Raw genomic sequence first — 258,178 nt, 5'->3', positions numbered from 1 at the left:
GGACGAGGGGGGAGACGGACGTGGTGCTTCATAATGGCACGGCTGAGGCGTGTCGAGTCACAGGGTCCCCCGCGGCCCAGCTGCCGCGCAGCCCCCCGGCCTGGTCCCCTGCTGCTCGTGTTGTCTTCAAAGAGTTTTTGGTTTTTAAATGCAACCAAAGACCAGAAAATGCATCCATCTACTGGTTTTTATACAAAATTGTTTAAAAAGTGCTATTGCAAACTGCACAAGAAAAGCAAACTTGGGGGTCGAGATGCTGGCACTGGAGGCTGCGCTCACGCTGCCCCGGGCGGGCGGCACCCGGGGCCACCAGCGCCGTGTCCGCACCAGGGCCGTGTCCCCACCAGCGCCGTGTCCGCACCAGCGCCCTGTCCCCACCAGCGCCGTGTCCCCACCAGCGCCCTGTCCCCACCAGCGCCCTGTCCCCACCAGCGCCCTGTCCCCACCAGCGCGGTCTCTCCACCGCTGCAGCCGCGGGGCACGGGGAGGCAGCGCAGTGGGAGCTGCAGCGAAGGCGGGACGGTCACCCCGGGGGCTTCTCACTGGTGCACTTTGAACCATCCGTAAGGGCATCTCTTGCTGTACTTTTCCTCCGGGCCAGCGAGACAGAGCACAAGGCCACCGCACTCCCTTCACCCTTCCCCGGCGCCGCCGAGCGCTGTGTGTCCCGGGGCAGGGCAGGGAACGGCCGCTGCGGACACGGAGCACGGCCGGTCCCGCACAGCAGAGCCGCTGCCGCCAGCTCACGGGCTTCCCACGGAATCATACACAACCACAGAATGGTTGGGGTTGGGAGGGACCTCTGGAGATCATCCGGTCCGACCCACCTTCTAAAGCAGGTTCACCCAGAGCAGATCGACCGGCTCCCAAGCGCTGCCAGTGCTGCGGTTTGCCTGTGAGACTGAAGTTTGTATACCCACACATGTAATCCCACGCAGAGGTGTCTTAAAGCTTCAGGTTTTATTTTTAATGGCTATTTTAAAATAAAATATGCCATAAAAATGCAATGCATTATATATTTAGAAAGCAGTACAGTTGTTTACTTTGCTACGTATTTAACCAGAGTAGCTATACCGCAAGCTACAGGTTGTTCCTTTAATGAATTTTATTAAATTCTTGCACCCCAGATGTGTTAAAACTGTGCAATATATTTCACTCTGGTTTTCCTGTTAAGTTGTTCAAATACATTTTCTGAGAGTTTATAAATACAGCATAGACTCTGCAATTTATCTTTTTATCGTGAGAATTTGGAGGATTTATTTGTAAAGCACAGTCCTATAAGAACAAAAAGGCAATTCAGTTTACAGAGGCCAAAAGAGCAAATACAGATCAACTGATCTCACTCCCGCTTGTCATAAAACAAATATTTCAATAGCATAAACTCATGTCATGTCTAAGTAGTTATAATGTACCAAGCATGGTCTAAAGATCCCAGTGGATTTATAACAAAACTAATGAAGGTTTAGGGACTGTTACTTACTGTGAGGCAACTCTGTCCTAAAGAAAGAAGGTTGACCACATGGTAAACAATCACACATTATATACTTTTTTTTTTTTTTTTGAGATCCCATTTCCCTTTTTCTGCATAGCCATGGCTCATAGCTAGAAAATTTAAAAAAAAAAAAAAAAGTCTGTCCATAAGGAAAGCTAGAGAGCTAGAGAAATTTGTTACAAAAAGGAACAAGCATTTTCATGAATATAGCTGTATTATTTTCACAGAAAAGAGATCCCACAGTCCTTGCAACATCAGTGCATAACATGTAATGGTTGGGGCTGGAAAAGAAATGAGATATTGCACTGAGAATTAGGATATTGCACTGAGTTTTAGCTAGAATTTACATTTAAGCAAGCAGAAAGCCATTGACATGGGTCCTTCCCTAATTATCTTTTACAAAGTGAGAAAATTTTGCTTTATCACCAGTAAACAAAAGATCTGTTTCAAGACTCAGTTTTGGCTGCATTTGCTCACTTGAACCATTTTGCATTGGATTTACAGTTCAAGCAAAGGATGTTTTGTAATTCATACTGCAAGCTACAGACATACGAAAGGTTAACTTTTTGTTGTTGCCTTCACTGCAGCAGTTTCCTCTCTCCTGTGACTGCACATTGGGAACTACCACAACTCGTCTGAATTACAGACAGTTTTGGCCTTCTTATGTTTTGCTCCGTAACTTGAGTAAGCTACCTTAAAGTTATGAATTCAACTTCATCAGGGTGGTGGTCAAATAGGTGGACAAGCTTCTGGGTTTTATTTAGCCTGGGAAATATAGCTCACCTATCTGGATTCCATGAATAAGAGATGTCATCATATGACATCTACCAGTTCACAAAAGCCAGTTGAACATGAAGAAAAGATCAAAGCTTTTCCAGAAGTGGCTATTCACAAATTTCTTATTTTCAAATTGTGTATAAGCTACTATCTAGATATTGATATTACAATATCCCATCTAACAATAACATGGCAGAGCATGAAAAGAAAACCATATTTTTTCATCATGTTCCCATAAATATTTTGACCTACCTGAGATGTGGATACCTGATCCAAAACCGGCTACAGAGATTTTGAAAATACAAGCTATATATAATACCACACACTCCCTGCATTAGCCCTCTTTATTGCAGCCCAGAGACACTTATAAACTATACTGGGCACACAGGGCTCGCCTCCTTCCTGAAAAAGCTAAATTTATATATCTAATTATATGGCAGCACTCTCAGAAATGCACCCATTCATGTCGTGAAACTGAGCTGTTCTTCCAAATAGCTTCTGAAATGATCTTTTCTCCCTTCCTTCACTGAAGTATCTAACATTGACATATTGGTAATGCCATTGATTCCTGGATGAACACTCCCTGTGACACATGGGATAGTTTGTGTCAGCCTGAGTAAACACCACAGGAAAGATGTCAGTAAATAACGTTAATGCAATAACATGACCTAAGCCAGGCTCTAGTATGAGCTCAGCTCTAACTCTGGTCATACACGAGCCAGCAGTGTGCCCTTGCAAAGGCGGCTAATGGTGTCCTGGGCTGCGTGTGACAAAGCGTTGCCGGGAGGCCGAGGGAGGTGATCCTGCCCCTCTACTCAGCACCGGTGAGGCTGTACCTGTGGTGCTGTGTCCAGTTCTGGGCTCCCCAGTGCAAGAGAGATACAGACATACTGTAGAGAGTCCAACAAAGGGTCATGAAGATGGTGAAGGGACTGGAGCATCTCTTCTATGAGGGAAGGCTGAGGGAGCTGGAATCGTTCAGCCTGGAGAAGGCTCAGGGGGATCTTATTAATGTACATAAATACCTGAAGGGCAAGCGCAAAAAGGATGGAGCCAGGCTTACCTCAGTGGTGCCCAGGGACAGGACCAGAGGCCATGGGCACATGCTGGAGATTCCCTCTGAACATCAGGCAACACTTTTTCACAGTGGGAGTGACCAAGCACTGGCACAGGTTGCCCAGGGAGGTTGTGGAGTCTCTGTCCTTGGAGATATTCGAAAGCCATCTGGACACAGTCCTGGACAACAGGCTCTAGGTGGCCCTGCTTGAGCAGGAGAGTTGGACCAGATGACCTCTGGAGGTGCCTTCCAACCTCAACCCTTCTGTGGTTCTGTGATTTCTGTTCAGAAATAATGAACCCTAGCTCTCAAGGTGCAGTGGGAACCATATGGCTGGACCTATTCCTACCCAAGGTGGGAAAGGAAATTTTTCCCTTTTACAGCAATTCCTATTTGTCCAGTCCACACTGAGGCTACACATTGCACATTTTAAAATTGTACAAACAATGTAAATTACATTTTAAATTGTACAAACAAATTTCCAAATAGTTGATCATTCAAGTAATGCAGACTAATATACTTACACCATGATTAGCTATTAATGAGCCTCTCTGTACCAATCATTAGTAGATAGCTATGTTCAAAGAGTGCCTTGAAGAGTATATGGCTTACTTTGAGGTTAGGTTTACAGTTAAAATTTTCAATTTTCTATGACGAGTAGTTTCACAGACACTTTTGAATGGTCTGCTGAATATGCTTAAACAAAAATTTACACTAATTAGTTTTTCTCTATTCTCTCTCACAACTTCTAGTACTGTTTTCTTGCGGTATGATTTCTACATACACTAATGTAAACTATGAAAACAGTGCTCAGACAGCCAATGACAAATCTATAATGGATTAACAGTTAAATATTTTCTATATAACAAATGAATTCAGTGAACCAAGAGGTGCAAATATTTGTAATAAAGACATATCTATAGCAAGCTGTTATCTAGCTTTTCTGGTTGGTAGTACTGGTCTGTGCTTTTGAGAATGGCTTTGAAGTACTTTTACCATTTCTAGCAGAGTCCTTGTTTACCAGTGCACAAGTTACTTTACATATGGAAGATCACACAAAACTAAATCCAAAAAAGAAGTGAATGTCAGAGTACAAAGCTCTGAAGATTATTTTGCAATGCTCCTGGTAAGCTGAGCCAGCTACTGATTATGTGGTATTCAATATTTCACACAAAAACTATAGAAGCTATTTACTACTGGATCTTTCAAAGAGAAAAGCAAAGTTTTATGGCCAGGACAACAATAACTTTCTATCCTCACTGGAAATCCAGCAGTGTTGGACTACAACTGTTGTTTTAGCTGTAGCCATGCTGAGTGTGGATACCAAAACATAATGCTATCTTTGGCATAAATACGTTTTACCCTGAAGATCTCGGATCATTTCATTATTGATATACACATGCTGTGCTATTAATATGGAAGGCAACTAGTGCCTGTATGTGCTCATAAGGTAAATAAATGTTTGCCTAAGCAAGACCTAAGTACTTGTTTACATAGGGAAGTCAATGTGGAACAGTTATGTGTGAAATATATCACCATACCTGCCTGCACACTAAATCCCTTGGCAGACAACAGGATGTGGACCAGCTCAAGCCTGCAATAAATATTAGAGCCAAAAGTAGGTTCCACTGGCCTACTTCTATATTAAACTAAATAACATTTATCTTGTGGGAGCTAGCAGAACAGGACTAGGCTGAGATTAAAAAAAAAATTTTTTTAAATCTGTAAGCATTGCCCAAATGTTGCAGAGGAGCGGATAGTAGGGTGTCTTGAGCTCAAAACAAGAGTTTTAGAAGGCTGGGCTCCAGCAGCTGAGAAAAGACTGGGTGACAGCGATAGGTCTGAATCAGGATGAAAGGGTGACCGAGGAGTCAGTGGGCTTTGGGACAAGAGAAGGAAGGATGAAGGAAGAGCTGAGTGGGGTCTGCGGAGCTTTTGGGAGCTATGGGAGATACCAGCATCTGTGAGCTTGTGCCTCTCCATCCAGCATGATCTGGTCAGAAGATAAGCAGATCCCCGCTGTCATTCATCCCAGATACCTTCTCCCTCTTAGCAATAAGCGCAACCTCTGCTCCTGCTGAGGGAGACAACACATGAAGATGAAGAGGAGGCTCAGGGCTGAGAGCGACAGGAGGGTGGCTCTGGGGGAGAGGCGACAGTAGTGACCGCTGCTACCAGCAGATCGCAGACTCCCCTTCAAAGTGGCCACTGTTCCTCTCACCCCGGCCCCTCCCTTCACAGGAACTGCACAAGTCTGGCCCTGTGTGTAGCTACAAAAACTGAATTCCACTTCTGGGAGCAGTGAGCTCTGCTTAACCTCACTGGCAGGTGAGCTGTGAAGAAAAATCTGTCCCTTACTGGGGTGAACGGCAGCTCCTGTAGATTGCTGCCCTAGGCAGCTGCCTACAACAAAAGCTAGTTTTCTCTGTTGACACCATTTGTGCAAAGCCTCCCTAGAATAGCTGAGGCATGGTGTTGGTATTTCCCTGAAGACTGAAACAACTAGCTGAATGATACTCAGTCTATCTTGGAAGAAGAAATGGTTTGGACTGAGCCCAAGGACTCTAAGGAGTCTAGGGCAGAAGTGTTTGTTTTTAGGGGTTTTTGTTTGGTTGGTTTGTTGTTGCTGTGTTGTTTGTTGTTTCGTTGGTTTTGTTGGTTTGGGTTTTTGGGGGGAGGGGGAAGGTGTTTTGTTTTGGGTGGGGTTTTTTTGTTTGTTTTTATTAAGAGCTCCATATACTGCTGTTCAGCATTTCCCAGAGGGGAAAATGCAAGTACAGAAATACTGTACAAAAACCTGTCACTTTTTTGAAGCAAGCCGTACTTCTGCTGGAAAAACATTTGGTGGAAGCATACAAGGAAAGAGGCTTCCAGACATTAATCTGCCAGTGTAATGTAGAAATGCCAGTCCTGGTACCTGGATATTTCCCAGTGATAATACGTCTTGGCAAGCCAGGCACAGACACTTCAGTTCGCAGCAACTGAGTTAGGACATAATATATTCGTGTGTGCAGCTGCTGGAAGTCTCCCTGTAAAACATGGCGAAATGCTAAAATCCACGCATGAGGATATGATCAAATAATTATTTTATAAACTAAGAAATTTTATAAGAGCAGAGCACAGGCCAGAGAGGTCATAGAGCCTTGTGAGCAGCTTACTAACAACCAATGCACGAGAACCCACTAGCGTTATGCTGAATTTATTTCATTTAACTAAAAGACAAAACATAATCTGAAATTAGAACACTGACAAACAAATCGAGGTCTCAGAATCTGACCACAGATGCTCTAGACCAGAACTGTAGTTATAACTCTTTTTAGCCTCTGCTAGTTCTTGCTCCAGTTCTCATACAAACATACAAAACTTCAGTCTTGCTTAATACTGAGAAGTTAAGCATGTCCTGGTCTTACAAATCAGTTTTTGCACACCCAAAAACGTAGCACCACATATAATACATCAAGTGCACACACCCAAAGACCTATTTTCCTTACCCTTTACTGCATTACTTTCAGATTTTCAGCATCACTAATCCTAAGTATCCAATTAAAAACCAGATACCTCACCTCCTCTCACCCCCAAATGGAATTATTTAGCACATTTTGTGACTACCTCTAAGGTAGTTATGTTTTCCAGCTTTTTCCTGCATTTCTGAAAGCTGAATTTAGAACAATCAACAAATATCTGAGAATTCCAGATGAGCCCCTGACTCTGAGAGCTGAGGATTTAGTAGGAAAAACAACATAAAATTCTGAATAAAATAAGAAAATATGACAATATTCATACTTACAATTGTTATAAGGTTAACACAAACTATAATTAAGAGGAAGTTGTTATTTGGCTCAAAAAAAATCCTTATTTTCCCTTTTCTGTTATTTATGGTTCCATTTAGCTGAAGGGATGACTCTATCATTTGGATACGAGCTAGGAGAACTTAAACCTTTCTAAGGAAAAGGCTTGATTTAAACACTGCCAGGCACTACTTACATTATTGTCTGAACTGCCACAAACCTCTTATGATACAACAGAAAATATGTCAGGCTCAAACAAACCAAAGTATCTTTGTGCTACAGCAAAGCTGGCAAAAGCATACCGGCAAACCAGAAGTCTTTTAAAGCATCATTTTGGTGTAACACCTTGCTAAAACCACTGTCTTCCCTAAAGCTCTTAATGACTAAATTTAAAAGCCTCCACTCTCTATTCAGTCACCTTGGTGAAATACACTCCAAGCCATTTAGCTGCGAGTTCCTCACCACGGGGTCCCAGCGTTGCTCTCAGTTGTCTCCCCGTGCCACCGCAGCCGTGCAGCTCTTCTGAAGTGGATGGAGATACCAACACCCAGCCAGGCACAGCTCTGCCCGGGGAGCTTGTGGAGCCTGTGCTTCCCTGGGCCTCCTGATGACAGTTCCTTTGGTCTGTTGCATCAGCAAAAATAAAATGCAAGAGTCTGGCTTAATGGCCTTCAGCTGTCATTAAGTAGTTATGTATAGATTTTAGTCTTTTGAAAAAAAAGAAAAAAAGAAGAAAAAAAGAGAAACCACTTCATAAATCAATACAAAACTGGCAAACATTGCTCTCAGAAGCCTTAATCTTAGCAAGATTTTAAAAACTGAATTTCATACAAGTTCTCCAGTCAACTGTGTCATTCTGTGGCTCCCCTTCCTCCCACCTGCCTGTCAGCTCTGCTCTCAGATCTCCTCTCACCCAGGACACATCACTTATTCTCATGGTTTCAGCTACTGCCCACATTACCAAAATCTCATTTATCTTTCTGCTTCAATTTTTTCTCACTTCAATCTTTTCGTTTCAAGGGCATCAGTTTTACAATTAGGTATTACAACCTTTTCCTCAAAAACCTTGTCATTTCCTTTACCTTTTAAAACCTGCTTACTCTTGCCTCTCACCCATACTTCTAAAGAGCACTTTCCTTTTTTTGTCTTTCTCTTTCTTCCCATCTCTTTTATCTCACACATTTATCCCAGTTTCTCTTTCTAAACTTTTTTTTATCCTAAACATGCCTACTGTCACAGTCTTATTCAGCAGCTTTACCCAATTTCAATGCCAAGTCCCTCCCCATCCACTTCCACCTTCCTACTTCAACTTCTTCTTTAATCTAAATTGAGGAATGGTTGGTTTGGTGTCAAATACACCTGCTGACTCAGACAACGCTACATTGATTTGATTCATTGTTTCTTCATAAGAACTGTAGACTTACCATTTTCAAAAGTTAAAGCTCAGGGGGGTTGGTTTGTTTGTGTTTGTTTTGTTTTGGTTTTTTGTGTGTGTGTGTTTTTTCCTCTTGTTGTTATTGTTGTTGTTTTCAAATGCAATTATGCAGCAGCTTAAAAATAATTCACAGTTGTTGGTAATTTACAAAGACAGAGAATTATATTGCAATCGTGGAACCTATGTAAAGTATAACTTTCCAGGCTCTATTTAAGCTTGCCTTTTAAAACATTTCAGGTATTCATTTCACCATATTATGCCACCAGTCCTTACTAGAAATAATTTTTGGAATATTTTAATTTTATCTACCTAGTTAAAAACAAAATACTGAGGCAATTATTGATATAATTTTTCTCAACTGACCGGTCTGCTGCATCTGATCACCACACACATCCCATCATGGCTCAGTAATCTCTTAGACAGCTACAGCTGTGCCAGCAAATGCAACTAGTTTCTTAGCTCCCAAGGGCCCAGCTTTGAATTAGCTGGTGTGAAACTGTGTCCCTCCCACCACAATTAACGTGATGCACATTGCAAAGTTATCTTTTTCCTCCTGTCTCTAAACTCAAGCTCATTATTAATGTTTTCAAGCTCAGAGAGTTTGCTACCAAGCTGTTTCATGTGACATATTAAATATTAAATTCTACAATATTAATATGTGGAAACTGCTTGGTTTCCCCCGTGTATTTATGCCTATAAATGGTTCTGATGGTTTACTTGCTATTATTCTAAGTCTTATGATTTCCAGAACTCACTGTCTCAGAGAGCATCTTGGTGTACTTGTGTCTTTCCCTTGTCCTGCTACCTCCCATTATCTTTGAAATAACCAAAAGCCAAACCCATCACCCTTAAGATTTTGCCATTTCCTGCAGCCTTTACCCATGGACGTAAAAACAGTCACGGCCCTGCTGCTTTCAGGTTGGACCCCGAGTGCACCCGTTCTCTGTGCACAGCACAGGGGGGCAGCAATGGAAATGAGAGGGCACGTCAAGCCGAGGGTCAAAGCTGCATCTGCAGGGAAAGGAGGAAGGCAATGTCAGAAACCTGTTGGAGGAAGGTGACCAAAGGACTGGTGAACCACATGCCTGCTTTTGTCAGCTAAGGGAAGAAGAGATTAGGAGTTCAGGAGAGAATTAACTTAGTCCCTGCTTTAGTGAAAAGGAGATAACAGCTCTTTCACTATGCATTTAAAATACAAATGATAGAATTGAAAATGAAGGGGAGTTCACTTGAAGACCAAAAAATTAAAAGGAAATTCATTATTATATTTAAATACTCTTCCTTTTTTTTGTGGTCTGCTGCTTTGCTTTTCTGAGGGCACTGAGACCAAACATTTAATGTAATTTAGATTCAGCCACGAAGTTAATTACCATACTGGCAAATATTTATACACTTGTGCCAGGACTTTTCCAGGTCAGGTTTTGCATATCTTCCCCTATATTTCTCTGTATACTTATTAGAAATGCACAGAACTCTGTCTGCACTCTTCTATCTTTTTCATTTTATCCCTGTATTTGTCCAGAGAATGTAGACGTGGCTGAATAGTCTGTTCATTTGAACTGCAATACTTTTCACTGTAAGTTTGCATTATACTTGATATGCAGTAAATCATATTGACTGAAGAGCAAATACAAAACCCGTCACTGGCTGCTAATTAAACTTGACAACTCTGCTGTTGATTACAAATATACCAGAGTTGAACATTTGCTGAAATTTTTGCTAGATGACAGTGAAAAGATAGGAGGGAGGTTATCGTCTCAGTTGCTATCTGAGAACCAGCTCTTCCCATTCTTTTAGAGGACTGTCCGTCTGAAACAGATGCTGCCACAGATTTCCAAGGGAGGGGAGCATGAATGAGAGAAGGAGCATCTGCAGGTGGTTTTGTCTGAATAACTCATCATCTGAAAAAGAGAGAGCTTAAGAAGCGTGCAAGATAAACACACTGAAATGTGAAATACTGAAATGATGGGCAGGACTGTATTATTTGTCTCATGAGTGAGTAAGACCAGTCACTGTAATTCATCATAAGTATAACAGGCTGGGAGAGGCTCGTTTCATGATTACTTAGTAAAACATTGAGGCTTCTCAAGAGGCACAAGCCTCAGGAGATAGGGGCTGAGGTGTTGTGAAATTGCTTTTTTGTCTGGCATTCTGAGCCCTTTGAAGGCTGATGTGAGCAGGCCTGGCCCTGAGAAAGGCAAAGTGGATAGTTGCCTATCGCAGCAGACTCCGGGGAGCAACAAACCGCTGCTGTTGCTGAAGCAGGGATCAGCTGCTTCTAGGAAAGGCAGCAAATTTCTGGCTTTCCCAGGCCCTTCCCCTTAGCTCTGCTCACAGCCTCTGCCTGATCTTTTGGTGTTTCCCACCATGGTGACACGCCATCTGCCTGCTCTGGTCATGGATTACACATTTTAACCTTACACCAAACCTTTACTGCTTCCTGAGGAACATTCACAGCCCCTCACTGAGCACTCCTACAACACATGCTGCTCTAGGAACAGTCCTTCAGCTGAAAGTATGCCTTCTGTAAAGGGGGAAGAAAAAGAAAAAAAAAAAAAAGAAGTGTTATTATCAGCCCCTGCATCCAACACAGAGAAAAACTACTGGAGGCAAGACAGTTTGTGGCCAAACAGGGAAAACAGGGAAGAACAGGGTAGACAATAATAAGAAATCTAAAAAGCTTCCCCCCTCCTCCCCCCCCCCCCCCCTCAAGGTGGGAGAATCTTATGGACTGGTGAGTGTAGGATTATGGAATAATGCCCACAGGTAGGAGCCAGGCTATTCCCATAGTGCAAGGCTCAAGGATGCAAGGACTACTCAGCCTCTCTTATATCCCCCTACACTGCAAAAGAACAATATGAGATACAGGATCTGGGAAAATATATTGAGCTCACTCATTGACAGGGGTGGTATGGCCATCAAACAGCACACAGAATCAGTGTGCCACAAAAACTGAGATGCAGGCCATTTCTGCTTGCAACCAAAACCTTTATGCTAACTAAAATACATCCTTTGTGATGTGCTTTCCAGAGCACAATGAATGTAACTTTTCTGGGGAAACCCAGAAAACAATATGTGAACTCATTACTTGTATCTTATGATGCTGTGAGTTTATCTAGCTTGAGAAAATGAAGCAAAATATGAGTGTGTTTGGTCCAAGGAAAGTAGACAGGCCCAAAAGTGGATCAGAGAATTGCAGAAAGAAAGAAGTGCTGTGGGAGCCCTGTATTTGGCCTGGTTGTGGGGACATTTCAGCTTGAGAGTGACTCAGACTATTCCCAAAACCTATGTTGTCAAAATGTACTCTAAATTTGTCTGCCTCTGTTTAAGACTGGCTTAGCGCATGCCAGCCTGGCTTTGCGATGTGCTGGCTTTGGGTTTAAGGACTTCAGTACCTCTGACTGTCAGGCACAGTGTTCTTAGGAATGTTTCGACACACAATTCTCATTAAAACAAGGACTTGGGGTTGTCATAGCCTACAAAAACACTACTGAAATGTTGACTGGAGGAAGCTGGAACTCTTCCAGTGTTAGGCTTGACTATGTATGCAAGCAAGCACATGCATATGGACCCACAAACTATTGAAAATGGAAATCCAATGGTACCAACATGGAAGCTGTACCATTTGAGCATGTTTTTCTAGTATTTCCCCTCCATGAAAAGCATTTGTTTATGTGTTTGCAATGCCACTGTGGAATACTGGCCTTTTCAATGTTAATGTGTATATTGTTAATACGTGTGGTATACCGAGACACATAAATACGTATATGTATACATACAAATGTGCCCACCACTGGCAGGCCTGTATACATATATTATATATATATGAAAAGTATTAGCAGAGTAAAAGGCTTTTGTTCCTTGTTCATCTTAGGGTCTGTGGAGTTAGTATCATTCTTTAAAAATGACTATACTGTGTAAAGGCACACAGATGTTACATATTCAGCCAAAACATCTTGACAAACCAAAAGCACAGTAGTAAAATCTTACAGCTCATGTTCTTACTTTCCAGTCACTAAGGTGTGCTTCAGAACAGAATCATGACATTAAAGGCAAAGCGTGGCAGTGACTGGAGTCCAGGCTAATAAACCCTGCTGGGATAATTAGCATGACCTCCCTGCTATTGCTGTTAAGAGACATTAAACCAAGGGAGAGCACAAGGAGGAAAAGAGAAGTGGAAAGGACCAGACGAACATGAAGTATAGAGACTGGGAAAGCAGAGAAGGTGGCTGCAGGGAGTTCTGGCTACAAAAATGTTGGGAAAAACGGATTCGTATTCTGTAACATGATCTAATGGTCCCAGCTGGCCTTAACCCTGATGGAAAGGCTTTGTTTAAGAACTTTTAAAAACTTTGTTTTTCATAAATTATGAGTGTAACCTAGGAAGAGAGAGAATTTGTCTGATCTGAATTATGTGGTCTTTGTTCGCATTGTGTTCCTTACTGAACCTAGGGAACAATATGAGAGCCCTCCCGTGGCCAGCTGAACACCTGTAAATTCCCTCGGCTGCAGTCAAAGACAAGACAGCCCACTAGTTAATGTGTCTGCTTTCTTCTTCAATGGGAGTAAGTTGTTATTATCACATTATTTATTGTGTCTGTGGTGACAGAGGTGTGCACAGCACTCTCGACAGTAAATCAAAGGCAACTGGCCTCGAACACCTATCATCTAAGCTAGTGCACAGACACAGCAAAGTGAAACACAGAGGTAACACTTGTACAGAGCATAACACCGTATTATCTGTTGCTGTAAGTTGGCACAACTCCATCCACACAGACAAATGGAGATAAGTGGATTGAAGAGGTAGCCATATGTAGCCCTTTAACAAAAGGCAGCAGACCCGAAAAGGAAAGGATGGCTCTGCGCTCCAGTCTGTGTCTTCATACACAATGCACAGACTTTCATATCAACATGGAGTAGAGGTGAAATTCTGTGCTCCAGCTGGGTATTTCTGACAGATCCCTTTGCAGAGGTGTGGATGCTGCACAAACTACCCAGCAGAATTCTTGTTAATAGTCTCCCACTTTTACACAACTTTGACTCTGTCAGACTATTCCTCATTCACAACGATTTTGTTTACAGCAGTATCAGACCAGAAGGATTGAATATTATAAGAAAAGCTGAGGCATCGCACTTTCAATATCAGTAACCTTTCCAGTAAAAACTTTGCATATGCTACTAATGCAGATAAAAATTCTTCGCAGCCTCTTAAAAGGGAATAGCTGGTCTAAGCAAATAGAAGCCTTGAAAGGTTAGAAAAAGAACAACTGATATTATACAGAATATGAACCAAAATAATCCTTTCTAAGCTAAGAAATTTGACAGCAATTTAGCCCTTTCATGACTATGAAAATGCCTTAGCATTAAATATTTTTTCATTTACATGGTCAAATTCAAGAAGACATATTGAGAAGAAAGGGCCAGCTTAGCCCCTCCTAACAAATGTGCTCTGAGCTTAGCACAAAGAACCAAGTGTGTATCCTATGTAACGTAATGCATTACATTACTGAGCTCTTTAAATGGGCGTAGGCAGCTGAATACCTTGGAAAAGTTGTCAAAGAGCCTTTATACATTATTTCTGATTATTTTCATTAGTGTAAAAGTGTGAGAAATTAGGTTTTAATCCTTTCAGTGCAACATTAACCAGTGTTGCCTACCGTACTGTCACCAGCTTTCCCCCCTGTACTCGGCACTGGTGAGCCCCCACCTCGAATCCTGTGTTCAGTTTTGGGCCCCTCGCTACAAGAACAACATTGAGGTGCGTGTCCAAAGAGCAACGAGGCTGGTGAAGTGTCCAAAGAGCACAAGTCTTAAAGAGGAGCAGCTGAGGGAACTGGGGCTGTTCAGCCTGGAGAAAAGGAGGCTGAGGGGAGACCTTATCGCTGCCTACAACTACCTGAAAGGAGTTTGTAGCATGGAGGGTGTTGGTCGCTTCTCCCAAGTAGCAAGTGATAGGACAAGAGGAAATGGTCTCAAGTTGCGCCAGGGGAGGTTCAGGTTGTATATTAGGAAACATTTCTTCGTGGGAAGGGTTGTAAAGCACTGGAACAGGCTGCTCAGGTTGGGCGACCATCCCTGGAGGTATTTAAAAGAGATGTAGATGTGGTGTTTAGGGACAAGATTTAGTGGTGGAATTGGCAGTGCTGGGTTAACGGTTGGACTTGATGATCTTAAAGGTCTTTTCCAACCTAAAGGATTCTATGACTTGTAAGTCAAAGCAAAATTCTGTTTGAATAATTTATATCTGCAGTTTTTTTCCCAGCAATAGCTCAACATTATCCAAAAACCTTGAATGTTCCCTGAAATATTTCAATTTCATGATTCTTCTAGAGTCTTGCATTGAGCTGTCTTTGCTATCTTTTTCAGGCATATGCAACATGTGACAAACTGGCTCAGTGCAAGAAGTTTAATGTGTGAATTCAAATCTCTGCAAGTCCAAATCGGCCCGAGTGGGGCCTCTGTCGGTAGTACAGCCAGTTGATCAGTAGATGGTGGTGGTGCACTGTCACCCGACGTGATTGGCTAAGGACAGTACTAAGCAGTTAAACCGTTTTTATTTTAGAAGAGAGCACTAACAGTCTTGGAGATGACTAATTTTTTAATATATCAGAACATTAAGAAAGGAAAAATGCTACATATCTGCCTCTTTCGAATAATGGAAAATTTGTATTTACTTCCCCCTGCCCAAGTTTCTGGAAACTTATAAACTTCATTTTATGGCATCTTGTATTTTTATTCCATGGGAAGAGAGTCCTTTAGCTTTTGCTGCTTCCATATACAAATCAAGAGGAAAGAAGCAAGGAGAAATATTTATGAAGAGTGGGAAGATACCTAATACAATTGTCAAAGTGTAGAAATCCTGCCAACATGGTTATCTGCCACTTCCCCTCCCACATCAACTGTGTCACAGTGGCATCTGTCTGGAGATGGAATGAAGGAGCTGGTTTCAGCCTCCCCCTGCTCCCAGGCAGGTAGAGTGGAGAGGAGGAGCACTGGGGACATCCTTCGCCTGCTTTATAGCAGCTGGTTCATGTGTGGGATTCTGGCATGCCTTTATCTCAGAGGTTTAATTGGTTTTCACTGCTGTGGGTATTTTAGAGCTTCGTCCCAGGGATATATATGGCATTATGCACCTGGAGCCAGTGCATTGGTCATGATGATGGACTGTATTGATCTTGGGGCCTCTACTGAGAGTGGAAGAAGCGGGTCTTGGACCAGGATCATGAATGAGTGGATTAGAGCTGCCTTTCTGAGCAGTACAGGCACTGAAGCTTCGTCGCAGGACCTCTGACAGGAGTGACATGCTGAAAGCAATATTGAAAATATTCTAGACCAGGGGTTGCATAGCAGGGGCAGATCAGATTTCCAGTCAAACATGTTTGCCACCCACTGGCCAAGCTGCAGTTTTGCCTTTTGCTGCAATGGGAATCTGCAGCTTGTAGTTACAAATATTTACATATGAGGGATGATTAGGATGTAGGAAGCATAGTTTAACAGTAGAGTATATTGGAATATTTCTATGCTTCTGATTATCTAAAATTTTGAATGTAATGACTCCAGAACTGGGCAGCGACAGGACCATACTTACAACTTTAAATTTGGGCTTCACATATGCCATCAAAAGCAATCCTTCTTCCATTCCTAGGTTACGCTAAGCAGAAGGAGAGAGAGGCTGACTAAATGACAGATTATGTGCATGAACAATCAAAGCTAAAACAACAATTTCATTTGGGCTGTGCATAAAACCTCTTATTGAGGTAAACACAGGTGTGAGTCAAAGGTGAGCTAGTTGTTGAGAACAGGGTGAGGAAACTGATCCAGAAATGTACCTTTGCCTCAAGCAGCTGTGTCAGAAGAAGAATCTGGTTTAAGAAAAGCGAACGGAAGGAGGAAGTCCAGCAACTTGGCTGAAAGCATCTTCCCACAGAAGTTTTGGGTTTGGTCCTATTTTCATGCAGAAACAAAACTGCACTGTGAAGGTGGATGAGTCTTTGCCTTATCTCAAAAGTACTACTAGAAGTGAAACAGAAAAAATGTGCCCCAAGGCTAGCAGGCCAGAAGGAAGAAATGACCTTTTCAAATTTTCCCACCATAAGTCAGATTATTGTTCTTTCCCCTTTCCTCCCTCCCTACTTCACTGTAATTTTTCTGTCACCTAGAAAGTATAAGAAATGCTTGTTTAAAGATGTAATATAAAGAGTAATTCCCATGCTACTCCTTTTGGATTTGAAAGCTGGTAAGAATTTATTGCTCAGTAAGTTAAACTTGATAATATGACATTTCTAAGGGGAATGGCTATGTAAATGCATCCTTATACTGTCTCTGGGGTGCCACTGCAAACAAAAACCACAATCCCCACAGGGTAATGATATCACCTTTATATGACCGAATACAGAAAATGGAAAACCATAAAAATAATCTTTCATGAACAGTTTCTCCTTTATTAGGTTCTGGAAAAATGTGCATTGCTTCAAAAGGAAACAAAGCAGTGAAAGAGTGAGAAATTGAAAGAATTGTTCGTGGTATCTTTAAATATTAAAAAGGGAATACAATAAAATACAAAGGAATTCAGAATCTCATCTCTGATTGCCCAGCCTTAACTAATTTTCACTATGAAGACGTCAATGCAGAAACATTATCCATGTCAGAAAAAAATCAAGTATTAAGATAAAATCAATATGTTAAAGAAAAATCATACCATAGCTAACTTGTGCTGTAAGGCTTAGTCATTAGTAATTTAATACAGCAGTTTCATCATGCAGTATAATTAAAATGATAACCAAAGTCATGACAGTTCTTCTTTGATTAATGTATTTTACTCTTATAGTCTGGTGGTTTCCAATCTTAGAGTCATGAACTCTTGGTAAATTCGGCTAGAACCTCTGTATGGAGTCACAAGGTTTTTAATGTAAATGGAATTTCTAACCCTTCAAAGACTGAAGAAAATTTACCTGCCTGATTTTAAATATCTCTGGCAACTGGGTAGACCAAATAGTCCTCTAAAGAAAATGAGAGTCATTAGTATTGCAGAAGGATAATAACTATATATATGTGATATTTATAAATATATATATACGTATTTGGTGTAGCGTGAATGTTAGTTATCACATCTATCCATTTAACATGAAACCTCTTGTTCTTGTGCAGATGCATGACAGAGGATTCAGGAACAAGGCACTACCTGAAGAAAAATATAATTTTCAATACTGCAATAAAAAACCCGAGCTCTCTCTGTTCTTTACTATGTTGTAAGGCACAGTACTGCACTCCCTGTTGTGGCAGATGATGCCTACCTGTAAAGAAAGGTAGACAATAAAAGCCAAAATTTGGTCTTTAACTTTGACTTGAGTTTAGTAATTTATGTTGTGCAGACTATTCCCTAACTGACAATGTTTCAAAGAAAGCAACACTAAGCACTAAAGGTAAGTTTCACACTTTACAAGACACACCGTGGGACCTTTCCTGTTGCTTGAAGAGCTAATGAGTTTTTGAAGACAATACTTCAAAGTGGCCACTCAGCTGATTACCTCTTTCCGCTGCTGTCGACAGACTCATAAACAGTTCTGGGAAGGCCTCTGCGAGGTTGCTGTCACCGTTCTGCTGCCACAGGCTCTGCTCAGTCTCTGCAGCCCCTTCGCAGCCACCCCTGGTGATCAGGACCACAAGTCCCAACTCACTCCCCACACAATGATTTCGGTGCTTCACTGCCCTGCCTGCTCAGAAACATCTTCTAACATCTAACCTGAAACTCCCTTAGTGACATATAAGCCTCTTATTTTTTGTCCTATCCAACATGAACATGGCGAACAGATTACTTCTTTCCTCTTTGCAGCAGCAATTTTTTACATATTTGAAGCTTATTGCTGTCTCCCTCCTCAGTCTTCTCTTTTTTTCAGCTGTCAGTCTTTCCAGACAGCTAATCATTCTTACTGCCCTCCTTTGGACCCCTTCCAGATCATCCACATTTTTCTTAAAGTAACTGGCGTTGCCAGACATTGCTTATAATGTGGGATTTCCCATATTTAAACCTCAAATCTCATGTGCCTTATTAAAAACACGTGATATATCGCCTGCTCTAGTATTTCCGCTTTACTTTAATAGGGGACAAGGGTTTTGAGGTTGAAACGTAGAAAACGCTGCAGCTGCTTTCCTGCCCTGTTCTTCAGAGCCACCTTTGGCAGCAGAGAGCCACGATTTGGATGTGGCGGTGACAGAAGCGAAAGCCAGAGCATCCCTGGAGGACCTGGGGAGGTCTGAAGGGCAATGGATACCCTAGAGCACCAGGAAGGGGTGTCGGTGTTTTAAAACTCAGAACCCAGCAACTCTCATATGCTGCCCCACATCACACATAATCCTCCTGCCAAGACTCACCAACATAAGAAAAGAAATACTTGTATGTTTTGTAGGCAATACTGTTGTTTATACAGCTCAGGAGATGACATTTTAGGTCTGTAGCTTACGTCCGACTTGTCATTCTCTATGATTTCTCCTCTGCAAAATGCTATCTGGCTGGTCATGCTCCATCCTGCATTTGTTCAGTCCATTATACCTGATCACCTAAGTACCTTGTCTTACTGAACTTGATCTTCTTCTTATCAGAACACTTTTTAAATTTGTCAAGATAATTCTGACTTCTAGTCCTGTCCTCCATTACTCTTGTTGTTTCTCCCAGGCTAGTGTTATCTGTGAATCTAATAAGCCTATTCTCTTTTTGCGCATACAAGTTATTAAAAAAATTACTGATGTAACTTTAATTTCCACAGAGAACCATCTGCTCTGTTACTTGGAGCAAGCCAGTGGCAGAACAGACTCTCCTCCACAAGCACTATTTCCATGGTTACGATGCAATGCAGAAGTATGAGTTTGCTTCTTCCACTTCCAGATGAATGGAGTTACCCCATTGCTTGTAGACGCCACTATCAGCTCATGTTTCTGAAAGAAAAGTCTAGAAAGGCAGCCTGAATGTCCTCAGCCCTTTCCACCGCAGCAGCAGCACTGTTTCCTAGATGTCAGTGCGATCTAGCTGGAGCAGAAGATCAGATCATCCCAAAGGAAGAACCATCAGCTCTCAGAGCTGAGAATGCCCTGGCACTAAGACTGTCCTCTGCAAAATATCTATTGCAACAAATAGGAACGGTTTGTCTGCGGGTCCCTAGGTACCTTGATAATACAAGGGAGAAATTATAATTGCCTTTTGCAGCCTATAAGATCTGTGACATTCAACTGCAGCAGTGTCCATCGCTTCTGAAAATTTAAACCTTTTTTAACGCTTACTGGCAGACCGCAACCACATGAAACGTATTTCCTTCCACATCATCAAAAGGCCTTGGATCTTTCACTTTATGAACAGCTTTAGATTGATTCTTTCTATAATTTTATATGAATGTGAATGAATCTTTCCAATCTGGAGCCTATCAAAAGAGTGGGACTTGGCATTTGGGAAAGATTTAAGCCTAACTCACTTGATTTTTGTCCCCAGTACTCAGACTGATGACATTTCAGTGTAAAAGGAGGCTTTGCAGCTATTGCAGCTGTCCTTACTATTCTTGTCAAGGAGACCTTGCAGGCAGTGGCAAATTCTGCCATTCCACAAGGTGAAAGAGCTACTGGTCATCCTTATTCAATCTGGGCATCTTGGCAGGACCAGGAATATACTTCTAGGTAATTCAGTCCTAATGCAAAACTCCCGATGGCGAAACTGGGTGGAAGGGAGGGAAGAAAACCAGCTCACAGTAAGTTTTAAAGTTAATTTCACTCACTTAATGCTACTTCCAACTTAATTTCTAAGGCTTAAACCAGTTGCCATTATTTGTCAAACCATGAAAAGAAAAAAAATTCCTGTTGAAAATGGAGAGGGTGATTTATACCATCCACCAGCCAAGAGTGAGAATGGAGGTGGCTGGAAAGATATGAAATGTATAGCCTGTGCTGATAGAACACGGGCTCGCAGGATTTATACGCACTCAGGGACCACTTACAGGACTGTTTTGTGCTTGTGTGGCCAGACATGTGAACGTCATGGAGTAGGTTTTTTTTGTAAAGATACAAGAAAGGACTAATTCCCACATTTTTCTCACAGTGTTGGAGAGAAGATAGCTTGAAGAGCAGGAAGGCTGAGGATTGGGACCTCTAGTTTCTCTAAGGTGATATTAAATGTTTCTTTAACTCCGGACACTTTGTATTACTAAGCTCCTTAAAGATTTATGATCTTTACGACAATCATTTTCCCCTGTGAAATTTCACTTCTGCTTAAGTATTTACAGGAAGAAAAAGTTTTCCTTTCTTTCCCGTCAAGTCAGTAAAGCCGATCCTGTGAGGATTTCTGAATGAAAGGGGGAGATTACTGTTTCAGGAACATACCTTAACTCACTTCAGAAGCATTTACTGGACTTCCTGCTGTGCCCCCTGCCCAGCTGGCTGGGCAGCCGCTGCCCTGCCCACCTCTGTGCATGGCTCTTCGGCTTTATTTTGTGGGAAGGGATTGGGAAAAAAAAAAATCCACAAACAAGCTTTGAGATTCTTTACATCATAAAATCCCACTTGGGATGTGATTGTTTATAACTAAAGGAGGGAGATTCACTTAATGGGATTAAGGCAATTTCCAGCTGCTTAGAGCCTCTTTTTCTCTGCCTCTCATTGACAGGGAAAAAAGTTTAATCATCATATTTGTATTGCAGGATAATGCATCCAGTGGCTACTGATTCAGTGCCCAAGGCTAGTCTTACAGCCACCAGGGCCTGAACTGTACAAGGCAGTCAGCTGCTTTCAGGCATTTTTACTAAGACCTATTAATATTTCTCACCAAGACAGAGAATATTTATTTTGGTCCTTAGATGCACCTCGGCATTTGCCTGAAATTAACATCTCCTTTTTTAGGAAATACTGTTCTGTGGGGGGTGGTTGGAAAAAAATGTACATCATCTTCTTTTGTTGAACATTAGCTTTTCACAGAAAATCACTTCAACTTCATTTCCTTTCCTACTTCTTTTAATTTTGGAGTATGTTTCATTGTGATAGTGATGGATCTGAATAATGGGATCACAAAACTATTTTGTTAGCACGAAGTAAGCTGTAGAAAGGGGAAAACACGGACATTCAGTTTAAAAATAATAAAAATACCCACAGCACTGCACAAACTACTTATGCTATGTTTTTGAGATTAGTACAGTATGTTTCAGAGAGTCAGGTACCTTCACCCTTTCGCCTCACCCTCCAAGGGTGCCTTCATAGCTTTGTTTCCCTGAAATATTTAGAGGGGGTATTAAAAAAGGACTATTCAGCTATTTTGAGATTGAGAACTACATGATCAGTATGCCATTATTGGGCTTTTTCAACATATGTAACCTCTAGATGTACTTTTGGCATGTATGTTTTGTTAATACAATTGTATCTTGCAGTAAGCTCCTTGTTAGAAAAATAGCCCTACCCTAATGGTTTCTAAAACAGAACAGGTCATAAAGAAATGATGTACTATTTTAAAAAGCAGATTGGTACTTATCTGCCAATATATGTGTAGTTTTTTAAGGTTATTCGCCATTTAACACTATCATTGAAGTTTTGTGAGGGACAGGAGCTTGTGAAAGGTTGCATCAAAAGAAAAAGATGCAAGTGTTCATTAGCATGCCTTATTCAGCTCAAGACAAAGAAAATATGTATGACGCTCTGTGTTCTTAAAACTTCTTTACTTTATATTCTACTGTCCAAAACCTGTCTTACCTTTTCATTTCTCTACCAGAGTCCATTTCTCCAGCCTATCTAAATGACAGTGTCCTCATGGAGGAGCAGAACCAGTACCGTGGATCACCCACCAGGATGCCAAACCCATCTGGTGCATGGGGTGGAGCAGCTCACCCTGCGTTGGAACCGCCTCCACCATGGAGTCCCCTGTGCCCTCTCGCCTCTCCTTCATTTACGTACCTCATTATTTCTGTGTATGTGTGTTTAATCTTGGATGTTTAATTCAATTTCTGAAAAGATTAAAGAAATACAGTGGTTTTATTGAGTACGTCAGATTTTTTTTTTTCTAGATAGACTTGCAGAAAACTGGATAAATTGCACTTTTACTTTACACATTTTTAATGGCAACGTTTATATTTTCAAAGAAAACATAAAACTTTCACAGAAACTGTTTTCAACAAAGTATTTTCTTCTAAATAAGTTTTCAATTTTTCCTAAAGAGTCCAAAATGTTTGCCTTGTAAAATCAAGAAAGCTTAAATTAATATTCTTTGATTTTGCTGCAAGACTTGCACACAGCCTCAGGGATTTTTATTAAGAGCTCTGGCACCTTAATTGCATAATTTTCACATAAATGAAGCTCTTGTTAAACATTAAGTAAGGTAAAATCATGCTCTGCAGAGTTTGCTAGGTAGCTTGACTTAAAATTGCTCTCTCCTCTTGATTACCTGATTTTCTTATGAATTCATCATATCACTACCTCTCCAGTTGCCATAGAGCTTAAACAGCTTATTGAAATGAGCCAAAATCACCAAATAAAACAAAAACTGCAGCAGAATAGAAGAGTAATGTGAGGAGAAAAGGTACTGACAGGATAGGTAGGAGCAAAAATTTCATAGTGTATTCTTCAGTGTGTCCCATTTGCATATCATTCTTTGAGTTAATCAATACCATATGAATACCAAGAAAAATTAGCCAACTTCCATGCTTCCTAAAAAATATATATATATATTCATTAATTTCATTAACATGTTACATTACACTGCTGTCTCTTCGCTGTTTGTTTCACCATTTTCTCTAGCTTTTACCTATAAGCCTGCTAGAAGGGCCACAGGACTCCAAAATCCAGCTTGAATGCTGCATGAATCACTGTTGGAGAGTTACAGTAGAGACTTCATCTTCATGCTGCCCTGGTTCTTCGGTGCCTACATAACTTAAGCACATTTTTAATCCAAGTGTCTCCCAAATATTTTGACACAAGACTTGGAAAAACCCTATTTTGGATCTTGGTGAAGCCCTCCACAGATTATATGCTTCCCAAAGGAGTTTTGTTGTTTACTTCATCCTAATGATTTTTGGCCATCAGGAAAATGTATACCTGAACAACTTAGGTTATGTCCATATTCGTCTTGGGACGAATGGTGAAAGAGTCTGGGGCTCAAGTTATCTTCTCTCCCCTCTTTCCATTTTTGGCTGATGATGTGGGATGGAATAGAAAAATTAAGTCCGTAAATGATTTGCTTCGGGACTGGTGCTACAGGCAGGGCTTTGGGTTCTTTGATAACGGCTGGTTTTATAAGACACCAGTCCGGTCAGTGATATGTGGGAAAGGTTTATCCCACAGGGGTAAAAGGATGCTGGGACAGGAATTAGCAGGGCTCATTTGGAGGGCTTTAAACTAGATTTGAAGGGGGATGGGGTTGTAGCTGGGCTTGCATCAGTGGGGCAGCATGCTGGAATCCATAAAGACCAGGAGGCCCCCCAGGCCCCTAGGGTGAAATTGGTGTACTCGGCTCGCTCCCTGAAGTGCCTGTACACCAATGCGCGCAGCATGGGGAATAAGCAGGAGGAGTTAGAAACCTGCGTTCGGTCAAGAGATTATGATCTGGTGGCGTTAACAGAGACATGGTGGGACAGCTCACATGACTGGAATGTGGTCATGGATGGCTATGTCCTTTTCAGGAAAGACAGGCCGGCCAAGCGTGGTGGTGGAGTTGCTCTTTATGTGAGAGAGCAACTACAATGTATAGAGTACTGTCCAGGTGCGGTTGAGGAGCAAGTTGAGAGTCTGTGGGTGAGAATTAAGGGGCAGGCTGGCAGGGGTGACACTGTTGTGGGAGTCTATTACAGGCCACCAGATCAGAGCGAGGATGTTGATGAGGCCTTCTACGGGCAGCTGAGCGTGGCCTCACAGTCACAGGCTCTGGTTGTTATGGGGGATTTTAACTACCCTGAAGTTTGCTGGAAGGACTACTCAGCCAGCCAGCCTCAGTCTAGGAGGTTCCTCCAGTGCATTGATGATAACTTTCTGATACAAATGGTGGAGGAGCCGACTAGGAGAGGTGCGCTGCTGGATCTCGTCCTCGCTAACAAGGAGGGTCTGGTTGAAGCAGTAAAGGTGGGGGGCTGCCTTGGTTGCAGTGACCATGAGATGGTGGAGTTCAGAATCTCATGTGGTGGGAGCAGAATACCGAGCAGAATTGCAACCCTGGACTTCAGCAGGGCTGACTTTGGCCTTTTCAAACAATTGCTGGAGGAAATCCCATGGGCAAGGGTACTTGAAGGTAAAGGGGCCCAAGATAGTTGGTTAACATTCAGGGACTGCTTCTACCAAGCTCAAGATCAGTGCATCCCAACGTGCAGGAAGTCAAGGAAGAGAGCCAGGAGACCTGCGTGGTTAAACAGGGAACTGCTGGGCAAACTCAAGTGGAAGAGGAGGGTTTACAGATCATGGAAGGAGGGGCTGGCCACTTGGGAAGAATATAAGGCTGTTGTCAGAGGATGTAGGGAGGCAACTAGGAAAGCTAAGGCCTCCTTAGAGTTAAACCTGGCGAGAGGGGTCAAGGACAACAGGAAGAGCTTCTTCAAATACATGGCAGATAAAACTAACACCAGAGGCAATGTAGGCCCACTGATGAATGAAGTGGGTGCCCTGGTGACAGAAGATACAGAGAAGGCAGAGTTACTGAATGCCTTCTTTGTCTACTCTGCTGGAGGCTGTCCTGAGGAGCTCCGTACCCCTGAGGCCCCAGAGGAAGGCAGGGCAATGGAGGAGTCTGCCTCAGTTGATGAGGACTGGGTTAGGGACCAGTTAAGCAATCTGGACATCCATAAATCCATGGGTCCAGATGGGATGCACCCGCGGGTGCTGAGGGAGCTGGCTGAAGTCATTGCTGGACCGCTCTCCATCACCTTTGCCAAGTCTTGGGAAACGGGAGAGGTGCCTGAGGACTGGAGGAAAGCAAATGTCACTCTGGTCTTCAAAAAGGGCAAGAAGGAGGACCCGGGCAACTATAGACCGGTCAGCCTCACCTCCATCCCTGGGAAAGTGATGGAACACCTTATCCTTGGTGCCATCTTAAGACATATCAAGGATAAGAGGGTCATCAGGGACAGTCGACATGGCTTCACCAAGGGGAAGTCGTGTTTGACCAACCTCATAGCCTTTTATGAAGAGGTAACAAGGTGGATTGACGATGGCGGAGCAGTGGATGTGGTCTACCTTGACCTCAGCAAAGCATTTGACACCGTCTCCCACAGCATCCTCACGGCAAAACTGAGGAAGTGTGGACTGGATGATCGGGTAGTGAGGTGGACCATGAACTGGCTGAAGGAGAGAAGCCAGAGAATCATGGTCAATGGGGTGGAGTCTGGTTGGAGGCCTGTATCTAGTGGAGTGCCTCAAGGGTCAGTTCTGGGACCAATACTATCCAATATATTCATCAATGACTTGGATGAGGGAATAGAGTGCACTATCAGCAAGTTTGCTGATGACACCAAGCTGGGAGGAGTGGCTGACACGCCAGAGGGCTGTGCTGCCATCCAGCGAGATCTGGACAGGCTAGAGAGTTGGGCGGGGAAAAATTTAATAAAATATAACAAGGGAAAATGTAGAGTCTTGCATCTGGGCAGGAACAACCCCAGGTTCCAGTATAGGTTGGGGAATGACCTATTAGAGAGCAGTGTAGGGGAAAGGGACCTGGGGGTCCTGATGGACAGCAGGATGACCATGAGCCAGCACTGTGCCCTTGTGGCCAAGAAGGCCAGTGGCATCCTGGGGTGGATTAGAAGGGGGGTGGTTAGTAGGTCGAGAGAGGTTCTCCTTCCCCTCTACTCTGCCCTGGTGAGACCTCATCTGGAATATTGTGTCCAGTTCTGGGCTCCTCAGTTCAAGAAGGACAGGGAACTGCTGGAGAGAGTCCAGCACAGGGCAACAAAGATGACTAAGGGAGCAGAGCATCTCCCTTATGAGGAAAGGCTGAGGGAGCTGGGTCTCTTTAGCTTGGAGAAGAGGAGACTGAGGGGTGACCTCATCAATGTTTATAAATATATAAAGGGTGGGTGTCACGAGGATGGAGCCAGGCTCTTCTCGGTGACAACCAACAGTAAGACAAGGGGTAATGGGTTCAAGCTGGAACACAAAAGGTTCCACTTAAATTCGAGAAGAAACTTCTTCTCAGTGAGGGTGACAGAACACTGGAACAGGCTGCCCAGCGAGGTTGTGGATTCTCCTTCTCTGGAGACATTCAAAACCCGCCTGGACGCCTTCCTGTGTAACCTCATCTGGGTGTTCCTGCCCTGGCAGGGGGATTGGACTAGATGATCTTTCGAGGTCCCTTCCAATCCCTAACATTCTGTGATTCTGTGATTCTGTGATATGGACAGGTTGGAAATTTCATTAGATGTTACCACATCCAAAATGTTCAGTTTTCATACTCCAGCAGGCTCACACCCAGTCTCTCCAGAACACAAGGAAAGAAAAGATGCAACAGTAGCCTTTCATGTAGAAATATTTTGGCAAATAGACAAGCCTGCTGCAACATTCCTGGAGAGGCTAAACAAATTTGAACTTGTCTCACACAGAGCTCCTTTAAGATGTTATTTTCTCCCCTAAATACCATGTTGAAATTCTACTTTTAGCAAGTTTAAAAATGTAGGTTACATTTTTGAAACTAAAAGAGAAATCTCCGTGAATAAGTCGTGAGAAGCACAGCTACAAAGGAATGGGAAAAGACATTGCACCACTCAAAAGTTTTCAAAAAATAGTGTGTTTGAGCTTAATAAACTCAACATCACCTGCAAGCCAGATTAGTAAGAGCGTATGCTCTCCTGCCAAACTTGAGAGAAAGCTCATATTTTCAAGAGCTCATAAGTCAGTTGTAAAATGTTAACAACTGTTTTCCAGACTTCTCTTTGGTATACAGGATTCAGCTCAGAAATCCTCCCATTTCATCAAGTATGGTTCAGGTTAAGAGAAAAAACCCTTTAAATATACTTGCAGTGTTTTTTTTATAATGCTATGGTTCTACCAGGGTAGGGACCATTATAAGCCATAGAATACAAATAGTTATTTTTATTTGTACAAATGGAATAAGCAATGTTAATTATATGAGCACATAGTTTTGTCTAGCACTTTTCACCAGTAGATTTCAAGAAGTCAGATGTCATACCCCATGTTAATTAGACGAACACCTCATTCTGTGTAGTACTTTTTACCAGCAGTTGTCAAGAAGAATTCAGGTTTGAGACCCCTGATCTACAATCGAAGAAATGTAGAAACAAGTTAAGTGACATATAAGCTCACCTACTAGACTAGCAACCAAGTTTGGAATAAGACCAAGGGATCTTTAGTCTTAACTGGACCTGCTCACCAGAAAGCCAGTTACATGTGCTGTAAAAAGTATGATACATGGTCTGCACACACGAACAGTGTATTAAAACATGAGGTCTGTATCACAGCCTGCTCACTTGCACAGGTCCAGTTGTGGGCATATCCATGGCTGGCTCTGGCAGAGTGGGATCGACAGCTCCATGGCTCCAGGGAGGGTTTAATCTGCTCATCAGAAGGACCGAGCATCTGTCATCTATGTGCTTTTGAGCATGCCATGCTTTTATTTTTCAGTAACAGAAACAGGAGACAAGTATTATACAGCTATGGTATCCTAAGAGAGAGGTTTAGATACAGCTTTTGCAATTGTCTTAAATGCCTAGATATCTGGATATTAAACCTACCCCATTGGTACAGAAAACAACAACAACAAAAAAAGCAGGGAACAAAATCAACCAGTATTATCCTTCGCCTGAACACCTTTAATGGTAATAGTTTTGTAAAACTTCCCCATACAGTATCTATTGAGTATAAGCATTGTGCACTTCACACAGCAACATGTCATGTGTGAAACTGTCTCCTGTTGCAATTTGTGCTTCTCAGCCTACAAAGCTTACAAAATAAGAATTAAGTTCCTAAAAAAATAAATAATACATAGTATTGGTCTGATTCCCTGCTGCAATATAAAAATGAAACTTCAGTCTTCAGTAACCTCTGTGAGCTTATTAATATCCCAGCAGAGGCATGCCTGTGATAGTACTGTAGAAACATCTATCTGTACAGAGCATACAATTATTACCCATTATGAAGACAGCACTGGAACAGAGATATAATTAATTACAGTAAATTTAACACTATGAATTGAAGGACTTGACTCCCATTAGCAAACAGGGGAGGGAAGCTCAGCAGGCAGATAACATCTTTTATAGACAGGGATCATATAAATGCCTATTTCACACTTATTTAATCTTGGAAAAGCACTACTAGGAAAAAAAAAACCAACCAAAACCACTGTTCCTGAAAAGCGGATGGGCTATTTGAAGACACTCAGACAGAGTCCATGTTCAAGAGAGCCCAGATCGGTCAGGACAGCCCATGATCCAAGTTGGCAGACCTGCTGGGACCAGTTGCAGACCTGCGTGTCCCCATGGACAGACACACAGCAGCGCTGCTGAGGGCACCCACCTCACCCCTTTGGCTGAGCATCCAAGTGAGGATGCACCAGCATCTGCACTCCACACCATGATCAGCATGTGGTCCACATAAGGGGCTGCCTGGGGTGAAGGGAGCCAGGTGGGGCAAGGAAAGGGCTGCAGAGCCATGTGGGCACCCTGCCCAGGGCTTGAAACCTTCAGTAAGGCTCTGTAGTGAAAAACAGTACAGTATGAGATAACAGCAGCCACCAGAGTGGAGATGTTCTTGTGAAGATACTTGAAAAGGAGACCACTGTATTTGGGGCCAACAGTGTTACAGCATCTTCCTCTTAATTTCCCAAGTCTGCAGCAGGTAAGCAAAAAAATTACTGGGAAAACAGTGATGGCTTTGAGATGGAAGTATAATAAAAATCAGAAAAAAGCTCACCCTACCATAACTAAAACCCCAACCACCCAAAACACTTCGTTTTTGAAAAGATCTAAGAACTGATGTATGGACTGACCGTCAACTGCTGCAGCTTGGTTGGAGGCTGTATGCTGAAGTTTAAACACTGGGAATACAGCTAGAAAATATTCCAAATGCAGTCTTTACCCAGGACTCTCTGAACCACAAGCCGTATCGGAGAAAGCAGAGCAGGAAATACTCCCGTGGATGGAAAGGTCTGTTACATTCCTTGAAATGTTGGCATCTAGTGCTGGAGCCTTTTTCCTCTAATAGGGTACAGGTGATGAGGACAGCACAGCCGTGAGGCAGGTCCCCTGCACTTTCTCTGCAACACTGTTATCAGGAAGATCTGGGAAATGTGTAACTGCTGAGCCCTTGGTCCAAGACTGGGATATTGGTATTGAGGATACTGGTAATGTCTGGAGTAGGCAGCAGTACTCTAGTTTCATATAGTCATTTCTTTCATAGTCTGCAGTTGGAAAAGCTTTAGTTTAAATCTTATTAACAATGTAAAATAGAAAAAAGCTGTTGACTTTATGGATTTTTTAGTATGCAAGGTATTTTCACAAATTATTTGAACCTCTCCTTTATCTTCACAGATAGCTATATTTGTATTTTGTTTGTTAAAGAGTATAATTTAGGTGCAAAATGTTCAGTTAATCTCTGACACTATTAACTTTTTCTTACTTAAATCTGTAATGTAAATTGATGATAATCACCATCACTTGTGGAATTCTGCAATATACTCTTTAGTTACTGGAAATACACTAACAATTCTCCAAATTATTGCAAGTCTTATAAGCATCCAAGCTGGCTGCTAACCCTATTTGAAACTGAAATTTGGGCACCAGGAATTTTGTAAAAGGGTCTAAGCGTTTGTTAAAAAGGATGGAAGGAAACAACACATGGATAAAAGATGTAAATTCAGAAATTGAAAACCTAGATCAAGCACTTGATATTAGTTCCCTAGGACTTTACCACCACTGTTTCATTTGCTAGTTTTCCCAGGATATCAGTGAAAAGTTGGGAAGAGTGTGCATTAACAAAGCTCATGTCTTGAAATACCACTGTCTGAGCCTCAGCTTTTACTCTGGGCAGTGCTGGGCTGAGTGTTATTAAATGGTGGTGGCTTTAGAGATGACATCAGCCTCCTGATCTTGCAGCTACTACCCTCAAGCACAACCAGAAGGACCACCAGCAATACCAGTTCCTGGCCTTGGAAGTGCATTGTCCAGACCAAAACTTCTAAAAACCAAAACTAGCGATTAGAGAGAAACAGCTCTCCCATGGTGGCATCTGCAGAACTGGATTTCACACTTTTCTGTATCTTCAAAGAGTTAAACAATGATCAGTGTCTGGCTTTACAACTATTTTCATGGATGTTTTATAATGCAGACACAGTTCCTCCAAGACCCTGTCATATGGTGGTCACGGAAATCAGATGTATCTAAAAGCCTCTTTCTTTGTAAAGCACTGAAAATCATGTCCTGTGCTCTACAGCTCCTTTCAAATATTTCCCGGTCAAGTAAAACACATGTAGCAAACTGGGTATGCACAATCACCTTTAGTTTCTTCAGGCAAGGCCACCTCAGAGGAGCAAGAATAGTAGTCTAGGAAATGTTTAAGAGACTTTTTTTCCAGCCAACATACACAAATCTACAGTTACTTTGTTCCCAGGGGCCAGTTTTCCTGTACCACATCATGAATACGGTTGCTTAATTTGGCCTGAATTTTGGCATATGTTTAACACTGCTTCCCTCATGTCACTATTCTTCTGAGGCTAATATAAAACATCACTTCTAGCTTATTTCATCACCTGATTACATTCACTTATTTTTCATAGCACAGTTTTCTACAACAATTCAGGAGCCACCAACCTGCTAAACTAGACTGACAATCCAGCACAATCCTCCTCATCCTAAGAGTCTTGATTTCTTTCTGTAGGGTTTTCACCATCAGCTGTAACATTTGCAAATCTTATCTAACACTGTTTTACATAGGGAGTATTCAAAAAACAGATTAACGTACATGGTTTTTTTTTCGCTTGGCTTTGCTGCAGTTTCTTTCCAGTAGCAGAGATAGCATTGATACTTCTTACAACTCTAAGTTCATATGTCATTTGGAAACCATGCATTTGCAGATGGATCAAAAGTATCTCTATTTTAATTAGAGTGTTTGCAATGGCTCTTGTGACCCAAGCAAGTCAGTTTCATCTCATGATATGTTCATATAAAGAAGTGACATTTTTATACCTATAGATCAGCCTTTACTTATTTGAATTAATTTCTGATAGCACCTCTGGCATACGTACTGCTGATGCCCAGTTTTTACCCTGCTGCTGTGGGAGATCTGTATTAATGCTGTTACTGGAGGCTACATCAGACAATTTGGCTTTGCCCTTACCATTGCTGATGAATCCCAACAATTTTGCCAGGCATCAGTCCCAGATTTTCCGCAATTCCTGTCATTCTGCTGTTTCATATCATCCTGCTTGTTTTAAGAGACCTACCTTGAGTTTAAACCTCAAATCCACTGGCAAAATTCTTACTAGATTCAGGAGCTCTGTGTTAGGACCTAAACAGCTCAGTTAATCAGGCAGCTAATACCAAGCAAGTCTAAAGCTAAGGATGAATAGATTGAATAGATGGGACACTAAGGGGACAGCTGCGGAGGAAAGACTACAGCAGAGGCCACAGTGGGCTGGAGAAGGAGCTCCTGGTTGTGGGCTGTCTGCAGCTCCTGGAGCCCCGGCCTTTCGTGTTTGTTGAGGAACTGCAGCTGCTCATACTGTCAATGGGCCAGAAAAAGGCACAGCTGCAAGGGAGGGAGGGACAAGGACTGTGTAGGACCTCCTGACTTGACCCCACACTTCTCTAGTGCAAATTTTTCCTCCCTCTCCCTTGCCATACTTCACCCATAAAAAACTTGATTACTGTGATTTCATGCAGGTGAAGTGAATTTCACTTTTAAGGCTTGAGAGTTGTTTCATTTTCAAACCCTAAGGGTTTACAGTGAGCGAGTGAGAAATGAGCTCTGAGAGATCATGGGTGTGATTTTACACGTGTGGTTTTTTGGGCACTCAGGCTCAGGAGCTGAGTTTTTAACACTGAAAGAACCCCAAACTGGGGATTGCAAACTATCAGGTGAATGCCATAAAATGAAACGCAATCTTTGCAGAAGGTGGTTTGTCTGTGTTAAATTTCACATCTGCCAGTTGTAATAGCACCCCTGTAAATCTAAAAAATTCAATGTTCATATTATCTTGTGTTTAAATACAAAACACTCATTAAAAACCTATTTTAAAGCCTGTCATTTATTGATTCATGTCTTACAGAATAAGCTATGAAATCTCATCATATAGAGTAACTATAAAAGAGAAACTAATTTCCTATGTAGTTAAAATTTTTCCTGAGACCATATTGCTTATCTAATATAGTTCGGTCATCTAATTATTACATTTCCAAAGGAATGTGTTGTTTCAATAACTGAGCTATTTCTTGGATATTTCTCTCACAAGGCAATTCAGAGCTTTCTGTTCTATATTTTTCCCTACAACATACAACTGCATAGGTTCGGCATATAATTGGACATATTCATGTTTTAGAAGATTAAAAAATATGGATTTCAGTTTTTTCTCCAAGAAATTAGTGATTCTTTTTATGAAAGTATATCAAACATATTTTGTAGACAAATTTACAGCTGATTTAGAAAAGTCTGTAAAAACACCTGTAGCCCTTTATGACAGCATTATGCTTTGGGGACCCTGTGGGACGCTGGGGAATAAGAAGACTCGTTTGGGCTCAAGACTGTGGGTGACTGGGACCATAGGGCTGCTTGGTCAGACCTTGCTCCCACTGCCAAGTCTGTGACTGGCTTTTTGATGTAGGAAGCCTATCAGCAGGATGAGAAGAGCTCAGTTTTGGTAGCTACTGTGTGATCCGAAGCTAGATCAAGAGAGACGGATGAGTGGAGGTTATCGATCCCTGACTGTGGAATTGGCTGGTGTGCTCTAACACGGGCTTCAGTTTTCCTTCTTGCAAAAAACATGGCGTGTGGCAGGAAAAAGAGGACAGGTAGGACATAATACATCCACAGCTCACTCTGGTAAGAGACTTACCAGTCTGGATGCAGGAACTTTTTCAAGTCTGACTCTTCAGCTGTTGCCTAAGAACTATGAGGTCCTCCTGTTCCTTCCAAATTCTTCATTTTGCCCTGCATCAACAAGTTTCAATCAGACCTTGAAAATACAGGCTGGAGTCTCTCACCCCAAGCCCTCCTGGCTGTGGCTCACAAGGGACGGCCACTGCTCTCTGGCTCACTGATTCCTTATCTAGAGGGAAGCTGTCCTGAAAGCTCTCTGCTTAATAAAAACATGCCATCCAACACACATCGTAAAAATGAAATAGAGAGATGTCAGAGAGCAAATACAAACACTCCCACAGACCTCTTGCCACTGTAAAATAATTGATGGGGTTGGAGCTACGCTGGCATACTGTCCCTGATAATTTCCCACTGGCTTACCAGCACCTATAGTTTCCTTGGCTGTTTGCAGAACAATCTCAACTCTAATTCCAGGTCAATAAGTGAATTTATTTGGGCTCGCCTCTTAAGAAAGTCTCAGATGTGGCCAGCTCTCCCTCACTGAGTGGAAAACTGTGTTCAGTTGTATCACAATAGCCATAATTAAGCTCATTTTAAGCATTGTGGCTTTTTATAGAATAGTCCAAAAAGAAACAGGCTAACTGCCACCACCTCATTTTTTCCCTCCTCAAATGTCTCACAGCAATTACTATGAAAGATCTAGGCAACAAAAATCCTTCTTAGATAAATAAGCCAAAAGCAAGCAAATAAAAATAGACTACACACAAAATTTAACATAAAGCCCAATACTCTTCTACCCTAAAACCTGTAATTTTGTGAGATCATGTGTGAAACTACCAAAATTCCCATCTCTTCTCCAACAGGTGGCAATTTTCAGTGGGGGCCACATTTTTCTCGCCTTACGAGATCCTACTAACATTTTTATGGATCTCACATTCACAAGAACTTTTGTGTTAAGAATGCTAATAATAGGTCCCTAAGAAAGTCAAGTCTATAGGAGAAAACTTGAATGGAAAGAGCAAAGAAGAAGGTCTTTCATTACTGTAAAAACCTCCTCTGGGGAACAGCTCTGAGTCCAAATGAGAAAGCCTCAAGCGATAAGTATAAGAGTGAGTTTGCCTGTACTGAGTCCTATGAAGGATACAGCTAAACGTGGTGCCAAACAAATGTCTATTATTTTCTACCAGGCATGGAAAAATTGATGACAAAGAATAAAAGGGAGAAGAATGATACAGAAAGAAGTTGCTGGTGGCAGACTGGCCCACCAGCAGAAGAACACTGGTATTGTAGTCAGGAATTCAAAGTTGCACAGCAAGATAACCACAAAGTATATCAAATTTTTATGCTAATTTTCTCTTCTGCTGTTTTTTGAGACCATCATTGCAATAGCCTTTTTACTCCCAAAGGGATGCAAAAGCATAAAAGGACTTCAGAATAAAAGGTCAACAGAAAGCACTTTTACACTTAAGTGATAAGTGCTCTATGCTGAGACACAACTGAAAGGTAGTCCTCCTATACAGCATAACATTGGGCTTTTATGAACGTAAATCTGATGGATATATAATGCAATGTTCATTACAAAATCTACATCATGTGACTGGGCTGTGTTTATCTGAATGCTCTTTCCTAGCTGTGCATTTCTCTTTATTTCACTATTAAAACAAAGTGTGTGGCCGCTCTGAGAAATGCTCTACTGCTGAAATGAATTGCAGTGTGTGTATTACCTACTGCTGTAGCATTGCACGTTTTTCCAGCACTAGCAAGAGGATGCTAAAATATGAGTCTGAAAGGAATTTTGTTCCATTATAGACTCATAAACTTAGAAGCTCAATTAGTTCTCCACTCATTGAACTCTTGCAAAAATAGGGCTGGATCCAGTGTGCTTTGGAGAGAGGGGGAAATGCATTGGAAACACGTAATTGCAGAGAGTGTTGGCTGCATGAGAACACGCTGAGGTGGGAGGTGAGAACCACACCAGGTAAAGGGTCTAGGGAGAGGGAAGTATTTAAAGAAGTCACAAAAGTCATGATCAGCAATCTCACTACAAATAATGAAGGAGGTATCTTCTCAGTAAAAACTCTTGTAGTTAAAATCACCTAAGTTTGAAAGGAAAAAAAAATTACTTACTACATTCTCAATGAAAGCCAGGACATTTGAGTGTAGTTACCTGAAAAAAAGCAGGCTGAAATTTTGAAAGCCTCTGGTGCTAAATATAAAAGTCAGCTTGCAGTAAGCCAAAACCAGACTTTCTTGCTGATAATACAGTTAAACAAAGTAATACTTATTTGATTAAGTGTGGCCTGGATTTTTTTCTGTTTGCATCTCTTGAGTCACATAAAAATACACTGTAAGTTAAAAATCAGAATAATTACAGTAATGGCTTTATTTATAAAAGCTGCCACTTCTTTTGCCAGGCCATTTAGAGTGTTTTGCAGCAAAATAAACATATGTTGAAAGCATAAACACACTAATATGAAAACAGTCTCTTAACATTTAAACAAGGGCCATTTGAGAAAAACCCCCAAAATAAAATAAAACATCAGAAAAAGGGAGAAGACAGAGGATAGAGGCAAAAAAAATGATAAATCATGGCTCAAATGTGATGTAAGTAAAATATCTCTGATGCAGAATGTGAGGACAGCCAGAAATGCCTTCTAAGGTGCTGGTTTATGAAAATGTGTAGGAGAGGGGGAAAGCAGTTACTGGGACCAGTGCAGATGCCATCGAGTGCCAAAACTCATGAGAAAGAAACACCATAAACACCTCCTTGGGGTGTTCCACCTCTGTCGTTCTGAAAAGAAATGAGAAAAGATGAAGGGTCTCTCCCTTGCAAAGTAAGCCCTGGCACCTGCTCTGCCTCCAGCCCACTAGCCTGCTCTCCAGGGGTGTGTTGCTGCCCCAGCATGTGGAGAACCAAACTTTACAGGACAAACCAGTCCCATCTATGCCCCATCTCCAAAGGAAAGAGATACCTCAAGAAAGGTATCACCACCTGAAGGGGACTGTTGGGCCCCTTAGTGCCATCTACTCTCGGTTCCTTTTCTTGCTTAACCTGTGAGATGCAAAGCTGGAAGAGGAATCCAGAAAATATCTGATACGAATCCAAGACTACAAGGGATTTGGACCAGGTGCCAAAAGGCCATAGTACCATCAACAGGTAGGAAGTCTCCACGGCTCCTAAGGCTGCTGAGGCTCCTAAGACAAGGCTGGGCTACCAACCAGTTTAGCATTGTAAACTGCACGTGGAAAACCTCCTATGATAGGGAGCTCCCAGCATCACAGGTCTACCACCAGTCATGGTGGTGCCCTGGAGCTACCTCTGAACTACTCAAGAAACTACCTGAAATTTCCAGCTTCAGATGTCAGATTTAAAATGAGAACAGAAAACAAAAAGATCCCCAAATAAGTATTTTCTCCTCTTACATAATTCTTTGGTTCTTTCCTCCATAACTTCAAGGCTTCAAAATTAACTACAGAAAGATCCTGTCCAGGAATAAGCCCCAAGCTCTTTCATGACACTAAACACCCTCAGCATCACTCATTCACCTTTCTTTGAAAGAGAAATAACACTTGTTTGTCTCTGCACTCGTTCTGTGAGGCCTGAGTCTCCCATCTTGCAAAGTATTCAAGCACTTGCTTTGCTTTAAGCATTTAAACTCAGGGCCCAGAGCAATAACAGAAAAATGAGTGTGCAGAGCAAAATGCTACCCTTTGTGCAATAGATAAAACGCATGTATATTTTTTGGTAAAAACTCTGGTAAAGAGTAAATTTTTTAAAGGAAAGGAAGGAAAGACTAATATTTTGAAATTAAATCCAAATCTGAGCTTGATTCTGTGTTCAGATACACACGTAAAACTCTAATGAAGTGAATAAATTTCATTAATGTAACACTGAAATTAAAAGACTGTGAGGAAATCATTTAACTGTCTCAGAAGAGATATTGAGCAAGTGCTTCCTGGCTTTGCTTGTCAATGTGAGCATTGACTAAACACAGATGTAAAGTTATCCTCATCACTGGTAATATTATACCAAAGCACAACAGGGTGTTGGAAGACATGTCTGAGCTACAGGTAGAAAAGCCTGATCGATGATATTTTTATGGAAGCCCTTCAAGCTCTCATTAGAAGAAACACCAGGTACTAAGCGTACTGAGGCCTCTACTGAGTGCAGAACTTCTGGCTTTGGAAATTGAACTCTTTATAAATAGTTAACAGCACTCTTTTCATTGGCAAGTACCTGAAAGAAACCTTGGGTAGCCTGAGAATACTCAGAATAGTGTGCAGTATCAGAGACATCATTGTGCTTTTTAAAAGCCTTGCTAGTCTGAACACACGAGCTAGGTTTTCTTCCATTTATGCAATGCCCAAAGGATATGGTATTTAAATTTAACACAGTAAACTATCAATAAGAATTCTGGGAACACTGGGTGCTGCATATGCTTGACTGCCCCCATTATAATTCTGCTTCAAAATAATTTCTATATCTTAATCCCTCTCCCTATCTTAGGATGATTTATTTGCTCTCTCCACCCCGCCTAGATAACTATGGTTAACAAATGTATTGAGAAGCAGTGTATTATCGCAGTCTGAGGAGGCTTTAGCCATGCTTGAGTCCTGGGGGAGGAGCAGGGGGACACAGCTACGGGGCTGTCCAGCCTCCTCCCAGCTCCCTGCTAGCTTCACCCCTCCCTGGCTTCTGCTGCACCAGAGAAAGTACTCTCAGCTGTGGAGCTCCTGGACACCGGGGCAGTACCCGACCTTGAGCTGGTTAGTTTTACATACAATCTCTGCTAAAGAACAGTTAGGTGACTCCAAGAGATCATGCTTTTCATGGTTTGATACAAATAGTGACATGGACTATAGAAGAGTCACCACACACAGGAATGCTAAATTCATGGGGCCAAATTTATTCTCAGTGTAGCTGTACTGGCACTAATGAAGTTACATCTGGGATGAATTTGGCCCTTAGCCTGTGAAAATGGAAACCTTATGAAAATCTATTACTGAGTTAATGACAATGCTGAGCAGTAAGTAATTTTCCAGTAGGTTCCAATACACAGTGGTAATAAATTTCAATGAGGAAATAGTTTTCCTTCTTTATTGGCAGCCAGCCCTGTTTAATCAGACTGCTAGAAGGTGGGAAGTGTCCAGAAATCCTAGTTGCTCCTTGCTTCTTGAACACACTATCTTTTAGAGCTAGAAAACCTGACTGTGTGTGCACCTGCAATGCACCAAAAGAGCAGCCTCCCCTGACAGGTCTGCTTTGCACAGCAGCACCCAGCCTCTCCCTCTGTTGTTTCCAAGAGGAACCCCAGGGGTTGGTGGAGGAAACAAAACTGATGTCCTGACAGAAGAGTGGAAAGGGATAGCTCCCTAATGCAGTAATTATTACTTGAATGAGATATGGCTGGAAATGACTTTCAGAAAAGTCTGTAAGAAGAGTCCCACTGAAACATCACCTCTGCTTGAGATGGCAAAGCCTGGCAGAAAACCTCACCTCAGCAGGCAGGACAGGTGGAGGAACACCTGTTCCTAGTACAGATCCATTTTACCCTGCACTCTTGAGAGCAACAACAAATGCAGAACTGGCTTTGCAGAAGGCCTGCATGGGGCACAGACGTGTTCACTATGTATTCACCTTCCTGACTCAAATTCTCAGTTCTGGTTTCAAGAGGATGCGTTGCCATGTCAGTGGACATTGCCACTGACATTAATCTGCTCTGACTGCAAGATACTAGGTTTCATTGTGTTGCTGTAAAAAATACTAAGGAAGAAATAAAATACTTATTTTTAAAATGATTTAATGTAATGTTCCCAAATGTTCACAAAAATGTAATTTTAAAAAGGAAAAAATAAGCCATAGAAAAAAGGTATTCTAATAGCCTTTGGTTTCCAACCTCTTTCCTATCACCGAGAACAGTGGTCTCTGTCTAGCTTTTAACCTTTCTTGCACCTCCATGAAAACTTCAGCTAGAGGATGGAAAAGCTGTAGTCTGTGCTGTCGCTTCACACTAGCCATACTCACATTATGATGCATGTGAATGTATCTCATTCATAGCAGTCATCATATCTATAAAGAACACCAATGGCAGCAATATCTAAAAGACCTCAAACAATATAATGTTTTATTATAAACCATTATAGCTTTCTTTAATCAGAGTGAACCTTTCCAGGTGTTCTTTAGCCAAATCACTTAAGCAGTGTCCAGATTTCTCTACAAACAATGTTCCATTTGCTAGTTTATAGTTTCCTGTCCTTTGCCCTCTTTAAAACGTGGGATTCAAATCTGCTACTTCTTAATCTTCAGGAATCTCTTTCTGACCCTTGTGAACTTCTAGAAAATGTCAGTGAAAGGATTGCAGATGTGCCTCTCCTAAAAACTTATGGATATACATTATCTGGACTTCAGGATCTGTCTGCTTTTAGTGCATCTAGAATTTTTATAGCTGGTACTGCTGTTATCTCTGACATGTGGGCAGACTCTCACCCTCCCTTTCCTTTCTGCAGACAGCTACAAATGAGCTGTTTGACAAATGTGCTCTCTCCCATCACCCAATATCTATTCCTCATTATGATTTCTCATTGACCCTATGGTTATCCTTTGTTGTATACATATATAAGATCATTTAACATTTATCACGCTAACCACATATAAATTCCAGAACTGGACAGTTGTAAGAGATTATTTTACAGGGAACCAAAGTCACTTATCTGAATGCTTTGCAGATGTGATCTTGGAGCTGCCTCTGGGTGCAGTGGGAGGAATGTTTACTGTGACCAAGAGCCTTCCACTGCACGCTGGAGAGTGACCACTCTTTGCAGGACCGGAGTCAGCCACGGCCTCAGTGCTAAGTGGTATGATAAAAAAGTTCTGCAAAGTGGGCAAAAGGATCTTTCGATGAAGTAAACAGGAACACCTATTTTCAATTCCTTTAGGAAAAACAAATGAACTAATGCTTATTCTTGGATGACTATACTCAGAAGGATATGGTGGGTTTGAGAAGCTTCCATTGATCACCCCTCTGTCACTTCACCTTGTGGTTCTCCATATGATTTGTGAAGCACTTTGGAAGAGCTGACAGCACCCAAATGGCTCAATAGATGATTCCAACGATGTCAGTGGCAACAGGGTTATTGTTTGTTTGCTTTTGAAAAGGCCTGACATATTTTACTTTCCTCAACAGCTTCTTGGAATTCTACAGCCTGTGCTTTTACACAAAATAAAGGGTACTTTGTATTTACTAGCACCTTTTCTCATTTATTCTCAGTGTATTGTGTACTCCATAACTATAACCTACAATGTACAATGACGATGGAAAATGCACAAAGTGATCAATAAGCCTACTGCCACTTATGGCATCCCTTATGTTGCTTAACAATGTGCTGAAAGATCCCTAAAATTTTGTCTGTTTTTTTTTAAAGGTATCTTAATATATAGTAGATATATTTAGTATACACTATAGGAACTAATTTAAAAATCATGATCAACCAGCAAAATAATTTCCGCTCATTGTGACATCATTCTTTGCAATAACCAGGACCCAAACATCCCCTGTACTGGAACTACAATTCATTATTTTCACAAAGGAATAAGCACCAAAAGCCAACACCTTTGATTTAAACAAACGCAATATGCATTTATTACTATACCTTCAGCAATGGATGTTAATTTGTGCGGTAGCAAACTAGAGTTTGCCAGTATGGAATGGACCAATCAATGCAACTTGTGTACAGCTAAACAGCCGCCACAAAGTAAACCCCAGGGGAAACGCTGTTCTGAAATGACTGACATTCACGGGGAGAATATAGCCTGTAAATGTTCAGTAGGTGTAAGGGGGGATGTCATCACGTATCTTCATTTTTACATTTTTTTTCTCCACGGTTCTCCTTTGAGGTGCCCATATATTGGGTTTGCGTAATAATTACAGAAGTGTTAGTGTCTGCTAAGTGTCCTGGTTTACAGATTAAGGGAAAGTTTATTATAGAGAGATTAGAATGTAGTAAAGTCAAGAGCTTTAGAAAGAAATTGTTCTCAAAAATTTCTCATTATTTTATTTTCTGCAGCTCATCCAATTTCATATTCATGAAGTAAGCCGTGACTTTTTCCATAGCAAAACAGAGACGACACTGGTCACAGCCTATCAGATAAATGTATTTTCTCACCAGAGAAGCACGCCAGTAACTTCATTTATGGATGGCTGTTCTTCCCTGACAAAGGTCACATTAAGCTTGCAACCTCTCAGAAACCCTCAGTTTATCTATAATGACAAAGATGAACTATGTTTTACGGTGCCACTGACCGACGGCGGTGGGCGCGGGGCACCGAGGCCTCCCCGGCCGGGCAGCAGCAGCCGGTGCGGCGGTCCTGAGGGGCATCCACGCCAGAAACCGGCGAAGGTTTATCCAGAACCGCTACACAACACCGCCACGGCAACACTCGCGCCTCAACGCCGCGCCCGCCGGCCGCGGCCCGGGAGCACGCGGGGGCAGCGGCGGTTGGGCCGTTCCCGCCCTTCGCCGGAGCAGCAGCGGCGGTTGGGCCGTTCCCGCCCTTCGCCGGAGCAGCAGCGGCGGTTGGGCCGTTCCCGCCCTTCGCCGGAGCAGCAGCGGCGGTTGGGCCGTTCCCGCCCTTCGCCGGAGCAGCAGCGGCGGTTGGGCCGTTCCCGCCCCTCGCCGGAGCAGCAGCGGCGGCCCTGGGGCCGCCAGGGGGCGCTGCGCCACAGGCTGCGCCGCCGCAGAGCGGCCCGGGGAGGGGAGGGGAGGGGATGGGAGGGGAGGGGAGGGCGGCACGCCCGGGCCCCGCCCGTCCCGCCCCCGGCCGGGCTGCTCGGAGGGGCTGGGTGTGGGCAGCGCCGTAGGGCTCTCCGGCTCAGCTGTACCCCGGCGGGCACGGCCGTGTCCCCACGTGTCCGCGAGCCCTCAGGCGCTGCGTGCTCAGGGCCCCTGGAAGGCTCGGGGCAGCCCCGCCGCCGCTGGCGGTCACCGGGGCGGTTCAGCGCTTCTCCGTGAAGAGCCGCAGCCGCGGGCAGCCCGGGCAGGGCCCCACGGTGGCAGCCGCGCGGGGCCGGGGCCGTGTGGCTGAGCGGCGGCTCCGCCGCGCCCGGTGCGCACAGCCCGAGCCCCGGCGCAGTGCGGGCACGGGCGCGGTCCCGGCCCCAGCGCAGCATCCGTGCCGTTAGTTCTGCTTTACAGAAAAAAGCTACGCTTTGGGCTCACCTGATGCCTTTTTTTTTTTTTTGTCCCCTGTGCGTTTTTATACCTCGCTCCAAGCTTTCTGCATTTTTATTTCTACTCTCAAAACAAACAGAACAAGTGCTTTCTTCCGGTTTGTGCGTAAGCATAAGTACCCTCTAGATATCATTCTGAAAATGTTTATTTACTTTTTTTTTTGTTTTACTTCATCGTATTTCATCTGCAACTTATTCATAATGAAAACAAATACTTGAACATTATGACAGCTCTTGTCAGCTCTGCTGCTTGACCGTGATGACACAGCGCTACCCAAAACCTCGAGGCAGAGAAGTGTCTCAGCAGAGCTGGTTACAGCCGCTGGCTGAGGCCCTGCTCCTCTTCCAGCTCCAGCTCCACAGCTGGTAAAAACAACCACCATATAAAATCGAGTTTGGGATCGTTTGTGCTAGCGTGTCTCATTCATCCTGGTCACACTATATTTGGTCCAGAATTAGGGAATTCTGTCTTTCTGGATGCCGTATTCACCTCTGAGCGTGAGCTCAGAGACTCACCAGTTGTGGGCAGCTGGCTGCAGCTGTCAGCCTGACTTTTGGCCAAAGCTGTTGTGTAGCTTTCTATTTTAAATGCAACATTTAAATTATATATGTAAACATTTAGTGATTTTTTTTTTTTGCTCAGTCTTCTTGAAATATCATAAGCAGGTAGAAATGAGACTGTTTTGCTTGGTATTTCTAATCTTTAGGAAGTTCTGCTGAGTCGTGTTGCTGTGCCAAGGAAGCACTGACTGGCACACCCTACCTGAGGCCATGCTCACCTTAGTGGAAGACAGCATCACCTAAAGGGGAGATCTGTAAACTTTCTGTAACTGAGATTACCTTTGAGGGAAATAAAATGTCTTTATTCATATTATCTGTCACTCTTGAATTACACTGTCAAGAGAGGACATACTAAATCAGAGAAATAATTTAGAAATATCAAGTTCAGTGGTTCAATTCTGATTTTTTTCGTTCTTCCACAACAGTCATAGTATAAAATAGGGAATCGTGAGAGCTGTCCCTTGAAAGAAATCTGAAATGTCCTGTAGACACAAAAAGTTTTCTTGTCTGCTTGTGTTTTACATCAGAACACCAAGCTATATTTGCTCTCTTTTCATGGGAGGACTGCACAGGTGACTGGAGAGTGAGTGGGACTAAGCCTTGATAGGCAAGTCAAGAGAAGGCGCGTCAAAAGAATAACCTTGAAGAGCTTTTTATTAAAAAATGTTAAGACCTTTTTTTTTTTCCTAACCGAATACTGGCATACAATTAACCCCGCGATGCATGATGCTCATGTAGTTGATGGCCTCTCAAAGAAGTTGTAGCCATTTCTCACATTTGACTGGAGTCGTGGGACCTTACAGCGAACAGCACGTTGGCCAACAGGACCGAGCGCAGGGTGAGGGTGCACGTTTGGTTCGGCACAATGCCACAGCAATGCCACGGTGCAGCCTCTGCGTGGGAGCTGGCTGCTCGCCTGCCAGCTCTGAGTGCGGGCAGAACGAACACGTCTGTCTGCACCCACCTGCCCTGAGTCTCCCCACTTCCCCAGAAGGTAAGAAAATGCATTATCGCACAGAACATGTGGATTGCCCTATGATTTCTGGTTCACATTTGTGCAAATGGAACCGATTTCCATGTGTTCCTGATTAATCTTTAAAACAACAAATCTTCAGGGTTTGCTAGCTGAAGCTGAGCTTCTAAAGTCAACTGCCTTGCTGCTGATATGCTAGAGTTCTTGTGTAATTTCCCTTCTCCTGTAGAGTCTGGGGAACTGATTTGAAGAGGCTGTTTAGGAACTGAGCAATAGTGCAGTGGTGCTGTGAATCCTTTTGTTTCTTTCATGCCGGGTGCTTGGGCAATGCAGCATATGGGTTATGCTGTCTTGTGCAATGCACAACCACTTATTAATTTACACAGAAACAATCTGAACTGGAATTCCAGTTCCCCACACTCCCATCTGAGACACACAAACAAAGCTCAACGGAAGAGGGTTTTACCCTCCTGACTGTACCAATAACCATCCCATACCCTCTGGAGTGTTCTTTCATAGTGCATTTATGGGACAAAGTTTTCCCACTAAAAATGGCTGCAGGAACATTCTCTGTTCATCAAAACATGAAACCAAGTGGCTGCTGCTTCTTGAAAAACATGAGGGTGTTGTTGTGAACACTGCTCTAGTATTTACAGGGCAATGGAAAAAATAGCAGCCTTTTAGAGAGATCTAACTCAAATCCCCGTGTGCAGCAGCGTTGCCTACAGCGTAAAGCCAATGTAGTTTTTCATCCAAAGCCTTGCAGTCCGATGCTATCCTGTGGTTCTGCAGTTGTGTTTGGAAGATGCACAACAAATAACAAGAGGAAGGATATGTGAGGTATCACAGAGAGCTATAGGGAAAGGGCTTGCAACTCCAAGGAGAGGGAAGCTTTGTGCATGTAGCCTCTGAAAACCAAAAAATAATGTCTGCAGATAATATTTGCTTTTTCTACACTCCCTTGGGCAAACAAAAATAAAGGGCAGAGGGAAATGATGTGTTGTATGGTGTTTGGTTTTTTTTTTTTTTAAGCTATAGCCTTTGGTTACTAAGGATCAGATACTGTTTTAATCAGTTGATCTACTGAGGAGGGGAGCAGAAAATTTTAGCCTCAAACTCCTAGAGAAGGTTGTAGAGCAGACAGGAAATCTGCATGGTAAATGGGAATCTGCTGTAAGCTGGTTGAAATGCTGAAAAGTTCTAGTCTGGGGGAAAGAAAAAAAAAAAGCCATCTGAATTTCTGAATTTGCTTTCATCGCCAGTTGGAATGAAAAGTCAAAATTCATACTCCCCTGTATACCAAGTATTCCCTGAAGTTGAATTTTGGGAATTCCAATGTGGACTTGTCAGAACATTTCATCTGAGTGAAGCCAGAGCATTTTGTCTTGATAAAGCCAAAGGACTTTGTTTCAGCTTTTGATTTGGAAACTCGTTGACGCAGAAAATTGTAGAAGCCTGTTCTCCAGAGGATGTGTTGCTCCCTGAAGAATCTCATGGATTGTTTTGCCAAGCAAACTGGAGCAGAAGATGTTAATTGGAATTTAACTCTGCAACGATGGCCAGCTTCATAGTCATTCAAAAGCCACTAAAGCATTCTAGTAAGGGGCCGCTTAAAAATCCTCAGTACCTGCAAGGATACTGGGATGTATCTTTGCTCTGAAGTTCAGTGAAAAAGATAATCTTAGATATTTGTAACTGAGGTAGAGGTGGACAACCCCTCATCAGGCACTATGAGCAGCCTGCCCAATCTTTGTTAGCATAAGACAGTGGTATATCAAAAATGTTTTGACCACACCAAAATAAATGGCCTTAGTATAGTCAAATTTTCTTGTGTCCTTGTGAAACCGAAAACATAGTTGAAGGCACTGCAAAATACTGAAGGCTCCTCAGCTTTTGCACATAGTGATGATTCAGATTAATGTTTTTACAAGGCTGTTTGAACAGCCAGCTTATCAAGGTGAGAAAATGACTTGTCTTTACTGTGGTTTCTCCTACTTCAGGAACTGGAGTACTTACAAGTTTACCTTGGCAATTAGTTACAACCCGATAATTACACATTAGAGTACTAATGAAGCTGGTAATGGCATTTTTTTCTTTTTTCTTTTTTTGTGCTACAGTATCATGAAATCTATTGAAAAACTGAAAATTTTGAAAATATTGAAAAACTGAAATTTTCAGTAACATTTAAAATGAGCATAATTAGAAGACAAGGTCAAAGAAAATAGGTGTTAGTAACTGGGCACTTAATTGTGACTGGTTGTTAGTTTATAGTTGTAACTAGCAGTTGTTATCCTGAGGTCAGAATCCTTTAGAAAATGTCAGGACAGCCTTGTCAAACAAGCAACAACCCAGGCTTTGGGGGGAAAATAAAAGTGTTACAAGAAATAATGATGGAAGCTTTACAAGTAGATTAAATATTTACCAGCCAGAACAATGAAAGAAGAAGCAAGAGAAAACATTATTGTTAGCCTCAAGGAATTATCAAGGAAGCAAACTAACAAACTTGCAAGCAAGGAAGAGCAGGATTTGGACTAAGAACAGGTGAAAACAGACACATTATCTTGGCCCAAGAAGTCCATTGCTACTGACTTTCATGAAAATAAAATCAGATGCAGATCCTAATATTTACTAATTAAGGAAGATTTTTTAAAAGTTATCTGACTAAATACAAAGCGAAATTTCACAGGTGAGTGAGTAAGGGAGAGGGGGACTATTGACCACAGCTGGCAAAAAGCAAAGTGCACAGAACAAGAAAAATTAAGAGATGGGGACAACAGTGATTAACTGCAATTGAGTTCTTAATGGAAACAGATTAATTTCAGGTTCTACAAGAGAAAGACATGAAATATGTACTCTATTATCTGATCTGATACTGAGGAGGAGGGCAGTTATTTTAAAGCAGATTCATATGGTTGATAAGGAGGAAGGAAATGAGGACAAGTTTAAATTAAGACATGGGAAACCATGAAGGAACAAAACAACAAACACTGTCAAGGAGATGGACTAGATGACCTTGCAGGTCTTCTCCGTCTCATGCTTCTTTGACTTCTTATGAAGACAGTGTGGTCTCAGTAGTGGATATGTAGGATACCATGTCAATGGCCAGCTTCAGCAGACTTGTCCAGCTACACAGAGTCTACTTTTCTGCAAACTCTTCGTAGTTTTAGAATAATGAAGTTACTAAAATGCAGCTCTGAGTTTCATCAAGTAAAATCTTTAAAATACTGGCAACTAGTAGAGGTGCAGCTTTTTTCTTCTTGCAGTCCAAGTGTGGTGGTATCTGCATTGTGAATTATTTTGGTGTTTTTCCAACTGCTTTGTACTCTGTTGACAATAACCAGGATATTTGGCTGTGCTGATCTGTAGTCACTTCACATAGAAGCCACCCTGTTCCTATGCTGGCATGAATCCAGTTTGCATTTGTGGGTCATGCTCCAGTAGTTTGCTGTAGCCTTGTACCAGACCATACCATTGCATGCCACTTCGTAGAATCATAGACTCACAGATGGTTTGGGTTGTAAGGGACCTTAAAGATACCTAGTTCCAACCCTTCTGCCACGGGCAGGGACGCCTTCCACTAGACCAGGTTGCTCAAAGCCCCGTCCAACCTGGTCTCGAACACTTCCAGGGATGGGGCTTCCACAGCTTCTCTGGGCAGCCTGTTCCAGGGCCTCACCATCCTCATGGTGAAGAATTTCTTCCTAATATCTAACCTAAATCTACTCTCTTTCAGTTTAAAGCCATTACCCCTTGTCAATTGTCACTACAGTTTCTGATAAAGTGTCGCTCCCCAACTTTCCTGTAGGCCCTTTTTAGGTACTAGAAGGCTGCTATAAAGTCTCCCTGGAGCCTCCTCTTCTCCAGGCTAAACAGGCCAAACTCTCTCAGTCTGTCTTCACAGGTGAGGTGTTCCAGCCCTCTGACCACCTTCATGGCCCTCCCCTGGACCCCATGTGTCTCTTATGTTGGGGGCCCCAGAGCTGCTTGCAGGACTCCAGTTGGGGCCTCACGAGAGTGGAGCAGAGGGGCAGAATCACTGCCATGTCTCTCCATTTTAGAGCAAGAACGTTGTGTGGGACGGTGTCAAATGCTTTGCACAAGTCCAGGTAGATTTGAACTGGGCTGTTCAGGATGTCTCAGCTATATGGGGAAAAAGAATGAGAAAATACCAGTCCTTGCACTTGGAACCGTGGAAGTGTTGGAAGGAATTGCTAAGAGAATGGCCTCTAGTCACAGGAATGCCATGCAGGGTTGAATTAAATCAAAAGGTACTAAGATGGTAAACCCATATGTCCAGTGGTGCCCCCACTGTATTTAAATGAGTTGGACATGGTTTTTGCACTGGATACCAAGATCTTGGATTTGATTCTTGCAGAAGACATAACTGAGTACTCTCTGGTACAGGACAGATGTGTATGAGAGCCCAGCTGAGAACTACTGAAACTGGGTATAGCCAGCCTGCTTGAGTGCCCCTCATCCCCAGCCCTCACTGGCAGTCTCCTCTCTCCGAGGACATCCGAGCTGAAGCAGCACTTCATTGGAGATAATTCTCTAGTCATCAGTCACAGAATTGAAGGTTATAGTACATGTCTCGTGCTCATCTAAGTCCTTGTTTTTGGGCAGATGCAAGGTAGTTGCTTTCTGAGTACTCATTCCCAGCTGAACAAGAATGACCACAACTGTGGAGATGATGGTAAGGTACTTTCTAACAATTCATACACCATCGATGTCCTTCCTAAGCACTTATTTTTTTTCCTGCTTGCCTGTAATGTTCTATTTTTATTTGCAGTCATGCTCTGACTGTTAAAAAAGACAAGCAGCTGCAGGGTGGTGTAACAGGCATGACTTCTGGAAAACATCTTTGCCAGAGCTGCACTTCGTCCTCTATTTTCCTTCTCTCCTGGGGAACCCTCTCACTCATACGTAGCCCCCAGCCCCTGCACAAAAGGCATTTGAGAATCCCCCCTCAGGGGTGGTAGTTGGCCACAAGGACCCTTAGGCAACTCTTTCTGGCCATGGTATCTTTTGGGAGTCAAAGATACTTCTTCCTCCATCCCTGTCCTACATTGTGATCAGGCCATTTCAGCCTCCAAGAGTTACTGTGGTAGCAGATGATTTGTATGAGTGGAACCAGATGTCAAAAGCTTTTCCACTGGAACATCCCATGTCATTTCTTTCAAGTCTGCTCTGCTGAAAGAACATCTCTATGTTCTAGGAAAATCACGGTACCTTTTTTTTTGTCTTTTATTTTCAAGCAGAGGCCAAGGTGCTTTCGTACAGTGGGAAATAATCACAGTCGTATTAAAATTCATGTCCAGCTCTGCACACGTGTGGATTCATCAACAGTAAAGAAAATGTTTGTTCTCTGTCATCTGCATTAGCACCAGCCAAAGCGATGAGTGATTCCGTCTCATGGGACATGTTCTCCCTCCATTTAGAGAGGAGATCAGCCGTTACAAATAGAGTAGGTCAAAGGCTTTCAGTAGCCAACGTAGCCCAATGGAAAGTGCAACTCCCAGACTGGAATTCACTGAGGTGAAAAAGTATCCAAAGCAAACCCTGCACTTCTTAGCCTGTGTTCTCAGAAAGCCGTGCTCTTAGTGGTGTCAGGTCTATGCTACACCTACGTCTCGTACAGTGAAAGCACAACTATGACATGAGTTGACATCAGCACTGCTGTGTGTTATTAACAGTACAGCAACTGTAGTTACTGAAACCATCCACAGCAATTCTCTGTAGTTCTGCTAGTGTCAACATTGTCATTGGATGATCAAGTACCATAGATGTCTCCTAATGAAGGAAATCCAGGGAGTGTCTGACCACTGAAGGCCAACAGATCTGTAGTGGCATTTTGCCTCAGGAGCCTGTCCCTATTTTGGTTTGACCAACAGACCTTGATGTTTTGGAAGCTGTATTTTTCTGAACCCTTTGGAGAGGGAGGTTGTGTACTAACAAACTCCAGACACTGACTCCAGACAATGTTTACTAGTCCTGAGAAAACTGAGCTTTCATTAATATTAGTGACTGCTTTGTGGTGCACTGACTTGCTGTTCAGTGTTTGTAAACTTCTCAGTCTGTTCTTCCTGGGTCTGTGGAAGCTGCTACAGGTCCCCCAGGGCAGCGATGCAGTTGACACTCAGCTCCTCCTGTCTGTCCTTTGCTTGGGCAAATCTCAGTAGCAAACAAACTGGAAATGCCAGGATCAGTTATCAGAAAAACTGCGAAAAGGGTGGAGGCTCAGGGTCGTCAGACTCTCTGTAGCAGCTTTAGCTTTATGAACTGCATGTTCTCTGCTTCCTACCTCTGTGTGAGCCCGTGGGAGACTGTGTACAGACACAACTGGAGAAGCCCTCGATACATACTGTCTTTTAATTGAGCATGTCCTAGAGAGGGAAAGAATAAACATTAGCAAACAATTCTGACTTTCCCCTAACCTTTGCAATGAAATCATCCTATAATTTATGGTTTGATTTCTTAAAATGGCTTTTTATTGGATGAACAAGCTCATGTGTGCATGAAAGAGTTCATCAGTCAAGAACTTATATACACAACTCCTAAAGACTAGGCTCCTTCCTCCCCCCCACCAAAAAAAGAGGAGAGAGTCATGAAGAATGCCTTGAGCTGGAATCCAGACAAAGGCAGAAAAAAACTGCCCTTTTTGCATTTTATGGCACTCTACTATCTTTTTAAAGTTATGTTTTCTATGTCAGCACTCAGCAGATTCAAGGTGAGATAAAGTGTCCACTCCTTTTTTTTTTTTCCCCCCTTTTTGCCCCATAGCATCTGGGATCTTAAAACCAAAAAAAATATCCGTATGATTTATCAGCTCTAATTGTTTCACAGTGGAGTTTCAGAGGAGAGATCATTAGCACAACCAGACATAATGCAGATGTTCCAGTGATGACATGTCAGCAGAAGGAGTGTGTTTCTCTTTTGCCTCCTCCCTCCTTCTGATTCCTTATCTAATCTCATTCCCCTCAACACATTTGTCATTTCTGTCGGTGTGATGTTTGTTAGTGGGGGTGTCGGGGAAGGAGCAGCTCTGGCAGCGTGGCAGGGCCGCGCTGCTGGTGGTGGCAGCGCCCCTGAGCTGGGCTGGTTCCAGCTGCCAGGGCAGGCAGGTCTCAGGCTGGAGTGGCTCCTGCACCCCTGTGCACTTTGAAGCCGACTCGTTTACTGCGAGGTGTCCTCTGCCGCGCATGGCCATGGCTATCAGGACACAGCAGCGTGTATCAGGATATGAGTAGGGCTAGCAGGGATTAGTAGGGTTGCTGTGGATACGCAGGCAGCCAAATGGCTGTGTTTGTGTGCCACACCTGAGAAAACCATCCCGCCATCATTACCTGAGTAGAACATCTCAACTGCTGTCCTGGCTTCATGTCCCAGTGACGAAGCCCTTTCCATGAGGCTGTTCATTTGCAGGTTGCCTGGGTGAAAAAGGCTCACAACATTTCAGTTTCTGCAGCACACTTATTTAAGCACAGTATTATTTATGAAGATTTTCATTTAAAAATAGATTACCTCTGGCCTGAAGGAAAGCAATAAATGCTCTAAATTATGTTCTCAGGCCAGAATTAATCTGGATGACTGGACAAGGGACAAAACAAGAGCTTAAATTTATAAAGAAGCAGTTTTCCCTCCAGCTGCCTGGCAATCTGTGCTGAGGAGTGGAGAACCTAGGGCACTTCTGAGCCTGAAACAGTAAAGAGTAAAAATTGTGATTGTGTCTAGAATTTTTCAACATTTTCTTTAAGGAAAAACCCTACAGAACAGAAAAGACAAGAAGGATCCCAGATAGCCATCTTGATAAGAAACATTTCCCAAAGAAAAACGAACAGAAGCCTTGCCAAATCAGAATACTTGGTGCATGGTTGTATTTAAATTTGTTTGAGAAAAGCTGTAGCACTGATGGAAGGCAGACTTCTTTAAAACATTTGATATTGTAGGATACTTTGTTTGCAAAGCAGCTTTAATCAGAATCAGTATGGCCCACATTGAGTGGATTACCAACTAAATAGTCAATATGTATCAAAATATGATTTGGAAGCAGGAGAACATTGGCAATGGAGTGTAATCACTGAGCAGGTATATTTCTAGGAGGAATCCAGTTTTGCTCCTGTGTTATTTAGTGGGTTTTATAAATAATCCCTTAGGAAACATGAGCATTACCATAATATTAAGATATATACTATAAAGCATTGGTATTGATGTAGTGTATTAATAACAAACTCCCCATCCAAAGGAGAGGCATAAAAAGATGTAGCAATTATGTGCTGAAGATAAACAAATTTGGACAGCAAATGAGACACGGATTTTCAACAGTGAGGAGAGCTAAATAGCTGGCAAATCACCTAATCAGAATATCTGTCAGATGAATTTCACATAGTGTGTAATTAATTCCCAGGTAACTAGATGTTCAGGAGATGCAGATAAGCACTCAAGCATGAAGAATGGCAAAATCTGAGGCACAATATAGTCTTTAGTTTTGTGATGATGGACTGTCAGGCCATTGCGTAGCTGTCATGTGGGACCAGTGGATTTGTTTCAAGACTGAGCAAGGAGATCTGTATGTCTCTGTCCAAGCTTTTCCACAGTGTTTTTCATCATTTTTAAAACACAATTGCTCCTCCACATCCATTCCGGTGACACGTATAACTACCAGGAATAGTTACGGGACATGTTGCAGGAACAAGTCGAGCACACATGGGAATGTTTGAAAAGCTGGTTGCTAGATGCACTGCAGATGTTGCTCATTTGGAATACTGGTAGCTGTTCTGCTCACAATTATTTCCAAAAATACACTAAATACTGATATGAATAGCAAATTCCTTTCTTTATCAATACTTACACTTTGGAATAGTTTTGTTCTATGTTAGACAACTGAGAAAGGAAAGAAAAGGTGACTGCAAATAGAAGCGAGAATCCCTCAGGTGAAAAAGAAGATCCATGACAGGGAAGGGTAGTTTCTGTTCTCCACTGAATGCCATTTTAAAAAACAAGTAGAGTTCGATGTTTCTTCACAGAACCTTGTCCTGAGTCTGGCATGCTTGTGGGAAAAGCAAAACAAGAACAGTGTGCAAGATATTGTACATTACAAATACTTCAGGCATTATGAATGGAAAAAAATATATGACTATAGATGTTATTGCCTCACAGATTGTTTTTTCTCTTCTCTGACTTTCATTATGCCAAAATTAGTTTGTTTATAAACTAACAAACTTATAAACTGTTGTTTTTAAGCACTTAAGTATCTGGGCAAGTTTCTGCTTTTTAAAGAGGGATTTAAAAGTAAAACCAGATGCAGATAAACACTTGAACCTCAAGATCAGAAAGTTTTTGTTTAAAAAATATTTAATGACAAACAACATCACCCTGAGAAATGAGCGGTTTGAACTGCACGCCAATCACCTTCATCAAACAAAAAAAAACCCCAAGCCTTGAGAACTGCAGTCAGGCAGATATCCTAGATGTGCAAGGATCCTCTGTACCTGTATTTCCCCAGCCTTCACATCACTAATTTACACCAAAGAAAAGTATTTTCTTTTTCTGTCCCTTCATCCGGTGTAATCCTCAAAATTCAGAGTTGAGCCTGAATGTGGAAGACATCACCCTCCAAAGTAACATCTGTAACAGATGAATGGATCTGTGAGGCTGTGGCAAACTCGGGACTGCTGAGCTCCAAGTCACCATCTACGCAAAGGGTCTTTTTCTCTGCCAAGCACGCCTGATGCCAGCTGACTTTGGTGGGGTCTGCAAGCACTCCGCTTGTCAGAAATACATACCAAAAAGTAACAGGATTAGCCAACTATAAAATTTGCTGCTACTATTATGACTGTGGCTTCTTATAATTAGCTTCAAGACAGGTAAAGTTTCTGATGCTGAGATGCTCCTGGTGATGCTCATGAGGCTGAGTGGGTTGCACCGACGTAAATCACCACCCGTCCTCTCAGCAGGGATGCTGTTGCAGTCCCTCGCTGGAATTTGGACTGGGGTCTGTGAACAGCAGCAGCATGTATCTGTCCTTCCCAAGAAGAGGAGAAAAATGGCTGAGAGGAAGAAACTTCCGCATTACAGACATTCCAGTTGTTCCTTTGAGCCACAGCCATAACTCTCTCCAGATGTAACCCTTCACTTCTCCCTCTTTACAAGTTGATTTTCCTTGTAAGGAAGAAAAACATGGGAAAGATTTTTGATGGGTATAAACCAAACTGAGGAGTACTGAATGTAAAGAATGAAGAAGGCTTTATATAACATCCGACTGCAGCCAGTGAGCACAGTCACACACACAAAGCCGTAGAAGTGCTAAACCCTATCAGCTGCCTCTGTCTGGGTGAAATTAATCTTCTTGGCTAACATTGCATGGGAGAGGACTGTGTGTGTGCTGGTGCTTACACAGGAAGGGAAATCCTTGCCTCAGTTTATGGCTTAAGAAGCTCTGTGGCCTCTGTAGCTCCTGCTGCAAACTCTTGGCCAGATGGAAGTCTGAAGGTGCTGCACATATCCTGCCTGGGAGGTTTTGGTCACAGCAAACATGTACATACAAGGCTGGGGCATGTGTCTCTGTAGATGCTGTCTGGAACAGGAAGAAGGTACACAGTGAAAGCACTCCATTTTTGCATTTTTTGTGTTCTCCTGGTGGGAGTACGGTGATCATTTTGGATTTCACTTTAAGTTTTGGCCATAGGCACATGCTCTTCCAGTCTATGTGTGAAGAACACTTCTCGCTTTTCATGGCTAGACAGTCACTGCAGCTAAACTTCTGCCTAGGCCTGACAAAACAGTAAAACACCTTGAGTTCGACAGCCTGGGAGCCCTATCTGACACTATGACTAAGGGCAATGGCGAGGGGACCACGGTCAGGTCTGCTATTTTGGCCTTGTGGTAACAGCATTGTGGTAAATATGAAGTGCTGATTGAGGTACGCTGTCTTTTAACCAAAATCACCAGCCTCTGCTCTCCACCCCAAGGAGTTGCGTGCACACCTTCTCAGGCACGCTTGCAGCTGTGCCCTTCCCCAGAGAATCAACCGAGCTGAAAAAGGAGCTGCAAGAAGGAAGTGTAAGCCTTTATACAGGGGTAAAGCACAGCTTGTCAAGAGACATTCAGACAGACAGATATTTAGCTTTTCCCGAGGTTGCAGGTAAGTCAATGAGCCTATCACATTGGTAAATTAAAAAAAAAACCAACCCACAACAAAAACCAAAACAAAAAACCAAACAAAAACCCAAACCAAATGAAACACAACCAATCAAACAAACAAAAACCCCAACAAACAACATTGACATGAAATAGCTGAACCAAGTAATTGCTGCTGCCACCAATATCTGGCACCTCCTAGATGTTGCCCCAAATGTGGCATCATACCATTAACTTTTCTTCACCCAGAAGCCCTCCTGAGGCTGTCAGTTTGCAGAGAGGGCCTGATGCCCAGAGATCACCTCTGCCCTTGGGCTGCTGCTCCTTCACCCTTTGGTGAAATGAACCCCAAAAATAAGCTTTAGAAGATGTGGACACACTAATTCTCTTGTCCAGGAATAGTTACTACTAAGACAATAGCATAGGAACACAAAACATGAAAACTTTTACTCATCAGCAACACCAAACTTCATTTTTGAGAAGGCCCAGGAATAGAAGTAAGGACATGGGAGCAAGTGAAGACCTACTGCTGAGGAGTGATGGACACTTGAATTGCCACTGCAAAACATCTCAGTCTGAAGCCTGCTGTTTTGGTAGGTGTGAGGTACAGTAAATCTCTTCCAAGAACAGTCTGAACTACTGATTCAATAATTCACATTTGAAAGACAAATCTGCATACACAGATGCAATAGGCAGGGATTATTCCATATTTTATGTCAACACATAGATATCCTACAGAGCATTGTTTTTCTTTTTTTTCCCCCTTCTCTTTTTCTTTGGTCTGGTTTATGTTTAGATTCTTATTAAAAACATGTGAAAGTATCACAAACATGAATTTGGCAGCCAAAAGTTAGGTCCCTAAAGCCATATGTAGGTATCTAGAGTGGCTGATTTTCAGAGATGGGTGGCTCAGAGTGTGGCAAAGCAAAGCATTGATTTAGGTGCCTAAATACAAATACAGGTGCTTGTTTTGAGCAATCAAATTGGAAAAAATTTGTCCAGTATGTTCAGGAAAGAAACATGAAAATGGTGAACTTCTGAGCATCTGACAAGGTAAATGCTTAGTGGAAATGATTAGTGGAACACAGCGAGGCTGTAAACTTTCCAAGACATTCACTGGGAATCTCATACAAAATATTTGTAATTCCAGGCTTCTTCAAGTTCAGTTGTTATTGGCAAGGGACGACACGTAGACTGACTGTTAGCAAACCTAAGGCTAATTTAAGAGAAATCTAGGAGCCTTAATTCAACAGAGCAATTTGTACCACATATTCATTGGGGCTGCCAGCCCACAGAGGTATCCAGCCTTGACAGTGCTTTTTCTACTGCAGCTTCCACTAGATGCTCACACTTTTCTGCACATACTCAGATGTGCATCAGCATGAGCATTTCATTGCCAGGGTTTTTGCAACTGGTGCAGAATACCCTAAAGTCTGTGGGAGGGCCAAAGGCACTGAGCCTGCTCAGACTGTGCTGGACAATGACAGGCTCAAGAAAGGACCAAAGGAGAAAAGGACACTGCATGTGTAACAGCCTCTTGGCTACAGCACTCCACAAAGAAGAAAAAGTGGATACTAGGCTTTATTGAACCCATCAAGATTTGAATAACCATTTATTTCTCAGGAGAAGAGCATAACTAGATGATGAACATGTCTGAGAAGAGACATACGCTTCATCCTCCCTATGGCATCAGTACTATTGGTGCAGAAAATTATGCTGGACACCCAGGACCCTCAGGAGAGTGAGTGTCCTTCTGGCACCCAGTGAGAGGGGACCATCCTGGGGTGGGGAAAAGATGTGGCCTTGGGAGGGTACATCCCAGTGTCACCCAGTGCCTCAGCCCTCCGCGATGCAGGGAAAAAAGGCCAAGTTGGCACCTGCTGTTTCCTCCTTGGCAGCAGAATCGGGTGTTGCCGGATGGGCTCATAAGAGTTGCTGGAGAGTAAACCGTAAACCCACAGCTGTTGATTCCACTGGCTATACAAGACTTGGAGTAACTAGGAGAGATACTCTGGATTGCCTTGATGGGCCAGATAACTGCTATTTAGCTATTAAGATGCCCGATTTAGGCATATTCCAGAATAGGAAGTCTGCTTATGGCCCTGTCGTGCTATGACCGTTGCTTATTATGCTGTTCATAATCGTGTCATTGTTTCCGTACGCTTCCTGTTTTATTATATCTATGTGCTGCTCCATATTTTATATTTGAAATGCAGGCTTTCCATGCCACAGATTTGCTCTGTGCTTAGCACACAGTGCAGGCGTGCCAACACCCAATTTCTGCACTTCCCCCACAGCCCCTGGTGGAAGCACTTAACAGTTCAATGAAACAGTTGAGACAGTAGATATTTCAGAAAAATGTTTCATTTCTACTCTGAGAACCAGCATTTGAGTTATTTGCCTACTGGTGCCTGCTATTTATGGGAGCAAAAATTCAGGACTTGGAGGCCAAATTAAGGTCCTGATTCTCTTATCAGTCTTTTTAAGGTGTAGATGTCATTGTCAGTATGCTGAGAAGACAGTTTTCATGAAGGCTTTAGACATCATCTTTACATTTGTGACACAACCCAGCCAAAACAAAGAAATACAACATAACACAAAAGCCCCACTTCCACCCTCTTCTACTGATGGTGGTTTCATAGCAGCTTTGGATGCCAATATGAAGTGATCCTGCTAAGTTTAACAAAAGCCTTCCCTGGGCCAAGATTTTCACATGGTATCATATTTCTGACTGCTCAGCTTCAGGCAGGTCTGATTTTTCAGAGGGCAGCCAGGGATTCAGTGCCCCAATCACTTTACCTTCAACTACTACTTACTTGAGTTAACACCCCAGCCTGGATGTTGCTCAGGGACACATGTTTTACTTCCTCAAAATCCTCTTTGATTATCTGATTCGTGGCTGTTAATAATGCACCGCCATTCTGGGCGGTGCATCCCGTTCATTACAGAGGCAAAAAAGGCAACACTCTGGTGTGCAGTAAAGGAAAGGCAAGGCTCCATATTTCTAACTTGTTGCTGAAAAGCTCCAGAGTAATTTGTTGAGAAGTTCTAGAAATTACATGTAATTCATAGATAATTTTTTGTTCAAAAGAAAAGCAAGCCTGATCCCTTTGGTATCCATGGATCCAAAGTTGAAAAGAGAAGTATTTAATTTTACTAGTTCTTCCCACCAGAATCGTTCTACACAACAGCTTGGAAAACTATTTGTATGACATTTCAGTAGCTTTATATGTGACTGGATTAACTTTTTCAGCAGGCCTGAGAGGAATAAATAGCTTCAATCACAGTACTCACAACTACTTTCTTCATCAGTTTGGTTTTACTGTATTTCAGCAGTTATAACTTGTGCCCCTAATAAAGCAGGCATAAGCAGCTAAAAAATAACCCTATATGGTTTCATGGGTCTGTGGGGAAAGAAAGGGAGCAGTCACATTCTTCTCCAATACAGGCACTTGAACTTGCAGTAACTGCTCCCTCGAGGCTGACGTTACTCGGCATTGATACAGCGTTGTAAGTTTGCTTCAGCTTTAGAGAAACAGGAGAGACCTGGTTTCCATCGCAAGAGTTTATTGTCTGCAAGATATATCCAGCACTGTTCTTTGGTGGCCCTGCTGCAGATGAGGACTTGAGGGATGAAGTGCTTTGCCCAAAATTACGTGAAGTTTGTGGCCAAGCCAACACACAGTGTTTGCCCAAGTTTGGCCCAGCACCCAAGCACAAGGCCATCCCTTCCCTCCTGTGTCCCTGATGAATGCTGGCAGCAGCAGTTGCCCCAGAGGAAGCTGTAGGGCCCCGGGTGGTGGTGGGGAAGATGTTAATAAAACTCCAGGGTACATATTACATGGGCAGCTTTGGAGATGGGGCCTGCGTTAGCAGCCAAGAGGAGCAAGCAGAGCTCAGCTAAGGAAAGGTTGCTGGAAGACATTGTTTTGAAGGGTGGTCTGCAAGGAACAGGCCAGGACATTGTCCTGAGACATGGGGTTTGAAGAGCAGAAAGAAAAGTGGGGCAAGAGATGTTACATGAAGCAACAAGAGAAGACCGGAGAGATGGTTTATCATCAAGGAGGTGTATGTGTGTGTGAAACGGCAGGCTACGAGTAACTTTGGGGATGCCGTTCCCAATATGCACTTGGGTATCTGTGATGACAGGGCCATCACAAGCTGTCCCTCATGTGACCACCGAGCAGCCCTGTGAGAATCACACGGTGGCTGTACCTTCTCTGACAGGACTGGGCTCTGCCCGAGCCTCCCGGGGGAGGAGGCGGGGTGCAGCCATGGGGTGAGACCAGCCTTTGGGAGACCTGTGGTGCCAAGCTGGGGCCCCATCACATCACAGGGATGGGAAACAACCGGTGAGGTCAGGACTGGGGAGAGACCTGGGGAGCTGCTGCTGCTGCGATGTGGGTAGGACGGAGGGATTCATGGCTGGAAGCGCAGGGAGAAACTGCCGGGCAGCCGGAGGGTGGGTGACCCCCAGACTGTGGGAAGGAACAATGGCACATGGAGCGAGACAGAGGAAGAGAGTGCAGGGAGGAAATGGGGAGGCCAAGCACACAGTCCAAGGAAGCCCCATCCACACCAGGGCTGAGGCAATGCCACGCACTGGAGCTGATCCACATCTCTCTGGCCACTGCTCCTCTTTGCTAGCACTCGTACCCTTTGCTGCCACCTCCTCTTCTACGGACCTCCTTAGGAGGTCCTTTTGGAGGGCTAACTGAGGGGATGGTAGTTAAAAGCTTGCTGGCTCTTTTTCAGCGTGCTGGATAAAGAAAACTCACATTTTTTTTCTGCATTTCATTTCCACTCTCCAAAAAAACCCACTTCTGAGATAATAAAAACAGCTAAACATAATGTACATAAGATCAGTATATGCTTGGCATGGCATACCAACTGCAGCGATGACACTGAAGAGTCCACAACATGTTTTGCAGATTTGCTCAATGAATCAATGTATCAGAAACCTAATGGCTTCACACAGATGTTGTTTGCTTAAAATGGCTGGAGGGTCAAGTTCAGGCTTACTTTGTTCTACTAAATTACAGAACAAAGACTTGGCTGGTTGCTTAGTGAAATAATGTGTAATAGATACCATAGGACTGACTTTTTGTGTATATATGGACATTAGAAAAGTGGGGTGGAGACTAAATACCCCTTCCCCCAAAATCAAGCAGAATGTATTCTCATCAATCATGTGGGAATTACCGAAAAGTTGCAGATATGTTCATGAGACAGGAGATATCCTGAGTTTTTTAAACAAGAAGCAGATGGAAAGGAGATGGCATTGAATTTCTGTGATCCAAACCAGTTGAGTGTGGAGGAGCCAACGGAGCAGATAACATTAAGCAAGCAGCATCCAACGGAGCAGAGCAAGATGCTCCAGAAATCTTCAGGGCAAAGGGGATACATCCAAAGGACTGAGAACGATCAGTGTCAGGATTTTCTACTCTTGTGAGAGCAGCTGCTTCTTGCAGAGTGTGGAGCTTTCCCAGGCAGCCACAGCTGCTGTTGGAGTAGCCCAACCAAGGGAAGAACATGGTCCTTCCCCTTCGCTCTGTGTTCCTGCTGCATCTATCTGTTAGCAAGTATCTTGTTTCCACAAAAGGTTTAGTTTTCACCGGTTTGAAAAAAATGTCTTCCTATTACCTTTGGATAGCACGGTGTGTACTACTCCAGTGAAAGATGCCATACAGCCTCAGCAAATACTGAAACAGTCACTTTGAAACAGCAGACATTGGAACAAATTCAAGTCTTACGTCTTTGCCACCTCCTTCTTTCTCTCAAAGTCAATGAAGTGAATACAGCCCTTCATTTAAGAATGAGAGGGATTCACAGATAACTCAATAGTTCTGTCACAGCTGCAGAGATATTTTTTCCTTTCGTTATCTAATTACTAGAGAAATAGCCTTCCTCAAACTTTGTATGACCAATTAATCAGCTGGTCGCTGAGAAAAAAAAAATCACTGTGGTAAAGTCTGGTTACCTTCTGGGGTCACAACTTCTCCTCATCTGCTGTAGCTGAGCTTTATTTCCAATCCATCCGTCTTACTAATCAACCTTTTTGTCATTCCTGACCTACTCCATGGTAACATTTATGTGTTTAAAGGTTTGATTTCTCCTCTAGAACCTCCTAGCCCTACCCTCTAAGTCATTTATTGTTAATGTAGCATCCTGCAGCCTCCTTAATTGCTTAAGTCTCCTGTGCCCAGCCATCTTGTGTTTATACTTGTACCCCTTATGCTTGAAGGGCAGTGCTTCTGTGGTGTCAAGTTCTCCTCTAGAAAAACACATCTTTCCTAATTTTAGGCACTGAGAAAATTCAGTCTTTGTCCTTCTCCACAGGAAAGGTTCTTTCTGGTGTACTGAGTCAAACTATGAATGTCTCATCCCAATGCATAGTTCAATGGTACATTTAACCCATGCTCTGCCTGTTCTCATATACAGGGCATATAGCAGAGCATGACAAACTGTTGGATCTTTAAAAATAAAATCTTCTGATTTTCACATTAGTTGGCATGGGAGTGTTTGTTATAACAAAGCAAATAACACCGTTGGAAGACTCAGTGGACACCTGAGATATCTCCTGATGCCTATTCTGTCCCTAAAAATGAAAAGTCTAGATCTAAGCCTGGGTCTCCTGTGAGACTTCACTGCTAGTTTAAACATATTTTCTTTCTCAGCTTCTACTATGCTGACCTGACTTTTCCTAAATGCTACTAAAATATTAAAAACCAACAAAAAACCCCAATCAGTAAGGCTATTTGAAGAGTCAAGAGCTATCATATATACTTCAAAATGTAAAATTTATACAAAGGATATGAGATTCATGGAAACTCTTTGCAACTTCAGAGATTATTTTCTGATGCTGTGGTCTAATGTGACAAATGGAAAATATTAACCTTCATGATCAGGAGAGCATCAGAAGACAGATGCTGTTCGTGCTTTTGCCATGCACTTGATTTGGTTGCCTTTTATTTCTCTTATGCAGGCCAAAGTGTGCCCTCCCCCGCCAAGTTTTGCTGTCAGGATTGCTTGGTATTTGGTCTTTACAGTGACGATAAAAGAGGGCAGGCACAGGAGAAACGGGAAATCTAAGGTTGATGTTTTGTTAATATGACTCTGAGTTTGGGCAAAATGCTGGAAAGTAAGCTGGGCTCTGCAATGCACTGACCATTTCATATGGCATCCTGAATCCTGCTCTGCTGCTGTTATTCTGAGCTTGCTTCTGGAAAAGCAATCCTGCCTGACGTAGTCCAGTTTTGGAAAGAGTTGCTGAAATCCACTTTGCAAACTGTTACTGAAACAAAGAACAATACACACCAAATGAAATGTGGTGCATCGGTTAAGTAGATGCAACGTGATTAAAGCAAATGAAACCATCTGAAAAGTGAGTTGAACAATTACTTCCATTCTTCTTTTCTAAAAATCACTGTGTACAGTAGGGTAGCATCTTGAATAGTTAAGTTCCCCCCAAATACGACATGCAGGCAAAATGAGAACAGTCCTTCAATATTAAAAGCATTCCTGCTGTGTCACATCATGGCGCCTGCATAAGCTAAATTCAAGACTTTTTATTGTCAAGAGGCACTACCATTACGCTACATTTTAATATGGATCTTTGCCAACAATCATAAATAAAACACTCACTCATAATTCCTAAAGGCAGTGTGTCAGATGGCATTTAATGAAAAAAGTTTGCTACAATGTTGTGGAATCCCTTAGCCAATAGCCAGTTGGGACTTTCTCTCCCCTGCATATCTCTAGGTGTTTTATTGGTTCTCAAAAGGCTTTTTAGTTAATGTGTGCCATGCCTATTAAGAGATCCTTCTTGCTAATGGATGAAAAAATCACAGTGAAAGGTAGAGAAAATCAGTGCCATTTTTAAGAGATGTCTATTGTGGGAAACCTGGGAAAGCTGTCAGGGCAAAAAAGTTGGAGAAGACAGAAAAAATGGTAAACGAGTTACAGAATGGTGACAAGAGAAAATTCTTGTTAACAAGCTTGTCGTTAAATGAAAATTGTGTTTGCTAAATACCTTTAAAGATTAAATCTGTAAGTGGCAACATATCCAAATGTACTGATTCCTGTTATGTACATTCTGAAATTTTCATAAAACAGAAAACATCACTTGACACTTGATACTCTTAAAATTCTGCTCTATGATGAAATAACTGGACAGCCTTTCTCGAACTCGGCAAGAAGCATGTGAACTGAAAGACGAATGTCTCTCTGTTTACTAGACTGGTGTCGTGGTCATAGCAATAAACAGTTTAAGAGGTTTTAATTTATAAAGTGACCTCCTGTTATTTCTGTTCTCCCAACTACTGCTGTATTCTCAGCAATTAGCAGCTCACGACATACATTTGGAAGTGTAAGGCTGAATTACTTTTACAGAAAGCTGCATTTAGTAACTCATTACAAGGCTGACGTCACTGAAACAAAAGTTCAGTCATGTAGGGATGTGGCAGAGTTTATCGTGCAGCACATTACTAATATACTGGGGGGAAAGATTATGTCAACTGCCTGCTAGTGTCCACATCCAGGATGCAATCTCCCCAGGGGATAAACACTCTTGGCAAGCACTGAAACCCAGAAATCTCCTTTGCAAAGCTGTTTGCAATTTGCAGCCAAAGCTATCCACAAATGCTGGGACCCAAGACTACAGTCCTTGACAGCACACGGCTCCAGACATTTCCACGGGGGAAGTTTAATCTACAAGGATGTAGAAATATAAAACAAAGTTTTGCTCAAAGTAACTGTTTGTCAGATCATGTGTCTCTAATTTGGTTTCCAGTGACATTACACAGCTGCAGCCAATGGATCCCAGCCAGGCCCAGCAGTCACTGAGGTTCTTTTTGGTTTAAATTTAGTATCTGAACATGTTTTGCCCATCATTGAAATGGAGAGTAATTGCTCAAAAGTGAACCATAGATGCTACAACTGCAAAGAACTTATTAGGTCACCTAGTCCCATCCTCAGAGCAATGCAGGATTGAAAACACATTGCAACAAACACTGAACAGAGCTGTGTTGTTTGTGTTTTTTTTTTTTTTCTTTCTTTCTTTTTCCTATTCTTTTTTCTTTATTGTAATCATTAATCAGTATATTCAAAAGTTCAAAAAACAACCACAAATGCCAGTGTAAACATGCTTCAGGTATATAAGTAATATAAAGTATTGCACATATAAAAGTCCTATGTTCAGTATCTTCTTATGGTGCTATTTCATCAGAGTAGGAGCTGTGCAGATGATGTGACTGCAATGAGCTAGCTGATCTTATTTCAGAAGCTGCTACACACAACAATTGAATATTTACAAAAGCTAGAAGCTCACTGTCTTTTTCATGGGAGGATGATTTTGCCTGGAATGTATGGGAGATAGAGGTGTGCAAATGTGGGACAGGCTTGCTTTGTGGTGCTATTTATCAGCAGCGGACACTGCTAAAGCTAAAGAGTCCATAATGGTCTTCTTGCAAATTTGCCTTAGATATTAACATGGAACACATCTTCTCAAGTTCCCTAGATCCCACTTGAATTTCACAGCTCAGCCTGCATGCAAGAAATGGTAAAACTGTAAAATGTCCTGCCGGACTGACAGAAGGGACAATGTCTCATGGTTAGTCCTGTCCCCAAGTCTTAGGAAGCAGAAGGGCAGTTATCTAAAGCAGCCAAGCAGTGGCAGAATGGATGAGCCCATTTGCCAATTAAGAAGCTGAGATGGATTGGAAAGAAAAGCAACTCAGGAAAAAGAAAGTGTGGTGTGTGTGTTTCAGAAAATGAACAATCCCTCCTGAAGTTTACACAATATATATAGCTTCACACTCACAGGCAGCACTCTAAGACTCAAGCTTTCTGGCACAAACTTGCGCAGATCAGAACTTAGAGCCTCTGCTAAGGACTATTTGCTGATGGAAGAGAAAGAATGAAGCCTCTCTTCCTTCAGAATCCTCGATCCAGAAAAAAAAATCCTAAATGTATATTTTTGCTCTTTACCTCAAAATAACTTTCCTTCTTTTTGTTCATTCTTGGCCAGCTGGCATCATATTTTTCTGCATAAATACAAATACAGCCTACCTTCCATGCAAGACTTTGCTTAAGAAATAATTATATTCAGCCCTAAACTTTGTTGAAATGAACACTTTAAATATGCTGGCAGCTTGTAGACTGTAAAATTAAAAAAAAAAAAGGCAAAGTTTTCTTTAGATGAACAAAGCGTTAGGGTCTACAACACACACTAAACAGAAGATACAGTGGCAGTAGCCATTACATTTTAAGAGGCCATTTCAACGAAGTAACAAAGAAAATTTATCCTAGCCCCAAAACTCCAAGCCTTCTTAAGATCACCGGTGTGGCTGTGATAATTTAAATCAGTGTTTCACAAGTGGCTGTATCCCATGTCATCTGCACAGATGTCAGCCATCAGCAATGAGAGGGCAACTCTTCCCCTGTGCTACACTGTGCATGGATTTAGTTATCTGGGTGTGATACTGCCAGCTCTGAGTTGAAAGAGATACAACATGTACTTGTTTATCATGTGTCTTATCTTGTAAAATGTTGCATAAATCTTCTGCTTTGCAAAACATTTTATAGCCAAGAAAGATGTGTTCTGTGTGTACAATGGGCTTACTTTTCTATTTACATGCAAGGTAAGTACATGATTTCTATTTTTTTACTTTCTTCTCTCAAAACATAAGTTGATGATTATATCAGATACTTATCCTGAAAATGTGGAAAAATAAATTATTGTGCCCTATCTATAAAGTTCTTCATAGACTACCTTTGTTTTTCAGAAGTACTTTCACAGTACTGATATATTGCTTGTCTCCCTGAGCCATAATTTCATAAAAGTTCTTATTCTTAGGGAGGTGTCAAAGGTATTCTGCATGATACAGTAGCGTTCAGAAGTTTTGTCCTGGTCCATCTTCTAGACAATACAGCAATGGAGGTGTTCTCTCCTTGGGAGATTTGGGCTTGTTCTGGAAGCATCTCAGTACACCACACGTGTTCAAAAGCATCTGCTGAAATGTAGACTGCAATTTGGGATAAACATTCTGTTCAGCGGTGAGTATGTTTGTAAGGCAGTGATAAAGCTGCTTTCTTTGGCAAGGATGGCCATCATGTGGCATGTTCTCAGAATGTTGCATAGATCAGATTACGACACCATGTCACTTGCAGGTACAAAGGAAGACTGGTGAAAGGAAGCCTTCATTTACTCCTCATCATGTTTCTAGTCTCAGGCAGGATTCTGACTTGAACTGTCACTCTCTTCCTCTATGCATCAGTAGTCTTGTTATTTGTCAGCTGTTCCCTGTCAGCCATGTCATCTTGAGGAGGTCTAGCTCTGTCAAAGAAGCCACACTGCAGAAAACAATCAACAGATACAAAAGCGTCATGGTAAGACAACCACAGGAAGACTCAGCTGCAGTTTCATTCTTCACTCAGTCAACCTGAAAGGTCAGGCACAGCCTGTGGCAGGCTGATAGACTGTGAAGCTTTTTTGTTTCTATTCAAATAATTCCCTATGAAAAATGAAAGTTTTAGATGCATTGAGCTTTAAAAATTCAAATGAAAGCTGTCTTTGCAGGAGATGTAAAGTTGGTTTGAATGCTGATAACTGCCTGACTCTAATGAGAAAACTGCTAATTACATATCAGCAAGACACTCATTCAGAAAAGATATTTAGATTGACAGATAGTAACAATAAAAGAGGTGAAATACGTGTTGGGAAATGTGCACAGGCCAGTGTTGTGACCTAGACTAAAGATCACTAAAGATGAAATTCCTCTCACCTAACTTAACTCCCTAAAAGTTACCCTTTTGGTCAAAAGGTCAAAAGTTATGTAGGCTTCACAAGAGGTCAAAGGAGAGTACCACCCAAGGTCATTTCTCTCATCCTCCCATGTTTTAGACATAGCTTTTTGCTGTTGTTAACTGACTAGGCGAATCTGGAAAGGTAGCATAAGCTGGACAGCTAATCCAAAACCTGTAGGCAGCTAAAGGCAGATAAGCCATATCCCAACTTGAGAAGTTTTTTGGTTTTGTTTTTTTTTTAACAACAACTGAGACTATGGCTGAAAACTAAGTTGGCTCCCTGTAATATAGCAGTTTCCAGTTAACTTGTCTTAAAACTTGCGAGGGTGAGTGTAACAACCAACACAGAGCTAGAAAACTTTAAAAACAGAAGATATGACATCCTAATACAAAAGGAAATCTTCTCAAATCTAATTCTCAAAGCTGGGAGTGTTGTTACATGCTGACAAAAACTGGAAATTCCTGAAGTATTCAGAGAAAACAAAGTTAGAGTCACTTCTTTTTGAACCTAAACATCCTGAAAAAGAGGATCATAGGTCTTGGGAAATGGAGCCAAACTCTGCATGCCCATTTATAACCAGACTTTAATAATAAAGGAGGACTTTGAAAACAAGCTCCCTGCATAAAGGTCAGTGACACTAGCATGTCAGAAATGCCAAAACAAACAGGACACGTGTATTGTTGCTTTTGCTCCAAACTGTTAAAGATCACAAAATTCCAGCCTCTCTTTTTCTTATCTATTAGTATCTTCCAGTCTCTTTCAGGGTTTTTTTACAACAAAAATAACAGTAATAATGCAACATACCTTCCATAAAGCTAGGGTCAACATAGCTAGTACCAGTAGTCCAAGAAGTATTGCTAGAATTATAACCCATAAAGGGATTACAAAGGAGACATTTGGAGTGGACCAAATGACAGATGTTCTGATCTGAAATGAAAAGAACATATTAAATGAACGAAAATCAATCAAGTAAAGCACATCTGATGGTAGAATACAGAGGTCATAAGCATTCACTTCGATAGCATTTTGCAGATTAGAAACACACATTGCTTGGAATTCTCCCATGTTGGCTTTATTTACTACAAGTTCCTTTCCACTTGCTCATGATAATTACTAGAAATGGGATTCACACATATCCAAAAGTCTTGTTGTATCAGACAAACAAATAACTTTCACTTAATAGAGTAGCAAAAAATACCCTCTGTGCAGATGCTTCAAGATTCAAGGAGGAAAATTCTACTCACATGTATGCAGGTACAGCCTAGGCCAGTACAACTGACTTACATTGAAGTACTCTGCACCAGCGGTTGACTTCAACCTAAACTCTTAATTCAAACCACAACAGATACCAGCTACATTATTCTCAATTTAATTTCTGCTGACAAACCAGTGTATATTTTTTTCTATGACTTGCATTTCAGCTAAGCAGTCCGAAATGAACCTCAAGCAGAGTGCATTGTCCCTGTCACAAAGCCCAATGCACAATACGATGTTATGGTCCTTAAAAGAAGCCAAGCATACGGACTATTACCTAAATGAGAAATAAGCATGAAACGCTCTCTCTTATTGTCCGAGGCTCTAGAAAGCAGCAGGTGTGTATAACATGAGTTATGAAAGGTTTTAATTGACTCGGCAAGAGAGTTCTCTTTACATCTTCATCTCAACAAAGAGTAATAGTAACCTTTCTGTACTTCTCCTTCTAGGGCCACTCACATTCGTCACCTCGTCCTCACTCTCCCTTCCATACCTTGTACCAAATTTATTCTACGCTCTCAGACTCTGCTTGGAAGGCTCCTCAGTTTGAGCTTTCCTTAGCTCCTCAGTCACAATTATGTCCCTTCGGTTCAGTTTATTTTGACAAACTTCCTCTCTATTGTTAGCCTAGGAAGTTATTTCTCTTTGGGGTTTTCTGTTGGACCTCTCCCATTTACTGCTAGTCTCCCTTAAACAAGTATGTGACAGATGGAAATTACTTTTTTCATTAGAAGAATGAATGATCTTCCTTGTCAGTGCTCGAGGTACAGCCAGGGAATCTACTCTTCTTAATAAGTTTCTTGGCTATTTCCCAGTCCCTTTTTTTTTTTTTTTTTTTTTTTTTTTTTTTTTTTTTTTTGCTATTCAGGTGCTATTTGCACCTGAAATTTAGCCCAACACTATGCTTATTCATTCATGGAACATCATCGTAAGTTTGAAGACTGGACATGACTCTGTAGTCCAGTTCAAAGTCAATTCCATTTCTCTCACCTTTCTCCTTGATTCTCTCTCACTCTTTCTCATGATCAGCATAATTTCCTAGACATTTCATTCTGCAAGCACCAGCAGATCTGTCTCCTAGCTACTGTCATGCTTAACTGGAAGACCCTTTGGAATAGTCCTTTCCACTTACACCATCGGTGCAGCCAACTGTCTCCTACTCTGACATAGCACTTAGAAAGATGCCCGTCTGCTGAGGTTGCCTGATGAATATTTTTTTTATAGTATCCCTCACTGTTATGGGACACAGATCATAGTTGAAACTGGAGAAAAACACTTTACGTATGTGGGCTACCACTTGCCTTCTACCAAAGCTTACACTGAGGGTTACACAGAAAATTCCAAGACACTGCCCAATCCTTCTGGGGTTAGCACTTTGACATTGACCTGCACCCCGAAGATGAAATGCTTGCAGTGCTGGCCATACCATTGTTGATCTAACGAACACATTCAGCTAATATGTTTCCGTGATGCAGCTGTAAATAGTTATTACTCCAAAAGACTTCAAAAGATAGCATATATGAGGAAGTCATATGTTAGCCAATTAAAGCAAGAAAAAATATTTTGAGTCAAAAAGAATTAGTAAAAAGACCCACAAAATCGCACCCCTGGGTCCCAACAGATATCTTGCTGGTGTGATCAAGTAATCAACTATGCCACTGCAGGGAAACCATTCCCTTCCTCAGGCTCCTCTTTGGATTGCTTCTTAACCAGCGCAGAACTTCATAGACTCTCTGTATCATTAGCTTCAGCAAGAGCAGCACTCATTTAGTAAGGACAAAATGTTTTTGAATGGCTTTCCTTGTGTCTCAGAGTGGTACTGTATCTGCCATTAAAATGCAAGGGCAGAGAAAATGAGAAAAAGATCATCTGACCTGTCTGCGAAGATTCTTCCCAGAGAAAAGCTGGTTAAGGAAAAAGATGAATGCAAGTAAAAGGCTTATGTGGCCACAGAAATCAGAAGGGATGCAGAGATGCATGAAACCTGTAGCAAGCAATGAGCTCAGCTGTCCAAGGAAGAAAGCATCTCCCTTCTACTGCCTGAAAATCCTCATGAATGCTGCTCTGAGGCAAGACTTGAAGACCTGATCACATACAGCACAAGAGTTAGAAAGTGCTGATGAAAATTCAATGGGCCCTGAGACAGCAAAAACTGAGATAGATTAAAAATCCCAACTCATACGCACCATGCACTTCCTTTGCTGGCAAAGGCTGTGGTGCCACAAGCAAGATGGCTTGCTAAAATCTTAAAACCATCTTGCCTCACCCACATCCTTTTCCCATGAATCTGTCTTTGTTTTAGGTTTTTGAAAGCAAGGCAAGGGTTGTGCTAAGTGCTTGAGATTTATTTCCTGAGCAGAGGGTTTTTTGTAGTTGTCAGTCTCACTCCTGTCTGTGTGCATTACCAGTAGTATACAACGCCCCTGGGCTGCCGCGTTTTATACTGTGTACAAAGACTTGCATGGCTACTAATGCAATTCCTGGTGAACAGTTTGACACTGCAAGTCCTGAACACCCACAGAGATGAGGCAGAAGCTGGAGGGAAAGAAAGAAACAAAGCATCCCTTCAGTTTTGCCTGCCTCATTTCACCATTTCTACAGAAAATTGTTCCTCCTCCACCCCATGCTGTCCACAACAGTTTTACATATGATTTTGATTTAACACAAGTTTGCATTATTCAGCTTGGATTTCTGTTGTTCTCCATGTGGTAGGTTTAGTACTTCAGGATCAGAGCCAGGGAATGTTTTTTGGGGGATTTATCTGTTTTCATCTAAGGCGGTCAATATGAAGAAGTGGAATTTTTACATGAGTGTTGTGTGTTGGCACTGTGTGTAGGATACACGTTGGCTTTCCTCTCCATTCAGGGCTGGAAGACTTTCTTGTAGTGAACATTGAAAACTGTGGTTGCTTCTCTATCAGGGGTGAAAAGCACCTCATGGACTTGAGAGGAGCCATCTGACTTTTGGCATTTCACACTGCTGAACCTCTCACACTTTTTGTCTGTAAAGTGGTGACAACGAATGTCATCTGGCTCAAGAACCAAGATGAGAGTGAGGCCAACTTCAGAGTTTGTTAGCATTTGTCTGCTATTGGAAATAAAATCCAAGCTCATCTTAGCATGGACGCTGCCTAATAGTCTCACCTTCAGAAGCACTCTTGTGGCTCCTTGAAAGTCACTTATTGTTCACGAAAGTATTTCTACAGAGGGGAATTTATTTAACTTTTTTTTAATGTGCCACAGTAAAGCACATTGTAAGTAAAGAAAATAAATATTTTTTTTTGCCACTTCTTTTTGTACAGTTTGGATTTTTCTCCTGATTTTGGTGCTACTCAATGTAGCTTCACTATCGTCTTTGATTCCACTGGAAGGCAGCACAATGCAGAGAGTAGCATGTGTGGTAAGCTGCTCGTTCATCAGCAGGCCCTTGTGGGTAAATGGGAATGAGGTTTTACCGGTGCAGACATCCAGAATCGATGGTCAGAATGCAGTGTATGCTGGTGATATTCTCACAAAGCTATTTCCCCCCCTTACCAAATAAATTAGTTACTTAATAGATTTACTGCCCATTATGACCTTCCTCTAATCTTTACTCATTTTGCCTACAGAGACTGAGAAACGGGAACTCTTTAGTACTCCTACAAGTTCCCTTCCAACCTTGGCAGCATGATGTTCTTATACCTTCTGAAAAAATGCTCAAAATAGAATGTAAAAGCACCCTTGAGCTTGGAGTCATAATTAATATTGACATTTATGAATGTTTGTGCAAATATATTTAATAAGGAATATAAGCACATTTAAAATGAAAGTACTCATCACCATGTAATAGCTAAAAAAGAGTTAAAGGCTTTAGTCTGACATCAGTTTTACTCACTGTAGGACAATGGTCAAACAGTTTATCCTAAAGGCATCCCCTCTGAAGATCCCATCAAGAATTTAAGAAAAGCAACCATATTTTATTAAAGTCCAATACTCAAGAATCATAAATTCAAATCGATTCATTATAAAATTGAAATTAAATATATGTATCAGTCTGCAAAATTGGAACCCAGTGCTGTATGAGTTAAATGAAGGTCATGTGCTCTGTTCTGTTAGAATATATTCTCTACACTGTATAAACTGTAAGGTGTTAGCTGATCATTAAATATATATACTTTTGACAATTAATTTTAAAATATTAAAATCTTCATTCCACTTCCACCCTTGCATTGTCTGAAAGAAAACCATAAACTTCCAAATAAATATTTGGAAACTTTTAAAGCACAACCAGTGATATTTTCAGAAGGAGCGAAAATATTAAGCATTGCCCAACTTCAAGCAAATATTTCTTCTTGCAAGTGGGACATCAAAAGAGCTTGTGCATATAACACATCAAGCTGTGGAGCTGGCAAGCATCCATTGCCATGTCCAGATATGAAACGACATAAAAGCGCTATCATTTTTCAACATTTTACAGTTGCCATTACAGGCATTTTGTTGTAAATCATCTGCAGCAAATAACAAGCATTATACTGGCTGGAGTAAGAGAATAAAATGCTTATCTGATCATTTGATAGATCATCTGACACTTGTTGAGAACAGCAGGCTATCACCTGGGGTAAAGCACTTCAGTCCAGATGAAGGCACCACTATCAACAGAGTTCTGTACAACATGTGTTTCTGGTATGGAACACATGCTGCAAGAAAAGATTAATAAAAAGAGCCTGAGTATAACTGTCAGCTTGGAGCCTTTGAACCTTTCTGGATGAATACTGCCTTGAGCACCAAACCTCTCTGGTGAAATCATGGTTGTCCTGATGTTAGAGGCTGGAGTCACTGGGCATATAAGACCAAGAATTCACCTTGTGTCTCCCCAGAGAAAGTATTAGTATCAATCAACAATTTGATCTGTGCTTGTTCAAAACAAAACTTTATAGCCTGTATCCTCTAAAATATATTCATTGCAAGCTGTAAAGTGCCTTTTTATGTTGGTTTTCCATGCAAGAAAATATTCTGTTCCCTACCACATCTCAACAGACTGATATGATGTATTTGCATCAGGATTTAACTGGGGAAAGTTTGTACTGAGCTTACCTTTTAAAAGGACTATATATGATAAAACTTTATGAAGGTGAAAACAACAAGCCTTCAAATTTCAGATAACTCTTATACTAGAATCAAATTTTGCACTCATATTTTGCTTATTTCTATCTGCAATAATGAAATAGAGTGAATTTTAACCATGGTATTAGACACCATGAGAAGCAAATACCTTTAAATTATTCCCCAGACTCAACGCTTTGGCACCAGCAAACAATTAAATCAAATTTATGCCTTCTAGATTATTTTTTCTTATGATAATTCAGGGCCATACAAATCTTGCTCTGCAAATAAGGCAACTACTTTAGTATCTATCTATCAACCACATCTGTAGGGATCACCAGGTAATTTCGTATTTGCACCTGCTGTGCTGTTACATGGAAACCCTAGGGAGGCATGCAGACCTTTCTGAAAATTAGGATATCAGAGAAGCTTAATACAGATAAGAGAGAAGTTGCCATAGATCATCCATAAATTTGTGTGAGAGAAATGCTGACTGGGAGAAGAGTGAAATCTCTAAACCTGACAGAAACAACATTTTGGATTTTGCACAAAAAATTATTCCAGATTTTTTTTATTCTAAGCAAGGTAATAATACACTTGCTTTCACAGTTTTCTTGTTTTCTTCTGGGTGTAAAATCCATCCTGATTGCAACAGAGCAGTCTGCAGATGAATGCAGGAAGAAATTATTTTAAAATGGAATTAGTATCATATATCAGCAACTTCCACAGAAAGCAATAAAGGTATTTCCTTTAGGTATCATATCAGGAATTTACACTAGAAACACAGGAAAGAGTGATCTCAATATTTTCATCTATAAAAACTTTCACAGCTGTGATCAGAATGACCAAATAATGTGCTTCACACAAAAGTATCATTTTCAGTTACTTACTGCTATGCTTCCCTTGGGGAGCTTTGCTGGTTGCACTTTATATGGCATGCTCTTAACTTCGAAGGACACATTGGAAGAAAGAGTATAGAGATCGTTCTTTCTCTGAAATTACATTAATAAAAATAAATTATTAAAACTCATGCTTACACTTAAAAACATTATGAGAAATAAACAGAGAAAAAATACAGAGCACTGATTTCCTAAGGCAAAGATGGTTTCTTTCGGTAAATGATACAGCAATCCTGAGAACTGTATGTGTCCACGAGACAAACACATAATACAGCTGAAACACAAAGACTGCATGTTCAAATGGGGAAGAAGGGTTAGATGTGGAGAAAGACACATACAGTTGTTTCTCATATTTCTCTCTGAAATAGGAGATTGGTGATTTTGAAGCAGGGGGGAGGTTTATGGGGTGTCTGTGTTTTAAAATCTTGCCTCTGCTTGTCAGTTCCTACAACAAACACAGATATCTTGAGAAGATTTCCAGGTCTACATTGAGATCAGGCTGGTGGAGCTCCCTGATGGCCTCAAAGGAAGGCTGTGCCTTCCCATCAAAGACCAACAATAGGCACAAACATCTCTGAACTACAGTTAGAGAGTGATCCATTTCCTATTGCAGCAGAGCTCAAAAAACCCAGAACAACTCACCTTGCTTTTTTACTACATTGTACAACTGCAACAGGAATGTATAGCAGTCATTTAACTGCTGCCTAGTAAAATATCTATATAGCTCTCATTAGGCACTTCAACAAACCCAAAGACATGCAGAAAAAACAAAATGTATCCGCCAGTTCTGTCTTACATTTATACTTGCTTGTATCTCTAAAACATTATTAGATTAGATTAGATTAGATTAGATTAGATTAGATTAGATTAGATTAAGCATTACCTTCTCTGGTTTAGAATGACTAAAAACCGTTATACCATGTAGCTTATGCTACGACTTTTATTTAGTGTTTTCACCTCATTGAGAAGCCAGGTAGGCACTGACACACTACATCTCACCGGTTGTGTGTCTCATCGTGCTGTTCTGACCTTAACAATATTCTCCTCCTCTGTGCAAACTGCCTTGAAATGATAGTTAAGTGCTGGTGTGAAAAATGTCTGCCTAAATCTGTTATAAACTGGTGTAAGTGCTGACATGTGAAAGTGCATGTCCCTCAAAAAAATCTCAGTGGTTGCAACACTTACTACAATAGTTGCAAATATTTTCCACACATATTTTGAATCCTGTTGAGCTCTTGGCATCATTGGTACCTAACTGGAATTAGTTTTGAAGGCTAAGTACATCAAGTATCAAGTAAATCCTTCAGTTCCTTTTGAATTTGACATCTATTTCACTGAATGTTATCTTGCTACAGACAGAAGAAGCTGCACTCTATGTCCTCTTGTTATCCCCAGGAAAGATGGCTGAGTGGTTACAATGATCTTCTGGAAGTCAATAAACCAGTTTTTAGTTCCATCTCTGCAACAGACTTCTTGGGTGATGCTTATCTTGTATATCTCATCCCATGTAAAGGATATTTGGGGGAAGGATAAGGCTCTACTTTTGAAAAAGTGCTTTGATATGCTCTAAAAAGCATTAGATAAGGGCTAGGAATTATGACTATGACTACATCCCCTTACATTAGGCTCCTTAAGGTAAACAATTTTAATCTTCTGTATGAGAATGTTTTAGAAGCCCTTGATCATTTTTGCTACCTGTCTCAATTCTTTCTGAAATACGATGGCCAGAATTCAACATAGTATTTGACTACTGATTTATGGAAAGACAGCCTTGCAACTAAAGCAATCCCTCATTTCAACGCCAGGTTCTCACAGTCCAGTGTATTTGGAATGTCACCGTCACTTCCTAAACACCCTTCTGCAAGACTCTTTCTCCTTCCTTCTACTTCTTGCACATTTAGAAGTTCTGCTCCAACATTTTTTGCTCCCTGCTAGGTGGTGTTTTTCTCTAGAATGTCCTGTTGCATCAAAGCCAAAAACCTTCTCTAAGAAATGCTCCCCTTTCAGCTGTTTTGTGGAGCAAAGACTGAGGTGAGAAGATGTCACGATAATTTGGATTACTGTTTCTTTCCTTCACTGGTGGAGAAAGGTTTGTTTGTGAACATGACCTGAAATAAGCATAACCTAAACCTTGAAGCCAGCTTGGATGTAGTTGGATGACCATGGCCCAACTCAAAGTTTTCACAGAACTGCTGAGGTTGGAAGGCACCTCTGGAGATCATCTACCCCAACCACATTCTCAGAGCAGGGTAAACTAAAGCAGTGTGCTCAGGGCCATGTCCACGTGAGTTTTGCATATGTCCAAGAACAGAGACTCCACAAACTCTAGGAGTAATCTATTCCAGTGTATGACTACTCTCATGGGAAAACGTTTTTTCTTATGTTTAAATGGAATTTCCTGTATTTCAATTTGTCATTCTTCCTTCTTGCCCTGTTACTGGATTTCATTGAGAAGAGTCTGGTTCTGTCTTCTTTACTCCCTCCTATCAGTTGTCATACACACTGATAAGATCCTGCCTGAGCCTTCGCTTCTCCAGATTGAACAGTCCCAGCTCTCTCAGCCTCTCCTTGTACATCAGATGCTCCAGGCCCTCAGTCATTATTGTGGCCCTTGGCTGGACTTGCTCCAGTATGTCCATGTCTCACTTGTCTCAGGGAGCCCAGGACTGGACACAGCACTCCAGATTTGTCTCACTAGTGCTGAGTAGAGAGGAAGAGTCACCTCTCTTGACCTTCTGGCAATGCTTTTCCTAATGCAGTCCAAGAGGCTGTCAGCTTTCTTTGCTGCAAGGGCACAGACAGCGGGCTCATGTTCAACTTGGTGTCCACCAGGACCCCCACGTTCAACTTGGTGTCCACCAGGACCCCCACATCCTTTGCTATTAATAGATCACTGCCTACCAGCTGGTGGTCTCCAGCCTGTACTGAGGCATTGTGGAAGGAGGACGTTGCATTTCCTTTTGTCACACTTCATGAAATTCCTGTCAACCCACTTCTCCAGCCTGTCAAGGCCCCTCTGAAGGACAGTACAGCCATCTGGTGTATCAACCACTCTTTCCACTTTTCTATCACCTGCAAACTTGCTGAGAGTGTACTCTGTCCCATTATCCAAGTTATTAATGATGTTAAACAGTACTGGCCCCAGTATTGACCCCTGGGGTATACCGTTAGTGATGAACCTTCGGCTGGACTTCATGCTACTGATCACAACACTTTAAGTCTGGCAGTTCAGTTAGTTTTGAATGCACCTCTCTGTCTACCTATCTTCATTCATTCTGACAGCGTCAAAAACCTTGCTAAAGTCAAGATAAAAAACAATAACTGATTTCCCCTCATCCACCAAGATGAACCTCATTTATCTCATTGCAGAAGGTCGTCAGGTTGGTCAAGCACAATTTTCCCTTTGTAAATCTATACTGACAACTCCCAATCACCTTCTTGTCCTTCAGATGTTTCCAGATTTTTTTTCTCCATCACCTTCTCAGGGATTGAGATGAGGCCAACTGGCCTGTAGTTCTCTGGATCCCCTTTCTTTAAGATAGGTGTGACATTTGCTTTCTTCCATTCTTCAGGAACTTCCCCCAGTCACCATAACCTTTCAAAGATAATCGAGAGTGGTCTCACACTGACATTGGCCATCTCCCTCAGCACTTGTAGGTGTATCCCATCAGGTCCCTTGGACTTCTGTATGTGCAATTTGTTTAAATGTTCCTCTAACCTGATATTCCTCCACTGAAGGTAAATGTTCATTGCTGCAGGTTTTCTCTCTGGTCGCAGAGGCCTCATGTTGCTCTATGCAGATTTTACAAGTAAAGACCAAAGTGAAGGAGGCATCGAGTAACTCATTCTTTTCCATGTCCCATTTGGCAGAAGACCCGTATTTTCCACAACCCTCCTTTTGCTGCTGATATAGAAGCCTTGTTGATGTCCTTTAAGTCACTTGCTAGGCTCAGCTCCTAGGGGACTTTTACTTTCCTAACTCTGTGCCTGCATGCTTGGACACTGCCTCTATATTCCAAACACAGCCCTTGCACTGGGTCAACTGACTCTTCTTCCACCTCTTTTATGTTTCCTTTCTATATTTGAGTTTTACCAGGAGCTCCTTGTCCATCCATGCAGGCTTACTACCACCTTTCCTTGACCTCCTGCATGTTGGCATGGACAGTTCTTGAGCTTAAAGGAGGTGATTCTAGACAATCACTAGTTCTCCTGGACTCCTCTTTTCTTCAGGATCACCTCCCATGGAGTTCTTCCAAGCAGAACCCTAAAAAGGCTGAAGGCTATTCTCCTCAGGTACAGGCTTGTAGTTCTGATATTTGCCTTGTCCATTCTATCTTCTTTTTAAAAAAACTAGCCAAATATGTGAGTGTTTACTGGTGACATGAAGTCAGCACATTTATTGCCTTCTGGAACTCATTTGGCTATGCCATAATTTTGTTCTTTTAAAATATTGAGAGCAACCAAATGTTTATTATCAGAACATTTAACCTCTTCTTGAGGCTTACACATGGCATGAGCAATATGAAGAAAACTGTCTCAAATTACTACATAGGGACAGTCAAATCAGCTCCTTAATATAGATGGCATCTAATGAAAGGGAACTACCCTTGCTATCAACAGTGTTTGAAATGAAAAATTAGGCCAATTTAATATTAGACTTGGCAAATACGTATTTTTTTATGCTTTCATGGTACGAAACACCTAGGAAATGATCTTCAGAAAAATATTTTTTCCTTATCACACTAATTATTTTCCATTTTCAGACTCCAGTCGTTCTTCATCTTCTGTTCTATAGCACTAGACTTGTCACACAAAGTCCCAGCATGTTTCTGTAGTTGTGCAACAATTTGCATTCAGAAAAAAAAGCCTGAAAAAAAGCCTTGTTTTCAATTCTAAGTAACTCATATTGAGCAGGGTTCTTGACACAATTTGTATGATTTATAAAAATAATCTGTAATGGAGAGAGGAGGATATGTTATATTATTAAAGAAGTAGACATTAGACACTGACTGGCTATGGTACAGTAAAGGCATTAACTCTCTTGAAACATCATATAAAGGAAACACAGCACTTACAGAAAAATAAATCCTTTCACCTACTGTATGTGGTTTATTTCATTTTCAGCTTATGTCAGCAATAAGAACATCAGAGGAGGTACTTCCCATGGATTAATGCTTGGCTGGGGTTAATAACCTTCAGTTGTGACCACAGCTATCAACTTTCCTCAACCCTTCATTAGGCTCCTGGAAATGGTACACATCTCCATCGCTTTACAGCTTTAGAGCAATGGTGAATATAAAAGATTAGAGAGTATTTTCCTGCATTCACAGAATTATGGGTTTGTGACAAAGGACTTTATAACAATGACTGTGGCCAGCATCAGTTGTGAACAGGATTTTCACTTGTACCAACACCGTGGAGATACGGGCAGCTGTCTCTTTCCTACAGCTTTGTTTATCATTCTCAAGGCATTTGTGAGAAACAGCATTTCTTTACTATATCATTTTTTAAAGAGCATATATTTAAATATTCAGTGTTTACTGGAAGCAGCAGGATCCGTGGTTTGCAATTCAAGCTGAGGACTTCATCATGGCTCAGAGGACAGGGAAGAAGGAATTCGGTGTTAGCGAATGTCAGCAGCTAATGACCAACCAGCAGGGAGCGCAGCCCCAGCTACATTGGCCTTGTGAGGTTCCCTTTGTGGCAGAACAAGCAGAGCTGCTCTTAAGCGCGCCACTGAGACTTTTGCCAGTATCCTGGCAAGTTGGCAAAACACGGCCAACCCCTTCGTTGCTTGTGCGGTAGATCCCTACTGGTCTATTTATTAAGGCTTCTCTCTTTCTCCACGCTTTTGTTTTATAAATAGATTTTTGAACTGAAGCCTTTGTTTTCTTTAACAGTTGCGAGACACAGAAGCATCCAGAAACGAAGGAAAGTCTTCCCAATAAATATTCAGTGCAGTGTTGCCCTAAGTACAATTGACACAAACAGAAATAATGTGGGAAGTGCTGGAAAATCTTGGACAATTTGAAAGAGATTTCTCCAGGCTCTGGTGGAATGCTGGTGGTTCCTGCAGGAAGCTCAGACAAAGACCTGAAGTTTTCCCAAAAGGCATATGGAAGCATTAGAGAGCAGACTAAAATGCAGACTATTTTAAATTGTAACAGAGGCAGATATTTTCTTGTAATTTCAGAACACTTTAATATACAGATTTTAATGGTTATGAATTTAAGATGTTTATTTCTTCATATACCTAATATTACCTATACTTTAGCACATCTAGCAAGAGTCTCATGTTCTGGTCATTAACATTTTGGCATGATTTTAAATAACAATGAATGAAAGCAAAACTAGCCCACACCCGAGAAATGTCCAGCCAGTTCAGCTCCATGCCAAGGTCTCTTTCTTTCTAGCCTTCATTCCACACAAACAATCAAATCCAGCATAATACAGAATTTTTGGCCACACATAGTGTTCTTTTTTACTTATTTTGTTTTTTCAAATAACAGTTGTTTGACATAATGGCAAATTTCTTTGGCAACTTCTTCCTTTTGTTATTATGTGTGGCTTGAAAGGCAGTGCCTCAAATTTATGGCTTTTAATTCCCAGTTTGAATTAAAATAATCTATTTAAACTTCCATATATAGCTTATATATGACGATTAGTGAGAGACCAAGATCTCTCTCTCCTTAATTTTTCTGGTGCTTTCCTACTTCTATCCATGGATAGGGAATTTAGGCTGGCTGCAGATTCATGCTTTGAAAACACTGAGCAAGCTTCCCTTGATTGAGATGTTTTCCACCGGGCACAGAAAGAGGTTCTGTGCTGAGGCTAGAAAATATTGTTCCTGGAGATCATATCCCACTTACAGATGGAATAATTGCTCCCATAGTAAAGAGGAGGGAAAGAAAAGTGATTGAATAAAGGAGCCTGTACAAGAGCTAGATCTCTCACCTGCCTTGCACCACCTCCACTGGTTCACCTCTGTTCTGACTTCCAAGCCCCTGCAAGCACACAGGAGCTGCACAGTCGTGTGGTCCCACTGCCCTGGTCATCTCCATGCTGCCTCCAATGGCCTTGGTGCAGCTGAACCGAGCCCTTGTCCCAAAAGCATTACCTGGCCTAGAGGATTTCTACCACACTGAAGAGCCTCTGAGTTCACCAGTACTAAAATACAGAGATTCTCAACAAAATCTCTCATCAAGGAAGAACAATGAAAACATGCACTCCAACAGTGGTGATAGCTCCAGGTGTCAGGCAGTGAAGGCAAAGGGGGAAGAGAGGACTGAGAGGACTTCTAGCTGATGGCCCAAGATAACAAAGTATTACATCAAGCTCTTTCTCATTTTCTATACCCTTCTGGACCTCTCAATTTCTTTTTATGTCTTTGCAAAGGTGCAGCTTCAGCAGAAGGGAACATCACCATTCTATAAAGCCGGGATGTGTGGTCTCTCAAGCTAAGGAAGAAATTGAATTCATGTCTTCTAGTCGTGAGTTCTCAAACCACTAGCCTACCAGCTCTAGCTTCTGCCACTGAGTATTGAATAAACGAAGTCCTCCTTAAGACTTGCAACTAATGCTGTAGGTACCTCCTGAGTAATTTTTGGATTCTGCTTTCTGAGAATGTGGAAATATTCCTGCCTAATCCTGATTGAGGTGCCTATCCCCCTGATACGGGGTAGCCCTCATGCCTCACCCTGATAGTTAGTGCAAGGTACCTCATTGTCTCTGTATGCTGTATAGGGAGGCTAATAGTTTAGTTTCAGGTTTTGGATTCCAGTCTGGGACCAGGCACTCAAGATGTGGGTGTTGCAGCACTCATCACCTTTATTACATTAAGCATATATTTCCATATTTAGGCATCTAAAAAGAAACAGGAGCAGCACATGTTCAGAAGCATTGAAATAACAAGTAATTAACAGAGAAGCCAAAACACGGCTTTGTATTCTATGGGAGCACCCCATTACAGTGTGGCTGCCATGTTTCTGTTGCTTTTCAGCTTTCTCAGATTAAAACTAGCTTTTTCTCCCTTCTAGCTACGGGAGTTCATGCAGTCAGTGATGCCAAAATCAAATATCTGGATCTGTCTAAAAGTCAAGAGAGAAACATTACAATTATATTCAATAACATTAAAAGAAATAAAATAAACTTCAAACCTCTTGAGAACCTCACATACCCTATGTGGTTTTGGTGGTTTTTTTTGGTTTTTGTTTTGTTTTGTTTTGTTTTGTTTCGTTTGTTTGGTTTTGGTTTTGGTTTGGTTTGGTTTGGTTTGATTTTTTACATTACTGCCTCTCCAAGCTCTCCCAGAAAGAGACTTTTTATCCTTCTGAGGAACTTTCAATACAGGCTGAAATAATAGTCAAGAATGAGCTGAGTTCCACTTCCCACAGTGCTCTAAGTGTCCAAAGAGCTTGGAGCCTGCAAGGATGTCGCAAATCAGACAGATGGTTCAGATTCATCATTTAGAAACACATTTCAAACCAGATGTTTTACTAGCCAACTCCCGAGTCTTATATTAGAAAGTAGCCATCAGAGTTCAAAGAACACTGGGCAAGATCCCCTTGGATCTTCCTCTGATGACTCAGAAATTCCAGGGTTAGACAAATGGGGACATAATAGAGCCCTAACAGAACACAACGTAACATAACCATGTAAGGTTGTTTCTCTTTTGCAAGAATAAGGCTATTATTTGCTTGATCAGCAAGTCTGAAACCAAAAGTCAGCTTTACTAAAGGGTTGATATTTACAGCCAGGCTTTGAAGTTAATCCAAAAAAGCCTGTGATTCTTCTTGGCCTTTGCACGATGTATGTCTCTATCTTTGTTGGCTGGTTGGGAAATTTGGGCTGCTTTATTTACTCAAACATGTCTAATCATTGCACGTCATTTAACTGTTATTCGTTATGGGAGTTTGGGTTTTAAGGTGACAGATTACAACTGTCAAGAGGCAAAGGGGTCAGCTCTTGTCAGTTAAACTAAGTGGAAGAGGAAGGAGTCACTCAATACACGACTAATCTTTTATGGCAACAAAATATACAGGCTGACCCATATAACTTCGATGAGAAACATTATTTATTTCATCCTAGCATTAATCAATCACTTTGAGTCAAATTCTTATCAGATTTGCATTGGCATATCTATGAGAAGTAAATACATAATATCAGTGTGTTCTCAGCTTTCATGAGCACAAACAATTTCTTCTGCAGGTCATCACATCTTCATTTAGATTATAACACAGTTGAGGAGTGTTGTACATCACCATTATCCTTCTTTGGCATATTAAAATTTTGTACATTAATTGCATGTGCAAAAGAGTTTGAGATGTTGCTGTAGAGACAGCAACTTTTCTTCTAAGTGTCTTTACAAAACCATGACAGTGGGGTTCAGTCTGGCCCTTCAGCACTCCTTCCTGGTTCAGAATAACCATATCCTGATTATTTTCACTGTATTTTAATCCTCAGTTTGTCTGCAGATTTCAGCCTAGCTAAGAGCAATTTTTTTAAAGCTTTACTTTACTTTACTCTGAAACCACCTTAGGAACTACAAGTTTACAGGCTTACTAAGAGCAGATTACGACTTTTTTAGGAAGCTAATTATGCACTACAGTCTATTATGGTGATGGCTGTTTTGAGGTGAGTGGGAGGGGGGCAATCAGATCCCATCACACTATTCGCTCTCTCTTCTCAAGATATAAGTTTGCACATGAAGCAGGAGTCGTTATTCTGGCAACTTCTTAGACATAAATGGGAGGATGCAACACTTCTCTGGGGACTAGAATTTTTTACTTTGAAAAAGTTCTGTTGCTTTAAGTGGAGCTTTCTGAGCCTTTACAAAGCTTGTAAGTTGCTATCTGAAGGAAACAGAAATGCTTCCTAAGGATACAGATAAAAGGTAAAATTATCACAGCCCCATAAAAAGCCGTGTTTGATAGCAAGGGTGTGTAAGGACAGTGGAGTAAGCAAAAGATGCACTTGTAGGAGCATTTGGCATGAGGTCTCTGCACCCAGGGAGCCTACATGATGGCTCATCCTTGTGCCTGCCCACAGGCTGGTGTAAGGTTCCACCTCTGCCTTGAGCTCACCAAGTGAAGAGAGGTACAGGAACAGCAAATCTGTGTCCCAAGGCACAGCTGTGACCCTGACCCTTCTCCACCATCCAGACCACAAGGAGGGCAGAGAAGGGTGTTTCAAATCAGCTGGATAAAGCATCCTCTGAAGACACCTCTCTGTCTTGCCACTGGCTACAGTTAGGCAACCAGCTTTGGCATCTAACTTCCAGATCACTAAAATTAGGTAAGATGAGTCCCACTGCTCCTGCATAAAACATGCCACTGAATTTCATGCAAACATCCTTCTTATGAACCTAAGCCAGGCTAAGTAAGCTTATATTCTAGAAAAATATTCTGTCTTCATTAAGAGATGCTAAGAAAACAAGATTTCATGTCTTCGGTAGTTAGTTTGTTCCAACTCTTACACATCCTCTGTCACAACCAAAAACTCAACACTCTCTGTTTCTCATTAAATTTGTTTAGTTTTAATCTCTTATAGTTATTTCTTGTTACATACTAAACTGGACTTAGAAAAACTTTTATGAGGCTAATTCCCACTGAAATAGCTGCAAATAGCCTAGAAATTTGGCATCTAAGGATCTGTGCAAGGGGTTTCATGCATGTGTTTATTTTTTTCACAAGACCTTTGTTTTGGCCCTTACAGAGTTAATTAGATCTCATCAGCAGAATGGCAAACAGAAATACTTGACTGGGTCCAGAATATGTCATGTCCAGTTCCCAGTAAGGTAGCTAGCTAAGGGAGCTAAGCTTTATCTTCTGCATCATGAAGAAGACGGGGAAGGTTCACTGTGACATTGCTTGGACACTGCAGTGATCAAAATTATCACAGATTGTTCCAGGCAAGGATAATATCTCTGTTTCTTTCTATGTTTTAGGAACAGTAAACTAGTGCAGTTAAGTTCTTAAATGAGCTTAACAGGGACTAACCAGGCGTGAAGGTCAAACAGTCTCTTACTGGAATTAGAAAAAAATTGAATAAAATTCCCATAATATTTTCCAATACATATATTTTACTAGGAGTGCAGAGATGCTTACATATTGATATTTTCTGTGTAAAATGTTGTAAAACCTTTGCAAAAGCTTATACCAGAAGATGTCCATCCTAGTAACCCAGATTTGGAAGGACAGAGAGACATCCAAACTGTCAAACTTTTGGGCTTAGATTTGAACCACAGCCTTTCCTTATTTCCCACTAGCAGGCGACTCACTAAGGAAACCTAAATGAAGTACATCCAGTCTAGCCCTTCAAAAACATTTGCCAAATATGCCTCCTCTTAAAAGCATTGTATTTGTGTTAAGGGAACTGAAGAGAGGATATGAAAGTTTCTTTGGATTGGTTGTTAATAGGAAGAAAATGTACTGACAAATCAGGAATTAATTCACTTAGTATCTGAAAGCATCTCCTTTATTACTGAGCTAGAGAGAAATCCCTTTCTCTCAGGCAAGGCCAGATAGTTCTATCCACTCTTCAGTCATAATGGTGCCAATAGCTGTTGCAGAAGAAATAGAGAATGTGACCTTATGTCCTGACAGATAGGTGGAAAAGACCTTTAAAAGTCATCCTTTTGGTAACCATTGCCAAGGTCCAGAACACTAAGAGAGACCTGTGGTTCCCAACGCACGCACCCATTGTGGATTTGGAGCCATGATGGTTAGCTACTGAGCTGGCACTCGGCTTTCTGGAAATCCTGCCCCATCTGCTCTATTGTTTCTCCAGGAAAGCAAGTTAAGTGGGGAAGATTTGGTTTTGAATCTACTTTCACATTTGAGGGGAGGGAGAAATTAACTTAAAAGGTGTGAGGAGCTTAATTTAAAGCTCCTGTTGTAAGCTGAAAATCCTCAATTCTCCTCGTGCTAGGGTAAGATGTACTGTGGGGATAAATCATTCTTCTCCCACAGCTATGGGGAACACAGGAAGGTTCTTGAGTTCTAGGTAGAAAGACTGGGGAATCCTAAATTCCTTGAAGAAGGAAGGTGATAATCAATCAGTTTGATCAAAATAGGATCTGCAGTTATTTCCTAGTAACAGCAAACTGAATTATAAATGTCTCAAGGTACTGCCCAGTGTTAAAGGTACGACAACCACATAGTATACCACAGACACATGGCCAGCTGTGAGGCAATAGCTGACGGTGCAATTCCTCTGCCTTATGCAGTGTAAATACAATTCTGAGAGCAGATAAAATTGGAAATCCAAGAATTTGCAAAGAGAAGTTAATTTTCTCCATCATCTGCAATGTCCCTTCTTTTTAGTGCTAAGTCACAGATTGTCAATACATGAGTGTTGTATGTCGTATGAGCTTGACACATATGACTCTTCCCTAGATTAACAGAGAATGAATAACAATGAATTTTTAAGCTGGACACAATGTACGTCATCTACCGTTTGGCTCCAGCAAAAATCCTTCATCAGGAAAGATGCAATGAAAGCAGAGCATATCATGGAGATCCAAGGGATTATTGATTTGGGCCAGTCCAGGAAAGCAGAAACAAAACCAGGAAAGGTGTTTAAAAATAATCTTGGAGTTTTCTGGTAGGATTCAGGACAGGAATTTGAGAGGGAGTGATAGTTGGAAAAAGAAAAGTAAGCAGCATGCATGTGACCTGAACAGGAAAGTGACAACAAAAAGGATTTGCATTTGGCCCATTTAATTTCATCATTTGTATTCTTAAATATCTGGTTAAGTAAAAAATGCAGGTGTCTTTGTGTATAGAAAGAGATTTTTGTGAGCATTACCTCCAAGAATGTTTGCGCCCATAGCCGGGATCTGATTTTTAGCGCTGCGCTCTTCCCTCTTTCCAGTTGTCCCACAGTGCAGGAAATTAGGACACACTTCACATTTGTACAGTTCTGTGTAAAATAAAGGTAAGTCATACCTATGCTTTAAAAATGTATATAATCACTTTCAAATGCTATAAATTAGCAAAACAAGTCAACTTTCCCTTAAAAAGTTACGTAGTTTGAAATCAGTAATTTAATCTAATAGACATGAGATACCCCATGAGTCATTGTGAGAACTATAAACCAAAGGGGAGATTGTTTTTGCACCACCAATGAATACAAACAACTACCTGTAGTAATGAAAATAAAAGTAATAATTGTCAACAATACCTGGTCTGAAGAACTCTTAAAATGTCCAGGTATCAATCCTCTGAAGCATGTGTTTTGTCTTCATCGGTCATTTTGTGATTTCAACACTTTTTTTTTTCTGTTCTCTATGCCTGAAGTCTTATTTATATTCCTAAATGTTTCCCCTCTTCTAACTCTCCTGGTTTTCTTACTGATATTTACATTATAGCAGCCAGAACTTTTACTGAGATTCATTACTTGCTCTACTTGAAACTTGTTGTCCATGAAATGTTCCTGATGAGCAGTGATTCTGGCTCATACACAGGACTGAAGACAAAAGCCAAGCAATGCAAGTCAAAACTATATACTCTGTTAAAATCTGCCAGAAAAATGTCACAAAAAAAGGTTAAAAGCTGACTGAAGGCACTTAAGGGAATGAGCAGAGTCTCGTGGGGTAACCACAGAAATGATGTGGTGGTTTGGGGCACAGAAAGGAAGAAAGACCTCACAGAAAAATGATCAAAAGTGTGTGTAAAAAATTTTATAGGTTTATATATACAAATGGGTTTATACCTGAAAAGTTTTAGCTTGATTCAGGAGGATGGCTGAGATTTTAATTGATACATAGTTTTGTAATAAGGCAGAGAATCCTTCTCTTACAGATGCTTTATTGACACTCATGACAGAAGGTCTTGTGACCTCGAAAGCAAAGTTGAGTTTTCACAAGTACATTCCCTCAGGAGAGTGAGAATGGCTGCGTTACCAAAGCCCAGAATCCAGAAAAAGAGATGATGATGTATGTAACAGGTCTGAAAACACTCTTAAGGAATGCTCTGTCTTTGTGGACAGCTTTCCCCACAAATCTCTATCATATTACAAGTTAAGTAGAAGCTGTATGCTTAATCACTGTGTTCTAAATCTGCCTGAAAATGAAACTGTAAACCCTGGAACTTGCAACTATAAACCTTTTTCAAAAACAAATATTTCAAAGTATCTGTTTATTTGTCTTTTCAAGTTTAAACATCCTTCAACAAGATTTATTTAACTTGCAGGAAAGAGGAGAGCTGCTTTCATTAATCATAGTGACCAAAAGCACATATTAACAAAATAAATCATTAGTATGCAAAAAAGTCTACTTTTGGCTGACATTTTAGGACCTGAACACATATTTCTATTTTTCTTAGTAATGCATTTAGCCTGTAGTGATTTTCAGAACTCTGTAACATTAGAACTAATGGAAGAGAAACCAAATATCTAATAAACAGTATAAATAGAGTAAGAGGTTCGCAGAACATTTTCCCTCTCTGTGAAAATGTGTTGATGAAAATGAAGTTAACTCAAAATTTCTGACAAAAAATACCAATTTTAACAAAGAATAACCTTTGGCTAATCAGTTATTTTCTAGAGCAACATCCACCTTCTATGTATACTTAAATGTGTCAAAACAAATTTAGTTTTTCTGGATCTATAGAATGCAATGCTGAAGGCACATAAAATTGGGACAGCTTTCTAATGGAACAAATGACATATTGCTTTTCTATGCCCATCCTGAAAAAGTCCTGCTATATATCCAGTGGTAAGCACTGTACCGAAACTTATCCTAATTTGTGCTTATCAAAAGCATATTGTACTAGAAGACTGCTCATCAAAGTGCCAATTTTATATTACTAACTACTTAGCTCATTACTGTCTACATCAAGCAGCTTTGTATTTTAAGATGCAGACACAGGATATACTTAAGAACTTTGTTAAGCACTTTTGTTTGCTGCAGCAATTTCTATGTTGGCAGCATATGAGCCTAATGACTGAGAAAGATAACTGATAATTAAGGTATTACTGAAGAATGGATTAAGTGTTCTGTGGTATTGACTGGTATGTCTTGGAAAGCCCAGACATTTTTCCTTCAGCCCTGGTGGAATCAGATGCTTCCCAGGGTACTATGCTGATGAAAGAATTACACAGGAAACAACAGTGATTATTATTTAAAATGGGTTCATCTGTCATTTTTTTCTTGTTACAAAAATTGCCAAATTAACTTCCAGAAGCAGCATAATCATTCTACTACTCAGGAATGCTCAGGTCTGCCAGGTTCTCTTTTTCCTACCAAATTCTAGTGATGTTAAGGAACTGAACCATGAGTTTGCAGTGAGCAGCTCAGCGAGATACTGGTCAGCATGGAAGAAACTCTGCCTGTGGTCAATAAAAATAAATGGAAAGCACTGACTGCACGAATCCCAGAGCTGACCTCAAGGTCACTGAGTTTGAACACAGCTTCTGAGCAAGGGGAGCTGATACCTACAATACTGAAGTCTGCTAAAGACGGGACACTGAATGCAGGAATGGGAAAAAACAACCTTCTGAAAATAAAGCCAAGTCCAGCTACTCAGGTACCAGACTGAGTAGCGGAACTGTTTTCCTGGGAGAGAGTTCTTTGCTCTTGCTGCAGCATTGTCTGGAATGTTAAAAAAATGCAGTGACCTGTCCCGTTTGCCTTGCTTGTGGTACTGTAAAGGGAAAGTCTTACCTTTCCATGTGTATAAGTACTTACCGGGAGGAACAAATACACTCCAAGCTATTTGTATGTCAGAAGTGTTACTTTACATGAAAATGTTAATTTTAAGTGTGAGCTACTCTTTATGAAAGAGCTAGAAAGCTGGTAGTCAAGTTAACAAGAAGAGACCTACATTTCAAAAGTCAGAATCTGAAATTTAATTTGTGGAAGAGGGGCTCATTCTCTAAATTTGTGCTGAAAGTCCGGTGGTAAGTGTGCTGTTGGATGACAGAGGTTTGTCTGCAAACAGCCAGGAATTTGGCATGCATGATCTTTAATGTAAAAATCTGTCAAAAAAGATCAGTAACCCGTGGCATGGTGATATGTAATAAACAGTATTTTAAACTGAAAGGCTGAAAATCACTTAGAACAGTATTTAAAAGTCTGTAAATAAATTGCAGTCAATCAACAGCCACCTTGATATATTGCATGCATAGTTTATAGTTTTTAGATAGCTCACCAATATTTTTGCAGTGCTTCTCCTGTGAGGTTCTGCCACTGTGACATCCCTTCTCTTGATATAATGAGAAATTGTGGAATTATATAAAAAAGCAGCAAGTTCAGGAGTGTCTTGTGGAATAGCAAACTGCAAAGAGAAAAAATGTTAATGGTAATGACATAGTCATTCTAACAGATTTGTTCCCTTCCCAAGTGGTCTCAAATGTTGGATTAACACTGTTTTTTCAATTTAACAGCACAGCCATGAGAATATACAGTCTTCAACTAGAGGCATGACTAGCACAGCAAGATATTGCCCAGTGATAGGAATTACAGTAAATAACATTTTTTCCACTTTTTACTGGAGTCAATTTCATTGCTGTACTTGTTTTTGTTAGATACCTGGGGACAGATTCTGATCTCTATAACAGGATAAAGTTGCTGCACTGAAATCTGGTCAGTAGTTCAGATCAGAATCTTCCTATTGAAATTTAATGATTTAACCAGCTTTAGAAAGTAAAAGAGAAAAAAAAATCTGAATTCTAGCAACACAATTTTCGATCATTATTTGTTGTAGATTTATTTTGGTAACAACTTCGTATAATGCAACAGTTTGTTAATGTTTAATCTCATATTAAAATGCATTCTCTTCAGCTTTATCTTCACAGATTTTTATTCTCTGATGAAAAGTTATTTTTATTGTTGGCAGTTTGTCTTTAATTTCTACACAGAGTGCTTGTGGCTTCTTTCAAGAAGCCTCAGAGAATGTCTGGAAACCCAATTGCTATGGAGGGAAAGATAAATTCTAATTTATGACAATCCAATCATGTAAAATCACAATAAAATTATGTGGAAGCTTGCATTAAGGTCTGAACTCAGCTAAACATAGATAAGACTATTCTTTAGATTATAAAGAGCTACATCAGATCTATCTTATCAATTCCTTTAATCTCTGAACAGAAAATATCTTAAATTCCTGAAGAAAATGTTTGCAATTGTAAGAAATGTTGTAGCATGAAAGGGAAGAGAATAGCTATAAACACACAAACCCTTCCACACACTAATGCTGTGCAGTAGTGCATTTGCAAAATTTGTACCATTCATCTGATTAAAATTATGAGGCTAAAGAAGAAACTGTTTTGACATTGTCTGAGATCTGCATTAAAAAACATCCTGCGAAGTGAAAGATACTATAGTTTATTAACAGATGAAAATCCCTTAAGCAAAAATCAGAATATTTTATTTTTATTTTGCTTAATTAGGTTAACATTGTATTTTTGCAATAAAGGAACAGCTACATAGCTAGTAAATCTCTCCCTCAATGTGCTAACATGTGGGAATTCTCTTTCCAGGATTCCTTCACCAGCACATATAAGCTTCTTTGATGATGACAAATTAAAAGAACCACAATATAATGATCTGCCTTTGAAGAAATCCTCAATATATGATCACAACTGATACATATGTAGGTCCACTTGAATACTAGATGATTTTTATATTTACTTTTTTTTCACAGATCCTAGAGTGTTAGCATCTTCAGTAGTGAATTATTACAGCAAAGGTTTGAAAACAGCCCCCTGTGATTAAGAGAAAACACATATATCTCTGCAACAATTTAAAAGCAGAATTTCACCAGTGGCCTAGGTGTTCAGGTTAAAGATATTATTTTAACCTTCCCGAACCATTAGCATTGAATTGTACAACTCTGTCTCTGTAGCTATTTTATATGCCACATATTTTGCACACTATGCCTTATTTTAAATGGATTCTCAAACACTCCCTTTAACTACAATGGAATGTCTTGGTTTCCCCACCAGGAACACCTGCACTGCTTTCTTCTCCCAAGCCTTGTCACCTTGAGCAGATTTCCAGGTCTCTCCAGTTCTTCATTTCTCGTTTCAAAGCTCGGTTTATCTTTCCTCTTTTTCTAGCCAGGCAAAGCCCTCTGCCACAATGCGTAACTCCACCAGAAATGTTCTGGAAGAGGACTGTGTATAAAAGCTGTTATACAAGAGGTGTCAGCGACCTTTCAAGAGCAATGCTTTGGATGGTATTATATAGTCTCCAGACCAGGACTTGCACACAGTAATAACAGCTCTGCAGCAGGAGGAGACACTGCCTCTGGAGGAGGTTAGCTCCTGCCGGTCACGTTAGTATCATAGTTAGGGTGTACCTTACCCATGTGGTGGATTTTAGCTGCTATTTCACTGTTTCCCCGACAGATGCCTCTCTCATGGTACTCCAGTGCTCAGCTCTTGAGAATGTGCCATGTGTGTCACCCTGTATTGTCTACCATAGTTGGAAACAGCTGCCTATACCTCTGGTATTTATAGGCACTGGCTCCATAAAACTACTTTCTGCCATTAGCCTGGGAAGAAAATGAAACTCATCAGGAACACTGGCTCAGGATGAATGTCCATCTAGCTGAGCCCTCTTCTCATCAACACTGCCTGTAAGCAGATGTGGAAGGAAGAGTAAGAACAAGGCATGCATACATAATGTTCTCTCTTAATAACTTTCAGCTTCCAAATGTTTTCAGCTCAGGGACTTCCTGATCTGCATGAAGTTTTTATTCATTTTTTAATCTTCACTGGACTTCTCTTTTGTGAATTTGTCCAGTTTCCTCTTAAAACCGTGTAAACTTCTAACCCCGAGTACTTCCTTTGGCAACAAGTTCCAGACATCTAATACCTGTCGCATGAACCACCACTTCCTTTTGCTTGTTTTGAATCTGGCTCTACAGGCTTCATTTGATGCTCCAATTCCTGTGCAGTGAACACATTGCATTCCTGTGCAGAAACAGGCAGAGAGCCGTCAATCCCCACCCACACTGTTCCCACCACTTCTGATGTCGGAGATCATATTTGTCTACAGTCACCTACTTTCTAGACTGAAGCATCCCAGTGTCCTAAGGTCTTCCAGAAGGGAATTTGTTCCACATCTTTGATTAGTACTTTTGCTGCACTTTACACCTTTTGCAAGATTCCTAATATTATTACCCCTTCACACCTGTCACTGACTTCAGAGAAAGATAAGCTACGGAAAACAAGAAGTCCCTAAATAAGTCTTCCCATGTGTGCACAGGTTTGATTTCTTTGTGGAAGCACAAAGGAAACCTTTCTACAAGACAAGAAATTCAGCAATGGAGAGGAATATACTGCTTTAACTGAAAAAGAACAATTAATTCATTTCAAAGGGGAGATGCCCAAGCACCCTAAAAGAGCTGGGTCTGAAGTCCAAGAGGAGCCAGGCCTATAATGTCCTTAGCCTCATCTGGAATTTTGAGCCAGGCATCTTGCTGTTTATACAAAACCTGAAGGAAGCTGTCTCTGCATCCTCTTCCCGTCTGAAGCAATAGATAAGCATTACATATTTGAAACCTGATTTGTGTATTCATGCTGTTCAGTGCTTTGAAAAGCAGAAATAAGGAAAGGATGTTTAAATTCTTGCAACAATGAATGTGCATCTAAAGCCATATTCTGCTAAGACAGATGGACCATTATTTAATTATTACAGGAAGACTTCACACAAGCCTCACAATAATTTAGTCTTGTGGTCTTATGTAACAGATGTGATCGTTATCAAGTAGGAGAAGGAAGAATGAACTCAAAAATCTTAAAAATAACCAACCAAACATTGCCTGAAAATGTTGTTAAGAACTGTGGCGCTATTCTACCTAGGAGCTTTGCCCGTCTGATAGCTACACTCCCATCTTAGCTTCTTAATGGAAACTTAGAACACAGTGGCTAGGGAAGGGGGATGCTGAACTCCTTTTCATATACTTGCAACCTGATCCGATCAGTGTTTTTGAGATGCTAGGCTTGCAAATACAAATGCAGCAGCTCAGCTTCTTGTTCCTCACCACTTTTGAAAAATAGGTGCAAATGCGGTGGAAAAGATTAATGGAAAAAAATCCTCTGTTTCCAAACTTGCTGTGTTTTGGGTACAAAATGGAAACATTTTCTGTCTTCAGTTCCTTATCACTCATTTCCTTTTTCTTCCTCTAGAGAAACTAAATAAAAGGGTGGAATCCTAACCCCGTTCTGCATTCCTGGGCGAAACACAAAAATCAGGCCATAATGCATTTGATATCCATCAGCTTTTCTATACTCTTGTAAGTATATACTCTAGTTCTCTCTCTTTAAGCTAAAGACTTGTCTTGTAGCTTTGTGGTCATGAGCAATCATCTTTACTAGAAAGATGTCTCCACTTTCGTCCACTGTACCGAATTCAAACCCCTCCTGGTATGCAAAAGACATACAGCACTTTTAGCATTTGGAACACAGTTCTCCCCACAAGATGTTTAACAGGCTACTGGTTAAACTCAAGAAGTGTTGTTTATTCCAGAAATGTCTGGAATCAGTTATGCTTGATAAATTGGATACCTTGGTTTTGATGGGATAATATGTAGAGCTGTGTTTTGCTGAATCTTCTGACTTTGAGCCAACCCAAGCTCTTTTGGGGGGATCTGCCATCATGAACATAGATCTTAAAACACGCTTTTAGGCGCTGGCATATCAACACTTTACTGAGGAGGCTGCTACTAGGCTTCCCCTTGTTAGTGTTTCCTCCAAACTTTGGGATCTCCAGCTCTGCTATAAATGAAGAACTGCTCTCCACAATCACCTGAAAGGAGGTTGTAGCATGGAGGGTGTTGGTCTTTTCTCCCAAGTAGCAAGTGATAGGACGAGAGGAAATGGCCTCAAGTTGTGCCAGGGAAGGTTCAGACTGGATATTAGGAAACATATCTTTGCAGAAAGGGTCGTCAGGCATTGGAACAGGCTGCCCAGGGAAGCGGTGGAGTCACCATCCTGGAGGTGTTTAAAAGGCATTTAGACGAGGTTCTTAGGGACATGATTTAGTGCCAGAATTAGGTTGTGGTTGGACTTGATGATCTTAAGGGTCTGTTCCAACTGAAATGATTCTATGATTCTATATCCATGGAAAGGGAAGCAATTTGGATAGCAAACTATACCTAGGAGTAACACTTGTGAAAAAATCGGTAGAGGAATTTTTTCCTTTCTGCTGGAAGGATAAAAATAAATACAGAATCATTTCCAAGTAGAAAAACCAAAAACCTGTCAGGTTACTGACAAATTTGTAACTTTTATGAGTTAATATTGATTAAGCCATAAAATAATTGTAGACTATATGAATTCCTTTATCAAGTGCCCATACATTAAAACTTCCATTTCTGGGGTACCTTCCATGCAGAATTCCAGTTGACAGTTTAACTTCATAGGATATTCAAAGCATGTTCTTTATCTTATCATATACTTAGTGCATGGAAATGGCCTCTGGCAACAAAACATGCTAAGAAGCAGCTGTGCAGAAAGAGACCCAGCTTACACTGCACGTGAGTCAGCAGTGTGCCCCACCACATCCTGGGCTGTATGACCAGGAGCAAAGGCCGTACATTGAAGACGTGATTACTCCCCTCTGCTCAGCACTCATTAGACCACGTGTAGATACAACATCTGGTTTTGGAGCCTCAGCAGAAGACAGAGATCAATACACTGGGATGAGTTCAGCAGGGGGCTCCCAGGGATGCTCAGGGCTGGAGCGCTCATCTTGCAGGGAGGGGCTGAGGGACCTGAGCTTGTTCAGCCCAGAGATGAGAAAGCTTTGGGGGGACCAAAGCTGTTGAAGGGCAAGGTTATCACAAAAATGGAGCCAGGCTTTGCACAGAGGTGTGTGGTGGGATGATCACAGGCAATGGGCATAAGTTGAAACAGAAGAGGTTCAGACTAGGTGTGGGTAAAAAATCTTTTCCCTGTAAGGGCAATCAAGGAACAGCAGAATTTACCCAGAGAGGTTTTGCAGTGTCTGTCCTTGGGTGCTTTAAGGATCAGACTGAACAAAGCCCTGAACAAGCTAACCTGACCCCACAGCTGACCCTGCTTGAGCAGGATGCTGGACCAGAGTACTCCTGAGGTCTCTTCCAACCTGAATAAGCCCATGATCCTGAAAAACCAAATCACCATACAAATTAGCTGTAAATTATTTGTATTGGAATAAAAACTAAAATTGTGTTACAGTCTTTAGAAATACTTAGTGCTATGATACCTGGTGGCTCTCTATTAAATAAGCAACTCTGAGAAGTTCATGTCCTTCAGTTTAATGATATTGCATTATTGTGTGATAAAGGATTTCGCCCACTGCTAACAGGCTCAGGTGTAAGACCTTTTGACAAACAAACCAGTGCTAAGTTGTATCAGACTCAACTGAGGAGTTATGTGCATCCCTCGACATAACAAAGGTTTACATCACCTTTGGGAGTTCCTCATCTAAGCACTGCTGTATACTTGACTTCCTCAATTAAAGTACTTCTTAGTCCACAAGAATTTTCAGGGTCCCATCAGAACTGAAAAACTTTGTGTAATCTATTCAAAGCCATGTTAAAAATGACCCTCAAGGAAAACTCTGCATATTTCCATTTAAAAAAATATCTTGTATCTAATGCTGTGATACTGAATCAAAACATGACTTTCTTGTCATAAGAAGAGTGCAGAAACCAAACACATACCACGCAACACAACTGTCACACTAGAAACAATATAGACTATCTATATCTTGCTTTTTACCCACGAAAATAATCTCAGGGTCATTGTGAAAAACTCTCCAAAATGTCGTTTGTCCGTCTCAACCACAACATCCCATTGTGAAGGGCAGGCCGAAAAAATGAAGCAAAATGCAGACAGGGATGGAAATAAAAGGGTCTGACTTACCTTTATTTGCATTGTATTAATAGGAGAGCTTGTTTGACAGTGCAATGGTCCGTGTGTCTGAATATGAAGAACGTAAAGAAGAAATTCTTCTCGACTGGACACAGGCCAACCGACATGGAGAACTGTATTGTTGATGGCACTTGGTCCTATATTGTGCAGCTGCCAAACAAATATCATCAGTACTTTCCAAGGCAGTAAATAACAACAAAAACCACAGCAACTACCACCTAGACATTTTCAAATTCTTAGTGTCCACAGTACTTTGGAAAAGATGTAGAGATTATTAATATCATTTTATTGATGGAGGATCTATGACAGGTAGGGGAAAAGGGCCTCTCCGTGTTAGCTACAAAGCCAGTGGCAAATCTGGGAGAACAACCTTTTCTTATCTGAGTCTGTATTCAAGAAACCCAACACTTTTCTCATTTTTTCATACATATGAAAGACCTGAAATTACCCAGAAAAGTATAAAAGACCCAAACCAAAACACACTAGCAGAATACACTATACAAATATATACAATGAACCTTAACAGAACATACCTGAATATAGTAGCTGAAACCTCAGGACACAAAGAATCACATTTCAGGGTGCAGGAATAGAAGGTATAGCAGAGCTTAAAACAGTTTTTGTGGTTAAGAACTCTATTTTCAACACTATTGAGTTCAAATTTCCCCGAAAGAAAAAAATGGACAAATTTTTCTAAAGGAACATGACAAGACATTATTCTTTTCTGGGGAAATGAGTACATAGAAATAATAGAAACCAAAAAATCTGGGATTTTAAATAGTTTTCTTATATCGGTTTACAATTTGAAAATATCTGATGACCATAGGAAGTTTTGATACATGTTAACACTGGACATAAGAGCTAAAGAAGAAGAACGTCATGGAGCTTTACTCAAAGTTTCTAGAAATGTGAGAACATATTTTTTTTAAATGCCTAGAATTATTGTGACTGATAAGCTTTATTTAGAACCAAATAAAACCCACTTTTAATCTTACATCTTCTTCAGTGAAGGGCTTTGGGTGGGTGTTTAGGCTCTTTTATTCTTTGCTGATATCAATAAACCATGAAAGAGGCTTCTTTAATCACTGTAACTATTTAATCACTTTAACTATTTTAATATATTTGAAGTCACATATATATTTCTGCAAACAGACCAAATGTTTGAGACAGGAAGATTTGTTAGAGATTTTTCAGTTCAGAGAGATGTGTTAAGATGAGGAATTTGCAAGTAATATTTTGTATTTCACAGTCTGCTTCATTATGCTTTAGTATTAGTCATGCAAATTGTAATCTTACATTCCTGATTAAGATCAGCTGCTTATATTTTCTTGAGTGCTAGTTTGTGAATCATAACCATATGTGAAGCACCCTGTTTTACCCCCTAGAATTAAGGTCATCATCACATTCCAAAGATGGTCTGTATTCCATATAGTTCACTCAAGGCACTTTTTTCTAATTTGAACTCTTCTTTTTTAATCAGTGAATCATCAACAGAAAAAACCCCCCACAACAATACTTCAAACACTGAGAATTATTTTCAACAGAACATTTTCTAAGCAATGAGGTAACAAGTTGCATGTATATCTACAGGTTGTTTTTTGGTTTTTTGTTTTCTTTGGTTTTTTTTCACTTAGCTAAATGTTAAAAGAAACATTTTTCTCTGTGCACAACAGTCACAGCTTTTAATGAGAAATCAATCGAATCACTGAAAATATTTGGCACTGACTGCAATAAGCTTTTAAGCACTGCTTTTTAACTCTTGTCAAACACTCAAAATGTTTATAGATCCCCTAAATGTCAAAGACAGACTCACAGCATAAACTAATATCTCCTCCATTAACAAGAACTGGGGTTATGAATTCCCAGATTAAATTTGGGTCATGTACTAAAGTCAGAATATTTACATTTGTGGCTTTATCTAGTTGCAGATAAAGACAATAACCCAAATTAATCAGGATTTCAATGGAAGCAGCATGAGGTCTTGTGGCAACGTCTATAATTTTTACCTCATAAATGTGTTCTACTAAAGGACCAAGTTCTTCTTCTTTTGTAGGTTCATCTTTGGGTTCCCAGTTGTGAAGTGGCAAAATAATTGTTGGGGGGTGAGACACTCTGTAATACATAAAACAGGTTAAACCAGTAACTGTTAACATAGATCTGCTGCATTCCTTTCACAAAATATTAAGACCGCTATATAAACCTGAGCCCTTAAGGACATTTTATTTGCGCGCATTCATTAGAATTAGGTCAGGTGAACAATACAATGCTTTCATAAAGTACTACTCAGTCTTTACAGACTACTGAGGGTGTGCATTTAGTTTTACACTTCCTGTGGCGGATGGTCCTTTCCAGAGAAAGGAGTGACTCTTTCTCTATTTACAGAAAGGAATGCGCCTCTCAGGCACTTATGTCGTTCTCACTGATGAGATATCTGAACATGTTATCCACAAAAACAGAGTAATGTTACATAAATAAATGTATTTTCTCATTTCCATTTAAAGCCTGTAGATATTTAGTGCTATGCATCTTCCTTCCCTGCAATACATTTTTAGATATTTATTTAACTGCCCTGACTGTAAATCCCCTATAACCTCTCTTATTATTCCTTTAAAAAAAGTAGTCTATCTCATTTTACAGGTGGGAAACTGAGGTACAGATAGGGCAAATGACTTCCATAATGTCGCAATGGAAACTGTTGTATCAAGAAGCTGAATTCAGGACTAGAGTTTGAAATAGTGCCCCAGGCTCCCCATCTGCTTTGCAAGCGAAGTAGCAGCTAAGGCATTCCCTGAAACACTGTTACAACTTGCAACATGTAAATGAAACAAAAATGAAAAATATTGTGACTTAATATTAACATCTTCCTCTCCATGTACTATTTTTCCTTTCCTTCTATGCCTGACCCCAAGAAAGGACCAAGTACTCTCCTGTTAACTTTTCTCTTTGAATCATGAGCATTTTGTTTTCCATAAAAACTGGAAGTTCCTTGGAAGAGTCCCATTCAGATGCCAACTTTAACCTTATTCAGTTGCTGAGAAGTTGGGAAATCAGATCCCAAGAATTTCTTTTAGCATGGTTGGTGACTTCTGGCACATGCTAGCACTGGCAGTAGCTCTTGGTGCTGTAATGGTAAGTATTGCCCTTTCTTCCCAAGGGTCAACTCTCACTCAGTTTTGCTGGTTTACAGAATCTTTAGCTTAAAGAAAAGCCTTAAAATTTCAATGCTTGTTTTGCCAAAGCTGGAAGTTTGCTGACAGAAAACTGTTAAAATAGAATTGCTAATTACTTTTTTCCAGAATATAACATTTGACTGATACGATGGACTTCTATCCACCGATGTTAATTCACTTTCTGTTGAATATAACAGAGAAAGCACCACTGCAGATTACCCCTTCAAGAAAAGATTAGAAGAGCGGATGTTTTTGTTGCAAATGCTGACATTTTGAATTACTTTAAGAAGAAACAAACTGTTCCTGCTTCCAGCTCTTGTGTCATGTACAACGCATGAAAGGTCTGATAGAAACTTTGCTACAGAATACAGCTCCTCACAGCAGCAAGGGATCCTAGAGGAGAATAACTTAATACCATCTAGCTAAAGTACAACTCTTCCTGAAATTCAGAACTTTAAATACTTGCCCTGACTTCAAAAGGCTGGCAGTTTGTACTGACGAGTATGCCAGAGGACAAATTTACAAGTCAAACCAAATAATAAAGGAAATGAAATATATTTATTAAAAAGTAATTTCAGATGAGGTATTTAGCCTAATTGGTTATCTTTCACAAATGGCCTTGCATCCAGTAAGAATTTTAATTATTAATAGTTGTTGGAGAATAGGAACTTTCCTGTGTGGTCACGAAGCCAAGACACAGAGACCAGTAAGCCACTGCAAAAATTTGCAAACCAGAAAGGATACATAGGCAGAAAGAAGCAGGCATGAGGTTTCAAAAAACAGTGTTTTCTATTACATTCCCTGTGCAGTGTTTTTGTTATCCATAGAAATGCAAAATGCAAAGTGTAAATGTAGGCACTCAATTAAAACTATTATAAAGTATATAAGAAAATTTATTTTGACAGATTTTACAGTTATTTTGAGGACTTCTATTGACATGAAAATAGCAAAATCAGGTGAAATTAAACAGAAATCCTCTATTTGACTATTTTATTTTGCATTTATCTTAGAATATATCTAACATTTGAATGATTTATTAGGCAATGACTTTTCCTAGACTTCTAGGAAACAACGATCAGTCAAACAAGAGCACTGAAAAATAAGGTATATTCTACACAAAATGCTTATGTGGGATATACAGTAAGAATTTGACCAGCTGCAAATCCTTCCAGTCCAAATTACTTCCTTTCTGAATCCCACATTCCTCCAGTGCTCTTTCAGCAGTGGGAAAAAACAACTATAAAACTCTTAAATTTTTATTAAAAAAAAATGTAAGCAGAATAATCAAATCTCAGTTATTAGAGCAAGTGCTCATTGAATGAACGATCTAAGGAGTTATGTTAAATTTCTTTTGAATAGGATGATGAAGATTTCTTCCTTTCTCACAGAAGCAGTTTTGCATGGGTCCACTGTGCACGTGTGTATGCATGTATGCATACACACAACTTGATAATTACTTACTTTCCTCAGTAAAATCTACAATTATTCCAGTTCCACCTCATGCAACTCTGTGCAGACCAGCAGGGAAACCAATGCAAGATATTTTCCAGTCAAAATGTGGACACGGTCTCTTTTTTGTTTTTATTTTTATCTAGGAAACTGTGAGCTAATAGTTCCCTTGGAGCTGTATGCTCCAGCATCTCTGAGTAATTAGCAAAATCTGTCAACAAAGCTTTTGGGAATTTTCCTTTGTATATGCATGCTATAGCTAATAAGAAAACTAAGACTTAAGAGACAAGGAACTGGAAGTCATTCAATTAAATAATTCCTCTATATTTAATGATCTGTTTCTTAGCATTGCAGGCAGTAGTTCAAGCCATTTTTCCACTTGTGGGCATGCTCTTTTTAAGAACTGAGGATGTTTTGTCGTTTTTTTGTGTGTCTATCTATTTACCTATTAGAGAATTTTTCATTAAAAAGAACACACTATGGCACAGAAAGAACATAATGGAGGCAAAGAGTTTCCCCAAAGTTTTCAAAGAATACAAAAAGTCTGTAAGATTTTTCTATGAAAGTGATGAGCAACCTCGCTGATAAAAAACCAGAATCCACAACACTGGAAGCAGCCCTCACTGAGAAGTCTCCTGTATGTGTCCATAACCATTTCATGGACGTGCTGAAACTCGAGCCAGTCCTTGACCTGGGTGTCCACCTATGGCAACATTCCTGGGAATTCTCAGGTGTTCTTGGTAGGTAAGGCATTTGGAGTCATAATATGCCAAAAGATTCACTACATATGGTTATTGTAGGTGGAAAGATTCAATACAAAAAAGGAGTTATCATTATGAATTGAAATGGTTGAATACTTACCCTCTGATCTGTACTTGAGCCATAGCGCTGATGTTGATATGGAGGTTAACTAAGTTGCTAGTGGGATTAATCTTGTTAGAACTGGAAAAGATAGGAACAAGGGTTACAAAAGGTTATTTAGCAGAACTCTAGGCTGTTATAGATACAGCACTGAATACCACAAGGCCTACAATTAGGAAGCAACACCATCGGACATATTACACCATGGGCTTGCTATTGCCACTCTTTACTCTTGTAGCACACTGTTATTTAAGTTTTATATTATTTGAGCCCGTCACATGTTTAATAAATAAGCAAAACAAGCAACACAAGAATCCTATGCATGAATATGATGATACAAATTTATTTAGCTCAGAATATAATGTAAATTCCCTTGTTCAACTTTGCTATCTGTAAGAGTAGGAGTATCTTAATAGATTACAAGGGGTGTTTCATGCATTAGAGGAAGGCAGTGTTAATGAATAGGATAGGCTTCGTTACAATAAAATTTGCTGTTTTGACTCTTCAAACTTGTGACTTCTGCATGACAGACTCTCTGAAGAAAAATAACCAAAATAAACTGGTTTTACCCCTCTTATCTTCTCCCCTCCCCTATCCAGACTGTTTACACTCTTAATTCCACTTAGCACTAAAAACAGATCCCTATGTTTAAAGCCTAGTGCTCTCACTCATTTTATTGTCTTTTGTTACTAGAAATTCTTAGTAGCAAAGGTAGTTTCTCTTACTGCAAAAGGTCATTCCTATGACTCTAGCCCATTCATGTAAAGAAAAGTTTGCAGGTCCAAATTCACAAAGATAGTGAAAATAAATAATAACAGACTTAGAATTTATTCAATTATGGGATTAATGATACTAAATTTGGAGCTTTATCAAGCAAGCGTGGAAGTACTTCCTTGCTTCATGGAGACTAAGTTTCTATTGCTGTCACAGTTTACTGTTATCACATCTGGGCAGCATCAGTCCAATGGAAACATTCAGAGGAGGCCAGCATTCCCAGCAGCTGACTCCTGAGGAGTAAAGGGTAATACTGCTTTGATCCAGGCTTGCTGGTTACAAATTGCTAAAATTAGGAGCAGCTCTAATTTGTTTGTAAACTAATGCAGATTGCCTTCAAAAATCATTTGAACTTTTGACATAATCTTCTATAGTCATTGCTTTGAGCAGAAAAGTACAAAAATTGCTTAAAGTATAAAAATGACTACACTACCGCTTTGTTAGAATAAGCTCCTCTCCAACTTGTACAATGGTACTGCTTTCTACAGAGTTAAAATACAGATTTTGATCATAGATATTTGGTATTCAAATCTTGTTTGTGCTTTCTGGTATTTTGTAAAGAAAATAGTTTAAATAAAAGTGCCAGGACAGATCCCTCTCTAAGGGGTATATAATCACCTAGTGAAATTCACATCAGACAAGCAATCAGATTTCAGGACACTACTCAGCCTCTTGCTTATTTCCTATAAGTGATGAACTTCAGTCTTGCAGACTGAAATATTGATTTCCAGTTGATGTTTTCGAGTAAATTAAAGGTCTCTTTTTTGAATAACTCAGCTGAGAACACAAATTCAGACATGTTCTGTGCTTCCCTTTCCTTCCATTTAGGGAATTTCCTCTTTCTTCCTATGGATTTCTGTTTCCTTTGTCTTTTGAGACTGTTTTACGTGTTCACTAAGGTCATAGAAATGCACAAACTGTAGCGCTGCTTGAGAAAGAATGTAGAAAGAGTGAGTTTTAACCGTAACATCCCTATGCAAGAAGGTTTTTGTTTCTTTGTTTGCTTGGTTTTGGTGGTGTTTGTTTATTTATTTTTTAATGTTTGGTTTTCTGTTTGTTTGGTTGGTTTTTTTAAGTAGTTGCATGCTTTTCAGCATTTTGATATCAGTTTGTGGAAATTGTCCTTTTTTTGTGGCCCAACAGATTTCCTCATTTTAGTGAGCCACAGTCACGGAGGAAGCATGAGATGTTGCTCTCCCCTGAAATTCAGACTTATTCCTTCAGTAAATCCTTGTCAGTTTTTCTACGAACATGACCTGTCCATAACTCTTATTATCTAGCTACCCGGCTGCCCAAAAAAGCTCTGAACCTCCCCAATTTCACAGCATGAAAAGGGTAGTGGTGAGAGTCTCTGATGCCCGTTTCAAACTGTATTGCTTGCATTAATGACCTGACAGTGAACATTGGTACAGACAGGGGACCTACAAGCTAGACATGGTATCTTGTATCTCTCTCTGGAGGAGTCCATGCTCAGGTTTGTGTGGCCTCCAGCTTGCCAGCCAGGCCGCTTGGAGAGAGCTGAGGCCTGACCAGGCACCTCTGTGTCTTCTTTGGCTTTGCTCTGCCCTTCTCAACTTTCCGCATGTCCTTTCCTTCAAGAGTTACAGTATGGAAGCATGACTGAAACATTTTAAATGTCTCAGGTATATAGTGAACATGATCAAGGCTCTCATTAAAGGCCAGACACTAGCAATTAAGGCTCTGTGTGTGGGGCAGTGAGGGCCCCGTCAGGAGCTCCAGTGTGTATTTGATGAGGACAGATGGAGCAGAAGCCCCGCCACCTACCGAAAAAGTCCCAGGTTTGTTCTTGCTGTTGTCCTAGCCTGTGCTTTTTTGTCCCTGTGGAGAAGGTACTGCTCAGCATAAACCTGAAGATTCTTCAGCAGTCATATGTCAGCTCCACAAATGTGGAGGAAACTAATGGAAAAATGACAAAGGTTCCCCTGCATCAAACTGAAACAGTTTTCTCTCTTCATGCCAGTAAATCACTTGAGCAGATTTTAACTGATCTCCTCTTGAAGTGGTATGTCTTTCCTTTCCTTTTTTTCTTTTTTAATTTTCAGAGCATATGCTTTTAAATAGAGAACTGTGTTACAAAGTGATCACTGCCCATTAATTCTGAACTGGAAAACAAAGTGCAAATTTGGCAAACCTGTAGAAGATCCTTGGACCACTGAGCAATATCAGTTAACATGAATTTTAACAAAATAAAGCCCTCAGAATAAATCTAAAACTGATTTGACTAAAAGATAACAAGGCTCCAACTCCACAAATCCTCCTGAAGAAAGCTGCCATAGGAAAACCTATAAAATAACTACTGATACTGATTAGTTAGATTGACCTTCTTACATATTAAACTTCAGATCTCAATAGGAATTCAGAATTTAAATAACCATACTCTTGATACAACATCTGACCTTTTTATTTGCAGCTCAAAATTGATGCTGAAATCTGCATTTTCAAAATGCTGAACAGAAAAGCGAATGCCTGTAGAAAACTGAGAAAGAAACAAAACAACAGGTTACTAAAAATGGTTGATCTCCCCATATCAAGAAAGCAGAACTGTTCAAGATCGCATTTCACTGACTTGTATAGGATACTGGTGCTTTTTAAAATTAGTATGAAATAATATCATCTAGGTGTTTTCAGGAAAAAATACCATCCTGCCTGTGTATGTCACCAGATGGAAAACTTGGCCGTACAGAGGAAAGATCAAGAGGAACAGAGAAGCACATTCCCAGAACACAGCGGTGGGCCCGTCTTCATCCAGACGGCCTTTGCTTTCCTTTGCCAAGCCAGAAGAACATAATGGCTGTCTGGCACCTCTCCTCCCTGCCTCCATCCTTGCCTGCCTTCTTCCAGCTCTCCAGGACTTCCCGCTCCTCCCTTTGTCTCTGTAGTTTCGACATGAGCTGTGTGCTTTAGGTGCTTCTTCTAGAGGCTAAATTAGCAGCAGCTTGATGTTTTAGTTTGATTTGGTTTGAATTTTTTCATTGCAGCGTCTGGGAGCCACAGTTCAGTTAAGAGGAATACAACTTCAAAGTCACATTTGCGGCTCAGTTTGCCACAACTTGCAGTGTGTGACCACAAAAGATAGAGGGTAGAACACACAATTGCTAAAACTGAAAGAGATAAGGGCTTCCACTGGTGCTCCCTTGTGTTTATGCAGACCTTGCTTCCTTTCTCTGGTAATTTCCATTTCCTTTGCAAGAAGGGCATGGAGTAAAGCAGAACAAGTTTATTCAGACGAGAGAATGGAATTGCAGGGCTAACTAAAGGAATATACAATAGCATATGGTGGTGTCTCTGTGACGTTCTTGTTGGACATAGTTACAGCCCCTGTATGCAAGTGGCAGGGGAGCAGTGGGAGATGCCATCTCTCCTCCATGTTAGATTAATAAAAACGTACTGCAATCTTTAAATTAATGTGTTTAATTGCCTCGTTTCAATGGCACATATTTTGAATCTGGTAATGTTTGAAATATGAATTTTGCATTGAGACTGAGAGCAAAGTCTACAGCCTGTAATCTTGTGCAATTTCTCACTCCCCCACCTCTCCTCCTGCCTGATGGCAGAATTTCCTGCCAGATAACTTGTACACTGTGCTTTCATTTTTTAAAAAAGAATGGTTACATAGAACCATATTCTCCATGTGGAGAAACAATCTTCCTGATAAATTCATCAAAAGGCATTAGGAAATGAGGACACCGTTCCTTCATCTCTGCCAATATCTGACTAGATTAGAGGGAAAAAAAAGAAAAGAAAAACAGTTGTCTGCTTGGCCTGCTTTCCTTAACATATTTGGGGTAGCATTGTCACCAACAGGACAGGACACAACAATGTAGAGTTTATGTTTGGAACCTAGATTCAATATCACTGAAGAGGAGGCATTTTCCTCTGTGGGTGTCATTTCAGATATTTAAGCAATTCCTTTATCCCAAGCATTTTTTTGTCTTTAATTTTCATTCAATTCTCCTTCTTTCCTCACGTGCACTGGTGCATCACTGAATCTTAATCCATCTCCAGAATGAGACTCAGCTAACATGTTTCAATTACTTCTTTCAGTTGTCCTATGCTGAAAGCAATGTTGTCATCATAAAAGAAATGACAAGTTAAGATCTCTGAATTCAGATCATTTTAATGACATAGTTATAGCTAATCTCTTTTTTTAGAAATAAAATCTGTAAGATGAAAAGATAATGCTCATTAAATTAAACAGAAGCTGAATAGCTAACCCGGAATAGAGATATTAAGCTACTTTTAAGGCCACTTTTTGAAGATGATTTTAACAACTGCATTGATATTTCATTCACCTTTAAAAATATGACATGATTTTTTTAATCTCTGAGACAAAAATTCCAAATATACAATTCAGCATTTCTCTTACTGTTTTTATTAATCAGTCTCTATAAACTTGTTTCCACTTATAGCAGAAAAAAAGATTTGATGAATCAAGGATAAAATTTTCCTCAGAGCAGACATGAACTCCAGTTTTGATGATCTATTGTACCTCTGAGGCTTAGTTCCTTATTTAATACTGAAACACACTCCTACTGTATGAGTCTAATAAGCTGCAGATGTTGCCTTTGTATGGTCGTGTGACTTTGTTAATGTCAAGTAACCCTTGACACTGCTACTAATAATGGGGCAAAGATGCTCACATGCTCTTGCTGAAAACCCACTGAGGCCAAAGGAGTTAAATTTGTTCGATCTTATAACTTAGCAATCACTCAGCCTCCTTATTTTAGTAGAACATTCATTTTATCAGAATAGTTCAGTTTTACTTAAAATTTACCAAGTGAAGTTAGTTTCATTAAAATTGCATTATTTTCCACGTTAGTAACATCATGTATCTTTGAAATACATGACATTTCTGCTATTACTGATAAGCTTTAATCTGTTATTATGTTTGACAGGATCTACGAGTATGCTGGGAGACAGAGGGTTAGTTTAGGGTTTTTTTGAAGTGTCTTACAGTGCACCTGAAAGATAAAGCTTCTGTGCTCTTGGAGAATCAACTTAGCACATATCAAGAAATAGGTAAGGCCCTTCAAGCCTCCCAGTCTTCTAATTTCTGTTCATTTCTATTAACTTCCAAATTGTTCTACCAGAATTTAAAATAAAATCTACATCTCACTCGCTAAGGCCATTGAACAGGCATTAGGAAGTTTGTCAATATGATCCATTTCAGTGTCATAAATAAGTACTTTGAGCAATCTTTGCCAGTGAGATGGTATCACAGACACTTAGTTTGCATTCTGGGTCATAATGACAATGATGCATTTTGAAGATGTGAAGTGTTAGACAGCTCTGTAGAACACTGCAGTAATATCCCATGGGTTATATCACGAAATCCTGACATAACTCTCATACTCAGAAGTTGATCTTACAGAGTTCAAGAATTCTAGGATTTCAGGGTGCTGAAAAGTCATAACAGTGACTCAATAGTTAAGAGTTTTAGGAATGTTTGATTTTGACCTAACCTTCTCTTCCCTCTCCCTCACAACTTCCACAAAGAGTCCCTTTCGGACTGAATATTTTGAGAATAACTGATCTCCTGCCAGAGCAGAATTGTTTTGCAAAACTGGAAATGGATCAGAGCAGCCTTTCGTGATTTACACAATTTGTACAAAGGGCTGGTATTTTGCTGTTGGAAGTACATTTGCCATCATAAATACATTTAGACTGAAAAAGCTCAAGTCCTTTCACCTTTACTAAGCTTCCAGGAGAACTGGTTTCAAAGATGAAGTTAGTCTTGAAGCTTCCACTCACTATAATCAACCACTTTTGCCATCTGGCTTTGTAACGCTCTATCTTCATATGCCTTAATTTTCAAGGGTTGGATTCTTTTGATATAAGCCAGAATGTCATTATACATGTTATGAACCCTGCTGTTTTATTCTGCTTCTTCTAAGTCTCTCTTTATGAAGTATTTTGCTCAGGAATATCTGGTAACAGTGCATTTATGGCAGCCCTAGAGCTGATTCTGAGGAAAAACAGGATTAGTTACGCTGTGATAACCCATAAGGAGGGAGGTGAGACTGGTACTACTTTAGTGGCCACCAAATAGCATTCCTGAAGTCTTCACAGTGCTGGCATTTCAAGTCAAGGATGATGTAGCAACAGGGCTTTGGATTTACAGGGAGGAGCGTGAGGGGCTGTAGTCTATCTAATACCTTCACACTAAGACCTTTCCATTGCTTATGTTTATGACAGTATGCAAATTACAAAGATTTGCTCCTAGCTTGATATACAATGTTAGTGTCTCTCATGTTTAGTCTTCCTTTTCTTTCCCAAATCCATGGGGGTTTATGCTCTCCTTCCCCCCCACTGCACCCCAGTCATCCACATTCTTGTCCACTTTTGTCTGTATCTTGAGAATTTGCATCTGCCATGAGACTAACCAGAAAACCACTAAGCAGATACCTAAATTTGCTGGGTTTTTTTGGTACAAGAAATTATTTGCCTTAACTTAGGATTTATCTAGTGCTTTGGCCCATCACTGCCTTCCATCATCCCATTATGAAAACTCCATTCCTCAGAAAGATTTTCAAGTACTCTTACTTTTTAGGATCTTCATTTAGGAGAACAAAACAAAAACTATAAAACCTTTTAGCCCTCTTCTCTATACTCATCGACTCCAATACCTATCCAGTCTGCATTCTTTGTGCAATGTGCTTCCCAGAATATATTTCTAATATCCCCTTCAGACCTCTAGTTCACAGTAGCTCTACAAAGAAGGATCCTCACCAGGCAGGTTCCTGCTCCCAGTGGATCCATTTCCTGGAGTTCATTTTTCAATGGTTTCCAGCTCTTTGTAATCTCAGAGTCTATCTGGGACTGCTTGTGACCATGAAGGCAGTTGACTATGAGACACCTGGTCCTGCACTCACTTTCTGAAGCTCTCTGACTGATGTGACACTAACCTAATGAGCCAAACAAGCTTGTTCTACTCCCAGTCTCCTATCACATGACCCTTTAGGTTTTTTTATCGAGTGTCTGACTTCAGGGACAGAGGGTCTGATGCTTCAACACCATAAGAAGCCAGGAAAATATCCCTCCATAGAGAGTCTGAAGAGAGAAATATTGATTTTCCATAGGACAAACCTTAAGTTAGTAGGGGTTTTGTAAATATGAAGGAGATTTCATTTGTTTCTTTGCAAAGCCCCAGGCCCAGTATGAAATGCAAACAGTGGCAGTTTTCAATTAAAAGCTGTTGCTTATTCCTCATATATGTTCATGCTGTTGACTGCTTCACTATTATTAGGACAGCTTTTTATCTAGGTGTAAAAGCTTGGATTATGTGTTTTTAGTTAAATATTCATAGCAATTATGAATTTATAAGCAGTGCTAGAATTCCTTTGCGAGGGTATCCATGGCCGAATATTTCTGGGTTCAACAGTTCTGGGATTAGTCTGAACTGTTTTGTCATGAAATAAGGACAAGTGATGACAATTGTGGAATGGGTAGCACTGTTTTAATCTTCAAACCTACGTTTAATCATTATCTGCTGTCCTTTGTCAGTCATTATTCAGTTCCTCTTTTGTCTAAAACCAATGCTACCAATGTTCCATTTAATGTGCAGTATGATTTATGAATAGCTGTCTTAGGAAAATGTTTAGAATGACGTTAATTACTTGAAGGGAAACTTGACTGCAACCATATTTTCATGGATATAAATCATGATATAAACTTATAAGACAACCCTTATGCACGTGAGATGAGAATCAGGCTAAAAACACTGTCATTTACTGTATATATCTTAAGTAGAAAGAACACTAAAAGGGAGAGATAAACAGATCACATTATGGATTTGGACTCTTTTCTCATTATACTAGTGTAACTTCTATGACTTAAATTGAGTCACTCTCATTTTCTCTAGAGTAAGTGAAATAAAACACAGGCTCTAGCATAATTAATCTTTTAGAATAACAAATCATTAGTTTTTCAGAAGCACAGTTCTGCCTTTTATTACACCAACAATTTCCTGTCCAAGTAAATAATTTGGTTTAGGTGCTGCTTATTGGGACACATTCTGCTAATTGAATAGTTTTCCATTTTCTCCCCTTCAAAATTCAATTAGATAAAAATCAGTAAACGCATCTTTTTTTCCCCTTACGTTTGCGCCAGCCACCATGGGGTTCCCAAGATCACAAACCACCATTCTAGTTTCATTTTCCATCTTGTAATCACAGCTCAGTACACGCAGTGCCTGTAACAAAAGGACACCAATACGGGGGTCAGAGATCACGGTGAAATATATTCAGTTGGGAAAGTGACGCCTTTTTGACTGTGACATTTCTTTTGATTTCAGACACCTGCTCAGTGCACTATCAAAACATGTAATTGGTTATTGTCAGACAATGGGGGAAAACCGATGCCAGGGAAAAACAAACAGGAAAGTTTCCCACTACCTTAAGAGCCATGATGAGATCACTCTTTAGTGTTAACATACTGCTTTGTTGTGAATCATTCCTATAGCCATAATGACTTGACTGAGAAAAACAAGAGTAGGCAAAACTGGGTGAGGGGAAGAGGCCTCACACTAATTGCAATAGTTGTATTATCCACCATTAAAAGTCTCTGTACTGAAAACTCTGGCATTGGCAGAAATTTATTATGGACTAAGTCTAAAACTTTATTTTCCAACCTATAGTAAAGTACTTAGAACATGAAATCCTTGTGTAAAAACATAAATATTTACCTTTGTTTATAATTTATCAATAAAAGAGATAGATTTTCACATTATCAGAAGTTAAGGTGTTTGTTGTTTATGGCAATAAGTAAAATTTAACTATTCTCCCAGCAATTATTCATTCAAAGTCCAGTACCTAATATTTCTCAGGCAGTTTTGTTTGGTAGCTTTGGGGATACATTCATATAATTTCCCTCTAAAGCTCTTAATGTAAAAAGTATCCTATGTTTAGGGATTTTTTGTTTTAACCCTTTAGTCTTTATCACTAGTTGTTATCACCTGTAAATAAAACAGACTGTATAAAAGGAGGAACAGCTATGTAATAGTGGAAGTTAGGAGACACACAGTAAGATAAAGCAACAAAATGCTTGGTTTTTTCTCTGTTTTACTCTCTGGCATATTAAATAAATTAAAATACTTCCATATATAAGCAGAAGTAAGTCAGCTTTGTAAAAGCAGGATGCAGCCAGTTGTTGCTATAGGCTCTCCCAGTACCTTTCCTCTCCCTTGTGATTCTCACAGATGAAGCAATACATGCAAAGTCATGCTCTCTGTGTAAAAAGACCTGGGCAACCTCCAGACCACTGACTACCCATTCATTCCTATCTGTGAAAGCCAGCATGGACATGCTGACCTTATCATTTCCTGAGATTAAAAGAAAAGATAGGGCATGTCCAAAAAGGAGCCCATGTGAAGCATGCCCTCAGTACACACCTCACTGTCTACTGACACTTTTACAATTTGCTAGGAGGAAGCAAAGTTTGTTACACAGCATGTCCGGCGCACTAATAGCCTTTCAAAGCCATTCTAGGGTTGAGAGTGGGTGACTTTTACATTCTTTCCAGCCGGTTAATTAGAGGTGGGAAACAACACATGGGAGAAGAGAGGGTGTTAACACAGGTGAAACCAGGCTTGTCTGGAAAACTGTTCATTTTAGCATGATGTGTGGGTTTATAGTTTTGATTTTGGTTGGGGGGTGGTGGTGGAATTGAGGTCTAAATGTTAGAAAATAAATATTCATCTGTATTTGATACTTTGCAGGTTATCAATGCTGTTTCACACACACCATACAGAGTAAATCAGCCCTTCTCACACAATTTTTTGTCCCTCAAAGGGTTAGCAAATAGAGGAGTTTTGCAAGTAGGTTTTCTGCAACTTGGAGGATATGCTCTTAGACTGAAAATTATTCACGGCACAAAACTTGTATGGACAGCATCACAAAAATCTAATTTGTGCCACCTAAAGATGTGACAAAGGGTCAGCTGTGGTAGAATTCCTTCAATACTGAGATTTATTGCCTTTGTTTTCTCACTGATCACCTTTTTTAGGTGCTTAAGTGCAAACCAGGAAAATTAAAACCAGGCAGGAATCAAGCAAGAGCAGAGACTTATATACCTAGAGTCAGTATCACTGAGTTCATATGTAGCTCAGCCAGATGGAAGGTTTAGCCACAAAACCCTTCTACCTGCCACTGGTAGCAATTTATATTTTTATAGCAACACATGGTCTTTTTGGCAGTCTGGAGCAGAAGTAAAACCCCAACAATTAACACATGTGCTCCCAGGGTGCATTTTAACTAGAAAATGATTGGATGCTTTAAGTAATCCAGGCGGCCTACAAACTTGAAACCTTTTCTGGTGGTCTTAGTGATGAATTAGTAATTGATGCCAGAATAGTTAAGCACAACAGGCTGCAGAGTAAAACGACTCCTCTCTTTTCTTGATCAACACCTTCTGATCGTATTTTCTGAGGAAAAGTGGATGGATTAGCTACCAGGTGCCAGACTCCAGCTTCTCATCTAGCTGATGTATGAAGAACTAGTGTTTGTCCTTACAAGGTTCAAGTCATGTCTCATCTAGCAAGCCACCCTGTACCTATGCTAAGAATTTTTAGGTAAGACAAGAAGGTTTCAGGTCTTTTTCCTATCTTAAGAGAGTGTCGTGCTTTAGCTCAGAAAGGCGTGGGGACAATGGCTCAGAGCTTATCCACTGCAATATAAATCTGGCTGTCATATGCAACAACTCTGCAGTTCCCAGCTTGAGGAGAAACAGTTGTGCCAAAATATATATGTTTCTGGTGTGGAACAAATACCTGTTAGGACTTTGCATTTGCCTGATTTACTTCTACTAATTATTCCATGTGAATTTTGGTTCCTGCCATTGGTAATAAGGCAGGATTGAGCTGTTCAATACGGGGAACTCTTTCACTGGACAAAGGATTAGTCCACAGTATTCAGGCAACAGCTTGGGGTTCGAACACACAATCATGCTATTATAGTGTAAGAACATACCACACAGCAACATACTGTCTCTGGACCTACTGCTGCCCATGGAAATGTGAGGTAACATAACCAGGTTATACTTTTTTCATTGTGGCTAATTCCAGTAACTCCACACCTACTGCACATGGACAGTTATTACAAGCCAACAGGTTTCCAGTAACCTGTAAAGCTGTGGCAATTTACTCATTTACCTGGTCTCTGGAGCTTTTAAATGTTTCCACAATACAAAAAAGGAATAACACATTTGATTTCATTGTAAGTCATTATATTTTGTCAATCAGCTTTTGGCTGAAGGAAGTATCAGTAGGTGCAAGAATCAATGAAATTTCAAAATCATATCCTTGAGCTCAGACTGTAAGAACACACACATTCACTTGGCTCTCCACTTGCATATGATCATGTACCTCTCTGCAAGATGCTCTCTCTTGATTTGGCTGCACAGTTTATGTACAATATGCTACAGAATGAAGCCTGAGATAATGACAACTGAGGCAGGTCAGACATTGTATTCCACAAAGCTAAAAGGAAGAGGTAGAGGGCAAGTAAATTTTCAGTTAGTTGTTGACTTTAACACTTTCTGAGTGTAATTCAAATGACATAGAATAACTCATGAAATTGTTCCAAAAAATCAGGAAGCATTTAAGAGATAAATCTGATTCTCTATTAGACAGACTGAATCCAGAGTAGCCCCATAATAACGTAGCCTACTATCCTGTACGAGAGTAGCTACTTTGAAATGATGGCAGCATAACAGAATGATTTGATTCTAAAGATTTTTTTTCAGTTCCATCAGGAACGTATTGAGTTATTTCTTTGGCTCATTATATTTAATTTATTCTGCTCTCAGTCTACCTATTTTTCTGGCTCTGAAGTGAATATTATCTCTGCCTCAATACAAGGAATTCTGCAGTTCAGAGAAAAACAACTACGCAGAGGTCTGCAAACACTGATGCATTGAACAGTCAAAGAAATCCTCAGATGCAGAGCTGTAAGAGCATAATTGCAACAGGCTCTAACACAAATCCACCTGTCTGCTGAAAATACTCTGTATTAAAGCCTCAAAGTACCCACAGACCAAGAGATCTTTTTTTTATACCTCAGTGTTTACTGCATACCAGTGTGATAATTTCTTTTGTGCTCCTGTCAAGTGGTTCAAATTGCCATATTTTTTAAAGTCCTATAGGTTGAATTAATTTGAGTCTCTCTTTAATTTCTACTCATTTATACTATGACCTCTACGAATTTTGTCATCCTGGTAACACACGAACCTCTGCTACCGAAGATTCTGATGACTCTGAGGAAAAAACCTGAAAAAAACAGCTAATTCTTGTTTTGAGTGGCCTAATTACTTGATTTGTACATGTAGACAGAATGAATTAAATAAGAAAATGTAACAGGAACGATATAAAAGAATGTCTGAGTTTAAAAATGTGGGTTTACATTCTAAATTTTCTTTTTAAAATACGAAGATTGGGTATTCCTCTTTGTCATGTTCACAGCAGTTTTAGGTGACATATGACAGTATAGAAAAGCAACTGAATACATACAAGAGCCAACCTCCATCAGCAGTTAAATACCAGCAAGTTTTAGCTTTGTCTTTTTTAAGAAAACTCCAATATCCATTTCTTTTCCAAATGCACTTAGAAATAATATCATGAAGACCATAGTTTTAAAAACATACATCTAAAGTTTAAAAACAATAGAAAGAATAAACTTTCTTTCAGTACTACATGTAATCCTTGTGGAAAATGTACTGGCAAAGCATAAGGGAAGATACTAAGACTGACATAGATAGTGGGACTAATGTCTTGATCCTTCTCAGAAGGAACATAATGACATCTCTTTGAATGGAATAAGTATGAAAAATAAGAGAATATGAAATAAATTATGTGTTGTAGTGAACTAAATAAATTAAGGCAAAATGAAGGCGATTTTTCTATAAATCCAGAAGGATTCAGAATTTGACTTGTCAAAAATGTATTTCATCTTCTGCAAAACTGAAGAAAATGAAAAAGTTGCATTAGGTTTCCTGGGACTTTAAAAATTTATTTTCAAAATAAAAAGAACATTAACACTCTTCGCCAACCCTTTCTACCTTCTCCTTATTCTTCCAAAGCACCAGAATCTCCCACCTCTTTTTTTCCTTCCTTCCTTTCCCCATGAGTCTACCCTGCTGGCACTATGAAATACAATTTTTTCCTAAAAGAACAAAAAACTCCGAGTAGCTTCCGTCCATCCAAATGACAGATATGTGCTAATGCATGCTGTAGGGTTTGGAATAAGTGCTTCCCCTGACATCCTTGGTAATGGGCAAAAGAACAGCCAAAGATTCCTAAAGAGCAACACAGGAAAAATATAACCAGATGTAGTATATTACAGAGAAGTTAAGTTCTGTAGGTCACAGTCCAAAAAAACAGAGGCTATGCTACAAGAAAAAGAGAAATAGACAACAGAAAGTGGCTGGTGTCTTTACTTATCTGTTTTGTGTACAAAGATATGCTCCTGAGAAGTGAGGTTGCAGAGAATTTCCATATTCTCATCTTCAGTGACATCATTAATTCTTGTCATTTTTTTTCAAACTGGGTGAAAAGCCCCTTAATAAAGACACTGACAGAAGGAGAATAAGGAAATACCTTGTAAGTTACTTTCAGCTTCCTTAAAAACATTTGCCTTCAGAAAGGAAATTAACTTGCTTTCTCCCACTCTCACCCTTGAGGCCCTTCTGAACATTCCAGGCACTGACAGGAAAACACAAGCTCATGTTGCAGCAGCTTGGGAGATTTATGTGCAGATGAGGTGATTCAGGCTTGCTGTCCAACAGAGAATACATGAACACTCTGCTTGTTTGCAGGATAGTGTTTCGTCTTTGCTCTTAAAAAACAAACAGACTCAAAAAGGAAACACGCTTTGTTCAGTATGGCTCAGCAGGACTTCAGTCAATATTAGTCCTTATGTGAACACCAACACATTTTACATCATTACTGCTTTTTTAGCCTATCCATAAGATAAAATAATTGACTACAAAGGAAATCAACTTTGTCACATTTAAACTGCAATTTATGTTCAACTATTCAGGATGTCTTAATAATGGTAAAACACTGGGGTGCTGGGAGTACGAGACAGAGGTGTCCAGGTGTCTGGGGTCCCACAGGGCTCATTAACTCTGATGAGAGCTGAGACCACAGGATCCAAGGTTGAGAGCACTTGGGGTATTCTGCACTATCACTCCCTGCTATTGGTAGGGTTTACTGGTTCAAAATCTGAATGATGTGAATACCTCTAGCCGTGGGACGAATGTGACAGTATTTGTCTAGTATTACAACTAAGTTAACAGCAAGGAGCTGGACCTGAGCTGTCTCTGAACAGAATGTTCCTGACCTTCCCATCTTCTGGTCACATGTCTAATCTTTAGCCTGGACTGTGTGAGGAAGGATAGCTGAGAGTCAGTACAATCTCCCTTCCTAAGAGACGCCTCTCTACTTGCTCCTTTCAGCTAGTATAGCCTACGTAGGTTAACCTCGCTCTCAGTTCTTCTGCTTTATTATTGCAAATATTTTGATTTTCATTTACCTTGTTGTTGCGTTCAACCCCAGTGTAATCTGCTTCAGGTGGAATCCTTATATGTAGCTCAGCTTCATAGGCTCCTTCCCCATCATTCCTTGGATTTATTATGAGCATGACACAGTTTTCTTCTCCAATTATTAGCTGATCTTTATCTCTACATAGAACATACTACTTGTCAGGAGTTAAAACACGCACAATTATGATTTCTGTATGACTAAAGAAGAACATCATTTTGCTCTCATAGCATCTGTTCTGGAAAATATTTTGTGAACGCAGAATAAAAAATTTTCCATAAAAAGTGACCCTATGGAAAACTATGCCAGCACCACGGACAGTCAGAGTGGACTACTACAGAACTCAAAAGTTAGTTGTATAAAATTTCAGAGCCTGACTACTTTCTAACAAGAAAGAAGTTGCTAGTGGAGAAATTACTTGCCACAGGGTTCCCATCAGCATTGTTTTCTGGATGGCACAAAGGTGGTAGGATTCCAGTTTTCCCCGTGTGTCCATTGTAAAATGAACCATGACAGAAGATCTCCCGAGACCTGTAATGGCTCTGTTCCCTTTCCTTTCCCACCTACGTCCTGATTTTGATGGCATAGACAACTGTCAGAGGTTCCACACTCGACCTGTTTGGTATATTTCTCCCTCCACAGGAGGAACTGTTCCCATGTTTTGAAATTCTTTTATTCTGAGATTCATCTGTTCACTGTATACTGAGTTCAGGAGAACTGTGTCCCAAGCTCTAAGTCACTGGCACACTGAAATAAACAAATTTAAAATCACCTTTGAACAAAAATTTGTAGTATCTCTTGACGGAGGGGCGACCTCATTAATGTTTATAAATATATAAAGGGTGAGTGTCACAAGGATGGAGCCAGGCTCTTCTCGGTGACTACCAATGATAGGACAAGGGGCAACGGGTATAAACTGGAACACAGGAGGTTTCATTTAAATTTGAGAAGAAACTTCTTCATGGTGAGGGTGACGGAGCACTGGAACAGGCTGCCCAGGGAGGTTGTGGAGTCTCCTTCTCTGGAGACATTCAAAACCCGCCTGGACACATTCCTGCATAACCTCATGTAAGTGTTCCTGCTCCAGCAGGGGGATTGGACTAGATGATCTTTTGAGGTCCCTTCCAATCCCTAACATTCTGTGATTCTGTGGCATTCAGAGAACTAGAATCACTCCTAACAAACACTTGCAAAACATATTTTCTATGATAACCATTAAACATCAGAATGTGTTTGACAAAGATACATTTTTAAGTGTGTATTTCTCCATTTCTTGGTTTTCTAGATGAAATGGATGCGCAAATTAAAATCTGGAAATCAGGTAGGAATGAGTAGCTATACCAAACAACAGAACTGTGTTCTATATATTTTGTTCTGTTAAAGCAGTTAGAAGTGTGTGGATTTTGTTATATACAGCATAATTTATTTTATTTAACTTACGGCATAGCAGAAAGCTGCAAGTCAGGAATGCACAAGTTGTCCTCCCCACAGTCAACCAGAATGTAAGCCTGTATTGTTGTAAAAAAAGAAAATAAATACAGTTAGTACATGCTTCAAAGTCCAAATAATTTCATTAAATATCACTAACTTAAATGTCTTAAATATGACTAGCCCCTGATGAATTAATCTCTTTCTCCTTTCCACAAGTTCCTTTCCACATGAGTACTGTTGGAGACTATTTAGACTGTCAACTATATCCTTGGCAGAACAATATCTTTCAGGCTCTTTCCCATATTAACTTGGCTTCCATATTCTAGAATGCAATCTTTTCACAGTTTTCTATGAACACAACAAAGTTTTGGAAATGCTTTAAAGGCCTGCCTAGTTCTACACTTATATTCAATTTACATTTTGAATTAATTAAATCCTTGTTGTGTAATTTCTGGGCATGATATTCTTTTTAAGGAAGATGACACACATAGAATTTGTAAATGCTTTCACATCTATATATTGAAAATGGCATGCAAAATTCATACCTGTTCTGTTAATGAGCTTTTCTGGTAATAGTTCAATATTGGCTTCACAGTCAAGCTATCTTCAAAACTGGATTCATCCAAACTATAATTCAAGTTTATATTGATGGGAGATAATTTATCTCTAAATTCCGTTTCATCCTGTGAGTGTCAATCACATAATAAAAACCAATGGTTTAATATTATTAGTTCAGATTAGTATGGTATGGCAACAGATTCATACTTTAGTCTTTATTGAAAGTAAAGATATGGTCTTTGACAGCTGCTGGTCACATTCTGACCTTATGTAACGTCATTAGGAAAGTAAAGTGACTCGCCAGTAACTGGAATGCCCAGAACACATTGCCTCCACAGCCCCACATTTGGAAGAAGCTGGTTGAACTGATTAGACTCAGAATTTTTTCTAAGCATTAGCCAAAAATGAAGCTGTTTAAGAGAGACACACAGAACCAACTCCTATCAGCTACCGCCCTCCTTCCTTTTGGAATGGAAGGAGGACGTGTAGATTTGTGGAGGTACTATTGTTGGCTTGTTCCATAACCAAGAATTTATATGGATTAGCAATGGTAAAACCTCACCACCTTAATTGCCTACAGACTCCTTTCCATACTGCTTGAGACTCCTCCATTTCACCTCCCACTGTATTTCCAGGACCAGCCTTGGAATCTGCTTCAATTGCATGAGGTAATTCCAGCTGCTCCAATGACCCTTTCTCCTTCATAACTTCAGTTCCACAGTTCTAAAAACATTTTAAAATATCCTAAAAATATTTTTAAATATATAAATTTTAGGCCAATATTGCTGGTGACACTCCTTTAAAACATCTTCTGAAACTGAATTGGCGTGATATTTAACATGTTTAGTTGATTATCCCACTGTGAATACTATAAGGAGAGCAATCTTGCATTTTTGTATCAGGAGATGCAGTATTTAATCAGTTTCCAGAAGAGTGCTACATGAGTGTATTTGTACACAGAGGAACTGTACGCTCTTCTTCAAAGGAAGTCTTTCTTTTATATTTTCACTGACAAAAGATGAGCCAAAGATTTACATGGGAAATTTTGCCTGGGTAGAAGAATGTTCTGGACACCTCGGTGAGGCATTTCTCATCTCATATTTCTGTAATTTTGGGATCTAAGAACAATGGAAATTGTTCTTCCTTTTGCAGTGGCTCTTTTTTTTACTATTATCTTTAAATCCCTGATACTATTCAAATGATGATGACAGTCCAGAATATTTTAAACAACTTACTCTGAGATAAACAAGAAAGTCCTGGCAATGGATCTGTTTTTGTCTTTCCATCACAATGGAGAAGTAATGATGTGACTGATGATAATCAAATAAGAGGGTCCTCTTGACAGCTCCTTTCTGTTTCAATGAATCTAATTGCAATTCACCTTTCAGCACTAAAGGATACAAGTAAATAATTTATTTATTTATTTGATGTGGAAAGAAAAAATAGTAAACAATTCATTATATATTATAAATACTCTAACGAAGTCTTCCAAGTAAAACTAATCCATGTTTTAAGTGCCCCCCCGTTTAGCAGCACACTAGTTTTTGATCCAAAGTATGGAATACATGTAATTTAAGCTTTCTAATTTCATTTACAGATCATACATGTATTTTTTTTCCATTTGTTGTTGTTGTTGTTGTTTCAAAACAGAACATTCTTTGATGGGGTGTGTTCTTGGTTTTATTTGGAAAATGGCTTAAACCAAATCAAAAATCCTCGAAGTGAATTATACAAGCTTTATGTTATATCTATGTCTTTTTAACTGTATTTTATTGCCTTAGGAGGATCTCACTCCTATTAGCTTTCAAGGTGTAAGAAAAAAATACATCTGAAATGGAGTGGGACATGGTAAATTATAAGAATATAAAACATTTCTTACCTATCTCATATGAAATACTTTGACCTTCAAAGTCTGCGCAGACTCTTACAGTAAAGCTAAATATAAAAAAGAAGTAGTAATCATTAGCAGAAAGAGATCTGACCTGGGAATCAGCAGTTCCCAAGTCATCCCTTCCAAGTTTTCCTTTCCTTTTCTTAAAAAGATGTTCACTGAGATCTGTGTTTATCTACGTAAGATATTCCCTGAGTTAGCAAGTCTCCTAGGCTCCAATAGTAATCAAAGAAGACAGGGTCTGAATATCTTCCTGGGACAGATACGGAGAAAAGTATCTGTTCCTGCTAATTCTTGAGATAACCTACAGAGATCACACTTTTAATAGTATTGGCAAAGTTGCCTTCCTTATATTGAGCTTCAGCAAACCCCCTTTGTGTGAGGCTGTCTGCAGAAGTCCTTTCTGGTTCATCCTGGTCAAATAAGAACATTTCTTGTGCATGTTCTCAACAGCCAAGCTGTTTTCTAGCACATCAAAACACACTGGATTATTTCCATCGGCATTACTATAAGACTTCAAGAGGATATAATTAATTCCAACCATACCAACTGAATTGTTCAATTTTTGTTGCACAAAACCAGAGTGTATTGTATTTAATTTGCTAAGTTTTGCAGAAGTTGACAGGTACATGACCTAAATCAAAGCACAGAGAAACTGGTTATTCATGCTCATTATTTAGTATGCTAATGCAACACATTCTGTGGAATGAGATACATTACAAGTTGGTCTTCATTTGCTGCTCATAGCCTATTGTGAGCTTTTTTGAACCTAGCAATATTCACATCACAATTACAACTGTATTATACAAACATCACCTTAGCGATAATTAGTTATTTCTCATAATGAACATTTATTTCCATTTCTCTGTAAGACAGGCAATAGATTTACAGTTATACTCAACAACTGACAGGAGAAATCTTTTGTAGTTTTATTGGCTGATACCTTCTAACAAGACATACTATAGAAACGAATTTTAAAAACCCTAAAAATTATAAACACTTATTAAGAAGCTTCACTTTTAAAGGAACCTATGCAAGTTATATAAATATTTAACCAAAACATATTTTTAAAAAGTTTTCACAAATTACTCTGGATGGCTAGGGAAACAGTTATAATGATGCTTGTTGGTGCTATTAGCAGGGCTTACTTCCCTGATGAGTGAGAAAAAAATTCTGTCACTGGAAAGATGCTCTTGATGTTTGAATTCTGCTGTCACACTCCACAAGGACTTAGTTCTCCACACCATTATTCCCAAAGAAGTCCCGTCTAATGTAAAAAAATTGCTTCCTAAAACTTGCAACGGTCTCTGGTTGCCAATCATTCTTACAGAATATTTTCATGGGTTCAGAAAATGTCTTTTTTTGTACATGGAAGACTCAGCTAAACATGGATTGTAGGTCAGCACTGGAAGATGTGAAATGAGCTTGGGTTAAATAAAAACATATTTGAATTAGTCATTGCCCTTAATCTCCGCATTACTGTTTTTATATATATATATATAGATATATATATACACTAACATCTCCATGCAGTGGATTCAAAACCAGTAATATAACCTTTAAAATAACATGTAATCACATTCTAATTGTGTGTTTGCTTCCTCTGACAAATGTAACGAAACTGTGCCGCATCTGGGATTCATGTAATTCCCATGACCTTATTAAACACTTTCCTCTTGGGCAAAAAAATTGCCTTATGCCATTAAACTCCACTTAACTGTAGCCTTCAAATGACATTATGAATGTTGATTCACATTCCATGCAGAAATTGTAAATTCAGTCATATTCCTACTTCTTTACAATTATGAGTTCACACATGAAGAACGGATTTTTTCCTAATACACAAGGACAAGAACAACAAACATGAGAAAATCTTGTGTAATTGCATCAATGCAATTTAGACATGAGGCTTCGCAGGCCAGTCTTGCATGTCATAGCATGAAAGTCTATTTTCTCAAATGTAAACTCATGAACTGCCATAAAAAAGTAGGTCAACATACTTCTTTATGATGCTCTAATGCTTGCAAAAACTATGCAGTTAGGAACAGCTGACATATTATTATTTTTGGATTTTATATTTTTGTTAGGAATTTTGTATTCAGCTTTTTTTGAAGTGTATGTAGAAGTGCTTCCTTTACTGAATCTAGCTGACTCAAGATGATAAGTATTTTATTGCTGTTTTAATAATAGCATAGAGATAAAAGAATGACATTTTTTTTCAAAATCCTTTTTGATAGTAGGAACTTAAGGATCAGAAATTTATTGTGCAAATTGACTTTTTATCATGATTGGACACTTCTGTGCTACTTCTTGTCATGTAACTTCTCTGACCTCTTGCTCCTCTGCCAAATGGAAGTAACAATATTTGCGCACTACCTTAAGAGTTAGGGAAAGGTGGAGTAAATAAAATTTGCAGATATAATTTAGGCACTAAGGAGTGGCAAAGTAGCTAGTGGATAATCAGATCTCAAATGGTAATAAAAATACCAATGCAGAGATAAATTAGATCTCTCGATAGCTGGAACCTTAATAAATCACACGATGTGGAAAAAGTTTCTGAAAAATATAAATGTTTTATTTATTTACCTCCTTTACAGAAATTAAACTGTATCTTTCACACCTTAAAAAAAAAGTGTTTTAACATTTTATTTCATAGCTTTAAAGTTTCAGAATTTGTTCCAAATTTTTAAGTTTTCAGAACTCAGAAATAGCCACATTTTAACCATAGCAGAGAAAGAATTATATATTTATAGACAATACTCTTAGGACTGTGCATAAAAATGACTTTTTGTACATGATTCCTCTGTGCTTCAGCTTTCCAATTTTTATCATGGCAAAAATAATATTTTCCTAATGCTCAAAAATGTTCAATAATCCACATTATTCATACACGCACACTTCCTGAAACTTTTCTGGTAGGAGGTTTCCTTTCATTCTAACTTTGCAGTGTCAGTCAGTAGACATTTTATACAAGTTCCACAGCTGGCTAAGAGATACAGAAATCTGTCCCATGGGACCGAGGAATTCTTTGCCTGTTGGAGTTTCCCTACTAATTGTTTTCATATGTACAATACAAGCTTATATCAACCAAGGAGAAAAATTACTGCATGGAAAATAGCAGCTGCTCTTCAGTCATTTTGTAATAGAAACTGAATCTTTAGGGAAGATTATTTTAGAATAAAGAGACAGAAATTAAATTATGCTCCTATCAAAACTCTTGTAGACACGAACCAAACATCTTGTGGCTTATTGCAAAACAAAAATGAAAAGTAATGAAAAAACTACATGTTAAAGGAGCATACTTTGATTTTTTCTCCCCTTTTTAAACAATATCTCACAGCAGGAATACTTTTTTAACAGAGATGTTTTTGTTTCTTTTTCTCGTGCAAAACCCAACATTTTTCTTTCAGTATACTGATGGTAAATGTTATGGTTTTGAAAATTTTCCCATTGTGGCATAAAGCATTCTTAAAAAGTGTTAAAAACTGAAGTTCTGAAAAAACATAATTTGGAACAATGAACATGCTTCAGCCCATGTTGATATTGTAAACTCTCTATTATATCAACTATTAAAACAAAAGGTGCTTGGATTAAAAAAATCAGGACAGATCTTCCAAAAAGGCCAAAACTTCATAAAGTTCTGGGACTGCATAGTCCTACTGAGTGCATTCCACATCGCTCTGTATGTAGGTGATTTTCTACACAGAGCATATAAATGAGGAACGTTATGATAAATATGAGAAGTCCTATAAAGTGTAAAAGAACAGAGCAAAAGTGAAAACCTCTTAACAGCCTATCCTAGATTTTCGCAACTGGTAGATTTAGGAACTTCCTGGGTCACAAATTGCATCAAATGCACTGAAAGCCCATATATTTTGTGGTTTAAGTGCATCAGAGTTGAATTCCTTCATGACTCTTAAATGCACTGCTTCTGGTTATGATTGTTTTATGCTTCACATTTATCAATTTGTTCTAAAACCTCTTTTGCTGACTCTTACATTTGAGATTATTTTTAAAACTCATTTCCTATGAAGAATGTCTCCAGTGTGGGGAATCCCTCTGACCACCTCTGGTTTAAAAGCAGTGAAAAATTTCTGCAGTGACCTTTTCTTCTGGAGTCCTCCTTTACACCTCGATATTCTTTTCATCCAGTCCAAGTCCTGGCAGGCTTTCTGCTTCTAATGTGTTTAAATAAAATGATATGACTAGTTTTTATGTCTTAGAAAACTGTTCCTCACAGTCTCTCTGGCAGGACTTACTGGTATTTTATATTCAACTTGCACGTGTTTATGTTCTGTTTTGGTTTTAGTTTCCTCATTTGCTATGATTTCCACTTTAAAACAGTATCTTATGTATTTGTAATAGCCTCTTTCATCATCTGTCCCTGGGGTCCTTTCTAAGTGACTTTTTTTTTTCCAGTGCAGTAAATGTGCCTTTATGTGGTATTTTGTGCTATTAGATAGCCTCCAACTGCCCTGCGAGCATTTCATCTTTGTAACTGATCTTAAATTGTTTTAATTAGCTTCTAGTTTTTGAATGTACTTTTTCTTTTCAAAGTTAAATGCTACTGTGGTGGACGGTTTCTTTTTTAAAGATACATGTAACATTGTTCTGTACCATGCACTAAAATAAAGCTTTCCTCTGGCCAATGGCAGCCAGAAACAACATCCTGTGCTCTGCTCTCAGGATGGCCAGCCAGAGATCTTCTCTCTTCCACAACAGACTGATCTTTCTCTAACAGAAAATGGTGGGCCCACCAGCTCTTTGCATCACTTTCACTGCTACAACAAAGATGTATGTTTTGACAGATCAATGTTCCTATGTTTGGTCTGTCTTTGCTGTTTCCTGTTTCATTCATCCAAACACTGCATATGAATTCGCAGCTCGATCCTGGGAGACACGGAGCATCCCCCCATGCAGAAGGAGACTCAGTGTATCAAAGGACTCAACTTTTAGCTGCTTCATTTTGAGAATCTGTGAAGTACTTGAAGATTTCAAAAAGAACTCTGTCTTATATAGGTTTTTCTGCTGCGCAGAAGTTTGAGCACAATGAACAAAAAGGTGCAAGAAAAAGTTAGGAATAGGAAGTTATTTGAGAAAGAGGATGAGGATATTTTTTGTTTAATCATGAACTTACCAGGCCACCAAAAGCTGAGAGCCAGGGAGCTGACAAGTTTTATTGTCTGGATTCACAATCATGGGGTTCAGAATGAGCTGAGCATTCACTGTCACAACAGGTCTGGCTCTGGGGGACAGAAACAAGGTTCACTGCATACAGAAGGAGCACGTTACTACCTAAGTCACAGCAGAGAAAACACCTAACTGAGGTGGCCACAAAGATGCTGGAAATGTAGTGTTACTTGGGAGAAAATACTTTTACAATGCTGGTCCTACCCAAAAGAACTTTTCATTTTTTAGGTCAGAAATTGTAGCACCTCCTACATTTTGAAAGTTCTTCACAGAAAAAAATCCACAGGTTAACAGCATCACTGAAACAGTATCCTACAAGTTAACAGTAGATGTGTCCTGGGACAGAGGCATATCAGGTGCACTTCATCACAATGAGTTTTCACAAACGGACAGTCTGCCTTTGGGGATTTACAGCAGCCCTTTGGCCATTATTTTGTACTGATGGATTTGTCTTATACTGTCTCCATTAACAGTGACATATTAGATTTAGACTCTGTTTAACATTCTTAAAAAAAATAACATAATTTGGTTAAAGTAGAAGTTGATCTAGAATATCTTGAGCCAACAGTACAGTCAACTCTCTCTGACGTCTTGAGACAATTGACTTTGGAAACCAGGAATAATCATCACAAAATTCTGCTGAGTATGTGAATATATAGCTGTGGTGATAGGAACCATCCCTCTGAATAACAATCTGTTATTAAGTAATAAGAAAATCAATAGCCAAGAGCAACTTAGAAAACAAATGAAAACAAGAAAGGGTCTATTTTTTTTTTTTAGACAGCAGTACTATTTTACAGTAACTTACATAATTCTGGCAAAACCAGCTTCTTACAAAATTACTCTCACCAAATTTTAATCCACAGCTGAGCTTTTATGAATACTGCTCTATATTACTTCAGCAAGACATTAAAAAATAAGATTACTTTCTTCATTTTTGTGCAACTGGGAAACCTTTCTTCTAGCAAATTTCAGTGAATAAAATTCTGTTTCTCCAATATGACATGTTGCATATTTGGCCAGGAAATGGAAAGACCGAGGGCCTCCTGCTATTCACTTTCTTAAATGAAACAGAACACATTTTTTATTGCTATCTAAAGTATACACTAGATCTAATTCTCCAATGTTTCACCTCCTGTGCAGTCCTTCATGCCACTGCAAAGTGATGCATTGCAAAGGATTTGCATGATTCTAAAATAAGCCAGTAGGAAAACCAGGTCTACTCACTGCACCTACAGCGTTCGCTAAAATGAGCTAACATTCCTGTATTACAAAATTCTTATGCTTTGACAAACATTCAGAAGGGAAGCAGAACATACCTTCTCTCAATCAGGTACTGTTGGGAATACAGACAACAAGAAGACAGGAATCAAGAAATATGACCACATTGTTGCAGCAATGGATGGTAAATCTTTAGATGCAAAGAACTGTCAGCATGGCTGAACTAAGAGGGCAGCAGCAGATTTTTGTTTATATATTTGGTAGTTTTAATTTATAACTCTAATCAAACAGTCCATTTAGTGAAAATCCATAGTCAGCAGTAACTTTGAGATTTGCAAAATGGCATCTCATACATTTTTTGTAAACTGAGGCTAAAAGCAGCAGTCTTTATTTTCAATAAATAGTTCATGTCTTAACGTACATGACCTCTGAAGAGTCACTGGAAAATTTCCAACTAGTACCATTTCCCCAGTAAAGAAATTAACTTTCAATGTTTTGCTTTTAAAATTTCTCCCTGATGAGCTGCACGAACTTTTTGACTGTATAGGAACATGTGTGACATTGCTTTAAAGGCAGAAAACATACCATTTTCTCTTCTTGTCTCATTGAAAATTAACTGAGAAGTCAAACATTCCAGAAGAGGTTTCTTGAGCTTAGACTAAGCATGGAAATTTTCATTGAAAATGACAAGTTTTGAGCATGGGAAAAAAGCATTTGTTTCTCACAAGATTCTAATTTTATCATCTGTAATGAGCATCTTTTACATATTGCATCAGGGAAACACAGGAATGTGCAGTTTGTTTATTTGCAGATCACTCACCAAAGCTGTAAAATGAAAAATCCATTGTATTTACCACTTACCTGTAAACAACTGCTTTTCCAGCTCCAAATGCACCTACAATTAAATCTGGAAAAACAAAACAGCTTCAGAAGAACTATATAAAAGCCTCTCATACATTTTTTCCATCTTAAATTAGATTATTTATATTAAGAATGCAGTAACATAAAACAAATGTAATAATTTCTACATAATTTTTTCACGAGCGTACCTGAAAGAAATCATTTCACTTTATGAGAGATGGGCTTATGAATTTCTTCATTGTATCCACTAAGTGCTAGTCTATTTAACGTGAGGTCACCCGTGCCACAATCTCATTTCTCTCCGACTTTCATTAAAGGGGAAAAAACCCTATACATTTTATTTCAAACCATCAATTGCCCATTACACACAGAGAAGCAAACCACTTTGTCATCACTCTCATACAGGTCATGTTGAAAATTTATGGTGTTCTGTCCTGGCAATCCTCTCCATCCCGCTTTGTGTTTTAAGTAATTTTAAGTATTTTGTTCATTAACTTCAGCATTTCATCTCTGTGTACATAAATGCAACACACAGGTGAGAGGGTGGCTGACTTCATAGTTTCTCATGTTTTCAGTGTTGCAGCAGCATATGCTAAGGCATTCAATAGTTATTTGTCTAAAGCCATCTGTTTTCCCCACCAGTCACCATCTGAAACAGATGGAGTCAACAACACAAACACCACCCTGGGCCTTGGGCACATCTTTGTTACTGGACACTGGCCTGGTTTAGGAACCTACAGGCCCAAATGTTTTTTTTCCTGGAGTCACCACACAGGGCTCTCTGGAAAGATGCAGACTGGCTGGTGGATCACTCAGGTCTGCTAGAGAAAAGCTGGAGCCAAGCAGTGAGGAAAAAAGATCAATGCAGGAAAGTTCAGGAAAAGGAAAGAGCTTTGTTTCATTTTCAAAGCCCGAAGTGTCTATCTGTCCCTTTCAGTCCACTGTTGTCATCACACGATTTGATTTACACATGTCCAATTCAGTGGACTGAGACTTGAAACAGACCTTGCAGTGGTACAGACTGGCAACCTAAATGGATATAAATGAGTTAATTAAACCAGCACTCAGGGTTGTAAACAAACCCTGACTTGCTGCTTCCATAGTCTGAGCACTGGTTTGCTTGTGAAGCCCTGAAGTCATTGAGCATGATGCAAATACAAAGCTTTGATGCTGATTAGCTGGGCGGGTTTGGGCCAGGTCTGGCAGCGAATTTTGCAGCGTTCTGTCTGCCTTTCAGATGGTCAGAATTTCACAAGTTTAAACAAGTACTCCACATGGGCAACTGCCTGTCCTACAATGAATTCCATTGAATGATGTCCTAATAGCAGCAGGCATGGACAGTTTATGGGTCTGATTCTCTTTTTGTACAACATTTACATTTTTCTATTTCCATCGGCCTTAGAGAAATATGCTGCAGGGTCAGGAACACTTTAAATAGCAGAAGAAAATGAGTGTTGTTTCTCTCTCCTTTTTGGGACATTTATGCGTCCTTTTCATTAGCAGCTTTTATAGACAAATTACACATAGTACCAAAACCTAGAGATATTTTCTGCTTAAATAAACAACTGATTGAGACATAGCCATTACCATAAAGGCTCCACAGAGCACATGGCAGAATTTTCCCTGGCAGCTCCCTGATAGCAGCATCCACAGTAACAGATTCAATATTCTGTTGCACTTTTTTGGGTGGTTTTGCTTGTTTTGGTTTGTGTGTGTGTGTTTGACTTTTTGTTTGTTTGTTTGTTTCTTTGTTATGTTTTGGGTGGGTTTTTTTGGTGTTGTTTTAAAGGAAAAAGAAACTTGTTATGAACAGAAGATGAAAGACTAGAAGGAAGGGGTTTCTGTTCTGTTGTTCCCAGCTGGACGCTCTTTATGAATCCTGCAACAGACTTAACTAAGGACATGTCCTGTTTCATACTAGACTTGATAACTCAAAAGGTTTCAGTACAGGACTATGTTATGGCAGAGACAAACCAGGTAGATATCCAAGACTCATCCACATCCTGGACTTGTCATGATCTCATAATCTGATCTTTCGTTAAAAAATAAAGCACTCTGACCCTTCATGGGCACAAGGGAAAGCTTGAACACACAACTTGAGTATGCTTAATAAAATGTAGACCGTTTGAATCTGAAGGTAAAAAGAACGAGTCTGTCAGACAGAGCCTCACTAGTATGAGTGAACTTTTTTTTGGTATCTCCGGCTTTGCAGACTTAGGCCCCTCCTATCCTGGCATCCTCACTTTAATATTAAAGGGGATTTTGTACATCTGCTTAATAGCTAAATTCTGGTTTTTATGGGACAGAGCCCAGCTTATTTGACATCAGAAGGTAATGGGTCTAGAGGAGCAATGGTAGGCCCCAGCTACCAAAAGACTGGTTTTCTATGAGCAGTCTTTCTGCATTGCCACCTCATCCAGATTTGGAGACACAGCAAAAAAGATGAGGACAGTCAGTCATTACACCATCACAAAGGCCCTGTTTGAGCATAATCTATGGGCAGACAGGACTGTGCTCATCCTGATCTCCTTTGAAAGCTTTTATTTTTTCCCTCACATGTCCTTTATTTTCTGTTCTAAGCCATACTTATTCTTGGCCCAAAGAGCTTGAATGAGTGAAAATACTCAGTACAAAAAGTGGAGTTAAGAATGAATAAGCAAACAACAAAACACTTACATCCAGTAGTGACACCTACGATCTAATATTAGGACCAAGTCATTGTATATTCAAGCAGAGTATTCACTGGAAAGTCCATTAGGGACTTCACTTTGCTTCTACTTGTTCTGTCACAGAGTAGTTGTTTTATTTCTTCTTTCTTTCATTGCCTTGTGGGGTGCAACTCCTACACCCATCATTGGAAAAAAACCCATTTCTGACATTGATATGAATCCATGAGATTTGAATACATATCAAATCAGAGCACTTTTATAAGCAGAAGTTTTGAATTTGTTGTGTGTTCTGCAGAAGAAAAGTTATGAATCATTTCCATGAAAAAAATGCGTGAGATGTCTAAATTATCTGAAGTCTGGCAACTTTCCCCTCCTAAAAATAGAGAGAAGTTGTCTTTATTCATTGCTTGTTAATGTTACACAGGCAATGTCATTGATGCAAAGGTCACTAGCTGAAAAATAAGGGTTTAACAAACAATTTGGAATTATACAGGAAAAATGGCCAGCTTAACTACTTATACCCCTCCGAAACAGAGCCTGAAGAAAAGCATATGAAAACCTTTGCTCCTTAGCATTTGTGAGGGCTTTTTTTCAAGCCCAGATGAAAGTGTGTATAAATAGAGAATGAAAGAGAGAAGCATCAGAATCAAAAAATCTCCCTCCTTTTCTCATACTTCATGTTTTCAGGAGGATGAGTGACCTCATAGATTGAAGTAAATGACCACTTTGCCTGTGTCATCTCATTGAGAAGATGCTTTATCAGCTGTTGCCCTTCAGAGAAGCAGATATCTGTAAGGAGGGGCTGGTGGCAGCAGCCCTGTGCTTCTGCCTCGTTACTGTTGTGGAATAAATGACCTGCGGGGTCACAGCCACTCTGCAAAAGCTAAGAAAAGAAACATGGAGTGACTCTGAAGGAATTTTCAACTTGCATTTCAACACAGCTTGAGGGTTGTGTGCCCTAAAGTCCCAGTTGGTGGAGTTCACAGGGCTTAATCCTGAAACAAGTGTCTTTGGCATGTATAATACTTAACTGTAGTCAAGGGGAACCGTGCAAAGTTAAACAATCCTAATGCTTATTTTAAATTTTACTTTGCTCTGAAGGGAAGGCTTGCAAGATGTTTTTTGGTGAAGAAAATCCATTTTATGAGATAAAACTGTTATAAATAGTCAAGGAAAGAGTATTCATAGATGGCACTGAAAGACACTGTGGATTTTGTAAGCTGGTCTGTTTACCTGAACATCCTGCCACGTGGCTGTGCCAGACCTGAAACACCGTATGATAAAGGGCAGAAACTTGCCATGATTCTGACTAAGCCTTCGACCAGCTGGAAGAAATAGGAAAATCAACCAAGTCCTCCTTCCAGTCTCAACAAGATATATTCGTTTATTGAGCAAATTCTTTGATCCCCTGGTATTTTTAAAGGACATCTCCATCCCCTGCAAGAGATGCAGCCCCAGGGAGTCTGAGCAGGGAGAACATGCGACGTGCTCAGCACCCCACACTCGGCTGGAGTCTGTCCAGCAATCCCAAGAGCAGTGGCCAAGGCATGGTATCTCATCTCACTTCATGGGGGACAGTGGCCAAGAACAACAGCCAGAGAAGGACTCCATAATTGGCACACACTTCACTTGTAAGAAACCCAAAAATGAAACAATAGATAGCTCAGTCACCTCCCCACTGCAACTCTACCAGGATACAGGCAGGGAAGTGTTGACTTTATGGACTCAGAATGATTTACTGACAGCTTTAAACATCACTGTGTAGTCTGTCAGTTTAATTGCACAATATACATAGGGACTGGAAAACAATTAGAATCCTGTCTGAGTACAGATGCTAATGGAAATTTCATAAAAGAGAGTGACAAAACTGCATAACTGTAAACTCTGTTAAAAAAATCTTTGTGAGACTTTTTATTTCCCTCAGCAGATCAGGTGCCAAAAAGGCCAATGATCAGATTTCTATTTGTTTTCTAGGATTTCAGAGCACACTACACTCCCAAATCTCAGTAAGAAAGGTCTAGAATAAAATTTCCTTTAAATGGCCATTACTTCAAGCCTGACCATAATAAGGGACACAGGATTGTCCAGGTCAGCCAACTTTACTCAAGAATTTTTGTTAAATACTACAAATAACCACCACCCAAAACAGAGTCGTTTTCTTCCAGTCCTACCATTCTCAACTGCCTTGATCCTTCTCTGTTTTTCAACCATTCTGGTAGCAGGTCTGTTAAGGGTAACACCTACGGCGAATTCATTTCAATGCTTCCCTTTTGTCTGAATGAATCCCTTTCATAATGTAATGTTATTATTCATTATACTACAAACAAATCCAAAAGAGGGCATAATGTCCTACCATTTCAGTAAATCCCTACTTACTGCGATTAATTGCTTTATTCCTATATTCAATTGGATGCAATACTACGATTTCTTTAAATATCTCAAAGAATTTTAGAAAAGCATTCCTGTAAATTACACAGATAATAATTTGCCATACAATTAACACATTTGTAGGAGATTTTTGGCTTGTCACTACATTTTGGATTAACTATTCATGTGAAAACATAATTAGCTGGTAGAAATCCTTCAGCTTTTCTGCATTTGCTGGCAGAACCCACGGCCTTGTTCTGGCTCCCATGCTCAGCAGTCCTCTCTTACCAGAGCAGATGCAGCTTCTCAGTGATGTAGTTTGTTTGTCTTCCACAAATCTCCTAGACCAACTTCTTAATTTAATGATCACTAGATAATGATTTGTGATATTGTTGGCATAATGCCTATTGTTCTCAAAAAAAATTATGAATGCTGAAGAGATCTTGCCTCTCAGAAACTTGAGGGTTTTCTTCCTGCTGTTTGAGTGAATGTACTTAGCTGATGGAGCTGTTAAATACTACTATTTTAATAAGATTAGACTGGATTACTAGAGTTCTGAGGAAATTTTTTCCGATTATCATAATGGTTTCCTTCTTAAAATGTTTCTAGAATCACTTGGTTAGATTAACTACATGCTATTCTTAAGATAACAACTCAGTCCCAAATAACAAGGCATGAAGATGCCTTTATGCACTTCCCAGTGCTGACAAAGGCTTGACTAAAAAGAATAACTGGAAGAACAGGCCAACAGCTGTGTTTGTATAAAAGCTGGATACCTTGAAGATGAACCTCCAGTGGCACTGATTCCAAGGTGACTCTCTAAGTTAACAAGGAAGATTTACACAAGCGTCTAAACAGGCAAGGAGTAGAAATTATAGTGCATAGTTTATTGGAGCAACGAAATAATTAACTAATCAACAGCCTTTGAATAGTGAATTAATCTACAGCACTGCTCTGAATCCACTCACACTGTTAAAAGAAACTGGTTAAATTATCTGGGTTCAAAAATGCATTTGAAGAAACCACAGTCTGCTGGAGGTTATGCCACAAGAAGAAAGCAAGCTTAATGAGTTGAGTAAGTTATTCATTATAAACTATTTGCTCAGCTATTATCAGCCATCAAGAGACCGAACATATACTGAAATGTGAGGGTGGACACCGTACAGCCTCCAAGTGCCTGAGCCCCGTGGAGATAGATGAACCAGCTGGAAGTGCCGCACCATCACCTTGGTAATCACAGACTCCAAGCACTCAGTGGGGACCAGCTTTGAACGGATGCCCAGAAGCCAAAAGAAACAAATTTCTTTCCCATTAAACAGATTTATGGATTTCTTTTGTTCCTGTGAAAATTGAACTATGCTAATAGAAAAAGACAAAATTATAAATAAAATAAACTACAACTCAAAATACATGCCTAAACTGAGTCTTCGTTCCCTGCTCCAGGCCTTGATAACATGAATAAAGCTCAGGATGGAGCAAAGGGGCCGTAAAAGCCCCACATTTAGTGGGGAGTGGAGTGGAAGCTATGTGGAGTTATCATGACATTGCTCAGATGTTTCAGTGTAGAAGACAGACAGGAAGGCTGTGCTGAGGCAGGGATTTCAGAATTTCTTGGGCAAACCTTGAAGAGCTCCTATTACAGAGAATTCCACAGCTATATAAATTGCCTTATGGGCCTCACCAATATGGCCTCAGATAAAGCGCGATGCTGCTTTGCCATGTCCTAACTTTGGCACCGAAAAGTGCACCACAGAATCCTGCACATAATTCCTTCCAGCTGCCACTGTATTTGCACATAAACTGATGAAACAATCCCCATCATTTACACTTTTTTCACTCCATTCACTGCTTCTTCCCTTTTATTTCTTTAATCCCCTTATTTTTTTTTACATGACTCTCAATCCAGAGTAATTGCATTAAGTTAGTAATTACTATAGCAGTATAAGAGAGACCAGATCCCTCTCCTTTGAATATGACCTTAGTGCCTGAATAGTCAGAAAATGGTGAAATGGGTCATCTGTTGAAAGATGTTACAAATATGTCAGTGTTAGTAAACTAGTGCAAGAGAATGTGCCTGTGTGCCACACCGGCACTGCTTGTGGCGGTGTCATTAGAATGGCCCTAAAGCAGTTGGCCCATGACAATTATCAGTCTCCAAGAGAGAGCACAACAGTTCAGAGCCAAAGAACAGTGTATTTAATTTACTAGTGTAGGTGCAGCTTAAGAGGGTTGGTTGGTCTTTTCCTTCAAATACTGGATACATATTGTGTACTGGAGAGATACTGAGTATCTCAGGTAAGTATGGTACAAAGCTTGCCAGTGTCTTGCCTGGAAGACTGGGAAAGCTGCACTTACTTTGTTCTCCTGAACAGTCACATCGACAAGCACAGAAGTGGCTTGGTACATTCAATCTATCTGACTGACATGCCTTCTTACTGCTTTCCTCTCACTAGCCTTATCCAACTATAAAGGTTGGTTGTGTTCTGCCTGACTCTTACGTGACCACAGAGAAAGGAGCATCCATCCATTCATTACCACTGTTTGGCATTGCAATTCTGCTAGGTGAGGAATAGTGCTCCTTTTGGGGCTGAAGGTGTTGAACACCACCACAGAGAAAGCTGCACAACTTCAGAGTGACACGGCTGTTAGGTTGATCACCTCAGTTTTCTGTCTCCGCTGCTTCCCAGGGTTGAGAGTTTCCCACTACCTCCGAGCCTGCAAAGCAGAGACTACCACATTATCACCCGTCTGAGTTGATAAAGGAATAGTTGTGGGCACACAGCATCTGGACTGTCTGCAAGTATGACACAATTTACAGACGTCCTTTCCTGGAAAGCTGTGGAGATGTAAACCAAGGGTTGTGCTTAATAACAAAAAGCAAGTATTCCCTGTTGAAAGGTTAGAAAAAACCCTGTATTTTCACAATGCTGCAAGTAGAGGTCTGTTACTGTTACAGTGGTAACATCTATGCCAGGGCAGCTGACGGATGGTCATTACACTGACAGGACTGCTAATGAGAAGGAAAAGCAGCCCTGTCTGTATGCTGACCCTACTTGAGAAAGTTTCAATTTTAGATACGATGCTGACTAGGCGGCCATTCAGCTGTCTGTCCTGAGCTTTGTGCTGTGAGTCAGGGCATGAGCTTGAGCACCGTGTTGTTACTGTCCAGATTTTTATAGTTAGCACAGACTCTGGTCTGATTTCAGTGTGTACAAGTTAGTGCTCTCCCAGATAGTGGACTGGAATGGTCTGCGGAATAGCCTGGACCAAGGACTTTTCCCAAAAGGCAGTTTGGATACGGCCATATTCTTTCAGTGGGTAGGAGGGTTTAATCTGGTGATGGTGAGTTGTGCTGTGCCATGAAGCCTCAAGGCCAGACGACAGTTCCTGACTCACTTTATTTTCTTCCACAAATACAATCACTGATAACAATGAAAGAGATTTGCGATTACTGTTTTGTGAAGTATTAATTCTGATTTTCTTCTCAGCAGGGAATATACAGCTTTTTTATGTTGGCTAAGTTTGAAATCCAGCCAGACATAAATCACATTTTACACACTGTTCTTCACATAAAAATGTATGAAGAAGAGGCAGTGGTCATGACAAGACTGAACCATCATCTGGTACAGCAGGACTGGTGTGCCATTTACCTCTGCACAAGGAACAATCCAATAAATTAGGGTTCCTTCCACAGGATTGCTAAAATATATGGCTGAGGAAATGAATATGACAGAGGTCTGTAAAATCAGAGTAGACTAAAGAAGAATTGTTTACTGTCTCTTCAGTATAAGAACTAGGGCACATTCAAAGAAACTGTCCAGTGGAAGGTTCAAGACTTGAATGGGATACAGTGAAAATAATTACTTCTTAAAAAAACATGCAGTTGGGCTGGGGGGGGCCCTTGCCACAGGTTGCTGTGGATGCCTAAAGTTCACATAAGTTCTACAATTCATGGAAGAAAAGTCTGTTAAGGGCTACTGAATTTTAAGATGCCACCTCTGACTCACGGACACCTTGCTCCTCCAGTTGGTAAGAGCTGGGTGAATATTCTGGGGAAACATCACAAAAACTGTACAATTTCCTTGATATCTGTTGTTGGTCACTGCTGGAGACAGGCAACAGTTCTAGATAGATCTTTCATCGGTGTCAGTATGGCTGTATTATGTTCTCCCCTGCTTGCCCTGCTACCCCACCATTAGTCCTGTCTGTGATCAGTTTTCTCCCATATTTATTATGCAGCTGGGGTCCTGGGGGACAAGAGGGTCTTCCTATGCCTTTCCTAAATAAGACTAGGAAGCAGGAGGTGGTCTCTCTCCCTTTGCTGGCCAGGAGCTGGAGGAAGAAGAGGAAGGAGAAACCACTGCTCCATCCAAAGGAAAGCTGAGGGATTTGAACAGCACTAAGTATCAGACAGCCTTTGTCTGCTCCCTGTTTCCTTCTCTGTTCCTCAGCTCATACCAGCAGTTGGATGAAGAGAGAAAGACTGTCCCAAATAGCTGCTCTTTCCCAGAAGGCTCATAGGTAGATCTCAGCCTGAATTGAACTCCCGACCAAAAAAGGATTTAACCTTTGTCCAATAGGGGAAGAATTTGACTGTGATTCAACCTCACTTTTTAGGAAGTGTATTCCCCAACTTGTAACTCAGTCTCTAAGAGCCCTGGTTCCTGGGCTCAAACCAGCGAGCCCAGTATGAAGCTCAGCGGTCTGTGACAAGAAGCCACGCAAGCAGGTGGTCTCTTCTGGCCTCCAGGTCTGTGACCTCCTCCAACAACATTAATACATGGTCTGATTTAAAGAAGGTCTGAAAATCTAAAAGCTCTGAAAATGTTTCACAGTGCAGTAAAAATGAAAAGGAAGAGTAACTCCCACCTCTCAGCCTCTCATTTCCCAGCAGGGATGTGCCTGCCTCATGAACAACATTACGCACAAGGGCTTGAGTAAGTTGTACACGCACAGCTAAAATTATGAGTCCTCACAAACTGGTGTCAGTCCTTAACCTCTCGCAATCATGATCTCTTTTTGAGCTCATTCACCTTCACACGACACTTGAACTCTAGACCTAATTGCTCAGAGAATCTCACCTTAGACTGTGGCAATACACCTTTATAAAGCACTGAATTAAAAGCTAGTTTCCTAGGCCTTCTATAGTCAGCAAAATCTCTGTCTCTCAGCTGACATCTAAAATAAAACTTCCTTCCTATTCCTTCCAAGCTCAGCCCTTCATTTCCTCTTTGTACAAGGGCTGCCCTTGACCATTTCCGTCAGGAGATGAAGAAGAAAAGCTCTTTGACACAAGAAGGGTTACTAACTACATTGCCTGGAGTGTTTGTCCTGGACTTGTATTTCCCCATATTATTTCTTTTTTTTTTTTTTTTTTTTTCCTCCTTTTTCCCATAGGAAGGCATTCTATTTTTGTGCTAATACTGTGCCATGGTTGTGCTATTTTTACAGCTCTCTTTTGGTACTTCAGGTCTTTGTGAATGAAGTAAGAGGTGGTTGACTGACAGTAAGGTTTTCTTCCATCGTTTTCTGACAAATTCTCACCAGTACTCTGGACTGCTCATCCAGATATTCAACTGAGGGATGGAGGGAGAATTTAGTTACTAGAAATGCAGAGGTGGTTGTGTTTTGTTTCAGTTTGTTTTTCTAAAATAAGTAATTCATGTAATAAAACCAAACAATGTAACACATAGTGGACTGGTATCACAACATGAAATTCTGCAGGCAGGATGTGTAGTGGAGCTAAAAATGACAAGTAGAATAACTCCAAGAAATCTCACAACTGAATTGACTACAGCAGTTCCTCAGTACACTTTTAGGAAGACTGAGCGCCATCACCCAAACTTTTCACAAATTAGCTTAAAAGGTGTTCCACATAAAGTGTGGTAATAAACTAGTTAGACTTCTACTCTTCTTTCTTCCCCATTTGACTCATAGAAGACCTGAAAGAATCTTTCCCTTCCCTCTCTCTATCTTTTCAATCTCAGAAATGTCAGGAATGCAATATCCTGTTTTCTTTGGTTTTGCTGGGGGCCTTATGGATGCTTTAGGAAATGTTTAAATGCTGAAACTTTAATAAAGAGCTCCATTGTCCAAAAGAACCTCATTAGTCATGGACAATGAAAGACTATTAATAGCAACATCAACAATACGCAAACAAAAAGTCAGAACAGTGTTTGAAAGCCCTTTCTTCTCTCAAATGCTAAAGATCATCTCAATTCAGCCTTGTGATAGCCTCACTTTATTACTCTGCAGTCAGCTTCTCTGTTTTTAAGACCGCAATTTCTATTGTAAACAGCCCTTCCCAGAAACTCTCTTCCACTTTTGAAAAAAGACACCTCTTTCAAGGTTTTTACAATCCATCACAAAAACTTAAAAGAGATTACCATTTTTGTCCCCTTGAAAATCACAATTTTCACTTTTGAAACAACACAACTTTTAAGAATACTTGTCTTGAAATAAGCCAGGCTAACCAAAGTGATTTCATAGTAAGTTAGCGAAGTAAAGACTATTAGCGTTATACTGTGGATGAACTTTTCACAATAACAAAATATGAAGTTTTACTGCACACCATTGATAAGGCTTCTGAATTGTGATGAAAAGAAACAAACTAGATTTGCTTCTAGAGGAGAGAGAAAGCAAATACATTTAAAACAGCTCCATCATTCAGACTACTTATGATGCTATGAACATGCCTCTTAAAAGAATAAATACCTTCCTCAGCAAAACTTAACTAATGTTACAAACCTGATAAATCTGAATGCATGTCAGATAAACTAATAAGGAAGAATCAAAGCTAACCTAAACCAGAAGAGTCCATATAGCACAATAAAAACATAAAAGGGATGAAAAGACCCAAATGAAATATCTGCCCTTAAGCAATGTCTTTGCATTCTCGCTGCTTTTTTGTAATGTGGTCAAAGCCATTAAGAATTTATATACAGCTCAGTGTCCCTTCGGACAGCAAAAAGCAACTCAGCAACACAGCCAAGTCAATCCCTTCTTCTACAACACAAGATGTTTTTAATTAGGAAAGAATGCCAGGATGAAGGCGACCTTACAAGCTCAATAAGCTGAGAGCATTCAGTTTTTGGAAGTGAGGGGAAAGAGTTAAGCTTTTTATTGTAAACTTCACATGTTTTATGTTAATGTAGCTATTTAAGCCCTTTCTTGACTTTCTGATCATGTCTTTTGACAGGAAAGGGAGTATTTGTTTTGTCTGATTTTAACTCTCAGGAAAGCAAGCTAGAACTATCAAAAAATGTCTATTCTTTATTCTGACCTCTGCCTTCCGAAAGAAGCAGATGCATTTTCCAGAGCATGGAAGTATGAAATTCCCTTACTAATGGAAAAATCTTACCTGGGTAATCATTCTTGTCTACATCTGAGTCTCCTCTTAGAGTGAAGCCAAATCCCGAGGGCATGGACTGTGAGGCCCAGGCTCCATTGAGAACCTGGGAAGGGTTAGTGTTTAACCCATTACTGTATCCATTGTAAATGAACACTTTCCCTCTTCTGTCTTCTCCTGCAAATGGTGCACCAATAGCAATGTCTGCAGTGCAATAAAAGAATAAAAAGAATGAGCACAATTAAAATAAAGCAAAAATTAAGTCCTTGCAGGAGAACAGGAAGCATCTACCATGGGGTCCAGTTGGGCTGGACTTCATGGAGGGATTCCAGGACAACCCAGTGAGGGTGTTGTCAGCAGTCACAATCTGGGCGCTTCTTCCCACAGGATGTGATTTGGATTTTGTGCACCCTGAACCTCAGTACAATCTCATGGCTCCTGATATGACACCCCTTGTACAGGAGCCACACATGGGCAACATTGTCCTGGAGTCTAGCAGTTAGAGCACTGTGAAAAACAGCCCTCAAGTCAAGGAGGAGCTAAGTACATTACTTTTTCCTTAGTGGACCAACTATATTCAAGGCTATTGTACAAAATATCTCCTCCAGGAAAAAATCCTTGGGGTTTTAGATGCAGAGATGCCTGCTTTGCAATTCCCTAATATCCTGGAAATAAGAAGCAAGGAAATGCATGCAGGGAAAACCAGGGTGTTACTGACTGTCTAGGAAGCTAAGTCTAGGAGCTCAAAGCATCCAGGCTATCTCAGATAATTAAGCAAGTTAGTTTACTTGGACCATTTTCTTGAATTTAGGCTCCCAGTTAACTTACATGAACATTTTGTTGTGTGCATGTGCTATAAGAATTTGAAAAAGGTCCCATTATGCACCTGTTTCTTTCAGTGCCTAAGTACCTAATTCAATTCTCAAACTCATTCAAGCATTTGAGGAGAGAAAGAGAACTCTGCTTTTAAACATATGCAACATCTTAACTATTTCAATGTAATTATAGTCAGAAAACAACATACAATATTTTTATTCAAATGAACATGCTAATATTTAATAAAAAATAGTACTGTAGTCAATATGACTGTCCTCCTATAGGTAAGCTTTTAATGGTTTGGCCATCAATATCAGTTTCACTAGGATTAGAGTAAATTCTTGTGACTTTCAAGGTCAGCTACATGTTACGAAGGCTTTTTCAGGCACTGCACAGACACTTCATATTCACTGCTTAGCTATTTTTAATTTCAATGTTATACAGAGATATATGTTACTCCATTACACATAAATTACCATTATATCCATCTTGATTGAGATCTCCAAGGTGCGTGATTGTGCTGCCAAATCTACCAAACACTTCAGTGCCTGTCAGAATTTGTGCATCTCGGAAGAGGAAAGCACTTTCTTGCAGGTATAGATAAACTTGCCCAACTTCTTTAGGCTTGCTTTCAAATTCTCGTTCCATAAAGAGAGGGGCGCCAACTAGGATATCATCTAAACTGGAACAGTCAAACAAAAACCAGTGTCACTGAGAGATTGAGTGTAACCAACACACTTCATGCATTTGTTAAACAGGAAGCTGATAATTATCACAGAGTCATAGACTAACTGAGGGAAGAAGGCACTTCTGGAGTTCTAGTCCAAACACTCAGTCAAAGCATGGTCAATGAGGGAAGGCTGCCCAGGGCCATGCTCACTCCTGTTTTTAATATCTCCGTGGATGGAGACTCCACAACTTCTCTGTGCAACTGCTTCCGGTGATTGATCACCCTTACAGCAAAAATGTTTCTTCTTAGGTTAAAACAGAATTTCTTGCCCTTCAATTCATGCCCACAATAGACACTGAAAAGCTAAACTTTGCGGTTAATGATCCAGAAGTCAGGAGTTTAACTCAGAGGGGATCCATGCTACTAGAACAAATTCTGCAGATCTATCCTGCTAACAGCACTAGTAAGAGACAAATTTTAGTATAAAATCTAGTTTTAAAAAATTATCCATCAGTAAGTGAACAACGGAACAAAAGTTGCCACTTTCCAGCAGATTTTTGAAGTAATATGCATGAAACATGTAGACATCATTAATGGCGAATACCTCATCACTAATTCAAATGGAAGATGGGAAACAAAGCCAAAACTTTATTTCTGAAAACACTTTCATTGAATGTTAGGCACATGAGTTGTTGCAGTGTTCACAAAATTTGCTGTATTAAGTCTTAAAGAGAATGGACACCATAAAATCATAGAAATATGAGGCTTAGAGGGAAAAGTCCTTCTGTCCATTTTGCTACTCCAAGAAGAATGGGTGAAAGAAAACAGGCTAATCAAAGGATATTTTGCATGTTGTTGTTCTAAATGGGGATGTTTGGAAACACGTTACTAACATTCATTCAGGGAGAAAAAAAGACCCTTTACTGGACAGTAAAGAATAAAATCAAGCAAGACTGATAGAGATATAAGAAGCAGAAATATTCTTAATGGATTATTCTGAGATATAAAATGATAGCATCGGATTAATTTCTGAAGGTTGCCCAAGACCTTATATACTAATAATACAATTCCCATTAAGTGGACATTAGTCATCCATATTAAGGAACTCTGTTACTGAAAGCAACCGATACTACTTGATCCCAGAATTTTTAATTTGTAAAACATATTCCCAATAGTGATGTTTTCACAAAGGCTTTACCTACTAGTGAAATAATTAGTAAAATTGCACTACATTGTTTTTCCCAATCTTGATAGAAAAAACCCCATATAATTTAGGAGCACCTCAGCTACTAATTGACCGTAGATAAATACTAAGGTTCTAAGATATGTACCCTAGAATTTGGTACAGAATATCTCATCTAGAAGCCTTTTATTCACATTGTAGAACTTACACTTTCTATAAATTGTGACAAAGTACTTCTAGAAATGTTATTTTTCTATTACATATCATAATATGTTTCCATAAAGGAAACTATAATTCAAAATGTCAGATCACTTTGGTACAGTTTTTCTATTCTTTTTATGTCATATTTTACTCCGTGGCATGAATAACTAAAAAAGGAAGGAAGCAGATGCTGACTTAACATCAAAGGTGAGATTTTCCTTCCACAATAACATCAAAAGTCCTCCTCTACTAATGGAAGATGTTGGTGGCCAGGACAGAATGTCAGCTGAAACAGTTGCCATGAAGCAATAACAAAACCAAAACCAGATCATGAATGCTCTTTTTTTTTTTTTTTTTTTTTTTACAGGTTATTTTACATATGCCATGTACAAAAAGCATTCTAGATATTCTAGGTAAGACTGGGACTCCATGGTGTTGTGTACTGTATGAACTATTAAGTAAAATATAATCTTGGCTCCAATTAATATTTTACACATGAAGGACTGTAAAACTAAGGGAAGATTTGTTTAGAGGTTGTAAGGAACAAAAATATTCAGAGCCAGAAAGCTCTCAGTACATCGATGTAAAATAATTAGATACCTAGATACCTTTGAAACTCTGGTCCATAGAGCAATATCCAGAGTGCCTAAAATGGTGAAAGGAGAGAGGCAGACTATTTATCATCCACAGTGGCCCAAAACTCTCTGAGCAGGAGCCTAACCCAGAATACAAGATGCAGCAGGTGAGACAGAATGCAAGCAGACAGGAGCTGGAGTCTGTTGTATAAGGATAGCAGCATCTAAGCTGGAAGTACACAGTGCTGGGTCGTTTTTCTAGGAACATTTCTACTTTGTTAAAATAAATGACAATGATTGTACAAAATACATGAATAGTCCAGAAAGCAGGGACCAGAACCCTAAGGTGGCTCATCTTTTGATGTGCTGAGGGAAAGTTGGGAGGAAGGCAGCCATCTGATTACACTAAGCTATTTCTAAAATAGTTATGAGCAGCAGAGATACCTGGAACACTCGCAGCCCTTAGTTTGCCTTCCCTCCAAGTCTTGGTCTGTCCCACTCACACCAAAGCCTTCCTTTCCTCACTCTCTCACTTTTCCCACTTCTCTGTCAGTGCCAAGCTGCTTCAGCAAGTCCTCTGCAAGAAGGAATTCTCCCTCAGGCAATTCTAGTATCCTTTTTTCTGTTGTTCGTTTTTCCTGCTGTTGTTGTACAGAGCAGTGTACTATAGCCAGAGAGGAAGGATTCTTCAGCTACCCTGCTCTCTCTGATCCTTATTTACTTGTTCCTGGTTTCCCTCCAAGCAGGTAATAAGCAAGCAGTTGCTGCTTACCACACTTTATAGTCAGTTTTACCTTTAAGCTCCTACAGTTTAAGTATTTAGACATCAAGCAGTCAAGGGGAGTCACTTGTTGAGTTACAAGCACCTATGTGACTAGAATTATTCAGGGGTTTTTGTGAAGGAGGGTATTTCAATGGGCTTTTAAATTGTAGGAGTTTATATTTACAAAATTGGAGTTCTGAGCCAAATTCAGGTTGATGTGATCCCTTTTAAAAGGCCATAAGAGCAAAGCAAAAGCCCCTGGACAGTAATATTAAATCATAAACTGCAGTTCAGTGTGCACTGGTAGTTTGAACTGGTTCATTAGATTCATTTCATTACTGCACTAAGATGTTGCAGTTAACATAAATGGTCTATTTATTTTTGTTCCAGCACAGAAAGGTAACCAGCCAGTATTGCTTCCCTTCTGATAAAAAAAAAAAAATCTTTAAAAAGCACAAGCTGACCACCTGCTGAGACTTTGCAGTTTCTTTGTATCCTGCCGAGTAATAAAAAGCAGGAGTATGGGAAATGTCAAGAGGTCAAACTATAACTACAGGAAGCTTAGATATAGGCCAAATAAAAGACCAGTAAACAGTTTATTCCACTATTTTTATTGGACTGTTTCGGTCTAAATTGGAAGTGCTCTCTTTTTTCCTCTTTACTAGGAATGTAATCTGTAAGTTGATGGCAAAGCTTGATTTGTTAAGTTTGATTGTGGATTTTTCATTATTAGCTGTGGGCAACTAAACAGTAGTTCAAACAATATCTTCAATTTCCACGTTCTGCCTACAATCCTGATGTGGTGCAGATAAAACTGCAGGAATCACCCTGGAACACCTGCAGAGCTGCTGAAGTAGAAGGTCCAAAGAGGTTTTTTTCCTAGGATGAGCCTAATCTTTGAGCCACATCTTCAGTCTTGTTACAGCAGAGCACCATTTCTATTAATCTTTTCAGCATATAACTCACAGATTTCTTGTATGGATAAGTTGATCAATACCTCCTTTGTCTTTAGCTGCACAAAAACCCCAAGTGAGTTTGAAGTGGTCATTTCCCCTTTGCCCCCCGCCTCGCTTTTTTTTTTTGTCCTCTGTTTTACTCTCCCTTTCAGATAAATATTTCTATCAACTATATGTGCAAATCGGCAAAGACAGACTACATATCTAATCAGACATGTTTATCAAGAAGAGCTTTTTGTGTTTTGTTTTCTGTGGGATGTTTGGATCTCAGAGAGAGTAATTAGATTTCTTTTAAGATATAGACTGGGAGACCACACAGGCCTCAACAGCAGTTTGATTATATCATTGTTACATAAACTGTGGCCTTAGAGGTACACAGAAAATATGAGACCTGCCAAGTAACCCTGTGATTCACAGGAAACAACCTGCAAGGCAAATAGTTTGGTTCAGTGAGAAGTTAAATAGGAAGCTCCCTGAAAGTCTAGTGAGTGTCTATTGTAACTTAGATCAACGCTTCTTCACCCTTTAACATTAGTAATGCATTATGGTAAAATTAAACTAATCCTGACTCCGTATACCATAAAAATATGAATTTTCAAAAGCTACGGTACAAAGATAAAATTTGGCCTTAGAAACCTGGAAAGATTTGAGCACTATGAAGCCAGGGCAGAAAACATTGAAGCCTTTTTGGTTGGTTGGTTTGGCTTGGAACTGCATAACATTTTATCATCTTGTTACTTTTTTCTTGTATCCCTCACTCTTTGAGGAGTCACTAGTGACTGCTGGGAAGCAATGATTCAGCCCAGAGAAATTTGTTTAATGCATTATGTTTAAGAACCTAATAAATACTCACAAGAAAAGAACATGAAACAGACACATCCAAGATATTTTGCAATAGGCAAGAGTATGCCACAGCACTAAATATAATCCTGGCTCACCGTTGTGCAAACTTCCGGGCCTCTGAGATTCACGGATTGTTATCTCCTTGCTAGAAAGCTAGTACCAACATTCACTTACTAAAGTCCTGCTCTTCTAATTTAATCAGACTTTACATTAGTTCAAAGCTAGCAAAAGGGCCTGAAATGCCAGAGTGTCTTAGGCACGATCGTGGGAGCTGAGCAGCATTCTCCCTCAGACAAGCACAATACCTGTCATAGCAGCTGTGGGCCATGGACCATTTTTGGTCCTCTGGATGATGAAAATGAATGGCCAACCAGCAGGTGCTGGAATAAGGAGTTGATTACATTGGAAAGCTTTTAAAATTGAGAAGTGAGGTTACAGATGATCCACATGTGAGAAGACTTACTTACCTGCTTTTGAGAATGGGAGGAAGAACTTTTGACTTTCGCCTATCCCCAGCAGTAGCTAGCACTGTTTATTCACTCTTCTTCTACCTCGATCTGTTTTCTAAGGTTTTGGACATTCCCGCTCTGCCACACTGCTTTGCGTAAATGTTCAGGAAGATAAACTCACTCAAACTAGGCCTGCAAATACTTGTGCCACTGTGATTGCACAAAGATAAGCCTATGTGAACAATTAAAAATAGAAAAGCAGAGAAGCCAAAAGAAGCATTTTGAGGTATGAAGCACCTGAAAACCTGTATTTGTTAATAAATATCAGGCATTGCTTCTATGAATGTTCAGTGGAGCTGAATATATTTAGTAACCTACCCATCATTGTTAACATCAGATACTGCCACAGTGTAACCAAAATAAGACGCCATCTGGAAATAAAAAACAACAGATAGGCTTTCATATCAGATATCAATTTTTAAAAAGTTTCACTGATAATCCTCTTTGTTTCTATGGTTATTAATTCTGAAAAATATTTTATATATTCTTGAAACTTTTTTAATGAAACCATATCCTCTATAGATATAGAGGATATAGATATCACATAGTTGCTTGACATTACCTGTTCACCAGTGAAGTTCTGGATAAACGTCAGGTCTGAAGAATTAATAATTGAGACCTGGTAACAGAAAATATGGAAAGTTTCGAGCACATATGGAGATGCTACAGTACAACATCACTGCAACCCAATTTTACACACCAAAGTATGGTCCAAGTGGTCAACAAAAAACATCAATTATTTTGTTTCACCACAGTGTTCTTCTATAATATTGAACAAATCACTAAGATTTCATGAGCCTCAGGTCTCCTGTAAATAAAATGGGGAAAAGACTATTTTCCCTCCTTACTGGACACTGTGAACAGCAGCAAATCACAGACTATCACCTAAACAGTGACTACACCAGTATGCATGAAAACATGAACTTAAAATATAAAGAAATATACATATACATACATATATATATGTATACACACATACACCCCTTTGCTCCAAAAACTGGTATTAATAAATTCCAGAGACACAAGGAGTTTGGGGTCCACAAAATCAGAGAAAGTGTCTGTGGCTGGGATCTCTGTTTCCCAGTCAGGTTAGTTCTGAAACTTTTTCTTCCCATGGGGTGACAAGATGCATCCACACACATATTTGTTTTCTCCCTTCACTTCTAACTGCATCTCATGACTCTTTGCATCTGGTATTCAGTGTATATACATAGAGTACTGAAAATAAACACTGAGTATGAACAATCTGAACTTGGACTTCACTGTGGACACAGGATTGCACACAAAATATGCCAACCTAGGCTAAGTTTAGGTCTGATAACACTCAGCAGGTGCAGGGATACTAGTCATACTCAAAACATGCTCGTAATTAGCTACTGAAAACCAATTTCAGAAGGGACTAAGTGCTTAATATTCAAAGCCCAAACCAGTAAGGCATTTCTACCCAGCCAGGTTAGCCTGAGGGTAAAGGTCAGTGGCAGCTTTCTCTGATTAGTAAGCTTAGGATCAAAGAGATAGAAAATATAATGTAGACTTTAATCTTCCAAATGGTTTAACTGCATTCTAACTACAACAAGGATAAAGTGTGGGTCCAGTACATACATAGCCAAAGTTCTGTGCTCCCTTTGGGACTCCAGCAACCAACTCTGAAAAGACAGAAGATCAACAGTGAACTGGTTATGCTGAGCAGTGCATGCAACATATATCCCATGCCACTTAAATATTCCTTAACCCTTAGGATTTCGCTTTGTTATCTGTATCAGAAATACCTGCAAATCACTTCTAGACATGAATTCATAAGATTTTAACATTCATTCAGTGCATCTAGTTTCATTAAATATTACATCTTAGCTGTTGAATATGCTCATCCACAAATCTCTTTCTGTTCAACACTACTTAGCATAGCACAGTAAAATAAAGCTCTTAGTACAATTCAGCTCGCTACCTGACAGCTGTGGATTGACGGAACCAGTTTTAGTTGTGGCATCACACACCAGAGTACAGAAGCTAAATACAACTGTCCTTACAAATAACCCTTTTCTTTCTGGCTGCACCTGATGCCATGAAAGTGCTCAACAAGTTCTGCACGGGTTATCTAAAAGTATTACAAGGAAAGTTTTGTGAGAGGAATTGGGGGAAACCATTAAACGAGAACATGAAACATTGGACCTGGCTGCCTTCTAGGATGTAATTCTGCTCTAATGGTGAAATCTCAAACAATTAGTGGAAAAAATGGAAAAAAACCCAAGAAGAGCAAAGTCACAGCCTGCAGTTTTACTGTCTCAGCCTTCCCTCATTAGGATATCCACATCAGAAGACAGCAGCAGGAACTTCAGATACCAGGACACCTCAGACACCTGGCTGTAGTGACTCAGCATTCCTCTGTTCTTCTCTGGGTTTATATCCTCCCCTGTGCTTGAATGTGTTTGGTCAAGGGGAGATGGAAATAGTAATGAATGATTGAACAGGACACAGGACGATTCCTAGATCAGCCAATAATGTAACTCTTTGTGCCAATCATTCATGTGACTTACTTATTCAAGAACCATCAATTATAAAAATGTGAGTATGCACCCAAAAAAACCTAAACCAAACCATATATATAGGTGGCTGCAGCCTTCCATTACCAGGGACACATCTTTTTTTCCACATTATCGCATTCGGCTCAAAATCACTATTATTTTTTTTTAGCCCATAGTAGCACAGGACAGGAAACTCTATTGGCATTAAGCAGCAGCAGTTCTGAGGAGCTGAGTTCATTTCTAGAGATGTACTATGTCTCTGTTGGCTTCAGTTCCTCAGTGCACCTTGCTCTACATTATCAAATCATGAATGTAGAGTCCTGGGAGGTGGCGTTTTATAGATCGTGAAACATTTCAGGTGAAGGTTTCGAAGGTTTCATCAAATGGCATTTGCAAGCAATGCCATTAAGTCTGTGAGATGCCTGGTGCTTTGTGGATGACAGCTGCTGTCTAAATGCCAATTATTCTAAATATGTCCTGTATCAAACTTACTCGATCCAAGAACCTTTACAAAGTTTCAGGCATGATTCTATATTTGGACATTCATATTCATGTGCATTCAGCATGTTCTAATTCAAGGGACTAATTGAACATTTCATCTTCTTGTAGAACATTTTCTCTCCCTCTAAGCCCAGGTTTTAATAAAAGGAATTAAATTCTTCCATCTCTTGTTTTTAAGTATAAGGCTTGGAGTAGGAGCAAGGGCACAGCTAATTCCTTCTTATTGCATTATGCCTGTGCAAGAAAATATAAAGTAAGAAAACGGTCAGCTAATGAACTGCCCCAGGCACCCCATCCTTAAGGCACATGAACTGGGACTAGAGAAGCTTTTATAGAGCCAAGAGCTGCTTTCACCAACAAGAGCTAGCACTTTGGTATGCATACACGTCTTTATCCAGAAGCAGCTGAATGTTATCTCCTAGCATGGGCTGTGATGTTTATGTGCCAGTCAGAAGTGTGATTTCAGCAGACAGACATTTCCAAGCCATGCTGCATCTGTCCAAGCAGATGCTGAGGGCCAGCAGCCTCTGTGCAGGTTAGTAACTTGAGTATGGGCTGAAGAACTGGACAGGACTGCGCTGTTGGCTCCACTTGTTACAACTGGTCAGCAAACTGGCTAAATTAAGTGAGCCTGGATGGTTCCACCTATCATGCTGTCACAGCTCTAAGATATAAACAGATGCATGAGCATGAGAACATAACAACAGATTCAGATTTTAGGGTTACTTAAATTCTACTCTGTTACACTATAGCTTCTCAGGAAATATTTGCCTCTGAGAATATTGGTTACAGATAGCTTAAGTCTCACCAGTGTTTCAAATGTATAAAAGGTATGTTCTTCTGTAGAGACCCAAAATGAGGAATTTAATAGGTGCATGGCCATATGGTTTCTATTCAAGTGTATAGCTTCTTACCTTGTTCAGAATCTCCAGTAAATTCCCCAGCAGCCACTGAGTATCCTGATTAAAGACAAATTACAAGCAAAACACTTGATAAACCATTTCTTTCAAAAAATATGCAAGGACAATCAGATTTGTCTGTTCATCCGATCATCAGAATGCAAATTTTTTGACATTAGTATACTAAAAATGTGTGGAAAAAAAAGGAAAATAGTTTATGACATTGTTATGACTAAATTAAGTGTAGGTCTGAATGTATAATAAATCTATCCCTTTTCTCCAAAAATGAGCTTCTAAATCAATAATAATTTATCTAAAAAACCAGCAGCTAGTATGGTGGTTTGCCCTAACAGCTGCTGACACAATTTAGGTCTTCATTACCGTACTTTATTGTGTGAGTATCCTGGTTTAGATGCAGTTAAGTACCTAATGGAGCTTTAGTAAACTTGTGAGGTAATTGCTATTGACAGAGTAAAGACTTTTGGATTGCATCATGGACTGTAGTTTCGAATTGGTGGGCAGCGACAAAAGGATACATCTTTGCCCCTAAATTCCACTGCATCTTTTCTAAAATTATGCAAAGAAAACCCTCTCTTACATGCAGAGAGATGTGAATATCATGCAAATTCTTAGAGATCAGTACTAATAATAGGTACATAAAGAGCCTTTTTTTCCCTCTATTTATTACATAATATACTCAAACTGACTTTTGTTATTGCTTACTTCAATTGTAACTTCTAAATATCAGTGAGAATAAATGGGGTATTTATGTAGTGCTGTACAAAGTGCTGCAGAACAGAATTTTCTTTTATCTATTAAAAATGAAATAGTCTTTAATTACTTTAAACTCAATCCGTCATTTTGGAATTAAAGAAGATATAAATGGGAAAATTTTGTATTTCTGCTTAATTATTAAACATCAAATAATAAGGACCCTAATGAGTCATTTAAGATCTCAAGCTTCATACCCTGTTGCTGTGCATAATCTTAGGATTGTTCATAATCCCATTGAAGTAACAAGCAAACTATCAATTTGCTGTTGTGGTTAGAGCAAAACATGTTTAAATCCTCTCACAACTGGGACATTAGTAGTTTAGGGCTTGTTTTCACATTTATATAAGTCCCATGCTTTTAGAACAAATCGCTAACTGACACAGAGCTTAGCTTACCCATGTAATTGTCATCATATGAGGGTGGTGCCACTCCAGTTTGCTTCTCTCGTGCCAGTTTCCTCAGAATATCCTTGAAAGAATAATTTGCAATGATGTCCGCAATACTTGCAGTGATCACCTGACCTGGATTCAAACAATGTCATAAATGAAAGGGACATAAAGGAGAGCCAGTTTCTACAAAATAGGGCTAGCAGAACATCAGAACAGAGCTGCAGGGGATAATATAAAACAGATGCAAAGAGTAGACATCTTCTCTCAATCTTTTTCTACTTTTACCCTGAAAGTCTCAAGAGTTCACATAAATCAATACAACAAGGCATTGAGACTCTATTGAACCATGAGTTGCTTGTTAAGTAATTCTTCTGATTTATATTTGTCAAAAATAAGACCAGAGACTGGTTATCTTAAACTGAGAAAACAAAGAAAATCTAGAACAACATTTTCCACAATACTTTGTTTCGTATCTTAGATAAGTTAACCAGCCAGATGAACATACCTTGCCAATAAAAACTACCAGGCCCGCCTACTATCAGGTCTCCATTCTACAAAAAGCAGAATTGAATAAAATTACACAACAAAAGAACACGACAAAATTAGCATGCATGGGAAAAACATTTTGAATGACTAAAAGAATATCAGAATCATGATAAAGGAGAATAGTCTTGTTCAAGGAAAGAATGTAGGTGTGTGGATGTGCAAGAAAATCCAGAGTTAAATAAAGTTAAGATCACCCTAGGCATCTTACTTGGATGAAAGACGTATTTTTTTGGCACTAACGAAGTATACTAAAAATTTGCTGATTATTTATAACAAAACAAAGCATAAAAGAGGGTCTTCAAATTCAGTGAAGCAACAGCACTGTTTTAGAGAGAAAAACACTTTTGTCTACCCAACAATGAGGTCTTTACTCCTCAGCTATTAATTACGTGAATAACAATGTAGCTCCAGAACACTGAAAACAACAGCAATGATCCAAATTGTGTGGTGTCCTGGTGCTGTGCTAATGGCACAGATAATAACAATAGTTGAAAAGTTTATTCTTTGGCTTACAATATTGTTTCTGGATCCTCTTCACATATAAGAATAACTAGCTATTTCCCTTAAACACTTCCACTTTCACCTCCACAAGAGAACGTTCTTATACCCAATGACAAGTCTGCCTCTAAAAACATCCTTATACAAGCTATTTTAACTTTAAAAACTAGCTGGTGCCTGCCCATTATTTCCTGAAAGTCAGGTCTCTGGAAAGCATCATAAGTGGGACACACTGAGACAGAAACACGTACAATTTTTTGCCTAATTATCTGTGAAGACAGACTGAGCAGAGTCAGATTGGACTGGAAAGAGATAGATAAACTGGTGCTGACTGCAGTATTTCTTTTATCAGTGAAACCAGAAATTTTGAAGCTCGCGAAGGAAGAAAGAACTTGCAACAACGTCATGAAATTTTCCATATGCAACAGCATGGGAACAAACTTGATCACTGAGATGGTGCTTGAATAGGGATATATCAGAATTACATTTGGTTGAAGTACTTCAGAAACAGAATCTCACCTTGTAAAAATCTAAGCTGAAACCTGCTTGACAAAAGCCTTGTCCTTCGGGATCTGCATTGCCTGCAATTATGAAGGTAGAAGTATTTTATTGATTTCACAGTGCATGGCATGTGGAAGACAGCTCACACAGCTCTGGAACTGTAAGGCTGTAAATGCAAAATTACCAAAATATGTGAAAAGATGTGCATTCATTTTTAGAAGAGGCAGAACAAATCAAGACTTTCTACAGGACCCTGAACGTGCAGTCCCTTTGTGAAGATTTTGAAAAACATGGCCAGTTACTTGGTACATCTCCTCTCATGGCCAAGGAAGGACGTTTGCAACACCTACCAGGAATTCAGTTTGAATTTGCCTGGAGATACAAAAGTAAACAACTTAACAAGAAATCCTAGCATGGTCACCAGAGTCTGCTCTGTCAGAAACACAAAAATAACTGTTTACTAAAGCATTCTCAAAAAATGTTGACAATAGTGGATGGGTCACCATGGGTCAATGTTCAAACAACATCCTGGTCATCTGTACCATGGCAAGGGAAAGGGGCACATGTCCTTCACATGGGCCAGCCCTTTAATGGAGACACATTTGCTCAATGAGGACTGAAGTGTAATATAATTTTGGATGCACATTTATACATGCAAAAACATCCTTCCTGCTTCCGTACTTTCTTATTTCTACTCTCCAAATCCTTATTTAATTGTACAAAGTGAATTGATATGCATTTCAGGGCTTTTCTATGAGTGCTGGAGTGCTGGAAGTCTGCAGGATCAGGACACAGAGAGCAGGAATGGCCACTTGAACTCTCTTAAACTGGCATAAGCCTTTGGCAAAGCCCCAGTGAGACACGAGAAGTACACAAAGCAGATCTTATGGTCACCATGCCTTACAGATTCAGCTTCTTTCTGTACCTATACATCCAGGGACAAGGATTAGAGTTTAAAAGAAAGACTTAGCACAACTCGGTTTAGAACTATACTACAATGTGAGAAAAGGAAAACCACAAAGTAACGCTGAACGTACATACAAATATCTCACACTGCTTTAGGTGTGCAGATTTTCTGGCAGACCATGGAAAACATTATTGGGCTGCACTATCATACATCTGTCAGATGTCAGGAAAATCCAGCTATGTGATATGATTCTATCTCTAGATCTTCACAGGAAAGAGATCTTTCCATTATGTGAAGCGTCTATTTTTTCTGTAAAATGCTTGTTACTTTCTTGGCAAAAGAATCCATTAGAAATTCAAAGGTAGGAGTACAGCTCGCAGCAGAGGAACATTTAAAAGGTGTGTTTTGAAATTAGCCCATGTGCACATGGCAAGAACGTCAGCTGCAACAGGAGGGTCTCATTACAAGGGGTATGATGTGGAACTACATTCAGACTTCTTGTGTTATGGCTAGCACATACCGCTTGAAACTACAACCCATCTCAGCTAAACTGAACATCACCACAGCTTTGCTGTCAGTTTCCCCTGGAAGGGACAAGTAAGCCCATCCCATTTGCTGTCTTACACACATTACCTTTAGAAAAGCAACTGAAAGAACAATTCTCTGATCTGTGAGTGCAGAAACTGCCACAGACCTAGTCGCAGTTCAAAATGTTGTCTGGCTCTTACCTAGATCTGTTTGCTACATTTTAAAGCAATTTAAATTGAACCAGTTATATCTCATACTATAACTTTATAAGCTTAAATTATTTAACTTCTTCTCTTTCAATTATATAATAAAGCATCCAATTGCAGGCATACAATTTAATGTTGATTTTTCTTTAAACCCTCATCCAATGCAATAATGCCATATAGTAATCTTCATACAACTAAGACTACATGAAGACTGAAAGCAGGAAAACACTGAGTGAAATATCAATTCCTCCAACACAGGATCATTCCTATTAATACTTACTGTTGCGACAAGGTGAATATTCAGCATAGGCACTGAAGTTCTGAATTGCTACATAGCAGGTGCCAACAGGGTCCTTCTCAGGGCTATCTTTAAGAGTTCTCCAATGATATAAGGGAGCACAAGCCTATCAAAACAGAAACAATGTTACATGTACGTTTCACACACTGAAGGGTCTGGCAAATGTAGTTTTTAACAAACAGTGTACAAGGATTCTCTCAGGTGTTGTATCATTCATGTAGCAATGATAATAATGTATCCACAAATGAAAATGCAGGACCACTGCTTCTTATAATTTCATTATAACCTGAAAAGCGTAGTCTGATCTTTCACCTATAGCCCTTAGCAGGTGAAATCTGTCAGCGACTACGACTCACATTTAAGCCTATGTTACAGATAACTCCCTAAGCCTGCTTCACAAATAATACATTTGCTCTGTTACCGCTCACTGCACAGGGCTTGATACCATAGTTGATGATGTAGATCACATACATGTGGCTGCAGACACTCTCTACTTCTGTCCTGAGATGTCTTAAGATAATGGCTGTTGCAGCAGAACTGCTCTGATTCTACTTAACAGGAGATTTGTCGGGGTGTTGTTCATATTGTGTATCACAATCACCAGATTATCTGCCTTCTTATAAACCCCCGGTTCAAACCTTTGGAGGCATGATACAGCTGTAATGCATTCAACAGGCTCTCAGTGAAAAAGATTTTGCTAAACAAACTTTGGTTAGTGAACTAATATTTAATCTTCTGTGTTACAGTAGTGGTGTTACAAACATAACAATATAAGGATAAAATATATACCAGTTGTGTTGAGGGAGAGATATTATATTTTTTGAAAGCAATTTAAATAATTGGAAACACTTTAAAAAAGATAAGCTATCAGGTATGCAAGTGGTTCTTCAGGAGTTGCTGTGCTTGGGAGCGGAGGGGTAGGGAGACACTACCTCTCCCTACAACTTTGCCTCTGTAAGATACAAATAAATCCTCCATTCGAGGCCTCCCTTGTCTTACTTTTCCAAACAGAAACCTGTCTACCTCTGGCAAGGCACTGTTATCGTTCACATTACTGTATAAGCATCAGCTCTGCAATCGGTTCCAGCTGGATGAACCACTGGGCTACTCAGCACTTAACATAAAAGTCAGAGCTCCTGGAACAATGGTCTAAGGAACACTGACTCTTACCATGCCTAGAAGACCTTACAGATTAAAACGTACCAGAGAGGAAAACCAGAGCGCAGCAAAGAGGAGTATATGTCCTGTGAAAGTGATTTTAGGTACATTTTACATCAAGCAAAATGGACTGAAACAAGAACTCAATATAAACATAAATATTGACTATCATATTTGTAGTTTAAAAAAAAGTTTCTGACAACTTGATGATATTTTCTTTTTCTCTCCTTTCAGTCTACAAAGCTTAAAAGACAAAGTTTTCTAGCTTTGCTGTTCAAGTTTTTACCTGAAAAGTGTTGACTATATCTCTGCTTCAGAAAGCTTGAGAAGAGTTACCGGAAGCAAAAGAAAGTTTTGTCAGTACAGACACAAGGTATCAGTTGATGATGAGGTTTTCTGCTCACTTGAAGATTCAGAAGATGGTGGTGAAGAACTATTCTATTTCAGTTTGTGAACTGTCCTTTAGTAGAGTACGCAAAATGAAAAATCTTCAGCTATTTTTAGAACTTTTTAGAATTTTTACATTTACTTAGCTCTGAAACAGAATAGGGGATGTTTTATTCATTACCTGTTTCATCTCAAAATCCTTCCCTAGGTTAACCACAAAGCATTTCCTTTGGATACGTTTTCCCTTATGACTACTTCTTAAGTAATAACTGGAAGTTTTAAGCAAATCCCAAGACACAAATTATTGCTTTACAATCATAAAAACTAATAAAACTAACGACCATACTAATTATTCTTATCACAATTATTTCAGCAACATTTTCAATGTAAACCTGAGTGCATAAATTGTAAATACAAAATGTCTGTGTATAAGCAGCATCACCACTACTTTACTAAGCAATAAAAGTACTTGCCCCCTGCTGGGGTACTCTATCAAAACAGGTAAAATGTTCAGTGAAACTGGAAAACAGACATTGCACTTTGACGGCATTCTTGATTTGGAGTTTTTTTATCATGACTGTTTTGCAGCTGTTTTATCATGACTATGACACAGCTTTTCAAAACAATATAAATGTGACAAGAGATCAGCACTTTCTCTACTAACTGATCTTCAGCACAGGTTCTTGTCTTCCATTATATTCTGCATTAAACACTCCAAATAAAGGTTCATAATACAAAACGTTTTATAGCATAGAGCTACTTTGTATCTCTAAAATACGCCATTACCTGTTTTTAAAAAAATCACCATTCACTTCCATAACGATATGGCATTCTGCTATTTTTACCTGGCAGTGGGATCATCTTCACTTGATCAGCTCAACTTTATTTTATAGGCTGCTTTCATTTCCTGAGTTATATGCATCATCTGTTTTATAATTCATGCATAATCATAGAGTTGTTACCGTAATCTACACATAGAGAACTATTAAAGATAAACATTTGAGAAAAATAAACATGATCTCCAAATGAATACCAAATGCATAAGACTTACCACAACTTTTTCTTTATGAGCTTTGACTGTTGCCCCAAACCACTGATTTGTCTTAAACTCAATAGGTTCCCTGGTGCCATTGACTTTAATTTTCCTGTTGTCTGACAAAGAAAGAAGCAGTACGTTGACAGCTTATTTTTAAAAGTATTACCCTGTGAATTACAGATACAAGTGAACACACTAATGGATATAATGCATCGCATTCACTGTCACTGTCCTACGAATGTTCAATATTAAATGGGTGTTCTAGTATCATTCAAGGTTTTCACTGGTCAGTGGAAAACAGCTCACCTAAATTCACATGTGAAAATTCAAAATAATTACACTTTAACTTCAGAAAAACAAAACAAAACAGAAAACCACAAACAATAAAGGACTGGAAGAAGAAACCCTGCATTGCCCCCACCAAAAAAAAAAAGAGTTTACCTGGAATCTGTGATGAAGACTGAACAAGAATTTACAAAAATCAGTGAAAAGCCCTAAAAACTTTTCTCATAGGTGGTAGAAACTTTCCATGTGAAAACAGCGTGTTCCATAATTCGTTTTTGTCAAACAAATGACATTTCTCAGCATGCTTATTCAACAACCAACACTACAGACAGCAAAGGACTTAGTTTTTAACAGAATTACATGTGTACACACTGTCACAAGAGACAGCTTCTTAATGTTGCTTTACGTACACTCTTGCAGATGTCAGCATAAGAGAAGCCATCTGGGCAAAGACTCAGGCCAATTATAATGCATTTCAGGTTTTAATAAAAAGCAGACATCCCTTCCTTTCGCCCTGGGTTCTCTGAAGTAAACTGATTTCCCATATGTTCATGAACTATGCTCTTTCCTTAACAGTCATTCCTAATGAACTTCTCAATCTATACATAAGCAGGGCATTACTCCTTCCCCCTTGTATCTGCATTCCCTTATGTTCGCTTCTGGTTCGTATCAGAAGAGATTTCACAAGAATCACTTATTTTTATTCACTCTAAGTGAAAATAAAACCATATACTGTCTACCTTGGAACACAAAAAAACCCACAAAAAACCAAACCAAACCAAACCAAAAACCCCACATAATCTCAGGTTATATTGTATGGATTTACACAGTTGTCGTTGTTGTTTTGGTGTTGTCGTTGTTGTTTGGTTTTTTTTAAAAAAATAAGGAGGAAAAACGCAGCTGGTGTAATTGTCACCTTTAAAAAGCCAACACTTCCTGGGATTTGTCTGACAGAAATAGAGGAGATATCCGAATGTTTTTCTGGGATGTTGGGTCGCCAGTCACCTCAGCTCATGGTAACCTCACAAATGTTACAGATATGAACTGAATTAGACAGAAAAATGTATAATATCTGGAGAACAAGGGTATGCTATCTCTATATTTTTCTAATAAACATGAAGGAAAGTTGAATGAGAATCAATCTGTGAAAGTTTGAAAAGTCTGTGAGAAATCTTTCTTCATACAAATATTTGTTTCTGTGCAGTGCCAATTACAGGATCTAGTATGGAAATACATGCTTAGAGAGATAAGAGAGAGAAATTTCAGGAATATTTAGGTCTTAAAAATTCAGAAATAAAAATTTTAAATAACTTTTAAAATATTAATTTTTAAAAATACATTTTATTTAAGTTAGGCACAAACATCAAGAGTGTGGGAGACAGCAACTTTGACACACTGCATGGTAGGAGCTGCTCACTTCTACTTCGCTGTTGGCAACACCACTTTTTATTATTTTTTCCAGTGAAGTCAGACCCTTTCAAACTTTAAAGGTTTCTTTTTCCTTTTTTAATGCTCCAGCGGATCCAAACATGATCAATGTCCACAGATGAGGTCTTGATAGAAACAAGGCTTTTGAAGCTTGAAAATCAGCCACAGTCAGCTTACAGCAGCCAATGCTGCCCTGGCTCTGAGGATACTCATGACCAGGATTCTAACTTAAAAAGAGCTTACATTTTCAATCAAAACAGCGCACTTGTCTACTGGCAAAGTACACTAAAACTTGAAAATATGTTACATTTTAAAAGTAGGACAATCATTTACAGGATTTATAAAAACCATAGCTGAATTTATCAGTAAATCTGCAAGAACTACATGCACCCACCCCACTTAGTGGCATATGGTGTAGTATGAATCCTTCATCAAGTGGCATGGGATTTTCATTATAAAATAATTAGTAAAATATGACATACTCACAAGTTAATAAACAGCTTTTCCCCCTAGATAAATCTCTTTTCACAGAAATTCTCAAATCACCTTTATTTAGGATCCTTGCTGGAGCTATGGAGTCATATTCCCAGTTTCTGAGGCTGTACCTTAAAATACAGTTTAGACTTTTCTATCTAACAACCATTCAGTATTTCAGATTGTTGTGAACCAGCTACTGCTTCCCCTGTAACTTTATCAAAATGAAACTATATACACAATTATCTTCTCTGAATACACCTGGACTGTCATTACTGCCCCCTTATTGTGTTCAATTAGACAAGAGTGAATAAAGCCACTGTAAATGTCCACTTCTGAGCTCGTCATCCACTTACAGCTGAGGACATGAACTAGGGCACAGTTCTTCTCGTCCTAAAGCAGATATGTGAGGTCAGAAGAACCACGGCTTAAAAGTACGCATTTTTTTTACCAACTCTAGATAGCCACGGATGAGCAGCTTAGACTCAGACAAAAATGGTTCATTTACTCAGATAAATCCCAGTCCATTGGGGTTTTTTTGGTTTGTGTTTGTTTTGGTTTGGTTTTTTTTTAAATAAAGTCGTTATTTCTGTCTTTGCTACATCCTTCAAAATTGTATTATATAAGCATTTCAAAAAATAACATGTCTGTATCCTGACAACACCCTTATATGACAGGGAAATATCTCTCCATGTGTTATTTATGGGGATCTGAGGCCCACAGGCTATATCTACGCTGTACCTTACCCACAGGCTAAGCTATATTTCTGTGAGCAGCACAAACTTGGCTTGAATTCAGATTGCATTCAAATGTCATCTTCTCTTCTGGAAGAGAATGCCTGGCCCCTTTTAGGAAGGAGTCCAGGCTATCTTATATCACGATACATGACACTAGGATAGCCAGAGTACAAAGCAGCAGCTGGGCTGGGCACACAACGCCTGAGCCTGTCCACAGAGAGGTCCAGGGGGTGCCCGAGTACCAGCTGGATCCCTTCAGAGCCAGCCCAGGAGCTGGTCCAGATGGTCAATGGTCTGGATGACTCACAAATTTGGCTTGAAACTCAGCCCTGAGTCACTCATAATTGTACTGCCTAAGACCCTATTGCAGATTAAGGGCCAGACAACCAGGAATATGCAATGAGCAGAGAGGTGTGCTCTAAAGTAGAAATTTAGGTGCAAAGACATCCTTAAATTGCATTTCAGCAACCCAAAAGCATCTCATTTTCTACTGCAGGGTCCAAGACTCCTGTACCATGGTACTGCCCCACAATCCCGCTTCAGTGGCAGCTCTGGAGATGGTGAAACATGACTCTCAAAATCAGTGTTCCTTCACCCAGTCTTTTAGACTTGAGGTGCCCAGAGGCTACAAAAGGGGGAAAGGCCCTTTAAATTGCCAAAGCAGTAGCTTGAAAAGTGGAAAAAATTGAAATCAGATGGTAAAATGCAAACCTATTTAAGAACAGTGTAGAGATTCATTTTTAGGAATCAAAGCCTGAACCTGGAGCAAGTGTTAATGCAAATCCACTATTTGCACACCAAATTTGGTGTTTTCTATGGGGATTGGTCTCCTCTCAGTCACTGAATCAGCACATTAAACTGTTTAGCAGGCATGAATCAAACATTAGTCTTACAAATATTTCTTTGTTGTAGTAATCAGGATCTGCATAAGAAGCAAAAATAGATGTATTTGCAAACACTGATAGTGGCTCATTGTGACTCATTCAGCTCTTGAAAACTAGAAATAAAAAATGCAGCATCTATTATAATTTGAAAATACTCAAATGAACAAAAGCAAATAAAAATATTTTCATTAAACTTAACACAGGACAACAATGATTTTAAACAAAGCAGCAAATATGTAAAACAGCTGCAGCTCTTTCAGGTAAGTTCTCACCCTTCAGACCTTTGAAAAGTATTATCTTTACTTGCTCCATGTGTGTTTGCATGTATGTACTGTATAAATGCAGATGGCCCTTAACCAGGCATCTGCAGTAGGCTCAGTTACTCCGCCCTCTAACCTGTACCTACTCAGACTACACTCAGGATGGCAAATCCCTTTCAAATACTTCTTTTGATATATGTATGTGCATGTGTATGTATCTAAGCACATTCATATTATACATATAAATAAGTATAGAAAATTTAAAAATGTAATACATATTTCATATATTTATATATAATGGTATATACACAGAGTAGAGGTGAATAATCACCTCAACCTGTCCATATTTATATAAAATTGGAACATGAACATATAAAAACAACAAACATCTATATTTATACAAATATATACAGGTCAAGGACCCTCACATGGAGACAACACCTGGACTGCCATGTACAGGTTTGAAACACCAGTACAAGACTTGCAGGTGTTTGGGTCAAACAAGAGAAAGTAAAGGAAGATCTATTTGCACTTCATCCACTGTTCAACAGGGAGAGAGAAGAGAGAGCCAAAGGAAAATAGGGAAAACGCAAAAGTTATGGCAACGAAATTTCTGATCAGATATAAAGAAAATACGCTTCACAGTGAGGGTGATTCAGCACTGGAACAGATTCCCCAGAGAGGCTGTGGCATCTCCGGCCTTGGGTAGTTTCAGAACTTGGCTACACAAGGCTCTGAGCAACCTAATTTAACTTTGAAATGAGCCCTGCTGCATCATTAGGGTCCTGCCTCCCAGGAGGGAAGAAAGAGGGAAGGATTTTCCCTGGCATACACGGTCCCAAATTCTAGAAGAGAAGGGGTCTTGTCAACCCTCTCGCCATGGCAGAGTGATTTTTTTAGTATCACTATCATAAAAGTTCCCAGTCATACCACCTGTTACTAAGCAAAGGTAAGTCAGTAACGTTCACAGGGTCATTGATATTAGAGCCTCAGTAGAGAGACAAAACACAAATGCAGAGCTAAATACTCTGATCTGGGGAACTAAGCCAAGTAATTGCCTTCAACGTTAACACTGGGGAAAAAAAGGAGTTTAGAGAGAGTAAGGACATGCAAAACCCTTGCATGACGAGAAGACTTCCTTCTATTTTTAGATTTATCTGATTCTGCAAACATCTATTTAATTTCTGGTTTTTGTTGTGCTTTAGATGCTATTCATATGAGTTATTTTAATTTAATAGATCGTATCTAGAGAGCTTTATTTGGACTTTCATTCCATGAATCAAGAAAAAAAACCATCATCAAACCCAATAGGGTTTTTCCCTAAGTACGATCTGATCAAAACCAAATTAAGACCTCAGGGCTTGACCTAACATAGCTAGGGGTATTTTTTCCCCATCTTTAGATAAGGCTGAGACTTATAAAAGAAACCCATGAGGGTCTATTATAAATCGGAATGCTACAAGTGAACCATGAGACTCTAGATAACGTCTTATTGGCATAGTGGACTGAAATGTGTCAACATTTAAAAGTACAAAAAAGTTCTCCCTCAGCATTTTCTCTTGAGATGCAAATTCTTTTTATAACAGGATTCTAAGTTTTCCCTAGAATCTTACCATCTTTACAGCTAATGATTTTTTCATGTAACTAAACCTCTCTAGTCCCACTATGTATCCTTTCCTTATATAGTACCTGGATTCTGTTACAATCAGCTCAACTGCTGGCCAGATTAGCTCATGTTTTTTATCAACTGCACGCTTGGCCAGAACTGATCTACATCCCCCTTCCCTGTTCCTCTTCAGAGGCTGTTCACATTTTCTCCAACTGTTTTAGAAAAATACAACCTATTTTACTAAAAGTAGTAAAGTTAACCAACAGCAAAGGCAACACCCCAGTGAGTTCTGGAACCTTAGGGGAAGTGGAATCTAAAATTCTGCCTTTTGGAGCTAATTTAAAACATGAGAACTTGTTGCTGTCTGTTAAGTATTACGATTAAAAGTGACCGTTATAATGAGTTTCTGAAATATGAACTATTAGCTCTTTACCAGATTTCAAATGCAATAGCGCACTTCAGGGGGCATTTAAGTTTGCTTCGGGCTGCAAGATGCTTTCAGTGGTTCAGAAATTCCCCAGTTAATCAAGTGGGAGAAAGTTTTCTTCATGTTGCTCTCCTGCTACCTCTCCTGGCAGCTGAAAGGAAGAGCAACCAGCTTAAACACAAGGACTTGGTAATTCTACCTCAATGCTGAAGCAGGAATAGTCATTATGGAATGAGGTTTACAATGAAGAAACTGAAAAGGAGAAGTGAGCTTTGTGTAGGTAAGAGAGAAAAGACAGATCACAGCTCTTTAATATAATGCCAGCACTTGTTCCCATGTTCTGCCATTGAGTTTCAAAGGGTTTAAAAAAAAAAAAAAGCTTAGGGGTTGGATGAGATGATCTTTAAAGGTCCCTTTTAACCCAACCCATTCTATGATTCTGCGAAAGAGCATCACAGCCTTACACTGCAATGCAACAGGACAGCTTTACAGAGCAAGGGAGAAGAGTCTCTGCCCCTTAGTCCGTATCTCCTGGAGTAAGGGAATACTAAAAGCCCTTCCATTGTACTTTATCTCAGTTCCTTGCTGCAACGAAGCAGGTTAAAACACTAGTTGTGCTCTTAGGGCCAGCACTTTCAGCTTCTTTCAGATTCTTCCCAGAGTCTTGGCCCCAGCACACAGATGTAGAGAGCTTTAAAGAACTGCAAACATGGGACTGCAGGGTCAGTGCTGTATCAGCAGCAGGAAACATGCAGAGTTCCTGCTAAAACCTCTTCTTGGCTGGAGGCCCTGTCACTGGCCAACCCATATGGGAATGTCCGGTTACATGACTTGCTCATGGATGAGTCTGCTCATATCCTACAGCGTGTCAAAAATTCATCCTCCTTCCCTCCTCTGCCTCCCTGTCAGGAACAATATTTCACCAATAGGATTAATTACTGATGCCAGTTTGCAAGTAAAGCACCTCATTGCTTTGGAAATCTCTGGATTAGCTACTATGAAGAACAGATATAGGTGACCTGAGAAATTAGTGACAACCTGGGACAATTGCCTGCAGAACAAGTCCAGTTAGGCAATATGACTTTTAGGAACGGGCTGCAGATACTCCTGCACCTCTGTTAACTCTAACTAAGCCATCTCCTAAGGAGAGTAGTTTAGTCCACACACATCTCCACATTAACACAACTTATGCAGCTGCTCAGAGCACACAGACCAGCTTGGGCATCCATAGAATCATAGAATCCTTTTAGTTGGAAGAGACCCTTAAGATCATCGAGTCCAACCATAACCTAACTCAAGCACTAAACCATGTCCCTAAGAGCCTCATCCTAACATTTGCACAGTGCCACAGAGATGATTTCAGGAGTAGTCTTGGCTTTGAGTATCAGTGCTATTAGTAAGGAACCCAGACTGCATTTGACAGCTAGAACATGGCACTCGGAAGTAACAATGCATTTTTTAAAGTGTTTTCATATCTTTCACTGGGAAAGTGTTACGTTAGTAACCAATGCAACCTCTATGCCCTCATGTGATCTTTGTTTCTGAGAAAAAAGGAGAGATTCAGAAACCATAAGGATTTGTCTTTAGTCATTAAAGCTTACGTGACACAAAGAACAGAGTTTAGTCCTGAGTGTCAGAGCCTGTGTGGTGGCTGGCAGGTTAGCTGCACCTTGTCAGTGAATCTGGGTGCAACCTCTGCAGTGTCAGGCTTCTGATCCACTGGGGAACATCACAGCTGTCTTAAACCAGCGTCAGGGTGTCAGGTCCAGTTAGGCTTAGCACTTGGATTCTCCTTTCAGGACTCCATGGCATGCAAGATAAACTAAAACTTAAGTTATTTCAAAAATGGAAATATATTATTCACAGAGAAAAACAAAAACTCCTCAACAAAACAGCCTTTACAGGACCAAAGACCATCCTATGTCAGTGCTTACCACCATGATCTAAGCAAGCCTAAGCTTTTCACTAAATTGTCTGGCACTTACTTGGTTCCCTCAGATCACTTTCTGAACAAGTACCCCCTCTATCTAAGGCAATATATACTTTACAAATTCAATACATTCTTTTTTTCTTTCTTCACTGACTCACACGTATGCTCTTTTTCATCACTGCCTCTTAACAAGCCTTAAGTGCTTGTGGAGAGAGATTTTGTTCCATTTTAGGTTGTTATACTCTACAGCCCCATACCAAGGTATATCTATGCATTCATTCAATAAGCATCTTGATACCCATAAAATACAGGATAACTATAAATTAGTATAAAGCAACTCCACACCTGTAACACCGTCACATTTAACAGTGTCCAGAATCTTGACTGAAGCCATCACAGAATACTAGTCAATGTCTTCACTATTTTCATTTAGTAGGACCGAGATATTAACAGTTGTTAACACAAATAACTTTGAAGCATTTGCAAATGAAGAAACCTTCTCTGAAGTTAGGTTTACTGTTATTGTGGAAACAATGAAATAAGTTACATATGAGTCTTACCAATTAGGTGTCCACTTACACACTTATTTGTGGCAGTAAAAGTCCAGATAACATCCAAGTGCACTATATGTTCTCTCCTGAATGGCAGAACATAACTTGCATTGAATGCAACATACCTGAGCTTCATTGGTGCACCCAGCCCTAAGAAACAGAAGACAAGAGCCCTCATGCTCACACGTAATTTAAGCCAGTGGTTTTCAGCCACTTGGATTTGTTGTTTTCTTGAATGTTTATGTTATAGTGGAAATTTCAGTTTCTGTGACCTGCCACAATTTTGCATATCTAACTTCGGATATTGTATATGTGAATCTGCTTTTCTTCTACAAATTCTTTAGAATTTAGAAGTCTTCTATTGAACTCTCGTGGCTGAATAAGACTGATTTAGTAAATTCTTTACCTATTTTTTGTGTCACACTGCCTTTTAATTGCTGTATTTTACTCTCCCTTTCTTTCTATTTCCACTACATTTTTACTTCAGAACTTAATTAAAAATGTTTTCAACAATTCAGCAGATTTGTTTCTTTTATTGTGCTCAGTGAATATAACAGAAAGAGATTATATTATCTGGTTAGAGTCAAGAAAAAAATTACTTAAAGAAGGAAGCTTTGTATGAAAATGCATCAAAATTAAATCTTCCAGCTCTGAAGCAGTCTCTGTAGTTGCTCTGTTTTGTTTCAGAAAACACTCCCAAAGTTTTCCAAGACTTTCACAGATCTCCTACGAGGCATGAAGCATTAATCTTTAAAATTAAAGCACTAGAGATGAATTTCCAGTCTAACAATTACTGGGTGTTTTTGTTTTGGGAGAAAGGATAATCTTGTCCTTGAGGCACTGGAGCAAGAAGAAAAAATCCCAAGTCAGTTTCCAGTATCACCACCAACTTCCTGTATGATCTTTGACAACTCAGACTGACTTTTTTCTGTTTATCAGAATAAATATAAAATAAAGAATATAAATATAAAATGGGAATAGCAGCATTTCTGAATGATGTTATAGGGAGAAGGCATAGTGAGTACAAGGTACTTGTACAAGAAAGAGACATAAAATGAAAATACTCCTCATAATTATTAAGGACTATCCATGTCCCACTAGGGATACAATGGCCAAAGGCTTCAAAAGGAACTGTGTGTAACAGACTGTTTGAAATAGTATCATCTAGGCTATAGCTCACATGGACTGCTGTGTTTGGGGGAATACTGGAAAAGATGGAAAACTCACCCTCTAAGTAGCCTATTTTGGAGAGAAAAAACTGACATAAAATACACATTCATACTTCAGCCAAAGGAGTCATCTAAGGTGGATTGAGATGGCCCTCGTGTTGCTGGTGATAAAGAATGGCTGTTGGTACAAGCTATGCAAACCTCCTCAGGGTCCCCGTCTATGAGGGCAGCTGGTCATTGCTGAATTGTGTGAAATGACGCCTTTACTGCCCTCGGTACCAGAATTAGACAGCTAATGATAACATTGCTAAACCTGCCTATACTTCAGTTCCTGCTCCAAGACCGGTGCATTTATATCTACACAGCGGGCTCGCTCTGGCTTAACTTCAGTTGTCTACAAGTCATGCATCTACCCAGAGGACACAAACAACTGTCCCAGGCAGACTGAACCACACTGGAGTTTCCAAGCTGAATAGTTGTGTGATGCAGACCAAAGCCTTGTTGATATACTTACTCATCAGTCTCTGTTTGTACCTTTATTTGAAACACAGTATCTGCAAGAAGACATCTCTGCCAAGAGTATGGAGTTGTCCTGAGTCTCCTTAGTCAACTTTTCTGGAGTTTCCCACAGGGAAGCCAGATGTCCTAGGTTTCATCACTAGGTTTGAATTCATTTTTCATAACAGCCCTTTAAAATGCGATCAATTTTTCATTTGCTCTGTAAGTTTTCTATTCAAACTTGAGATTAACTTGTATAAATAATATATTCCATTTCCGTTACAAAATATTGTATACATGCTATGTCTGTACATTCACATTTATATATAACTATATGCTGTACATAGTATTACATGACCAAGTAGCCTCATACACATATGCATACAGGAGCTACCTCTTACTCTGTTTTGAAGAATGCCCAGAGTGATGGGAGAGTCATCCTGAGCAGACCTCCTAGATACAAACATAATAATACGTGTGGGTGGCTGAGGCTGGAAGGGGTAAAGAACTGCACTGCTGACTTGCTACATTTAAGTAAGCTCTTCCATTTTGTGTTCTCAGAAAACAACAACAACAACAAAACAAAACCCCAAAAAACCCAAACCACCAAAACAAACAAAAAACCACCCCCCCAGAATCCAAAAAAACCCCCCAAACCCACAAACAACAAAAAAACCCCACCAGCACCACAACCAAATTGTATTGTGTTCACACTTAAATAAACCACAAATGTTAAGATTAAGTATAACCTAAAGAATCATAACTTTCGCTTAATGATTAAACTGTCAAAGTCTGCCTAAATAAAGTCTCTGCAAACACTAGGTTCAAATTATTTTCAAGACCCAAAAAGAGACAACAGAAAACATAAACAGTCTGAACTGCTTAAAACGTGTGTTCTCTCTCATTAAATAAGAAACATCTGTGTTGGGATTTTGGAAGTGGATGTAATCTACCCACATTGTGCCTAAATCAGTTTGCATCTAGCTTCCAGTATTCTCAAATAAAATTCCTGCTTTCTGAAAATAATTAAATAAGCATGTCACTCGAGGTAATTAATTCGTCTGAAGAGACGGAAAATCCCTTGCTGAACGTAACAGCAAAGACTAGCAATCCTCTGATTTCCAGGATTCAGAGAAAAAAAAAATAAGTGTTTTCAAAATGAGGAATCTGCCGCAAACACCTTTAATTAAAGCATAAAAAAGGCAGTTATTAAGATGAACTCCGCACGGATCCTGGAGGTCACACTCCCTTTATTTCTCCGGGGATCATTAAACCCTACTCTGCGAGCGCCCACGGGTGCAGACCCCCAGGAGCGGGGCTCCTCCGGCGAACTGCAGAGACTCGGACCAAAGTGACACAGTTCACTCTTGTGCCAAGGGGGACCCGAGCCCAGCCGCGTACCGCACACACGCTGCCATTTACTCACTGGTGTTGTCAAAGGGAATCTGCCTGCAGCCGGCGGCGGGCCAGGCGCAGTAGTACACCGCTCCTCCTTCCACGATGTCCGGCTGCGTGGTGTTGGCTTTGGGAGCTCCCACCAGGACGCTCACCCTGCGAAACACACCGGGGAGTCACCGGGGCGGCGGGGGCGATCCGGACCGGCGGGCGGCGGCCCCGGCACGGCGGGACAGCGGCTGTCATCCCGAGCGCGGCGGGCGGGACGCCGCCGTCTGCCCACCGCCTTCCCCAAAGCCTCCCCAAGCTCGCCGGCGCCCCCAGCCCCGGCCCGGCAGGAGGGGCGGCCCGGGGGTGCTCGCTGGGGCACGGCCGGACCCGCCGCTCCCCGGGGCCGCGCTGAGGGAACCGCCCGGGCCGGCACTCACGTGCTGGGGTCGGGGATGTAGAAGTCCACCGAGTACCCGAAGTAGCTGCCCGGGGGCCCGCTGTACACCGTCAGCTTCTCCTCGTCCAGGTTGAACGCCACCAGCGCCGGCGCCCCGAGCAGCGCTGACAGGAGGAGCAGCGGGCACGGCCGCTGACCGCGGCGAGCGCGGCCGGCGCCGCGCCCGCGGCTGAGGCGCAGCATCCTCGCCCTCTCGGCGGCCGGCTGCCGCTGGCGGAGCGGAGCGGAGCGCAGCCGTGCGCTGCCGCGGCGGTCTGGCTGCCGCCGGGCGCTGGCGGCGGGGCGGGGGGCTGGCGGGGGCGGCTCGGCCCCGCTCACCCGCCGCTGCCGCCGCGGGGCCGGGCGCACTCCGGCGCCCCCTGGCGGCCCGCGCTCGGCGCCCGCGGTGAGCAGCGCAGCGCGGAGCCCCGCGGCCGTCGGCGGCCCCGCGGAGGCTCGGCGGGGAAGCGCTTCTTCTACGAGGCGCCATTTGAGCCCGAGGGACCCCCGGTCCACCGGCCTGTGCGTGGGCCCCGCTGCCGCTGGGCAGGGAGAGGCGCTGGCTGGTCGGTGCGGGGCCGCCTCACGGAGGGGGACGCCTCCCTGAGGCGGGAGCCGTCCCGCCGTCGCCGGCGGAGGTGTCGGTGCCCCGGCCCGGCCCGGCCCCGCACGACGCCTCCGGCGTTGTCTGCGGGAGAGGACGGCGCTCACAGCGCTGTCGCTGCGGTGCGGACATCGGGGAGCCGGAGCGGCCCTTGTTCCCAGCGCCGGGGCCCGCGCAGGGCTCCTCCGTCGGGTTGAGCACGGTGCTCGGCGTGGTTTGCTGCACTAACCAGGCTGTGACTGGGGAAAGCCATTTGTCTCACTAAAAAATGCCACGGGTGAAGCCGGGAGAAGTGCACGCTTAAGCAGGAAACCCCCTTAACTCTGCCCAGCAGAGTTACCCGACGGCTACATTTGCACATATTCACCAGGGAAGATAGCAGCGTTGAGACTGGTGGTTTCTACTTGATTTTCTCTCGATTTCCAGCATTTTCAAGAGTTTAAACTGAAGAGTCTGATCCTTGAAAGTCCCTTGTAGAAAACCAAAGTGCATGGAAAAAAACCCAAAACAACACAGGGTGTTTCAAAAGGATGGACCCAATTTGAAATCTATACTGCTTTGAAATTGTGTCCATCTTTTTGAAATGCCCTGTAGACTTTTCATCAGATTGTTATGTGAGTGCCAGCATGGCTATTATAAAAAAAAAAAAAAAAAAAAAAGCCAACCAAAAAACCGTTCTAACCACAGGAAAGATGTAAACCCAGCCACGCAGTTCAGAACAATTAGGAAATGTGTTCCGCTGTAAGTTTCTCTATTTGTTCTTGCCTGACTACATAAAGTATTCAATATGTGAAGGGAGCACCTTGCAGCCGCACTGAGGAAAGCATTGCCATAGGCCTTCACCACAGCTCCCTGCAGGAGCAAGTGTCATCCCTCTTTTCCTACAGAAATAACCAATACGACTTTATTGCATGTGGCTTTGAATGGAGCTTTTAGAAAGCTGCTCTTATAATATCTTTGTAAAAGTAATTTAGAAGGATGAGGTTGTATAACTCCTGTCTTGAATTGTTCTGCCCCTGCAAGCCCCATAATAGTGTTCTAGCTGTTTCTGTTAAGAACATACGAAAACTGACTCTGCCTGAAACTCTCCCTTCCCCTACAAAGCTAAATGGGGCATTACACCCGCATCTTGGGGGGACAGTATTCATATTTGTATTTTTTCTGGCCAACTCAGAGGCAGGAAGGAAAGGAGAAATATTTTACTTTCTATTTAATCAACTCTCTTAGGAGGAAAAAAAGATTGTTTTTCAGCATTTATAATACAGATGTGCCCAAAGCAATATCAGAGGAAGATCAGAAGAATAGAAAACCCATTTATAAACATGCTACAGTACAGCATACCTATGAAAGCAGCTGAGAGTAGTTTGTTTTGTTCTGAGGCTCTGGTTTCTTTACTTGCATGTTTGTTTTATTTTAAGTGCTTTATGGCAAGATTATTCAGATAAGACTGACATTCCTGTTCACAAAAATAGAACCAAGTGTTTATTTCCAGCATTAACCGTGTGACCCTTAGCTGTCCCCATAGGCTTGTAATATTCCTTAATTCTTCTCGTCTTACATTTTTACCAACTTTACTCTTGCTATTCGAGTGAAACATCACCATTGACACCATGTCATTATTTTACATTGAACAAGTATGTCTTAGAGATCTAAGCACCAGCAATAAATTCAGAAGTACCTCAATGACTTGTAGGGTTAACATCTACTGTTAAAAGTCATACAGTTTTCAGGCATTTGAAGGAATTCAAAAGCTATGTTGCCTCTTACTAAATAATAATGCCTTGCTCTTATTCAGCACAACAACAGTCAGTTCCAGTGCTGTCACAACTGAAGTTGCTGGGGCTCACATGGCACACCAGACCCATGGCACTCGGGAGCGAGAAGGCAGCTCATTCTAGTGCTGGATCATCTTGTACAGATCTATCCAGAGTTAAAATTCAGTAATTACCACAGTTAGAGGTAGGTGAGTGTTCACACAAATGAAAAACAGAAGGGGCACAGCAAGAACACAGGCAGCTGTCATGTACCTCTCTTTCAGTTTGAAAGATATGCCACCTAACCTGGTTGGTTTGACCTAAATTTAAAAAAGGAAAAAAGTGCTTCAAATGGCTATCAGTGCTAAAACCTGATGGAGAGCAGAGCAAAATGAAAATAAGGAAATCTCTTTCAAGATCCTCTTACCCTCAAGGTGTTAACACACAGCAGTCCCTCTCTCCTTACTCTTTTACCTTTTCTTCATATGAAGAAGAGAGACAAGAATGTAGGATATTCCAAATCAAATCAACATCTTTTCGTTGTTCAAAGGATCTGCAGTGTTTCCTTAAATAACCTGGATCTGTTCTGATCACTGGAAGCTTATTCCAGATATTGTTTTCCTTAGGCTTTCTAAATGTTTGGACTGGACATTGTGATCTGCACTGCTCAAGAGGTAAGCACTTGTTGGTAGAGTCAAGTTTGGTCTTCAGCATACCTGTGGCCCGACACATTAACTGCTTTGAATATTGAATTAAAATGTCGTAACAGGCTCAAGAGCCTCACTTGGAGCCAGGACAGAGAGCTTTTGTAAGAACATTCAGCCAAGAGTCTGAAAGTCATTATCTACCCTACAGAATAACTGGAAGGTCAGATGTGGGACCAACTAGTTTATACACAAACATACAAGATTCATAGCGTGGATTTCTACAGCTTATATTATGTGAAGTTGGTGAGGTTAATATGTCATTATGTCCTTTCCAATCTTAAAACTGATCAGTCAAATCTTCTATGGAAAATTTTGCCAAAGCAAAACTTAAATATTAGTATTTCACAGAGGCTCTATTATGAAAGCTTTAATCTTATTAATGTCATTATTTAGTAATGTACCTGTTAGCAGAGGAGAAGTATTTTGAAGAATCATGTGAGATTTTAAAATAAATCTTGTCAAAATGTATGGCAATTTTACTGTTAAATCTTTTCAAAACATGGCAGTACAGAAGCTTAACTGTCCAGTTCCCAGAGGAAAGCTTACTTTTTTTCTTAGTAGTTCCCTAGTTTTTCTTCTGTAGGCAGGAAGCCTTGTCCTGAACTGTAAATGGAACTATTACATTGACAGCAATTTGTATTGATTATCCTGCCACAAAGAAAGAGGATAAAATAAGGATGTGACCATGCTCTACAAAGAGTATGAATTTGTGGGATCTGAATTCAGGATGACTTGCCAACAAAGGATGTTCAGCATTTGGTTTTGAATGTTACCTCTGTGAATGGTGGTTTTCAAGAGATCTCATGGAAATACTCTTTTGTTTTCATTAGTTGTAAGTATTAACTAGTTTAGTCACACAAAATCAATGTAAACCAGAGTCTAATGAGCCAGTCTACTATCTTGGTGAAAGCACAGACTGGCTGCTCAGTGTGCGATATTCCAAAGGATGGGACAGGAGCGAGGTTGCAGGGCAAGCTGTGAGTGCACTTGGTGTTTGCATGGCACCCCAGGATGATGCTTTCAGCGGCTTACAGCACAATCCTCAGCAAACCCATAACCGACCCTGCAGGTGCTCTCCAGAGCCATGCCTGATGCTATGTGGTCACGACAGCCCCAGGCAGCGCTAGGGGCTCAGGGAAGAGTGGCTGGAAAGCTGCCTGGCAGAGAGGGATCTGGGGGTGTTGATTGACAGCAGAGTATGAGCCAGCAGTGTGCCCAGGTGGCCAAAAAGGCCAACAGCATCCTGGCTTGTATCAGGAATAGTGTGGCCAGCAGGACTAGAGAAGTGATTGTGCCACTGTACTCGGTGCAGCGAGGCCGCACCTTGAACCCTGTGTTCAGTTTTGGGACTGTCATCATAAGATCATTGAAATACTAGAGAGAGTGCAGAGGAGGGTGATGAAGCTGGTGAGGGGTCTGGAGCACAAGTCCGATGAGGAGCAGTTGAGGGAACTGGGGCTGTTTATCCTGGAGAAAAGGAGGCTGAGGGGAGACCTTATCACTGTCTACAACTACCTGAAAGGAGGTTGTAGCATGGAGGGTGTTGGTCTCTTCTCCCAAGTAGCAAGTGATAGGACAAGAGGAAATGGCCTCAAGTTGTGCCAGAGGAGGTTTAGATTGGATATTAGGAAAAAAATTCTCCATGGAAAGGGTTGTCAGGCATTGGAACAGGCTGCTCAGGGAAGTGGTGGAGTCACCATCCCTGGAGGTGTTTAGAAGGTGTTTAGACAAGGTTCTTAGGGACATGGTTTAGTGCTAGAGTTAGGTTATGGTTGGACTAGATGATCCTGAGGGTTTCTTCCAACTGAAATGATTCTATGATTCTATTCTGTGATTCTATATGCCAGGCAGCTTTGCTTGCAGTCAGGAGGATCCAGAGTGACCATCCGCAAGCTGTCTGTCAACAGCCACCTAGTTGGGCAGCACATGCACCACAGTATGCATTGCACTAAGGGATGGTCTTGTTCCTGCTCAGCAACTCTTGTGTAAACACAACCATTTCACTGCCCTAACGGATTTTAGTCCCACATCACCTGCCTGCTCCATCCAGGCCCATCTTGGGCTCCTTTGCCCTAAATCCATCCTCACAAGGAAGAGAAGGGGGAATAAAAGAGCATACAGATGGATCTGATAAGCAGAAATAACTGTCTGAAAGTTAAAGCCAAGAACTTCAACAGAAGTATTCAAAAACAAAGTACCCTGCAAATACTTAAGTGATTCACTGTTTAAAGGGGTCTTCATGTGGGTTATAACAAGGATATTTACATTTGGATTTATACTGGCTGCTTACCTTGAACAGCTCAGGCTTTAACAAAGCAAAAATACATTAGTTAGCCTTAAGCCTTCAAATATAACTCACCTGGGCTAACACGAGGCATTGGAAGTAGTCTTTCCATGATTTATTTAGATAATGTATTTAGCTGTACCTAGCTGTAATATGCAGTATATATCAAAGTGGAAATAATTTATCTTTTAGCATTCAACCAGCAGTTGACCCCAGGACCTCTCTTTTTCCTCTTCTCTTTGTTATTAAAGTGAATTTAGAGCAAAGAGACACCAACATGTAGCTGAAAAATTTTCTGTTTCAAAGGGCTTCGGGACATGGGAGGGAGACCCCCGTTTGCCAGACTGACTACCCAGTGGCCTGCTGATCGCTCCTGTTTCCAGCCGGGACACTAGTTGTCTCCCAGAAGATACTGGCCTTTCCTTGGCAGTTAAAACTGAACCACTGTGCAATATGTAAAAAATCATTTGCCTAGAGCGTTAATCAAAATGTCATTTAATTGCATGTTTAGTTCACATGCTTTCTTACAGTTTGCATTATCAATTTGCTCTGGTTAGTTAAAGCATGTACTTAATCCTGTAGAGCGATCTGGTATTACTTATCAACTAAGCCACAATTTGCAAACTGCAATATATACATACATGCATACACACACATATGTAGCCTATGTATTTGGCACCTAGAGCAGAACGACTTGTGAAAATTATACCGGTTTCTAGTCATCTTTGTATGGAAGCAAATAGAAGTACCAGACATTAATGCCCCACGCTGTAAGTCTGCGTTCTAAATAACCACTCTTTTAGGGGACGAGAGGTGGCTTTCCATGAAGTCACAACATCTCTCATCTTGTTCATCAGGGAGGAAAGGACAGAGAGGTTCCCTTGGCCGAGCTCTTGTGAGCTGGCACAGTCCCATTAAGCACTGTTGGTTCCAGTAAGCACTGTGAGCCCTGGCAGTCCAAAAATATGTGAAGTAAACGAGGCCCAGGCCTCAAACAACCGGGCAGTATGAAGGAAAGATTCAGGAATAAGGGTTCTTACACCACACTAAGCATCAGCTGAGTTTCTCTGGAGTACAGCAGAAGTTTTTACCCAGACTAATGCTTATATACACATCTCACATCAGATGGGCTTTACATTTTCTTTTTCTGTGAGAACGTAAATTGTACCTGACAGTGGACTAGAAAAAGGCTGTTTATTCTAACAGATTCAAGCTATGATTCAGTGCAAGCGCTGGTGTGAGATACTCTAGTACAAACCAAGACACACACCAGAATCCAGGAGGAAGAGCAAGAAAAGTGTTTTTTAATCTTCTAAGACATCGGTGCAAGTCTGCCTAAAGACATTTATCTTAAACGTGCAAAACCAGCTAAAGCAAATACCTAACGAGCCTGAGTATTTTAGGAAAAGTAAAGTTTCAGACTTGCCAGATAGTCCAGATTAAAGCAGATTCTCTTAATTAATTATCTAGATACGTTTGAGTGGCAATGCTACTGTTGCACAAGTCTTTTAGCATCAGGCCCACAGAGCGGGATGGAATACTTGTGTTCTAAGTAAAGCGAATCAGGTAAGATGCATAAAGGAATCTTTTCCAATTATTGTCATCTGCAAAGGAATTCTTTTTTCAGAAAAAGAAATCTCAAAAAGCGTTAAGATACACTGCTATCAGTTCTGCAGTAAGGAATGGTTGTGGTAGTTTTAGAAGTTAGGCGTTTCAACAAGTCCTGATTGAACTTGTTTGGTAGCTGGGGGCGGGATGGGGCTGCAGCAGTGGCCTCAGAGAGAAGTCACCAGGAGCTGCCCCCATGTTGCACAGAGCCCGTTCCAGCTGGCTCCGTGATGGACCTGCCCCTGGCCAAGGCTGAGCCTGTCAGCAAAACTGGTGGTGTCTCTGTGAGAACATAGTTAAGAAAGGGTAAAAACGCTGTGCGGCAGCTGGGAGAGGACTGAGAACGTGTGAGGGAAACAACTCTGCAGACACCACGGTCAGTGAAGAAGGAGGGGGAGGAGGAGCTCCAGGCACCGCGGGAATCCCCGCAGCCCAGGGTGCAGCCCATGGTGAGGCCGGCTGTCCCCCTGCAGCCCGTGGAGGACCCCACGCCAAAGCAGGTGGGTGCCCAAAGGAGACTGTGACCCTGCGGGAAGCCCACACTGGAGCAGGCTCCTGGCATGACCTGTGGGCTTGTGGAGAGAGGAGCCCACGCTGGAGCAGGTTTGCTGGCAGGACTTGTGACCCTGTGAGTGACCCAGGCTGGACCAGTGTGTTCCTGAGGGACTGCACCCCGGGGAAGGAACTCACACTGGAGCAATTCATGAAGAACTGCAGCCTGTGGGAAGGACTCACACTGGAGAAACTCGTGGAGAACTGTCTCCTGTGGGAGGGACCCCACACTGGAGCAGGGGAAGAGCGTGAGGAGAAGGAGTGGCAGAGACGAAGTGTTGTGAACTGACCACAACTCCCATTCCCCGTCCCTCTGTCCCACTCAGTGGAGAGGAGGTGGAGAAGTTGGGACTGAAGTTGAGCCAGGGAAGAAGTGGCAGGGGCAAGGTGTGTATTTTTTTTTTTATTTTTTTTTTTTTTTCCCTCTTTTCCTCACTATCTCTGTTTTTAATTGGCAATGAATTACATTAATTTTGAGTCTGTTTTGCCCATAATGATAACTGGCAAGCAATCTCCCCGTCTTTATCTCGACGAGGCGGTAAGGAGCTTTTTCATCTGTTTTCTCCCCCTGTTGCTGAGGGAGTGAGAAAGCGGCTGGGTGGGCACATTTCCAGATGTAAACCTAAGATGCATTGTACAGACTTGCACAGGACATATCCTCAAGTGTCACGCAAAGCATATTCTCTTTCTGCCACTACTATATCCTCTACAGTGCAAAATCTCCAACAAGTGTTTCTCCCCCACAATAAATACCTTATTTTCAACCAAATCAGTCTGTTTTCCTGTATGATGGTCATTCTAGAGTAACGTTGTTATCCACACATGAAAAAATATTTTAAAACATAAATAGGACTGAATGCTAAATTCAACCCTGCTAGCAATAGCATAGGCTCTGCAATCACAGTAAAGATGCAATAAATTGTCTTCTGTGTTTTTTTTTTCCTCCCTGTTTCTCTTCCTCCCTGCCCCCACCGCGCCCCGAGATGTGTTCAACTCTAAGCCCATGGTCTCTTTTCATCATCTTAGAGAGGCAGTAAACAAGTTTGATTAAAACCAAACTTAAAACAACACATCATGATTCAAGGAAAAGATTTTATTTTAGGGCTAACAAGTTGATAATAAATAAAATAATATAATAATGTAATAACAGATGTTCTCATGCACTTAACACATACAATAATGCTGGCTTACACTGCTGTTTGGAGAAATTGAGAAGAGGTATTTGGCAATATTATAAGTTTGAATGGTTTAAAGGTTATAGAACAAGAAATTCTTTCTGCTGTTTTTACATTTCTTTTATACAAATTCAAATAAATATTAATACATCTATTTTTCCTCAGATTTTATGTTCACTTTTAACATGCCCGATAACTAAGCCACAGTAATATACAACTGCCAAGAAAAAGTATTTATGAATTATACTTATTAATGTTCCTAAAAATGTATCATATTTATGTCACATTGTGCAAGCTCTTTAGGTAAAATTAGATTTTAGGAAAAATTGCAGAAAATTTAAAGTCATTAAAACATATCCAGTGCAAAGGCCAGTCTAGTCCACACATTATGGTACTGTAATGTAACCAATATAATTTAAATAATAAAACATGCCTATATGATTCAGAGGAAGCTGCATATGGTTTATGTTTTAAAGATCTGACATCTAATATGCAGATTCTGCAACATCAGACATTTTTCAAATCTTCATGAGATGGCAAAATAATGTTAAGACATTATAAAAAGGCTCTTTTTTTTAGGATAACTCACATTAACAGTACTACAGTGGCCAAAAAAGACAAACTATTATAATAGAAATCAATCTGATTAAAAAATTAAATATTCCAATTAACACTGAAAAAGTGTTTGTAATCATTATTTACAATTCATCAATGATACCAGTGTATAACTTCACACAGTCAAAGTGTTACCACCTTCCAAGCGAATACCAGTTGTCGTATCTCCATTCAAGTGTTTGACTGCAGTATGTTCTTTATGCACAACATCTCAGTTTAAAGAAGGAGATCGATCTGTGGTCCAGAGTAATTCTATGTATGGCCATTTGGTTTGCAGGCAGCGTTTTACAGGAGTATCGTCGGTCTGTAGCATTGGTTCTTCAAAACCCATAACAACTGCTGTGCCTTCTACATACATGACCTGTCAAAAGAAAACCAATTATGTCAGCCTGTTTGTTTAAAAATTCTAAGAGGAGATTATTATTTTCACAGGGTTAGGAGAGGATGTGTTATGATACATTTTTTTTTACTACAAAAATCAAACCCGTGAAATTTTATATATATATATATATATTTAAAAATGAAAAGAGGTATGAAATAAAAAAACCCCTAATCTCTTAGACTCAAGTGCCTGAAAATCCTGATCAGGCCATATTCATTTGGCTGTTTACTTTGGGAGAGGGTAAAGGGCAAAATGGGGAAAAAAATAATCTGGGAAATGCAATGCAAAAATTCTGAGACAACATATGTTCTACTACTGTTACAATGTAATACTGTTATTTTATAAGGACAGTGTTCCTTAGACTTAACTTTATGGAATTTATCTTCCATGAAATGGAACTTCTGTTGCAAATCAGCTCTATTCACAAAACAATATTTTACACAGTATAGGCAGAATCCTCTGAAAACAAAAATTTGTTTAAGTTTTCTTGATTATGTATATATGTTCAATGGTAAAGATAAATGCATCTTTTAATGCTTTTGACTACATTTTAGGGTATGAAACTGCTGGAGATTTCATAAGGGTAATTTTTAGGACTTAACTCCAAGCTATTCCAAAGGCTGAGTATATACATCTTCTTAAAAGGTCTCTTTACTTGAAGTCATTTTTGCTTCCTATGTCTATTAATGCCTTATACTCTTCTACCCTAAATGCTAATTCAGGAACTAACTCAGAAGCAGTCATGGTGTATCAAGGATATCGCTCCTTCCAAGAAAGCTGAAAATGAAAGAGGTCACTTTTGTCGCCCACTGAATGGTTCAAAAAAATACTGATTTTTGATGCAAGGCTTTTTTCCCCCCCAAATTCCAAACATCTTAATTTCCGTGTAGGGTTACTCATAGAAATTGCCGTTTGTCTGTGTTACACCTCCATTGTCCTTTACAGTTCAGGTCCCCCTTCTCATGGATAAGCATGAGAAATGTTATGTTCAAAACTCATAGGTTAGCCAACCAGTACACTATACAGCTAAAATATGATCAGGAGCACAAAGCAGCTTCCAATTACAAATGTATAATTTTGGAAGAAAATTATTGAAATAATTATTTTGTAAAATGTCTGCTTCGAGTTAAAGTATTTTTCCTGTAACTATCACCAATTTTGCACATTAGTTGTTATTAGGGCTAGATTGGTGTTTCTTAAATCTTACCTTTTCATTATAGTTAGATTGCTTCAGTCCATTGTAATGGTAAACAGTGAATGACTCTGAAATCCTAGAGTCCTAGTAGAAAGAAGACAGTTAATTTCACGTGACATATACATCTTGCCTTGCCAGTCTCTTCTCTTTACAACTAGACAGATGCATTAAAACAGCAAGTCATGACTCTTCTGTGTTCACCTGGACACTCTGAACTACAGCTTCAGCACCAACCAGGTAGAAACTGTCCTAATTTTTAAAGTCAGACACCTTAAGTAGTAGCCACGTTCCTGTGTACTTATGTCTATTCGGATGCTGCAAAGTTAGATATTTACTAAGGACCAGATTCAATCTCCAACCCTCCATTTGAGAGCTAAAAAGTAATTTACACCCGTGCCTGCCTAACTGTGCACTAATTGTGAAGACACCTGTGCAGCGGGCTGTTCTGCCGTTCTCAACCATTACCATTCCAGGTGTTTAAACGCTTCAGTCCTAAAAGGACTGAAAAGCTTTCCATTTCACTCAATCAGGAAACACAAATCAGGTGTAATATCATCTCTTTTATACCTGCTGGACCAGGCTCCAAAGAAAAAGCTTATCCTTTTTTAAGTACATGGAGGTAAAGGCTGGAATGAGAAGAAATCTGCTCAGGTTACAGGGCATCCATCAGGTTATGAAAAGCGCTCATTCATTTTTCTCCTCTTAAATGATTCACAAACCTTATCTCTGTACGGGTCTCTCATGCCAACCCTGGCTACTCAGTGGTGGGAGGGTGGTAAAAAGGAAGGTAAGCAGTAACTCTACTTACAGAGATAAATAAAATGAAGCTTTGCTGGGAAGGAAAGAGGACACTTACTCTTTTCCCTGAGGAAGGTATGCTCACCCTGAAGAAAAAGAAGTGCTGCTTTTCAGTTCCTGTCCCATGGATGTTAAGAATTTTGTGCAGTAATTGTTTCCCAAAAAGGGCTACCAGGGAATTCAGGAATCCTCCTCCCCAGGGGACTGCCCCAAGCACTGAAGAGTCAGGCTTGTCCTCTCAAGCTCAATGATCTTTGAACATTTTCATTCTAAGCCAACAACTTTGAAAAGGAAAGCTGAGATACCTTTCTGTTTTTGATGTGGAGTTTAGTAATTTCTAGGAGAGCAAGAATAGGGGTTTGAATATTCTCAGCAAAGATGGAATTGAATTGGGATCTCTTAAGCACTAGCTACATGTTCAAATATTGTGTAAAGGGGAACATCAACAATTCCAACCATCATTGGAACCTGCTATTTTCTCACCGTTTTTGAAAGAAAGACATTCATTTTCATTTCTGCAGAATTTGACTTTCAGAAAGAATTCTGAATGAGGTGTCAGTTTGGGTAAGGGCTCCTGCTACCTGATCCACAGAGCACAGGCAGATTGGACAACACGTCCATGCCCTCAGCATTCATTCTGTAACTGATACCGGCAGGTCCTGGTACAAAATGTGCTCATTGTTCAGACCGTACCCTTAAGGCAGGAACATTTCCCACGTTTAGCACTGGACCCAGCAAAGGTTCAACAGCACAGGCAAAACTGAATGGTGGGGAACCATGTGCAGTAGGGAATTTGTACTTGACCGACAGGCATTGACTTGGGAGCTCCAACTTTGCAGCAGGGAAAGAGTTCCTCCACCAGCTTTCAGGTGACTAAGGCTGGGTTCTGCCCATGTTTCCACCATGCTCCCTTCTCCAGTTACCCGTCTCCAGTCAGTGATGCCCTTCAGCCCCAGCTGACAGCTGCTTTCTCCTCCAGCCACCCCCGGCCTGCAGTACCAGACAGCTTGGGCACAGCCAAGCAGGGAGGATGGGCCTTCGCTTTCTGAACTTCATTCTAAGCACTCGAGGCCTAAAATTAAGCAGTGGAGTCTTCCAGATTTGCAAGTGTAATAAAATCGTAAGAAATAAGATTCAATTATATTCAGTTGTAAAGATATTTCCACTTCTGGATATACAAATGAAAGTAAGAAGAAACAGTTGGGAAATACACAATGCAGATGTAATTCTGTAAATCTCAAGAAAACGAACACTCTAACTCCTTTTTCCTACAGATGATGAATCATCTCTTAATGATGTATTCAGTCCCTACCATCTTTGGCAGTGCAGTCCTAGTGTCTTTTGAATGACCAGATTGTTCCATAGTACAGAATACTACACCCAAACAGCACTGCACAACCCTTAACAAAGACACTCTTGCCGAAGACATTTTGGAAATAAGTTTCACATTTCCTTGGTTGTAAAAATTAAACCATATAGTTTCAATGACATGTTAAGCCACAAAAGCCTCCAAAGAAGTACTCCTCTCAGCCCCTTTCTGGCCTCCACCAGCATAGCTTTCTGTCCCTGGGGAAACCCTCTCTCTTCTGCCAACACAAGCATTTGCACGGCTGTGAACAAGCCTCCACGAACCTGCAAAGGGCGCGCACATCCAACCAGTTCTCTTTTCTGGTTTACCATATATCTGTACCAAGAGGGTCCTGGTGGCAGGAAGGAGGGAGCACAAAGGCAGGAAAACGTGACCCAGAGCACAGGGAGGAGAGCACAGTGGTGCTGTGTAAACACGTCTGTCTTAATGAACATATGGAACAGACTGAGAGTTCGAAAATAATTTTCCATTATCCTGGCAGATACTGACTTCCATATATGCTAAACATAACCCTATCATGACTTTTTGTTAAACTGTCACAAATTTTACAGTATTAGAGATGTACATTAAAAGTTTTAAATATGTTTGTAACCTTTTCCCATTTGCTAGCAACTACAGCAGACATTTGTAATATTGATAAAAACAATAAGGTCACTTATTCTCAGAAAAAACAAACTCAGATGAACTTTCTGAGTAAGTAACCAGTTCAATTTCATATGCGAAATGATTATATATTTCCTGAAGTTAATTTTAAAACTTGTCGCTACAACTGAGTTTCCTTCCAGTGTGACGCTGACAAAATCACGGACACCTTATGCAAAACAGAAGCCAACAGTTTGTTGTGTAATAGAAGAAGTTACTTGCCGGTCAGTTGTGTTGAATGAATGCAATACTTATTTTTAAAAATAGCTCTGTGATACTGATGGAAGTGTTTCATGAATCTCGAAGACAAGCAGAGTAGAAACGCTCTACAGCAATAAAGCTATATTGATTACCTGCTCAGGGAAAAATTCTTGCAGAAAGGGACCCAGTAATATAATGCCCAGTCCTTCTGGGTCTAATTTGGTCTTCATGAGGTTTACACTATGACAAAAACATTGAATATAAAAGAATGAGTAAGACATTTTTATTCTTGCATGACTAAGTTAAGCTGCGCTACCACAGTACTGGCTGCCAAGTATAGCAATACTATTCTATTTTTAATCATTAAGTGACAACTGCACCAGAATGGCATGCAAGTTGCCAAAACATGGTTATTTTTAAATAAAAGTAATCTGTTATTTTAAATTAAATAAGTGATAATTCTGAAGGACCACCATATTTGGTAAAATAATTTGAAACCCATATAATACAAACCCAGGTTTACAGCCCAAAAGGCATTTTGCTGTCTTGTAAGCATTCTTGAACTTAAGATACATAAACCAGTCATCTTTTAAATACAGCTCCCTAACTGCCAAACAACCTGCTTTTAAGAGGAGATTTGAGAAGCCTCCAAGATTTTCTAAGTACACTGACACAAAATTAAGTTTAACAGATCCATTTCTTATTTACATCACGTCCTTGATGTGAAAGAAGCCAAAACAAATAAATAATGAAAATATTAACCGTACTAATCTGAAAGTCTTGCTGCCTGAATACGGTACAATTTCAGGTCACTAAAAATGACTGTCAATTATAACTTTATATTTCTATTTAAGCAACATATCTCTACAGGCATCAGATCACTTAAACATTTATCTGCATCTACCTATCCTCTTGCCTAAGTTATGAGTTGTACCGTACACAAGAATGTTCTCAATGGGTCAAACCAACAGAGCGTCTTGCCCAGTACCCTGTCTCTGACACTGGTCAGTAGTGGGTGCTTATGACAGAGTACAACATGGCAAACATACAGTGATATCCTTAGTTTACCCTCCCCATTTCCAGCAGTCTGCTGCTCAAAGACATCTTCAGTGAGAGGCAGTATCTAAAACACAAAGATATACATTTTTTCTTTCCATGCACGTGCCTAATTGGCTTTGAACCCATATACACTTGTGGCATTTAATAAACTCCACTCATAAAATTAAAATTGAACTATAGACACTGGGAATAAGTATTTCCTGGTTTGAACCTGTCATCTGACAGTTCAGTTTGATGACATCTCATTTTTGTATTGTGAGAAGCAATTAACAATGATTCCCTATTTATTATGAAACTCCTGATTTTAGAAACCCCTCTCACACGCCAATGGTTGTCTGTCTTTTCTAGGTTGATCAGTCCTAATCTAGTTCTTCCTTGTACTAATGACGTTCTATACCTTTGATTAGCCTTGTTGCCCTCCTGATACCTTTCTACAATGTTCTTTTTCAAGACGGAGTGAAATCTCATACATTTATACAATGGCGTAATTCCTAGAAATCCCACTCCATTCATCTATCACTGAGTATGGGTTTAAGATCTGTTTCCTGAATGGCAATTATCTAGTTCACGGCCCAAAAATGTGTCTGTAAAATCAGGATTGTTTTATCCCATGTGCAATCAATCTACATTTACTGTATTGAGACTTATCTGTTACCGTATCTTCCAGTAACTGCTGCTGCTCTTCCACACCGTTTTTAGTACCTTGAATGCTTTTGTGTCAGCAGCAAACTATTATATTAATGCCTACCTTCAAATCCTCACCAAACTTCACAATCCTAATGCAAATTCCTATAAAATTCCTCTAATGATTTCTCTCCAGTAAGAAAAAAATGACATTTTTATCCTTTGATCAGTTACTTACCTAAAAGAAACCCCTCCTTCTTATCTCATGTTTACACATGAAAGATTTACATGTGAATTTTCCCCAAGTTGGCCTTAAAATCCTTTTGTAAGCACTGTTGTCTATTTGTCACCTTCTCATTCTGGTACTGTCTGGTCCCAGGACAGTTTACAGGGGGATGTAACCTAAAACACTTCAGCAATTTCATTCTGATGTTTCTCCAAAAACTGGAAGTTTTTACTTATCTTGACACTTCATACTCTTACGTTACTCTGACCACTCATAAAAAGGTGTAAGTGTGGAAACCTCCCTGTAATCTTCCCCAGAGAAGATGAGAACTAATCCCTATTGTCTTCCCCAGTGAATATGAAGAGGAATTCACTACTTTACTTACTGACGAAACACTTTTTAATACTGGGGATCACCTGTCAGAACTATAGACCTCTTGCAACTCTCCTGGTTCTGATGGGCTTAAAAAAATACTATTAGCTTTTATTTTATAACTTTGCAGATTAGTCATCAGAATATTTTAACTCTGCTTTATTTTGTTCTTACATTTAATGTTCCATAAATGTAGACACTCCCCTATATTTTTCATGTAGGCACTACATTTTCCCTTCAGAAAACAGTCTTAGCTTCTTACAGCTGCCTCCTTTATCACCTCGGCTTTTAACCACCCTGGTCTCTTCTGTCAGGGGCTGCAGGCAGAAGGCGTCTTTCTATCTAAGCTCTTTTTGATTATTGTTGCATGTAAGCATTTTAGCCCTTTGGCTACCACTTTGTCTTCATTTTTAAGTATCTTCCTTTCTTGGTCCTACCATAGTACTAGTAGTAAATTACTTGGCTTCTTTTTGTTTGTGCCTCAAAACACACAGAATACATCACACAATTCTTAAGAGGGTGCCTCTGTCAAGGCCCTTGGAAGAAGAACTTTAAAATTCAAAAAGATGAATGTGATATCCTATAAACTATGCCAATTTAGTATCTAAAAGTTTCACTACTCAAGTGAGGGACTTGCAAGATACTGGACTTTCTTTAACCCTTCTATTGTTCATTCTTACTGCTCTCAAAGTACAAAATTTAAGATATTTCAGTAGCTGTCTGAAACCTGCTCAAATTCTTGAAATGCTGTAACTAAAGAGTTCTAAAAGCACTGTGCTTGTAAACAGAACCAAGGCAGATTGAAGTAAGATAATTTTGAAAATGCACTTAAAATTATGTAAGAAAATAAAAGCAAGCTATATGCTCACTAATGAAATAGAAGAACTGTTTAAAAATGCAGACCCATACTAAGCTTTTAAGTATGGGCAGTGCATTTTAATAAATCTAATAAAATTTTAATAAATGTAATACAATTTGATGGCTGTATGTTTCAAGTGAGGCTTTTTCATTCAGCAAATAGCTAATGCTGTTCAGTATTACTGATATTACAGCAGAGCTACCAAAACAAGTGCATGAATGTGCTTCAGTCACTCCAGTGCCAGGTCTGGCATCTTATGACTGTTACGAATGTTGGGGTGGTGACACTGGCGGCCTTTGTGCTGTTATGGCTGAGAAGTGTGGGGGGACAAAATCCTCCAGCAGTGGTCAAATAGACAGATAGGGTAAAATGTTTTAAACCAGCTAAACCTAGATAGACAGATATACTCAAATCGGTGCCCTGAAGAATATCAGGTGTTCGTGTAGAAAGAAACAGACAAAACAAGCAAGAGAGCTGGGTTCTTAGATTTATTTACTAAAACACTAGAAAATTTTACTCAAATCATATGCAATGGCATTCAGTACTGGAATGGCTAATCCACTCTGTTGATGCACATCTGCTCTACAAAGTTTTCCCCCCTATAATTCTTAAACTCCAAGCAGGTCTGACTATTATTCATCTTGAGATTCTGAGAAGCTTAAAGCCTTGGATTGGGTGATCACAAAGAATTTCCATTTAGTTCTTGAACTAAAAAATGTAAATAGTACTCTTGGAAGCAATCCCTTTAATTTCATTTACAAACAAACAAACAAAAAACAACCAGAAAATCCTGCATGGAATTTGAAATGTGTTATTTATACTTGTGTTTCACTTTAAATAGACAGGACATCCAGAACCAAAAGAGAGTAAGTCCACAAGATGGTAACATTAGACAACATTCTTATTTAAGAGAAGATGTTTCAAGACTGAATATTCCATGGTTTGATTATGGCTTTTCAATGTAGCAGGCCTTCTGACTGGCTCTTCCTACATCAATTTATATTCAATGTGCTATGGACAATAAAATAGGCCAGGGCTGTGCCACAAACACCCTGAGGGCCAAACAGCCAAACGGAAAAACTGCTGAATGCACAAAGAAGATTTTTGCAGATTTACTGAGACGGCAGAACAAAAAGGCCAAAAGAAAGCATCTCAGACCTATTTAAACTATGGCTTTTTTCTTTCTCTCCTTTTGAAAAAATCTTTTGCAGATTTCACTACTCATTGATGTAATATGAATGGCAACCTTGTGTTCTTGTGTTTTCTTTGGTTTTAGTTTCCTCAGGGTCTTCTGATTTCAATTTTCACTCCTATTTTCCACAGAGAACAGCTCAGGAAAATTCCTTGTACTTCTTAATATTCGAAAAGAGAGAAAACGGCATCAATCAAATTTCAGATGGCTGTGGTAAGTAAACTTGCAGCCTCCACAGTCATTTTACAGGAATAACCAATTTAGACCCCAATAAACTAGTCTGTATGTTTACAAAAGAACAGAACCATCTCTTGGAGATGTGAAAAAGTTCAAGCACATGGCTCTCCTTTCTGGGTTAAACATTTAATGGCAAAACATGGTAAGCTTTGACACTGAAGGTTAACTGCTGTCACTGAATATTAGTCCTGCCTGTCCATATAAGATCTAAAATAAACTACCTTTTAAATTTGTTAGTTTTAACTCTAATCCTAGGAATCAAGGTGTCATTTCTGGAAACAAATTACAATTATAAACACTTCAAGGTACTGAGTGTTGGTGGAAACAAAAGCGTAACTGAAGCCGTTTCAGCTTCAATCTCTGCAGACAGACCCAGCAGTAACGCAACACTCATCTGCCTCTGAGTACCTTGGTTGGTTGCCTCTTTTGTCACAGTTTCACCCTCATTAACGCACAGAAATATATTCACAACTATCTCCTCAATATGTAGTAATGCAGCAGGTCTGAAGGGTTTTTTGGCTTCTAGTTATCACTACCAAAGTTGGAGACATTTTAATTTGAATTCCTCCCATTTAACTTAAAACTGACTTAAACACTTCAAAATAACATTCTGTGCCCAGAATGCCAGCTAGAAAAAATCCAGAAAAAACCCTAAATTATAATTTATATGTAGTCAATTGAACACATAAAAACACCTAGATTATAATTAATATGTGGTTAATGATACTTCTGTCATATTTAATTTTTATTATACTTACTATTCAGGATCTGAAACAAGGTCCAGAGCCTTCATTACATCTTCTAGCAGAGTGTCAGGTATAAAACCATTATCTGAAGAAGTAGCAGAGCTTGTCATTAGGAAAATACACAAAATGCTTTCCAGGAGCACAAATTTTTCTCAAATATACAAATACTGCATATCTTTCTCTCTCAAATTTGCACACAAATGGTGGGGTTCTAGAAGGAACACAGTTTTCAAATAACTCAGAAATTTTGGGTTTATCATTCATACACTTAGAAGCTTAATACTTGCTAAGAATTAAATCTCTTTGTAGTGATCTCCACTAGATACCTTGGGATAATAATCGTACATTTTTTCCTTTTCATTAGTTAAATTAGCACCTGAATGTTAGACATGCTCTGTTTTCCAAAACATAAGAAAATTTTCTGCACATGGCACATGCATTCTAGAACAAAGTTTCGTGAAGAATGCAATCATAGTAGAATTATTTTATGAAAATGTAATATAAGAGAAATCAAATGATATTGAAACTTTATGTTAATTACAAAAAACCTTACAAGATTAAAAAGCTTATGCTCTAAGAACTCTACTTCCTATTGCACAACACTGTACTCAACCTCCCTTACTACTGAATTCTCAGAAAATTTCTTCATATCACTTGTAGTTGACTACCGTATTGAAAATATCTTAAGTACTAAGTATTTCCTTCCTTTCTTAATAAGCTCAGGTGTAAACAGCACATTACCCTGGCATGGAAAAGACAATGGACTTGAAAGTGCAGTATTTGGAACAAATTTTGGAAAACAATGGTCCTATTTTTGAAGAGATACCCCACACAATGCATTTATCACTAACTGGAATTTGTATTTAATGAATGAGTAAATTCCGATTATAAAATCTTGTTTCAGGAAAAAGTACAGCCCTTACCCTCAGGGTCATATGTCTGGAAAACCCTCCTAGCTTGTTCTGAAGGCGCTTCAGGAGCAACAAGGGCCATATCCTTAGGGCAAAAAAAAAAGAAAGGAAAAATCTTTCAGAATATTCTTAATTCAGATACAGATTAGTAAGGAAATTTTTAGCCATGCTACACAGGTTTGGACCTTAAATTAATGAAAATTTAAATACAACAGAAGAAAAATTATAGTCATTTGGCAATATTGCTGACAGAGACGTAAAACAACCAAGAAACATGTTAAAGATCATTCCACAAATTCCTAGAAAAATTTTATGTAAGTCTTTTCATGCAGATGTTGTGGCACAAAAGCTAATTGGAGAGTACATGTATTATGTGGAGATTTAGATTTATAGTATTATTTTTTAATATCTAAAACCACATATACACGTACTAGTGAAATTCAGTGATTGCACTATGTATACATCGAAACATATAAAAATGATTTAGATAGAAAGCTGTGAGAGAATGTTTTGAAGTCCATTTCACAGAATGGCAGAACACAAATTTGTTAGGTGCAGGAAAATGTGTGATTTCAGTAGTAGCTGTTGTAATGCTTTTATTTATCTGTGACTTTAAAAATCTCAAATACAATCATGCTTTCCAAAACATGCAGAGAGGCACATGTCTATCTCCAGCAAAAAGGCATATCCCTCTGGTTTAAAGCCAAAAAGCATTATTATAAAAAAGCAAAACTGATTAAGTCATTAATAAGAAATGAAAGGTACCATAAAGGGTAAGAAACACAGTATTCAAGATACTCTTTAGTTTAAAAAGATAAAAAGACTTGATGTTCAAATAGAACATGAAACTCTAAAATAGAGCTCCAAAAACTGCTCGCTAGAGGTACTTAAGTCCTACATCTCATCTTGCAAATTTGTGATCACTTTGCTCAGAGGGAAACACCGCATTTTACAATACTACCTCTATAGTTTTTCTTCCTGTCAAAGGGAAAATTTAGTGTTACCTGCTATACTATGAACAGTAAACACAACCCCCCAGAAACAGCAGCATTGACATTACTCTGAAATACATTAAACCCTGGAAATACACTTTTGTTCATAATGTATTAATTGATTTGTTACAAATCAAAAAGTTACCTTAAACTGTTTTACAAAGTATACGTAATCTTTTTATTTCCACTTTATTTCAACTTTGCTTTCTGAAGATGACTTAGATTTTCTTGAAAGAGAATATCACAACACCCTCTCATTATACCTGCATGTGCCAAGAGTGAACTTTGGTTTAAACTGTACAAGTCTGTATTACTTCATTAGAAGGAAGGCACAGAAAAGAAATCAGAAAACGTAAAATTAAAAGATGCATAGTGACCTACTGTTCTTTTACCAGATTAAGAAAAGGAAAAGAACAGAAACAAACCCTACATTTGACCAGAATTCCACTCTTAACCGCTTTCTCGTAATAGCTGACTCCAAATCAGCCAAGAATTTTAAGTATACACCTAATGGCATCCAGCATATATTTAAAAAAGTTCCCTGAATCTCAGACAACTGCTTAGGACACACCAACAGGGATGACATAGGACACAACATACACTTAAAAATAACAGGCCACAGTTTTACTTGGAGCACATGAACGATCCCGCTATCACAGGCCTAAGGTGCTTATAGTGGGGGTTGCAGAGCTCCCCCCTCATTTCCACGCACAGGAGAGACAAATATTTGGTCTTATACAGGATCATATTAGACAAAAAGTTGGAAGGAGACATCTGCCCTGTCTTCCAAGGCTCTAGATCACCAGCCCATTATATTTTCACTCCTAAGGGCTGCTCTGTTGCCACTTGAGCACAATGCAAACATCTACACTACCAAGTGATGCAGCGCACGGAAGGAAGGATTTGGGTTCAGTTTTCTGTGACATATTAAGGGGCATCTACACCACATCTTTACTGGCAATGAGGCTTGTGCCAAACGTCAGCCCAAGAAGCACACTGTGCAGAAGCAGGGCCAGCTGCTGTGAGCCCTTGTGTCCACACTGCAGGCTGAGGATTTTGGGCTTGTCTAGTTTGGAGAAAAGGAGGCTGAGGGGCGACCTCATGGCTCTCTACAGCTTCCTAAAAAGGGGAGGTGGGGAGGGCGGTGCTGAGCTCTTCTCCCTGGGATCCAGTGGTAGGACATGTGGGAACGGTTCAAAGCTGCATCAGGGGAGGTTTAGACTGCACATTAGGAAGCATTTATACACCAAAAGGGTGGTCAAACACTGGGAACAGGCTTCCTAGAGAGGTGGTTGATTCCCCAAGCCTGTCGGTGTTTAAGAGGCACTTGGACAATGCCCTTAACAACATTTCAACTTTTGGTCAGCCCTGAATTGGTCAGGCAGTTGGACTAGATCATTCTGTAAGTCCCTCCCAACTAAAATTATTCTATTCTATTCTATTCTATTCTATTCTATTCTATTCTATTCTATTCTATTCTATTCTATTCTATTCTATTCTATTCTATTCTATTCTATTCTGTCCTGTCCTGTCCTGTCCTGTCCTGTCCTGTCCTGTCCTGTCCTGTCCTGTCCTGTCCTTACACGGTAAAATTTGATAATGTGTGACCAACTCTTAAATAGTCTGGAATACTGCAGAATTGGAAAAGTTTCATTTTGGAGGGTCAGTATTACAGAAAATATTAAGCAGGGGTAGATTTCACTATCAGTGAGTTACAGCACACTCTTGCAATGAGTTCTCAGTTTAAAATAGATGATGCCATAGTATATAGAGCTTAATAACAAAAAAATGACCAGTGATTTTTATATTTAGGATTTAATTCTAAAGAGGGAATATTTTTATGGCAGGTTCTTATTAATGAATTAGCAGCTCATGGAAGCAGCGTAACAAGGGAGAACTCTTAAAAAAATTCCCTGGTTTGGAAGGATATCACCAAAGTAACTTCCAGCTGCACAGACAGACTAACTCAAATGCAAACTACATAGCTCTACTTCAGTTTAAGGGTATGCAGTTCTTTCCATAAAATCTTAATGTAATCCAAGAGTAAAGACTATCATTTGTGTTGTCCTCTCTCCAAATTATCTTGTTAATGCAGTACTTTCTATAGTTTCATGTGATGCAAAAAAGATTTTAAAAAATAAGTCTCCTGCAACTACCAACACATTTTTGATAGTTCAACAGCAAATAATGTGCATTTCTGTTGGCATTTTAATTTTCCTTAGTTACTTCACTGCATGTGTACATGGGAAGAACTTAGAGAATAAGTCAACTGAATGTGTTACACTCAGTAATGAAAATTCTCCATGTCTTTCAACAGAACTTTTAAATACGGTAAAGCCTCTCAATTATTACATATTAATGCTTTTTATTCATTAAGTGTGATTTACTGATGTTCTAAGGAAGTAATTTCAGGAAGCAACTTAGAAAAGTTACCTGCCTTGGAGAGATGACCAAAAAACCCACTCCTTCTTACCTTCAAAATAATTCTAACCTTTCACTCAGACTGTTATCCTATAAATAATAAAAACTGCAATATTTTAATCCTGTATATACAAATCCCATGCACCTCCTAACTTATCATGTCATTCATTTCCAGTATCCAGAAAACTTTTAAAGTTCAACTAGTCTGTATATTTGTATCCGGGGTGGGGGGGAAAGTAACATACCTCCTTCAGGCAGCAAAGCTGAAAATGTGACAAACATCTAACAAAAATGTATATCAGCTGCTCAGGCTGATATTTCAGTATATGTGCCAAAATATACCCCCCTGACTCCGACCTTATGAATTGTATTTTGATGTATTCCATGCACTGAAAGTTCCATATAAGGGAATCTCATCAACAGTTAATTATAATTATTTCCAATAATAAGTACATGTCCCAAAATCATGTTTCACTCATTGGCTCTTATGATACACAAGCAAGACATTTTATGTTACTTTGAAAAATTATTCTCATCAGTAGTACCAGCTATTTTAAGGTCCCGTGTCTACCATGAGAAGTAAAAAATACTCTTCCTAAGTTTTAATGAAAACATTCCAGAAGTTTTCATTCTACAAATCAAAAGCAGAACACAATGGCTAAGCTGCACTCGCATCCTGGCTATGAATTTTCACAAAGATCCTGCCCTGAAAGACCTGTTTCCCTTGAAAATTAAACCTGTTCACCTATGGATTGCTTTCCAGCTCTACACCACTACTGTTGAGTGACGCGTGGAAGAATTACATATTGTAGTACTAAATTTCTTCTTAAAAATTGCTTAAAGACAATATAGAAACATTGATAATTTATCCAACAATTTAACTTGCTACAATTTAATCAGGTCTGCAAGAATGCTGATTATTAAATCCAGTCTTGTATTACAGAGAAAACTGTGCAATTTTTCAATGCCATAATCAGTGGCTTTCAAGCCAGCAACTTTTCCAAAATGGTTTCCTATGAAAACAAGGTTGATGGGATCTCTGAATCCAATTCCCACCTCTCTAGCTGACTTCTGAATCCATTGCCCTATTTCGATTTTATTCGACAGGGGGGATGGAGTCTTACAACTGGTTGTTGAAACTGGAAGCCACACAGGGAGGAAAGATACAGGTTTGTGCTCCCAGCGAGGGAAGGCAGAACCCAGCTGGGAATCGCCGTGTTCGGCAACAGGGGGACAACCAGTCAACTAGCACAGGCACAAGCCCGGACTTGTGACCGCAGGCCTGGCTGCTGTTGGGTGGACCATCACAGAAGATATGTGGTGGGTTACTACAGCAGGTATTGGTGTGTGGGGGAGAGTAAGACAGAGAGGGGCAAGACAAAAATGGAAAGGAAAAGAGTGAAAAAAAAATTAAGAAAGGGTCTAGGAGACAAGCTTCAGGCTTCAGGTGGTCTGCTCTGTTCTACTCTAGGCACAAGTTAAACAGCGTGAAATATAATACCCGTCTCTTTAACCATGCATGCCATCAGTGGCAGTTTTTAACAGTATGGGAAGTAAAAAGATAAAACTCAGATCAATCCCAGTACTGTGAGACTACCCAAGCAATACCCAATGTTATTGGTGAAGGTAAGGAGGAAAGAATGCCACTCGATCTCACTGTGGAGTTGTTCAAAAAGAATTTGATTCTAAATGGAGGTAAGATTCTTTTGGAGATTATCTTTTGAAAGAGAAAGATGCTTCATCCTATCCTACTGATGTATGATGTGACTGTACCATTATGACTTGGATGCACAAGCCTTCCACACATGACCAGAATGCATTTCAAACTGGATAGCACTCTAAAATAAGAATGTGAAGCTTCAATTCCTCCTGTGGCTGTAATCCATCTGCAATGAATCTTCAGATCCATAAGAGCCACATCCAATGTCAGTACCCTGGAGGACAAAGAGACTCAGAAGAAGTCTCTTTTTCAAATGGTGAAGGGATCCTGCCACCAAAGCCAGAACAGATGAGGTGCTCTTTACAGCCTGAGAAATAACAACCCACTTAACTGAGGGAGAACAGACTGAATGCAGCTTTATTTGGAAGAAAGGGGCAGAAGTGTCATAAGCAGCACCACACATACAAATCATGTTAAGTGTCCTAAAGGTGTCAGATACAGTTTTACTTGCAGAAACTGGCTAGGAAGTGAACCGAAGAAGAAAATGTAATGTAGACTAGTGTCAGTTCACAAGTAGGAAAGCTATTATCGCTACAGAAGTAAAAATAGGTTTAAAGTCTCACTGTGATATAAAATTTAGTTGTTGACTCTCATTGAGATTGAGAAGAGTAAACAGAACCTGGGCATTGCTTGAAACTAAATAAACAGCTTTCTTGTAGGTCTTCCTAGGAGCCAATTATCAAATCAAGGAAAGAGGAAGAACCCTTCAGATCCAAAATAAAAGGCCGTTATCGTCATACAAAGAACTAAACAGGTATGGAAAGGCCATAAATCTTTATTTCTCTTAGGCACTGCTAAGTAGAAGTTGAGATTGCTGAGGTATGTGGTTACTGGTTCTAAAAATACTCATCAACATAGCATCTACTGTCAGTTTAAGCAGACTGTTGTGACGGGTCCCTGAAAAGGGACACAGTTGGAGAATTATGCTGTGGCAACAAACCAGATGAAATCCTACAGCCCTCACCTGTAAAGTCAATACTAAAGCACCTGATGTTATTTGACATCAATGTGATTTGAAAGACTACCCGTCCGACTCTGAACAGAGAGAAGACAGGTTCAAGACTCCCATTCTTGCTCAGGGACATCATCCACACCAATAGTTTGGAAGGGCCACTGCCCATAGCTGTTGCAGTGACAGAAGTATCCTCTCCAGGCTGCTTACAATGCTTTTCTTGTGCTGGCTGGTGGAATATGAGATTGCTCTGTGGCATATTCTATGAAAGAAGGCTTTAAAAAATGTCAAACAACTGGAAAATACCCACAGAATACTTTAAGGAGTAGAAGATTTTGCAGCTTGAGGTCTGTAGATGGAGGAACTGAAGGAAAGGTCCTTGACTTAGCTGTCTCTATACAAGAGCTCTGCAGCCACAAATGTTTCCACTTCAGGATGTCAGGTGTCAAAGATCATATCCTGTATTCTCCTCAGCCTTGAACAGAGGCTTTTGGTCTCCGTGGGATCCAGAAAAAGCCGAAAGAAAATAATTTCCTTCAACAAGAGAGGGCAAAGACAAAAAAGGCAGTGTGCCACCCCCAAGGTAGCACAGTTCTTATCACGGGTCAGAAAATATAATACAGGCCTTGTAATTCAGACCAGAAAAAGATGACACAGTTTATCGGAAAGTGTTCATCAAGGGGCAGAGGAGGTGGTGGTGGTGGAGAAACATTCACACAAAGCAATTTGTTTCAACAAGGTGGTTGAAAGGAAGCAAACTGGCCCCAGTAGCACTCTGCCTTGTGAGAAAGAGTGGAAGGATTATTGCATTTACTTTACAGTACCTGCAGTACCTGGCTGGTGCTGCAAATGGAAGAGTTCTCAACAGGGCAGAATGAAAAGCTACACATGGATGACTATTTCAGATCCTTTTTCACCCTCACCCACACTACCCAGACAGAAGAGAGAGCCTGCTTGATCCAAGGGTTGGGTGAGGTTGTGGAGGAAAAGCAAATGCAAACCAAAACCAAAGAGCAAGAATTAATAACAGAAATCTACAGCGAGCAGGCTGTCAGCCTATCCAGCTGGAAAGCTGGGCTTTTAACATGCATCCAACTAAGTCATGGAAACCACAATATCTGCTCCATTCCTGTGGGAGAGGATGGTTTAATGAGACAGCCAACAAAAAAGCCAGCATTGCAGGTTTTCAAAAATAAGAGAAACTCAAACTGCAGCAAATACGTGTTTAACAGTTACACTGCCACAGATGTTGGTGGTTTAGTTCAAAACGTTACAAGAAGGCAACAATTCGCTTGTTGACATGTAAAAAACATAAGAGCTTCTTCACCATGTTCCCTGCTTGGATGGACAGATGACAAGAGATTACTGTAAAACAATAAAGATTGAATAAAAAGACGACTGTATACCTAAAGTTACTAACTTGGTTTGCTCATCATCACAGAACGAAGTCTTTGTTTTGAAAACAAAAATACATTACTGGAATTACAGACCAAGAGTCAGCAAATCTGAGTTTACTGGAATTCTTATCTAATTACTAAATTACATATTCTCCAGCCACAAATTTAATCTGAAAAGGCAGCTTTTCAAATTACCCGTTTTCTGCCGTATTCGGATTTCCCCCCGCTCCCTAAAAGACAGAATACAGTGCTACACAAAAGCCAAACTTTATTTCTAAGAGGAACCAAACTGGAAGCAGGCAAATTCCATGGTTTATGACTTCGAAAAACTTCAAAATATAATTTACTCAAGATGAATGGTAGCTTCTATTATCATGATACACTTTAAAAAAAAATTAAACATTTTATATTTGCATTAAATATTTCTGTATCTATTTCAGCCTACAGACATGAAGCATTTGCTGTACAACCCATGGTGAGTATTAATCACAGAATGTTAGGGATTGGAAGGGACCTCGAAAGTCCTATCCCCCCACTGGAGTAGGAACACCTAGATGAGGTTACACAGGAAGGCGTCCAGGCGGGTTTTGAATGTCTCCAGATAAAGTCTTTTTGGCAATTACAATAAGGAGGTGGGAAATGAAGAAGTACAACAGGAGCATTTACCAGCAGAGTTAAAAGCCAGTGAAGATGTACTGCAGAACTTCAAATCTTCCTAAATGCAGTTCTCACAGTACTGTAAGCTGCAGCTAATGTTGAAATCAGCTTCAAGCATTCAGTTTCCCACTTAAGCCATATAATTGTCTCTTGGGATGACGTAAACCCTCTGGTTTGCTTCGATCCAGAATGATATTTTTGAAAATGGACCAGATAAATTATTTTGTAACTCAAATATGATGAAAATATTTCTAAAGAACAATTATTAGCCTGATTCATGATTCTAACAGTGATATCTTATGGCTTTACACGTGAAATGTATGAGTGCTATGAAGTAATTTAGAAAATATATTAACAATGACATGTATTCCATTGTTATTTTGTACTGTTAAGCTGTATTTTAGGGAATCCTCATACACACGTGTTGATACACGTATGGAGGAAATAATAAAAATTCCCAACCTTTACACATTTTCACGTATTATAAAAACAGGATCTCCTTTTTTTTTTTCATATTTGAATTTGGTACTTCAGGTAGCTAAGTCCAGTAGTAGCAGAACAGAGCAATTAACTACAAAACCCAGTATGTTTATTCCTTTAATTAATACAAAACTTGTGATATTTTTCTCCTTAAAGCTGTCTTATACAGTAAAGCCAAACTCACATCACTCTAATTATATTAGTTTTCTTAACTCTGCACAGGCAGTCACTGAACTTTTTGTCTAAGTACATCCACACTGTCTCAGTATTTCCATACTGACGCCTCTTTAACACATTCAAGTCTTAGACTGAAAACTTTAGGACCTCTCTGTAACATAAACCAGCTATTTTTTAAGTACACGTATAAATGTATATGCATATAAAGATTCCTTAAACTATCAATTGGTAGACCAAAATGGCATTGGACTCCGTGTAATACAAATTAAAATGAGAAAATATATTAATGTATTTCATACCCTTTTTCCGTAAAACAAAGTAACACTGGAAAAAGTGCACTTATACTGAACTCAGGCTACTACACTTTCAGAAAAAAACAAATATATTATTCAGATAGCTAATCAAATGTAACTTCTGCTGTCAATAAGAGGAGAAATAAAGACAGAAAATTACAGTAATGTCTTAATATCGCTAAACGTGCTTCACCTCTGCTAGGAAGAGCTAAAAACTTCCTCCACCATACACAATCCCCTCCTCCCGCTTTTGTGTATTTTTTCCTCCTTCCACATTTGGACTTTCAGTTCATTCATTCACATATCCTAACCTGAAGTAGAGCTGCCTTCGCAAAACATTATTCTGTAGTATTAATATTATGTACACAACAAAATTGCTACCAGTATGAAAGAAGACAATACAGGGACGAAAATCTCATTTTCTAATGCTTCTCAAAAAGTGGTTAGAAATGGATAAGGCTAAGGGTATTTGCGATTGCACTTGTAAAAGATGAAATCAGACGCTGTATCCAGATTCACTCTACTGTTCTCAGAGATTCATGTGCATTAAGGTTCTGTGGACCGAATAACAGCTAAACCCCAAAGAGGTTTCAACCAGGTTCCTGCCATTTATAAAATTACCTGAAGTCTCCTGGCAACACAGGTTCTCTACACAAGTTCAGTCTGTCATGTCCCAGGTTTGTTAGGCAGTTGGGGAGTTTCAGAAAAAGCAGAGTTTGGCATAATGAGACTACAACCATTACTATTTTAAAGAATATTTTTATTATTGAAGCATATGTTGTCATGTTGGCAGCCTCACTCAGCGTTTCTAGTTCCCTGCATCTATCCCAGTAGGGTTTGGGAACATGGGAATAAAACAAGCCGAACAGAGAATTAAATGTCACATCTGCCACTTCCCAAGGATGCACGGTGCCCTGCTTAGAAAGAACATCTGGTCTTCAGACGTTTTGGGGGAAAAAAATGCACAGAGAACAAAAATGGCCACAAAATAATTTCCTTGTTGTTTAGCTCAGGAAAACTTCACTTTAAAATCTTTAATAGGCATTCAATAACTATATTTAAAACTATCTCATAAGCTCTGTAATACATTTATGACTTCAGGACATTTTTCTTTTTCAGGAAGAAAAATTCTAACGGGAAGAAAGAATCTGAGGAATCAATCTAGAACATGCATTTATAACAGGCAAGCAGATTAACAGCCATTCATATAGATTCACTTTCTACCACAGAAGACACGATGGGTCTACCATCCGCTCACACTCTCATTCTGGAACTGCCATTTGGTCATGTAGTGAATACTAGATTTCAAATCTTAAGTCTCAGTAAAAATGGCTAAAATAATATTCCCACTATCATTATCTGGTAGATGACTTCCGCAGTCAGTAGGCTGCAATCAGAAGAGAAGATAAAATAAAAAGGAAGGTGGCTTGTAGAGCGAAGAATCGATGGTGTGAGCCCAGCACAATCACAGTTTTTGATTTCTACCTATTACCTCATATAAGGATACATGGAGTATGTGGAGAAGTTTTTCATTCTGCTTACCTGTCATGTCTCTTCATTAGGATACTACAAGCACATTAAATTCAATATTTTGGATGACAGAGGATTAGATTTTGGGACTTGTAAAAAAATTTTGTGTGGAAATGACATAATAAAATTTCTCTTTTAAAATTCAATTTCTAGAATGATTCCACAATGACAACCGCTGACTATGAATACACGATTTGCTGTCCTAAACCTGTTTATTTCCTGATGTGCATTGGTTTAGAAACTTTGACAGCCATGCGTATTTACTTGTTGACAAAGCATGGAAACTAAGCTCAGCTTTTTTCCGCCTCCATGTGCTGAGGCTGCATCTTATCACTAGAACAGCATCTTTTATCTCTGCCTTATCTCTCTCATACATACAGTCACGCCAAAGTCTGATGTGAACACTAGAGCATACCATTGCATTTATACACTTTCTGGAAAGGAGTATTCTACTGCATGAAACACACACCCTTTTTTCTGTTCTCCACTTGATGCCAGATTAACCATTAAGAAAGCTAGTATCTTCTTCCTAATTGTTTGCATACTATTCAATGATTTGCAAACCAACAGGAAATGAAAGTGCACTAAATTTACTAAGTCAAAGCTTTTGGGCTAAGACTGTAGAAGGTCTTTAAGGGAATAAAGGAGAAGTTTATGCCTCTCCCCTCCATCTACTTATAAATACTGAATGAACTACAAATTGATTAAGGTGTAATAATACCTGCTCCACTATCAAGAGTGCTCAAATAAAAAGGATAGGTTTATTATTTTGGGGAAATTTGAAAAATATCCAAATACATGCAGAAAGATAAAGTGTAAAATCATTTTGAACACTAAAAAGCCAAGGTATAAACATCCAAATGAAAAAAGGGTTTTTGAAGCAAAGTTGTATTTTTCAGGCCAAGATCTACTGTGAGCCTTTAACCATTAATACATACACAACTCGGAAGCCATCAGACACCAGGATTCTAAGTTGTGCTGTATAATACTCAGTAGCAATGACCCAACAGAAGGAAGGGTCTTTAAATCAATTACACAAAGACATATATATATAAATACCTCAGTTCAGAACATTACAAGCAGACTGGAATAGCTGCCAACATAGCGTGTGCCAAATGCAGAATCAAGACGGTAACTGGTAAGTGTTAATGCGTTGAGTGAGGTGGACATGCCTTGTGACTCAAAGAAAAAAAATGAAAAAAAAAGTAATGTAACATATGAGAGCACATTACATTAAAAAAGTTGTATTTAAGAAAATTTCAGGTCAGTACTCACTGGCTGGCTGTATCCTATTGCTATCTGAGCAACAGCATAAACAATACTTTGCTATTTAATGTATCTGAAAACAGAACTAAAGTGATAATTGTGGCAGAACTCAGTAGTACTTCTACCTAGAAAGGCTGGGGCACCTCACTAGTGGAAGAAGCAAATGATGGAGGAAAAAGTCATCAGCGGTTTGTTTTTCACTTGATTTAGAATTAGGAATAACAATTTTTCACACAACACATTTCTCTAAATATAAATTTGAGTGACACTTAAAAACTGCAATGCTATTAAAAACTCTATCAATTTATTCAACATATTTTAATAATGAGCCAGGATGCCTATTTCTCCAAATTTGAAAAACAAAATATCTACCCATCATGTGACGACTCAGGCCCAATGTCTTCGCTACTGTATCAAATATAGCTGGAATCAACATTGGTTTCACACCTAAAAGGGATACAGAATGACACAATGATGTTCTCGGCCTTCGTTTCTATGCTGTATGTTGACTTTCAGAATTTACTTGATACAGTGACTTATAAATTATACAATTGCATTTAGCAGTGTCTTTGACACAATTACTATTTGCAAGCCGCTCTGCATATACTACCAAAAAGAAAGAAAAAATCAAAATGTGTTTCTTTAAAAATCAGCCTTTCATATGATAGGCTAATATACATACAAACTATACTTTGCTCATACCCTCCTTTCTGAAACAGGAGGCTGTAAATCCTTCTAGATGCTAATAAGTACTCTTATGGGGCAGGACCCAATCCATTACCTTCTAGTCCCTGGTTTCAGTTTACATATGAAAGCCATTTATTCTAATATGAGGAAAAGGAAAAAATACTGCTCAGGACTGCTGTGCCTACAAATGGACAGTAAATGAACCACCATTTTTACGCTGCTTTGTGCAGTTTTCACAACAGGCGCTTTACACATTCACCACTACAATCCATTCCACTACAAATATATCTAACTAACTTTCAGAAACAACGTATCGTTTAAGCTAAAGTAAAAATAAAATTTCATGGAGATGACTGCAGATTAGTCTCAAATATGTTCCCACAGCCTACTGATAATCTTCACAAATCAGACAAAAGTTTGTTTCTTAACCAACTGAAATGCAAACTTGGCAAACAGAAAGTAAACAGAGCATTTGCTTACAAGGGAACTAGGAAGTTGGAAAACTGAATAAATAGATAACTACTAGAATCACTTTTCCTAATTGTATCTAAAATAGACTTGCAATGATTAACAATACAATGTTTCTAAAACTAGTTAATGTGATATTCACGGTCATTACTTAAGTATATCTTTGTAAGTTTTCCAATTCTGAAGTGCTCCTACAATATATTACATTGAGAGCTTAGCGGTGCGAGTGTTTTATTTTGAATCTTTAGATCTAAATTTTGCTGGATCAGAAGCTCCTACTGAAACTGCCCCACACCCCATTTTACAAGTTTTCATCTATGAATAGGTTTGGAAACAGCATGCAAGAAGTCAGTACAAAGTCATTCTTTCATCTGCCTCAGCACAAACCAGTATCAAAATGTGTAACATGTCAGGAGAAAGAATTCAGTGACACAAAAATTGGAACAACTCAAACATAAACACATGAAAAGTGATATCATCTAAGCAGCCCTACTCTCAACTACTTCATATATAAAAACTGAACCTCCCCCTCTGAAAGAAAACAGATGGATGAGAAGTCTCTTCCCAAAAGGAAGTAATTTGCCTATTTGCTTAGGGGTATATACAATTACATTTCATGGTCTGTATTACCCAACCATGAACGATGTCCTTAAATGATCATTGTGAAAGCTGTATATAATGGGATAAATGGTAAATTTTTTCTAAAACTTTAGAGAACATATAGATATGATTAAATGGCTGAAATTAATCAGAGGATTGTGGTAAACACAGTGAATGCAATTCTTATAATACAAGAAATCCCAAATAATTGGTTAAATTAACATTTACACTCTTGCATGTCTCAGTTTAGTGACCTGAACATTACAATTTCTGTGTCTCAGCTCTTAGAACAAATAATGCAAAACCTCGTGACTGAGTTATCTCTTTGTGATCTAAGCGGTATGTCCTCACAATTGCTGCTCATTAGTACAGGATGCACAACGATTCTGATGAGCAACACAAGCATTACAGGACCTTGACCTAATTCCTAAATGTTCTCACTTTGGAGTTTCTGCCACAAGTTACCAAAATGCCGACCATTGCCCAAAGATTCATTTCTCCAGTATTCAAAGACATCAACTTTATCACCCAGCCTCAGGAACTGGAAGATCACCAGAATGCTCTTTAATACTTTCCACATGCAATTTTCACAACATATATGTGCATATTGTTGTACTCTGTTCTTGATGAAAAATAATCGTGTGCCCTTAGATTCCATGGTTATGGCTTTATCTTCCTAGCTCCACATTTTTAGTTACAGTACTTGCCTACGAAAAATAAAATCTGTATAGCTCGACCTCCACTTCAAGGCCTCTTTGTAACTGTGTGGCAGGGACCCGTAACACTCCATCCTCCCAAAAACACCTCAAAACACCCAAAATCCTGAGTAACTAGAGTCCTACCTGACCCCCGGAAGATGCAGTGATGATCCCATATCACCAACCCTAAAATCAGGAAAACCAAGTGAGGATCCACTGAAATCCTGAAAACTTTAGTACAGTCTCATGACTTTCTTTGATTTAGGATACAATAATGTACGCCATAACCATAGCGTTTCCAGGCTACTGCATTTGAATAAAATTTGGCATCTGTAACATCTATTACTGGATTTCTTCTGGCACAATGACCTATGAGTCCTAACCTTCTAGCTCTGCAGATCAGCCACACCTGCCCACCTCAATCTTCCTACTCAACCTTTCTGTGGTCCTCTGCATATCTCTGCTCTTCTTGGAAGTCCAGAGCTCTCCAAGACACTTTGCAGGCCTGAAAGGATGTCAGGGAGGTGGCAAAAATCAGAATTAGTTCTTTATGTCTTGGTTTGGAGAGGGCGTATTTGGCTTCTTCATAACCTTTTCTTCTTTCCCAAACCTCGTGCAAAACATGAAAAAGAACATGTCCTGTAGAAAGTTGCTATAGCCACTCCAAGAAGCTTTGGTTTCTCCACTATTCAAAAATTCTTTTAGAACAGTTGAAGTACAGACTATCAAAAACTAAGAGGAGACAGAGAGATGTGATTTTTCCTTGCAGCTATCACAGTTCCTTGCTCATTCCAACAATGTGGGAAATGGGAAAATAAAAGGAGACAGAAATGTTTCTCCTAGGCAAAGCTAAAAAATTTTATTATGGCCAAAGCTTCTCATGAAAGCTACCTCCACTTGAAGCCAAAGCTACATTTCTAATGAAAAGAGAAATAGAAATACAAAGATTTCATAAATGACAGTGCTCCATATTTGTTATTGTTAGAGTAAATAAAGTCACGATGACTTTGGGCAAATTGAAGTCATGAACTTGTTTCATTAAAAACAAACATGCCACCATACACTATTGCATCACACATAAGGTCTATTTTACTACAATGAAAGGTTTAGACAAAATCTAGAAGTTACTTGGATAAATGCTGGTGTGAAAGTCACTTAACATGAACGAAAAAAACCACAAGTTTCCCCCTAGAAAACTTCCCAAACAACAAACAAAGAAACCGCCCAGAATTGCATATTCCTAGAGAGAAACACATACCTGTAGAAGGAACAAATTCATCTCGAAGTAAAATTTGAGTAGAACCACAAAGAGCAGAATAACATTTCACAGTTATGCTCTGTGATCTTGCAAAACTACCATAGGGTAGATACCTTACAGAAGTATTTTATTTTGAGGTGCCCCCTGCCAAGTATGAGACCTCAAAGTTGGCCTTTCTGCTAGGAAACTTATATGGACAAAGCAACCCTTATAAACTGCTGCATTATTCAGAACAATTTAAATTCCTTTAGCAATAGCAATTACGCTACGATGCTTAAACCAACCAGCAGAGTAACTTCAGTTGTCTTTGAGGGTCCATAATGCCCACAGGAAACACCCTGCTCTAACATAAATGTTTAAAAGGGGTCTATTCCTGCAGAAAGGAACTCTTAAATTAACAGCTAATATAAATATTTGAAGATTCACTGCTGATTTAGCCAAATCAGAGCTATTGTCAAGAACAGAGCAGCATTCATCTCCCTGCTCTTAATCAGCACACAGAAAACTTAAACCCTACTTTAGCCCAGAAGTTGTTGCTGCAGTTGCCTCACAAATCTCTGCTCTTTCTACCAGATATCCAGACTGTCCCAACCACAAACAACTGCATTTATTCATGGAAAATAAAGCTCTGAAACCACACGCTCTAACTATTTCCTGAAGTGGAATTCTTCAAAATCTGATTTTGACTCCTCCTCTGATGAGGACTTTTTCAAAATTTGATTACCTGCATTTACCAGTCATGGGAGCAAAAAAACAAAAGGAAGGGTGGTGTAGATATTTTTTCCTACCTTCCCAAAGTAGAAGAGTTCCTGAGTTAAAGGGTAAGTACAATTTATTTGGATATCCACAAGGTACTTTTGCAGAGACCAGAGCTGTTAACACATACTAGTATTGACTGAATTTTTACATACACATCTTATTTTGTTTGATGGCCATTGACATTTTCTGTTGATGTTCTGAGACTAAATGCTATGCCCAGTAACACTCCCCCTAGGCCTGTTCTGGTAAACACCACTGACCCAGATCCAGGACCTCGTATAGCAGTGTCAGTGTTTGCTCAGGTGTCCTTCTGTTGAACTTTGATGGAAAAGCTTGTTTAGGGAGAGAAATGAATGTTCTTTCTTCTGAGAGACAATACTATCAAGGATGCTGAAGAAAGGCCCTGAGAACGTGTAGAACATGTTACAGTGATCAAAGTTAGAAAAATAAAAAAACGTAACCCGAACCCCTAAGTACAGCCCCAACACAGCAAAACAGGCACACTTTCCTTGAAAAGCAGTAATTTGTTACTTATTCAGATGTTCTCAGCAAGGAGTTTCCTCTACTTATCTGATTATTCAAGTCTAGAAATGCTACAATGCTGCAACTGAAAATGGATAGCCCATCCTGCTGTGGCCTGTGTGCTCCAAGACCTGGGAACAGTCTAAGGGAATAGCTGAAAAGCTTACACAGCTCCGAAGTGTCCCCACGGGCAGCTTCAGTCACCTGAAGTCACCAGATATACACTCATTCTATGTTGTCATTTCACTTTCCAAGAATCTGAATCCAAACTTCCACACCATATGAGTTTGCATGTCAGCAGATGTACTGAGAAAGCAGCTATTAACCTGCTGTTGTTGATCTTATTGTTTGCACTGAAACATTTTCTTGTTATATTTCAAGTAACATTTCAACCTGTTGGTATTCTTTTATACAGTGTCTGACCACGCTCTGACATTCCTAAAAGTTCTGAATAGTATCAGCTTGTCATAACTTCCTATGTTACGAGTATCGTAAAATAAACAAGAGCTGACCATACAGCATTTGATCCGGACCATCACAGCCTTATCCCCACATGAAATAATTTAGAGCCGCCCCACTTGTCACTCTCTCTTTTCCCTACAATAAAATAAAGACCGTAACTTTAAAGTTGATTTTTAGAGGACATTTACAATACTGTCTAGTTGCCTTAGCACCATCTGACAGAGCATGCAGGGATACTTAGCGTGTCAGATGAAAGCTTCCTTGTTTATTTTTGTTGGCCTGAGGCCATTTGAAAGTTTTCTTATTCACTGAGAGGGAGAGCAGGGAGAGGCAGAAGTGATGGCTGCTTGAATTTCAGTCCCACTTTTTCAGGGAAAATCTATCTTGTTGCAAATGCAGAGTCCATGACCACTAGAAGTAATAGCCATCCTTATTTTTTCAGTAAGTGTTAAATTTGGACTGCTGATCATCAAGCAACTTTCTGGCCTTACATACACACAGTTGTAATTGAAACAAAGAAAATGTGCTGGTACTAATTAAGTTCCCTGCTAACATTTGTCTGCCCTCCCAACTATTCACACAAGTTTTTTCAGCTCTATTATGATATGCGTAAGTATCAGAGTTCTGAAGAACTACTTAGGCAATACAAATGTTTGCATGGCCTTTCCAACTCATTACATACTCATCTGCATAACAAACTGTAGTATTTTTGCTCAACACAGTCTATCTTAGAAATTAAAATATGGAAGATAGGAGGTGAAGCTTCATTTCAGATGTTTCCAGATTCTATTTTCTTTTGTCTAGAAAGAACACTTCCACTGAAGTGGGTGATAGTGGATCAAAACATTGTGATAAGCATTCTCATGCTTCCGTGTTTTGCACAGGAGATTGTACACTGCATTTCAACTTGTTGTGTCTGCATGGTTGCCTCCAAAATATCTAACTAAGTGTTTGGCTGGTGACAGGTCAGTTAAGTCCCAGGAAGAAAAACCACTTATATTCTCTTCAATCAAATGTTCTTCAATAAAAGTTGCTCTTTTAGGGAAAAAAAAAAATTCTGAAGTTGTTGCTTTCTACCTCCAATTTCTTGTAGTAAAATGAGGCTAATAACATCTCTGTACGTATCCAATGAGTTTTGACAATTAAGATGTGGAGATGAAGACCATGCAAATAGAATAAAATTTCCATTATTTTAGTAACAGGGGAAACTGCTGACCCACTGCTAGACTTTTGCTAAAACTAGGAATTGACTCAGCTGTCACCATTTAGGGCTATTTCACACAGCAGCAGTTACAAGAGAACTTAAGCCCAATTACAAGCTTTAGTTAATTTCTTTTTATTTTCACTTTAAGCTATAAGTGTGATCTTCAGCCCAAAGATGCTGTGCTGCACTTTGCTCCTTCATTAAAATCCACTGAAAATGCAGAAAGTTTTAGAATGGCAGCTATGGACAGGTTTATGCATTTTAGAGTGTATGACTGAAAAACATTTATTTGAAAGTCCCAACTCGAGCAGAATGGTCCACATTTAATGTAAATATATTCTGGCACACAGCAATAGATGTTTATAGTATTTAATTCAAAATGTTCTGAGATAGAAAATCGAAGTGGATGATGGGAGGACGTTTATTGCTGTGCTCTACCTCAAATGCAGAAACCTGAGGGAAGCACCTGAGTACTAAAGAACAGCAGCCAATGTTCTTTGAGTGGGGTGGGATGCAGAATTTAAGTAAACTCTTCTGCCTGTTGAATCTCCATGCTCAAAAGAAGTCCACAAGACAGCAATGTCCCATTCCCTAATTTCCCCACACTGCTCGTCCATAGTGACAGTATCCTAAGACAATCGTTTTTTTCTAGGTTTCTAGGCCAAATTACTCAGCTAATGACAAAAGTGACTGCTATTCTGCTTAATAATTGCCTAATATTCTTCTTTTCAAACATAAGGCTGTAGGCTCCTGTAAATCATGTGCTGCTTGAAAGAACTGTATTTTTTTTTCCAAACTTATTCTGCACCGCTTTTGGCTCCAGACTCCATTTTCCTCGTTTCATTCTGAAGATTTCTTTCTCATGTAATCAAACTCACCATCAAGCCAAAGTTATATTCTCAGTATCAAGCCCCTTCTAGACAATTACACACACCACTTAACTTGCTGACTGACCATTGGCAATGAGTTCAAGTTTCTTCCTGTGGTTTTTGGCAAGTACCTTCAACAGATAAAATAATGGATTGCCGACAAAATTCTTATTTCCACTGAACCTGACATCTCTGCTCCACCTGAAATGCTCACCAACCCTCACTTTAGAAAGGGTGAGGTCAGATGTGCAAACTATATATTCAAGGACTCTTGGAAGTTTTACACACCTTCAGCTCCCACTTCTTTAATCAAAAAAATCCTGGGAAATTCTTTGCCAAGCCCACGTTGCTTCTTTTTCCTGCTTTTTAGTACCTAAGATATTAATCAGAAGCTGAAGCTTTCCCCAACCGAAGTGGAACTCAGTGAAGAAAGAGGAACCAAGCTGCATTGGAGGCACCAGATGTTGATGCCAAATTACTTTAAACCCAGCGAACAGCCCTCAGCCTTTCAAAAGAAGGAGCATTAGAAATGGATTTCTACCTGGAAATGGTCACCATAGACACAAAACATCAGAAGGTATAACAACATTCTGGACAGGTACACTTGAGTTGTACAATGGAGTAATTATGCCTATTTGCACCAGACTGCTACCTGTACAACACGGTACTGACTTCAATGGTATAATTCAGAAAAATTGTGGATAAAATTTCAAAACTGAAATAAAAAAACTTTACTAGGAAAGACTGTTTGGGGAGAGAGTAAGACAGAAAATAAACACTTAAAGTATGATAAGAATTCTTCTGCTACCATGGAGTAGGGAAGAAAGAGCATTTATCACACACAAGGAATTCAGGGAAGCTCTAGTATAGCATTTGCATCAGAAACTGCAATAAAATATTAAATGTGCAACATAGGCTAATTAATTTAAAGGATTTAAAATTTAAGTGTAAACAATACTGCTACACATAAACTTCCAATGTATTGTGTGGGATCGTGGGTTTTTTGTTGTGGTTTTTTGTTTGTTTGTTTGTTTTTACAAGAAAAATCTCATGGGTTTTGTGTCCTCTTTTTAAAGGTTAGGGCAAAGTTTTCTTTGAGGAAATCCAACAACTCAAGAAATTATGCCTTTAACTTTGTCATATATTCTCGTGCTTACTATCAAGATTTGTACCTAAAACACTCATTCATTTTTAAGATATTAAGTACAGGAAAGTTCATTCCTAATAAATACTAATAAATATACTAGTAAGAACCTTTATAGTTTCAATAAATACTTTTAATCAGAAACACATATTCTATACAAATTAAAAAAAGTAAGGAATACAATTTACAATCTTCAACTAAAACAGAAATGGTTTCCTCAGAAAACTCATCTCTAGAGCATTTTATATGTTCCACAGATTACAGCACATAACTGACAGAATAAATATAAGAAATGATCATAACAGTCCCGATACCTATTTTTGTTCTAAATTAAAAATTGTGAAATTACTGTCAGAGAGATTAAACTAAAAGGCGCCCACACATAACTATTTTCTTTTTATATCTCTCTTGCACTATAGAAATTGAAGACTATATTTATCCCAAGTGCGGTGTTCTAAAGCATACCCTTCCCTCAGCCCAATAAATTAAGATAGAACAAAAGACTTCACTAAAATTTATGAGCTATCATTAAATCATTTGAACAATTCTGTCTTCAAGGGAAGGCTTAATTAAAAGGTTTGGTGACTACATTTTTACATTAAAACCACATGAAACTCACATTGTAGCAAGATCTGAACTTTGAATTTATGTGTGTATCTGCCTGAGGTTATCAAAAATCACATCTGACATACCTTGGCAAAAAAGACTGTGAGGTGTGTTTCACTGCCAAGTATCCAAATGGGAAATTTTGGAGACTTCAAATATGAGCCAACCTAAAAAGTTGCAACAAAATCAGAAACACAAAGCAAACCCAGGAAACTCATCTAGTTAGTGATCAAGCTAATGACAATTTAGTTAGCGAAGTCCCAACTGCTCTGAAAACTGATATAAAATGTTCAATAAAATGACAAAATAGTATAAAATACTGAGATTCTAATTTTGATCACCGATTTCTGTTTGACTTGGAAAACAACATAGCTTATGATAATTAACTGAAATAAGACATCAGTGAGAAAGTGGTAACAACATCCCTTATCCCAACCTTGAAGACATGCTTCAAACTCTGCACATGGGTAAGTACTCCTGTGCTTAACAAACTATAATCAGATGCTAAATGAGGTAGAAGTCCACCGGATTTATTAGCTGGTTTTGGATGAATCCATTCAGAATTAACATTTATTAAATAAATGAAGGGACAGTTAGTTACAGTCAATACACCAGTGTTCTGCAAACTACATTATCCTCTTGATTGAAAAGGAAGCATAGAACAACCAAAAGCCTTTTGAAATCAAGAGTATTAATGCTGTTTCAAAACCAGTGCTTGTAAAGCACAAAATTTCTCAAATAAAAACCTTAAATCAAGAAATTCTGTGTCACAACAGGAAGAAACTATATGGACTAGGTTGCACTTCAGTCACAGATGTTCACAGATGAACATATAAAGTAACTTTTAAGTCTTGAATATACTATATTCAGAATACATTTACTTAATAGTAGTTTTACCATTTTTACTTTCAGCTATTTATTTTAAATGGAAAGCAGTGATAGCATAAAAAGAAAAAAATAAAACCGCGGTGTTCACAAGCCACTTTGGGACTTCACAGTTTCATAACCATCTACGTAACTTGCAATATGTTTTATTTTAGTAAAAACATAGGCTTCTAACTAGCTATATTACATCGGCGCAACAAAGTTCTAATTCAAATATCATCAAACAACATTTACTCAATAAGATGCATTTAACAATTTTATTATATATCTGTTGTAAAATATTATTATTTGCAGTTTTAATTTGAAGTTGAACATACTTTGAAAGTTCTTTAATATTTCCAATTGTACACAGTGTAGCTTCTAGTAACACTGTTAAAGAAGCCCACAACACCTTAATGAAAGAAGCATTTTAAATGATGCAGAAAACAGCTTACCTTACAATATCTCAGGGATTCCATCAATGTCAAAAAGCCTACTGTTGCCTGCTTATGTATACCAAGAAGTTCTGTTCAAAACAAACCACAAAATTTATTAAAAAAACCAACCAAACAAAAACAACCTGCAAATCCTCTTTTAAGCCATTTTTTCTTAATTTGAAAATTGGTCAAGTAACAATTTTAGAAGTCATGCAGTTTCAGCAACAATGGTAAATCATCAAGTTATAGTAAAAAACCAACAAAGGTTTAATAATTTCCGCCTCTATAAAATAAGAAGACCCAAATGCATGGTTTCAAAAGTTGTTGGGTTTATTAGTAGATGAAGTACTTATAATTTACACCAAAATTCTTCTCAGAAAAATTTAAGAAAAGCAGCTATCTTGAAGGGGAAAAAAAGCATATATGCATATATGTATTTTTCTTTCCTTCCCTTTTAATTTTTAAGACTTCCCTTGCTATATTTATCTTAATCATTTCTCATTCTGAATAATAAAACATAATTTTGCAAATAACAGTTTTGTTAGTAGGAAAGAAAGTATTCACTCAATTTGATTTTCTGTACTGACTTCCACTTAACGTATCATGCAGCTCTCAAACACACAGCTGTCAGAAATAGCTGAAATACTTACGTACAACAGATTGGAAGAGCACTTACAGAGCCTTATTCGAGGCTCTCTAATTAAGAATTAGAAAGTACTTCAAAATTCAAGCTTAGAAACTAGTTATAATCATAAGTATTCAAAGCAGCTCTGGGCTTACACACCATCTGAACAGTGCAAGTACTGTCCACTCGAAACAGCTCTGCTAAATCCCTAAACATTGTCTAAACAAAGAGCAGCACATACCTGATCTTGCAAATACACATGGGAACACCTACTATGATCAATTTAACAAGATCTGTATCTCCTTTTTTCAGAGAACTTTCATTTTCGTATTTGAAAGTCCCTTCTAAACCACAAATTCTCAACTATATTTTTTTAACATTGATCAGTCACGTACAACAGCATAAACCTGACGTTCTTTATCCACAGACCTCAGGACCATAGCAAATAAAAGAAACTGTTGTAAATTTAAAAGATTTTTGGACTTCCAGAAATCAACTCTGCATTTCACTGTAACTCCCAGCACCAGACATGGTATGCCATCCTTCCTTCACCAGCTTCAAGTTCACCTCACTGAATTTTGCAACAGTGTAGAACAGTTATTATAGTAACAGATAACTTTTTCCTCTACTGTTAAGCAAAAATATCACCCAACTCCAAAAATCCAAAACCCCCCCAAACTTACAAACACTAGTTTGTTCACTGCCTTTGTGGCCTGGAAGTGCAACTCCTTCCTTAGAGTCGTCAGCTATACCTATTTAAAGGCTTTATTTGCAGTGAATATTTCTTTGATCTGAAGCCGTGCTTTCAAGGGTTAGGATTATCTTCAAACTTGCTTGGAATTAAAACATTCGAGGGTGCGCAGATAATGCTTTGCAGAACCCCATTACCTCACTACCTTATAGCTGTGTTGCTATAAATTGCTGTACACTGAGACAGTTCATCCTTTCTTTGAGCCAAGGGCAAGAGAGCTAGCCCAGTTAAAAAAAATAGTGGAGGATCCTTCAAGCTAGGGAATAGCTATTGTTCAGACAGATATGGTTCACTCATTCAGAAAGATATCATTCATTTATATGTGCAATGAAGGGAAACGAATGGCAGAAGTAAACAATAGTACATTAAAGAAATAATTTTAACACATCACATGTATTTCTTAACCATTAACGAAAATTAGTGTAAAGTTCAGTCTGCTGAACGAACGCTTCAGATTGAGGACCTGATGCTTGGAACAGAACAGCAAAGTCACATATAAATAATATTTATTATTCAGAAAATAATCAGATTTAAGTATTTTGTTCCCCTGGCGGACAACTGGATGAGAACTCTGTCTGATAACTAGGGAGAGAGCTTGGATCTCGGCTACAGCAGCAGATGTAGAGTCTGAATGTCCTGATTAGCCAGTAGTCAGTCTACACAGATCATACATCTGAAACCTATTAGACCAACTTCAGCCTGCAGTCACTGGTCTGCCCATGTCTCCTTCAGAATTAGCCAACAAGGAAGACAGACGCAAAAGCAAAAATCACCCTCAGATGACTTATGAGGAAACAAAGGGAGACTAGCTGCCCTGAAACAAAGTTCATCCCTGTGAATATCCTCATCCCACAGAAAGAAAAAACGCCCCTGGAAGAGATCTGGTAACACCAAAGATCATGTAAGAAAACGAATATGTACGCCTCTTGTCAGAAAGTTAGTTTCTCCTTTTTTTTTTAAAAAAAGTATTTTTGCAAAGTACTCAAATGTCTAGAAAGGAAGAAAACTGGAGCCTTTAAAAACCAGTCAGGCCCAAACGAATGAAGGTTTTAAAATGTAATAATATGGTTACCAACTGTATCCAAATACCACCACCTAGTGACAACATGAAACACCACAAAGTCTTGGCGCTAAGAAAAAGCAACTACAGCATTATTTGTATTCATACTAAATTGCTACACTTCGCCTAAGAATGACAGTCTTCTAAAAATGAGAAAAAAATATCTACCTCCCCATATCTTCCTACCATGAATAATTGTGGCAAGAGAAGAGATTAGAATAAGAAGAAAGGTTTAAAGGGGGATATGTAGATATTGAAGAAGAGGGATAATTTCATTTGTATTTGTACCAGTGGTGGCCAAGAGCAATTCCAGTTAGTAACTCCTGCCCTATTTGGAAAATACACAATACTGTGAGAGTCGGAGCTTTGTGTATAATCTACAAACTACCTGGTAATTCCTCAAGTTTGTAATTCGCTATGTTCTTGTCGCTGATAAAATTACTGACATTAACATTAAAATGGCTATAAAATAATTTTAAAGATTTACCTATTAATTAAAACTTGCTTAGCTAAACAGTTGAGCAAGAGGTAAAGTGGCATTACACAACTTCTGAAAAAAATGTGAGTGCCATTCTGAAAATTCCATTTAGTAAATATGTTTACTTATGATAACAGCATCACCTATCTAGCATTTTTCCTGCTCCTGCCTTGAGACTGAATCTTCTCACTGTTGCTTCATTGCTATCCCTGCAAATATGCCACAATCCACATCACATCCAGTGCTTTCTGGAGTTCTTCAGCGCCACCTTTCCCTCCTGCCCAGGGACACCTCTCCTGCCCTTCCCTTTCAGAAGTTCACCTACTGATTACACCTAATCACAGAAGTACTGGAAATCTCTTTCCATTATGTTCACGCATGGAAAAAACAAGCAGCACTGGCAATCGGCTCCGTATAATAGCGATGTCAAACCTTCCAACTTGTAGTTGCTTGAACAGAGGAATTTAAGACAAGTGACCAGTAACCAAACCAGAATCACAGAATCATAGAATCATTTCGGTTGGAAGAGACCCTCACGATCATCGAGTTCAACCATAACCTAACTCTGGCACTAAACCATGTCCCTAAGAATCTCATTTAAGCGCCTTTTAAACACCTTCAGGAATGGTGACTCCACCACTTCCCTGGGCAGCCTGTTCCAAAAAAACATACATGAAGCCCACTTTGGAAAACAGTCAGAAAAAACCTTCAGTTCTTTTTATTCTGACACCTGCAACCTTTCTACATAAGAAACTCATAGCACTGGCAGAAAGGAAGCTGAAGACTACAGGAAAAGAGCACCAAATATGGGAGAAGTGATTGAAGGAGAAAATAAAATTGAAGAAAATGGAGGGCTCCCAACAGTAGCTAAGGCCAATTACTCAACTGGTAAAAAACTAACATGACACATAATACCAGATTCTTAAGATATAATAAAGAATATTTTGTGCTCCTCTTCTCCCCCCAAAGAGAGACAGATGTTTCTATGGGAGTTCTGGTTAAGAACTTTCATGGCAGATTGATTGAAAACCAAAATGTGGAATATTACTGTGTGAAAAGAGAGTTAAGTCTTCTCAAAACCAAGAAAAAAATCCAGCTTCGATACCTAATGAATAAGGTCTACCAGAAAGATAACCTGAAAGACAAAGGAGGGAATGAACTGTGAGATTTCAAAAAAAGATACATTAAATTGCAGAACAGTAAATTATCCCAATGTAAAGGAAAGTTGCAAGAACAATTCAGACCGATCATAATCTAACAATTCAGATTGATAAATCATAATTAAATTTTCGAGAGAAAATTAAAAATGCTGAAGAGAACATATGGATAAATCCAACGAAAACCCAACAAATTTCAGTTAGACAGGGGAGATAAATGACAACGATGTTCTATATACGCAGCATGAATCAGAGCAGGAATTGACTGATAACACAAAAGAAAATGATACAAAGAAAATGCAAGTATTCAAAGCCATCTTTGCTTTAATTCACAGAAAGGTAAATGATGTTGTATACTGAAGAAGACTAATAATGAGATAATGGTGCCAGCTGTGAAAAAAATAACAAAATTGGCTAAAATAACTGTAAATAAGACAGATATGTTTAAGCCTGCAGATCCTATGTAGCCTTTCAGTACTTAAAAGGGGCCTATAAGTATGATGGGGACAGACTATTTAGCAGGGCCTGTTGCAACAGGACAAGGGGTAACAGTTTTAAACTAAAAGAGAGGAGATTCAGGCCAGACACGAGGAAGAAATTTTTTACAATGAGGGTGGTGAAACACTGGCCCAGGTTGCCCAGAGAGGTGGTAGATGCCCCATCCCTGGAGACATTCAAGGCCAGGCTGGACGGGGCTCTGAGCAACCTGATCTAGTTGAAGATGTTCCTGCTCATGGCAGGGGGGTTGGACTAGATGAGCTTTCAAGGTCACTTCCAACCCAAAATATTCTATGATTCTAATGAAAGTCACTATACAACACTTAAGTAACTAGACGAAATAAGTCTCTGAACCATTGATGATTACCTTATGTATCAAAGATAAAGGAGGTGTCAGAAGACTAGAAAAGATAAAACAGGGCGTTTACCCTACAAAAAACAACAAAAAAGCCTAACGGAAAAAACCCAGGAGAAAGGATGATTTTAACCTCCAAAGGGTCTTGAAATGAATTAGTAATCAATTTGAATGCACTAGGGAGCACCAAAAAAAAAAAAAAAAAGGCAGCCAGTATAGGCTCATGCATATTAGACTGCAATAATCCAATCTAAAAATCCTGTATAAGAAGTCTATCAAATAGGGATGAGAAGAGTTAGATACAATATCCAAATGACATTCCGAGAAGTCTGATGCTAAAGTACAGCCTGTATGGAATCATGATCGAGTGGAAGCCTAAAAAGTCTCAAAGGAGATTGTACTACTTGTTCATTGTCAAATCAGAGCATTTCAATTCAGGTCTTGCATGGATTAGTCTTGAACCTCAGTTCAAGTCAGTATTTTCAGTGACGACTTAGATGACAGAAAATCCTTGTAAAAAGCACGCTGATGAACCTGAGATGGACTTTGTGGCAGTAGGGGAGAGGATAGGAATACTTTCAGAATTCAAAGTGCTCCTGCTTTCAGATCATCTTCTCTGTAAGATGAAATGCAACAAACATAAAAGCCCTCTAACCACCTTGGTGGCCTTCCACTGGACTTGCTCCACAATATCAATGTATTTTTTGCGCTGGGGAGCCCAAAACTGAACACAGCACTAGAGATGTGGTTTCATAAGTGCCAGATAGAGGGAAAGAACCATCACTTCCATCCACCTGCTGGCTGCCCTCCTCCCAACATAGCCCATGACGCAGCTGGCCTTCTTTGCCAGAAGGGCACACGGATGACTCCTGTGCAACTCATTGCCCACAAGGACCTCGGGTCCTTTTCTACAAAGCTGCTTCCCAGTCAGCCAGAGCTGCCCTGTGTTGTTGCATGGGCTTCTTCCATCCCAGATGCAGGACTTTGCTGAATTTAGTCAGGTTCCCTTCAGTCTATTTCTCTAACCCAATGTGGCTGTTCTGAATTGTGCCCTGTCTCCAGTGTATTGAACAAGTTTCCTAACTTGCAGAGGCTGCCCTCCCTTCCATCATCCAGGCCATCAGGTACCTTATCATTTCAACCTGTAGCTGACAATTCTGCATTCAGTGATCAGAGATTTAGTGCAAGTATGTTTTATTTCCATTTGAAGTCTGCTTAAATCAAAGGACAGTAAACAAGGAGACTTTCAAAACAGAAACAGAGCATACTCCAAATCTGTAGGTCAGCATCTCATAGAACGTAAAAATTATGAACAAGCATAAACTAGAATCAACTTACTCATTCCTGAACATTCTCTGTCTCCATCCCACACATTAGAAACAGCATGCCCCGTCAACAGGAGGTTAATCAAACTTTGGCTATATAACAGAAAGAAAGAGTCTATTAAAAGGGATATACAATTTATTTCTAAAAAAGTGGTTATCTCTACCAAATGAAAAAAGTATTGTATTACCCAGACAACTATGCAGACTTTCTCTAACTATATTCCTTTAATTAGTGTTTATTTGTAATTCAGCAATGCTAATATGATCTCCATTTTTTCAATCAACAACTTGATATATGTAGTCCTGAATTTGAGAACTATTCCTCTAAAAATTCAGCAATAACAGAAGCATTTCCTCAGAACTGATGCATTAAATGGAGTAAGCAGTGAAAAGGCATGCTATGTTAAGTGTTGGTTTTAGCTATTATAAAGTTACAATTGAATCTTTGTCGTAATGTCAATAATTTCCTGAAAGAATGATCATTTACAGAAACATTAAAAAGTAGCCCACTCATCTAAGTGGTAGCAACCATATTTTGCAGCTTACCTTCCATGACCATAAACAGGATCTATCAATGGCTCAGTTGCATCTTCAATTTCATTTTTTATGTTTTCAATACCCTGCAGAAAAATTACAAATATTTTTGCTCTCTTAAGGAATGAATTGCAACACTTAAAACAACAGAATGCAATAGCAAAACATAGGAAGCCGATGCTCTTATATGAATTGATACCTAAACACAATTGATTCTCTTGCTAAGAGATGGTAGGAATATAGAAGGGAGGATGTTTCCAAAAACTGAAAATCGCCCAGATCACAAAAAAAGACTGAGCTTTTCAAGTTTTTATGCTGGAAATGTACTGCAACGTGAATGAAGATACCATTCCATCCATTTATCTAGATTTGACTTATTTTATCGGTTGAGTTTAGTGTTCACCTTTTACAGAAAAAAGGTTACATGGTCAAACTTCCTCTTAACAAAGAAACAAACCAAACACACACAAAATATCAAACAATCCACAAACCTTTGTCAGTATTACAGAATACAGAAAGAGCAATACTCCAAATCTGTTTGTCCACACTGAATATTGATCCCAAACTGCAGCCTTTAGTTCAGGGAAGCTTTTGAATGCTCGTTTGCTAAAGACAAAAAACCCAACAGAACAGGAAAGTGTATTTAGATAAAGCATTTGAATAGTGTCACAAAGCACAAACAAGAATTATTAACACCCAACATGAAAATGTCCAAGTAAAAAGCAGAGTAAAACAGGTGTTACATACAGAATGACACAGCAGCTCTTCTGGAGTTAATATAACTGCCACAGTCTCATTAGTATTTACCCATCAGAAGACAAATAATTCTGGGCAATGTGCAAAAATGAACATAGTTTTTTATAAGCAAATACTAACTATAAAGTTACATACAGCTGTGAAAGAGTCAAGTGGCTTGAACCAGTAATTCTACAAAACAGTTACTCAAATTGCAAATAGACTGCGTGTCACCAAAATGTTTGCATTATGTACTGTATGTTCTAAAAGACATTCAGTCCATAAACAGTGGAGAAAAACTTCCACTTAACCAGGTAAGACTATCTTTCAGGCCTTCAGAGTAATTACTACATTTCCCATGAAAATTTGCTTTTGTTAGACTCCAGCAAAACACAAAATGTTTAAAACCACAAGTGGTACATTAACATTTGAGAAACTAAATGGTTGTACAATAGAGTTGCTGCCAGGATGATATGGTGACACCAGGTGATCATACGTTAAAAAGAAAAAAAGTAAAATAAAAACAGAGGAAAGGAAGAGATCCATCACGATTCCAGTGAAGTAATACACTTTCTATTTCTTGGGATATTTAGAGCTAAATACTGCTTTTCAGAACATAAACATTAGTTCTTATTGAGTAATACAAACTAGATCACACTCTCTGCTTATCTTACACAAATTCAGGTATATTATTTATTTTTTGATTCCTTGGACACTTTCAGTAAGTCTTGTTTAAAAAAGAAACAAACATCTGCAAAAATATATCCATAGATGGGTTTACGCTCACGAACACTTGAGATTTTTAAACCACATTATCAGTGGTGTATACAAGGCATAGGAGGCAAAGTCAGTTCTGAAATCCATCACTCAGCTCGCTCGGAAGGTGTATGCTGGAGCGTTCATTTTCATTGAGAAAACACTGAAAAATAACTGAAGTGGGTACCACAAGTTCAAAGATCAAGGGAGTGAGGTAAGGTTACAAAAATGTTGTCTTTTTCTTCTTTCCTCATATGACAAGGGGTTTAAAGAAAAAAAACTGTAACTACTACTGATACAATAAGAAGCAATTATTTCAGTTCTAATTAGTAACATTTTTCACCTCAAGAGTTTTTTGGAATTCTGCTGCTTTTTATTTCCTCTTTGGGGACTTATTTGTATAATGGTTACAACTGTTCACTGTACAAATAAAAGGCTGTTACCTTTAAACTCACTTGAACTGTAAGCTCTGTATTTACACCCCAAAAAGAGAACAGTGTTTAAAGTATGAAACAAAAAAATCATTCTTGTATATGAAACATTTTTATAAATGTTTCTTTCGCTGTCTCAAATCAGGAAAAATACCAGCTGACATTTTTTTCAGCGTATATAGCACAAGTATTTCAGATAGAATCACCTGTGAAGACTGTGTATAAAAAACTGAGGATTAACATCTTTATCTTAAATGTACCTCTTAATTAGCTGTGTTCATGTACTTGAAATGCACAAGTTATTTAGCCAATTTTGCACATTACATTGTTCCAGTTTTATTTTAAAGCCTAACACTTATGCTCAAAATAATATTCCATTTTAAATGGCAAAATGCATAGAAAAACCACCAAAACCCCCAAACCAAACCTTGAACTTAAAGTTTAACCTGATGTGTAACACACAAAAAGTTCCTCAACTTATCCCCTTCAGGGCTGTGAATATTAGTGTAACTTCAAAATATTGTATTTTAAATGTTCCAACATATTACTTACTGAATTAATGCATGAAATCGCTCAAAGCCAAGCTCTTCGACAGCCAAGGCAGCTATACACAAGAGACACTTTTCAGCACTACACATAGCAAAAAAATGACACAAGATACACACAGCAAGCTAGTATACTTTCAAGCTTTAATTAGATTTTCAATTTTTAATCCTCCCTTGACAGTTAATTTTTTTAACTGATTAGTATAAACTAATTTAATGCAACATTAAGATTCCACCATACAAATTAGTGAGAACATTTCTATTTTGACTAATCAAATTACTAAAAGCACAAAGCCACTCAAGTGCGTAGACTTGAAAATATTTGCCAAATACTAAGCTGTTGATTTTGTACAAAAAAGTGGCTGTCACAAAGTCATCAAGCATATGCACACTATAGATATAGTTTTGCAGGTCAACAAGAAGTACTATTTCCTAGAAAAGCAAGCATGATTATTTGGATCATTTTATCAATGTAGGTAAGCTGTATTTTTTATTCAAATATACATTTCTGTTACTGAAATTTTAGGGTTTTTCCCCCCTTTTTGTGCTTACTTATTACAAACAAATGAGCAGAATTATTCTACACAGTGTTACACATCCTGTTTTTAAATAAATTCTCATTGTTTTCTTTTAATAATGGACAAATAGCCTTTTAAATAAGTTTCATGTCCAAGACAGAAAAAAAATACAGCATTAGTGTCTTCCCAAGTTCAACACAGGCTTTATACCTTCGTTCCCCTCACAATATTTCCAAATCAAGGAGACAAAATGAACTTTCTAAATCAAATCTGCTTTTACCAACAGGAAGTTACACTCACCACTGTGTAATTATCAAATTCTACAGGCATTCAAATATTAAGACTGCAGCAGTCTTTAGTGCCCTCTATGTCCATAAGGACTTTATCTTTCTGCCAGTAGAATAATACACAAAACAGCTAGATCTGAGGCCACTTAATGCTGGATATTTAAATAATGTCTGACCACCTAGCTACTGAATTTGACTGCATACAAGTCATTAAAGACCTGAAGCCATTATGGCTACGACTATTTGTCAATGCTTCTCATGGGAATTCCAGAAAGGGCTTTTAATGCCCTTTCTGATTGCATTTTGAAAGAAGCACTTGATTTGCCTACGTGCAAATACAATGTATTCTGCAGCGACAGAATACTTTTATTTTCTACTTCAGAAATAAGGCAGCATTTGTCTTCAGTGTGTTAGTTTCTGCCTTCCGAAAAACTACACGGAATTGCTAAAATTAGGTTACCAAGAGCAAAACTAGACTTAGGAAAATGTATTTTTAAGAATTTTTTTTAAAAATGTGCAACCTTGAAACTAAATTGCAGAAAATGCTACAGAAACTAATCCTGCTCTAAGAGCATATGATTTTGTAAGCAGAAAGTTAGAGGGACTAAATCATATAAAGCAATCTTTGAACCTGGGAACTTGCACTACTACAGCCACTGCATGGCCAACAACAAGTCACTGGTATACACCACAAAAGCAGATGAAAAATGCTATCGCATTCAGTAAGTGTGTTCAAATCCACCTTTTGTTCACACAGCAGGATGACAGTTTCACTCTGTTACTACAAAACCGAGTGAAATGGTAAGAGAACGACTATTTGAAACAAAGGGAAAGAAGTAGAAATCCGAAAGAGAAGTGTAGCTCTGCATAATCCAAACAGGGCTAAATAAAGACAGTGCTTAGTAGGGAGGAAAAGAAAGAACGGCAATAGAACATGAGCTGTATGAGAAATAGAATTGCATAAAAACTCTTTAAAATGATACTCGATCATGCTGTGTCTAATCATATTTCATGGTTTTATTATAAATATATTCCCATATGTGATTCCCAAACAGCAGTAGCCTACCATGTGGAATTGTAGCTTTAATACTCCTCCACGCACATAACTCATCTCTTAAGACCTACCAACTATGACAACGCCTGTTTCTTTTTTTATTGATTACAGCAGCCAAGCAAGAAATAAACGTATTCCTTTGCATTAGCAATAACAGAACTGCATTATTAACAATACCTTCTTCTCCACACCTTTGTCTCAAGCCTAACCAGCCAAGAAGCTGGTTTATAGTTAAATAGCAGGACAGAAAAAAAAATCCCTAACAAATATATCTTGAATCAGGCAACGTATTGCATTATACATACAAGATAAAATACTGTTTGAACTGTAGAGGATATACAAGAGGTACATTCACTGTCTAGTAGGGAACATAGAATATGGACAATGAAAGAGATTAACGTTGCTTATGACAAAAGCAGATTCTTCATGGTAAATGCATCCAGCTCTTCCTAAGCACATTCCATGGTATTAAGGACAAGTCAGGCAGAACTTGCAGACTTGTACAGAAATACGAAAAATGTAGATATGTAATAGAATGGATTAGTTCATCAAGTGTCAGTGTTAAGAGTAATTACTAACCAAGTATGTGTTTAAAAAGACTTTCTGCTGAACATTTTCTGCAGTGAAGAGTTCTTTGGAATGAAGCAATATATTAATAAACAGGACAGTAAAAGCCTGTTGATAACTACGCTCTGCTTCACTTTTTCTTCAAAGGAAACTTTATAATATGAGCAAGAGCTCCAGAGACAACTAGAAAAATCAGAGAAATTAGGAGTTTCAGACTTACAACTGTCTTATTATTAACTTGCAAAGGAAGATTTTTTTTAACAGAAAAGTTGTAGATACAACTTTCTGCATAATACTTTTTCTTAAAAAAAATATGCTCACTTTGGAACCCTTATGTGGAGACCTTTTGGTTTTTTTCAAAAAAGTAACATTTTAATTATTATTGTTCGAGCCTTCTAAAGCACATGGAGCACTTGATCAAAGCAGATGAAGATGACTTGTAACATAAAGAGCTCCAGCACTACCAATTGCTATAGCTAGGTGTGCATGTATAAATCTACTTGCACAATTCTTACTTCGTAGTTATGCCACAAACTGCCAAATAACACATCAGTTCCATCAACAGAGGGCACCTTTATAAGCATGTTCTCATGTGAAGAGTTTTTCATACTTCTTAATAAACACATTGGAACAAAAACTCAAAGAAAAAGCAGCTTATCTTTTAACACATTAGATATCTCCTATTAAAAGACTAATAAATACACATCTCAGTAATCACACGTGCATAATAAATTTTCCACGTCACTGGCTCCTTCGCAGTTAGATATGACTGGATGCCATATCTTAGTGCAACAGATGATGTCCATCAGATCCTTGATGTCAGTAACTAATGAAAGAATCAAGACATCTGCAAAAAGCAGGTAAGTGAAAAATTCTAACCTACAAAAAAATTCTGTTTATCTACTAGAAGGTGATTTGATTAAACTGTTTTGGTACTATACAGAATCAAAGAAAGGGAAAAAGGCTACTTATCCATAACAGGGGATCCAGAATATTTTAGAACAGATAAAAATTTGCAGAATTTCCTACAAAAACTCTTCTGAAACAAAGCAATGAGTGATAAGTCAAAATATTCATCCAATGTTAGGAAGTGCGTAGACTTTTCCAAACTAAAGACATGCGGGGTCCTGATAAATTTCAAAATTAAACTGAAAATATTAAGTGAATTTCCCAAATTCAAGAGAAACTCCAGTGACAGCACATTCCTTTCTAGAAAAAAGAACAATGCCTCTAATTACCCCAGACAAAAATCCATCTATTACTAATGGAATTACAAAGGCGAAAGCCCCATCTGTATCATAATAAAAAGCAGTGGCCCCTGAAAGACAATGTAATACTTCACTAAGCAATGGGTAATTTAATAAAGAAATATATCTTACAAGTCTGTTCCTCTTGCCGACTAGATTCTGCAGGACTTTCAGAAATACTAGCAGTTTCTTCAGTTGTTTTTCCTCTTATCCACATTGCCAGAGAGTACGATTCAGAATTATCAGAGCAAGCCATTTCCAAAATATCACATAATGTATGACAGAGAAGGTTCTTCTGCTCCTCTTCTGAAAGATCAGAAACCTAGATGAGTTTGATTGCTGCTAATCAGTATCTTATACAAGTTACCAGTATCTTTTTTATACCTTAATGTTATTGAAATAATTGAGTTTATCACTTTTATCTTATTAATTATTAATGTTAATTGCTGTTTGACTATACTGGACCAAAAAATTATAAAGCTATCTTTAGAAAAATGTGGTTTAATCTGATTTCTAATCCATTCTCTTTCCTAATAATAGATTTCAATAAAATATTTCTAAAATACAGAAGTACTACAGACAGGCAAAGACCTCACAAATGGGAGTTTTGAGACAAGCAGCGTACATACTACAAGCCTCATAAAATGGCATGGGAGCACACTTAAACAAAAAGGAAGTGTAAAATATTTAGAGTTCTATATCCTAGGATATGCTTTACAAATAATTAAAGCAGAAAAAATAAAGAGAAAAAAAAAGAGGTCTCAGTACCTGGACAATCTCTCCAAGTAGAATTTTCACTGGTAAAAAGCCTCTTCAAAAGGAATGCCTTTGTTATCAAAGCAAAAATAATATTAAAATAGGAGACAACACCAACTTTTACATTACGTCACAAGCTCTATACCAAAGCGTTTTTCCATGTTATTAGAAGGGTTTCAAGCTGCTCATCGTTCTGTGAGAGGTCCTCAGCCTACGATCTTTACTGATTTTTCCCATTCAAACTAACTACAAAGGTGGCCTCATACCTACATTCAACATTATTGAGTTTGAACCTCAAGTACCCTTCAAATACAGAGTGCATATTTATATGAACATCTCCAGACTCACAGTACTACAGTAGGAGGCATAAATATTTTGCAATAATACTGATGAGTAGTACGAGGCAACTCAAGTCGCTCAGACAAACCCCTTTAGTAGTTAAAAAGCTCATCTCATTTAACAACTCTAAGTCCCAATACATGCCATAATTCACAGATCAGATAAAAGAACACCTATGCATCTTCATGTGTCTGCTTTGTTTTCCATCAACACTAATGTTTCAATTAAAAAAAAAAAAGCAAAAGCTATGTTCTAAATTACAGAGAAGGAACAATGAAAGAACAAACTTTGGGAAGCAGACTCTTGGTCTTTCTAATTACTCTATTAGATGCTGTTTCAGATATTTGTAGCACCTTAAAAATACCTGCTTCGACTTTCCATTCCTCCCTGACAGACTCACCCTGTCTCCTGCCACAGATATTTCACACACCTTTTTTAGCAATTCACAGCAGCAGTAGGCACTGCAAGATTTGTTTGATCCCATCTTCCTTTCCTAGCTGAAACTCAGCTTACTTTTAAACATGCGTTAAATACATCATTCCAAGGAAGTTGAACTACATATAAATTTGGGAAAACACTGTCAATAAGAACATTTATTACAGTAAGGACTTGGCATGCCCTTTAAGGAGCCGGCTGGTCCTAGTCTTTACTCTCTCCACTTCCCCCAAATGAAAGACCTGTAATTCTAACATCAGAGACCAGACACGCTACATTTGGTTTTAAGACCTCAGGACCAGGCAGAGCCATGTTACAGAGTGCAACTCATAATATAATACTTTTCTGTTGATTGTTTACAACCTAAACAAGTGGTGCTCCTTCCTGCGGTACAAGTCTTTTGGTGGGACCAGTGTTCAGAGTGTCTTGAAGTAACCATAACAGAGGTTTTATGGAGTAAGAAAACAAAAAATGCACAATCGCAGTTGGTTGACTGTATCTGAAACACAAGTGAAATCCTAAGCATGTATCCAGAATAAAATATATTCACCTGACATACTTTGATTATTCTGCTAAGTAGGACTTTGAAAGTAAAACATTTCTCCTTTTCTTCCATAGCAAACCTTGTTAGGTTTGAAAATCGACTACTTCAAATATTTCTAATACAGTTTGCTAAAGCAGCCATTGTGACACACACATTACCTTTCTTCAGGACAGGGAATTTGAGAGATGAGAAAGGATTAGGATTACATCTGTACCTGATCTTTTACTTCCCTGCTTTATCCTGCATTCCCCACTTTAAAGTTACCTCTGCTTGGACCAACCTGCTGCACTTCCTCAAACAAATCCAATTCTGCAAAATTATAGTTCAAGATCAGCCAATCTCTGCCTTTTTACTGAGATTTTATCTCCTCCATACTACAATTATGAAATCAAAATAAAACTGATCTGCAGTTTTGAAAATATTTTAGTTCCACATATATAAAGAACACATTTTGGGCTGTTTTTAAACCATTCCTATAATAAATGCATCTTACCTGTACAGGTGCAATCACTGCACAAGGGCCACCTTCAAACTGTTCTAATGCAGTGGATTCAGATTCACTAAAGACAAATCCTGTCAAATAAAAAATATTTTTTAGTGAAATATGTAAACAAGCATGTTTATGTATACTCCTTCCCTAACAAATGACACCCGATTCATTCACCTTTAAAGATCTGATAAGTTTTCAAGACTTTTTCCCCTGATAATGCAACAGAACATGGTTAAACTTTCTGAAGAAAAAAAAGTCATGAATACAGGTGAGAGCACAGAAATGAATTATTTATCTCAGCAATGAAATCATGACCAAGAGGGCCAACAGCTAGGGTTTTAAACAAATGGATTTTTAACAGTGAAACTGTCACTAGTGCATACATGGCTGGATATCTAAACCACAGTTTTTCTTCTATTATGGTTTATTTCTTACAAATCAATTAAAATTTGTTTGTAGGTGATAATATTTTGTCTCATATATGTAAATAAAAAAACCCTCTTTGGATCGGATCTTCCCTGAACATGCATAATATATTTCTGTTCCCTATGAAGGGCAGAGTATGCCTCTCACTGATCTCATTTTTGGCCTATCAGTGTTTCTTATTAAGACTGAAATATGCTGAGTAACTCAAATATTCACTTGTTACCACTGAAGCAAGCTGCTTCATGGTGTTCTTTCACAGAAGATAAACTACACTTACTGAGATGCAAGATCACCTACTTTTTTCCTCCATCTTTAATGTATTCATTTGTATTTCAGAATTATCTTACAGTCACATAATAGAACAAATGCTGGAGCAATTACTACAAAATTGTTTGTTCCCACCTTGCCCTTAAACTTGTCTTCAAGACAGAATGATTCATAGCTTGCACTTCCCATAGAAAAATGCATATACACAGACAATTACCTTGATGAAGCTGACACACGGCAACTTACAGTGAGTGATATTTTGCATCATTCTTTTAAGTGCTGATAAGATTGTGCTGAAGTGACTCTACTTCAATGTAATCTAGAAACCATGCAACTGTAGTCAGCAACTAACCAGCAAGCACAAGCAAGAGGGGACAGGAGAAAGGGGATACACATGCATATTTTCACAGCAGTGTCAGCCTCAGCAGAAATAATATTCAACTCTGCCATACCGAAAGCATTCCTCACCTCTGGATGTGAATTTGAACTGGGAAAATGCCTCCCTGCACTGTGCATGACAGGGACACAATCCCAAGCAGCACAGGAGAGGACGACTGCATGTTTTCTAGGCCATATTTCAGCACAGAAATTATAGCTGTTCAACAACAATGTGATTTTTTTTTTAAAGATGGATCAATGTAGCCATAGTTTTTTAAAAAATGGGTTTTCCACTGTATTTGACAGAAGGCTCCATTTTTTTCTAACTGAATGAGCAAATGTGCATGACAAAGATGTATTTTACACCCAAATCCCAGATGCACACCAGCCTACATACTTAGATCTGGCATCACCCAATGTAGCAACAAAGCCCCACTAATCCACACTTCAACCAAGGCTTGCACTAGGGTCATTTCACCGCCCCGTTAACATGCCCGAATCTGAAATATCACCAGTTCTTTAAGCTTTCTGAATTAGTTTGTGCAGGCCTATCATATTAAAAGGTAAGTCTTCCTCTACTTGGAAGCATTACCGCATGCCATCTAAGCACACTGCAACAACAGGGGTTATTTTAGTTGTTTTAATAATTTAGTCACTGCAGAAAAACAACATACTTGGACGTGGTACCATTATACCAGACTTAAAAAATCTTGAATTTGTTTCACATTCTTCAGGTTTCTTATAGAAAGCATGAGCTTTCTCAGCTTAACTCTGCCCTATTTTTCAAAATTGCTTCCTAAAAATAAAGAAAATAGAGTGTGATATGCCAGAGTGAATACAGATTGGTGATAGAAAATTCAAAATTGATATTACACAGAATTTGACAGAATACAACCACAGGAAAAAAAACATATATAATACCTAAAGGAAAATTTCATTTCTTTTTACCTAAATGTTCCTTAATGTTTAATAAACATCAAGGTTCTAAAAGTTGTTAAGCAAAAGAATGGGTTTCTGGGATTTTGGTCTTGCACTCTTTTTTAAAACGTCTACAAAATCCTAAATCAGCTCAGGTAAAATTTCAGAAACTAGCAGTCTGAAGTCCAGCTGGGTTCAAGTCCATCTCAGCCTGGAATTGCACCTACTTACCTTTTTTGCCCTCCACAAAATCTGCATCTTGGGCCAATCTCTATAAACACCCATCAACCCCATGCTCTTCCTTATGATTGATAGGAATGGCCTGGCCACCGTCTAAGTGAGCAACTGAGACTAGCATCTCTGATCCAAGCTAAACTCTACTTACTCTTGCTCTTAACCAGTCATATCTGTCATACAGCTTTTTTCACTCAAGATAAAATTTTAAGAGCAAAATAGATGTAATGCAGCCAAAACATTTTTAAATTAATCTGCCTGCCATTTGTCCATGAGTATAATTATTATCATTTACCAATAAGAAATATAAAATAGCATCATTGTCATTCATCTTCCTTGTCACTTATAATGATATTAAATGCTCTATTTACCTTGTTTTTTCAAAATCACTACTGCTCTACTGCTTTAACCTTTCTGGTTGGGGAGGGGGAGCAGTTTTATTCTCCTTATTTCCCCAAATCTTAGCATTTACCAAGGCCCATGTTTCTTTTTGTAAACCTAATTCTTAGCTTTTCTACATACAGTTTGCCAAAATGAACATATGACTTAATTATCTACTCTTGTATTTCATTTAATACTCCACACCCTGGCCCAAGGCACCACAAAACCCATTCATTCTTCTATTATGATGACCTCACCGCTTTCCTGCATCTTTTTATCATTTTCCTATTTCTAAAAAAATACCTTTTTTTTTACATCCAAGACACTCTAGGCATTAGTAACACTGCCATTTTACAAAGGATGTTGTATTACCTGCAGTGTTTTCACTTTGCAAGAACCAATTCTAGCTGAATGAAAGAGACAAGGGGAGTAGCTAAAGAGCACACAACACTAAACACACCAGGAAAAAAACTTGCTCTACCTCCGATGCAATCTGTCTACAAAGATGCTCCGCTATTCTTTTTTTTTCTCCTGTTCTCTGCTGAGCTGGCCTCTCACCACCGAACTGCATTTCTTTTTCTCTTTTGGGATAGAAGAGCTGCCTGACAGAAACACTAGAATAATCCATTATTACTCAAGTACATAGTTTACAACATGTCTTAATGTTTCATCCTTTCTCCAGAGTTGGATGTAGAATGATAGACACATTTTGTGTATGGCTTCAGGTTTTCAAAGTGCATTTTTATAGTAAAATGAAACTTCCAAAATTTTCTGTGTGAAAAGAAAAACCAAAAAACCCCCAATTTTTCCCACACACATAAAGAAAGGAGCATTTACTACAGCAATACCACAACAAAATTCCACTTAACAGGTTGTGGATAAAGAGCCAGGAAGTCCTGGAAGGGTTTGAGGAAAGTATCCAAATTACCTGGTGGGCTACCGCTAAATTGAGCAACAAGCTCCCAGAAAACAAGGTAAGATTCCAACATGTCTGCCTTTTTTTCACATCTTTGTAAAACAAAACAGCCCTGTGAAACTTCTGAATTTTGTCTGAAACTTCTGAATCTGTACCCTGGTAAAAACCTGCCATGTGAGCACCTTTTATTTTCTTTAAGCCTGTCAGCCTTATCCAGAGTAAGGAATGAACTCACTAGCACCATATTCTTCCTTAAAGTAATAACAATGTCTTTTCAGATATTCCTTTTTGGGTCCAAGCAGCAGCAGAGAGTTTTAGGTTGCACTAACTATTTTGCTAATTGTGTTACAGGGCATTTCAAATTCTTAATGCTCTATGTGTATTCCAACTACATTAGCCACCATGCCCATTAGCCAGAAATACAATCTTCTTAACAACTTCACTTACATGTTCACACCCCATTTTTTCACAATGAATGGTATCTTATCTTTCCAGTTTACCAGTGCTGAAAGGGCTGTTACTTACACATGACACAGCCAGTCCCTCAAAAACTGATATTTCTGCCTCAAAGCCTAACCCTGCAAGCTTCACAAGAGGTTTTGTGTCCTTCAGAATGAAATCATTATTTTAAGACAACTCTGCATCACAGAAGCAACCAAAAAAAACCCCCAAACCAACAAAACAACAACTAAACCACCAAACAAACAAAACCTGAAACTAACAACAAAAAACTGCAACAACAGCTATACAGCTTTGCAGCCATGCCTTTGTTAAGTCAGGAATCAAAACAATATATTTAAAGCTGCCAATGCAGCAAACTGAGGGAATTACTGTCACTAACTTCCAACAGCATATCCACATTAGCCAGAGCAGTTCTGTTAACTACCCGCAGATCAGTCGGTCTTCAGTTTTGAGCAAACGAATATGATGGTTAACGAGTCTGGCGCATGATGAGGATACCTGGAACACAGCTATCTCTACTGTGAAACCAACTGGTTGGAGTCTTACTTTCCTCAACACCCTTCTGTGGCGGATGCACTTGAACCCCTCCCAGCCAAACCAGCAGCAGTTTGGTCCAGACTCCAGAGGAGGTCAAGGCCTGAGCCATAGCCAGGCCAAGAACTCTTCCCAGGAGACCCACAGGGAGGCAGAACAGCAACTGAACTCCGGTGGCTTGTGGGCACAGGGAGTCTCGTGCAGACTTTACCTACTGTGTGCAATTTGACTACGAGTCAACCACTTCATTTGATAAATACGACAGCCTGGATGAGCCCACTTTGAGCTCTCCCTGCTAAATAAGTGAGCTGTATGGCAAAGGTTTTACTACTCAGAGGTCAGTGGATGAGCCCAATTCAAGTTCAATATTAATCATTTAGCTTAAGTAGATGCACACTGTATGGGAACGTAGCAGAAAATTTGGCGAGGAGATTAGTTAAATGTAAATATGCTCAAAGTGACTTGCACCTGTCTGTAGAAAAAGCACATACATCACACTAATTGTTTTACTGGCCTTGTGTGCTTGATGAGTAGAACCTCTGTGTTAGATAACACAGGCCTGTGAGAAACTCTAGGCACCTTATCACTATGTCTGAGATTCCTGCTTTGTTGGGAGCAAGAGCGGGAGGCTGCGCCTGCCTGAAGCCTTGAAATACAGGCGAACTCAGCAGGCCCAGTGATCTTCCAGCAGGGCTGAACTTAACCAGCGCCTGCGTCCCCGCTTGTGTCACCTCTGCCTGGGAGCTTAGGTGCGACTTCGGAGATCCCCCAGTAGAGAGGTAACTAAAATAAAACTTCCTCTTTGCAATGCATTCGTGGCCTCTGGCTCTTCTTGTGATGTGCCTGCGTATGTGTACACACACACCGAATGTAATGGATTATTTAGAGATATAAGGTTGTATGATTTTTAATATACTCTTTGATTTCATGTTACTTGGTAGACTAATTTTGTTAAAATTTTAAGCTCATATTTACCAAAAGCAACTGCAGACTATACTAAACACCTGCAAGATAAAGTCTAGCTTGCATTTTGCTGAGAAAAATGGAACTGACTGGGAAAACAATGATCCAAGGCTAACGCTGAGACATTACAGATGTCTGCAAAGCAGGGCCTATTTTGCACTTTGCTGAGAAGAAAGGATTTATCCAGACAAAACGGCACCTTCAAGGATATGGACCAAAAACAATGTCTACAACTGAATAAAACAAAGGCCCAAGTGGAGTCAGGGAAAAAGGGTCCAATGGGGAGCAAAGGACCTGGTGGTGGAATTTTGCTATTGGACTGGATCTTGGTGTGAATGGTCTGTAAAGATATCAAAGTTTGTAGTTTTCTATGCTTGGGCGGACCTCTGCACAGGTATCCAGCTTGAGCCAGCCCTCCTGCTATTCTACTCCATTAAATTTTTTTATTTTCTGAGAATTTTGTTTCCTGAAAGTCTGTTTTGCAACGGGCCTCGCCTGAAAGTTTGCCACTGGAGCTTTAAAAATAGGCTACAGAGCAAACGGTTACCAGGGATGGAATGCCTAAAAGTTTGCTTTTGCGAATGGCTATGGGCCTCCTCTGAAAGTTTGCCTTCGGAGCTCTAAATACAGGCTCCGGAGTGAACTGTTATCAGGAGAGAAGAATCCTGAACGTTTGCACTGCGATGGATATGGCCTCGCCTGAGAGCGTGCTCCAAGACACAGCCCCTGGAGCGAAAGGCTATCAGGTAGGGAAGACCCCTGAAAGTTTGCTTCGTGAACGGATACAGGCACCTGGAGAGAAGGTCAGCAACATTCGGCTTGGCATATTTCCCCCATGCAGTAAATAATAGAGTGAACCTGCCACCAAACTCTTTTAAGTCACACTTCTCTTTAAGAAACCTAAGCATTGTTCTGCAGCAAGCAGAACCCTAAATTACTCCTCCACGACACCTCCTTACTTCATACTTTTCTTTCCAAATGGAAATTAGAGTTCTGAACTTCCAAGGAGTTTGAGAAAGGATCAGACGACATTCAGAAACTATCTGAAATAAATACCAGTGGTCACACTACACTCTAAAAAACAAACAAACAAACAAACAAAACACACCAAAACCCCCAACACCAAAGTAGTTGCTAAAGCAAGCGTCATTTATACTTCTTCGATACTTTCGGCACATGATAAAAACGTCGAAGCCTTTGGAAATAGTAAAGCTTGATTTTTATGTTTGTTTGGCTTTTTTTTTTTTTTTTTTTAAATCTTGATGAGTCAGTGTTGACAAGACTCTGCAGCAGGTAAATGGTGCAGAACTACTTCAACAAAATAGAAACTGAAAGCTGGGTAAATGTATTATGCTGCTACATAACGTGAGACTGACTTATTTGATACCCAGCACAAGACCTCTGAACAACACACCAACTTGCCATCATGCGCTTTTACTACACAAAATTGATTATATTAAACAGGATATAGAGAAGACAACAGATATACTACGCAGTATAGTTACAAGACTTTCCTTAAAGACAGATAGGAAATAACAGCTCCTTTCCAGGAACATGAAAGGCCTTTTCCATTAATCTTTCACAGGATCGCAAGTATGGGGCATTACAATGTAAATTTAAACAATTTTTGAAACTGTTACAATTTCATATACAAGCAATCTAGAAAATGACAATTTTGGAAATCTAACATTACCAGTTAAATAATTAAGCTTTTTAACACCAATTCTTTTTTTCAGAGTTTGCAAAAACCTTGCACTGAAACAGCAGCACTCCATCAAAATCTAAGAGAGATTTCAATAAGTGTTTATATTTGAATAAAAACAACCCATTCACTAGGAAAAGTAATGGCTGTACTAGGTCTGCCTAAAGTCTAGAACTTGGGAGGAATTGGGCATTTTTTTCTTTATATGTTTCTCCCTGAATTACCTGAACACAGATTAACCTAGGGAAAACGATCTAAGAGTCTGGCAACGCAGTCCGTGTCCTGTGACAGAGGAGAAGCTGTGCAGCTCCCAAATCAACAGCACACATGCATCTACTGAAACTACACAGATGACAAAACTCATGCTAAAAAAAAAAGAAGAGCAAGGAAGAGAGGAGGCTACGAGCATCCTTTTGTTTCAGTCAATTTTACCCTGAGAACTGATTTTTTTTTTTAATCTATAAATTCCACTATAATTTGTAAATTTTCTCCAGGAATTAGGGTTGTTCTTATTATGGTCTTCATAACCATTACTAGAACTCTTCAAATCCCACAGTAAGTTATAGAGTTCCCTTCTTTCAGCCAGAACAGGTACACAGACTCATTTCTTGCATATCATTTTTATCGGTAAGTCTCCGTACTATGCCTTGCAATCGCAGTTTTAAAGGAATACCAGAAAGTCCCTATCAAAAATAAACTATGTGCAGGTTGCATTATTTAAATATGGAAAAAAACATCATAAAAATACCCCAGGTTCCAGAGTTATTTTTGCTTTACCTCTTGCCACATCCTAAAGATGGTATGCACCTGCTTCAACCCTCAAAGAACCAGTTTAAAAAAAAAAAAAGTGTGGGTTTCTGTCCCAAGCCTGTCCCCACTTTTGCCAAGTCTATTTGTGACTCCCATTTCCTTCACAAAAAAAAGGGGGCAACTTATGACTTATGTTCATGTTTCCATGAGCTACGTGAAATAATGTCACACGACGCTGCTGAAATATATTTAAGAAACACACTTGCTTCCCTACTCTTTTAAGTTCCTTTGAAGATTCCTGGCAAAAGACGACCGAGCCGCAAAAAATATTATTTAGCAAGCGAAACTGCTGCATCATTTTTCCCGCGGGCCCCGGGCGGAGCGGCCGGTGATGCGGGAGCACGAACGCAAACCACCGGCGCTGTCCCCTCCGCAGAGGCGCGGGGAGGGCCCTGCCCGCGGAACGGCCCTCACAGACTCACGGGCACGGCCGGACAGGCGCCGCGGAGCCCCGCGGGGGCGGCGGGGAGAGCGGTGGGTGTGTCCGGGCAGGTGGGCCGGGAGCGGCGGGGCGGGCCGAGGAAGGGCCCCCGGGGGGAAGGCCGGGCAGGCACCGAGGTGCGGTAGGGGCCGGGCGGGGAGCGGGGCTGGGGTAGGGCGCACGCAGGTACCTTGCGCCCAGCGGCAGAAGATGGTGTCGGCCAGCCCGCGGGGCCCGGCCTTCTTGCCCCACACCAGGTGGACAAGCTCCTGGCCCACCTCGGACATGGCGGGGCGGCGGCGGCCCTGCGGGCGGGCGCGGCGGCGGCGGCGGCGGCTGTGGCGGCCGCGTCCCCTGCGCAGGGGAGGGGCCGGGCCGCGCCGGGTGGGCGGGGCCGGGCGGGGCGCTCGCGCGGGGGGCGGGGCGCGGCCGGGCGCCCTGAGGAGCCGCGCATGCGCAGAGGCCTTTCCCCTCCCCAGCAGGCCCTGCTGCTTCCGCGGGCGCAGGAAGCCGGGAGGCCGGGCCGGCGGCTGCGGGGGCGGAGCGCCGCGCTTCCGTGCTCCGCGCTCCCCTGCTCCGCCGCGATAGCGACAGCGGTGTCGGTAGCCGGGCGGCGGGGAGGCCGCAGCGTGGCGCAGGCCGCGCAGCGTGTGCGTGTTGTGGGGGCGGCTGGCTGGGCGCGGCGGTGGCCCCGCGGTGTGGGCTGCGCGGCTGTGAGGCCGGTGCGTTCGGCTCGCAGCTCCCCGTAGCGTTCCCTCGGCCGCCGCGCTGGGCTCTGCTGCCCGCGGGCTGCCCTGACACGGCTTTAAAAATTGAACGGCGCGGAGTGGCTTCGGTGAGGAGAGAAGGCGGTGGCATTTTAACGCTTAATGTGAGGCTGACAGAAATCAGTGTAAAGGCTCGTAACGTAACGTGGGCTACATATTCCAGGAGATCTCGGGAATTCATAATCATACCAGTATAAGTATTACATTTACAGAGCTTTAAGTATTTATTGTGTAGCATCTTGTGGAAGCACTAACATAACATATAGGTAAAATGTGATGCTTGCATATATGCATGCAATATTTGTACTGTTATAGAGAAAACTCTCTTACCAGGCAGTACCTATGTCCATACAACAGCTTGAAATGAAGAATGAAGGGCAGCCATGTGATTTTTTCTTAAATGAGTGGTGTTCGATGGACATCCCATGAACTTAAAAAGTTTCAGATTTGGGAAATAAATTTGCTTTTTCTAATTTAGTAGTGATTTCTTTCCAGTAGACATCCTAGAAATAAAGACTGGGTATTTCTGTAAAAGATAATTGCCGTTTTTTCCGAAAGTTAATTGCCGTTCTAATTGGAATTCTTCATGGAGGCTTTGTGGTCAGTGTTGTGCACAAGCTTAACGTAGACTTTATGAAACAAAATTCTTCAGAAGGGTGGTAACCATTACAACTGACAATTAAGGATCTTCTCTTAGAAGAAAACGTTTCAAATCTTAAAAATTTTCTAGGTGAAACTGCATTGCATATGCCATTTCGAATTCTTTGTGTGGCATACGGATTAAAGTGAGCTGTGATATTGTGCCCATCCACTTCATCTTACACTTAATTACTTTTATGGAGATCCAGCATGTATTGAGACTGCTACATGTGCAATCATTCTGCAGCAGGTATGAAATAACCAATATCAGGATATTTCTAAGCTTTCTGACATGTCATGCCACAAATTGATCAGAAGATGGTGTGGTTGTACTTCTGATTTTTAAGCATTTTCAAGTACTTGCACAATTAAGCATTTTCTGAATAACTACTCTCAAGCCATCGATTTCCTTCAGTATTGATTGACAGAATGGATTCTGGATTTGCATAAGTAATGCTTATAATGCACACTTGTTGATTTTTAGCATAAAGAAAGAATAACTCCAAACAAGTGGATTGAATTTAAGGCATCATAACAACAGAATCATGTTCTGTACATACCATAATAAAGGCCATCATGTCATTAGTTTTTGTGTGTTTTGAATAAATTGTTCAGTAAAATGCAAATTTTCTTGTAGTACTTTGAGTGTAATACTTTGAGTGTATAGCAGGCTTGAAATTGTAAATGTTGCATGAGCAGGAGGAAAATATCAGAGTATATATATTTTACAGTGTATTGGATATACATTTGAAATATTTCAGCAAAGTACATGTATCAAGACAAAGTGATGGTGCAAGCATAAGTCAGCTAGTTCAATGAAGTTCAGACTGTGTTGACAGAAGGACTTTAGAGGAGGAGAAAAGAACTGCCAAGTTTTAGCCCAGCTCTTCAAGGTGCTGGGCTTGTTTTGAGGAAGCAAACTTATGTTTTCATGGATGCTTGGGGTGAAAGCTGACAAACAATTCTGTGAACAAGCGGAGAATTGAGGGGAGAAGGTGCTGTAGGACAAGGATGCTGAACCTACAACTGGATGATGGCCACTGCTGTATGGAAGAGGAGTTGGATGGCACCATCCAAAGGCACCAAAAGTCTGGAAAAGCTCCTCCTCTACGTCCCTCCCTGGTGTGTTGGATCATCATTGTCAAAAGGAAGTTAATGAGAGTGCCCTTCGATTTCACGGGTGCAAACAGGTATTCACACTGAAACAGATGTAAGGAAAAGTTCAGTCACAACCTAGAGAGTTGTGAGCCAGAAGAGGTGCTGCAGTTTTAACATGTGAATACGTGCAGCTGGTTTACTTTCTCATCATAGAGTGGAGGAATGCTTATCAGCCCCACATCTGTAGTTACAGACCCACAGATAAGCTGGCAGCTAATGCTTCAGTAAGGTCACAATATCAAGTTAAATTGAATATTTCTAACCTGAGTTAGAATGACAAACAGCCATATTTTGGTGTAGTAGCAGTTTGTTGTGTAGCAGTGACAGGTTTTAGGCTAATGACCTGCATTGTGTAAAACCGATTTCACTTTTAAAATGTCTTGCCAGCTACTGACTGTTGCATGCCTCTGATATTGCTAATTCGCTCCGTATAATTTGAATGCAGAGATGAGAAAACACATCATGAGAGTTACTCACTAAACTGACAGAAACAAAGACAGTAATGAGAGACACAAGATGCAGAGTGATTTGACCCATCTTGATTTGGTTGGCATAGAGCACATGGAATTCAATACAGACAAATAAAAATGAATGAATGTGGGAACAAGGGAGCAATTCTGGGCATATGTGCCAACTGGAACAATCTGCCATGTGCTGGTTAGGGGAAGCATTAGGAAATTATTTTGGAAATACCACTGAAATCATTAGCCTCACTAATACAAATGGTAAAAGGCAAACTGTACAGTCAGCTGTAGCAAACAACACTGAACAAGAGCGAGACTGGATATCATCAGTTATGACTTTTCATCTCTCACGGATCACCTTTTTCAGTTTTGAGTATTCATAAGCTGGTGATATATTGCATATGCGTACCAAAGAATTGGACTGGAAGATATGTATGTATGAGAATTTATGTAGGTAGTTGGGTTGCAGTTAGGAAGGAGGAAACTAAAAAAAGAGGATTAAGAGGAAAGCATACAAGATAACTGGTATTTTGGAATTAGGAATGCACCAGGACTTTGGTTGGTTGGTTGGTTTGTTTTGTTTGTTGGGTTTTTTTGGTTTGTTGTTGGTTGGTTTTTGGTGTTTTGTTTTGTTTTTTTCCCCCGCTTGTTGTTTTTACTCACTAAGGGAGAAACTAAGAGCTCGGTCAGGTCTAATATCAGGTTGACATATATACATACACTGTACTTGAGAAACAGAATGTATGTGGGTTGGAGTGTGAATTCTGAACAAAGAATGTGCAACTCAGCACACTAATACATGGAAATAGTATTTTCTACAACTATGACATGATGTTATTTAAATCTTGCTTCTGTGGACTCTGGGATGTGTGAACTGTACTATAAAGTCAGGGTTTCATGGAAGGTAAGAATAGAAGAGCAGACCTCTCTGCATACCTCCTTAAAAATGTTTAGAGGTACACAAATCAGGAAAGATTAAAAATCACTGCTCTATAGCATTGCCTGAATGTATTCTGAGAAGTATGCATGGATTTGAGCTACTCTTCCAAGTAGTTTCTGTTAAATGCGCAAGTGTGTTGTTTTGTTGGTTATTTGTTGTTGCTGTTGTTGGTGTTGTTTTTTTAAATGTTGGAGTGCCATCATGTGGTTGGTTTGGTGACTTACTGCGCACTTTTAAAAATATCTGTAAGTTTTCTTTTTCTCCTCTTAAATAATATGCACTATTCACTTATTTGTTTTTCCTTGTGAAATGCTGTTAATTCCCTCTGCAGGCTGGTTTGGAGGTTTTGGTTTTTTAGGAAAAAATGGCAACTGCCATTCTCTCCCTTCTAATCCCTAATCCAAACTCACTTGCTTTAGCTTGATTCTATTAATTCACTATGTGAGATTTTAGAACGGTTCTTTGCTACACAGAAGAAGGTAAAGAACATAAGTTTGTACTCTGTATGTGTGCAGCCACTCTTGGTTTACTGAATGTGTTTTTTAATCATTAAACATTTTCATGAAAGCTTTTAGATTAATTGAGAGTTTATGGGTTTGCTGCTATGAACTGTTGACAGACTGCAATACAAGTTACAGACATTGTACATTTTTGCCAGACAAATCTCAAAGATTATCCACACCGAGATAGCTTTATCTTGTCTTTAAAAATGCATTGTCTGGCTTGGATGGTGGGAAAAACCAGTATAATAAATGCCAAGCTACTTAGTGCATACAGCTCTGAGGGGAATCACGGTGGTGGTGTATGATTAAATTGTTCAGATATTAGTGAGGACCTGTAATTGAGGACTACAATTAAAGTTTTCTATAGTTCCTTTTTCTGTTTTCTCCCATTTGATTACCTCCAAGCCACCCCCCAACAAAACAAAAATCGCACAATCAGATACAATACAGAAAAAATATTACTAACAAGTTGAAACATTGTGGTGGGCTAGAAAAGGCCATTGAGCAAATCATAAAAGTCTTTAGTTGTCTATCTGTTGTTTGGACTGATGAGAAAGTATCTGGATTTTGTTGACAGTGCTACATGAAGTGTTATGTACCTATTTGCTCTCGGGATGATTTCTGAGAAGGAATTTTGATATCAAAAATCCTACTCAAAATCTATTTGTGGGCACATTTGTGTCTGGGGAATAATTAGTGTTGCCAGTTTACAAAGTGCTGCTCGCTCCCTCTGCTGCAGCAGAGGTAAGCTCTGGACTGTGGGTAAGCAGCAAGAGTGAGTGACATCGACTCTTCCAACTTACTCTCAGTTAAGAGCTAAAGATACAGCTGTAACAGTGATGGCAAAGTGCTGTGGGAGAGACACTTATCCGTGTTTTTTGCTCAAGTCAGCCAGCAAGACGCTATATGGAAGAGACAAGAACAAAAGGTCATCCTTGTCTGCTCAGTGTCGCCATCCTGAATTGGGGGAGCCCTGCAGGGTTTGTTGCCTGGTGAAGGGAAAAGTCCCACAGTCCTGGGAATGGGCAGAGTAAGTTGCTTTCTGCCAGCAGGAAGATGGGAGGGGAAATCGGAACACAAAAGCGAAATTCTTCATACCGTGGCCCTGAGACTTGCATGGTTCATTTTTTTCTCTCCTTAGGCCTCCTTACTTTGAGAAGAGGGTAAAATTTCTTATATTTTGGCGTGTGCATCAGCACCAGATTCTCTGAGAAGGTAGACTCCAAGTCTTAAGAAACATAAAGCTCTGGTGTCTCCTGTATTCTCTTTTTAAACGATGAACTAGTGCTAGATTTGAAAAAAGTTTGCAAAGGACTGATTCCTACTGAAATTACAGAAAATAGAAAATGGGCAATTTCTTGGTAGATATTTGCCCTCAGAATCTGCTGATGAGACAAAATGAGCTACTGATTATCTTGAGTGTGCTAGTGTTTGTGGCTGACATCCTTGTGGAAAGGGAAGGAATTCCTGGAGAATCACAACTTTCTGTGATAGCCAACAGAGCAAGTTAAGAAGAGTTCTTTCTTGTGTATATACTATATATATGTTAATAGTATCTTAATGGTATAGATAATATTAGTTTTAGGTAAGCTGTTTAAAACTGCTGGAGCATTTGCAGAAACACCGATGAGGGAATATCTCCATGTTTGTAGTAAAACATATATCAGAACATAGCAATTCTACTCACTGTTGCATTTTATTTAAGATTCATAAATGTAAGTGTAGAAAAAAAAAAGTATGACAAAATGGACTATTCTAGAAACAGTAATTTATTCGCTTTTTGCAAGTTACCATGGCGTTTTCATATTGTTTAAAGACAAGAGTCCTTTTTTTCCCCTCCCAGAGCACACTGAGATTTTCTGGTATTTTCAAATAAAATGATCTTACAGAGACAGGTAAAATTTAAACATCCATTATCCTTATGTGCTCACTCAGTGTATGGCTCATAGCAAATGCCTTTGGATTGTGGAATGCAATTTTTTGGGGAGAAAATGGAAAAAAATTAGCATTGTAATTGGCAAGAAAAAGTCTGTAATTATTAAGACTATTAGGGATATAATTAAATTAAGAATGTCAAGTACCAACACAGTGATGCCAATACTAGATCTCTGTCATTAGTTACAAGGGGCTCGGGCAAGGTTAATGAGACATGAATGGGCTAATAAGTTGCTGTGCAGTCACTGCCCTCTGGTTAATGGCAGAGTTTATCTGGCACTGACAATGCAGAGAAGAAAAGTTAAAAAGAACTGGTAATGCAGTTAAATTTTTAAAAGGCATATAGAATCATCCAGCTTAGTAATGTGAACTGCATTCCAAACCAAGAAGTTATGAGGCTGAGGGAACTGGGGCTGTTTATCCTGGAGAAAATGAGGCTGAAGGGAGACCTTATCACTGTCTACAACTACCTGAAAGGAGGTTGTAGCATGGAGGGTGTTGGTCTCTTCTCCCAAGTAGCAAGTGATAGGACAAGAGGAAATGGCCTCAGGTTGTGCCAGGGGAGGTTCAGACTGGATAATAGGAAACATTTCTTCACAGAAATGGGTTGTCAGGCATTGGAACAGGCTGCCCAGGGAAGTGGTGGAGTCGCCATCCCTGGAGGTGTTTAAAAGAAACATAGATGAGGTTCTTACAAACACATTTTAGTGGTGGACTTGGCAGTGCTAGGTTAGCGGTTGGACTAGCTGATCTTACAGGTCTTTTCCAACCAAAACTATTCTATGATTCTATAAAAGACTGAATTGTTTGATTTAAGTAAAGCTGAATTGAAAGATATTAATTTTATCGAAATGTTAAAAGAACGAAATACAAGAAATTTAGTCAAAATTGGACAGGAAAGTTCCAGTTTTGCTAAAGGACTTGTTTCCTGCAGAAAATTTCATCAAAGCATTTAGACCAGCTTTACTTTTTATCTTGGAGAGGTTAGGGAAATTTAGTTTTACTGAGGAAGTTTTGTTTTGAAGCAGGTGATGTGTTGGAAGAATGCAGAATGAAGAGGTGGTTCACACTGCTGCTAGGAGAAAACAAAGACACTCAGAAAGTGGCCTGTACTAAAGGGACAGGAGCCTCATTCCCTAAGTGTGGCAATCAAAACCATGTGCCGATTTAAGTGTCTTGCTCTCTTAATTTTTTTTTCATTCTCAGGTTTTCTGTTTTAAATTCCTCTAAAAGCCTGGCACAGTGGTACTGCTCTCTTTATGTTCTCATCTCCTTTTCATCTACAGTACTTATGTTTAATGACACTTGCCTTTTGTTTCATTTTCCATCCTTAACCATTGTTTTGTCTCCTTAAGTATTAATATAAATGTTATTGCTTTTTTATTCTTGGAACAATCTCTTTCTTCCCATATAACATTTTGTCCTTCAAATCTGTTATGAAAATTCATTATTTCATCTATTTTCACAGAGCTGGCTGAAAATCCCATCTACTTTCTGTTGATACCCTTTCTGCAAGAGTCTGTGAGTTCCTTGGGCCTGTGACACATTTGTGTCTGCAATGCATTTTGCAAAAGTTTCACATACTCATGACATTTTAAGAATACATAAGGAAGAATGCAAGGACAAGAGATTCACAGGCACCAAGCTCGTTGGGAACAATACTTTGTTCAGGGGAGATGCTGGGCAGTACTGAGAAAAGCACCCGTCAGATGAGAAAACTTAGGGAGAGGGAGGTCAGAATGGGTTCAAGATGCGTCTTTCCTCCGAAGATGAATTCCTATTTCCTCTTTACGCAATGTTATCATCACACCAAAATAAATCATAGGATTTTATACATCATTATAGCTTACACGTAGCTTGTTGTATAGACCGTGTATGTGTGAGTCATGTGCTCAAGTTCGACGTTTCAAAGAACGCAACCAGGGGTTACTTCAGATGGTTTAAATAAACTGGTTTACCGTATTTGAATAAAAAGTCTTAGCCCACTAGAGGGTGTTGTAGTTCTGAGAATTGCTCAAAAAATGTTCTTTAGTTTAACTAAATTCAGTGCAAAAAATCCTCAACACAATCCTGTAGTTAAGAAATTAAGGATCAGAGAGCTTTGCTGATTTATAGCAGCTGAACATCTGCTTTGGAACACACAAAGCGAAGGATTTCAAATTTACGGTTTCTCACAACAACCATGACTTCTCCCTGTTTTACACACTATTGGCGTTTTTACTGACACCTTTTATTCTTGAACATTTAAACAGCTTTATTTGTTTTTTTCTTTCAAATTTCTCCATGTACAAAATTCTGCTGACATTTTTGTTTGCTTCCCATTTTCTTTCTTTATAACAAAAGAATAAAGACTAATAAAATCTAATACCCTTTCTCCTGTCATTCTAAGTAGCAATTGATAGGCATCAAAGCTTCAAGGGATGGTTGTGATCTAGAAATGTCTAGATGAATTAGGAGCATATCCTCAATACCACATTCCTCTCTGAGTTAAAAACTGTGTAGGTGAATAGGAGCATTTCTTCAATACTACATTCCTCTGTGAGTTAAAACAGTCTATTCCTGAGATAAAATACCTAGAATGATTCATGGTCTTTATGGACCATGGACCCCCACTGCAAGCACTAGAAAGGATTTTCTTTGAAATTTTGCCATTAGATGGGAAGAAACAAGTTTCACCGTTCTGTACAAATTCAGTTTTCTTTGGGTTTTGTGAAACTATCGATTGCAGAAAGGGCCGAGCCTGTTAAGAGGTGGCTTTTTTATTTTCTTAACTTCCCAGCTAAATAGCTTTAGGTATTACGTGCTCTTAGAAAAAGTTCTAGTGAACTCCTGCCTTTGATTTGCTATGGAAGCTATAATATCTGCATTTCAGTGTATACCCATCCGTTAGACTTTAACGATCTGTTCAGTCTTCCCATTTGATTGTCTCTTATGCCTCTTGTGCAGTTGCCCTGTCACATATGCTCACTGTCCTGTACATGTTTCCATAGCCTCATGCTTTCATCCAGCTTTCCTTAGCTTCTTGACAATAATCATTCACCATCGTCATCATCATTATATTTCCAGCACCAGGTGGCCGCTCAAATCTTTCCATCATACGTTAGCTATTCCACCTTAGTATAGCTGTTATGTAGTCCTCCATTTTTGTTGTGTTTGTATCTGCTGTCCATCTTCAACATCCAACACACGGCATACCTTGTTTTTAATACTAAGGAGATTTATATCCATGAAACCACATTTCTTCATTTGTATCCAGTATGTTTTCTATCGATAAATCCGTCTTTCAGATGAGAAGAAACTAATGACTTGCAATCATTCAGGCACAAAGTTTGTGTAACTGTGCTTGCATTTTTTCTCTAATTTGGGCACGTAGTCAGAGCAATCACAATTACAGTGACTGTGTGAAAGGACAGTAATTGCCTATGCTTATTAGGCACACAATTGAGAGCATTTTTTTTCTGAAGATTTATGCTTGAAATCATTTAGGCCTTTTCGTACACTTAGAGGTGATGACAGTCCTAGCAAAATTCTACCACTTACCTATTTCTCAACTGTAGATTTGACTGAATATATTTTGCTTTTTATCTCCTGCTCCAAACTGCTGCTTGTGTTTGTTACTTTGTAGTGGTGATTATATTTCAGCGTAGTGGCAACTAATGTATTTCTAATATACATACATATATGTAATACATATACACATATAATTATTTGCGATGTTTGAATTGCATTTATTAAGTGTAGTAAAATTCTTAAACAAAGAAGATTAAATAAAGCATTTTGAAGCACATATTTAATCATGGCAAAAATATGTTCTTCCGGTTAAATGGTTTCGCTATTTGATTGTAAATGATTATAGGTCCGAAATATTTGAAAGGATCAAATCCATCTTAAACTGTGAAATTCTGGTTATTCTGCCTCACAGCAAAGTGAAATTTTGCCAGATATTTAAAATACCAGCACTGCAAGGCTATCCAAAATTAGTGGAAATTTTAGCCCCATTCTTTTAAAAATATATGCACTCCTGAAAAGTAAGGCTAAGAAGAAAACTGCTCATTCAGCACAACAGTGGGACTGCTGCTAACACTACTGTTAAGAAAAAATAATCAACAGATAAATCCAGAGTATTATGGCCACTTTCATCTTAAGATGGCTGGCTGTGGAAAACAGAGGAGACAGTCTGATACTCGAGCATCTCGTTGAGTCACTAGAAACAGTTGAAGTTGAAATGCTTGTTATTAAATTGTATGAAACCGGTAGTGTCAGAGCCTGTTCTGCAATTTGACATATGGTACATCCTTGCATAGTGTTCTGCAAAACTTAGCATTACATGAGGTGTGTATGTGTGAGTTTCAAAAGCCATTCGATTCTACTATCACTTCACCAGCTTTTTTGTTTTAAAACCCATCATAAGCAGTTAGCATTAGTATACTTTCAGTGGCATCACCTATGTACAGAGAAATCCTAGGGCAGCTTTCCTCTCCTCTTTCTTTGATAGCTTCATTCTGGAGAAGTGCAACTGAAAGCAAAACTCAAGAGCTTGTCAGGAGCCGTGAATGTAAGTTTGTACTATGATGAACCACATGACGACAGAGGAATATTTTTGGCTCGGTACCTTTTTCACGTGACATTGCAAAGAAAATCAATGTGCAGCTTAATGTGGCAAACATTTCAACAGGCTTTGTGTATTTCAACAAAGAAACATATCCACTTTAGGCAATTAGCAATGAAGATGTATAAGCAAAATGTTGCACATCGGAGCTTCCCGTATTGTTGCATTTGCATGAGGAGTTGTGACACTGACAGAGCAAATGAAAATCCTGACTCCTGTTTTTTTAATTTCAGAGGGCATCATGTTTGCAATGAGCAGAACTCTGGGTGACAGAGAAGTTTCCTCACAAAATTTCAGAAGAAAACACAAGGCCAGCAGGGAACTGGTTATGGCTTCCCAGATTTCTGGATTTTTTTTTTCCCTAGTTTGTACCACTTGGAAATGGTTGCTGAGCAACTGATTCCAGTGTCCTCTGGCCATTCATCGTCTATGATAAGCTTTCTTTAGGTTACCTATGTATCCTCTGCCATGTGGTCTGGGAGGGACATCTGCGTTCCATTCTGTGATGAAATGACTAGCTGAGCAGATAAGGGGAGGGCAGTGGATGTTGTATACCATGAATTTAGCAGTGCCTTTAACAGCCTACCTGATGTTCTTTTAGCCAAACTGGTGAGCTGTTGATTGGATAGACAGTAAAGTGGGTGGAAAATTATCTCAACCACTGAGCTCTAAGGGTGGTGATCACAGGTACCAAGATCACCTGACAGCTGGTTATGAGTGGCATGCCTCAGGGATTGACGCCAACCATGCTTGTCTTCAGTAACAACTTGAGTGACTGGATAGAGTGCACGCTTTGCAAGTTTGCAGATTATATGAATTGGGAAGGATGGTCTGTACACTGGTGGGCAAGGCTGCTGTTTGAGGGACTTTGTCAGGCTCCAGAAATGGGCTGTCAGGAACCTCATGAAGTTCACCAAAGGCAAATGCAAAGTTCTGCAGCTGGGATGGAAGAAGCCCATGCAACAGCACAGGGCAGCTCTGGCTGGCTAGGAAGCAGCTTTGTAGAAAAGGACCCGAGGTCCCTGTGGGCAATGAGTTGCACACGAGTCATCAGTGTGCCCTTCTGGCAAAGAAGGCCAGCTGCGTCATGGGCTATGTTGGGAGGAGGGCAGCCAGCAGGTGGAGGGAAGTGACGGTTATTTCCTTCTATCTGGCTCTTGTGAGACCACGTCTCCAGTGCCGTGCCCAGTTTTGGGCTCCCCAGCGCAGAAAATACATTGACATAGTGGAGCAAATACATCAGAGGGCCACTGGGATGCTTTGGGGGCTGGAGCATGTGATGTACAAGGAGAGGCTGAGAGATGTGTTTGTTCCATCCTAAGAAGAGAAGACCAATGCAACGGGGGCAATCTTATTGCTGTGTATGACTACCTAACAAGAGGATTTTGAGAACACAGAGCTAGACTCTTCTCAGAGGAGCACTGTGGAAGGACAGGAGGCTGTGATCAGAAATCAGAACATGGGAGACTCAGTCCTGGTACAAGGGGAAAAACTTTTGCCCTGAGACTGGTTGCCTGCATAGGTTGTAGAATCTCCATCCATGGAAATACTTGAAACTCGACTGCCTTCAGCAGCTGGATCTAAATGGACCTACACTGAGTAGGGAGCTGGTGTAAATGTTCTCAAGTGGTTCTTTCTAACCTAAATGAGTCTGTCTAAGGGATTCATTACATAGTAGTCATGGAATGTGTATGGGCTAACTGCGGTAAGAGAGATCTATCTTTCTTTATTGATATTTTTAAAGTAGAAGGTACAGGTCAATGGAGTTTTCTTTTGGAGGGGATGATATAAAGATGAAACAACTAAAATGAAAGAAGAAGAAATGAGTTATGAATTTTCATTGGTATAGTATGTTACTTGAGTCTTAGAAGTGCATGAACAGTGTTATATTTATTCCACCTTCTCTGTGTCTTCTTGATATTTCAGTTGATATCTTCTTTTCTCTCATAAGAACTTCCTAGGAGCTTCATTCATTTTGTCATTGCAGATAATAATGTCATGTAATTGTTTGCACACACTGGTGGTGATCTATCTGAAACCTAGACTTTTTGCTCCTCCTCGTCTAACTGGGTTTTCTCTAACTTCTGATTCCCAGGCTAATTGTTCTTATGATTATTGTTAATATTATTATTATGTGTATTCCTACTGCTGAGAGAACTTTACTAGTATTTTTTGCAGGCTTATCTTCAGTGGAGAGGCGAAGTCATTTTACTGATGCTAAAGTGCCTTGAGTCAGCAACTGTGTACAGAGATTGCATAAGCTATACAGTGAGTGCTTTAATTAGCAGCTTAGCAGTTTTCTACTTGAGCTGAAGTCTCTTGGTGCCTTTCCTCCCCATTACTAGCTAGAAAATTAACAGACTTTGAGATTTCCTCCTCTGACAGTCCACTAGTTGAAAACTTAAAAAGGAAAGGTTTGTATGCAGGTAGTAATTGCTTATGGGGTCATGTTTGTTCCCTCAGGCTAACGCTCCAGAGAGGAAAAGCACCAACACAAAACCAATGTGCAATATATACTGAAGTCTAAAGTCTGATTTCAAATAGGTTGACTGTTGCACATTGATAATTGATCTGTTTGTAGCCATTCTTGGTTTTCTCTCCTGTAATGTTGTGGGTTTTTTCCCCCAAAGTTATATATTTCTTGTATCAAATAATTTTATTCTGGAATAAATGGTAGTTATAGAGACATTATAGCCTCACTATGGGATTAAATACACAGACAGTTCTGGGTGACGATGTATAAATCATAACAGTGTACTCCATCAACTTCCATTTTTATACACATAAGATGAGGCATTAAGTACAGTTTTTATCTTGTAAAATGAAGAAAGGGAAACAATAAGAATTTATTACACCCAATAAACAAAAGGAAAGAAAGGGAATAGAATTTAAGAAATAATGTGGTAACTCAAAACAATCCAGAGCTGAATACTAAATATATATGCTATATATCTAAAGCCATTCAGTGTAATAAATAACATGGAAAAAAACCATTGTAAATCATAGGACCTAGTTTTGTTTCCATGCATTGTTGTTTTATGTAAGATCAACCAGGCCTTATAGGAAACTACAGAGCATTTTTTTACGATGTACTCTGCTGAACTGGGTTTATGTAGGTGGAGACTATGAAGTAATAATGTGCCAAATGTTTCCCCTGTTACCACATATTATAGCTACCTTGCTGTTTGCCTGTGGATCTTGCTATAGCTGGGTCTTTTGCTGTCTTTGAGCTTCTTAATAGGCATGGTCTGTAGTATTTGATTTCCTTGCTTGACTCTTAAGTTTTGATATGTCAAAATTAATATTTTAGATTACTGAACAGATTTAGGATTCAGCACAAGAATTTGTTATTGACTTGTTGGAAATTAGGTTAGGTCTGGAAGCATCGTCTCCTGCGGTATGTTTTTGGAGTATTTTTCAAGTAAAATTTAAAATACATTTGAAAAGTATTTTCAATAAACATCTAACTCTTTTGTCAGTACAGTTTTCATAAGCATTCATAAGCATTTCGTTATATCTGCTGTGCACGATAAAGAAATACTGTAGTGCTGACTTATGCAATCAGAACCTTAAGTCCAAAGAGGCCCAAATTCAGATAGATTTTCAACAAATGATTTTGAAGTGTTACCATTTTTCTGTACTTACCTATGACTTGTCAACAAACTGTGTTAATAGAGCATTTTTCAAGAACCAAAGTGAACAACTTTCACAGGGGGAAGTTTTTAAAATTAGGTCCTATATATTCACTTTTTGTAACAGTCAGCCAAATACCAGTAGTATTTCCCCAGACAGAAGATGGTCTCTTTCCTGTTTCAGAATAGATGAAATAATAAGCTTGGTTAGGATGGTGTTGGAAAGGTTTTGATGTTGGATGCAAAGTATGTCATGAAAGTCATCTCCAATGCCTGTCCAAATATCTGTTAGTATGAAACTTGACATGAATGCCAGTGCCAGACCTTCAACCTTGTGTCAGCTTAAGGATCTGGCAGAGATTTGCCAGATGCTCTTCCAGCAGCTCACCTGGAACACTGATGGCAATAGAAACACTGCTTGGTCTTTTGAAATATAAATCCCTTTAGCAGTATCTCAGTACGGATTCCTAGTATCAAATACTGTCTTCACCTATGGAGGTTTTGGCTACACATGCTTCTTCAGAATTATCAACAGCTGAACAATGGTAGAGAGATCTGTGTTATTTTGCATCTAAAGTTACCTGAGAAGCTTTACCAAAATAATCACCTGCATGATATATTCAGCTCCAACTAGAGTGTTCAAAATCTTCTCAAAGCCATACTGTTGTGGTGTGTCTAAAATGAAAAGCTTGAAGACTGGTCATCCAAGACACATGATCACCCTGAAGTGTTTAATAACTGCCAATATCTGTTTTCAAGATGGAGAAAGCAATAAGCTACGCAGCACTAACTTCTTTAGATATTTGAATCAGGCATGTTTCTAATGCAAAAACTGATAAAGAGTATAAGGTCCACTGAAAAATACATTCCTCATTACACCTCATTTTTCTAAGTTCCTTACTAGGTGTAAGAGAAAGAATTACGTAACTGTGAAAGGGAAAAAAACTTTATTCTAACTATAAGCTAGAGAGGTTGTTTCATACTGAAGGAGAGAAAAGAATTAAGTTGGTTGAAGGAGATCAATTTAATCAAAGAAGAAAACAGCTGTAAGACTTAAGATACCACTAAAAGTGAGGAAAAATAAATGCACAAAACCTGAAAACCTTATTAGCATCTTGTTAGGAGAAAAACATGTTACTAGTGTAAAGGTAAACTAATTGTAAAAAGTAATAATAGTTATGTCAATGTATTCTGTAAATGGTTTCAACTGTACTATTTGTTCTGGAGATCATGCTTTTTTGTATTTTTTCTCAACCTGTCATAAGTGTGATTTAAGGTTAACAAGGCATCCCTCCCCCAAGCCTGTAACTGTGAAGTGGGGCCATTTGACATCTTAACAAGTGTCCTAGATGCCCAGCACATCCTCTGCAGCATCCCAGGTTTGTGGACTTGTTCCCTTTGTTCCCTCTGCAGTAAACAGGCAGAGAGCAAACACCACAAATGTCAGGGGAAGCAGCAGACTTTTCCAGGGACTGCTGGTGACATTGACAGGTCTCTGACATGCCATCCGGTACTGCTGTGCAAGCCGAAATGTAAAGATCATAGGTGTCTCTTTTTATTGCTTTTGTTTAACCTGAATTCCTAAAGAAACAGAACACATGCAACTATTCTTTTGGTCTGTCTGTACGTCTTTCCTTTCAAACGCCCCTAAAAACTTTCGAACCGTAGAAACTAATTTCAGACAATGTGGGCGAGGTATCTGAGATCTTAAAGGTAGTGAATTTTGAGAAGTTTTGTGAAAACTGGTATTTGGATTGAGAAGATTCCTTCACTGCAGAAAAGACAAAGAGAACTTACGTGCATAAGTACACGTGGAACCGCAACTTGTGCTGATACAGAAACTGGCTGGTCAGTCACCCTGTGTGTGCCACCACCAGCTGGTCAGTACACGTTTTGCCCAGAGAAACAGCTGGGATAAAAGCAGGAGCTGCGGCAGGTGCTGTGAGGGATGTAATACATAACCTTCGAGGGGAAAAGGGCTCATGGATTCTGTTGTTCATGGAAAAGTATTTATGTCATATAATTCTTGTTATAGTTCGTTGTAAAATATTTATGATCACAGCTGAAAATCTTGAAACACACTAATGGATTTATTCCTTGTTTTTAATTAAGTTTAACTACTATATGGTAGTTACACATATATTTTTGTTTTAAATAACTTTTTAAAAATATGATATTCACAGTGGGGTCCTGGCCTAGTCAACTATGCACTTCTAGTAAAACAAAAAAGACAACTGGGGTTTTGTTGTTGTTGTTCACAAGTCATACGATGTCTTCCACAAGAAAGTGTCATGATTTTTTAAAAGTGCATTTTTGGTTTGGAAAAATTTGATCTTTTGTAGGTTTCTAAGCACTGCAAACAATGAAACTTATTTCAAATATTATTACAGTTATCTCTCTGTTTTTTTAATCAAGATAATTTGAACAGAAACTTCTTAAATGAGGAAAAAGTACATGATTTATTAATAGTTCTATCAGCTGCTGTACTATAAACCATGTTATGTTATATGCTAGAACTTTGGTGAATATATAATACAGACTTCAGGGTCAGTTTGCAGAATGTATTTGTCTAGAATAAAGTTAACTATGAAAAATGTAGTGCAATCTGTTTATAAGTTTCCTCACTATTAAAAAAACCCCAAAAACCAAACCAGAATGAAGAAGAAGAACAAATCCAAGATGTTCTGCTGTTGCTGTTAAAGTGATTAAGTAATTTACACTGCAGAGCTCCATTTCCAAACTTAAGCCCTCAAACAAAACCATTGTTTTTCAACACTGGGAGAGTATGTGCTGCTCCTGGCTTCATTCTATTTTGATGAAATGTGTCATTGATAAAAGAGAGTTCAAGCTTCCCTAAACCAATTAAAATGTTTTTGCCTCAGGTGGTGAATAAAAGCACATGATAGAACTAAAGCAGACTGGGAGAGTGGTAATCAGTACAGTAGTTCAGTATTGAACAATATTGAACACTGTAACAATAACACATAATAAATCATTTTGAAAGGTACATTGGATATATTTTTTTCAAGGACAAATAAAGTATACTTACAAGGATCAAAAGGACACCTTAGTTATTTTTATGTTCTATTTTAGAAATTATTGACAGTTCCTTTTTAAAGTAGCTTTAGCTTGTTTGACTGCAAAAATATTTATGACAGTAGTTCTGAGTATGGGTCAGTTAGATGTAAATATGGTTTACGGAAAGCTTTTGTCTTGGAAACATTATGCAACTTTGATGTTTCAGTTTTTAGAGCAATATCTTGATTTTTATACATTAATTACCTTACCTTTTAAATGTGAGATGTAATCAACCCACTTATGCTTATCCATGCAAGCCAATGACAGAGTTCAGCTTGTGTTGTTGCTGTACCATGTTTTCATTTACACAACTAATTCACTAAAAGAAAAATCATATGTATTATGAAAAAAAATTACTAAATCCACAACCATATTCCTGGCAATTCCAGCAGACTCGGTATTTCACCCAGAAGGATCAGTAGGATCCTATGTGAAAGGTCAGTTTGATGCAGTTCATTCACCCAAGTCCATGGAAGATAATGGTTAACAAAAAGAATGGCAAAGTATGCTGAAAAACAAATAGAATATGTTTAGAATTGGAACTATTTAAGCAATGAGGCAAAGTAAAATTTACAGTATAACTTTTTTATTCTGACCTTCTTGAAATCAAACTTTATTTTTTTCATTTTGAGTAGGGTAGAGAATAGAGTAGACAATTTCATTTGGAAGAGGCTAACAATGATCTAGTCCAACTGCATGTCCACTTCAGGACTGACCAAAACCATGTTGTTAAGGGCACGTCCAAATACCTCCTAAACACCGACAGGCTTGGGGCCTCAACCACCTCTCTAGGAAGCCTGTTCCAGTGTTTGACCATCCTCTTGGTAAAGAAACGCTTCCTAATGTGCAGTATAAACCTCCCCTGATGCAGCTTTGAACCATTCTTATAGCTTCCTTTAACTAGATTATGTCCTAATTTGGGTTAATTATTGTGCATTTTCAATTAGAACTCATCTATTTTTGAGAAATATTTGCATCTACCAGTGAGGTATACTCATTTAAGAAAATGAGCTGACAATGCTTTCCTTTGAATTGTCAAAATTTCCTTATTTGAGCACAAGCATGCTGAAATATTTGACCGTGAGCACAAGCCTTTACAGAGCCCAGTTTTACCCCAGTCTCTGCAATGGGACTGAGCTCTCCTGTTTTAAGCAAACAAATCTTTTACTTACTTCAGTTGCTTGCCTAATGACTAAAATTGTGCTTTGCTTACTTGTGACCACTTCTGGAATTTCTACCATTGTATCTGTTCCCCACAGATTGGGTTTCTTTTGAGAGGGATAATAGATTTTACTGTGATAAGACAAAGCAGACATTCTCTTCTAAATTTTTTGTCTCAGTAAGTCATTTTTAGAACTATAAAATTCTAAAATGTACAGGAAACTTTACAAGCATTTTTCTGTAAAAACTGCAATTGTCTGGGCATACACGAGTTAATGAATGATTGAAATATTGTATGGTTTTACTTCCAACTTTTTACAAGCTGCATTTTTTCCCCTTTGCCAAATAAATTTTTGAGCTGAGCTACAGGTGCCAAGAAGGTAATCAAAGTCCCCATGATCAAAACTGAGTAACTGGAAAAAGTCTTGCTATTGTATTTGTATAAAATGACCATTATTCATTAGGTGCCGGCTTGTAGCTATGCAGTGACATTATGCTTAACAAAGAGGTTCACGCTTTCTGCGCCCTCTCAACCTCAGATGAACAAAAGAAAAAAAAATAATAACTATCAAAATCAATAGTAGTACTGGTTAATCTTTCAAACTTCTTGAAGTGGAAGAAAACCTCAATGGTCGCAAAAATCATGCTGCATAATTATCAACTTCTATTTACCAGCTGCCATCTCTAATTCCAGCAGATAGTGTAAAGATGTGTTAAAAATGTTATTTGTGTTTGAAACCAGAGTTGATTTGAAAAATAATATCAGATTTTTTAAAATAAACATTTGGATAATGAGATTTTTAAATGAAATGTAAAATATCACGTTGTGATGAATTCAAGGTCCTTTCGTCATAGTGGCTTGTGGCTGTGACCCAACAGGACCATTACTGGACACACGAGGTAGTGATGGCAGCTTATCCCAGCTGCAGTGAATGGAAGAGCTGGTGAATGTCATCAAGTGAAGGGTGAAAATGAAAGTAAAAGTGCTGTTTTGAGCTGGAGCAAGGAGAAAGCTGAGCTGTTGCCGCCCATTTCTTCCTTCCATTACCATCTGCAGGAAAATCTGTGAACAATGAGCATCTTGAAAGTTCTCTTCTGTAGACCGTTCTGTACTGAATCTTGTGTTTGGCCAGTCTAAAATAATTATTTCCCATATGTTGAAGCAGCCAACAGACTAGACAATCCTGATATGTAAAGATATATTGCATAGGTCATTGCATCATCAGAAGTTCAGTGTTTGGTCCTGAGAGATCACATTACTATGAATATGAAATCTAATATATTATCTTGAATTATACCTGAGCATTTGATTACGTTCTTGTATTAAGAGATAAAAGATGCACTGCAAACTGACAGCTGATAGTTTGAACAGGCTGCCTCACTTTGCATCGGAGATGT

The 258,178-nt window shown here is 39.5% G+C and overlaps 2 protein-coding genes across 4 annotated transcripts; both read right to left on the bottom strand.

Annotated features, from left to right (window-relative positions):
* Positions 1 to 62,905: 62,905 nt before the first annotated feature.
* ITGA8 (integrin subunit alpha 8) lies at positions 62,906 to 171,624 on the bottom strand. The gene is made up of 30 exons (XM_065628771.1): positions 171,422 to 171,624; positions 171,025 to 171,149; positions 159,362 to 159,462; positions 156,748 to 156,871; positions 154,845 to 154,906; positions 153,787 to 153,832; positions 153,288 to 153,413; positions 152,134 to 152,178; positions 149,799 to 149,842; positions 148,759 to 148,815; positions 148,515 to 148,567; positions 142,973 to 143,178; positions 141,693 to 141,884; positions 129,297 to 129,342; positions 127,162 to 127,269; positions 122,013 to 122,068; positions 121,369 to 121,523; positions 120,121 to 120,258; positions 119,585 to 119,652; positions 118,137 to 118,284; positions 111,710 to 111,802; positions 106,008 to 106,087; positions 102,817 to 102,897; positions 99,343 to 99,448; positions 97,328 to 97,486; positions 90,622 to 90,747; positions 87,278 to 87,391; positions 74,462 to 74,563; positions 68,041 to 68,163; positions 62,906 to 66,782 (listed from the first exon to the last, which is right to left on the bottom strand). The coding sequence occupies exons 1-30, from the start codon at positions 171,622 to 171,624 to the stop codon at positions 66,696 to 66,698; spliced, it is 3,174 nt and encodes a 1,057-aa protein (XP_065484843.1). The 3' UTR covers positions 62,906 to 66,695.
* Positions 171,625 to 180,035: 8,411 nt separating this feature from the next.
* On the bottom strand, positions 180,036 to 238,214 carry MINDY3 (MINDY lysine 48 deubiquitinase 3). Of its 3 annotated transcripts, XM_065628376.1 has the most exons (16): positions 238,085 to 238,170; positions 231,228 to 231,349; positions 229,486 to 229,565; positions 227,687 to 227,744; positions 227,051 to 227,224; positions 223,253 to 223,304; positions 221,270 to 221,384; positions 220,791 to 220,864; positions 220,258 to 220,337; positions 214,014 to 214,084; positions 212,781 to 212,861; positions 191,545 to 191,617; positions 190,634 to 190,706; positions 185,459 to 185,546; positions 182,309 to 182,380; positions 180,036 to 181,080 (listed from the first exon to the last, which is right to left on the bottom strand). In XM_065628376.1, exons 2-16 carry the CDS (start codon positions 231,241 to 231,243, stop codon positions 180,931 to 180,933), a joined length of 1,257 nt encoding a protein of 418 aa, XP_065484448.1. In that variant the 5' UTR covers positions 231,244 to 231,349; positions 238,085 to 238,170; the 3' UTR covers positions 180,036 to 180,930. The 3 variants fall into 3 exon arrangements, with proteins under 3 accessions (XP_065484448.1, XP_065484447.1, XP_065484449.1); XM_065628375.1 differs by lacking the exon at positions 231,228 to 231,349 and having other exon boundaries at positions 238,085 to 238,214; XM_065628377.1 differs by lacking the exons at positions 229,486 to 229,565; positions 231,228 to 231,349; positions 238,085 to 238,170 and having other exon boundaries at positions 227,051 to 227,240.
* Between the last annotated feature and the right edge of the window lie 19,964 nt (positions 238,215 to 258,178).

The sequence above is a fragment of the Caloenas nicobarica genome, chromosome 2 (assembly GCF_036013445.1).
Source record: "Caloenas nicobarica isolate bCalNic1 chromosome 2, bCalNic1.hap1, whole genome shotgun sequence".
NCBI classification, from domain to species: Eukaryota; Metazoa; Chordata; class Aves; order Columbiformes; family Columbidae; genus Caloenas; species Caloenas nicobarica.
This window is presented reverse-complemented; position numbering and strand designations above follow the sequence as displayed.

What these genes read in the sequence shown, in the direction of transcription:
- ITGA8 (XM_065628771.1), bottom strand. Translation starts at nt 171,624, where the DNA reads ATGCTGCGCCTCAGCCGCGGGCGCGGCGCCGGCCGCGCTCGCCGCGGT. An exon ending in TACTGGAGATTCTGAACAAG is followed by an intron (nt 149,843 to 152,133) that starts GTAAGAAGCTAT and finishes CTGTCTTTTCAG; the next exon opens with AGTTGGTTGCTGGAGTCCCA. An exon ending in TCCCCAAGGGAAGCATAGCA is followed by an intron (nt 68,164 to 74,461) that starts GTAAGTAACTGA and finishes TTTTCATTTCAG; the next exon opens with ATCAGAACATCTGTCATTTG.
- MINDY3 (XM_065628375.1), bottom strand. Translation starts at nt 238,181, where the DNA reads ATGTCCGAGGTGGGCCAGGAGCTTGTCCACCTGGTGTGGGGCAAGAAG. An exon ending in TACTTGGAGAGATTGTCCAG is followed by an intron (nt 227,225 to 227,686) that starts GTACTGAGACCT and finishes CTGATCTTTCAG; the next exon opens with AAGAGGAGCAGAAGAACCTT. An exon ending in TCGGCAAGAGGAACAGACTT is followed by an intron (nt 223,305 to 227,050) that starts GTAAGATATATT and finishes TCTTGTGTATAG; the next exon opens with CTGCCTTGGCTGTCGAAGAG.